Source organism: Lycorma delicatula, chromosome 7, assembly GCF_047948215.1.
Source record: "Lycorma delicatula isolate Av1 chromosome 7, ASM4794821v1, whole genome shotgun sequence".
Classification (NCBI taxonomy): domain Eukaryota; kingdom Metazoa; phylum Arthropoda; class Insecta; order Hemiptera; family Fulgoridae; genus Lycorma; species Lycorma delicatula.
Genome location: NC_134461.1, coordinates 140,415,921 through 140,704,278, shown reverse-complemented (window position 1 = coordinate 140,704,278; position 288,358 = coordinate 140,415,921). Strand labels below are relative to the sequence as shown.

At 29.9% G+C, this 288,358-nt stretch overlaps 3 protein-coding genes, 1 long non-coding RNA gene and 1 pseudogene across 23 annotated transcripts in view; 3 read left to right on the top strand and 2 right to left on the bottom strand.

Moving 5' to 3' along the window:
- Dcr-1 (Endoribonuclease Dcr-1) overlaps positions 1–133,513 on the top strand; it is a 174,067-nt gene extending 40,554 nt beyond the window's left edge. The window contains exons 7-35 of one of the 8 annotated variants that reach the window (XR_012757239.1): positions 2,957–3,192; positions 3,419–3,545; positions 11,845–12,700; positions 14,822–14,952; positions 16,875–17,106; positions 19,149–19,297; positions 27,235–27,376; positions 37,424–37,657; positions 45,749–45,928; positions 47,183–47,396; positions 52,072–52,244; positions 54,154–54,332; positions 57,513–57,766; positions 58,892–59,343; positions 60,070–60,336; positions 63,076–63,279; positions 72,259–72,364; positions 75,116–75,351; positions 77,782–77,952; positions 78,591–78,789; positions 85,061–85,218; positions 92,527–92,758; positions 97,327–97,547; positions 99,766–99,931; positions 102,164–102,239; positions 107,031–107,210; positions 115,209–115,312; positions 128,746–128,831; positions 133,287–133,315. Coding sequence is in view for 4 of the 8 variants with exons in the window: in XM_075371894.1 (XP_075228009.1) it covers positions 2,957–3,192; positions 3,419–3,545; positions 11,845–12,700; positions 14,822–14,952; positions 16,875–17,106; positions 19,149–19,297; positions 27,235–27,376; positions 37,424–37,657; positions 45,749–45,928; positions 47,183–47,396; positions 52,072–52,244; positions 54,154–54,332; positions 57,513–57,766; positions 58,892–59,343; positions 60,070–60,336; positions 63,076–63,279; positions 72,259–72,364; positions 75,116–75,351; positions 77,782–77,952; positions 78,591–78,789; positions 85,061–85,218; positions 92,527–92,758; positions 97,327–97,547; positions 99,766–99,931; positions 102,164–102,239; positions 107,031–107,210; positions 128,746–128,831; positions 133,287–133,390 (5,965 nt within the window). In the remaining 4 variants the exon portion in view is untranslated. Of the gene's footprint in view, positions 1–2,956; positions 3,193–3,418; positions 3,546–11,844; positions 12,701–14,821; positions 14,953–16,874; positions 17,107–19,148; positions 19,298–27,234; positions 27,377–37,423; positions 37,658–45,748; positions 45,929–47,182; positions 47,397–52,071; positions 52,245–54,153; positions 54,333–57,512; positions 57,767–58,891; positions 59,344–60,069; positions 60,337–63,075; positions 63,280–72,258; positions 72,365–75,115; positions 75,352–77,781; positions 77,953–78,590; positions 78,790–85,060; positions 85,219–92,526; positions 92,759–97,326; positions 97,548–99,765; positions 99,932–102,163; positions 102,240–107,030; positions 107,211–115,208; positions 115,323–124,772; positions 124,869–128,745; positions 128,832–133,286 lie in introns of those variants that run through there. The other 7 variants (XR_012757242.1, XR_012757240.1, XM_075371894.1 and 4 more) reach the window with 7 other exon arrangements.
- An 18,016-nt stretch (positions 133,514–151,529) lies between these two features.
- Positions 151,530–194,167, bottom strand: LOC142327443 (uncharacterized). 6 transcript variants are annotated; one of them, XR_012756988.1, is made up of 4 exons: positions 172,316–172,548; positions 161,662–161,746; positions 157,878–158,462; positions 151,530–154,157 (listed from the first exon to the last, which is right to left on the bottom strand). It is a non-coding gene; the product is annotated as an uncharacterized LOC142327443 (long non-coding RNA). The 6 variants fall into 6 exon arrangements; XR_012756987.1 differs by having other exon boundaries at positions 158,087–158,462; XR_012756990.1 differs by lacking the exons at positions 151,530–154,157; positions 172,316–172,548 and adding exons at positions 182,322–182,447; positions 193,891–194,167 and having other exon boundaries at positions 156,257–158,462.
- Positions 194,168–194,415: 248 nt separating this feature from the next.
- Positions 194,416–240,106, top strand: LOC142327440 (polynucleotide 5'-hydroxyl-kinase NOL9-like). Of its 7 annotated transcripts, none has more exons than XM_075370519.1 (9): positions 194,416–194,643; positions 196,616–196,729; positions 208,051–208,239; positions 210,382–211,575; positions 220,395–220,608; positions 226,067–226,209; positions 230,349–230,604; positions 236,092–236,193; positions 239,854–240,106. In XM_075370519.1, the coding sequence occupies exons 4-9, from the start codon at positions 211,362–211,364 to the stop codon at positions 239,882–239,884; spliced, it is 960 nt and encodes a 319-aa protein (XP_075226634.1). In that variant the 5' UTR covers positions 194,416–194,643; positions 196,616–196,729; positions 208,051–208,239; positions 210,382–211,361; the 3' UTR covers positions 239,885–240,106. The 7 variants fall into 7 exon arrangements, with proteins under 7 accessions (XP_075226634.1, XP_075226635.1, XP_075226636.1 ...); XM_075370520.1 differs by lacking the exon at positions 196,616–196,729 and adding an exon at positions 196,404–196,491; XM_075370521.1 differs by lacking the exon at positions 208,051–208,239.
- Positions 240,107–240,654: 548 nt separating this feature from the next.
- LOC142327442 (uncharacterized) lies at positions 240,655–245,190 on the bottom strand. Of its 2 annotated transcripts, none has more exons than XM_075370527.1 (2): positions 244,067–245,190; positions 240,655–241,042 (listed from the first exon to the last, which is right to left on the bottom strand). In XM_075370527.1, the coding sequence occupies exon 1, from the start codon at positions 245,036–245,038 to the stop codon at positions 244,166–244,168; it is 873 nt and encodes a 290-aa protein (XP_075226642.1). In that variant the 5' UTR covers positions 245,039–245,190; the 3' UTR covers positions 240,655–241,042; positions 244,067–244,165. The 2 variants fall into 2 exon arrangements, with proteins under 2 accessions (XP_075226642.1, XP_075226641.1); XM_075370526.1 differs by having other exon boundaries at positions 244,071–245,190.
- Positions 245,191–245,608: 418 nt separating this feature from the next.
- LOC142328394 (general transcription and DNA repair factor IIH helicase/translocase subunit XPB-like) lies at positions 245,609–286,233 on the top strand (annotated as a pseudogene).
- Positions 286,234–288,358: the final 2,125 nt, after the last annotated feature.

Sequence of the window (288,358 nt, the reverse complement as noted above, 5' to 3'; positions counted from 1 at the left end):
AAAGTCCCATCGTCCATTAACCGTATCGATATAAGCCAACTGGTCTCCAACATTAAAGCCCTCAAATTATGCTGCGCGATGAAACTGTCAATTAGGCCACTGCCATCATCAGTGATCCTGCTGTGCCAGAGAAGCGACTTTCTATTAACATCGGCACCAATAAGGATTAGATCATTATCCACAATACAATGGGATCCTATCCCATCTCGCTAGGTGTGACTAATAGTCAATCGCTTTATATTAATTTTGTAAATATACAAACTGAATGCGAAACAGATCTGTCAGTGTCTAATAAATAAAATTATTACTGGTCTGCCTTAGTCATAATTAATAATCTGGCTAAATCTGTGTTGCAATCTTTAGAAAAAAGATTAGACTCAAATTTGTGTTATGTAGTGATTGGAAATCTAATTGCCAGAGTAATAATTTCTAATTAATTTATGTTATGATTATCATGCAGTCTGCAAAAGATTAATGTACCATGTATGCATATTTATTTGTTTCTTCAATTAATACAAGTTTATCCTCCTATCCTGCCATTTTTTTATGACAGTAAATAAATGTGTTACATAATGTGAAATCCCCAAAAACCTTCTTAATAAAAGACAGTATATGAAGGTGTAGAAGATTCCTAGTATTTAACCTTTTTGGGACTAACATTCTGTAAATCCTAGTTCATGCTCAGGCTAGGTTATTTTATTAAAGTTAATCATCTTTATGTAGTTATTTTTTGTATGATTTATCACTTCACAGTCACTAGGAATGATTATTATTTTAATTCATTTAAAATGTAAAACTATTGTTTTTTCTAAACAAATTTTAAAAAACAATTTTTATTTTAAACATAAACAAAATTAAGCCTTACTTCGAACAAAACTAAGGACTTGTCAATTATTATATTTTGTAAAGGATAAAACACATTTGAGAAATTTTTTTCAATTTACGTAATAATTCTTGAATTTTGAAAAGATGGAAGCCTTTGTTGATCTTTATTATTGACAAATTAAGAATATTTATATTCCTGTTTCTAGCCATCTTCCAAAAATATTGGGAAATCATCTTCCAAAAATATTGGGAAATTTAATAGCCTGTCTGTTGATTAGTACTCTTTAACAAAATTTTTCTTATTTCTTGGCATAAGCATGGTCAAACTCAAAAATATATGCAGTTCATCTACGTTGGTTGGTATTCATCATTGTATATTTAAATGAGCATAATCGGTTTGTTCAGAGACTTGGTTATGATATGTATTTGTTTAATTCATTATATGTTCAATAATTTTGGATGTTATGAGAGCTTTAATCAGAAGAAATAGATCCTGGACATGAATGTGATGAATCAGCCATGTTTACTGTACAGAACCTAGTTTTAGAATGCTGGTACCAGCTGTTTGCTGCAACCTATCGATAGTGCAAGTAGTTCATTTTAAAGCCAATAAAGTGCAGCACATGTCTGTAAAAGAATTATATTAGTCATGTTAACACGATGGTAGTATTGAAATGATAAAGTTCTAGAATGAGTTTACACGGCCATCGTCTGTGCAGTTTACTGCAGTCGCGTAAGCGTAACGCTAGTCCCAAGAAGGTTAAGATAACACTAGGAAACTAGGGAAGAAGTTTTACTGTTTAAGTTTTTGTTAGTTTCTTCATGGCTTAGTCAGTAATGTATTGATTGTAAAAATTTATTCTTGTCAGGGGTTTTTGTTTTTTTAAGCTGATTAATTTTTAATCATTAAAATTATATTTTTCCATTACTGTAATCATAAGAAAAAAAAATCCCTTTTGGCATGCCAGAAGGCAGAGGTAGATTTCACTGATGCTGAGTAGGGGATAAAAAAATGTCCACCTTAAAGTTAAGAAAAACTTCAAATTTATTCAATATGTAAGGGTTCATATCAATTAAATAAATAATAAGGGGTTATATCAAAAATTGTTTCAGACAAAAGTTTTAGGTAATGTTTAGAGGACTAACGACTACCTTAAACCATTTTGATACAGTGCCTATTAAGGTAGGTATGATTGTTTTTTTGTCTTCAAAACTCTATTTTTTCCACCCCCTGCGCCAATGGTTTGGTTGTATCAAAAACTTACTTAGATAAGTTACAGGCCCATAAAATAATAGTAAGAACTTTAAATGAATTCGATATTTTACTTAATAAGAAAGTTATAGTGATATTTTGGTTTTTCTGTTTTTGTCATTCCTTGCTGTAAGGATTGGTCGTATCAAAAATAATTTCAGACACAAGTTTTAGGTAATGTTTAGAGGACTAATGATTCCTTTAAACTGATTCAATACTGTGCCTATTAAGGGAGGTATGACTTTTTTTGTCTTCAAAACCCCATTTTTCCATCCCCTGGGCCAATGGTTGGTGATATCAAAAAACTTTACTTACATAAGTTTTAGGCCCTTATTCAAAGAATAGTAGGAACTTAAAACGAATTTGATATTTTACTTAATAAAAAAGTTATAGCAATATTTTGTTTTTTTGAAAATGCCACCCCACTTCCACCCCTATGGTTGTATTTTGGTTGTTGATGGACTTGACAGAGATTTTGGGTTGAGTTATTTTTAGGGAACAATTTGAAAATGATTGGTGCAAAATTATGGCAGTTATTGTGTCCACAAGAAAGTGAAATATATATATATATATAAGCTTTTGAGCTGACTGTAGTTTTGGGGTCTGGGGGGTGTGAAATGCAAAGTTATGTCAAAATTTTCTGGAAGTCAGATAGATCATGGTACCCATTACAACAGGTAGCTTTTCTTATGAAATCTACCTAAAAGACATACTGTCAGATCAAGTTTTTTTTACTTTTGCCCATGTTTTTTGTGGAGGTGGGTGTAGTATGACCAACATTATTATAAATAAGTTTAATTATATTAATTATTATCAGTTAATTAAATAATACATTTTTTATAAAAATGAATTTTATTAATCTGTAATATCTCTTTTAAGGTATTGCTCAAAACCTCGGGAAGTACTTATAGAGTGTGATAACTTTGTACTTACTGAGTTGTGTTGTGAGCTTGAACAACATATAAATGAGACACAAATGTTTCTTGAGGATCATCGTTATGATCCATCAGAAATTTATGATGATGAGTTTTCAGAAGATATTCGTGAAATCCCTGATCCAAAAATTGATCCATTGCAAATTCTTCAAGACTTCAGAGAAGTATTGACAACAATGGGTAAATTTTTACTTTTTATTTTTTTAATTATTTTTTATTAGTTTTTAAATTTTAAAAATTAAAGTATTTTAAATGTATTGATATTCTATATGTTGATTATATTCTATGTGTAATATAATAAAATATAATATTTATTATAATTTAAATTCTTAATGAACTATTTAAACATTGTAGTTATTCAATTATTTATAAAATTTGGGTTAACTGTCTTTTATGTCTGTTTCAGGTCCTTTTTGTGCAGATAAGGCAGCTCATTTACTGTTAATTAAAATAGAAAAACTTAAAGTTAAAACACCGTATGAAAGACATTTCCTTTTACTTTGTGTTGTATCCTCGGTGATGATAAAGATAAGGTATCTAAAAATATTTTTGATTTCTCTTTGATAGATTCACTTTTATTTTGCATATTATTATTATTTATTTATTTATCAATTTTATTTGTTAAAGTATGGTATTCTTTAATTGTTGTAATATTGTTATAATATGCAAATAGAATAACAGCTTCTCTACTCCTTTTACTCTGTATACAATTGATCAGTAGTTTTGAGATTATAAGTCTAGGTGTTGCACTTTACCATGAATGTTGGTAGTAATTGATTTATGCTCCAAATTTAATTAAAATCATCTACATACCTAATAGTGGAGCTGTATTAATTTCCTATATATTGTCGCCAAATGGCTTCGTTGGCACGTGGCACTTTATAACCTTGTGGTAGTCCTGAGAACGGCGGTTGTTTTCGTTGATTGACTTCGACAGCTTGTTGTAATTTCTAACCATGTGATAGCCCTGAAAAGGGCTGCTTTTTGTGTTAGCTCTCAGAAGAGTTGTTGGATCTGGACGCTGGTCTCTGACAAAGTCGACTTGGCTATAGTTGGGGAGTTGCAGCTCGTCGATTGAAATCAAACCAGGCTTCCCCTCAGCGACAGTTGGGTTCCCACTACAGAATGGTAATGGTGGCCTCCAGAGCCCCGCAGGATCAGGTCGGCGTCGGTTGTCTTTCGTCAGCACAGCCAAGGCAGTTCTCCCCGAGTCATCCCACGCTGGGCCGGCTTCTGCTGCTGAGTCCGCCGGCCAGGGGGATTTAAGCCCGGCAAGCTGGAGTGGGAAGGTAGCGTACAAGTCCAGTGGCTCCCTTGGTAGGCCAGGCCTGCTGCTCTGGTGGGGAGATGTTGGCCTTTGCCTGGAGGTCCCACATTGAAGTGGCCATGAAACTTCTGTTTTCTTCCATCTTCTTCTTCTTAGTCTTCTCCAGGTGGTGATCGACAATGAATTAAAAATTCACTCTTGTGCATGCTCTTTTATTGGAGCCTGAGAGTGGTGGGGTCACAGCACTGCTATGGCGGGAGAACTGCATGTTCATTTGCATAGTAGGAGTGATGCTTGTGCAAGCATGTATGTGTACTGTACTCTTGCTGACATCTGAGCTGTTACCATTGCTGTCTGCAGATATTAAGTTAGGCATAAGTGTGGTAACACACTTATGCCTAATATATATATATATATATATATATATATATATATATATACAATAATAATAAATAAAATTTAAACTACCAAAACCCAGTACTGGAATGTACAACACATAATGTGTATATATATAGATAAATATATTTGTGCATCTTATATTACTCTATTGTAATTTATAAATAAGGAAATAAATTTTATTTTTTTATTTATTTAATGTTTCTTACTCTGGAGTTTGTAGCATAACTGTAAAAAAAACAGCCTCATTTGATGCTGTTAGATGATTTACAGCTATCATTCAGGATTGATCAAGAGATTAACTGAAATCAGTATCAAATATGTGCCAAAGATCATTTTTTATATTAATTGACTTAAAAATGTTTGTTGAATTAAATAAAATATGGGATATAGGTATTGTACGATGTATTATAAAATGGTTTTTGAGGTCTTTCAAGCATATAAGAATAATCCTTATAAATCAAAGAAATACAGAATTGAATATCTCAGGTTAAATATCTACTTGTTATACACTCCATTCATTACTGGAAGTTTGAATTCCATGTTGAGTGTAGAGAAGGTGAGCTTTTGCATTAAGAATGTATGATGTACTAAGTTTTTAACCCATCTGAGACCTAGATCTCAGCATTGAGAAACGATAAACAACTAATTGCTGTAAATGTGGATTTGCTAAGGGCAATTCGTTAGTTTAATGAACTCATCCAATAAAATGAGAAACTAAATTTTTATGTAAAGAAATTATTACCATCCCCTAACTGTTGTGCTGTTGACTGGTTCTGATCAGCCATATATCTTTATCTGGCAGCACATAGCTTTATATGTCCTTGACATAAAAAGATATACACAGTCATTATATAACTGTAGAGGATGCATTTAATAAAAGAACTTCAATTCAATTACTATGTAAGAAATTTCCAGTATGTACAAACCAATCTACCCCAAGAAATAACTTACTATATTGATATTGATGTAGCACATTTTTCTTGGTGGAAATTCATTATAAAAAAATGGAGTTGGAAAAAGGATTTTAGAAAAATCCACAGCCCAAAACTCAAAAGATACTAATTATAAATTAAGAAAAACAGGAGAAAAATACCAAAATTAAACAAAATAGACCATAATATTAGAATAAAAGTTTCAAATTTTACAGTCACTTGTATAGAATGGAAACAAGTTTTCCATTCTAGTTTGGAATAAAAAAAACAAATATTTAACTCTTTTTAAAAAAAGGAAAACCAAAATAACTGGTTCAAAGAAATTGGAAAGATCTAAAATTATGAAATATTTTCAAAGAAATAATTTTTGACAGACAGTTGTTCAGAAAACTAATGGATGAATCTAAATGCCTAGAAAAACAAAAGGAAACACATTGGTTGGGCTGAAGAAAGGAGAGAAAAGTTAAGGAAAAAACAAAAAGTTTGGAAAAGAAGTAGGACTATGCACGTGCAATCCTTAGGTGCTGATTGTAAAAGAAAAGTAATTGAATGAAATAATTTGGAAAATATTTAACTTCAAATAAACTGCCTATATTACAGATAATCTTCACTAAAATATGTTGATATATGTATATAAAAATGTATATATGATATATGTATATACATGTTCGAGTGTAAATCAAATATAAATGGGATTTTATTATTTTTTTAAATTTATTTATTAAAAAATAAAAGGCAAATATAATTTATTTTCCTACCCAGTTTCCTGCTTTAAAAATACATTTTTCCCAGCGAGAAGGAAGGGTTTTTATTGCAGCATCTTAGAATGAACCTGGTTGCATCAGGAGCCAATTGCGTACGAATCCCTCCACGCCCTTGTCTTCTTCAAATCTTTGCCCTCCTAGAGTTTCTTTAAGCGGCCCAAACAAATGAAAATTGCAGGGACTGTAGGGAGAATAATCAAGTTGACTCTAGTGCATTTCTTCTAGTTTTGAGATTGTTGGAGCTGCAGTATGAGACCTGGTGTTGTCGTGGAGGAGGATGGCCTTTCTAATTGGTTGGTCTTGTATTTTACAGTGATATGCAGCCCTCGCATCATTCAACAGCTTGCAGTGGTAAGCAGCATTGAGTGCATCACTCGTGCAAAAAATCAATGAGCAAAATGCCTCGCCGGTCAAAAAAAAACAGTTGAAAGAACCTTGCCAGCTGACAGCTAAGTCTTGACTTTCACTGGAGCTGCCTCCCCTTTCCTCCGCCACACCATATTGGCTTGTTTCAACTGAGGAGTGTAGTGGTGGACCCATGTTTCGTCACAGCTGATGATCCGACTCAAAAATGCATCACCTTCTTTCACAAACCTTGTTGTAAGCCTCTGACAGATCTCCAAATGTCTCAGCTTCTGATCTGCGGTCAAAAGGCAAGGGACCCATCTGGTACACACTTTACAGAACTGTAGGTTGTTTGTGATGATCGCTTGACAGCTCCCACAACTTATTCCGACCTGATCTGCAATTTCAAATATTCTCACTTGTTGATCGTCTTCAAGAATGTCTTGAACCATGTGAATGTTTTCGTCTGTAATGCTGGTTCGGCGATCGTGTTCCTGATTTTCCACTTGTTCTCGGCAAACACACAAGTCCTTGACAATGTTTGGTCCGCAAACTGTGAGTCAATCACCAGAAAATTTCCATCGCTTGAACTCCTTCATGAGCAAGAAATTTTATTATTATGCGTTGCGCAGTGGAGGGGGCACCTGTTGCTCCGACATCGTGAGCGTTACTGATGAATTGAATTGGTTGAGAGTGTGGAATGGCCGGCTCTCCTCATTCCTAATGACCCCACCCAAGCACACTAGAAGCATGGGCTCAGTCCTTGCTTCTCAGTTGTTCCCCTTGTTGATGCTCAGGAACAAAAATCCCGTTTGTATTTGATTTACCCTCATATAAATATATGACATCAGCTGAAAGAATAAATAGAATTTTGTCATGAAAGAACGGGAAAAATTCCTCAACAATATCAGTTTCTCAACCATTGCTCAACCAGATAACATTAATTTTTTAACATGAGTAAAAAGGAAAGGTTCTTAAATTTACCTATAGATTTTTTTTTTTTATTCAGGATTTTCTATTAACCAGTTATACTGACTTAGATGATTTTTTTTATTTTATTTTATTTTGTAGAACAACAAGTTTCTGTGTTGGGCTTTAGTTAGTATTTATTTATAGATAATGTAAGTGGAATATAAAGAAAAGAAATCTTACTATAAATATGTGTGGTTTGAAAATATTTTTCAGTTTATTGTCATTAATATTGCTTAGAAGTGGATTTACAGCATAACTATATATAGCCTGATATTATTCTGTTCAAACTATTTTCACTTGAAAATTCAAGAAAAATAATTAGAATAAAAATGTAATAAATATTGAAGTGAGAATCTTAATTCACACTAATGAACAGTCTCTTTACATTATTTCACTGTATTATTTTTCTTATTTTTAATAAGTTGTAGGTTTTTTGACTTAATACTTCATTGAAACAGCAGTGTTTTTATAGAATTATATAAATTTTAATTGTAAGTAGAATTAGTTAATGTAAAGTAAATTTGTAAAAAAAGAAATGAACTGAAATTCATAAAAATTTTATTTCTAGTTAAAAAATAATACTTTCTCAATTCTTTAAATTTTGACATTTTAAAATCTGCACCAAATTAAGAGTTAGTAAGTCATTTGTATTTGATTTTAATTTGGTGCTTACTTCAAAAAGCTGGCACTTAGAACAAATTCTTTGGGTTTTAAACATTTTAAATTTGATTTTATCATTTTGAGTTTGTATTATTTTGGAGTTTTTAAAAAATAATTTTAACAATTTCTTTTTAATAAATTTTTTTCAATTCTGAAGAAAAGGGTATAGAAACAAGGGTATGAAAAGAAGGTATAGAAGTTTATGTAGTATTTTACGTTTATTATAATTTGGTTCTTATCGGCAAAATGTTTAGGAAAGATTTATTGTTATATTTTCCTACAAATCTTATAACTGCCTAGTTAAATTTTTTTTTTGGATTTAGTATTGCCATTCATTTAGTGTGTTACTGTTTTAGTATGTACCATACTAAAATAAGGTATTCTATTTTACTGTATGTTACAGAATTAAAAATTATTTAAAAGATATTAATTAAACACAAGTCATAAATTGAATTTTAATGACTATTTTTTATCGCTGAAAGATTTGATAAGTGTTCAGGTTATTAGCAGTAATTTTATTTATCTTAAGTCTTGTCTATTTTAGTACTTAAAAACCTGTGTAGGCATATTAAGTACTTAAGTACTTCTTATATGATTTATTTTGTTAATAGGTTACAATCCATAGACTATAATTATTTTTATGATAATGTATCTTCATTAAAAAATAGGTTGAAAACATTTAGAGAAAGTTTATACAAAATGTCATTTAATTAAAAATGCTTCAAAGATGGATTAACTTCTTTTTTTGTTACAAATCATGCCTTGTGAAAATAGGTTTAGGATTTTTTTTTAACCCATACTTAGTTTTTATTTCAAATAGATTTTCTTTGTTAAATGTTCTCTAAAATCAAAGTTCCTTTTAGAAAGTATTTTTGTACATAGTAATTTGAAGCCAAGAAATCATGGCATACAGATTTACCAACCTTTTGTTTTTATGTTCATTATATTCTCTAAGAGGAAGGAGAAGAGGAGGAGGGTTTGTGTTGTATTATTTTTCATCATTAAAATTATTATCTTATTCGTTAATAAATTCGTCAATATTATCATTAAAAATAAGCCAAGGATTCAATTGTTTGGTACAATCAAACTTAATACTGTTTTTTTAATTAAAAAAAATTTTTTTAATATTATCTTAATATAAGATCAGCCTATACTTAATGGTTACAGAAATAAATATGAGAAAATATACACACATTAAAATTCATTAAAAAATGAATTTATTTTTCATTTGTTTTGAGAAATTAAAATCCAAAAAAATTGCAATGAATTGCAAACTGTACGGTAATATCTTGCAGATATCATTTTTTCCACCCAAAAGACAAAATTTTTGTAATATAAATAAAACTGTTTTTAACAAAACGATATTGATATCAAAAAATCTAAGACACTATATTTCAATTATTTAAATCTGTTATTAATTTAGAGTTTTCTTAAAAAAAAAATACATGTTAAATATATGTAATATACAATAATAGATAATAAACAATGTTTAAGCATTCCATATAATAAAGAAATAATAAGCAAAATAAAGAAAAATTTGTTACAGTGCTCGTAACTACTCGATTTCATTTATTAAACGACGAATAATCATAAGAATTGTATTATTTCTGTAAATGCCATATGTATTACATATAAATGAAATCAGACCAGTAAGAGTTATGTAACATATTTCTTTTTTTGCTTATTATATGGAACGCTTAAACATTGTTTATTATCTAATACTGTATATATATTGTCTACTACAAATATTTAACATGTATTTTTTTTAAAGATTTTTTTTATTAATTCTAAATTAATAACAAAATTTTATAATAGAAATATGTAGTGTCTTACCTTTTTTGATAAAAATATCGTTTTGTTAAACAGTTTTATTTATATTACAGAAATTTTTGTTTTTTGAGCGGAAAAAATTATGTCTGCGAGATTCTTACTGTTCGTTTTACAATTTCATTGTAATTTTTTTTGGATATCACTGCATTTTGTTAGATTATTCTTTTATTTTTTTTATGAGTTACTGATTGTTATCTTATGGATTTATTATTAAAATTTATTGCCATTTTTTTTGTTGACAGTCACATCTCACTTCATACCGAATTTTTACTTTTTTAATAAAACTAGTATAATGACCTTTACGAATCAAAAATTCGTGATGTGATATTACACTTATTACTTTGTAAGTGTAACCCTCGAATTTTATTGTTAAATTCGATTTTAGTCGAATTTATTTATTTTATTTATTCCTTTTTTTTTAAATAAAACTAGTACAATTTCTTGTAAACTAATACTATTTTTTTTTTTTTTTTCTAAGAAGTGATGCGAATTAAAAAAAATTGTTTAATCTTCAGTACTTTCATTTACACACCATTTACTATTAAATATTAAAGCAAGCTGTAGTATATTTTCTTTTAAATTTTATTATTTCAAGTACATTATCAAGTTTTTGTATGCTACTTAGTATTATCAAGTACTGTTTTCTAGCAACATGATTTGTAAAGGTATATTAAAACAATAAATAAAATGACATATTTGAGACGTACAGGTTCATCAAATGGAAAAAAAAACCATTGTCTAACAAAGTTTAAAATATTTTTTGAAATATTCTTTATTACTAATCTAAGTGAACTGAAATATATTGTTTTCATGCTTATTTATTTTTTCCCCCCATTTTCATTTCTCTTTAGGTTAGGTCATGTTTAGAACTGTAAACATAGTTTGTTGACTTTGTTGCCTCTTACCGGCGAAGTTCTAACGAACTTCATGATTAAAAATAAATATAATTCTAATTATTACAATGTTTTATACAATAACTATTTAAACAATTATTATAATTTTTGTATTTTTCTTTTATTTGTGTCAAACAAATATTTTTCTAATTCTCCAATCATTTCTAATGATTGTTTAAATTTGAAATGGATAAGTAGTTTTAAATTTTTATTTTTTACTTTTCTGTTTACATATAATAGTGCCTGTAAAAATTATTCTTTCTAAATAATATTTATAATTATATTTTTCAATCGATCTATATTTATTAATTTATATTAACTTACTTGAAAATATTTGTTACACAATATGGTTGTTAACGAATGTAGAAGAATTTTGTTCTTTATATTGAAATTTTATAAAGCAGTACCTGGCACTATCAATGTTAGAATAAGAATTCTTATTTAGTCTGCCCTCTTAATTTACTGATATTTAACTTAGTATATATTTTTGTTATTTTGCTACATTCATAATATTTTGTGCCTCCCATGCTTGTGTTACTTTAGAGTTATTTTCATTTGTGTGTAGAAATCTGGTGACGTTTGCTTATTTCTGTTAATTTTTATCATATTACATAATAAAAATTTTATTTATTTGATTTCTTTATTTTTTCCACTTTAATACTCTACATTACACAGTTTGTGCAGTTTCTTCTCTGCTATTTTTATTTTTTTATATTATAAAAGAAGAGAATATTTTAATTTGTAATTATTTGATATTTATTCTGTTTCAGAGCAATCTGTGATAACATATTTGAAAAGTACAGCGAAAAAGAACGTATATATAATTTCTCATCACCAAAAATTTTAAGGTTAATTGAAGTAATTAGACAATTTAAACCAAAACGAAATATTGTAGAAGATAAGGATGTAGCAAAGGAAAATGATGTAACTAATTGTAATGAAAATAATGTAGAAAGTAGCAATGCAGATAATAAACTAAAAAATGATAGTACATTAATAATAAATAATGAAAAATGTAATGAAATGAATAATTATAATTTACGAAGTAACAACTTAAATAGTATTCAGAATAATTTATCGTTAGATATTAATAAACATAATGTAGTTTTAAATAATATGTTGCATAACAGTGATAATAATTTTATTGATGACAATAATTGTTGTATTAAAAATATGAGAAATATTAAAAATGAAAATTGTGATAATTGTAATGTAAAAAATGACTTAGTTAACCGTAGTGTTAGTAATGGAAATGATTGTGTTTTAAGTAACAGTGATGTGGAGTGTAAAAATAATTTAAACTGTTGTGATAATAATAAAATATACAACGATAACCCTATGAAGATTAATGAAAATAACATTGCCATGGAGAATGGTATAGCACCAATGTCAGAAGATGCGCCTCCTGTTTCCACACCTGAAGATTCCGCATTAACATGGGAATTATCTGGTAGAACTGGAGGCAGATGGCGTGGTAAGGGTAGGGGTTGGAGGTACCAAAGAAGAAATCAACAGCCACCACACAATAGATTTAAATTTAATTCTCTAGATGATGCTGATAACCTTTGTGGTATAATATTTGTGGAAAATAGATTTACGGCTAAAATTCTTTCACATCTTTTAAATGTAAGTGTTATTTTTTATTTTTTATTTTTTTAAAATAAATAATCTAATAAAAGTCAAGAACATAAATTTAATGTGAAATTACTTATTTCATGTTCTCTTAAATATTCTCAAAAAAGGAGAAATTCACTTCCAATTAACGGAATTTAAAAATTAAGTAGTTTCTCATAATAACATGTATTTTATAACTAATTTAATATTAAAACTTAACCTCTCTAAAATTAAACATTACTAAAGTACTGTAAAACAATCTGATTTACCTGGTAATCATCTGATTGCAGTTCTTATGCATTTTTCTGAAGGAATTCTTATTTAAAAATGAAAAAAAAAAAGATTTTACATAAAAATTATGTTGAATTTTATTTGCTTTGTGTCCCCCTGAAATATTTTGTTATTGTACATTTACATCTAAATTTAAAACATTTCCTGCAAAATGGAGAGGGAATCCCCATTTGAAATTTCATAAGTTTATAAGTTGTTAAAATTTTATTTACATTAAATTCTGAAATGTTTTGCTAAAATACATTTCTTAGGTAATAAATAATAGAAGTAGTTTTTCAAAATGAAGATATAACCACTCTTTTTTCAAAATGAAAAGAAAATTTTCAAGAAAAATTATTTCAATTTCTATTTTTATATGATGGAATTTTTTGGTTAAATATGTTCTGAATGAGTTTTTTACAAAAATGTTTCACGAAATGGAGAGGAAATATCCTTTGAAAGTAGATGCCAGAACCTACTTTTTTCAGGACTGGTCTGGCCACTGATAAATAATTCAATTAAAGACATAATGGAAATGCTGAGATTTCAATCATTTAAAATTTTATGAGTTGTTAAAATAAGTTCAGTGCAAAAGTTTTTTGTTAAAAAATTGTTGCTCTTCATACAAACAGAAAGATGCTCTCATACAAACAGAAAGATGAACTTAAACGAAGATAGTGGGTAAAAATTAAAATAATGTGTATTGGTTCAGTTTGTATGAAACACGTGAAAATAAAATTCATTCTTAGCAAATTATAGCTAAAATTTAAATTTTATTAAATGTGTTGTAAGTGTTAATTTACATCAATTAAAATTGATGCAAATATTAATAAAACCATCATATTGGGAAATTTTTTTATGTATATAGAGTGTAAACAGATAACATGTTATGAAAAATTATGTCAACATATAAAAATTATGAAAACAAATTTGTGCTAAATTTGATATCTTGATCTTGGTAGTAAATGCTGTAAAATATAACACACCTTTATTTTTATTCTAAAATGAAAATATATAAATAAATCTTTACTTAAGAGATTTATCAAAGTTGCAATAAAAGAATTATTCAGATTGGCTCAGCAATTTCATACATTACAAGCAAACATTGGTACAAATAAACATGAACATTCTGATACACATATAATCACCTAATAAAAATAAACCAATTTTGGGTGTAGAGTAAGTAGGAAAGTTTTTTTTTCACTAGTGATTGTTACTCTAAGTTTATCTTTGATGTTTGATCTAGCATTAAATATATCAGTAGTATTTTTTTTTTTGGATATCTAAATTTGTTTACTTCTTTTCTTCAAGAAGAATTAATGTGGGCTAGTCATAAATTTTTTCTGAAAATTCTGTAGTAGCTATTATTAATAAGTCCATTATTATTATTTTATTCTATTAGTCATTTTTGATGGACTTATTTCACATCTGGGATGTGTTTATTTAGTAATTCTTGGACTGAATGTTGATAAGTTTTTGATTGTTCAAGCATTGTGAATACAGGATCATAATGTTATAATGAAAAATTAGTAATCATTAATGTACAACATTAGTCTTGTTTGGGGACATCTTTAAATCCATTACAATGTACTTAAAAAAAAAAAAAAAAAAATAGTAAACTATGGTTTAAAAATTATATACCCAACCTAATCGTTTTGTTTTCTAAAAATGTTTTTAAAGTAAGTTAGAGAACTATTGAGGGGATCTTGTTTTTAGAGAATATATGCTTTAATTGTGTGATAACCCTTTTTTTTGTAGTAGAGTATTGTATTGTTAGATTTAATTTATTTTTATCCATTTTTTTTAAACAGTGTATTGGGAAATGATAAAATTGAATGTAGTTCATGGTTTTGATTTTTACAGGACTTAAGACGTCATGATGAAGATTTTTCATATGTAGGTGCTCAGTTTACTGTTGGTAAAATTGCTGATCCAGTCACTGAGCCACGGGAATATGAATTAGAGCATCGGAAACAAGAGGAAGTCCTTAAACGGTAGGCTAATTTATTTTTTAAATTCTTTTACTGATAGTGAAATATGTTCTACACCTTACTCCTTTTACTATTGTTTTGGTTTTCTAATTTATAAATCATATGGCAGATTAAATTAACTTTCATATTAATTACTTCACTTTAATTAATCAAGAAATTATCATTATTTCTTTATAATCAGCTAGAGTGTTCTTAACTGTTCTATTTCAGTTAGGTGACTGATTAATAATATTATTACATCCTATTTAAATTAAAGTATATCATCTGAATTAATTTGACTGTTTTTTTGTTTCCTCTCAACTCTCCTCAACCTGAAGGTTAGTGGACCGCACAGTTTTCTATTCAAATCTAATTTCTTAAAGTCCTTGTAATATTTTCCTCCCTTCACTTCATCAGTGAATCTGTGAACTCTAGGTTTTCGTCTCATCTGTCTTTCTTCCATTGACACCCTCCATAAAAATAGTAAACCAGCTGGAATGTTGATGCAAGTGACTGATCGTATTTCTTCTTTCTGTTAATCTTGTAGTAATATTCTTTTTCACACACTCATTTTAATATCTCATAATTTTCCACTCTGTCTATCCAAGAAATCTTGAAAATTCTTCTCCAACCTACATCTTCAACGCCATTTATTTAGCCTTTTTTTTTGTTATTCTTAGGGTTCATGTCTCTGAAGCATATATAGAGATACTTCAGATTAAACTTTTCACCAGGTATCTCCTTGTTATTGTAGCAATACTATTTGATGCCAGTAAACGTTTCTTTCTATACAATGCTTATTTAGACTGCACTATTCTAATTTTAACATTGAGTTTCTTCCGTCCAATGAAATATTATTTCCCATGTATTCAAATGCAGTAATTTGTGTTAGTTTTTTTCCTTCTTTAGTACCACAGCTTTCTGTTTCCCATCTCATATACTTCATAATTTTTGTGTTTATTTTCATACCACATTTATTTGTTAAAATCATGTTCATATTGTGTAAAACATCTTGTAGTTCTGCTTCATTATTACCAATTAAGACAATCAATGGTTTTGTAGTATTCACCACCTATCTTTATCCCATTCCTGTTGGATTCAGTAAATTCTTTCATTGCTAATTTGATATATGGGTCAATCCATTTGAAGAGTCCAAAAAAAACATAAGTTGATTGCTTGACCAATTCAAAAGAAAATTGAAACTTATCCACTTGTTTCCTACATGTTTCAGGACCTTAAAATTAATTTTTTTAAATTTTTTATTTTTGCAGTTTATTTAGGCAGCCATTTTTGTTACGGTGTGCACACCTATTTTTGTGATTGCAAGAGTTTATAGAAAAAAATCATAACTAAAAAACTATTGGTCCTGGAAGGACGAAACAAAAAGCAATTTTATCATATTTTCTCAAAATAAAAGATTGGTTCAGTGGTTTCCTATGTCTCTTCTTTCTATGATAAAATTACCAATAAAGTTATCATGAAAAACGGTGAAATTTCACTTTTGGTAATTTTTTTCAAGAGGCAGGGATGGCATACACACTGAATTATTTTTCTATATGTAGATATATGTTAGTAGTTTTACCATAAATAATATTAATAGTGATATACTTACCCCTAAAGTTTTATTTATTTTTGAAAACTAATTTTTTTTTTTTAAATTCAGATTTTGGCTTCAAATAACTCTGATGGGGCGGTGATAAAAATCTCAAATTTTCACAACTTACAGTGTTTTTGTAGATGTTTATGGCAAATAAAAATGTTTCTTGTGTATTTTACTAATAAGAAATTTACAACCTCTCAAAAATCATGAAAAACCTGTTATAAGCGATACCATTTTGACTCTCTAAATAAGTGCTCCAAGGGGGTTTCTTGTCTTTTAAATTTATCAGGATGTCATGAAATTCCTGTACTACTTTATGTAATATTTTTGTTTTTGTTTGTTATAGTTTTCGCATGAGAGAATGTAATATTCTTGTTGGAACTTCACTTCTAGAAGAAGGTATCGATCTCCCAAAATGTAATTTAGTTGTTCGTTATGATGTTCCTAATAATTACCGTTCTTATGCTCAGTCAAAGGGAAGAGCACGTGCACCTGATTCTCATTACGTTCACTTAATTCAAAAGAAGAATTGTGAAGAATTTATTGCTACCCTCGCAGAATATTTAGAGATAGAAAAGGTAAGATAGATAAATTAACATTAAAAATCTATGTAAATTTTCTTAAAGATGTTCTTGAATTATTATACTTTTGTATATTGAGAGGTGAAACTGATCCAAGTACTTCAGGTTATTACTGGTGTACTGGTGTTAGTTTTGGCATACTAACATACTGAAATATGTATATGAACTAACAATATTTGTTTAAGAATTAAACAAATTATTTCTTAATGCTTGAGGAAAAATTTTTTAGGTACTTTTCTGGTGCTGTAGCATAAAAAAAAGGAAATTAGCTCTCCTGTAAATAAATTATTAGTTGTGGATTCCAACATAGCAGTTTCCTCCTGCTACTCTTTCATACTTCTTTAATATTTTGTCATGTTCATGTTCTTCTGAATTTGGTTCCTATATCTTTTTTTTTTGTCTACCCTTTTAATGGTGGGTAGACAATCAATGTACTGGATCACATCTTGTGGTATATAAACTAAGAACAGCGATCTATGGCAGTGCCATTGATTGTTGTTCCATTGTCTTGTTGAATATAACCTCACCAGATATTTTCTGTTAATTTTTTTTTATTCTTGAATTTTTCAGACATGAAGGATTATGTTTTGGTTATTGCAAAATTCTTTGTTATCTGTGCATTTCTTTCAGATTTTATGGTTTATTGTTTCCTTTACCTGACTCCTTTTTTACTTCCTTGTACAAAGTGAAGGAAGTATTGTGATCGCAAAAAATGTTGGTTTTCAGATTGCGATGAAAATATCCATTTTAACCATCCCTGAATCCATTTTGACTACTTTCAGTGTGACATCTGTACATACGTACATATTTATCTTGCATAACTCAAAAACAATTAGCCATATGATGCTGAAATTTTGGATTTAGGACCTTTTAACATCTAGTTGTACACCTCCCCTTTTGATTATAATTGACTGGACCAAAAGTGTCCAAAAAAAGCCCATAATCCCCCAAAAAATTGGATTTTGAACTTTTTTTTGACTGCAATAATAAGCCCTCATTGAGAGCTTTTCAATGATATATCATAACTGGTACTTATTTTCATTGTTTCCAGAGTTATAGCCAAATAACATTTTAATTAATGAAATATTTGTACCTTACAATAGGAAGGTACATTGGTTTGAATCAGACTTCATATCCTTTTTTTTAATTTAAATACATTGATTTATTAATAATTATTAACCTCCTGATTGTAAAAAAATTTACAATAAACAATAATTCAATAATAATAAAATAATATCAGACGTTATTAATAAAATAAAATTTTATGCAATTTTAATTTAAAAAAATATGAATATGTAATTTAATAGCAGTACAAGGAAGTCATGTGGTGTCCAAATCACATTTTTTAATTTGTATTGTTCATTTGTTATGGGTTCTGGAGACAAACAATTTCTCATAAGTTATGTAAGTTCCTTTAATGTATTTTCTCTTACTGCCTGATGTTCAAAATTATTGTAACAATAAAAGAAATAATGATGCTTGTTTTTATTTGTCTTTTATTCTATTAACAGACTACTAATTCTAAATGTTCACTACATACTTTGAAACTATCTGCATTTATATATATTTAAGAGTACATCATTTAAAAGGTTATTTTTAATGTTGACATTTAATCTACTGTCTTGGTATGCTACTTGAACATAACAATAAATCTTTATTTTTGTTTTTGTTATCCATGTTGACAGCTGTAATCAGCTTGTGCAGAACTTATATGACAAATTTTCATTAATAATCATTGATTATATAAAAAATAACTTTAATCAAATAATGTGACAATAAGATGTAATTTACTATGAACTTTATAAATAATCTAAATTTTAAGGAATCACATCACAATAGCAACTGTACAGTGGTGTTAATCAAAACAAATTACAAAATATATTTTTATAATTTGATGTTTTCTTTAATTAAATATTAAATTACTGAAATATACTATATCTCTTATGAAATCTTAATTGGTAGATTTTAACTATGGTTTACTTTCTTTAAAGTATTTGTATTATAATATTCTTATTACCTGTTCTTACTTTTTTTGAAAGATGCTTCTAAGAAGATGTGCTAATCAGGAACCTACAAATAAGGAAGAACAAGAAGCTGACCTTTATAGTAATTGTATTAAACCGTACAAACCAAAAGAAGATTCAGATGTATCAGTCAGTATGACTACTGCTGTTACACTTGTAAATAGGTATATTACTTTTATGATTATTATTTTTTACATTTTCCTTACTCTAATTGGTATACAAAACTTTAAGTAAGTGTAACTAATACATTTACTTTTTATTTAACCTGGCTGTCATTTTATTTTTTCTATTTCATTAGTAAAGATCATATCACCTCTTCATATCTTTATATCACCTCTATATCTATATACCACCTCTATATCACTTCATATCACCTTTATGTCATATCTTCATATCACATTTAAGAACTGTGCATTATAGCACACACATTATTACAGTAACACTACTGATACTAGTATAGGTAAGTTTTTGGTTTGGCAATTTTTGGTTTGGTTTGGCATTCTTGGTTTGTTTCTTTTCCTGGATTGGCTTTAAAAGTATTAAATGAATTCTTACTGGTTTTTTTCTTACAGAAAATTGGTTTTCAATTACACTGTTGCTACTGTTAGTTTTCTTTCACACAGTTTTTCACCTTCTTTTTTTTCTTTACTGGAGTTCTTTATGTCACAAAGATAGAGAACGTCAGAGACCATCCATGAGCTATACTAGAGATTTTAGATGAAAGTGAGGGTGAGTCTGATAACGAAAGTATTTTTAGTGGTGATAGTAATAATTATGAACCTCAGGAAAATGAAGATAGTGATATAAACAATGGAACTGATGGTGAATAAATCAGTAAGTGACAAAGATACAGACAATGAGCCCTGATGTACTGGATGGAGTAAATATGGTTGCCACCCTGACTTTGTTAAGACTTTACTGCTGCAAATGGATTCAAGCCACTTTTTCCTCCATCAAATGAGGTAAATGACTTTTTTAAGTTATTTTTCACCCCCTGAATTCATAGCATGAATTCATGAAAAATATGAATGAACATGTCAAGGAACAAATAAGAAAAAACACTCTACTGAATGAGAGATCTATTTGGAGGCATTGGGTAGATGTGACAAATAAAGAAATTATGGTATTTTTCAGTGTTATACCAAATGGGTATTAATCCAAAACCCGAAATTCAGGACTATTTTACTGAAAAATGACACAAAAAGCCTGATTTACAAAGATGTATTCAGTAGTGAGAGGTTTTCCAAATTTTTTGGATGTTCCTAGGCTTACCATATTTTTTTGGGTCCAATCCAAGACATATTTTTGAATAAAGATTGTACTGAAACATTAAACTTGATTTATTCAGTTGTATTTTTCACTAGACATGACTTTTTTCAGAAATGGTTTGTTTGTTTTAATTACATTATAAAATTCACAAGAAAGTTCTGAATTAATTTTAACATTTAGCAGATGTTTAATAGTAGATACTGAAAGTCTGTCCCTTTCTGCAGACCAAATGTTCCCTGTAATTGAAAACACTCTCTTAACTGGAGCAGATGTCCCAAGCAAAGACATTGCAAACTCAACCATTTTAGAAATATTGCAACATGAAATATCTTAAAAACACCTTAAAAATTGCTTTCCGCTTTTCTTCAATAGTATCTGTTACTTTTTCAGAACTTGAACCACAACCTACCCTTTGGTTTTGACTTACCTGGTTCAGCAATGTACGTTCATCAAATAGGTCATCAATGTTTATGAAATGTTTTATAATTTCATTAACTTGTGCACTCTCTTCTAGATCAGACCAGGCACTTTCAGTTTGTAAATTTATTCACTGAAACTTACTAACTTTATCAAAACTGGCTCTTCACAACTGTTGGATACTAGCATTATAAAAAATTGTCTAACTTGAGAAGAATTTTTGTTCTTGAACATCATTATTTTCTTTTAAAGTGCATAGCAATTCTTTGGCAGAAGATTATATAAATCTGTGGGTTTTCTTTCCTGAAGTTGACAAATTAATTCAGAATATGTCTGAAATGCTTATGTTGCTGTGGTTCCAACAAACTAAGGAACCTTGTGCTGCTGTGAGGTAATACTTTTTTTGTAATCTGTTTCCACAGATTCACAGAACTCTTTAAGTTTCGTTACTCCTATTGTATATATGTGAAAATATTTATAAGTTTTTGTAACAATATCTTCTATGTCCAGGGGTAGAGAATAACATGCTATTTGTACTGAATTATGTACAATGTTGGTTGAACAACCAATTCCTAAAGTAGGTCTAACTAAATCACTTTGAACTTTTCTGAACACAATTTCATTCCCCTTTTTCTTCTTACCACCAAAATTGCTACTGTTAGTGTTATCAGTAGCATAACAAACCAACTTCTTTTCAAGTTTGTATTTTTTCTCACACTGCTAAAGATATTGAGTCAAAATTTAAGCAGTTTCACATGACACTTTATCGAAATGTAAATCTTTAACTTGAATTCCCTCTTTCAGATTGAAATATCTTACAAAAATCAGAATAAGTTTTACTTCACTTGTGTTTGAGCTATCCATCGTTACTGTTTCATAATTAATGTTTTCCAAAGAATGAACACATATCAAATATAAATGGCAAAATAACATTAACAATAATTGTCTCGGTTTTGATTGTAGTAGATGAAAATTTTGGGTCATATAACTTTTTAACCAGTTTAGATATGCAGTCTGATGTTTTGAAACTGAGTTCATGTCTATCAGTGTGGCATGAAAATGTAGATTTTTTAGCAGCACACTTCAGATCACTGTTATTGTGATTCCCATCTTTGGCTTTAAAAAAATCTCTTATGTTTGCTGAAGCAGTAGCATTAATAGCACTCCTATGTTTAGCTGTTTTCATGTGATGTGAAAATAGGAGGAGAAAAGATTATGGAGGTAGAAGAATTTTGTTATTTGGGAAGTAGAATTACTAAAGATGGACGAAGCAGGAGCGATATAAAATGCCGAATAGCACAAGCTAAACGAGCCTTCAGTAAGAAATATAAGTTGTTTACATCAAAAATTAATTTAAATGTCAGGAAAAGATTTTTGAAAGTGTATGTTTGGAGTGTCGCTTTATATGGAAGTGAAACTTGGACAATCGGAGTATCTGAGAAGAAAAGGTTAGAAGCTTTTGAAATGTGGTGCTATAGGAGAATGTTAAAAATCAGATGGGTGGATAAAGTGACAAATGAGGAGGTATTGCGGCAAATAGATGAAGAAAGAAGCATTTGGAAAAATATAGTTAAAAGAAGAGACAGACTTATAGGCCACATACTAAGGCATCCTGGAATAGTCGCTTTAATTTTGGAAGGACAGGTAGAAGGGAAAAATTGTGTAGGCAGGCCACGTTTGGAATATGTAAAACAAATTGTTAGGGATGTAGGATGTAGAGGGTATACTGAAATGAAACGACTAGCACTAGACAGGGAATCTTGGAGAGCTGCATCAAACCAGTCAAATGACTGAAGACAAAAAAAAAAAAAAGTTCAATATCACCCTATCCTTTATGTGTAACAGAAAATTCTCCAGTACATAGTGTGCAATAAACACTTTCATTATTACTGTCATTACACAATTTAAAAAATTTGTTTTCCTGTTGCAGGAAACATTGCATTAACATTAAACACACATTTTCTTTTGTCCATTGTCAAACGATGAGACAAAAAATGAATAGAGATAAAATGATCAAAAATGTGTAGACAAGTTACTTCACACATGAAAACAAGATAAACACATTACCCCTGTTGTGTTGCCAAATGACTAAGTAAAAAGTTGTGGTGAGACCAGTAGCCACGCCTTCATCAAAATCAATGTCGGTGCTTGCTTCAAGGTCAGCTGAGAGAATGGCCGGCTATAAGGGAATGTTTAAAAATGCAGTGTCAAACATAGTTAGGTTAAAATTAAAATAAAACTCCACCAGACATAAAATTCTCAAACCCCGGACATTTTTGTAACCCTGGACATTACCTTGGACAACACTAAAAAACCAGGACTGTTCAGGCTTATCCCAAATGTATGGTAAGCCTAATATACCATGCCAGACTATCAGTCAGGAGGCATGCCTCACAGGTGAACACTTAACCCACCGGGTTGGTCTAGTGGTGAACGCGTCTTCCCAAATCAGCTGATTTGGAAGCCGAGAGTTCCAGCGTTCAAGTCCTAGTAAAGCCAGTTATTTTTACTAGGATTTGAATACTAGATCATGGATACCGGTGTTCTTTGGTGGTTGGGTTTCAATTAACCACACATCTCAGGAATGGTCGAACTGAGAATGTACAAGACTACACTTCATTTACACTCATACATATCATCCTCATTCATCCTCTGAAGTATTATCTAAACGGTAGTTTGCTAAACAGAAAAAAAAAAAGGTGAACACTTGGGGTGAAACAATGAAAAATATGGTGGACTATCTTGACAGGAAGTTTATAGAATACTATATTCCTGGAGGAACATTTGTATTGATGAGAGTACAGTTGGTTTCAAAGGGAGGATAATATTCAAATGTTTCAATCCTAAGAAACTAACTAAATTGGGCTTGAGAGTCCAATTTAGCGGTAGAACCCTATTATGGCTCACAAACATTGCTTATACCACAAACATCATTCACAACAAGAATAGTGTTGCATTGATTTGATAAATTGGTAAGTGCTCCTACAAATGCTACAGATTACCACCTGTATATTGATAGAGTTTAAACAGGGTGCAATCTTGCTGCAGAGTTGTTGAATATAGGGAACCATGTGACTGGTATCATCCAGCGGAATAGAAAAGGCCTGCCTGACGCATTAAAAAGAAGACATTGAAAATAAAAAAGCATGAAGGTACAGCATATAGAATGCATGACATAATGCTGGCAGTAACATGGAAGGACAACCAAAATGTATTAATACTAAGCACCTGGCACAACAATAGCATTCAGAATATAAGTAAGATGAAAAACAATGTAGAAGAACAGTTCAGGAAGGCTGTAGTCATTTGCGACTACCCAAATGGATGGTAGGGTCACTATGTCAGATCAGTACAATTCATATAGCTTTTTCAGGAAGTCAAAAAAATGTTTGGTTGCTGGAGATGGCAATGGTAAACAGTTTTATTCACTATAATCTTGAGTGCTGTGACAAATCAGAAACCTTAATTTTGTCTGTGTGATAATGAACATTTTTTTATAAAACAAAATTTAAAACATAACGTGTTCATTTAGTATTTGTGACAGAAAAAATACAAGTGCATAGTGTAGAAAGGGTACAAATAATGCGAATGAAAAGGGTTAAGTTGATCCATGTATAATCTGACTATATGTACGCTAGTACATAATTTTTAGTGAACATCAGTCACTGAAGACTGATAGAAAAATGACTGAAGGCATTGATGTAAATTTAACAAAAGATCAGTAAATGGGAAAATTCTTACTGATGTACTCTTCACTGATTTTTCTATCTTTCAGAAAGTTATAAAGCTGATTTTGACATGGTTATATCCAAAATTGTATCTCAGAAAAATAAGGAAGTATTATTTTCATTAAACATGCCTAAAAGATTTAAATAAAATAAATTGGGGTTGAAAACAAGTGCCAAGAATGGTAAAACTGCAAATATAGAAACGTGAAAATTGGTAGATTTATCTATTTTATGGAGTAAGGTAAAATTATGAAGGAATTTTTTTCACTCACCCTAAAAGTGTGGAAGGGTTTGCACATGATCCATATACACATGATGTATTTATGTATATAGTGTGTGTGTGTGTGTGTGTGTGTGCATATATATATAATATACATACATGACATCTGTGAATAAAGTAATGAGACTGGTTCAGAAAAACTTTTTGTTTACAATCCAATTATACATGGACTCACCTTTGAAATAGTTCCCTTGGGAAGCCACACAATGCTTCAAATGGTTTTCCCACTCTTCATAGTAGTGTTGGAACTCAAAAACCGGAATATCCTTCAGATGGTTGGTTACACTTTTTTTTAATGTTTTCTATTGCTCCAAAATGATGTCCTTTGAAGTGTCTTTTTAAAGTCAGGTGAATAAGGAGGTTGAGGAACTACAGGAATGTTTTTATTTGCAAAAAATTCATTAATTGAAAGTACAGTGTGACAAGGTGCATTGTCATGATGCAGTTTTCAGTTGTCTTTGTTGGCTGGTCTCACGTGGGCAACTCTTTTTCCCAGTCTTTCAAGAATTTCTCTGTAAACATATTGATTTACAGTCTGTCCTGCAGGCAAAATCTCGTTATGGACAATGCCATTACCTTCATAGAAACAAATTAGCATGGTTTTGATTTTTTATTTGCTCATTTTTGCTTTTTTGGGACTTTGTGAATTTGAAGTGTGCCACTCCTTGCTCTGGCATTTTGTTTCTGACCATTACTCAAATATTCAAGATTCATCATCAGTAATAACATTTTTTATAAAATCAGGATCAGTTTCAATTCGTCCTAGAAGATTGCATCACACTTCCACCCTGTTTTCTGTTCAACAGTAAGGTTTTTTGGGACAAATTTTGCACAAACATTTTTCATGTCCAATTCATTTGTCAAAATTTGATGGGCTGTGGTATGGTTCAAATTCGATTGTTCTACAATCATTCTGACTGTTAATCATTGGTCATACTGGATCAAGTCTCTGAATCACTCAACATTGTCATCACTTGTTGACATTAATGGTCTACCAGAGAGCATGGATCATCCGCAACTGATTCCCAGCCATCTCAAAATGCTTTAAAACACCTAAAAACACAGGCTTGTGACAGAGCATCATCTCCATATGCCCTTTTCAATTTTTAAAAAGTTTCAGTAGCATTTTCATCAAGTTTAACACAAAACTGGATTGCATAACATTGCTCATAATTAGTATCACTCATTTTTGTAACGCACAACAAAAAATCTTGTTTGTGTCTACATGGCAACAGTAGACTAAAAATATTAATACCTAACATAAATTAGCTGTTCATATAAAACCATATGTTTACTAGTAGCTTTACAATGTTTTCACTTTGGCTGCCAATAAAAACTAGTCTCATTACCTTATTTACGGACCTCATATATATATTTTCTTTTTCTAAAGTCAATACTTATAAGACCCATATTCCTCTGTACCAATATATTGTATTTTTTAATAATAAAAAACCAACAAGAACAACCCAAGTACAGAATTACAAATTAAATGAAAGACACTCACTTAGCTTATTTTTTTCTTTTCTTTATTCCAATAGCACTTTCGCGGGATCCCGCATCATCAGTTGTATATAAATTATATAAAATTACAGATCAAACATAAAAATTTTTTTTTTAGAATAAAAATTAAAAGATTAAAATTTTTAAAATTACAATCATATATACAAAACATGAAGTCAATTAAATAAAATAACTACGTATATTTAAATATGTTGTTAATTAAGAATTAAAAATTAAAATTAAGTTTAAAAATAAAATAGTTAGCATAACATTACAGGATATAAATTTTCTAATTCTTTTATTTTAAAATTTAATTTTAATCTTTAATTCTTAATTGACATTATTTTAAATATGTGTAGTTATTTTATTTAATTGACTTCATGTTTTGTACATATGAAAGTAATTTTAATTTTTATTCTAAAAAAAAATATTGTTATGTTTGATATGTAATTTTATATAATTTGTATACAACTGATGATGTGGGATCCCGTGAAAGTGCTATTGGAATAAAGAAAAGAAAAAATAAGGTAAGTATCATATCATTTACTTTGTAATTCTGTACTTGTATTGTTCAAGTTGGTTTTTGATTATAAAAATTATAGTGTGTGTGGTGTGTATGTGTGATGAGGGGGGTGCACATGCATGTGGGTGTGTGTATATGGATGGGTGGGTTGTATGTGTGTTATATGGATGAAAACTAAATTGATTGTATATTAAATTAAATAATACTTCATATGAATCAATCAACTTGTTACTATGATTATAGAAACATAAGTACATAATTTCAGGGCTTGAGGTTACTGTACCAATGCATGACACAGCAACTTCAACTTTTAGGAGGAATGTAGTTGTAATTTTTAAAATTTTATTCAAAGATTTGTTCTTTGTTGTTTTTTTTTTTTATTAGGTATTGTGCAAAATTACCTAGTGATACCTTTACAAGGCTTACACCAATGTGGTGGGTGGAAAGGATATTTTTTTGTAATCAGGATATGTATTTTTGTACAATTCGTCTTCCAATTAATTCACCTGTTAAGCAAGATATTGTGGTTTGTATATCTTTTTATATTTATGTTTTAGCTTTATTAATTTAATAAAATTATTTTTGTTAAATATTAAATGTCGAAGAAAAAAGCAGTTTTGCCAACCAGTATAGTAAATTAATAAATTATTGAATGCATTATGTTAGCAGAATATACGAAGTGTGGCTATTAAATAACGAGACTAATGCTGCTACTGAAGAACTACGCATGCGCCAAATTTGTACGACCAATAGCTATTTAGTGGAAGCCTTCTCTTTTGATTGTTGCCACTCCACTTTCAGTAGACATATTAGTCTGGCTGTGGCCTTCATTTGGATAATATCTGTTTTTTGTTTTGTTAAAAAAATGATGTGCTTTATTAGAGCAATGAATTGTCATGAAATTTCATATGAAACTTGGAAAAACTGATACTGAAACTTATCTTTTATTAAAAAAGTATATGGCAATGAGTGTTTATCACATGCGCAAGTTTTTGTGTGGTTTAAGCGTTTCCAAGGTGGCCAAGTAGATGTTGAAGATGGTTTGCCCTTCCACGTCAAAAACGGATAAAAATATTGAAAAAAATAGTAATCTGATCTGATCTGACCGTCGGTTAACTATTCGTGCGATTGTTGATTTTTTACGAATTGACAAAGAATGCGTAAGGCAAATTTTACATAACAATTTTAACATGCAAACAGTGTGTGCGAAAATGGTGCCTATAATTCTCACATTCAAACAAAAAGAAGCTCGTGAAAATGTTTGTTCTGACACTTTGAATGCCATTGAAAATGACTCAAACTTCTTGGAAAGAGTGATAATATGTGATGAATCTGGGTTTTTCACTTATCATCCAGAAACGAAGCATCAGTCCGTGCATTGGAAGGCCCCAACTTCAGCGAGAGCTAAAAAAGCTTGAATGAGCAAAGCGATGATGATTGTTTTTTTCAATATTCATGGGATTGTGTACCTTCACTGGGTTCCTGAAGGTCAAACTATTAATCAACATTACTACCTTGAGGTCCTTGCTCAACTTTGTGAAATAATAAGAAAAAAATACCGGAATTGTGGTAGAACAAGGTTCTTCATCGGACAACACACCGGCTCACACTACATTGTCTGTCAAAGACGTTTCTAGCAAAGTATAACATCCCAGTGTTAAACCATCCACCTTATTAGCCTGACCTGACACCATGTGACTTTTATCTGTGCCCCAAGGTTAGATCTGCAGTAAAAGGAACAAGATTTCAGACCATTGAAACTGTGAAGAAAAAGTGGCATGCGTCATGAAAGAGCTCACAGAAGAAGACTTCCAGCGCTCTTTTGAACAATGGAAAATTCACATGGAGTGTTGTAGTGATAGAGGAGAGCGGTATATTGAAGGGGATAATAACTAAATGTATAAATTTAAAATAAAATATTTTACAGCATTAGTCTGGTTATTTAATAACCACACCTCGTAGGTAAATTATTAATCAAATATTTTGAAATTTACTGCACATGTTTGAAGATTTTCCCATTTTCGTCACAAACAATTTCATAGTATGTACTGCTTCACCAGGTTAATTGATTAATTTTTTTAAATATTGAAGATTAATGTAGTTCTAACTTTAGTTATAAACTAAATCTGATTATTATTTATCAGAACTTCTACAGTTAAATGAATCTGAGAATGAAAGTGAAAACTAGGACATTTTATTAATCTTTAAATTATATAATTTTTTTAACCAGTCATAACTTTTGAAATAATAAATAAAATGACCAATAAAATCAAATGAAATAAAGATTAAATAACCAGGTAAGATTTGAAATTCAGTTAATTAAATGAAGTAATATAATTTTTATAGTTAGAAAATAAATAAAATTCCATAACTCTCAATTGCACCAACAGACCATATTTATAGCAGTTTTTTTTTGTCTTCAGCCATTTGACTGGTTTGATGCAGCTCTCCAAGATTCCCTATCTAGTGCTAGGCATTTCATTTCGGTATACCTCTTACATCCCACATCCCTAACAATTTGTTTTACATATTCCAAACGTGGCCTGCCTACACAATTTTTTCCTTCTACCTGTCCTTCCAATATTAAAGCAACTATTCCAGGATGCCTTAGTATGTGGTCTATAAGTCTGTCTCTTCTTTTAACTATATTTTTCCAAATGCTTCTTTCTTCATCTATTTGCCGCAACACCTCTTCATTTGTCACTTTATCCACCCATCTGATTTTTATCATTCTCCTATAGCACCACATTTCAAAAGCTTCTAATCGTTTCTTCTCAGATACTCCGATCGGCCAAGTTTCACTTCCATATAAAGCGACACTCCAAACATATACTTTCAAAAATCTTTTCCTGACATTTAAATTAATTTTTGATGTAAACAAATTATATTTATGACTGGAGGCTCGTTTCGCCTGTGCTATTGGGTATTTTATATCGCCCCTGCTTTGTCCATCTTTAGTAATTCTACTTTCCAAATAACAAAATTCTTCTACCTCCATAATCTTTTCTCCTCCTGTTTTCACATTCAGTGGTCCATCTTTGTTAGTTCTACTACATTTCATTACTTTCATTTTGTTCTTGTTTATTTTCATGCGATAGTTCTTGTGTAGGACTTCATCCATGCCATTCATTGTTTCTTCTAAATCCTTTTTATTCCTAGCTAGAATTACTGTATCATCAGCAAATCATAGCATCTTTATCTTTTCACCTTGTACTGTTACTCCGAATCTAAATTGTTCTTTAACATCATTAACTGCTAGTTCCATGTAAAGATTAAAAGTAACAGGGATAGGGAACATCCTTGTCAGACTCCCTTTCTTATTACGGTTCTTTCTTATGTTCTTCAATTATTACTGTTGCTGTTTGGTTCCTGTAAATGTTAGCAATTGTTCTATCTCTGTATTTGAGCCCTAATTTTTTTAAAATGCTGAACATTTTATCCAGTCTACGTTATCGAATGCCTTTTCTAGGTTTATAAATGCCAGGTATGTTGGTTTGTTTTTCTTTAATCTTCCTTCTACTATTAATCTGAGGCCTAAAATTGCTTCCCTTATCCCTACACTTTTCCTGAAACCAAATTGGTCTTCTCCTAACACTTCTTCCACTCTCCTCGCAATTCTTCTGTATAGAATTCTAGTTAAGATTTTTGATGCATGACTAGTTAAAGTAATTGTTCTGTATTCTTCACATTTATTTGCCCCCGCTTTCTTTGGTATCATGATTATAACACTTTTTTTGAAGTCTGACGGAACTTCCCCTTTTTCATAAATATTACACACCAGTTTGTATAATCTATTAATTGCTTCCTCACCTGCACTGCGCAGTAATTCTACAGGTATTCTGTCTGTTCCAGGAGTAGCAGTAGTATTTTGTCTATATTCCGTCTAATAGCAGTAGTATTGATAAATTATCAGTATTAATTTGTGACTGAAAAAAGAATGACATTATTCTCTACATTTTTGGATAAAATTTTAATCCACTAACATGTATATTCACCTGTGAAGCTGTTTGTATTGTCTTGATACATTTGTGAATAAAAAAAAATCTTCACCAAGGAAAATATATGCATAAACATTTTTGTTGGAACATTATTTCATGATATTCAGACTAGCAAATCTAAACTACATCTGTTAATAATGTTAGTGTAGTAAAAAAAAATTGAAAAACAAAAGTGTAGCAGTGACACTCTCTGCCTCCTCAGAATTGAAATGGTTGGAAATGTAATAAATTTATTTATTTATTCAGCAAAACATCTTATGCCCAATAACAGCTACTGAAAGACGATAATGAATTTTTTTTAGGGTTTGAAAAATGTCCTGCCTGACCTGGACTTAAATCTGGAACCTCCAGATGGAAGGCAGTAATGCTACCACTCCACCACAGAGATTGACAGAGTACTGATCTCCTTGGTAATGAACATATCATTACAAAGCGTAGAATTTTATCATCATTTTAAATCCTTTTCCTTGTCTCTTCAAATTCACTACATTTTTGACAAGTTAATTTTTTTTTCACATATCTTAGTATAGCAGATAAATAAGATAATTTTTTTTATTAATTAGAAAATTAAATTATGTTCGTTAACAAATAGTATTACATTCAGAGTAATGTATTCGTTTAACAATCTTTGATAGAATGGATCTTCTAGGTATGAAGAAGATTAACTGACAAGAAAACATATTTGTTGATCATTGTATACTTTACTGAAGTGTAAAGAATTACAAAACGGTCTTAATTTGGATCTATTATTCACTGGATTATTTTTCTACTCAATCTACTTTGCAGTTAAAAAAATGAACATTTTAAGAAATAATCAATCACTGTGTTAGGTCAGTTTCATGAGGAGTGATATTACTCCATTTGATAAATGGAGTATTATCACTCCTCATAATAGTATACTAATGGAGTAATGTAGTATTTTATGCTAATATTACATTTTAAAAAAAATAATTACTTTTTTTTCTACACTATTATATAAAGAGGAAGAGGGTTTTTATTTGTTGAAATAAACAAAAAAACTACTCGATCAATAGTAACCACATTTGTACCAGTGTTTCTAGGCATAACTGAGAAGGATTTTAAATATATTTAATCTTAAAAAATCACAACAAAAAAAAATATATATATATATTTAAATAAAACAGAAACTTTAATGAATTGAGTTAATGAACTGTGAACTGTGAGTCTCTATCACTGTGAGTTAGGTTTGAAGTGAACGATTTGAGTCAATCGAATGAACATTACTACAAAAAATAATAGAATTAAATTTATGCTAAATGAAATGATATTAAATAAATTTAAAAAAATTCTATTTAATAATAATGGGCTTACTGTTGACTGCATGTGAAGCTACAGTGGTGAGGTATGTGAGTACCTCGTGGGAGGCTAGACTAATCATCACCATCAACTGATAACAAACAGGGTACCCATGGGGCACTATTTTGGGAGGTGCAATGGGGTGCTCTTATAGTATCTCTGCAAACAATCATCAGATCTTTAAAATTCAAATAGGGTATTTGTTAGTAGGTTGAACGCTAACTTTTGTATGCATCAGGTACACTCTTGATCTAACAAATCATGGTTATTCGGAAATGTATGTATATATAAAGTTTGTTTGTTTGTTATCGCATCACGCAAGAACCAACCGACCAATTACTTTAAAATTTGCAGGATACATTCGTGTTATCCCAGGGAAGGTTTTAAGCCATCAACCAAGGCCCTAGCTCCCTTGAAGGTTTAAGATATTAAAAATATTCATTATTTCTTTGTCCCAAGGAGGGTGAAGTTGTAAATTAAAGATATTCATTAAGAAAAAATTAATTAATCCTTTTACTTTATTATTATATTTCTGCCACCATGGCAAAGAAATAAGTTATGAATTTTTCATCGTCAAAGGTGTGTTTACTTTAGTTACCATAGTTACTATTATCTTATCTTTTGTAATTTAGTTTCTTTTTCAGGTTTGTATAAAGCCTGAATACTATAATTACATTTATCAGTTATTATTATCACAACTATGACATAATGTACAGTGCGAGGGTTCAAGGAGTGGAGCCCTCTGGGTAGATGGAAATGCCAACTGAAGTAAGCTCTGCAGGTGTGGTCAGGTCACTGGTCCCCCTGGCAAATTGGAAATGGCAAGCAAAGCAAGTCTGCAGCCCTAGTATAGGTCCCTTGGTTTCGAGGAGCCCCTGAGTTGGCTCCAAGATTCACCCAGGCTGATCTAAGCCCCAAGGATCCAAGTTCTGGCTAGTGTAAAATATTTAAATAAACGAATCATTTCAGTGACTAATGTCACTTTTTTATTCATTTTCTATTTTTTTTTAAATATATAAATTATAAAAAAAAAAATTATATTATTATAGAAAAGTTAATAGATGTTTAATTTTTTAAACTAAATACTCTTAAAATAGGTTTTCAGTAGAAAATGTGGTTAATTAAGAATATTGAACAAAAATAATTGGTTTAAAATTGATTAACATTGATTGATGGTCTATTGAAAAACTGCCATTACGATGACTTTTGGTTATAGGATTTATATGACACCTATACATTAAAAACTCACAGAATTAAAATAAATCCACTCGCTAAGAAAATACAATTTATATGATTAATATGGTTTCATACGTTGAACAATTATATTAAGAAATTAAGTTGTATGATAATATAAATTTATAAATATTGTGTTATGATTAAACTTTTTTTCATGTACACTGCTTGTCCATTTAATTTTCTGCCATCTCCTCCATGTCAACATTTCAAATGTCTTAAGTATTTCTTTTTTAACATAACATTTCATGTTTTTTCAAATCTAACTACATAATGGTGGTTTCTTTATTTTAAATTGGCTTTCTTAGTTATGCTATTCTTATCATTTCATTTTTACTTTTGCAATCTTCTATTAATATGATATTCGTTTAATTTGTTAATTCTCCATTCTTTTGGAATATTCATTGCTTTACTGTCTGCTACCTTCTTTACTGTTATTTTGTTAACATTCATTTTCATACACAGTTTGTCACAGTGGTTTCTAGTTGAAATCATTTCTTGATTATTTTGTGCTTCATTTCTTAAAAACTTATGTGTAAATCTTCTTCCAATTGATTCTTCATTTTATAAGTGATGTTAATTATAATTTACATGTTCAAAATTAATTGGGAATAGTCAGGATTCTTGCTTTACTCCTTTTATAAAATCAAACAGTCAATTTGTGCATCCTTTGTTTTCCTACTGATAATATGCATATTTTATTTTTCTTATTGTATTAATTAAGATTTGAATTTTTTTCATTTCAATTTATTTTCTGGTTTGTATCCATTAATTTGGTTGAATGCTTTATATATTCGTCAGTGAAACCAAGTGTGTAAATTTGAGTAAGTTTTGCAGGAGAGCCTTAAAACTATATATTTTAAAAAGTAAATTTCATTGAATACTATTTTCAGTGAATATTATTGATATAATAAAATAATTAATTCTTAAAAATAGTTATTTTTTTATTTATTATTGGAGTTACACATATTTCCATAGAAAATATTGCATGATTTATGGAGTTTCACACTTCTTAAGAAAATTTTTTAACATTATCGACATTATCTAAGAATAAAAAATGGTATTTTTAATTGGAATATTTGTTCAATACATTTTGTAACACCTATTTGTGAAGGGAATAAATATATGAAAATAACTGATAGAAATAAAATAGCATTTATTAATAAAATAGAAATTAAATCTAATATTACACATTCAACTTTGGCATAATTTTTCTAGTGATGAGGAAGTTCATCGCAAAAGGCATGGTAATCTGACTCTTAAACTTTTTTTTAGAGCTTGTTGGTGATCATATTCTTCTTTTTTTATTTTTATGTGCTCTTGTTATAGCGGTGGCATGTTCTCCATTTCCTGTGTTAGCTGATCAATTATTGATCGTCTTGTGGTAATTTTTGTCCAATTTGTGTCGGTATGTTTTAATTTACATTCTATTTATCCATCAGGTATATATTTTTAATCAATTACAAATCTGTTACTGTTGGGTTCAACCTTGTGACCTAGTCTTACTGAAGAGTAGCATTGTAGACTAGAAAAGTTTTTAAAACAGTATGATAAAGGTACTGTACCTTATAAGGAAAAGATAGTTTCCTTATAAGGAAACTACCTTGCTTCTCGGCAGTGCAGTGCATAATCAGCTGCGACATTAATGTTCTTATTTTGGAGGCATCTTTCTATAGCCGAGTACATTGATTCTACCTCCATTTGGGTGTGGCCCTTTTCTTGATACTTTTGAATGATTGTTATATTGTGAATTCTAGATACATTCAATAATGCACTGGACAAACATGCATTCCGATTTTGCCCACAACAGCCATCGCTCCAGAAAATTATTTTGCTTTGTTTGTCATGCATTTTGAGGCAAATTTTCATTAAGAATGAAGAAACTATAATAGAAAAAATTCATTTCCAGTCACTTTGCTTTCAGTCTCATCCCACATAAAGCAATAACCATCATGTGTTCCGATATTATATATTGTAAAATTATGTACTACAATTTTTGTCTTTTAATACATTGCTGATACTTTGTTGTTTGGTGCTAACAGGACTGACTGCATGTCCATAGTAAAAATCAAATCTGATGTTTCTGCAATTTTGTCAAAATTCTTTAGCATCTCTGGCTTCCTGTTTCATTATATGACGATTTCTGTAGTTCTCATCAATTTTATTTGATTTAAATGAAACAGATATATTGCAAAAAATATTTGAGGCATTTTGGAAAAAATCTTGGGCAGAGAAACAAGAAGGGGGCCTCTCTAGGGCTCTCAGGGGAGGGGCCTCTCTAGGATCTTTTCTAGGATGAAGTATTGAAAGATTCATTTTCTGAAACTCTTCATTAAATGTTCTTGAAACAGGAACTACATTATGGTCTTCACAAAATATATTTTGATAAAAGCACTGTAGCTCTTGTTTGCTAAGCCAAACTAGTTCTAAATACAATCTTTGTGTTGATGCGTGGCAATAATGAGGTTCAACTTTGGCCAATAAATTAAAGAATGTAATAACATTTGATCTTGTAAATTTAGATTTTAGTTTTCTGGGATGGCTTTTTGAACTTTGCTTAGTATTATTGTAATTAGCATTCCTTTCTTCACAGTCTTTGACAGTTGTATTATTTTTTATCTATAGTAATGTACAATTATGCTTTAACCCAAGAGTATTGTTGACCATATTTTTACAAACTTGATACATCTGACAATTATACTCAAGATGATAACCTGTGGAATAATTACGTCTTGAGTTTTGAACTTCACCTCATCGGTGTTAAAATTTATGTAAATTTGCAAGGCCCCTGACATATTCCCGTTTCTCTGCCCAAGATTTTTTCCATAACGCCTCAAATATTTTTTTGTCTTTGTTCTTCAGTGAGCTTATGTCATTCAAGAGCAGTTTTCTTTTGATATAATGAACATTTACATGGACTGTTATATCTAATGCTAGAATCAGCGTTTAAAAAATTTTAATGCCACGGGAGATGATAACAAATTGTCTGAAAAACAAAACAGCGAAGAATGCTAGTAAGAATTTTCTGTAACTCCTTGAAACTTTCTTATGTAACAAGGAAAAGTGTGTATCTCTTCTACACAATTCTTTTACAGCGTTTTTTACAAATATTATACAAATATATGATTTAACTTTGTATTTCTTATATTGTACTTATCTAATATTAACAGCTGAATATAAAGAAAATTGTTAAAGAACAATATTCGAGCATTTACATAAGAATTAGTGGATGCCATACAGCAAAACCAACTTAAACAAGGAGATACCCAGTTTTCCTGGCAATCTGATTCCTCATGGAGTTACATTATTTTCTGGTTGCCATTTAGAAGGTTTATTTGAATTCCTAGGAGATGCACACCTTGCCATGTTGTAGTTACGCATTTTAACCAACAGTTACCACTAAAATTCAAACTTTGTTAAAACCTGGAGTTACACACTTTTCTGGTTTCACCGACAATATGTAAAACAAACAATTTTACCTTTACTTTTTTTTTTTTTATGTAATCTCATCCATTTTTTAATTAATTGTAATTACATAATTCCTTGAATCCACTTTGGTTTTTTTTTGTTGAAAGTATTAGATTCATTTTTACAGTGACCCTTAACTTCGCAATGCTTTTTAGGGGATAGAATCATCTTTTTTTTTTAAGAATATTCTTATGATCCACTGTTGTTGATCACATTACACAATGACATTTATTAAATTTATGGAATTTAATAAGTACACATTAAAATAAAAAAATGTAATAAATGTGATATTTGAAGATGTCAGTTAAAAGTTAGATGTAGTTTATTATTATATTTTAATATTTATTTTAAATTCTCTGATTTCTCAATGAAAAAAAAATCATCCTATTCTTTAAAATCATTTGTCCACTTCTATATTTTATCAAACTGAAAAATTATTTAACTGACTATCTTCATAAAAAAAAAATCTTTTCCTTGGTATGTTTGTATTGTATTTTATATTTATTAAATTTTTACATTTTTCTAATTGTGAAATATTTTGATTGTATCTTTTTTAGGGGCATCCTATGCCTACACATGTATTATCAAGACGTATAGCTGCTTTAGAAACATGCAAGGTATTACATCAGGCTAAGGAATTAGATGATAATTTACAACCTATAGGAAAAGAAAGTTTTCAAACTTTAGATAGTCCTGGAGAAATTCCTGATCCTGAAGAGCCTCCACCTCAGTTATGGGATACTGAACCCAGACCTGGAACTACAAAACGACGGCAGTACTACTATAAAAGGGTCTGTTTGTATTCTGAAAATTATTGTATATTGATTAAAATATAATACTAAAAAACTACATAGTAGGTGAACACAGAAGATGTTTTTGGAACTGTTTTACAGCTTCTTGATTGATTGTCTGCTATGCACATCAACTGTGTTTGAATGGTAAACAACATTTATTAGATGCCTTATTGTGTTCTAAAACAGCTTTATTCTGAAATTTTATTTAGTCCAATTTTAATTTTTTCCGTTACTAAAATTGAACATTTCTGAAACAAAATTTTATATTTTTTCAGTCTGTTGTGATTACTGTTCTTTATGATTTAAGTAAGTAATTTTGGAGAGTAGGTTTAAGAGTGTGGTTAAAAGTTGACCTGATTTTATTCATCTGTTATAAGTTATAGAAAATAACTTGCTAGAAATTGAAAGAATGTGTGAAATTATTGCAGTATCAGTGAGATTAGTTTTGCTAGTTGTTGGGAAATGTCTTTCTGTTTTACTCTGTGTTTTCTTTATTAACCGTCATTGAAACTTATATACATATGTATATATGTTTATATATAACATGCGTGTGCCCACACACAATTGTGCATGCACAATGATTCCAAATTACATGGCAATCTATCAGAAGACAGAAGATGATTCTATAACCAAATTCAGAAAGAAAATTCATATAAACATAGGTCAGAAAACTGTTTGTTAGTGAGTTTCAGCTAATGAAATATTTAGTCCTGCTTTCTGTTCAGTCTTTCAAATTAAACTGTACTAAAATTCTTGGGATACAATCGAGGGGCAAATTTGGCACTTCCTTGATTTTATTTGTTTATTTTAATTTATTTTTTTTTATTTTATTTTGTTTTATCTTAGATAAAACAATTTTATCTTAGATAAAATTGTTTTTGATCTAAGAAATTGAAAAAAAGTGGTCCCAGACCTGTATCTCATTTAATTTTAAGAAAAACAGGTAAAACACGAAAAAGTTTTGTTGGAAAATACACTTTTTTAGGTTTGAAATAAAATAAATTTGTTAATTTACCAATAAACAACTTTACCGTACATTAACAACATGTCCATCAACTCTCCAAATGAAAAAAAAAATTGTGGTATCACCCATTGTGAATGATTGATAGAAAAATAATAACACAAAATCCACTCAAATGACTATTTGAATGCTAGACATTAAATTTAATCATTGATCAGCTGTTATTGCCATCATATGAAAATATAAAAATTTTTAAATGTTTTAAAAGGATAGCTTTCAAATTTATTTTTGTTAGTTTTAGCATTTGTATGTAAATTGTTTTGTTTAAAATTGTATTACTTTTCCAATTCAGTTTTTTTTTATTAAAGTTGAATTTCTCAAATTTATTTTTATTATTAATAATGTTATGTACATCAGTTTTCATAGACTTAAATTCTCTACAAAGTTAACTATACATTTTTATTTGTTTATTGGTAAATTACAAAGTTATTTTATTGCAAACCTAAAAAAAGTGTATTTTTTGACAAAACCTTTTCATGTTTTTCTTAAAACCTAAGTAAGATAAACATCTGGGACCAATTTTATTCAATTTCTTAGATAAAAACCATAAGAAGCATTAAAATGTACTCCAAAATTTTTATTACAAGAATTTTAGTACAGTTTAATTTCACAGAGGTAACAGAAAGCAGGGGTAAATGTTTTGTCAGCTGAAACTTGCTAATGAATTGTTTCCTGACCTATGTTTATATGAACTTTTTTTTCTTATTTTTGGCTATAGATTGTCATGCAATTTGGAATTTTATATATATATATATATATATATATATATATATATATAAATGGATTCGATGGCCTCCTCTATGAATCATGAGACCTTGCCGTTGGTGAGGGGGCTTGAGTGCTCAGGGATACAGAGTAGCTGGACCGAAGGTGCAACCATATCGGAGAGGTATCTGTTTAGAGCCAGACTAAGGAATGATTCCTGAAAGAGGGCAGCAGCTCTTTCAGTAGTTGTTAGGGGCGTGAGTCAGGACGACTTAAACGGCCGTATCAACATCACTCAGTCCTCTGAGTACTGCGCAGCTGAAAGCAATGGAAAACTACAGCTGCTTTTTTTTCCAAGAAAATGTGGCTCTGCATTTTCACATAACAATAATGGAGGCGCCTTCCTTGGTAAAATATTCCGGAGGTAAAATAGTCCCCCGTTCGGATCTCCGGGTGGGGACTACTAAGGAAGGGGTCACCAGAAAATTAAAAAATAACATTCTACGAGTCGGAGCGTGGAATGTTAGAAGCTTAAAAAAGGTTGGTAGGCTAGAAAATTTAAAAAGGGAAATGGATAGGGTGAATGTGGATATAGTAGGAATTAGTGAGGTTCGGTGGGAAGAGGAAGGCGACTTTTGGTCAGGTGATTTTAGAGTAATTAACTCAGCGTCAAATAATGGGCAGGCAGGAGTAGGTTTCGTGATGAACAAGAAGATAGGGAGGAGAGTGGAGTATTTCAAAACGCATAGCGATAGAATCATTGTAATAAGGATAAAATCAAAACCTAAACCGACAACGATTGTTAACGTCTATATGCCTACAAGCGCCCATGATGATGATGAGGTAGAGTGTGTATACGAAGAGATTGATGAAGCAATTAAACACGTAAAAGGAGATGAAAATTTAATAATAGTTGGAGATTGGAATGCAAGCATTGGAAAAGGCAAGGAAGGAAATATAGTGGGTGAATACGGGCTGGGCAAAAGGAATGAAAGAGGGGACCGACTTATAGAATTTTGCACGAAGTATAATTTAGTAATTGCCAACACCCAATTTAAAAATCATAATAGAAGAATATACACTTGGAAAAAGCCAGGCGATACTGGAAGGTATCAGATAGATTATATCATGGTTAAGCAAAGATTTAGAAATCAACTCGTTGACTGCAAAACTTACCCTGGAGCAGACATTGATAGCGACCATAATTTGGTGATAATGAAATGTAGATTGGGGTTTAAAAACCTGAAGAAAAGGTGTCAGATGAATCGGTGGAATTTAGAGAAGCTTGAGGAAGAGGAGGTAAAGAAGATTTTTGAGGAGGACATCGCAAGAGGTCTGAGTAAAAAAGATAAGGTAGAAAATGTAGAAGAAGAATGGGAGAATGTTAAAAAGGAAATTCTTAAATCAGCAGAAGCAAACTTAGGCGGAATAAAGAGAACCGGTAGAAAACCTTGGGTTTCAGACGATATATTGCAGCTGATGGATGAACGAAGAAAATATAAGAATGCTAGTGATGAAGAAAGTAAAAGGAACTATCGGAAATTAAGAAATGCTATAAACAGGAAGTGCAAACTGGTGAAAGCAGAGTGGATTAAAGAAAAGTGTTCAGAAGTGGAAAGAGAAATGAACATTGGTAAAATAGACGGAGCATACAGGAAAGTTAAGGAAAATTTTGGGGTACATAAATTAAAATCTAATAATGTGTTAAACAAAGATGGTACACCAATATATAATACGAAAGGTAAAGTCGATAGATGGGTGGAATATATTGAAGAGTTATACGGAGGAAATGAATTAGAAAATGGTGTTATAGAGGAAGAAGAGGAAGTTGAGGAGGATGAAATGGGAGAAACAATACTGAGATCTGAATTTAAGAGAGCATTAAAAGATTTAAATGGCAGAAAGGCTCCTGGAATAGACGGAATACCTGTAGAATTACTGCGCAGTGCAGGTGAGGAAGCGATTGATAGATTATACAAACTGGTGTGTAATATTTATGAAAATGGGGAATTTCCATCAGACTTCAAAAAAAGTGTTATAGTTATGATACCAAAGAAAGCAGGGGCAGATAAATGTGAAGAATACAGAACAATTAGTTTAACTAGTCATGCATCAAAAATCTTAACTAGAATTTTATACAGAAGAATTGAGAGGAGAGTGGAAGAAGTGTTAGGAGAAGACCAATTTGGTTTCAGGAAAAGTATAGGGACAAGGGAAGCAATTTTAGCATTCAGATTAATAGTAGAAGGAAGATTAAAGAAAAACAAACCTACATAATGGCATTTATAGACTTAGAAAAGGCATTTAATAATGTAGACTGGAATAAAATTTTCAGCATTTAAAAAAAATTAGGGTCCAAGTATAGAAATAGAAGAACAATTGCAACATTTACAGGAACCAAATGGCAACAGTAATAATCAAGGAACATAAAAAAGAAGCTGTAATAAAAAAGGGAGTCCGACAAGGATGTTCCCTATCTCCGTTACTTTTTAATCTTTACATGGAACTAGCAGTTAATGATGTTAAAGAACAATTTAGATTCGGAGTAACAGTACAAGGTGAAAAGATAAAGATGCTACGATTTGCTAATGATATAGTAATTCTACCCGAGAGTAAAAAGGATTTAGAAGAAACAATGAACGGCATAGATGAAGTCCTACGCAAGAACTATCGCATGAAAATAAACAAGAACAAAACAAAAGTAATGAAATGTAGTAGAAATAACAAAGATGGACCGCTGAATGTGAAAATAGGAGGAGAAAAGATTATGGAGGTAGAAGAATTTTGTTATTTGGGAAGTAAAATTACTAAAGATGGACGAAGCAGGAGCGATATAAAATGCCGAATAGCACAAGCTAAACGAGCCTTCAGTAAGAAATATAATTTGTTTACATCAAAAATTAATTTAAATGTCAGGAAAAGATTTTTGAAAGTGTATGTTTGGAGTGTCGCTTTATATGGAAGTGAAACTTGGACGATCGGAGTATCTGAGAAGAAAAGATTAGAAGCTTTTGAAATGTGGTGCTATAGGAGAATGTTAAAAATCAGACGGGTGGATAAAGTGACAAATGAAGAGGTATTGCGGCAAATAGATGAAGAAAGAAGCATTTGGAAAAATATAGTTAAAAGAAGAGACAGACTTATAGGCCACATACTAAAGTATCCTGGAATAGTCGCTTTAATATTGGAAGGACAGGTAGAAGGGAAAAATTGTGTAGGCAGGCCACGTTTGGAGTATGTAAAACAAATTGTTGGGGATGTAGGATGTAGAGGGTATACTGAAATGAAACGACTAGCACTAGATAGGGAATCTTGGAGAGCTGCATCAAACCAGTCAAATGACTGAAGACAAAAAAAAAAAAAAAAAAAAAAGGATTCGATGGCACATTGTAATTTGTAACTTTGTAAAATGTTGGGGAGTTGTGGCTTATCCATTGAAATCAGACTGGGCTTCTCCTCAGCGGCAGTTGGGTTCCCACTACAGTGTAGCAGTGGTGGCCCCCAGAGCCCCACTGTGTCAGGTCAGTGTTGGTCATTTTTCACCGGCGCAGCCAAGGCAGTTCTCCCTGAGCAATCTCATGCTGGACCAGCTCCTGCTGCTGAGTCCACCAGCCAAGGTGATTGAAGCCTGGCAAGCTGGAGTGGAAAGGTAGTGTACGTGTCCAGCAGAACGTGTACGTGTCAGTGTTGAATACAGATAGTCACTGAAATCAAAGACCGATTACTCGCCTCGCCAAATAAATCGATCAGATGTTTGTCTGCTGAAATTAATTTGTCTAAATCAACTGTTCATAAACAATTACAATTACAACCTTATCGCATTCAAACGGTTCATCAACTTCTTGAGCCCGACAAAGAAAAACGGCTACAATATTGTCAATGGTTCTGTCGATTTCTGCGTGAGGGAATTAATGTTATGGATTCGTTATTTTTCACAGATTAAGCACGGTTTCATTTGGATGGCTACGTAAACAGCCAAAACTGTCGAATTTGGAGTGCTGAAATTCCCCACGTTTATCACGAAAAACAATTACGCCCGCAGAAGTTGGGGCGTGTGGTGCGCGATATGCGGAAGAAAATAATCGGTCCTATTTTTTTCGAGTACACCATTAATTTAGAATGATATCAGGATATTTTATTTCAGTTCATTGCACTCTTGGAAGAGGAACCCAGACACTGCTGGCTACAACATGACGGTGCGACATCGCACTACGCAGGTTCAACTTCTGATTTCGTTGAGGAATTCTTTGGTAATCGTGTTATCGGTTGAGGCTTGTGGCCACCAAGATCTCCAGATTTGACTGCGGGGGATTTTTTCTCTGGGGTTACCTCAAAGAAAAAGCCTACAGCAACAAACCACAAACACTTGAACAATTGAAAGTCAATATTGAACAAGCTGTATTAAATATACAGCCACAAACTTTGAAAAAAGTTGCAAGAAATGCTGTAAAAAGAATTGAAGCTTGTATAAATGTAAGGTAATGGATGGTAATAATAAAAATTACATTTACATTTACACATGCCTTTTTATTATTTCAATACCGAACAATATAAGGTTGGGTTGCGTTTTATATGGGACACCCTGTATATACATATATATATATATATATATATATATATGAGAAGTGTTAACCAAAAAAAAATTTTGCCGAACAAAATTCAGGACATCAAAATAAAAAAAAGTTCATATGAAAAAATGCTCTATCTCGCTTCATTTTCCCTCTGTTCCGAACTTTGTGTTATTTCGGTAAAAATGTATATTTTATAGTTTGTTTAGATTGTGATATTTTATTGAAATTTGATTTACATGTACTTAGTAATATCTTCTGCAAATTAACAAGTTTAAAAATGCTATCTTTGAAAATTCTGAAATGGTGCCATTAAAAATTTTTAAACATTAAGAACTCATTAGATATTAGTTTATTGTAAATTATTTTTTATAAAATGTTGTTAACTCTTTTATTGTAATCAAAATTACTCCTCATTTGCCCAATCGATGGATAAACAGCTTAGGTTTGGGTGAAATTAAGTGGATCACAAGAATTATGCAGTGTGTCAGTTTTCACCTCCTTCTCTAATTGAATTAGAAAAAAATAAAAATTTCTATTATTAGTGAACTATTATATTGAAGTTATCATGATGAAATACAACTGTTTTTGGCCTTAGCCAAACGTGGAATAGGCCAGATGTGCCTGATTAGCATCCTTCAATCATTTCAGTAGTGAAGCATAATACTGTGCAGAGATGGTTCTGCCTTCTCCAGGCAGTCTATGAGTACTACACCATAAGAATTAAAAAAAAAAACTTGCCATGACTTTTCCTGCAGGTGAAACCATTTTTACTTTTTTTGGTGCACTTTCACCTGGTCCCACCCAATGTTTGCTCTCCGGCATGTAATGGTGAATCCATATTTCACCTACTGTTATATAATGTCAAAGAAGTTCAGTAGAATTGCATTTAAATTAGTCTAAACAGCTTTTGAGAAATGTTTAGTTTAACGTGTGTTTTGTAGACTGTTAACAAATTTGGCTCCCTTGGATCTGAAAGCTCTTTAAAACACAAAACATCATGTAGAATGTAGTAGACATGGACTAACAAGATGTTTGCTTTGCCAACAAGTTTGCCTACATTTAATATGACGTTGTGGATTGCATTGATCATAGTGGTTTTTGGCATCTTGGGTATTCATCATCTTGAATGGATGTATGACCATGTTTGAATTCAGAAGCCCACTTTTTCACTGTCGAAAACATAGGAGAGGAATCCTTTAAAGTGGAATCTAACTCTTTTTTTTTTTTATGTTTATCAGGGTTATAACAACCAAACTTCAATTTTGCCCATTTTTCACAAAATACCAAAACTCTTATCTTCACAAATAAGTAACTAAAATTTGTTTGTGGTGAAACTTGGCAATGTGTAAACTAAAGGATGAAGGATCATAATTGAGATCCTAGGAAAAATGATTAACCAAAAGCCAAAAGATTATGACAAGCTCTAACGACTTTTTTTTTTTTTTTTTTTTTTTTTTTTTTTGTCTTCAGTCATTTGACTGGTTTGATGCAGCTCTCCAAGATTCCCTATCTAGTGCTAGTCGTTTCATTTCAGTATACCCTCTACATCCTACATCCCCAACAATTTGTTTTACATACTCCAAACGTGGCCTGCCTACACAATTTTTCCCTTCTACCTGTCCTTCCAATATTAAAGCGACTATTCCAGGATGCCTTAGTATGTGGCCTATAAGTCTGCCTCTTCTTTTAACTATATTTTAACTTTAACTCTAACGACATGTCGGAAAATATTTCTATCGTTTTTGTGAAATTTCACTTAATCTTGATACATAAAAATTTTTTGTCTTATAGATTGCAAGCTCTCTAAATGATTGTCGACCTGTTGTGGGAGTTAAAGCACGATTGTATCATTTAGAAATGATTCTCACATGCCCTTTACCTGAAGAACAAAATACAAGAGGTCGTAAATTACATCCTCCTGAAGATTCACCTCAAGGTTTTGGCATTCTTACTTTAAAAGAAATTCCAAAGGTATTTATTTTTATATATTTATTGATTTATTTTTTTTATAAGTTCAAATTTAATCCTTAAAAGTGAAAATCTCTGGCTAATATAAGGTTAATAGTGAAAGATAAATATTTAAATATGAAATTAAGAACAACTAGTAAATAAAAAAAGTACCTTTGAATTAAATTAAAATTTTAGAATTTAAGTTCTATTTATGCTGATTGAAACTAGTTCACTTTTAGGATTTTAAAATTATCCCTTATATTTTCCTCTTGATTGTTTGATATAGTTAAATTATTTTTTTAATTTTATTCATTTTTTTTTTTTTTACTTCAATTACTGAACATATAATTATGTTACATCAAGATTTTTATATATTTTGTTATGTATCTTCAAGATTGCAGTTATTTTTAAGGTGGGTAGAAAGTAGCATTTCACGATTTGTTGGCTGCATACTATGACATTCTTTTACCATTTAAAAATAATTAAAACAAATTTTTTTCATTAAAGTTTTTTATAATCTTCCAAAAAAAATTAATCAAGATTAATGCTGTAAAATTTTAATATTAATCAGTTTAGTAATTCATACTAAATAAAGTTAATCGATCATATTCTTAACTTTATGACATTTAATTAGAAGATATTTCTCTAATCTGTTGCAGAATATCTTAATGTTGGTTTTGCACTGAAGAAAGTTAAAATTGAATATTACTCAAAAGTTTAAGCTTCAGAAGGTTAAACTGTAGGACACACTAGGCTGACTCATGAATAGCTGATGATGTAAACAGATGCACCCCTTTGTGCTTTCTGTGAGTGCCAACTAACAGTGCACTATATCCTTGTGGATTGTATCTGTTATGTGGCATTGCATCGTAAGTTTAATCTAGGGATTAACATACGAACCATTTTAGGGGATAATGAAATGTTGCTATCGTATGTTTTATAGTTTCTTAGGGCTATCTGTTTACATACAAGTATTTGAATTCCTGTAGTGAGTTTCAACAGTTCATGCTAGTTGCTGTAAAGCAGATGATTATTGTAATACTTTGAGATATGTAATTGGATATATCTTTGTTTATTACAAGAAATATATTGTGTCCAAGCAATGATAATGCAGAAGCATTTTTCATTCAAGAAAAAAAAAAAAATCAATTTATATGGTGAGTAATAAATGTTTGGTTTTAAAATATTAATAATCGTTTTCATAATGTTAAATATTAAAACATGTTTACAGTATTGATTATAGTGTGTTTTTTATTTCATTATTTTCTTTTTCAGATCTGTCCATTTCCAATTTTTACTAGATCAGGAGAAGTTAGAGTCAGTTTAGAGCTGAGTACTTCAGATATTATACTGAATGAAGAACAATTAGAAAAAATATCAATATTCTTGAATTTTACATTTACAAGTGTTCTAAGATTACAAAAATATTTAATGATGTTTGATCCCAACACATCTGAAAACTCATATTTAGTCGTTCCAACTAGGAAAAGTAAGTTAAAATTATTTACTGATTTAATTAAAATATAATTATTATGGTCCATTAAAAAAATATCTACCAATTATAGTTTGTAAAAATATCATCTTTGCAAATGTTGAGCAGTCCGTAAATTTTATCAAGAGAATCTCTGAATCGTAAGTATTTTTACAATGTCTGTTTTGTTTGTTTATAAAGAAATCTTATTTATATTGTTAATTTTTTATAGTACTAGTGTTATGTCAACTATTTCTGAGACATTGCCATTAGACCTCCATCAGCCAAAGTAAAATACTGATACAACAAAGTAACAAGGTGTTAAAAAAATTAATTAAGAATAGCTGTATGAGTTTAAATGTGGGTCTTGCAGTATTTCATAACAGCTAATTTTGGGATGGTACTAATGACTCATACAATCAATGTATCAAATTTGGTTGTAAACTACAGAAAATAAAAAAAAAAATTAAGGATAAGCTTGAAACTGATGCGAGTAGAAAATATCTCTTTATTTTTGGTAGAAAATAAAGAGATACTACTACCTTTGTTGTACTACTATTGCAATAATACTATCATTCATTGTGCTTATATTTTTTATACAAAATGAATGCTTATTCCGACATAATTAATAGTGCAATTGTTTGTTTATATTCAAAGTAAAAAAGAAGAATTAGGTAAAGAATTAACACATAAAAACTAATTTTTAGAGAAAATGGATCCTGTTACTCAGTATTTATTATAATAAACAGTTAAATGAAATTAAAAACACTTTATAATAAAACTACATTGAAGTTAAACAAAAAATTATTAAGCTACAATACCCAATTATAAACATGGAAATATTAGGTTTATGACAATAAATAAACTTTTTGGGATGGCTGGACCATGGTAACTAGCATGAGTTGACTCACTCCCTGACCAGGCATCTCTGGAGGTCCAGGATCAGTTGATGTGTTGTTATAAACCTAATATTTCCATATTTATGTTTGTTTATTTGTAGCTTAATAATTTTTTGTTTGTTTAACTTCAATTGTTCTTACTTTTATTTACCATGTGCACATAGGCATTGAGATCCTCCACTGGGTGGGATTATTCCAAAAGGGAGGAAACTGCAAAACAAACTGTGTTTGAGTGCGATAAGTTCTTACAGAACAGAGAAACATGCCTGAGAAAATTCCGCATGCTTTCCTCTGATATCATCATGGGGACTTTGCTTTGGAACAAACAGGTGTGACACGTGGATATCAAAGATATTGGTGACAATTATCTGTACAAAGATGGCAGAAGTGCAAGTCAAATACTCCCTGATATTCACTTGGGGATATTTTTGTGATTTTAAAGCAAGTTCAGCCCCAAGGAAAAGTAAGAGATAATAATATACATTATGTGAAAAGGAAACCAAAAAGGAATTTTTTAAATTTAAAAAGAAAACTAAATGAAGTCTTACATAGAATATATAAACTTAAATGTAACCACTGTAGTTACATAATTACTCATGAAATACACTGATCTTTTTTAATAGAATCTTGTTAAGCCTAATAAAGTGAACATCTTCAAGGTTATTAGAAAGCAATCAAAGAAACTTCTAATATAGTTTGTGTGATATGAATAATTTATTAAAAAAAGTATACATTTATAAACTGAAAATAGTTTTGCTATACTGAACATTTGTAATAATGATAGAAATTAAAACATTTGAACAAATTTTCTTACCTGCAAACTTAAAAATAATGAACCATCTGATAAAATTTGAAAATGCGATCTGCTTAAGTTGGAATTACTGAGAACATAAACTTTATAAACTTACATTTGAATGCAGTCTTGATTTTTTTTTCATTAAGATGAGCAGAACTAGGTTTTCTCAGATAATACACTTTTTTCGTAGTATATTGTAAGTATAAAGAGCTGATTTATAGGTTGCTCTCGAAAATTCTATTCTGTAAAGTAATATACAATAAAAACCCCATTTTGTTTTGATGTTGAAAAGAGAATTTTACTTTAGAGCTATTGTTAGTAATTATATTAGAAATTAAGATTCAGTAAAAGTTAAATCAATCTATTGTACATGTAAACTCTCTACATTACTTCTTCCATATATAGTTGCATTGATATAAAATACTTATTGTATGTGTATTAGGTATATTCATAAAGTATGGGCTGTCGGCATATATTTAAATATTAGCAGGTCTGAACACAGTTTCATCCATGCATGGCCATCTATTGGCTATTTACAAAGCCTCTGCAGTTGTTGTTTTGATTAAGTAGTCATTTTTTTGCTGGTGAATGCAGATTGCAATGTCCGCAACAATTGTTTCTCCCGCCAGTTGCGAAGTGTGTGCTGTGATTCAATTTTTGTATGCCAAAGGATCTTCAGCAGGTGAATTTCATCGGAAGTTGTGCCTAGTGTATGGACCTACAGTAATGAGAAAAGAAAAGGTTAGACAATCATGTCAAGACTTTAAAAATGGCTACACAAATGTTCATGACGAAGAGCGAGTGGAAGGCCCAGTATTCAGACTGATGAAATCGTTCAACAAGCGAACCGAAAACTTTGATATGATCAGTGATTGACGATTAGCGCTCTGGCTGATGAATTTCTGCATGTTGGACGCACCTCTATCTACATGATTATCACAGAAAAGCTCTGATATCACAAATTGTGAGCAAGGTGGGTACCAAAAATGCTCACCAACCAATGCAAAGAGTAAAGCATGTGCAGTAGATGAGCGTTTTTGGACCCCTACTGACAAGATTGAGGTGATTTGTTTTCCCACATTGTTACGGGTGATGAGATGTGGATATCCTATGCCAATGCAGAATCGAAACAACAGTCAATGCAGTGATGCCATTCAAGTTCCCCAAAATCGAGTTTAAGCAATCTCTGTACTCAACTTGAAAAATTTTGGTTACCATTTTTTTGGAACAAAAGGGGCATCATTTTGGTTGATTTTATGGAATGTGGATCAACAATTACAGCTGAGGTGTACTGCGAAACGCTATCCAAAATTGATGATACGGTAAACTGTTGTCCAGTGTAATTCTCCTTCACAACACGCATCCTCACATCGCTGCGATAACCAAGAAGATTCAAGATTTTTGTTGGAAACATTTTGACCACTCTCCATATAGTCCCAACCTAGCACTTAGTGACTACTTCCTCTTCTTCCATTTGAAAAAGTGGCTTGGTAGATAATGGTTTGAAAACGACGAGGAACTCAAGACTGCTGCTGTCAACTGGTGGTTCAATTCCCAGGTGGCGAACTTCTATGCAGAGAGGTTAAAGAAACTGGTGCAGCATTATGAAAAGTGCTTAGAATTGAATGGCGATGATGTGGAAAAGTGAAGTAGATACATAGTAAACTAAAACTGTTAGTAAAAACCTTTTCTCATGAGTTAACTTTTTTTAATGACCAAACAGCCCTTTATGAATATGCCTCATATCATGATATCGGCTTTTGCAGTCCTTCATTGAAGAACTCTGCCAACCCAGCTAGTTATTAAAGCTCTATCCACGAGTTCATCATTGATTTCAAAGTGCTAGGAAGCCAGCCAGATCAACTTGGAGAAGAGGTGGTATCCATTCTTTAACAAGACTAAGCTGCAAGAGAGGGTTTAAAATCTATACCACCTGAGCTGTTGAAATAAGATTTTGGTCAGTCTGTATAGTAGTCCTGTACCTATCATGGACAAACTCAATATCCTTTTTGAGCATCCTGTATCATTTGGTTTAGATTGATCTCTAAAGTTTCTTGTTAAAATGATTTTATTGTGATCCTAGGTTCCTGTCAGGAGAATCCCCTTGTCACACCAGAATGCTGTGTCCATCGTCCTTCACTTTGGTTATAGGGTTCACATAATTTTGGGTCATTAAAAGAGCTTTTTCAGGCTGTTCTTGATTTACATTCATAAACTTTACCCATGTTAGATGTTTTCCTGTTGCTTGCAAAAGACAAATTGTCTCTTGTACTTATAGTTAGCATTAACAACAATGATTGATTTCATGGTTCATCACCGTTACTTTATCAGTATTGAACAGAATGGAGAGCAGTTGGATATGAAATAAGATTATAGTTTTTTAGTGGCTAATCTACACGTACTGTTGTTGTGACAACTAGTTTATTTTCGATAGCTGATCAGAAGTAAATTTAGGAATAACCTTCATATTTAAGGTTTTGTTACCCGTGTTTTAATAGTAATTATATAACTTTACCTTTGTTCATTTGTAAGTTAATTGTTTTTTCTGTTCTTTGAATACACACCCATTTCATTTTTTTTATTTAAAAAATAAGGCAAAATACAGTACCATAATTTCTTTTCACCAGTAACTCATATTAGTTGGAAATTTTGAAAGCATTAATTTTTTTACTGATTGGAAGGAGGTTCCATTGAATAATACTTAAGTCTTGCACAATGATTTTGAAGCCAGTATTTGTACATTTTTACTGTATTAGTTGATTATTAATATCAATTGTGATTTTTTTTAAGTTTTTTGGTATAAATAATCATAATTTTTTTATCACAGGTTTTTTGGTTCATGCCATTTTTTATATGCAAATTTTTATACCTTTTAATTTAATGTTATGCATTTGCTAATGTTCAGTACCATCAGTGAAATTTATGAACTTTAGTTGTAGATTTAAAAGTTTTGTGAGATTTTGTAAATTTGAATGATTTATATGGTTTTTTTTTTAAGATGAATCAGAAAATATAGAAGTTGACTGGGAATTTTTAGATATAATATTTAAACGTAGAGAAGAAGTTCCACATAATATTCCTGATGAGGATAGAAAGGATTTCTTTTTTGAACCGGCTAAGTACATTGATGCAGTTGTTATGCCATGGTACAGGAATCAGGATCAACCTCAGGTATAATATTATTTTTTAAATATATTTATTGCAGTACTTAATCTTGTGCCTTATTATTGAGTTTCCCTTTTTATTTTCTATTAATTTAGTAAAATTGTTTTATTTTTGTTTTCTAAATTATCTACTTTGCAATAAAATAGAAATTAACTAAAAGCTAGTCGTTATGGTTGTATTAGTTATAGATTACAAAGGGAGTAGACATAAATTATTACTTAGATTGATACTTTCACTCTTTCTGACATGAAAAAGAATTCAAGCTGTACTTTTTTTTGTGAATATGTTTTACCCTTTTTTACCCTTACACACCCTTTAAATCTTATCCATTAAATTCAGTATTGCTATATTGAGTATGAGTCCAGGAAACTAATAGCCCAGGAAAAATTTTAAATAGTTATTGTTTACAGATTGTGAAACAAGTATTAAATTATGTTAAAATGATTTTCTTTGAATGACCGTATATAAATAATTGCCATGGGTTTTCACTAGAATACTGTCTCTGCTATCTCTGCTAATTTGAATAAATTATCCCCTTACAGTGTGCTTGTGAACTTATTAAGTTGTGTATATTTTTAAATTTATATAGTAATAACTTTTTTATACTGTTGTATTGTTTATAACAAATACTGATAAACATAATTAATTAAATGTAATTTTTTGTGAATAAATTTTTATTTTCTATGTTAAGTTCCTTCATTCGCAAATTTATATGTGAATGAACTTCATTCACAAATGAAGCTAAGAAGGGTAAGAAGAACTAAACATAGAAACTAAGTGATCTTAGCAAAGATGCTAATGTAAATATTATCGTAACAACAATTTTAAAGTTTCATTTCTTTTAATATTCTTAACATGTAATTTTTAAATCCAGTGTTTTCAACAAGAACTAAATATGGAGGCACTTGTAAAAATGCATTTATATTACAAATTACAGAATAAATCAATGAGGTAAGAATATTTTCCTTATTTTATTGTAAAGTTGGATTCATTGATTTCAATATTATCTAATGACACATTCAATTGAGTTCATGATAATTTGTTTAACTAACTCTTACATATTACATATAAGCTTAAGATATTTAGATATTTAATTTTAAATTTTATGTGGTATTATGCAAGGTGTAGTTCAAAAGTAAGGGTTGATGAATTATAAATAGCAATTGACAACACTGATTGGTTCACATGCATACAATAGCTTTAAGTAGTTTGTTGGGCCTGTAACTGCCACATTGCCATCAGTTCACTGTTTGTCTTCTGTGAGACAGTGTGTTAAAATTAGTAAAGTAATAAAAAAAATCCCGTCAATTGTGCAGTTCAATCAGTGATTAGATTTCTAAATGCAAGAGGTCATACTGTTGCTGAAATTCACTGTCAGTTGAGTGAAACATATGGGCTACTGCATTGAGTGAAGGAAAACTGAAGCAGTGATGTCATTAGTTTGAGGAAGGCCGTTAAATGTTCACAACGAACAAAGAACTGGCAGGCCTAGTGATGGACTGAAGATCTCGTTGAATGTGTGAATGCAAAAGTTAGAGGAAATTGTTGCTTTAAGATTTGCAATCTTTCTCTAGAATTTCCTGAAGTTTCAAAGAGAACATTGTTGAGAATCATGACTGACATTAAGCTATCATAAACTGTGTGTATGATGGGTGCCAAAAATGTAGAAAAATGATCACAAAGATCACACACAAAATGAAATCTGCATTTGCTTTTCTCAACTGCTTTAAACACAAGTGGACAAATTTTTTGTCCACTTTTTTTTTGTTTCAACAATTTTTTTGTTTTGTAAGCTTCAGTAACCAAATCTGTAGAGAATTAGTTTTATGAAGTAAAATCATTGCTACCTGGCAAAACAGTATAAAATATATCATTTTATATATTTAATTATTTGATCTTTATTGTTCTTTTCTAGTACTTCTATGTAGCTGAAATATGCAATCATCTAAATCCAAAGTCAGCATTTCCAGGATCTGATTATAAAACATTTGAAGAATATTATTTGAAAAAATATGGAATACAGATTCAGAATACACAACAGCCATTATTAGATGTTGATCATACTTCTGCTAGGCTTAATTTTCTCACCCCTAGGTCAGTTGAATAATTTTATTTTAAAGATATGAGAATGTGTAATAGTCTGTGTTAGTGCGTGGATATCTGGGCAAGGTCTTGACTTGTGATTAAAGTTGCATATTATTCTACATATTTCATATCATTATTAAAAGTGTTAAAAATCATGCATATATTTTGAATTTTTTTTCTTGCTTGCATCAGTTTTGCCTATAAAAGCAGTGGTTAAAATTTCACGCTTGTAAAGGTATAATTTCTGACATTATAACATTATTTTTATAACAATGGCAAAAAGCTATTTATGACTGCTCTCAGTGACCTATTAAGTTTTTCCTTTCAAGAAATGAAAGATAAGAACTGGGAGTATTAATTTAGCATTTTATAGTTAGCATTTTATAACTAAAAAATCTTTAATAATGGCATTAATTAAAAACTAAAAATTGATCTAAAAAATGAATGAAATTAATTTCTTACAAAACTGGTGCAATACAATGACAATAATTGTCCTTTATTGACTTTGGTTTATTATAAATGGAAAATACAATACTGATGAATCCCCAACCCAAACTAAACTCCATTCACTGCTGTACACATTTCAGTAACAGACAAACTGATCTATGAATGTGATTTTTTTTTACCCAAAAGAACTGTTGTACTGATTAAACTATTACACATTATTCTAAATAATGTCCTATTGATTAGAATATAAAATGATTATTCTTAATATTCTAACAAACTACCATAATTATCTGTCACACTATGATGTACAAAATTAATTTTGCAAATATTTTCAAGTTATTATGGGTTTGTACAGAAAATAAAATGAATTGGTGAAGAATAACTAAATTAAATAGTTCTTTTATATTATTACTTTGCACCCATTACAGTTTAAGTCCACTTGGCATTATGCGATATGTGGACAAAATATTTACATTTTTTAAATACATTTATTAAACATAACCATAACTGAAAGTTACATTTACTCCTTCAGAAATCACGAAAAGTTCTTTGCTAATACTTTCCCTACCACAAATAGATCACCAATGTTACAGTAAGTATAATTGGTGGTCAATGTATACCAGTATACCAGGTAAGTGTATACTGGTAAATTTACACTTACCAGTAAGTGTATACCACCAGTACACTGGTAAATGTACTACCAGTATTAGGAATACTGGTAAGTGTATAATGCTTATTAGTACTATCCTGTTCTTCTGCCCTTGATAACAAATATGTATAATTGAATAATTATTTTAATTAATAATAAAAATGAATGGGTGCAAAGTAATAATATAAAAGAACTATTTAATTTAGTTATTCTTCGCCAATTCATTTTATTTTCTGTACAAACCCATAATAACTTGAAAATATTTGCAAAATTAATTTTGTACATCATAGTGTGACAGATAATTATGGTAGTTTGTTAGAATATTAAGAATAATCATTTTATATTCTAATGAATAGGGCATTATTTAGAATAATGTGTAATAGTTTAATCAGTACAACAGTTCTTTTGGGTAAAAAAAAAATCACATTCATAGATCAGTTTGTCTGTTACTGAAATGTGTATAGCAGTGAATGGAGTTTAGTTTGGGTTGGGGATTCATCAGTATTGTATTTTCCATTTATAATAAACCAAAGTCAATAAAGGACAATTATTGTCATTGAATTGCACCAGTTTTGTAAGAAATTAACTTCATTCATTTTATAGATCAATTTTTAGTTTTTAATTAATGCCATTATTAAAGATTTTTTAGTTATAAAATACTAACTATAAAATGCTAAATTAAACAAGTAATTTGGGTGACTGCATTTTTCATTCACTGATTTTTAGAGACATAGTAATTCGTAGAAATAGAAAATACATATTGCTTGACATCATTAATAGTGATTTTTTTTTATAGAAAACAATCAGTTTTTCTCATTTTGACTATTTTATAATAAGTAAATTTTAAAGGATTGAATTATAGCATGCAGCTACTATATATGGATTAATCAGTTTAGACTTTTCTACTAGTAAATGAACGATTTTATATTAAGAAATGTAGATTATTCACATTGCTTTAAATGAATTCATTGTCTTTACTGATAAAGTTAATATATTCAGCTAGAGTAATACATGAGATATTTAAATAGCATCACTTTTATCAGAGGAATCCATCATTCAGATGAATAGTTCTGACATAATATCAAATCCAATAACTTAACTTTATTATTGAATAAAAATAATTAGGTACATAATTAAATGAAAATTCATTTTCATAGTCTGCAAAAAATGTGTTTTCTGATTTTCTTGGTCTGCAAAAAAATGTGTTTTCTGAAAATATCAGACTTATATAATATAAATTTAAAAGTATCACAAGATAAAATGAATTACCTAATAATGTACATATAAATTAATTAAATGTTTATAAATATTTAAAATATATGTGATCACTAGGTAATCTTAGTTTACAGGATTAGTGTGTGCAGTTTGTACCATTTTATTTCATATTCTTTCTCTTAGAGTGTTCAGAGAATGTAGAACTGGGTAAAATTATATACATATTGATGAAACCAAGAAGTGATCAATTTTTTAATTTCACACTTGTAACATTTTCTTGCTTATAACATAATTTTCCTTCATTCCTATGAAAATTGTTAACAGAGTATTACTGTAATTATAGAACTGATTGCTAACATTGAATGGGACTATTTATGTATTATAGTTTTACTACACATAAATATTTTTTTTTTTTTTTGCCTATAAAATTATTAAATTTAGTACTTTGGCTCTGTGTAGGTTTTTTCTTGAATTCTTTTTTTGGTTTCAGTATGCATTATGCATTTTGTATGTGCGTAATAACAATTCATCATTCTCTCTTTAGTTTTGTGATATTTCATATCATGATTGCTGAGACATAACTTAAATAAATAGGGATTCCGAATGTAGTTTAAAAATAAATCCAAAATTTGTGTTTGAAATGTTATAAAAAATGTGATTAAAAGTTGCATATGTAACCGAGATTCGTATTATGCTTTATTTTAAATAGATTGCATCTCAATGGAACTGTTGTTATGAAATTAATTGAACTAATGTTAAGGCTCAGGTTAAATTGACCATATTATTATTTATTTCATTTTTTTTAGTCATAAATAAGGTTTTTTTTACAAAAAATTTTTACTGCTTCATAAAAAATGATTTTTATTTAATTGTGTCAGGTATGTTAATCGGAAAGGTGTTGCACTGCCAACAAGCAGTGAAGAAACTAAACGAGCGAAGAGAGAGAACTTAGAACAAAAGCAAATTCTTGTTCCTGAATTATGTATGGTTCATCCATTTCCTGCATCTTTATGGCGTAAAGCTGTTTGTCTACCGTGTATGCTTTACCGAATAAATGCTCTTCTCTTAGCTGATGAGATAAGAACAACTGTTGCTAATGAAATTGCACTTGGCTTACAAACATTATCAGCAGGTATGGTATGTTCATTTTTTGTATTTTTCTTTTATATGAGAATTTTTCAGTAAAATTAAAACAATTATTTTTATTATAAATTATATTTCTATCAATATTAATAAAAAAAAAATACAATCTAGTGTAGAAATAAAAAAAAAATAAAACTTGCTGTTTGAAACACACCTTTCAATTATTAGATCACGTATAATTTATTTTACCTACATTATTATTTTAGTAATTTTATATTACGTAATGTAAATTTCCTATATGTGTTATTCTACTTTACTAATTATCAGTATTAATAAATGAACCATTTAATAGTTTGATAAAAACAGAGGTCACAAATTGAGTGGCAGCTTTTGATCCTTAGATCAGTCAAGATTTTTATTCATAACTTTCTAATTATTAATGTAGTAATAGTAATATTTAATAAAAAGTAAAAAAAATAAAAAATGGCTATAATCACTTCTGTATGTGATCATTTACTAAGTGCAATTAAATTTATACCTTGGGCGTAGGACTAAGGCTACAAAAGTACTACTAGCTAGCATAACAGATGGAATTTCTCTCTGTATTTAGGAAAATACCAGTGTAGAGAAATTTTCCTGTTCTTAAAACTATTTGGTAGTTCATCATTGTATACCGAGTTAAAAATTCTTAATGTAATGTTTTCTGTAATCCGGTTGAAAAGAATCAGCAGGTAAAGGTATATCAATAAAAATATATAGTAGAAAGTATATTAGTACTCCTTTCATGTTGGTATTCTCCTCAACAGTGAGGGAATTTTATTGTAAAAAATGTATTTTTTCTAAAGTACATATAAAGTCAAGAATTTAGAAAATAAATTTATCATTTGTTAAGATATAAATGTAATTGCATTAAATTAAAAACCATCTCCAAAAATAAATGAGTTTGGGAGAATTTACATAAAAAATTCATGAACAAATAGCTTAACGAAAGTAATTTAATTAAAAGTAATAACAAAAAAAATTATAAATTTCAACTTCCATGGAGGAATATTGTAGTTTCTTAACACCAATTTCATCAATTAAAATTAATAATGCAATTATATACAGTTAGTAAATTATTTCAAGCATAGTGGTTGTTAGTATTTTATATATATTTATTTTTTTTTTTTTTTAGATTTTCAATGGAAACCTTTGGATTTTGGTTGGAGTTTAGCTGATGTTTTAAAAAAGTCTAAAGAAGAAAATGAAAAAGCTGCAGCATTAAAATCTAAAAATTATGCCAAAATATTTGATTTGTTAAATAAGGAAGAGAGCAATAACGAAAAAGATGTCAATGAATCGTCCGAAAAGAAAGATGTGGATGAAACAGTGATCAGTAAAGAAAATAAAAGTAATGATAAAATGGAAGATTGTTCTAAAAAAAGTGAAGTAAAAGAAGGTAATGAAGAAGTTGTAGATGAGAAAGAAATAAAAGAAAAAAAGAAAGAGGATTTAGATGATGAAGATGATATTGATGAAAAAGATGGTACGTGGATGGAAATTGGGACATGGTCAAATGATATGGCAGATATGGCAGCAAATGGTGAATTTGATCAGGATGTGGAATTTCATCATAGTTTTTCTACGGTAATAAAGAAAATTGGATTTAGTTTTTGTCTGTTTTAATTTCTTGATTTACTTATATCCCCTCATTTACATTATTTCACTTCAGTATTCATATTCTATTTTTCTTTTAAAAAACATATTTTTTCACATATAAAGATCTGCAAGTTCTAGAAATTTCAGTAAATGCTTTCTCAGATCTAATTACTTTTTACTGCTTATGTTTTTCCTGTTAAGTTTTTCATTTTCCGCCCTTTTTTTTACTTCTGGGACACTGTTAGGTATTGCTTCAGAGGATGAGATGAATGACAATTTTTGTAGCGTGTGAAAATGTCATATTTAACCAGGATTCGAACCCGGGACCTCTGGATGAAAAGCCGAGACACTACCACTCGTGCCATGGAGGTCGGCTCATTTTCTACACCTGGTTAATTTCATTTTCACTCTTTCTTTGCTCTAGTTTTCCTTCTTCATTGATTCACTTGTCATTTATCTTTTGATGAAAATTTTGAATTCTTTCACATAGAATAACTGTTGCTTTTTGAAATTTTTTAAATTCTGTATATGGTCAGGCAGTCTACAATGTCACTTACATTTTAGGCTCTTCATACTTTAACAACCTACTGCTAATTAATCATTTACAAATCTGATGATATGATTATTTTTACTTTATTTTTCAGCACTATCAATTGAAAGTATAACCTAGTTAGAAATGCATTACAATGTTTTTTTTTTTTTTTGTATCAACAGGTAAGATATGGTTCTCCAAGTTGGGAGGTTGAAGGTGGAATTGGAGGAATGTTAGATTTTTATGATTCAGATGTTGACTCTGATGATAGTGATGATGAAATAGATTATTCTTCTGAGACATCAGATGTTGGTCGAGGTGGTTTACGTATTGAGTTTAAGAACGATTATTTAGCTGAAGCTGTTGATGATGATGCTGATTTGGTTCATTCTTTGGAAGATGAGGCTGATTGGGAGTGGAAAACTGTTGATGATACTGTCAACTTGGAGGTAGGTTTTTAATTTTTCTACTGCATTGAAGTAGTTTTTTTTAAATAAAAGTTATTGGAAAAATTAAATGTTTTCAGAATACTTTATATAATCAACATATTAGTTTTATATTATTTTTTTTAAATTTGTGTAGTTCAGTTTTTTCTGTGAGTTACGTACCACGAAATCATTATCATTATACATAAAGCCCTTAACACTCTTGAAATTCCAGCCAGTCAGCTAGAGATCCTCTTCTCACATCAATTGTTTTTTGATGTTATTCAAGCACTTATAAATGTGAAATTTTCTTATAACTGAAATTATTTCATCAAAAAACTGTACCTGGTTTTTTTAAGAACTGTTTTTTTCTCTTTCTTTTAAAAGATTCCTGTCTCTGGAGGATGCTGTGTGAGAAATTATTTAATCCAATTTTATACATAATTGTAGGTGAATATCAACCGTAGGTACATGCTTTCAGTTTTCATTTCATTTTGCGTAAAACCATAAACATGTTCAGATTTGTGTGCAGCTGTGGTTGTTCTCTGAGTATTTTCTATTACTTTCTACAATATAATTTTTTCCTTTTACATTGTTGAAGATATAAATGCTTTAGTTTTTAAAATAGTTTTGTAAAAGACCAAAATCTTTTACAATATGCCTTTACTATTCCAGATTTTATAAACAAGAATCTCAATTAAAAAAAAAACTTGCAAAAAGGTAAAAAGCAAGTGGGTTTGTCTAAAATATTATGAAGTTAAAGTATGGTTTTTAAGAAAGTAAATTCCAATGCAGCCATATTCTTATGGTCTAGGATGTTCTTGAAATTTTCAGATCACTTAATTGTAGATTTAGCTATCAAGGTGCTAATGAATGCATCTGCAGATGATTAAAGTCTGATGTTTGATAGTGAGACTTGTGTATATCTCAGAAATGTGAATTTTCTTACTAAAACTTACGACATTTCTAGAGGATTCTGTTTTATTTTATGAAACAAATAAATTGTTATCTAGTGTGTAGATTTTTTATCATTACTCATATTTGTATCTTGCCATTAGTGATTTTGCAAATTTTATACCAAGATGACATGATTCTATAATTTTACAAGATTTTTTTCATTTAGAATTATTGAAAATCATGGGAAGTACTGTATTCTTTTGTTACTACCTTACTCTTCGCTTTAAATCAAGTACATGAATCAATAATGTATACATATACAGCATGTTCATATTCATTGTATGATCATATGATCATTATATAACAGTACATACATATTTGGCATTATCACTTAAATTTGATTGAAATTTCTTCCAACAGTAAACAAATTTGTAGTATTTTTGGCAGCTAGATCTGAAACATGTTACTTTTCCCTACTCATATATAAGAATACACAATTTCTGTTTCATGTCATAATAAAGTAAATGAAAAATATTCATAGAATTTGCTATGTTATTAACTTCATTTTTATTAATTTTTTTCTGTGCTTTTGTTTGTTCAAGAAAGTTGGTAATGGAAGCTGTGTATACTCTTACTTATGTAACAACAAATCAAACCAGATTTTATATATATATATATATATATATATATATATATATATATATATATTTTTTAAAGTCAGTTTTAAGATTCATATTCCTCTGTACTATTATACAAATATAAATAAATAACTTGATCCACCAAGTACAGAATAAAATTAAATTAGGTAAAATGACACTTACCTTATATCATTATATATACACAAGAGTATCTTCACTATTTCTTGCATCTTCAGTTGATCCATTCTTTAAATTGTTCACATAAAATTACATATTACAAATATACAACATTAACAAAATAAAATCTTGGTAATTAAAATAAACCAAAATTTGTTAAACTTTAGATATAAACTTTAAAATCAAATTGGAATTAAAATTAAAATTTTTTTTCGTTTTAAATTTGAAATTTAAGATTTAAAATCAAAGTTGAAAGTTAAAATTAAAGTTAAAGGTTAAAAGTTACAAATTCTATATATAAAAATATGTCATCAAATTCAAATCATCATCAAATATTAATTGTATTCATGTCGTCAAATATTAATTAAAAGTTAAAATGATAAATATGTTAAAAAAGAATGAATGTGTGTGTGTGTGTTTTTGTTGTATTGTTGTCTTCTGAAGAATGTATTATTTATGATTGGTGAGATATGACTGTTTCATTTTCAGTGTGCAAATTTTTTTTTACTGTAATTTCTTTTATGATGTTAAATCCTAACCTTTACATAAGATATGTAGGAAATATCCAACTGACCTCAAAGTTTTTGTAAATAAAGCAGAGCTGCGCTGCCAATCTACTAGGAAAGATTCAAGATGTATTAGGATAGGAATGCTAGTAGCTGATGTTTTAAATTGGAAATTAAACACAGCTCTTTTTTTATGATATTTATTATGAAGGATTCTTTTAAAATTCTGTATTAGCAGTTTCTTCACTTCAGTTTTTATTATGTTTCTTATAAAATATCATTGATAGTCCTGTTAGAGAGTTCTGGAAATATTCTTGGCAAACTGTACAGAAGTGAGTAGTCTAAATTTACATATACAAATTTTTATTCACTTACAAATCTATTTGTATTATATACTTGAAAGTGATGAACTCATTTTATCATGAATATTTCACAGTTCTTTTAAATATTGTTTAATTTTTAATTTTATGCATTAATACAAAATGTTTTTAATTTTTGTTTATGAATTTTATACCTTAATATATCTATATACTTTGTTTTAACAGAAGGAAGTGGAACTGGAAAACAGAAGATTTCAGGAGGCTATTGAAAGAAATAAAATATGCATCAAAGAGAGTAGTATGTTTTTACCTCATGATATATCATATTCGATAAAAAAGAATGAAGAAATAACATCAGATAACAGAGAATCAAGGAGTGAAGAAAAACAGTTGGGATTTGAACATGAAGGATATGCTATGATAGAAAATGTAAGTTTTTTCTTAACCTAAATTGATCTTTGTGTTAAATAAACTATAACCACCAAAACACAGTAAATAGATAAGTTAAACTTCCCATATTAATTCCAAGAATAGATTTTCACAGGATCCCACACCTCAGTTGTTATCATCTTCTATAATTAGATTAAAATATATTTATTTATGATTTGTTATTAATTTGTCGAAATTGTTTTTGACATTTCTTGATCATTGCAATACTGGACAGCAGAATTTGCATATTCGTTCATAATAAATTAAAAAAAAAAAAAAAACAATTTTGGCAAATTAACAAATCATAATTAAACTCATTTAATATAATTATAAAATTTAATAACAACTGAACATGTGGGATCCCATGAAAATTGATTTTTGGAATTAATATGATCATTTTAATCTTCCTATTTACTGTGTTTCATTGGTTTATGTTGCATTTAATATTAAATTTTACTAGCACCGTGGCCAATATGTTAATGAACCATTTGAATTAGAAATATATGTATTTATATACAAACAGAGCGTTCCATGAAGAAACGGAGAAACTTTCAGCACATGTTCTACTGGTAAAAACGAAAAAAGTTCATATAAACATATAAAGTTTTGGAATTGCTTTGTTTTCAAATTTTGGCTGGTGAAAAATTGGGCGAAATTTTTCGGCTCTCCTAATAAAAAGAATACTTACTGTAAATAAAAATTTCAGGACCAAATTAAAGACGAAAGTTGGCAGATTCTTATGTAATTTGAACTGGGAAATAGAATAAAATGGGCTGTAGAACTGTAACTCTAGTTGTTTTTAAGGTATCAATTGTAAAACACAAAAGTCAGTGTCAAAAAACAGGTTTTTTTTTAGGTTTGTAGTATAGTAGCTTTTTAAATGACTAATAAATGCAGAAGATTTAGTAATAAGACTTGTAGAGAATTTTATTGTGAGAAAAAATATAAATACAGTCAATAGAAAGTAAATAAAAACTTTTAAAAATCAGTTGTTTATTGAAGCAAAACAGATAAAAAATTACAGAAAATCATATTATACTTTTCGTAATAAACATTATTCTTATATAGCAGAAAAAAATAAATAAAATACATTTCATGTATTTTACCATAAATGGTAACTGAATAACAAATTTCAGTTACAGTAATTGTTCAAAATTTCCTCCTTCACAATGTACACAGTACTCTGTCTGATGTAAAATATTCCTGTGGCTTTCCATATCATCACAGGATTGTTTAGTATAGATTCAATAGCAACTCTTCTTTAGTATTAACTTTTTGTTGGTATATGGTCTCAAAATGAAGTAATCTAGTGACATTCCTTGTGGTGGCCATGTGATTGGTCCACCACGTCCAATCCAGTTTAAGAAATTAGCATTCAAGTGATTTCTAGCTACTAAATAAAAATGTGGCATTGAACTATCATGCTGGAAAATCATTTTCAATCTAGTTTTTAAAGGTACATTCTCCAGAAAAAGCTGGAAAATTATTTTTCAAGAAATAAACATATGCATCTCCTGTAAGGTTTTCATTGAAAATAAATGTTCCCAGAATTTTATCGTAAATAATGCCACACCAAACATTAATGTGAAATCTACATTGGAGACTAGTTTCTACACTACAGTGTGGATGAATTGTCTTCGCTTCATAAATAACTATTTTTAGAATTGAAGACTGTTTCTCGTAAAAGTTCATTAGTAAATAAAGTTGAATTTACCTTATTAGCTTAACTGTTTTACTTATCAGTTTAACTGTTTGGAGTAATCTGTTAGACACAAATTTTGAAAAGATAGAGATTTTTTTCCATAGGGTGCGCCAGACTTTGTTTTTTTACAAACCAGTGCAATATGAAATTCACCTTGTACTATTGCCTGGGCTATGCTGAATCACATAGATGTTCATCATTAACACGATGATTTATTTGGTGTTCAACAGAAAATGGACATGTTGGAAATGACCTGTTTGTTCGTGAAATGTGGAAATGACCCGTTTGTAAATGCTAATACATTGAAGAAAAAGTTTTCGTATTTGAAATCTGCCTTCCAGGAAATCTCTCTTGCTATTCATGTTGAGCAGCTTCATAATTTCTATACAAAATCCATAAACAAAAATGATATCGACATATTCCTTCCTAGAAAATTGAAATAGCATTTTTACACTACAATATGTTAACACTACATATCCTTTATCTGTATGATAATTTAAAACAAATTCAAATGAAGTACACAATTTTCATTGTTGACCAGCTATTGGTATTGTCAACCTATACAATAAATTTTTTAAAAATATTTTTAAATTAACATATATTTCATTTTAGTTTTTTATTTAGTTATTTTGTTTTACCTGTGCAAATTATTGAATATAAACAGCTAAAATATTTTAAAATTTGTATTTCTTTTAAAATTATTTTCAGTAATTAGTGTTTGTTTTTAAAAAAGAATGTGTATTAAGTGCATAAAGAATAATACGATTTTCTGTATTTTTCATCTGTTTTTCTTAAATAAAGAAACAATTTTTAATTATTTTAATTTACTTTTTATTGGCTGTATTTATATTAATTTTCTCTGAATTAAATTCTCTGAAAATTTTGTTACTAAATCTTCTGCATTTATTTTAGCCATTTAACAAAGTTATTGTACTACAAACCTAAAAAACTTGTTGTTTGACACCAAATTTTGTGTTCTATATCAGATATCTTAAAAACTACAGGAGTTACAGTTCTGGGACATGTTGTATCCTATTTCCCAGCTCAAATTGCATAAGAAACCACACCAACTTTTCTCCTTAATTTGGATCCCAAAAATTACAGTAGGGCCTCTTTATTAGAAGAGCTGAAATCCAGGTGAAATCTTTCGCTAGCTGTAACTCGAAAAAGATCATTTAAAGACCTATGTTTATAAGAACTTTTTTCATTATTTTCACCAGGAAAACATGTCTTGAAAGTTTCTCCATTTCTCATGGGACATCTCTATCCCCTCCCCCTCTCACCATCAACCCTCTCCCCCTCCCTACACTCCAATTACCACCTCTCACCCCCCCTCTCTCTGTGTTTGTGTGTGTGTGTGCGCGCGCGCATTATTTTCTTATATTGAGCATTATACGCAGGCTGTTTTTTTCAACCTCTGATAGTATAGTCTATAAAAAAAAATTAACAACAAAATGATTTTATTACCAAAAGTTGAGTAGTATCTAATTTATTTTTCACATAATCATCAAAACAATTGAGGCATTTGTCGTATCATGATAGCAGCTTTTCGTTATCCTCTGGTGAGGTAAAGTATATCTTGACAGCCTCCTGAAGTTCTTATTTGGTGGCAAAGTGTTGTCCATTCAACCATGCCTTCAGTTCTTGAAAGAGGTGAAAATCATTAGGTGCTAGGTCTGGACTATACGGTGGATGGTTAAAAACTTCGCACTTGAATTGTTTGAGAAGGTCTTGTGTTATATTGGCACAGTGCAGTCGTGCAGTGTCGTGAATCAAAACCACACCAGACGAAAGCATGCCTCTTATTTTGTTCTGGATTGCTCTGTGGAGGCGATGTAAAGATTCACAATAAACTTCCTCTGTTATTGTTGCCCTCTGCTCCATAAAGTCCACCAACAAGACACCTTTATGGTCCCAAAATACTATAGCCGTTGTTTTCCTGTTGCTCAGTGTCTGTTTGAACTGTTTTTGGCTTGTTTGGAGAAGTGTGCATATACTGCTTAGACTATTCCTTGGTTTCTGGATTGTCATACTGAATCCAAGTCTCACCACCAGTAACAATAGACTTTAAAAACTCTTCCTCTTATTAGTGTGATGCGTGAGAAACATTAAGGTAGATGCCATTCGCTGCATCTTGCGATCATCACTCAACATTTTTGGGACCCATCGTGCACACAGTCTTTGGTATCCTAGGTCTTTAGTCACAATTGTGTATAGAGAAGACCTTGAAATTTCTTGGATTTTTGCTGAAAGTTCACTTATTGTAAACCATCGTTTGTCATGGACAAAATCATCAACACACTCAACCAGGTGTACAGTAGCGATGACAGACTTGTGTCCTTGCCCACCATCATGGACGTCCATTCACCCTTCTTTAAATTTCCTACCCATTCCTGTATACTACCAATCGCTCATAAAATGTTCACTATACACTAGGCTCATTCTGTGATGGATTTCAGCAGCACTACATCCTTCTGCTTGCAGAAAACATATACTTCACAACTCACACTTTGCAGGAGCATCGATTGTAGTGGCCATGTTCAGTTGCCCGTAGCTCGGCTCAGACTGATGTAATGTAGCCAGCAATGGCAGAGGTTGAGGTGAGGGTGCGACATAAAACTTGACTCCTGTCTATATCTTGTTTACTTAGAGGTTGAAAAAAAAACAACCCTCGTATATAGTAAGCATGTCTTTATTAATGCACTGAACTGTTGGACTATTTAGATAATATAATTTCTTTTTGCTACAAATTTTAATTTATTGTTAACCATTTAATATCAGATATTTACTTAAGGTCAATGGTTTTTTTGGTTTTTTATTTCAAGTTATAGACAAAAAACTTAATCGACTCAGATTCACTATACAAAATTAATGAAATGGTTTTACTATCAAATAGTTGACATATTTCAAATTATTTTTAGCCACAATTGGCTACAACTACTTGAGTGAGTGCATTCTAAAGGAACAACCAGTAGGGTATTTTGCATGATAAAGAGTGCCTGGTATTTAATGTGTACCTCCTGAGCATCTCCACCCATGATTTGTTCGTTGAAGCATGGTCTATCATGTCCTTGTTGTATGTTTTGATGTAGTGGTTAACATTGTCTGTAAATGGAAAGCATTCATAACTACTGATATATCCCAATTAAGGAAGAAAGACACAAGCGCGTCAAAGAAGTAATTCTTCCCAGAATTTGGGGGACCAAATACATAAATGATACTACATTTACTATTGATATAGTCTCACAATCTGTGTAGAATCAATAGGAGGTACCTCATCCTATTCACAAAGAAAATTAATGTCTAGAGATGTCCTCTATTTCTAATTCTTCCTATCTATGAGAATTATTTTAAATACATTGCTGTAAAATTTTAAAGAAGAAATGTTAAAATATCTGTAACAAAATAGCAGCTTAAAAATGTTTATAATTTAAGCTGGTAATTATATAATCAAAATTGATTTCTTTTCTCTTTGCTGTTTCATACTTGATGAATACTTGTTACAATCAGTGGCAGCTCACATACAGGCACTGAGGAACTGCAGTACCCCGTATTTCCACTTGATATTATCAATAATATGTAATATAATGAATCCTGTTTTCTTTTTTCTTTACGTAGTTTCTATTTTAATTTCAGTTTCAGATGTGGTAGCTATCCAGTTGTATTTACTAATTTGCTCTTAGTTTGGTATTTGTGTTTTTTGTGTAATAAATGATAATTCCTTATAGATCTTTTTCAGTAAGCTAATTGTAAAGCTGATTATAGTGGTCTAAATTTTTTTGAAATATTATGTAATTGGAGGGTTCATAAATAGAATTGCAGTTTTGTCTGCTTTTTAAGAAAGGAACTGGCATATTTCGTATATATGAAGATTTGGTTACAAAAAATTTAATGGAAGTAATAACTTTTTTAATATATAGACAAAAATTTGTTTTTTTTTTACACAGTTTTCATCAAAATTTGAACACTTTTATCATGTCTGCTTTTTTCAGTTCCATCATTATAAATGTTTATATGCTTCTAGTTTTGGCTATCATGGTAACAGTTATTGTTATTTTTATTTATTTTTTTGGATCTAATCATCAATGTCAGAATGATTGCCTTGAATTTTTTTTTTAATTTAATAAGGAAATAAAAATTGTAGAGATGAGGTCAAAGCTGTGTAATAGCCCAAATACTTCTTTGTTTTTGCAAGCCAGGGGCAGGCCTGGCAGCTCTACTGCTTTGGCCTGTAATGTTTTGGCAGAACTGGGAGACTTGTCTTTCTATTTTGCAAACTGCAAGTGTACTAGTGCTGCTACCAATAAGAGATTATTGCCTCGACTTGAATTCTTCCGAGTGGCTTTCACATCTCTGGTCGAGGGTTTCAAAAATCTTGCCTCACGACCTAAAGAAATAACTGTAGCTCAGAAACTGGCCCCACCTGGATGCAACCACATAGGTATGGGCAGACATGGAACCAGCCAGCCCTCTAAGAAACCTGAGGTTGCATTTGTTAATAGGGCGGAGGGCTCAACTGTGTCCAGCTGAAGAAAGACCTTCAGGGTGACCGGAAAGGTCTTAAAATCTGGAACATTAAAGAGACCAGCAAGGGATTAGTTGTGGTAGTGGACGATACGGAGACCATTCAGACGATTAGAGATTCCACGTCGGTTAAGTGATTGAATGTGAAAATAAAAGAATGCGAAGAGAACACGTAGGCCCCATATTATAGTCTATGATATTGACCGTAACCTGACCGACAAAGATGTCTTGTCCCTCATTAGGGAACAGAACACTGATTTGGATGAAGCCGCCTTCTGGTGGGACTGCAGATTGGTCTTTAAAATGGGTTGGTGTGATGCCCAGAAATATCATGGAGTCTTTGAGGTAAGTTCTGGTCTATTTAAAAAATTTACGGTAGCAGGCAGACTTTTTATTGATTTAGGGTCCCGACGAGTAAAATAGTACATGGATGTCCAAAGAAGTTTAAACTGCTGCAGATATGGTCATAAGGCTAAATTTTGTAAGTTTCCTTGGTTTGTGCCCATTGTGGTGAGGAGGACCACAAGCGTGATAATTGTTCGCATAGGTTTGAGGCTCCGGCCTGTGTGCTAACTGTAAGAGGTTGCACAAGAATCATGAGCACCCAGATGTTAGTAGGGAGTGTGGCTGTACTTTAATTTCTTAGATGGTTAGGTTCGGTCAACTAAATGCCCAGGGTGCTTAATGTAGTCCAGGTGAGTTAGGTGAGATTGTAGAGTGATGGGGCCTCGATATTGTCCTTCTGCAGCACCCATATGTAATTAGGAATGATCTGCTTTCAGAGGTGGAAAAGGTTTTGTGTAGGACGTACCTGTATGTCTGCCATTACATTTTTTTTTTTTAAGTTTGTACCTGTGTGTCTCTATATTGAGGATGCCCTCAAGGCATCCTTTAGTTAAGAGTTCCCTTCTTTGGATCATAGAATTCAATTCGATGTTGCGTTTAAGGTTGCCATGTAGTTGTGTTGTCACTTATGCTGACGACGTGCTGCTACTGATTGAAGGGGATTCGTGTAACGAGGTAGAGTTCCGAACTGCTCATGCTTGTGAAACACTCTGACTGTGGAGTCTCCAACACAAGATGATTTTCAGCCCAGAGAAAACCACAATGATGTTGCTTAAGGGCCAATTGGCTGCTACCCGACGAATCTGAGACCAGATGGCTGGTCTCCCCATTTGGTATGTTACAATCAGAAATACCTGGGTGTTTTCCTTGATGAGAATTTTCAGTTCAAGGAATATCTGCAGTATGTAGCAAAAAAGGCCGCTGATGCTTTTTATGGAATCCGAAGGGTCATAGTGGTGTGGCTACCTGTAACGTCACAAGGTGGGTGTCTTCCCCATACGGTGTTGGGGTATTTGATATTAAGACCATTTCACTTGTTAAGTGTCATGAAATTGAGCCAGTTAAGTTTTTTATCAAAAAATTTAATTTAAAATCAAAAAGTAAGAGATCTTTATACGGTCCTGAAAATGCTTGTATATTATTTTTTGTGGGTTCTGAATGTGCTTTATTTTCTATAGTTTTGATGGAGTTCTAAATAATGCTACTCTATTTAATAGTGTTTATTTTTATTAAGTTTTATGATTCTATATTTCAACACCAATAACAATTTGATAAAGAAATTCACCTGTTGTTTATATTAATAAAAAAATGTAAAGGTCGTTCCTATTTGCTACTTATTGTGATCCATCTGGCTCAAATTTGTTGTACTCAAGATGTTTAATGAGATTTATAAAAAATGAGACCCCCCTCTCTCTCTCTCTCTCTCTCTCTCTCTCTCTCTCTCTCTCTCTCTCTCTCTCTCTCTCTCTCTCTCTCTCTCTCTCTCTCTCTCTCTCTCTCTCTCTCTCTCTCTCTCTCTCTCTCTCTCTCTCTCTCTCTCTCTCTCTCTCTCTCTCTCTCTCTCTCTCTCTCTCTCTCTCTGTGTGTGTGTGTGTATGTGTATGTGTGTGTGTGTGTGTGTGTGTGTGTGTGTGTGTGTGTGTGTGTGTGTGTGTGTGAGCGTGTGTGTGTGTGTGAGCGTGCGCGAGCCGCTGTGCATGTTTATGTTTCAGTTAAAATCTGCTGAAGCTTTAATCTGCTTTTAAACATATGCTTTAATAAGTTACGAAAGCTTAAAAAATTCTTTGTTATTAAATTCTATTATGTAAAACTTTGTAGATGATACTTTATGAGCATATAATAAAATGCAATGAATAATAAATTTTATTATATTTTATTGAAAAGAATAATTATTTGAAATTTTATTTATATAAAAATTTTCTTTTTACAATCAACGCAGTGTTTATTTTACTGTATTAATTTACATAATGGTTTTATTTAGTTTTACAGTTTTTTTTTGTTTTAGTACATTTATTTCCAAATTTACCATTGTGTTGTAATTAATAAGCATGCATTGTATCGTTACACAATACTGATATTTGGGTGATAATCAACTATAGGTTTCTGAATCGTAGAATAATCCATTCAACCACAGAGAATAATTTTTTTTAGTTATAATTGCTTTGGTTATTAAGTTACTATTAAATTAATTTAATGATAAATATTAAATTATATTTTATGCGTGTCTCTCTAAACCGATGCAATTATTGAAGGGATCCCATTGATCAGATCAGTATTCTCAGTCTGTGATCGATCTAATTCATTGTTGTTAAAGATTAGTGTTATTACTGTAGTTTTGTGAATTAATATTTTAGTATTTTTCTCTACAGTTATGATTTTATCTGTTTGTTACTTTTAATTTTTTTTAGGTTTCTCGAGAAGTTACTGATAGTGGAATATTTATTGATAAAAGTTCAGACGAGTTATACACACCTTCAGAAAACACCGATTTTTCTTCTGACGATGAAAATTCAGGTCTTTTAAGTCATTTCTAATTTACTTATAAATTTTGTTTTTAGGTAGCTTAATTATGTAATTGTTTCTTTCCAATGTTCTCATCCTTTTCCCTTCCTATGCTTCTGTCCATCCTCTGCCTGTATTCAACAGTAAATTCTGGTGAGGTTTACCATGGTCCAATTTATCTGACTGTGCTTATTTGCATTCTAGTTTCTTTGTCAAATGTGTTTCACTAAATGTTTTTCTATTGGAATGATTGATTATTTTAATTACATAACTTTTTTACTCGATAGTACAACATTTACTGTAATGTAAAAAGTATTTTTATATGTGCTGTAGTATTTTAATGTGCTGTAATTAATGTAGTGCATTAATGTAGTAATATTATTTTTTGAAAAAAAAATCTTAAAAGCTCAACTCATCTATTTTGTATAGAGCATTTTAATATGATTAACTGAAAAATATTTATAAGAAATAATTGCAAAAAAAAAACATTCAACAAATTAAAATCAATTAGTTGACTAGTTGATGCTATTTTCAATTTCTTTCTGTTTCTTCCAAATCCTTTGTTGCAGAACAGAGATGAATAAGTGTATTTGTAATAAACTAAAGTAGTTATGTTTTTGAATCTATCATTAAAACATCAATTCTTTGGTCATATCAGGGCAAACAAAAATAAAAGTTAAAAGTTATCAATGTAATAGATATAGTAATCTCGAACCTAGTAAATCATTTTAGAGAAATACATTTCAGGTTATTCATCATCTTTTACTATTTTTCTGTGTTACTTACACTTTATGTAAAACTTCTCTGTGTTTTATTTCTCTTTCTGTTTTACTTACAACACAGAGAGAAAAAATAAGCAATTAAGTAAATGAGAATTTATTTTTATAAATATATTCTGCTTCGAAGATGCTATTTGCCAGACTATTTATTAACGTAAAAAAAAATTATATCTACAAATTTAAATGTAAACATAAAATAATGAATCATAAAGTAGATCATATTGCAACAATTTTTTTAAGTTTATATTATATTAATGGGAAATTTAGATTGTTATTTTAACTTGTTGATCAGACACTCTCAGTCTTATCCACTCACTTTTAATAGTCTGCCCTTTATCAGATATAGAAGTGATAAGTTATAATTTGCTTTTGACAAAAAATATACTACTCTATTAATGATTTTTGTAAATGGTAATAAAAAGTCATAACCAAAGACGTTCTAACAGTTGAAAGGTGCCTGTAATTAGTGGGTTCTCTTATGTATTCATTGGTCCATGTATTCAATTTCTTTGTATTTTAACGTAACTTATTTATGATTTTATTTACCCAGTTACTTTTTACGATAATAAATATATGAGATAATGATCCTGATTATTCTTAAGTTATAATATCCTACGAGACTAATATTTTAAGAATTCAAATTTTCTAAATTAGATAATTTTGAAGAAAATTTTACATTTTAGAAAGTAATTAAGCCTTATTTTTTCCTTTTTGTTAATGAAATAGATCAACTTGAACCTATATGGGTCAAACGTTTAAGATAACTTTTTCAGCTAACCAAAAAAAAAACGTTTATGCAGAATTAAATTTTTTTTTAATAATAAAGTCAAAATAATTAAAGATTGCCATATGTATATATTACTTAAAAATGTTTTCTGATTTCTAGATCTGCATTTGATAATAGTGAACTTGTTTCTGTCAGTCTGCTTTTAATGTTGTTTTTACTTAGTCAATTTTTTTTGTTATTTTCACTGCTTGAATAAAACCTTCCTGCCACTCCTGGTTTATTAGGTTTTCCTTACCCTTTATTCATTTTTCCTTGGACAAATGTCATCGGAGTCGGTTCAATTGCCTTGTTTTCATCTGCAGCATCACATGGTTTTTTCTGGTAGTCAGCTTTTTATTTGATCCTTTTATGACTGTTGAATCGTCCAAGAACTCTTGCTTTGTATCAAGGGATTGTGAAAAAGCCAAATTGCTGGCTGAGGTGTTTACTGAATAATGCAAGACCTCCCAATCTATATATTTTATATTTTTGCATTTTAACATTAATCGCATATAGTCTTCTTTTCTGATGCATATGATTTTGTTTTATTCTTATTTATTTTCTAATTAAATTTTTCCCACTAAAAAAAAAAAAAAAACAATTTCAACAGATCTTTTTTTCTCTCCTTAGATTTTTACGTCAAGATTTTACCTTCAAGTCCTTTATTCTTTCTTCATTATACAAGTTAAAAAACAAAGGAAATTTATCCTTGTTTCATTTCTTTCAGAACTATAACTAGCCTTTCTTTATCTTCTTTTATTACAGTTCCCCAATTCTTGTACTAGCTGTATAACAAACACATCATTTTCTATAAGGTATCGGTACAATCATTAGGATGAAGAGCCCAAAGCAACATTTAAAAAGCTATGTTAGCTATCTGGATGGTTCCAGTATCATACAAATTAATCAGTTTACATTTAAACCCTGTCTTCCTTAGAATGTTAAACTTTTACTCTGTTCTAAAACTAACAAATGCTTTTTCAAGATATATAGTATATCAGTAGTTTTATATGCAGATAGACCAAGTCATTCAGACCTGCCATTAAGGATATATGTGTGCAATCTTTTTCATAATATAGAATTCTCCCATTCAAAATAGATGAAAATTGACATTGCATGCTAAAATTGTCCTTAGAAATTGCTTTCGCTCTGTTAAACTTAACTTTCATTACCATAATTCTTTTTTTTTAATTCTGAATGTATTTGTATGTGTTGCAGATGACAAAAGTTCAAGGTTTAGTTTTGACAGTCAACCTGAATTGAATGGTCATCCTGGACCTAGTCCTAGTTTGTTGCTGCAAGCTTTAACAATGTCTAACGCCAATGATGGTATTAATTTAGAACGACTTGAAACAATTGGGGATTCTTTCCTTAAGTTTGCTATTACTACTTATTTATACTGTACTTATGATGCTGTACATGAAGGTAAACTTAGCCATCTTCGAAGTAAACAGGTATTATTTTTTATTGTTATGGACCTCAGTCTGTACAATCCTTAGCCTATGACAATACCTTAACATAATTTTTTTCTGTTTTTAAAAGTAGTGGAGTAACTGGTAGAGCATTCTTAATTATATCTGTGTTAAAAAACTATATAGTAACTACTTTAAAAAGATTACTTCAGATAAAAAGATAATTGAAGAATCATTTAATGGTTATCTACCTACTTTTATAAATACCATGTACATAAATTACAAAATAAAATCTAGTCACAAACTAATACACTAATGGCATTCATATATGAGAGCAAGTCAGACAGTAAAGTGAATTTCAAAAAATCAATATATTTGTACTTACATAAATGATACATGCACTATTTTACAACATAATCTCCTCCTACTGCTATGCATTTAGTCCATCTTTTAATGAGCTTTTGAATTCCTTCCTGGAAAAAAGTTTTCTGTCTGATGTGCAGAAAATTTTTCACCACTTGTGTGGCCTCTTCATCAGATTGATAATGATTCCAAAGCAACTATTCTTTTAATGGGCCAAAAAGATGAAAATCACTTGCAGCCAGGTTCTGACTATATGGAGAGTCGTTTTTTTTTTTTAATTGTTATTAAGCTGTTTGAAATATAACAGTGCTTTTTTATAGTACTGTTTGATTTTATCAAAATTACATTGTTATATGCCTGAAAAGAAAATTACGCTACTGATTTATCAATTGAACTTTCATTCTTGAAACAGAATTGATGATTTAAAAAATGTTAGATTATTATACACAGATACTTAAGCAATAGTATGTGATATGTACAGAAAACTAATTACATTATCATAAATTTATTTATTTTGAAAGTCTGATAAAAACAATAATGATTAATATAAATCATGTTTAAAAAATTCTAGTTTAATTGTGCATTAAAGTCTAGTTTAATTGTCATAACTGCAGCATCCGCTATTTCCACTTGATATTATCAATAACATTTAATATAATGAAACATAATGTACATTTTCATAAATATAATGAAATCGTTTTTTTTTTTTAATTCTTTCTTTATACTTGTACAATATATAATCTGTAAGCTTAATTTCAGTAGCCATCCCGCAGTTTATGAAAAGATACAAAAAATCACTGGAACTGTGTGGTTTCACAGTTCCAGTGTTGTGGTGTTTACCCACCGGGTTGGTCTAGTGGTGCCTTCCCAAATCAGCTGATTTGGAAGTAGAGAGTTCCAGCGTTCAAGTCCTAGTAAAGCCAGTTATTTTTACACGGATTTGAATACTAGATCATGGATACCGGTGTTCTTTGGTGGTTGGGTTTCAATTAACCACACATCTCAGGAATGGTCGAACTGAGGATGTACAAGACTACACTTCATTTACACTCATACATATCATCCTCTGAAGAATTATCTAAACGGTAGTTACCGGAGGCTAAACAGGGGAAAAAAAAGTGTTGTGGTGTTTGGCTGTTGTGCATATACGTACATAGGAAGCTGCACGTGAGGTTGCGAGGGAGAGAGAGCACTGTTACGCCCACAGTGTCGACCCTGGCGTGCTGGTGGAAAGTAATTTTTTTTTTATTCCGTGCGTGTATGGAACGTTCCCTTTTCTAGTTTAGTCGGTGGAAGGAATATGAAAGAAGCGGTTTATTTGTTTTTTCAGTAACGATCGAAGATGGGGGAAAGCAAGAGCTTTTTGATTGCTAAATTTATACAAAATTACACTCGAAGGGTGAAAGAGAAGGCAATTAGTAAAAACTAATTATGTATTTGCTTCTGTATATGTAGAAATTTAAATTAAGCACCGTTGGATTACAGTGTTTTTAAGCAAACATTTTATTAAGTTATTATCTAATAATACTAAAAAATATCTGTATTGACATTTTATTATTTATTCAATTAAACTGAATATGGTTTTTAAGCATGCTTAAAAACCATGTACTGTATTCTTGAATGTGATAAAAAGAATAGAATTAGATTATTATCCTGCTTCCAGCTATTCTATTTGATCCATTTTTTTTTTCGTTTTTTTTATTTTACAGAAAGCTTTAACCATGACCTTGAAAAGGCTCAGAAAAAGATTTTCTGGTGCAGCACCCCCACTAATTTTAGCTATGAGCCGCCATTGACTGTGATACTCAAAAACTGCAAAAAACTAGAAACATAGTATAAAATGTATACATTATATTCTATAATACAAAATATATTGTATGTGGATTATTTGTTATTAGTATATTAATGCTTATAAATAACCCAAGACTCATTGTATGATTAACTCTGCTAGTATTTAATTATACTATAAGAATTCTTAGAGAAATGAAACTAATTACTATCAGAAATGTTAACAAATGATTGTGAATAGAGTTGTCTGTTATACTAATAGGTTGTAATAATAATAATGATTGGTCTGTATAATAATAGATTGTATATTATTAATTTTAGGTTAGCAACTTAAATCTATATAGGCTAGGAAAACGAAAAATTTTTGGAGAAAGTATGATTGCAACCAAATTTGAACCACATGATAATTGGTTACCACCTTGTTATTTTGTACCTAAGGAACTTGAAAGAGCACTTATAGAAGCTGGAGTACCTGCTTGCCAATGGAATCAGGTATTATATTTTGTTCAGTTGTTATATTTTGTTGTTGAAACTATTATGATGCTATTCTTTGAAACTTTTATGATGCTATCATAAAAAGGTCAATTTTGCATTTTTAAGAGTTTTTGTATTTTGTAAATTGTTACTTAAAATGTATTAAGATTAAAATATCTGATCCTAGTTTAAAACTAAAAAAATTTCTGTTGGTCTTCAGGTTTTGTATTTAAAATAGTTTCATTATTTGTTTATCGCTTATCGAATCGCTGTTTGTTCCATAAAAACAAAAGACATTTAGAGTAGTATTCATTTTTTATCATTTATTAAGTGGTAAAAAGTGATATGAATTAAATATACAATCATTTTTTTATTTATTTATTGAAATTAAAATTATTTGTCAAATTGTTTGGTATAAAAACCAGTGTTAATGAAAGTTTTGTATTTATTTAATGAAATAGAAATACCTCTTGTAAAATCCCTTTGGGAAAAAGATTTTCTAAATACAGAAAAATATATTTCCCTATTTTTTAAACAAATTATAAAATGATAATTGGCATTGAGAGTAGCAATGTTTTAATATATAATAAATATATATTTTATTATGTAAAATTTGTGGAAAAAATGAACTACTGATTGTATTATTTATTTTTAAGGCTGAATTACCAGCAATGCGTGATTTGACATCAGAAGAAATAAATGCTTTAGTTAAAGAAAGAGGTGAACTTTTGCAGGGCACAGGTACAATTGGTACAATAAATTATGAAAATCTGCCTTGTTTTGTGCCTTATAATTTGATAACGCAGCACAGTATACCTGATAAAAGCATTGCTGATTGTGTTGAAGCATTAATCGGTAAGTATAAATTCCATTCTGTATTATTATTACTGCTACCATTTATTTTATTTGTTCATTTTTTATTTTTATCAAGATGTAAGTTTAACAGCTGTGTTTGTTATTTTGAAGTATGTGTACGGTAGGTAAGTTTTCATTAGAGCATCAACAATATGATCGACTGAAGCGGCTAGATTGGATTTCTGTAATTATTTTTTTTTTCTAAAATATGTTAAAACTGAAAAATTTTGAAGTTATTATAATAACTAAGATTAATCTGGTTAAAGTGAGTCGTATCTCAGTATTAAACTGGCAAGTATAAAAGAAAAATAGTTTCAGTTGAACTATGTTTGATCATCTACAGAAGCAGAATCCAGTTTATAATTTTACATATTCATTAAAAAAGCCTTTATGTTTATTTAAATAGAACAATTATTTTTGAAAATCTAAATGTAAAAACAGTGAAAATTTAAATACTACGAGAGGGTTTTAATAAGCGGGAGAAATTAGATAAATAAACAAAAATTAGAATCCCCAAAAAAGGAGATGTTGATGATCTATCACTGAAAGGCCAATAATATTGTACTCTCTGATGGCTTAAATCCCATAAATCAGTGTGGGCATTAGATTTCATGTATTGTATTCTAACTAAAGTAGTATGAAAAAAAAATTAATTTTGCTAATTTTTAAAATTATAATAACCTAACGTGAAATAATCTACATCTGAAAACTATTTAACCCCTAAACTATTTAACCCTGGGCAGCAATGTTTTATGGCTGTAGACGGAAGACATTTTCAAAAAAAAGGTTCATGCAAAAACTATTTAAAGTAACTTAAAACATGCATTCATACATAAACACAGCATATACATTGTGTTTTTGCGGAATTCTGCCACCAATCTGGTTAAGGAACAATGTTTAATTATTTTGCAAGAAAAAGCTTACATGAAAATGACACAAGTTTCACTAGAATTTGGAAACTATAGGTGATGATTTTGGTTATGTTTTATATTGAGTTTTTTCATGTGAATAATACTAGACACTGAATAATATTAGTAACAGTAGTAACGATGATGGTAATGTAAAAACAGCAATTTTGAAGAAGTAGTGCACCTATAATAATAATATAAATATTTTTATTCATTTCCTTCTGAATTTTTGTCTTGAAAATTTTATTTGATTTAAAATGAAGCAAGTCTAAAATGAAGTTTTGAAAGGAACAGTTTGTACACAAATTACTTAAAAATGAGCAAAAAACACAAAAAAATAATACATGCGTCTTGTTACATACGCACGATCATTGAACTCACCTGAAAACTGAAGTAAATGGTTCCCAGTCATGTTGTATCAGGAATTCCAGTCTCAAAATGATTGAAAGAACATCTCTGCCATCTCTTGAAATTTATATGTAACCACATGAATACAAATAGCCGGTCATATTCAGAGATCCATATATGGGTTTCTGCCCTCTAGTGTAAGTATAGGTAGTCCATATATAGGTTTCCACTCGTGAAGGATTAATGAATGAGTTAAATTAGTGTTTAAATGAATGATAAAAAAAAATCAGTAATTTTCTAAGAAAATATTTTTTGTATAAAAAATTCTTCTCTTAAAACTATGTTTCTAATATATACATATACAAAACAGGAAGAGCAGACTGTGGAAATATAAATAAAGACAAAATTATAAAAAGAAATTACAGAAAAATGGTAAATGGTGTAATTATAATTGGAGGAAACAAATGTTTAAAAATATTGACATAGATTAGTTATTATGATGATGATTATGAAGTATTTGTACAAAGGACACTAGGACAGGATACCCCTAGGCCTTTAAAGTCAGGGAATTTCAATTTATTTATTTAGGGAAAGTTAGGAAAGGTTTTGAAAAATCCACTATAAGTCAGGGAAATCTATTGAAATTTGTAAAATGACAGGGAAAAATTTTATTAGAGCAGAAAATTTACCAAAAGATAACGACTACTTTTCCTCACTGAAGAGGTGTTAGTCATCTGAAAAAAAAAACAAAGAAAATTTCATAGAAACTCTTTTCATAAATTATACATCTGATTCAAGTTTGAAATGTACAATAGTGAAATGTATATATGAGATTGAGCTTTGTGCATGAATTTGGATTCTTCAGTGATTTTTGAACATCAAAACCAATTTTGAAATTTATTTAGTATATATATCACTAGTGTGAATGCAAAAAATTAAGAGTTCCACTCCCAGGTTAAAAAAAAAACCATTGAATCCAATCAAATCTTATCGAAATCTCATTGAATTTTGAACAGTGTTATAGCCAAATCCTATTCAATGATTTTTCAATAACATTTGGCTGGATTCAACAGGTTTCTTGAATGGATAACCGATTAAATCCAACCAAATCCTTTTTCAAATTAGATAAAGGTCTAGCCAGATCTCATGAAATGAAATGAATTAAATTCAATGGATATTTATGCAGGGCTGCAAATTGCAAATACATATCTAACAATTTGCACAATGAATAAGTATTCATGCTGGTATTATATATATATATAACAATTTGCACAATAAATAAGTATTCATGCCAGTAATATGTATATCATGGGGGTGCAAGTACTGGAAGTTTTCAAGTAATAGTCGAGTTGTGTATTTTAGAATCGAGTGTTTAAAAACATTTCTACTGAGAAATATTTTATGACTTGTATTTTCCAACCCCAATTATTTTTTTGAATAAGATTAAAATACTTCTACTGAGAAATGTATTTTCACATTACATTGAAATTTATTTGTATTAAAATATTGGGAAATATCACCAGTTTATGAATTTCCAAGTTGGAAAACATAATAATCATTTATTTCAGAAATCTACCATGTTCCTTATGAATATTAATGCAATGTATATTATTCATATTGTATTATGTAATCATATTGCAATATGAATATTATAACAGGGTTTTGAAATAAACGATTCAATTATGAGTTATTTTGAACATTGTTTGGAAAAATATTGTTACACTTCATCTATATTATGGTATTTTAGTCAGAAAAATTGGATTTTTTTGACCAGGAAGTGGAATGGTAATTTGTAGCATTCACGAAGTAATATATATATATATATAAAAGAGGTTATAAATTGAAAAATTGACTTTTAATGTTCATTCAGTGAAAGCCACGGAAGATCATTTTCAAAATTTTGGGGAAAGCCTTTAGGAAAATTTTGCAATATGATGAAATGGATCATTACAGCAATTATAACTTAGCCTGTATTTAGTCAGATCCCAACGTGCATTGCAGCCTCTCTAGTCATCACTATCTCATAGTCACTAGTCACTTTCATTTGCTTTTTTGCTGTGTTAGGGAAAATATGTTTTCAATGAAATCATTGAAAACTGAATACAGGGCAATATTGTGTTATAGTTTTGTACGTGGGTTAAGTGTTGGTCAGCATTTAGAGGAAATGACTCCTGTGCTTGGGGAGAATTGTCCTCATCATACAAAAATATTGAGGTGGTACCGAGAGTTTGAAAGAGGAAATGTAGACCTTAAGGAAGCTTCAAGATCAGATTGATCATCTTTGCCTATGACTGAGGGAAATATTGTTACAGAATGAAAAATGCTTGACGCATTTCCTTGACATTGCTTGGTAGGACATTGCTGGTAGGTCGCATGCCTGTATGACCTACCAGCAATGTTTAGGGGGTGACCTAGAGGTGTTCTTGGGCATTAATATACCAGCAATTCATGCTATTGTGCAAGATCACCTTCAAGTTAGAAAGCTTTTTGTGTGCATGTTCCTCAATCAGATTGCACGTCGTGTTTCATGCTGCCATTAAATGCTGAAAATGTTTGAAAATGAGGTGGTCAATTTTTTGCTATAATTTTACTCGCGGGTTAGGTGTTGATCAGTGTTTAGAGGAAATGACTCCTGTGCTTGGAGAGGATTGTCCTCATTGTACAACGATATTTAGGTGGTGCCGAGAGTTTGAAGAGGTAATTTTGGCCTCAAAGATACTCCAAGATCAGGTCAACAAACAAAAAATGCCATACGTGACAAAATTTGTACTATTATGATGTTCTGAACAAGTTTCAGAATGAGGTGTGTATGTTTGAAGATGAGGAGACCGCCCCCTTGGCTGTTTGAAAATTCAGATCAGTGAAAAAGAGAATGGTGGCTCTATATTTTAGTGTGAGAGGAGTTTTAGAGTGAAATGTGATAGAAACTCAAAAGATAATTACAAGGAGGTAGTACACCAAGGAATGCCTGCCTAAAGTTGTTGAAGCTGTGCCCAAACTCAAGAATGGACACATGGTTTCTTCACCATGATAACGCTCCAATGCATCACTCCAAAGTTTGCTCTGAATATTTGGCCAGCACTGGAATAAAACTATTTGAGCAGCCTCCCTACAATACTAACCTTACTCCTTGTGATTTTGCGCTCTTCCCCCAGATAAAGAATAGACTGAAAAGGGGGGATTTTATGAGCAATGATAGCCTTCTAAGGGCTTGGGACAATGAGCATGCCTCATTGACCTGTGATGAAACATGACAGATCCATGATTCAAAGAATTCTGGTTTTGAAGGGTGAAGAAGTGTATAATGTGAAATTATTTTTAAAACTTATAAGAAGTAAAATCTTTAAAGCGTATTGCAAATCTTTTCTAGAATCTTTGCATTAAATAAATCATTCTACAAATAATTATCAAAATTAAAGGGAATAAAATGATTGAAGAAAGAGAAGGTTAGGAAGAGACAAGAGTAGACAAAGAGAATAAGGACATGTTAGAGATAAACATGTTTTTAAATAACTATATTACATTTCATAAACATATTACTTTTTCATAGACAATAATGTTTTATTGTAAATATTAAAAATTAATAACATTAAAAAAACGTAATCATTTTTCTCAAAAATGTAGTGAAATCCTGAAATAAAAAAAATTCTATAGTGTTATTAAACATGTATAACAATGAACAAGAACTCAACAATGTAATTGAACTTACTAGTAAAAACTTCAAATTGTAAGCCTATCATGCTGGTCCATGTGATCAATGTAGAGAGAGGTTAAGCCATTGTAGGGATCAGTAGAATTTGACACAAATATTAATGAATTATCTCATTTTCATTTAATTAACAGAGGATCCATGTAAAACAAATAAAAAAAAATAAATACGTAGCTTATATATAAGCAACAGTAAAAAATATATTAAGTTTTTTAAAGCCTTACGTTTTTCTTCTCTGTGAGATTAGCTAGTAAGAAGTAATTCAAAATTAAATTATTGAAAATGTTGGACTACATTGCCATCAGCTTAGCCATGTTAGTTGTCTGTTTTGGAGGAAAAATGATGATCAGATTTATCATTTTTTCTCTCAATGAACTTTATTTTTCACTTATTTTCATGTGTTTGATAATTGGATGCTAAATCTCTTTTACTTTTAGTACATTGTAAACTGGAAGTGGTCTTAAAATGGCAAAAGATTAGAGAGTTATAGTATTTGTACATGAAAACATCGATGTATGTAAAATTTTTTATTCTAAGGATGTGTTTTATTGTGTATATATATATATATACACCATTAAGTAATTAAGTAATGACTTATAATTAAGTAATGGTATAATATACCATTATATATATATATACCATTATTGCCTGGAGTTTTAGAGTTGAATCAATATTATAATAAAAATTTCATGATATATGTTAATACTATTTTTGGAATACATATTAAGTATTTAAGAGGTAATAAAATACATTTTAATTAATTAAAATAGTGAACTTTATTAAAAACAACCTTTGATAATGGGATTTTGCTTAATTTATATAATAATACATGTTATTTTATACTGTGGTAGTTATGTTATTTTATACTGTATTTTAATAGTAGTTATTTTATACTGGTGTAGAGTACTAGGAATAATATTTTTCTTACAGTAGTTTGCGTTATATTATTTTTGTGCATTATTATTTTTATTGTTTTTATTGAAATTATGTAAAATTTAAAATCCAAATATATGTTTAAAAATTAATTTATTTTTTATATTTGTTAAATTACATTTTGGTGAACTTGAATGTTAAAAGTAAATTCATGAATTAAAATGCCCTAAAGAAAGTACTACCAGGTAGATATATAAGGTAGATAAAATTTCATCATTATTCTCTTTTCAATAAGTGTATGTCATTATCTCTTGTCAGAATGCTGTTGTGCTTGTGTTTTTTTTTTTAATAAATATGATGTAACCCTTTAAAATATTTAATGATAAATGTCCCCTAATTTTAATATTCTGCAAAAAATGTTTCCTTCTTTTAGGTGCGTATCTTATAGCATGTGGTCCAAGGGGTGCACTAATATTTATGTCGTGGTTAGGTATTAACGTCCTACCAAAGGAGGAAATTAATGCAAAAGAAACTGAGATAGATATTTCTGATAGACCTGTTGGAACGTTTCTAGTCAATGATGATGTTCAGGTATGTATTTTTATTTTATTATATAATTTTACTTATTGTTAATTACTATTAAAAGGCTTAAAACAATTTTTGATAATCTATTAGAAAAAAGTGTTTTGTTAAAAAGAAATTTGTTGTTATGTATTTAATTATAGTCTCGTTATAATCATTTTACATTTTGAAATACCTCTGTAAAAATTAAAAAATCATTTTACTATATCTATAATTTGTTTATTTTTATGTAACATTGTTTTATTTGTAAGGGAACTATAATACTTTTATAAAATGTTTTAAATTTGATTTTTAAGTGCAAACTTGCTCAAATTTGTGAAATTGATTACAGCAGGCTCAGAGGTTTTGTTATTCCTGTCAATAAGTACTACTGCATCTTAACATAATAGTGGGTTATTTGGTCACTATGTAACCTATTATGCCTCTTTAAATGTTCAGTAAATATTGTTCCTTCAATATAGCAAAAAATCAGTTCTAATTTAATTTTTGTCAGTCTTTTACAAAAAAATTATGGGGATTTTGAACATTTTATTGCATTATAAAACAATTTGTCCTTAATAATTATTTTATCCACTTTGATTATTTTCCTTAATACATTTTTTCTGGACTTTTAAGTGATGATATAAAAAAGTAGTTTTTTTTTATCAAGAGAAAGACTAACCCTTTGGAATAGAATTTTAGATAAGATGTAGTTAAAATTCTTCTTTGACCCACCTGCTGCTGTTTTGGGCAGAAATTTCCCGTGTTCTATAGACCCTGTGTTTTGTATTTCGATTATTATTATTATTATGGTAACAGTTGCAGTCTTTTATAACCAGACCCTTAACACCACAATAAAATTTTAGGTCAGGAGAAAGAAATGAATTTCTGATTTGCAACTTTCTTTATATAAAAAAAATAATGTAATCTTTGTTGTATTTTTGGCTTGCCTTGGCTTCTGTCCCAGAGTTTTTGGGCTCAGGGTTTTTTTACTCTAGATCATGGTAGTTCTAGAACACAATCATAAACCCAACTCTTGTCTTTCACAGTAATCCTTGACTTAAAAATAAGATTATTAATTCAGTGACTGTTAAAAGACATTCATAGATAGTGTTGTTAAAGCCTTTCTATATGAGCCAGCAGATAGAAGGCAACTAACTGTAACAAGTACAGTTAGTTTTTTATTAGCACCTCATAAGTGTAATAAATTTTATACAGATTGGCTATGATGTTCTGATATGATATGGTGTGGTATGGTAGTAGAATGCATTAGTTAAAAACTAGATTATCATCCAACTGTTTGGTATTTAATACACCATATAATAACTTGAAAAGATTACAAAATAAACAGTGTGTAAACAGTACTTTAGTACTGTCACACATGAAGCTAAGTAACTAACAGAATGCAATTTGAAATATTTATTCTTTCATCAGAGATCATCCTCATTTTCAGTTCCCTTTAACCCAGATTTCCTCAGGTTGGGGCTTCTACAAATATTTTTCTCCATCTGCCTCGATCCAAGCTCTCTTCCATTGCCTTCCATTACCCTCACCACTTCCCCTCTCGTGCACTTCCTCCATCACCGCATTTATCCATTTCATTCTAGGTCTACCCCTTGATCTATCTGTTTCCTCTGCATCTATCATCCTGTTTGGTAATCTTTCCTCATCCATCCTTTCAATATGTCCAAATCACCTGAGCTTTGATCTTCCAATTGACTCGACAAGGCTTACCAATTTCAGTTACTCTGTAATCATACTGTTCCTTATACTATCCCTTCTTGTCTTCCCTAGCAAGCTTCTTTTGAATTCATTACTGTTGCTCGACCCTCATGCCTTCTGTACTCTTGTACTTATTTCTTTAACCATTCTCCAATCCTCTGGAAAAACTGTTCCCAGATAAGTAAACTTTTTTATCCTTTCTATTTTTCTATCATTCGTAGTTATGCCCATCACTTTACTCTTCTCAAGACTAACCTGCGTACACATTTCTGAGTTTCTTTCATTCCATTCATTTATTGCACGCTCTATATCCCTTTCAGACTCCCCCCCCCCACCATATAACCAGGTCATCTGCAAATAACAAGTTGCTTGTTCCTTTTCCTATTTCATTTTTAACTTTTTTGTAGATTCCATCCATAGTTAATGTAAGTGAAGATATCACACACACTTCCTTGTCTCAATTCATTCGCTAAACAAATCTGACCTTTGTCAGATTTGTTTATCTGTCCTGACTCAATTCTTGCTCCCTTCATACATAACTTTAACCATCTGCATGTCTGCTTTATGCACATTTCTTTCTTCTAGCAGCTGCCACACAACTTTCCTATTCATGCTATCTTATGCCTTTACTATGTCCAGGAACGCCATTACTAATTTCTTATTGTAATCCCACTTCTTCTTACTCACTTGTATCAGAAGAAATATTGCATCTATCTATTGTATCTACCATATCTGAATTCCATCTGTTCCTCTTCCAACCTCTCTTCAGTCTTCCTTCTGATGCGGTTTTCCAGTACCCTTTCAAACAGCTTTGCCATGTGTGGAAATAGTGTAATACTTCTGTAATTACTACACAATATTTTGCCTACTTTTATATAAGGGTGAATCAAATAAAAACAGTAATTTTCTTTATAAATTTTATTGATTAATAATATATAAAATTTATACCTTCATCATTTCTCTATATGGTCTCCTGCACAATTTATACACTTTTTCCAATGACTTGGAAGATTGAATATTCCTTGTTCATAAAAGGTTTTGAGGATCAGTCATCAATCAGTTGCACACACGCTTCTCAAATCTTCATTATTTCCAAATCGTTTCCCTCCAAGCGATTCTTTCAAAGGTGCAAACAAAAAATAGTCACAGGGGAACAAATTGGACTGTAAGGAGGGTGATCGAAGGTTTCCAGTGCATTTTTTCCAGTTTATCCCTGGTCAAAGTCGCAGTGTGTGGCCTGGTGTTGTCATGGATTTTGTTTTCAGAGTGAGTAACACTTTTGTGTTATCATTGTCCATTCTCATGGAGGATGACATCTCTGATGATCATACTCTGTCTTTTGTTTCGGTAGGCACCCTTTGTTGACTGTAGCAGCTGGCAATAATAAGCCGCATTCACCGTTCATTGATTGTAGAGAAAATCAATGTATGAAACTACCCTGAGTCAAAAAAAATTGTTGCAAGAACTTTTTCAGCTGACAGTCAGATTTTGGCCTTCACTGGGCAGCCCTCACTTTCCTTCGCCACTCCTTACTCGCCATTTTTGACTCCAGAGGGTGATGATGGACCCATCACATTTGATGATGTGCCCCAAAAAATCGTTCCCTTCTTGCCAAAATTGATTAGAAGTCACTCATAGATCTCCAGCCTGACCTGTTTTTGATTTTCGGTCAACAACCTTGGAACCCATCAAGCACTAATTTTCTAAAGCCAATATGATCAGTGATAATGGATTGAACACTCCCATAGCTGATACCCCCTTCTGATGCGATTTTTTCAACAGTGAACCGGCAATCACTTTCAATAAGCTCTCGAACGGCATGGATGTTGTCAGCTGTGACACTTGACCTTGGGCGTCGATCATGACTTTCATTTTCTACACTTTCTCTCCTGCCCTTAAATTGTCTGGCCCATATATACACTCGGTTCTGAGACAGTGTAGCATCCCCTGTATCATCAACTGTATCTTTAAGTGAGTTAAAATTTCTACAGGTTTAACACCTTCAAGTTAGAAACTTTTTGATCATACATTGTGCTACAACAACCGAACCTCTTGCTCACTCATGGCTGTAGTGATGACAGAAAAAAGCAAAGGAACTAACCAAGCTGATTTTCCCTCTCTAACACACTGAACATTAACCCCCCCCCCCCACACTATGCCATCCGGCTCGGAACTACTTGCTGCATAGAATAGCAAAATTACCGTTTAAATTTGATTCACCCTCGTAAATATGGGAATTATTATTCCCTTTTTCCAGTCTTCTGGAATCACCTCCATTTTTCATATACTTCTGAACAGTCTGTACAACCGAGTGTTTCAACAGTAACAGTATACGAGCATTACTGTCTGTTGCAATTTTTATAAGACTGTCTCCCTCAAACACTGTCTGGCGGTTTATAAAATTTTTATAAGACTGACTATTTTTATAAGAGTGTTTCAACAGTAACAGTATACGAGCATTACTGTCTGTTGCAATTTTTATAAGACTGTCTCCCTCAAACACTGTCTGGCGGTTTATAAAATTATTTTAATGGAATTTAAATATAATTTAACAGTACACAGGAATAATATGAATCTTAAAAAGATTAATTTCAGTATATATTATTTTAGTTCAATATATATATATTCAGTAAAATATATATATTGATATATTATCAATATAATATATTATAAATATATATATATATATATTATCAATAATATACATCATATATATCATAATATAAATAATATCATATATAATATAAGTTATCTTTTTAAGATTCTATTAAATTTATATTTATATATTTTTTCTCTTTTGAGGCCATATTGGACCACTTTAGTCAATCAGTTTCCAGTGTTTTTCGAAGAGCGGACTGTCTTAACCTTCTGGTTCTGTCAGTACTTTTTATGCGATCTGATCTTTGTTTCCACATTTTGTCTATAACCTCCACTGTGCCTCTTAGGGTTTTTTCAGTAGAGAATCTGTGTGCTTTGAGAGTGTTAATTGTTTTTGCCTTGTCAAAAGCATCCTCAATCCTCAGTCCAATTTCTTTGACATCCTTCTTAATTTCTCTTACTTATTTTCCTCTAGTTTTCTTTTCCAAATTCCTGAGGACCAATTGTTTCAAAATTTGGCATTCAGGCATTCTTAATATGTGGAAAAATGAGAAATTCTTCTCTCCTTCATCGCAATGATGATCAGATTGATTTCTTTGTATATGATTTCATTAGTGAGAATTAATTAGATCCCATTCTTCTGGTAATTTTTGTTTAAACAGATTCTGATGATCCTGCATTCTGTTTTAATTAATTGGTCGGTTTTAGCTTCATTTTTAATTTGAAAAATAGTTTCACAGGCGTATAATGCCTTTGGGAGAATGACTGTTTTGTAGTGACAAATTTTGAAGTCTACTAAAATGCATTTTTTACTATAGGTCTTGCAGGTTAAACCTTGTGCTTGTACTTTTCTAATTTTGGAAATTCTGTTTTCCCAAGTAGATGTTTTTTTAATTTGCAGTCTATGAGTTCCCCTAAATATTTAAAATGCTGAACTAGTGTAATTTCATTCCCATTAATTTTGGCTTTATTTGTGCAGAGAGGATCAGCGGCCTTAATTTCTGTTTTTTCATAAGAGATTCTTAATCAAACTTTTTTGGCTGTATTTTCAAGGCTAGAAATTTGTGAGCAAACTTCATTCATGTTCAAAGCCAGAAGGGCAAAGTCATCAGAAAATCCTAAGCAGTTTATTTGAATAACTTTCCATACTCTTCCAATTTTGGTTTTTTGAGGATTCTTATCTTGCCACATTTTCATTATATAGTACTAGCAGTGTTAAAAAGTAGAGGGGAGAGTCCGCGTCCCCCTGTCTTAGTCCAGTTTTAATGGTAAAGGGATCCAATCTTTCTCCTCGGAATTTCATCTTGGTTTGGGTGTTTGGTAATTTTTACTACTTTCAGGCATAGCCTGGTAGTATCTGAGGATCTTAAGTAGAGTTGGCCTGTGAATGCAATCATAGCCTTTTTTAAAGTCAATGAAGGTAATAAAAAATTGCTTGAGGACAAGTTTGTAATTTTCCATTATTAATTTTAGACTTAGAATTTGGTCTGTGCAGCTTCTATAGGGTTAAAACCCTCCTTGGTATTTGCCCAGCTGAGGTTCCAGTGTGTTTTTAATTTTGTTTCGATTTATGCTGGAAAGAATTTTGTAGGTACATTCTTCTACAGGGTTATCTCCCTATAGTGAACTGGGTTTGTTTTGTTTGTCCCCATTCTTAAAAATCAGGTGGATTGTTCCCATGATCCATTGTTCTGGTTATTTTTCATTAATCCAAATCTTGACCAGGTGCCTGTACAATTCAATGAGGGAGTTTGGGCTAGCATTTTTCCAAATTTCTGCAAAAACCTTATCTGCCCCACTGGACTTATAATTTTGAAGTTCTTTTGTTGCTTGCATCATCTCTGAAAAAGTAGGTGGGTTAGTTTTATGTGGTTTGGAGAGAATTGGTGTGTCGGTTTCAACTTGAAATAGTTCCAGGGGATCATCACAGTTCAAAAGTTTGTTGAAAGCTTCAGCTAGAATTTTAGCATGCTTAGAGTTAGTATGGGCCAGTTTTCCATTTTCATCCTTTAACCTTAAGGTCGGAGGTTCATACTTTTGTAGGTACCTGCTGAAGCTTATGTTATAATTTAAAATAAATGTAATATTTAGATAAATGATATTTATAATATATTTAAGTTCTATTCATTAAACCACCTAGTACAGAATATTGAGATATATTGTATTATATACTAGGTGTTTATTTAATAGAATTTAAATATATATATATATATTTGATATATGGGTCTGATCTGATCAACCCAAATACAGAATTAATAAAATAAAATAAAATAGGATTACACCTACCTTATTCCATCATCCAAGCAAGAGCGCTTTCACGAGTATCTCGCATTATCAGTTGCTCTATAATTTTTCAAATCTCTCATTACAAATTACACATTAAAATTAAAATTGTACATTGCAAATTGCAGATTAAAATTAAAATTGAGATTTAAAATTGTTAAAAGTCCTTTACCAATTAAATCAAGATAAAGATAATTTTTTTTTTATATATTAAAAATTTTAAATTGTAAATTAAAATTAAAAATTGCATATATAAAAAATTTTTAATTTTAATTTACAATTTAAAATTTTGAATTAAAAAAATTTAGTTTTTTTCTGTTTTGATTTAATTTGAAAAGGATCTTTTAACAATTTTAATTTTAATGTGCAATTTGCAACATACAATTTTAATTTTAATGTGCAATTTGCAACGTACAATTTTAATTTTAATGTGCAATTTGCAACGTACAATTTTAATTTTAATGTGTAATTTGCAATGAAAGATTTTAAAAATTATAGAGCGACTGATGATGCAAGGTACTCACGAAAGTGCTCTTGTTTGGATTATGGAATAAGGTAAGTGTCATCCTATTTTATTTTATTCTATTAATTCTGTACTTGGGTTAGTTGGATTAATATAATATAATTTGTATAGTACAGAGGAATATAATTCGCAAAAGGATCAGTTTTAGAAAAATAATATATATACATACATATATACATTGTGAACATTAAACTTTTTTTTTATTTTTTTAGATTAGGTATGGTTGGTTGAAACCACCTCGATCTCCTCTTTTGCGCCATGTTAGTGATCCAGAAGGTGAATTAGAAAAACTGTTAGATGGATTTGAAATTTTTGAACGTAATTTAAGGTATCGTTTTCATGATCGTAGTTATCTACTTCAAGCTATGACTCATGCTTCTTATTCAACTAATCGACTGACTGATTGTTATCAGCGTCTTGAATTCCTTGGTGATGCTGTGCTTGGTATGTTTTATACGTATATTGTAATGTTGCTATTATAGGAATAAATAATAAATATATATATTTTTAACCAATTTCATTTTGCCCATACATTATCTTCAGTCCTTCAAAATAAAGTGTAGCGACATTATTAACAATGATTTTTTTCAAATTAAAGTACGGAAATATTCATTGAACAAAGAAAATTTATACAAAGTACACAGATAGAACTTTGCATGAGCCTTGGTAAAACTTCAAGCTAAGGTAACATGCCTAAATAATTTATTAAATTGTAATCCATCTCAACAACAAACTTCTCATTGAAGAGATCCATTATAGATTTTACTGTATTTTAGACAGTTTTAGTAACATTTTTTAATTTCTTAACAAGGTGTGATTTACTCAGCAGTCATTCAGAAAGTATGGTATGTTAACTATTATAAAACTTTTCAGGATACTAAAACACTTGTTTTATATCAATTTATATTAACCTATTTATAGAAATTGTAAATACATAATCTGGAAATGAACAAAAAGCTACGTAATAATTCTCTTTAATTTTGGCAGGCTCTCTTCAAATAAACTGCAACTAGTGGTAACAATTGACTCATGAAAATCGACAAACAATTGACTGCAGAAAAGAGAAAGTTTACGATATAAACAGTTTTTTCCTGTGATTATTTCATAACATACGACTCTTAAAAGAAGAGGTCTCTATTATAATGCATGTTATAGTAGACATTTAATCATAGCATTAAGATGCTCAAAGAAGTATAATCTTTAAGGTCCCCATTTTCACTGTACAGCATCTGATTTGAAAAGCCTAGCTGTAAGTCATATTGAGACATAGAAATGGAATTAAAGAATTGCATAGATTTGAGCGTACAAAAAGCTTTTATAGGCTGAGATTTGTAGGGCTGTCTGTTACCTTAATCCATTCAGCTACACCAGATACTTTTTAGATTTATAGGGCTACACGAACTCAAAATCTAAATGTCAATATAATGCCAAGTAAATTTAAAAATATTTTGTTAAGTTAATTTGTCAATCTGAAAGTTAACCAACTGTTACTACATTCAGTTATCCATTAACACTCACAAGTTATACTGCTGTATAGTAATATCTATATATAGTTATATTTTTCTTTAAAAATTAAATTCTTCATCCTATTTTTGACTTATTTTGCTACTAACAATTTTTTTGTAATTTATACTGCTAGACAATTGACAAGTAAAAGAAAAAATCACATTGAAAAATATGCATTGATTGGATAAATTAGTAAAATTCATTGAAACTGCATGATCTGTAAAAGTTTTAGCAAATTATAATGTTTATATTTTCGCTTCTCCTAATATTTAGAACTTCTTATGATTTAGTTATGAATTATGCTCATCTCTTTTAATTTAGGTAAAAATCTATTTTTTCTCCCCACTTAAATAGAAGCCATACATTCTTTCTATCATTTCTTTGTGATAGAATAATAATAAATTATTCATAGGCATTTATTAAAGGCAAAGCCTTTCTTCTTTGTCTTTAATTAATAACAAACTAAAATATAGTTTTATTAGAAAAAGGTAATTTATTTATATTTATGGTGGGAAAAATGTATGTTGTTTATATTTATGGTGGGGAACATATGTTTTTAACTTGGCATCCATATTATAAAAAAAGGTTTTGTATAGGTAGGTGATGGGCTTTAGTGATTAAGCTACAGTAACTACAGAAAATCTTTGCTTATAAATAAATTACTGTCATCCATATGCAGGATCCTTTTCCATTTTGTAATGCTCATTAGTGTAAAAATCAAATTTTATTAAATCTGGTAACTGAAAGTGTATTTGATTTATTTTAGTGTTAAAGCAAATGTTCTGCTAAAACAGAACATGTACTGTATTTAGTATATTGTTCTGTAGTGAGGAGGATAACACAAATGGTATATACAAGGTAGGTCTATTCAGAAAATAACCGAACATTTTTAATTACACACCAATGGAGATGTTTAGTGACATGCAGTTTGCAGCACTATGTTCCGCATAACCTCCTCTGTAACCACATGTTCTTGGATTTTTGATGTCTCATTTAGTTTTCTTATATTGTTATTTGAGTGCAACATGTTTATGTGTTAGTAGTGGTTTTTGGGAGCAACAATATGACATAAATGTTTGCATGAAACTAGAGAAAACCTTTACAGAAGCGTTTCAACTTTTGAAACAAGCTTACGGAAATGATGCTCTGGGTCGAATGCAATGTTACGAATGGTTTTCTTGATTTAAAAGTGGTTGTCAGTCAATCAAAGATGACCTTTGATCAGGAAGGCTTTCAACTTCAACTAACACCTATATTCTGAAAATCAATGATCTGGTGTGTAAATCACCTATTGACTGACAGAGGATTTACAGAAGAAGGTAGCATCTCAATTGGATCATGCCATGACATTTTTACTGAAAAATTGAGTATCCGTCGAGTTGCAGTGAAGTTTGTTCCTCGTTTGATGACTGAACAGCAGAAAAAACATCAAGTTGGCAACTTTTTGAACTAGCCAATGGAGATGAAACATTCATGCAAAGGATCATAAAGGGAGACGAAAGCTGGATTTATGGCTACAATATCAAGACAGAAATTCAATCATCACAAAAAATCAGATGAGTGTCCTCTCTCAGCTTCCCTACTCAACAGACCTGGCTCTTTTTTTTCTGAAATTAAAATCAGTGATGAAAGGATGATGTTTTGAGACTATTGATGATATTAAAGCAAATCTATCACGAACCTTACTGGTCATTTAAAATGAAGCTATCCAGGACTGCTTCACGAAGTAGAAACACTGCTGGAAAACGTGTGTGAATAAGGTAGGGGAATACTCTGAAGAGGACAATAATTTGAAACATTAATTTGTAAAATTAATAATAAAGATTAAAAAAAAAGTTTGATTATTTTCTGAACTGACCTTGTATTCATATCTAATGTGTTTTAATACCATTTATAGGAACAACCATAGATTCAGTTTAATCTATTCGTGCTAGCATGCCTCAGTCTACATTGAGTAGTAATAGTAGGATAACCTACCAAGTTGGTCTAGTGGTGAACTCATCATCGCAAATCAGCTGGTTTCGAAGTTGAGAGTTCTAAGATTCAAATCCTAGTAAAGGGTAGCTCCGTGACAAATTTGCTTTAATATAATCAATAGTCTCAAATCCTTTTATATGGATTTGAATACTAGATCGTGGATACCGGTGTTCTTTGGTGACTGAGTTTCAATTAACCACTCATCTCAAGAATGGTCAACGTGAAACTGTACAAGACTACATTTCATTTACATTCATACATATCATCCTCTGAAGTAATACCTTACAGTGGTTCTGGAGGCTAAACAAAAAAAGAGAGAGAGTAGTAGTTAGAATTGTTTTCATTCTCATGTTCTGATTTACCTACCCTTTCAAGGAAACCTGATGATAAGCCTGTGTGTAGGAATTGTTATTTATATATGTTTACAAAAATAATAAAATGTGTCATGTAATGTTTTTGTATTTACTTATTGTCTTATCATGAAAATAATTAAAATTGTTATGTAACTATAAGCATAGCTACATAAATAATTTAATGGTTAAGTATACAAAATTGTTCAATTTTTTTTAAGTAACTTATTGGTTCAACAGTAAATAATTATACCATAAAAATATTGCGAAATAAAATAGTTTAACCAAAATGTCAACTGCTCATAGATTTCAATTTGAGCACTGTAGGCTATCTATTTATCCAGCCGTGTTATTATGAAAGGCAGACCACACATCATGTATGTGCTATGTTCAATTTTTTTTTACGTAATATGAACTTAAAAAAGTAAAATATTTTTTTGGATAGACTCATACAAATTTAGGCTTGCATTCAGTTTGTTATTATCTGCATCAGGCAGCAAACCTTCTCTGATCAGAAATTTGAATGAAATTTTTTAAATATCTTCATTTTCTGCCCATAAACAACTGTTTTCTGATTACTTTACTGTTTCACTTACTACTTTTCCTTCATTGCTATTTAGGTTTTTCATTAGATTGCAACTGAGACAGTGAATCATATTTTATACGTTTAGAGGATTTATTTTTTAATATTTAATCTCATAACTAGTACAACAAATAGGTGGATAAAAATAAAATGCTTAAATTGATGGAAATTGGCTCTGTGTTTAAAAATAGGGAAATCTTTAAATTTTCAGTAATTTAAATTTTCAGATTCTTTCATGTTATGTATAAAGATTAATGTTTAAGTCCAAATTAAGTCTAATAATTGTGTTTTAAGGTTTTAAAATACAATTGATTTTTGACTATAAAAAAATTTGATTTGCCAGCTTCAAAAATACTTTTGTAGACAGGCAGAGATAATATAATTCTTATTATTTATCTTAATCAGTTATCCTAATGTTATCTTTTAGGTTAAAACTTGCCGTTATTTATTGATCTGTGTGAAATTTGACAGAAAACTATTTCATTAATGAATGATAATGTAAAGTTAATTTGAAATGAAATTAAAAAAATATTGTAATAATATTTTTAAAAAATTATTTTAATTGCCCTTTAATTGTTAATATTTTGTTCTTATAGACTACCTCATCACAAGGCACCTGTATGAAGACAAACGACAGCATTGTCCTGGGGCATTGACTGATTTACGTTCGGCTCTAGTTAATAATACGATATTTGCATCACTTGCTGTACGTCATGGGTTCCATAAATTCTTTAGACATTTATCACCTGGTCTAGCTGAAGTTGTTGAAAGATTCGTTAGAATTCAAGAGGAGAATAATCATGTTATTAGTGAAGAGGTAAATAATTTTATTTTATTTTTTACTTTTGGAATTGTATTTTTAAAAGTGAGATGCTTATGTTTTGATTTAATGACAAGAAAAATTGGTCAAATTTTTGGTTAAGTTATGCAAGGAAACTGATTTTGTGATTTTTTTTCTTCTAAACTTTAGATTGATTTACATCAGAATAAATTCTTTATTGATTTGAGCAGGTAGCTTTCGGCACTGAATATAATTACATTAATACCCCATATTATATGATTTCATTTAATAAATAGTTTACCTTTTATCTTTCTTTCAATTCTAATAATAGTTATTCATTTGTGTTCTAAAATTCAAAGTACTCATTGTTTTCTTGTTTGGTGTTGCTATTTTATTTTTAAATTTCATTTATACAAGGGCAATTATTTCTCCTTATTGTGCTGCTGTTTTAGTTTTTTCTTTCTGTTATGGTTGGCTGCAATGCACCCCAAATAACAAAATTTAATTTTGGCTGGTTACTTTTATAGTCCACTGATTTTTTTTCAATAGGTCTACTTTCAATGAGTATGACTTTAGGCATAGTCAAAGTCAATTAGTTTCAGGCATAAAATGTTTAATATAATTATGTAACTGCATAACACACTATACACATAACAATATGAATTTGACATTGTCACAGTTCAAATATTTGTCATTAAAGTGGAAGAACTGATGTTAAATTTGTTTTCTTAAAAAATAATTGTAACAAGCCATTAATAATTGAAAAGACATATTATAATTGTAAAGGCATTAAAAAACAAAAATTTATGAGTGACATGCGGCCTGTTGAGTCATGTCCTTTGTTAAGTGTTAATGATGAAGTTGAATACACCCATCTAATCCCCTCCCTCCCAATATAGAAAACATTGAAAATATATGAAGTGGTAAGAGGAAATTGTGTTGAGGAAATAGCATCGGAAGTGGGATATCAATGGGAAATTACGCATTATTCTTGACAATAATCTGTTAATTCATTGTGTTTGTCAGTATACTGTACCATAAATGTTTTCTGCATATATGAAACCAAATAACATTTGCATGAACACCCACCATATTCTAAATTGTCATCAGCTATGTTTTATTTGTTCCTTGCTTGTATTTGAAAAAAACAAAGTGAGAGAATGATGATATTAATGCCTTATGATGACGCAAGTTTCTATGAATGTGTCTAGGAATGTTTCCAAAAATTGTATGAATGTTAGCAAAAGTGTAAAGCTGTAAAGTAAATAGGTTTAAGAAAGTATAATGTAAAACTTTTTTAATGTACAATGCAGTTTTTGTGAAGTAGTTATATGCCAGAACATTTTGAAACTATCTCAATGAATCAGTATGAAGCTGCAAAATTTTAATCCGCATGACTGAAATTCAAACATTCTTGCTTAAGATATCTGCATTTTTGTGTTTCAGGATTTAAAATTTTCTCTTATTAATAGCAACACTTGTCTTTCTATCAGCTGGACTGAAATTGTAGATAACTGCTTAATTAATTGAAAAAGTTCATTTTAGCTAAAAAAAAGAAGATAATAAATAAAAATGTGTAGTTGCAAATAGATCTTAGCATATAGTCACACGTTACACCATAATATGTGATATGAATTTATCTGATAACACTAAAACAATTTAATAAACGAACACTACTTTTTTATTAGAAAGTACCAATAAAATCTTGAATTAGGTTATTTCTTGTAATCTAAAAATAATTAATCTTTTGTATGGAATTTATTTAGAATAAAAGGTGTCAAATCATGTCAACAAATTTTGATTAATATTTTAACAGTTTTTTTTATGTTGATAGTTTTAAATTTTTCAATTTTTTACTTTATGTAAAGTAATAATTGAAATTATAAAATTTACAGAAAGAAAATGATTAAATAAGATCATTTTATAAATTTAATTTATAAAATAAATTAAAATACAAAAAAGTTAAATTATTTCACTGTTTCTTTTTAGATTAGTGGTAACAGTGTTACTCAAAAAAATTGTGTAAACAGAACATTTAATTTCTAGAAAACATGAAAAATTCAATTAATTATAATTTACTTTAAAAAAATAATGGTACTGTTAGGTAAAATAAATTGTAAGTTATTTGTTTATTTTTTTATTATAGTATGTAGAGTATACACTATGAATTATCAGAAAAATCCATTTCATTCTTTATTTTTATTTTTTTAACTACAATTGTTTACGGATACATTTATGTTGTATTTTGTTATAGTTTTATCTGATTGGTGAAGATGAATGTGAAGAAGCTGAAGACGTCGAAGTACCAAAAGCACTCGGAGATGTGTTTGAGTCAGTTGCTGGAGCAATTTTTTTGGATAGTAAAATGTCATTAGATGCTGTATGGCTTGTTTATCACCACATGATGAAGAATGAAATAGGTAAAAAAATGTTACTTTGCCTTTTATTTTAATGATTAAAAATATTTTTCTTTATAAGTTACCTAATTTAAATGGAATCCAAGTGTTTTAGGATGGATGTTATTAACCACAGTTAATTTTTAAACTGCAGGGCCTGAACTTCTGTCCATTGCCGTTGATTTTTCTTTCAAAATAATAATTATATATTTAATGTGGCTGGTATTGATAATTACTGAATAAATGAATGGTAGAATCTTCAATGATGATGTGGTTCAATCTTCTTGATGATTGATCTTTGTGAAATGCAAGGAGACTGTTTGATATTGAGGCATGTTGAATCAATCTCCCTATGCAATTCCCTTTCATCCATTCTGTAAGGCTAATTTTCTAGGACCTAAAATGGTCTACCGGGAACTGGTGAGATCTGGTTGCTGAGATTATTTATACACTGTATGATGAGATGTGTATAGGGTTCACTGATAACAGATAACTGCCTATCGGTATGGTAAGTTTTGGTTGCATTGGTTTGCAGATTACCTATACATTAAATTACTTTTAATAATTCGAATTAACAACTTGCCTCTAGTAGACAACCTTTTTTCAGTATGAATTATTAAAATACATATATGTTTTGAAATATGGATTTTATTACTAAAATAATCTCTATAAAGGAGTACTAGGTTGGGCTGATTATTCCATAATTAACAATGAATGTAACTTCCTAACCCATTTGAAGCAGCATACTTAATGCTTACTTTCATAACAGAAGTGGGCATATTCAATTTGCACATACATGTTACTTGTTAAATATTTCTTGTGGTTGTGGTATATCTATACATGTGTAGCAGCTGAGATAACACCAATTACAGCTGCTTTTTCTGAGAGTAAGTTAATTATGTACCCATTAAAAATCATTGTATAACAGGTATTTGAAACCTGTTAAATTCAGTAACTACAATGAAAAATGAGATATTCTCAAAAAATTGTATAGAAATTCTTGAGAGCAACTAGTAACCTATGCCAGGAATCTTGGGACGGTCAAGTAATTTAATGCAGCTTCTTCAGTGAGCTGAATTTTATTAGTACCCAACTCTACAAATATGACTGGTTACATAATGAACTTAATTACTCTCAGAAAAAGCAGCTGTAATTGATGCTATCTCAGCTGCTACACAAATATTGATATACCATAACCACAAGAAATATTTGAACAGGTAATTCATAGATGTGAATTGAATATACCCACTTCTGTCATGAAACTAAGCATTAAGTATGCTGCTTCAAGTAAGTTAGGGAGTTACATTCATTGTTAATTATTAATCAACAATAATAATTTTTACTTCTCCAGCAAAATAGGTATGCTATATAAAGGAAGGTATGTGAATTGGGTCAAATTTTGCATGTCAGGTTTTTTACAGGTCTTGGCAGTTTGATGAACCAAAAATACAATTTTAGAGCTGAAAAATTCCATAAGAATGTTTGTTGGTGTGTATGACCTGTTTTTAACTTTATATCTTCTGACTGAAATTTGGCATGATGATTTCTGTTTATGGGGTATTGATAACATTTAATTTGGTTGTAGTTAGTCCTTTATTACGTTTAATGGGACCTTGTGGTTCCTGAATCTCATAATTTTACTCAAAGGATAGATTAATTTTTCTATATAATTTAATACTCCTTATTATCTAAGATACTTTCTGTTGACTTTGATCTTATTCAAACCCCCTACAAAAGTGGATGCAAAAAACCTTTCTTTTTGATATGAAAAACTCTTAACGTTCACATTCAAAAATCACATTTTTGTAATATTTGAAAATCCCATTACAATAAGTAAGTTACTTTGGTTATGTATTAGGAAAATTTCATTCAGTGGTGAGGGATAATATTATTCTTTTGCTTTTGTTAGTTATTATTTTGCTTGATATATTCCAGATTGGATTAAATGATTTTTATGAAATTTTATTCAATGACCTCTGAGTATGGATCACCATACTCACCCCTACACCCATTGGTCACCAAGGGTGTTCTCAAAAATTTACTAAAAGAATCAAATAATTATTTTTACATAATTCTTTACTTGCATTCTTCAATGTTTTATTTAATTTTCCTCCTAAACACTAGTCTGTCAAGGGCAAAGTCCTCAGCAGCCAAAGCATAACTTGCTTGGTTTCACCAGAAAAGTCATGCAACACTGTTGGCTTTTTAATATTGGTTTTATCTTATAATTTAATTTGATGTGTTTTTTTTTTTTAGAATTATTTAGCACAAATGTACCCAAGTCTCCTATTAGAGAACTGCTAGAACTTGAACCTGAAACTGCCAAATTTGGGTAAGTATTTTTGAATGATCATACAAGTGATATTATCTTTTCAGTATCCAAGATCTAGAAAGTAATAATTAGTTATAAATTCCTGTTACTAATATTTTTAATGCAGATTTGTCATTTAAAAACTCCTATAAAAAAAAAAAAAAACAGTATTTTTAGATAACTTGGTTTTATTAGACGAATCTTAACTTTTGAAATACAAGGCCATTTTGTTTAAGTAAAGTCCTGTAGCTATGTAAATTTTATTGAAATGCACATATGCCCCAGCTCCTGGCATTCCTTGCACAAATGCAGTCACAGCGCCACTGTGTATGATTTATATTATGAAGTTGAAATGTTTCAAATAATTGAGTGGCTCACTGATTGTGATACAATTTGTGATTCGATTTTTGACTGCAAGGAACAGCACTGGATATTTTTTTGTCAGCAGCAGACATTCATCACCAAATATGTAAGGTTTACAGGCCTCATTCAATGATTGACAGCAAAGTGCGTAAATGGGTAAGAATGTTTAAGGGCAATGTCCATGATGAACTGCAATCGGGCCGGCCTATAATCTCAGATGATTTGCTGTGCAAAGTTGATGCAAAAATTTGTGAAGACCGGCAATTTATGATTTCTACTGTATCACTGTGATATTCTCACAAATTTCAAGGTCAGTGCTACACAAAATTATTTCTGAACTCTTGCAGTTCAAAAAACTGTGCTAGCAATGGGTTCCCAGGCTACATTCTGAATAACAAGAAAAGGAGAATGCCTAGTCATTTTTACCAGATATAACACACATTTTTATCAGATATAGTGAAGAAGGGGATGAACTTTTGGACCATATTGTTCGGCTACCTGAAGGAGTTTCTCCGTAATCAGTGGTTTAACACTGATGAAGAAGTGAAAACAAAACAGTTAAGACTGGTTGTCTTCACAGGCAGCTGATTTCTATGACATGGACATAAACAAAAACAAACGTTATTGACAATAACTTTACTAAAAACAGACTTTACTTAAAAAATAGCTCTTCTATCTCTGGAGCTGTTCTTTGTTAAAATGAAGTTTTATAATATTTAAAATAATAAAAAGGGATCAAAATTGAGATAGTTGAGTTTTTTACATTATCAAATTAAACTTCATTTTGAATTTTTAATAACTTATTAAAGATCACTGTTATTCTTTCTTTAGTGTATCATTCTTATTTGCTTGTGGTTTTTTTATGTGTTATATATTTTTATTTAATTGAAAAATAAGAATTTTGTTAAATCAAGAAACCAGATCTTTTCACAGTACATGAAAAACTGTCTTAAAAATCTTTTTTCTTAGTAATAAAATAAAACAGGATAAGAATAACTTAGTCCAAAAAAAAGATTTTTGTATAAAATGTTATACTGCTTTAAGTTAAATAGATGATGAAAATTTTGTGATTGTTTTTTAAACATTACATTTTTACTTTATAATGTAGTCTTTTATGTACTTCATCTTATTAAGTTCATCTTTAGTTTGTTTATATTTTGTAAAAATTTCAAAAGGTAAAAATTTTACTCCTTCTGTGAATCATGAGACCATGCTGATGGTCAGGGGGCTGGAGTGCTCAATGATACAGAAGAGCTGGACCGAAGGTGCAACCATATCGGAGAGGTATCTGTTGAGAGCCAGACTAAGGAATGATTCCTGAAAGAGGGCAGTAGCTCTTAAATAGTTGTGAAGGGCGTAGGTCAGAAGGACTTAAATGGCCATATCATTACTCAGTCTTCTGAGTACTGCGCAGCTGAAAGCAATGGAAAACTACAGCTGTTTTTTTTTCCAAGAAAATATAGCTGTCTGCATTTTCATGTAAAAAAGATGGAGGCACCTTCCTTGGTAAAATATTCCAGAGGTAAACTAGTCCCCCATTCAGATCTCCGGGTGGGGACTACTAAGGATGAGGTCACCAGAAAATTAAAACAAAAACATTCTACTAGCAATAGAATCATTGTAGTAAGGATAAAATCAAAACCTAAGCCTAAATATGGTACATCGATTTATAACATGAAAGAAAAGGTTGATGGAATATATTGAAATGGATACAGAGAAAATGAACTAGAAACTGGTGTTTTAGAGGAAGTCAAAGAAGATGAAAAGGGCGATACAATAATCAGATCTGAATTTAATTGAGCATTAAAAGATTTGAATGGTAGAAAGGCTCCTGGGATAGACGGGATACCTGCAGAATTATTGCGCAGTGTATGTGAAGAAGCAATAGGTAGATTATACAAACTGGTGTCTAATATTTACGAAAAAGGGGAAGTTCCATCAGACTTAAAAAATAGTGTTATTGTCATGATACCAAAGAAAGCAGGAGCAAATAAATGTGAAGCATACAGAACAATTAGCTTAACTACTCGTGCTTCAAAAATCTTAACTAGAATTCTGTATAGAGAAATTGAGAGGAGTGTGGAAGAAGTGTTAAAAGAAGACCAATCTGGTTTCAGGAAAAGTATAGGGACAAGGGAAGCAATTTTAGCATTCAGATTAATAGTAGAAGGAAGATTAAAGAAAAACAAACCAACATAATGGCATTTATAGACTTAGAAAAGGCATTTAATAATGTAGACTGGAATAAAATTTTCAGCATTTAAAAAAAATTAGGGTCCAAGTATAGAAATAGAAGAACAATTGCAACATTTACAGGAACCAAATGGCAACAGTAATAATCAAGGAACATAAAAAAGAAGCTGTAATAAAAAAGGGAGTCTGACTTTGATGTTTCCTATTTCCATTACTTTTTAATCTTTACATAGAACTAGCAGTTAGTGATGTTAAAGAACAGTTTAGATTCAGAGTAACAGTTCAAGGTGAAAAGATAAAGATGCTACGATTTGCTGATGATATAGTAATTCTAGCCGAGAATAAAAAAGATTTAGAAGAAACAATGAATGGCATGGATGAAGTTCTTCGCAAGAACTACCACATGAAAATAAACAAGAACAAAACAAAAGTAATGAAATTTAGTAGAAATAATGTAGATGAATAATTGAATATAAAAATAGGTAGAGCAAAGATTATGGAAATAGAAGAATTATGTTATTTGAGAAGTAGAATCACTAAAGATGGATGAAGCAGGAGCGATATAAAATGCCGAATAGCACAGGGGAAACAAGCTTTCAGTCAGAAATATAATTTGCTTACATCAAAAATTAATTTAAACATCAGGAAAAAATTTTTATAAGTTATCTTTGGATAGCTTTATATGGAAGTATGGAAGTGAAACTCAGACGATCAGAGTACCTAAGAAGAAAAGATTAGAAGCTTTTAAAATGCTACTATAATGCTACTTTTTTTTGTCTTCTGTCATTTGACTGGTTTGATGCAGCTCTCCAAGATTCCCTATCAACAACTAGCATTCCAAATGAATTTGGATTCCAAATGAAACAACTAGCACTAGCTAGTTGTTTCATTTCAGTATACTGTGAACATTTATAAGGGTAAAGAGATACAAACAGTAAGTGGGACCTTGCTTGCAACATCAGTTGTGTTAGAGCTGATGAAAGATTATACTAACTCTGAAACTACTCTTTGTTTACAAACAATTATTACACATCACTGGAACTGGCCACAATAATGTTCCAAAAACAAGCCTCATTTGGTCCGAACAATCTGCATAAACAGAAAGAGACTTCCAGCAGACCTTTTCAAAAAAAATACAAGAAGGTGAAATGGTTGCACTTGAAAATGAAGTTGGAATCATTGTCTCAAAGTGGTTGGACAAGTAGGAGGTGTTCATGATTTCTACAAAGCATACTTTGTTGCTTCAAAAAGCAGACCTAACCAGAATGTATTAAAACCTTTGGTAGTAAGTGAATACAATAAAATGAAAATGGGCATTGATTGACATTGCATATCTGATGACTTCATATAATTCTGCGGTAAAAAAAGTATCAGGAGGTACCACAAAGTTACTGAAGACCTTCTTCTTAGCACTGCAATAATTAATTAATGCTTGACTAATCTATAAAGACATCCAAGGAACTAATAAACATATGTCTAGCACATCTTTTAAGGAAAAACTTGTTTATGATCTTGAAATATTGGAAGAAAACCAGTGGTAGAAGTACCAAAGATAAAATCGCAACATATTGTAATGGAAACTGAAGAATTTTTGGGTGCTGGATAAAACAAAGACATGTAAGGAAAAATTGTAAGATTTGATACAGTAATGCCAAAAAAGAAAGTTACGCAAAAGCTAAAAATTCCAACTTTTTGTGCTCAATGTCCAAATAATCCATTGCTATGCAAAGCGTGTTTCAAAGAAACACGTGAGTAGCATTAGAAAATCGTCATTTTTTATTATTTCAGCATCTGTATTTTAATTATTATTTGTTTTTAACCATAACAATTACTAAAATTTTTATGAGTATTGTATCTTTTAAATGTATTATTTTTTTTTACGTTTTTTCTGTAATAACATTTTTTTCTTAATTATAATTGTTTATTATTGTTCATTTATCATTGTACTAACTTAATTCTTGAAGTATAACTTTTCTTTATTTAAAATAAAAACCGAGCCCACAGATTAAAAAGAATGTGTAAAAGAAAATATGCATGAAAATGTACCTATTAGAAAACAAACAAAAGTTAGTTAAAAAATCAACATGATTTATTTATGCTCTTGATTTAAGTAATCATCTACATCAGTCTGTATTATATATTTTAGATTAGACCCTTTTTGTTTATAATTTAAAAATTAAGATTAAAGCTAATGTGTGGTAGAATTTAAAAAAGTGATGCAGTTATTTTAATATTTTTCTTTATTCAATCTTTCAGTAAACCTGAAAAATTAGCTGATGGAAGACGTGTACGAGTTACAGTAGAAGTATTTGGTAAAGGTGCTTTTAAAGGTATCGGAAGAAATTATCGTATTGCAAAGTGTACTGCAGCAAAATGTGCTCTAAAACAACTGAAAAAACGTGGACTTCTTGCCAAAAAATTTTCTTCCCAGCGTTGGTAGGATTTATTTCTAGTTTTAAAGTAATTGTTAAGAAACAATGTGCAATCTGTCTTTCTTCTGATTATTATTGTTATTATCATTACTATTATTATTTATTACATCTATTTTAGCTTACGATGTAATAATATATTATAATTCAAGGTATTTATTGTAGAATAAGTTATTTTATATGTGTATGCATATGCATTAAACATAAAGTTAAATAATGTAAGTATGCATTTATTTATTAGGAATAATTATTGTAATAGTATCTTTTTAATTATATGAAAAATGTGTTTTTCTTTTGATGGTAAATATTTCTTTTTTTAAACAGCAGTTAGTAATTTATCATTCTTCCATTTCATTTTATGTAGTATTATCAAAATAATAATTTTAGTTTATATTTGAACTAAGTTATGTTCAATTTTAGCACAGATATATTGACTGCTATTATTATTATTACTATTATTATTATCAGTAACATCTGTATTTTGATGTTACTGCTGATCACATATCTGTGCATAGTGAGCATATCGTATGCATGATACATGTGACTATGCACACCACACACTCAAAGCATAAATATGTTTATTTTTTTTATAAATATCAAATTGGTCTCTAAGATTCTTGGTTGTAACAATTTTATCTGTCTTTTATTTTTTGAATTTTTTTGCAACATAAAATAGAATGTTATAAAATAATATGTTATTTTCTATGTATATTTTGTAGACATAAAATAATTAGAAGTTGAAATATTTTCTTTTTTTTTTAAGACATGTTAATGGATACAGGTTGTGTAATAAAGAAAATCAGTGAATGTGTAAAAAGATGTCATTGAATGTAAAATTCAATAAACCATTTCCAATGAAATAATTTTAGGTAATCTGTGTTCAAATCCTACTTGCAGCGTCTTAGTTTAAGGATTTATACCTGTAGTTTTGATAAATATTTAAAGTGTACTTCTGTTTTAGTGATTATTTATATATTTTTATTGTGCAAGTTAATGCTAGAAGGTGGAGTCTAAATGTAGGTTCTACAGTTTTCAGATTCCTCCTGTTTGTTTATATAACATTTAAGAGATTTTATGCTGAGTTTTCATTGATTTATAAAATAAGAAATGTATAAAGATTTCAGGAAATAATTCTTTAAAATTAAGAGCTTATTGAGGTTGTTATACTTAATATTCCAAGAAGCCATCAATTTGACTGTATAACCATACTCTGTAGAATTATATTATAATTCTACAGAGAATTATATTTATAATTATAAATAATTCTACTAATTATATTAGTTTTATTTCTAGAACAAGTTTTAAAATTTAATGTCTATAAACATATTCAAATGCTGAAGATAAATATTACTTTTTTTTCAAATAGTATTAAAACCTTTTGTGCATTATAATTTTCATGAAATGAAAAAAAAATAATTTTATTTAGACATTTAGTTATTATTATTATTATTATTATTATTATTATTATTATTTTGTTAGTATAATTTGGTTATTGGTAAACTGAAATTGTGAAGTTTAATGTAATTTTATGAAAATTATTTATTGCTGAAATTTTTTTTTATTAATTTTTGTGTTTGGGTGGGTAACCCTTTATTCATTCACCTTGGAAAAACAAAAAAAATTTCTTTCTATGTTAATAAATATATTTAAAATGTGTGTATCAATATTAAAATTGTAAGACATCTGGAAAAATATCCTATTAATAGATATAATCATAAACATAACCTAAATGTAATAAACACTAAACATTGTACAGTATATGTAATGTCAGCACTGTCAAATTGATGGCTAGCTGCAGTATTAGGTTGTAAAAATGTTGATCTATCTGTATTAAGTCATTTTTATAACACTTTTATCTGTTTTGTTTTATTATTTTTTCTTTAAATCACCTATTGTAATTTACTTATCAAGTGAAAATATTAAAAATTTATCTAATAAAATTTTACCAGTTATTTTATACCGAGTTGTATTTTTATCTGAAATGAAAAAAGTATTTATTTATTTTTAATTTTTAAATCGCTTGGATTTTTTTCCTTCTAATATAAAATATTAAAGAAAATTTATTGTAGTATTGTTCAGAGTACATTCAGTATAAAAATCAATTAAAAATCTGCAGAAAGCTATTCTTGGAATAATCTTTGAATTATTTTTTTCATTATTATGATTGAGAACAAAGTTCTTTGCATATTGATTCAGCTGCCAGTATATTCTCGTATAATTTTCTAGACAAGAAAGAATGGTGTTCAAATGTGTTTTAACTTTGTTCAAAAATAACTGTGATAAGAAACCCAATCATTGGATAAATAATAATGTTAATTGAAATAATTTGGTATTATTTTTTTTAATAATAATAATTTTATTTGTTTTAACTAGCTGTATTAAAGGGATACTTCTTAAGATGACTCAGGGTCAAAAATATTAGGTTAATATTGGTTGTTAAGGCTTGAATTTTTCATTATTTTCAATTGCTATTACATACCAAGGAATTGCTGCCATGTTTGATAAGATTTATTTGCCTTCTTTCACTGTCATCAGATTCAGTATTTATCTATTTTAAATTGTTGTTGCAAATTGTTGTTAATGTTTTATTATTACAAATTTCTGGCTGATGTTGGAACTAGATATATCTTGCAATTTTTAATGATTATTTTTATGTATGTTGTAATCACTGTTATCAAGAAAATTTAGGATGTAATGATATGTAAAGTAACTGAATGAAAAAAAAAAGCAACTGCTAAATTCAAAGGAATTTAGCAGTTAATACATTTTGAAATAGTTCATAATCATAGTAACAATGGTATAATCATAGTTAAAGTAACATAATGTGTCCTCATTAATTCATATTTTGAGAATTATTTTTTTAATTTCCAAAATGGTTAATTGAATCAGTGAAGTTAGTACACTTAGAAAATTTGTAAATTTTTAAAAATTATTTTTATTTAATACTGATAATCACTGATAGGCGGTTGATTTGTATTCCTTTAACGCACTCTGTATTTTTCCTTATCAGTATTTTTGCAAATAAATGGAGTAAGTTCTTTTCCTCATAATTATTTTGTCCAACTCATCATACCAACCTTTTAGTCCTCTTTTTCTCCTATCTCAATCCTCTTTCGTAAGGCATCATCTGTTGCTTTATATGCTATCTTGCTGCTTATATTATGCCATGCTTGTTCTTTAAGTGTCACTAGTAACAATCTTCTCTAAATAATCATTCAACTTTTTCTGATATAAATGTTTCACATCAGCTTCCTCTAACATATTCACTATTTAGATTAAATCTTTCTCTTTTTGTATTATGTTGCCAGATAGCCAGTACAATCTTGCATAAATTTGATTTTTAGATATTACCAGGTAATTGTCAGTACTCGTCTCAGATCCTCTGTAGACATTTGAATCAATTAATGTTATGTCTCATTTATGATTTACAGAAATATAATCTATTAGTGATCCCTGCCATCTGACTTCCCAAGTATACTGATTAATGTTCCTTTTTGTTTCAAAAAAACAAGTTAACATTTTTCTTAAAGTTGTTTAAGAAAACACAGGTAATTAATATTATTACAGTGTCATTTACTGCAGGTTCTCCATATACACTGATAGATTTTACTCTCCATTAATTTCCAGCCATTCCATTGAAATCCTCTGTACCATAGAGAGGGTAGATAAGCATAAAACTTTTCATTTTCCTCCTTCTGTGTTGCTTCTGGTGCGTATATATTTGTACTGTAATTTCCCTCAGCTGCTTTTAAACTAGTATGTTTATTGACAAGTTTGTATTTTTTTATCATATTGGGAATTCACTTCAGAATAAGAATTTTTTTGTACACCAGAATATATCATTAAATAATTTTCTATTCTTTTGGTACCTTTTAACTTTGTTTCACTAATATTGGCCTCATGTAACTCCTTTTCTACCTCCTCCTTGTTACTTTTATTTCTCATATTACATGTAGCTATTTTCTTATCATTTGTGATTGCTCTTCTAAGTTTCATCTGTAAATTATGCTAGTACACTGGTAAATTGTTTTTTTTTTTTTTGTTTTCAAAGTCTCAGAGTCATAGTCTATTTCATTTCCTTCTTGGAGCTTGCCACTAACTAAATAATTCTTGACTCATTACTGGTGCTGTGTGGAGTAAGACCATTGGTAGGGTTATTACCTTTAAGCCTCTGATTCAGCCCCAGATTTTATTCAGACATCCATCTTATAGGTTCACTAACTCTTTAAAATGTTGAGAATTTCTTGCTCTTCTACCAAGAAGACTACTCACTTTTAGCCATAAGCAGAGGCCCTTTATCTGGTATTACTATCCAGAGCTAGATGGGTCCTCAGGTTCCTATTACTTCTTCTCTGCATTTTCTCATTATCTTGAATGATGAGTCCATCTTTCGGTGGGTTGTGAAATTAATTTGTAAAAAAAATAACCTATAAATCTAAAAAACACTTTTATATATTAAAGTAATTATAAAGAATTGAGCAACAAAAAAGGATTATAGTTAAATTCATACAGTGCAGTTGTAATATTATAAATAATAACGAGCTGCTATTGAGCAACAAGGGTAATTAATTTCATTCTTTTATTTTAATATAGATTGCTAAAATGAAATTGGAATTATTTTTTTAATTACTAAGTAACATATGATTATGTCACTTATGAAATGTGTATTACTTTATCTACAAAGTTTGCCAAGTACTATTTACGAGGGCGGTTTGGAAAGTAATCTCCACTTGATTATAAATAAAAAAACCTGCATGATAAAAATATTTTATTATATACAACTTAATACTACAGCTTGTAACTATTTTTCAAGATAGTCACCATTTAAATTCAAGTATTTCTCTGGTGGTTTTACTAATTTACAGATACCTTCATAAAATCAGCTTCCTGGATACCTAGCCAACCTTTCATAGCATTTTGAAGTTTGTCATCATAAAAGTGCTGCAATGTACGACATTCTTCATGCAAGTGAAGAAATGAAAATTACTCAGCGCCAAGTCTGGGCTGTAAGGAGATGATCAAAAATGCCCCATTGGCATTGATTCAGAAGTTCTTGAGTTCTTCAAGCATTATGAGGATGAGTGTAATGCAAAAAAAAACAACACTGGATGACAGCATACTGCGACGTTTGTTCTGATTGGCTCGCCTAAGTTTCTAGACCGCTGAAGTAATCGTCATATTATATTCCATAAAATTGCTTCGTTGGCATCCTAAAAAACCTTAGCCATAACCTTTCTCACTGAAAAGTCTGGTGAGCTTTCTTTGATTTTCATGGAAAACTCATGTGGGCCCAAGCCATCAACTGTTATTTTGTTTTGGTGTTCATGTAGGCCATCCAAGTTTCATCTCCAGTCACAATTCTCTTCTAAAAATTTTCTCCTTCTGTGTCATAATGTGAAAGAAAGTCTAAAGCAGAGCCCATTTGTTTGGTTCGATAGATCTCTGAGCATTTTTGAAACCCACCAAGCACAGAACTTACAATAGCCTAATTTATCAGTGACAAACTCCTGCAAAACCATACGAGAAATTTGCAGGAATTGTTCAGAAAATTCAGAGAGTGTGAATCTTCAATTTTCATGCACTTTTTCGTCAATTTTACTGACAAGATCATCACTCACAACAGTAGGTCTACCACTCTTCTCTTTTTCATGAATGTTTGTCCTTCCATTTTTAAAAATGTTTGGGCCATACACAACTGACAGTGGATGTCTGCTGCTGAAATATTTTGTGCCCAAAGAAATCTTATGCCAACATGCACCTCGCATTTCACAGGTTTTTCTATTGCGGTGCTTATGTTTCTAGGTTATAACAAGCAAATACACTTAAGTGTGCAGCTCACACTAACACAGCTGGAAGTGTATTGATTCAGAGAGTACACTGATGTATCAATGGCGGCACCAGTAACACTATTAGCTCTGTGCTACAATGGAGGCTGCTTTCCAAATTACCCTCATATTACTTACTAAATATTCATCATGTAAAAAAAGCTTGCCTTTATGAAACAGAATTTTTTTTATAGTTAGTATTAAAAAAAATTTGCTCCTTTTAGTATGTAATTAAGAATTTCAATTTATTTGAAGAAAACCTGTAGAAATTAAAGAAAATTTATCAGAAAATGTACCCGTTTTTACTTTCTTTTTTTGGTAATGCAATTTCAGTTTTTGGTAACCTCTTTTAGAGATTATTTTAAAATTGAATATTTTATACTTCAGAGCAGAACTTTTTGTTAAAAAAAATTCTTTGATGGTTTATTAAATTGCCTGCAATCTTAACTATCAGTTAATATATAATCACTTCACACTAGCATAAACAACACACCTTTATACAGGTGGGCCAAAAGTAACTGCTCACCATTTTTTTTAATAAAACGTTACAAATTAACTCAAAACTAATTTTTTTATCTTTAAATTAATTTCAGTTAAAACATGATTTACTGAATTAGATTTTGAAAATAATATGTTTTAAATGCTGACCTCTGAAGGATTCACAAACCAAGCTTCTTTTAAACACATTTTGTGTAATTAAAACCAAGTTTCTTCCAGTATTGCTGCTGTTTTGGCTCAAGTGTTGTTTTTTAGCTTTTCTAAATTTTGTGGCTTATTTACATAAATTTTTTCTTTCAGAAAGAGAAAAAATCAAGAGCTGTCAAATCCAGTGACTTCAAGAGGACAACAAAAATCTAAATTTCTTGAAATTATTTGATTTCCAAATTTTGACCTAAGGAACTTCATTGTGGCTCTGTCGGTGTAAGCTATGGCTCCATCTTACTGGAAACAGACCTCTTTGAAGTCATTTCCAAGATCCGAAATGAAAAATTTCTCAAGCATTTGCTGATATCTATCACTCACTATTCACTGTCACTGAAACACCATTTTCTTCAAAAGGATGTGGCTGCAATTCTTTGTTGAGAAAGATAATTCCACTGTAACTTTTTTTGGCTGTAAAGGATGTTCATGTACAACTTGGGGATTGTCAGTTCCCCAAAAACGAGCATTTTGTTTGTTAACACGGCTATTAAGATGGAAATAGGTTTCGTCACTCATCCACAAATTAGGCAAAAAGGAATCATCAATGTTTATAGATTGGCAGCAGTATTCCAGATGTAATGCATAATCATTCGAGTATATTTTATGGGCTAATTGGATTTTTTAAGGAAACATTTTAAAATTTTTGTGCATTATTCTGCACAATAATGTTTGATTAATGAATGCCCCACTGAGTGGATATTTCTGTGTTGACATTTTGGCATCTTCCAATAAACTGTTCCTTATAGACTCAATATTTTCATTATTTCTGGAAGATGTCTTCCTGATGTTCTGGCGCCTCTCACCGATCCAGTCTGTTCAGATTTCAAAACCATTGTGCAGATGGTTGCATTCTGGCGCCTCTCACCGATCCAGTCTGTTCAGATTTCAAAACCATTGTGCAGATGGTTGCACCAGAAGGTGATTTTCTAGATTTGTAGAACTTTCAAAATATTAATTGTGTTTTAGAAACACTTCTCTGACTTTCCAAGTAAATATGACTATTTTTATTCTTTCTTGGAGGATTTATTTTTACCAAATGAATCTTTTTTTTATTTAAGTTTAATCCATAAAAAAAATAAATTATAATATTTCAGTAATAAAAAAATTGTAAATTTTTTTTCATAGGAAATAATCTTTGGCCCACCTGGTATTTGTCTCTATACCTCTTTTGCTTTGTAGAGTTATGAAGCAAAGGATACTTCTTTTCTAAATTTCAGTATAGATTTTCAACAGTCTCAATGGAGATTCTTCATTCCTTCACATCCTTTTCTACATCCTGTTATTAATTAAAATTATGAATCTATTTGTTCATTTATAGTATTTTTAAAATACACAGTTTAAAAAAACAATTTTCTATATTTACTTAGCTCTGTTTAACAGTTTCTTCTAAAATGGTTCCCATATTTAAACTCACCATTGAAAAAAATGTTCAGTATATTTAAACTAATTTTTAATATAATTTCTTAACTAAATTACAGAACTTGTTCCTGAGAAAACAGGGTAATATGTTCAAGTAATTACCAGTAATCCTTACAAGTCTTCAGATAAACTGCTACTCACAAAAATAATGCTGAACAAAAAGGTTTGATGTGGTATAAAACTATTTTTTTTTTTCATTCAATGATTTGTAAATATAACTTTTCAAAGACTTTTAGAGCTTTTTTTTTACATAGTACTGTTAAGTTTTCTAGTTTGTATAATTGAATGTGTCAGTTTTGCTTTTAATTTATTTAAAACCAAGTGCTGCAAAATTATGTAACAATTACTATATAATGATATTGCATAAAAAATTATTTCAGTTGTATCATTTTATTTGTGATTATCCAAAGAATAATCATAATCTTATGTGAAATTGCCTTTTTTTTAGTAATATGAAATAATAAGTATTGATTAATATTATAAAATATTAATAATTATTAATTTCTTGTATATATATATATATATATGTTATTATCTTATAATATATATTTATAAATACAGAAATACTCATTAGTATTGCTAAAGAGAGTCATCTAATTCTAAAATCAGGCGTCTCCATTTTAGAAAAATTTTCAGGAGATGTAAAAAGCATTATACCAATTAATCTTACATGATAATGTAATTAATTTATATTCATTAAAATTTTTAATTTGATAATATAAAAGGATTTTTTTGTCTTACATTTTTGTTTGGAGGTGGCCGGTTTTGGAATAAAATTTAGATTTGGCTTGGAATGAACTGATTTAGTTATTATTTAATAATAAAACTAACAAAAGAGTTTGATCTTATCTTAGAAGATTTTCTTTATAATGCATTATAAAGAAAATTTTCTGTATTGATATTATTAATATTACAATGCATTGTGATAATATTTTCAACACAAATGGAAATATCATTGATAAAACACTTTTTCTACAAAAGCAAAAAAGAACAATAGAAAGTAATTTTAGCAAAAAGTTTACATTTGATTAGTTGTTAAAAATCTAAGCACAATCATTTTCTTCTAATTCACATTCATCAGTACCATTAGCAGTGTTACTTTTCATAATTAAAGCAAGCTTTAAAAAAAAGACGACTCCATTTCTTTCTAATCTGATCCATGTTTTCACAGTAATTCATGAATATCTTTCAACTTGAGATTCATAACATTTTTTTTTCTTCAACAACAATCTCAAGACTTACTAGTGGAATATTTAAAAAATGTTTAAAAATCTAGAAATTCAAGATTTTTAAGAAGTTACATTGTTTTTCAAAATGAATGTCCTTGTTTTATTAAAATTAATACCATATTCAATGAAGAATTTAAATTTTCTTATTCCTTTTTGAAAATTGAATTGCTACTTCGGTATTGACATTGTAATCAACTTCTCCTCTTATAATTGGAATTCCTGCTTTGTTTTTGTTAATGATGAACTTTTTGGCTTGGTTGAATTGAAAATATCACATTCCTGGTTTACAGACTATTTTTTCAGCAAAGTGTTTCCAGTCATAAACAAAACCAGCCGTTGAAATGACAGTCCCATGTTCTGAAAATATATTTTTGTTTCTACTCTTTATATCTTTTTCAATCCTTGTGAAAACATGATCAGAAAGGAGATAAAAATCCCCAATCGCAGGAAAAATGAACTGTATTACTTTAATCTGTTCTGGAGCTTTATCAGTAAATCACTTGAAGAGCATTGCCATAAGAATTGAATTCTTATTTTGTCTGCCACAAACATCTACATTAATCGAACTGTTGTAGAAGTAGCAGGAAAAATATACATACAAATATAAACCGTTATAAATAGCTAAAGCAACCTTATTTGAACCTTTTGTGTAATTTACCTTATTCCATTCATAAATTAATGTGTTTTCCTTGGTTTGATGACATTTTGAGCTACCGATTACAACTCTTAAATAATATTGGTGTAATTGGCATTTATAATAGGCACTTATCAGGCAGTTTTGAAACAGCTTGATTTTTCTGCACATTAAAGGAAAACATTACAACTTTATAGTTCTTTTTTCATAACCACTTATAAAATTGTTTAGACTGTTGTACATGGATCTTTGTAGTAGTTTTGAGCCCGTTCCTTTTATCCTCATCATTTTCTAATTTAATATTTTTCTGGAAAAACATATTTAGACCAAACAACTGTTTGGGGGTAACCCAAATCCAATATTGAATCATGTGTTGAAAAGTTTTCTAAAATAGCTTTCATTTACACTTTAGTTTTCATCAGTAATGTGCTGCTGATAGATTTGCCACATTTTTTTAATGTTCAACTCCGAACTTAAATAAACTCTTCCTAGAGTTTTGTTTCTCTAGTAATAAGTTTCAACTTCTTATGAAAGATTTGATTGCTATAATTTGGGTTTGTAAAATCTCAGACGTATTACCTCCACAGTTTTTGACAGACCGATACAACCAGTCTTGTTAAATCTGCTGAGTACACCCTGTACTCTTTGTTTGGTAATACTGAGGCATTGTAAGAAAGTTTGATGGCACAGAGGTATAAGATCTTGAGTCTTACACTAATAGAATATTTTATACTTAGATTTTTGTCTTCTCTAATACCATCAGACTGTCTAGCTCGTTTTGGTTACTGCATATTTTATGGTAAAGAATCCTACTTCAATTTATCTCTTGACTAATAAAAATAAAAATTAAATGAATTGTTTTCAGCTTTTTTCAATGAAGTACATTTGTATGTTTTCATATTATGTTCATAGTTAGGAAGCTCTACAAGCCCTGCAAGCAGAATATTGCTCCAATTTGGAAACTTTTTTCCCAGTTCTTTATATTCCTACCTTTCTTTCTAGCTTTATCACCACTAACCAGAATTAGATAAATATCTTTTTTTTTAATAAAATAACAAAGATGCTTTAAACAATTTCATGTGATTACAAGTTAAAATGCAATAAATTTGTCACAAGTGAAACTGTACGTAAAATTAACTCAAGTAAACTAACTTTTAAAAATTAACTTATAAAAATCTAAACTTATTGAACACTATAAACTATTAAATACTACTTCAAAGCATGAACTTAAATTCAGAAAATCATTAAATAATACATGCCCAAATACACACGACCGTGGTGAGAACGACACCAACTGCTAGTATAGGTTATAAATGTTTGGGTGACCAGTAGTTTAAATTCAAGCTAATGGAGATGGTCGGTTCTGAAATGCCACCATATTTTTATAGATGCAATAACTAGTTTATAAATGCCGGTTTTGGAGCAAATTTTGTTTGTAGTAGATTCATATTTGACTTCTGAGGAAGAACACAAAAAACAAGTTTCTCAAATTTTTGGAGATGGCCCAATTTTGGAATTAGGAGACTCAAATGTTTTATTTTAATTATTTAAGAATGTTAATATCTATTATGAAATTAATTTTTATTTTTTGTTTTGCTTTATCTTTTTTTTTTATTAAAAAATGTCAATTATAAAAATTAAAAAAAAGTAGCATATGTTTTATGAACTTTCTTGCACTTGCAGTTTATTTTAGGTGCACATGTGCGTGCGTGTACATACACACACAGATATATATATATATTTATTTATTTAAAAATTTGTTTAATAAAATGTTATAATAAAAATAACAAGTTATAATAAGTTGAACAAGTAACAACTTATAACAAGTTTTAATAAATTGTAGTTGTTATAAGTTATCGTTTTTTTTTAAAGTTAGGCAGATAATGATAATGTAATGATTTAGTCATGCTTGATTTAAAAGTTATTACTTAGATGTTAGATTATTCTGCACCCATGAAGTGGTATATTATTTTATTTGTTAATCATTTTTTATATCAATAAGTCTTATTTAATGAGTAGAATATTAAATTAATTGTAAAATTTCTTTTCAGTTTGTTGTCATTTGAAAATGTTAATTGTTCATTAATTAACATATTTTTCAAGTGTAAGAGACACTGTTTTAATTTAAAAATTGTGATATGCCTTTTAATCAAAGGCAAACATTATTACTTATTAACAGAACTTTCAAATCAAGATATATAGAAAGAATATATTCATTTTGCGTTAGATGCAGAAGGTTAGGGTTGTGTATTTAGTTTAGAATTTAACAAAAACATTTCTAACTTTGTAAGTGCTGAGATTCGAAGATTAAGGATGGTCAAGCAGGTGTGCTGTCCTGCAGTTTCATATCATTCAAAGGACATTTCACTAACTGCTTTGATGGATTCCAAAAAATGCTGTACTATACGCTCTGATCAGTTATGTCTAAAACTACACCAATGTCTCTTTTTACTTCTGAGTAACCAAACTCTTTGATAATGTTTAAGGGCTTTTCACTGTGAACCATACATTATAATTTTTTCCAGGATCTTGTGCTAAACTAAAGCAATGGTGGTAAAGTGTCAAAATAAAGTTCATTGCTGATATTTTCAAAACTAGTACTTTCATAAAAATCATTGAAAGGTTTTTAAATTTTGAAAAACTACCTTTTATTTGTTTTTTTCATCTCTGTACAATAAAAATTGCTAGATATGGCAGTTTGAAGATAAATATCATTTTAGTAAAGACCATTTCATTGTAAAAAAATTTATTCTGAAAACTTTATAAAAATTTTTTATTTCTCTTAAACTACTTACCTTATACTACTTCTCTATATTATCATCACATGAATTAAGACATTTATCGTAGTAATACACCAGCTTCAAAATACCCTCGTTGTATTTTTCTGCCGCCAGTCCATCTAGCCACTGACTAACAACATTTTTAAATTCATCGTCTCCCACGAATTGCTTACTACTCGAAAATTGTTTCAATTTACCAAAGAAATGGTAATCAGAAGAAGCTAAGTTCAGATTATGTCGTGGGTGATCATAAATTTCCCATCTAAATGTTCTCAGTAAATCACATGTCGGTCCTACAATATGTGGATGTGCATTATCATACAGCAGGACGATGCCATCGGTCAGCCGCCCATGTCGCCTATTTTGAATGGCAAGCCATAACTTACATAGATAGTAGATTTTGCAGTAGGTTTCTGTATTTGTAGTCGTTTATGTGGCATGAAATCAATCAGCAATACGCCAAACTGATCCCAAAAGACTGGCCATTAGTTTGCATCTAGAGACTTGACCTTTGTCAGTCTCATTGGTGATTGAGGATGATGCCATTCACTTGACTGCCATTTTCTCTCCGGTGTATAATATGAAATCCTCGGTGTTTCATCACCAGTAACTATTGAATTAAGGAACGTTACCTTTTTCTGTGTAGCACATCAAAAATTCCAAAGTGGATCCCACTTCAGATTTTTTGTGACATTCCATTAAGACATGCCTAAACCTTTCTGAAGCCTAAATGGTCATGGACAATGTGACCAACAGCTCTTGAAACATCAGGGAAAAGAAGGGCCAGGTCGGAAATTGTTGCGTGATGATGTTTTCTGATTTCATCATAGACGCATTTCAACAAGTCCTTGGTGATTATCGAGGGCCTCCCCAAATGTTCTTCATCGTGCACATTAATTCTGTTATTTCTAAACCTTTCACACCATTTTTGGATGTTTCTTTTATTCATTATATTATCACTATGCACAGTAAGCAACTGCCTATGAATTTCAGCCGGCTTAATATTTGATGGTTTAAAAAACGTATGACTCCACGTATTTCACATTCAGTGGCAACATAGATTTTCCTATTCATTTTATAAAGTAATAACTCACACATAATCAAAGATACTACAATGCAACAACTTATAGACAACAATGCAGAGAAATCTCCCAGCGGTTTTTACTTTAGAGATATCCCTCGTATAAATATTTACTGAAATTACGCAACTTCGACTGTTAAACTTTTGAAATGTTTTTTATGTTTTATGTAAAACACTTATAGAAGCTTTATATTAAAATATTAATTAACAGTTTTGTATATATGAGGGATGTAGAATCAAAACTCATATAATACAAAAAAACAAATTTTCAGAAAATCAAAACATTCTGTGAAATATATTCTTAAAACACTGTACAGGGTGATTTTTTAGTCCTTTCATCCAATTTTAAATGTAATTTAAGAAGGGGAAATTTAGGTGGAATAAAAAAATGTATTTGTTACTTACAAAAGAGATTTAATAAAAAGCTATTACTTACATAATTGTTAAAGAATATGCTCAAAATGCCCACCCCTTGCGGTTATACACGCACAAACTCTTTTCAGCATATTAGCAGAAACCTTTTTAAGAGTTGCATTGGAAATATTCATGATTAAGTCTATAATATTGACTTTAAGTTCATCAATAGTGTGAGGATTGTTTTTGAAGGTCTCGGACTTAATATAGCTCCACAAAATGTAGTCAGGAGATGTGAGGTCTGGGGACCTTGGAGCCCATAAGCCCTTGTTTATTATTCGATCATCAAAGAACTCTTGCAGAAAATCCATGGTTTCTCAAGACGTGTGGCATGTAGCACCGTCTTGCTGAAACCAGCAATACCGTTCTTGAGGTTCCATGAGGGACACAAATTGGCGCACAATATTCCTGTATATTTCACCAATTACTGTCTGTTCGAAGAATATGGGTCCGACTATACGATGATGAGATATCGCACACCACACACCAATTTTTTCGGGATACAAAGATTTTTCTTGTAAAGCTTAAGGATTTTCAACCGCCCAAATTCGACAGTTTTGACTGTTCACCTAACCAACAAAATGGATCCAAGCTTCATCACTAAAGAACACTGTATTTAAAAATTTGATTCCATTATCATTTACGAGACCTAAACCAACGGCAATATTGCAATCGCTTGTTTAAATCTGGAGGCTGAAGCTCTTGGACTAATCATACGCGATACGGATACAATTTCAATTTTTAAGCAGCTTTCTGAACACTCGAATATGACAAACCAACTTGCATGGAAAGTTTTCGTAAACTTTTCTGTGGAGAATTGAGCAATCTTATTTTCACATTCTCTAAAACGTCATCTGTCAAGCGAGTAGGTCGACCACTATGTTTTCTGTCACAAACACTATCTGTCTCTCGAAATCAGTTTGCTAGCGTAGAAATTGACATTTTTTCTGGCAGAGGAACACCACAAAATTTAATTTGAAGTGATTCTTTTACACCCGTGTACGATTTCGTAGCAAAATATTGTTCAAGAATGAAAACTCATTGTTCTATGGTAAAAGACATTCTGTTCGTAACACGACCAGAAACGGCACAAAAGTTTACACAGCTGAAGGAGAATCAACTCACACTGCCTTATCTATACCGGTTGAGTAGCGCTACTAACTTTGTGTCATAAAACAAAATTTCTCTTTCTTAGAAAAAAATTTACCAGACATTAACAATTGGGTAACAGGACTAAAAAAATCACCCTGTATTTGTCATCAAAAAGTTGCTATATCACTTACTTTAAAATATATTTAAGTTTCAAATTTGGATTATGTAAGTTTTGATACTGGAATACTGGATTAAGTAAGTTTGAATCCAACTTTTGATAGCCCTTAGATTAATTATGCCAAACTAAAAAGCCAATATCACTCTTATTTTGAAGTAGACTTTATTCTGACTATACACTCAAATGATAAAAAAGTTTTTAACTAATGAATATGAATTGATGAATATGAATGATTGATAGTGAAAAAAGAGATTGTTTTGTAAAAATTTGTTTTTAATGTTTTAATACAATACAATAAGCCATTTGATATAAATTTACTTAATTCTAAATTTATTACAAAAAAATATATATTCTTGCCTATAGCAATACTGTCCTTCCTATAGGTATCTAAAACAAATTATTGGAGAAACTGTTCTTTACTTCTCTTTAAAAAACTCAAATTGTGAGAGTGGGTTCCTCTTCTCTCATCTCATGCATTGCATCTTTAGGCCCTTCAGTTTCAATAGAATTGTCAACAACATGAATATAAAATTGAAGTTCAATTGAAACTACGCCTAGTTATGCCTGTCATGTATTTTTAGGTAAAAATTAGGGACTCCATTAGTTAGGTGAAATAATTTTGTTCAGTACCTAAACCAAGATTGTTTAGTAAACTACGATTAGGTAAACCATAAAAAATTGTCTGTCTCCATTGTTCTCCAAAGTGCTTTTTCAGTAGTTTGTCAACATTTTTCTTCTTTGTCAGATTTAGCTTGTTTCTCTTTATCATTAACTCTGGATTCAAATTAACAATGTTTTTCCCTGTTTCCAAACTTCTGTAAACCTGGAAATCTCACCTGTAGTTGATTTCTCTATGCGCAATACAGATATTTTGTTTTCTTTTTATAAAAACCCTTTTTACTTTTGAAATTTGGAACTGCCAATTGCTTACTTGTTTCACTAGTTCAGTATGTACCTTTTTGAAGTCTAATACACCCGCATCTTGCCAATCAATTTTTAAAGTAGCGTATTTATTTGTAGTATCATACACTTCATCTGGGTTTACGACTACATCTTTCCTAATTAGCTCCTTTTCTAGTGCCCCAAAAACATGATTAGGACGCAGGAAGCTGTAACCCATGACAGTGTACAGAATTTCCACTTCTTTGATGTATTCATCAGCCTTTGAAGCCAGCCACAAACTAACAATTGACACAATTGTTGAATTTTTATTTTCTCCACAACATCCATCTGAGACAAGTCTGATAACTTGACATATAAGTCAATTTCAAGAAATCATATGCACAAGACGAAATGATATTGGAATCTTTTGGAAACTCATTTTCTGTCCAACAATATGCTGTGACATTTTCTGGAGTCAATTTGGCTTTGCCATTTCCTTTGACAATAGTAAAATTATGCATATAGACTTGGTCTGATGTAATACGTACTTTGGTCGGAAATCTTAGGGAGCGGTAGATTTTTCTGGGAATCATATGACAAAATGAATATTTTATCATCATCATCTTGCACTTTTTCATAAAACACCTTGTATTTTATTTTATGCACCCTCTTTTCTATAATGAGCATATTCTTCGAAGGATCGATCTACCTCTCTCTTGATTTGTTCACTTAAACTTTTACAAGTCGAATACATATCTGTGCGAGATTGCCAAATCCTAAGTTGTATTTCGTGTTGTATATCCCTCTGAAATATGAGAGTTGTACAGGCAGATTATCAGTTTTAGATGAGTATAATCTCCATAATTTTTTTACATTTAGCTCAGAACTAATATTCACATTGGCTACTTCCTCTGCAGTGATGGGATTTCAAGCACTGTAATGTATTGATGAATTTGATTAAGCATTCTCTCTTAGGCTTATACACAGATGATCTTTTAAAACATGCTTGCTTGTCCGATTCAAAACCTTCTGCATAGAATTGAGCTGTTATTTTGTTAATCCTAAATCGTGAAATTTGCAAAATAAATTGAAGTTTCAAGGCAGACTGGTATGCTTTCACTCCTGGAATTTTTAACAAAACAGCATGTTGTTCTAATTTTGGATTCATATGATGTTGGGTTTTCTGGTTTTTTTCTACTTCCTTGGCCTCCTTCATTTACAATTGAGAATTTCAATGTGCTTCAAAATGAAATGGGCTTGGTACTCCCTGTCAGCTTTTTTTTTTTTTTTTGTAATAAAGCTTGTTAAGGTGCATTACATCTTGCATTTTCAGTTGCTGACAGCTGAAGAGACATCTGTGCGGTCACACTTGGGTATTGTGGAGCATTATATGCCGAGTACCTAAAAAACAAAAAAAATCTCGATTTGGGTAATTATTAACCTAATAGTTTTTGTCTTTGCTTATATATAAGAGTGTCAGGCCTATAGCAAGCTTAATTAGGACAATTTGTTTTAGAAGAAACCCGTAAAAAAATTCAAACAATTCTAAATTTCTGCCATTAACTATTATTAGTCTGTATTTGGTCTATTCAGGGTAACATAAACTACGCCTAGTTATGCCTGTCATGTATTTTTAGGTAAAAATTAGGGACTCCATTAGTTAGGTGAAATAATTTTGTTTAGTACCTAAACCAAGATTGTTTAGTAAACTACGATTAGGTAAACCATAAAAAATATCGACTTTACGATTGATTATAATGTTGAAAAAACCTTAAAACATAGTTGAAGGTTAGAACTTACCTAGCAACTTTTCCCTTACCTTTTACTTCCAGTTTTGTGGTTACTGAGATGTTTCCTACTTCTCTGATCATCTTAAACTGGAGAAACATTTAGTTCCATCGCAATTTTGACATAAATTCATATAAGTAGCAGTAATAATAACACACACTGAATAATTCTAATTACATTCATTTGAACAAACAACAAACATAACTTTGAAATCACTGTTGAATTCCAAGCAGCTGACATCAAAACTAACATAATCCATTGGATTATGTGACTTTTGACACTAACCACCACTTTTGAGTCTACTTTTCAGTAGGATTAAGAGCCCCCTCATATATATATAAAATTTCATTTTTCGTTTGTGTAAAAATATAACAAATAATTACTAGAAAAGGGAAAGAGATTAAGATTGCAAATTGACGTATTAATAATAAATTTGCTTTAAGCATAAAGTCTTTCAGTAAAATAAACTTTAGGTTTACTCAATTTTTAAACAGCATTAATAAAAATGTATTTCATAACTATTTTATGTAACTAAAATTAAATATAGTTAAGAGTAATTAATAAATTTTATATTTGTTATTCTTACTTATTTTACTATTTTATATTAACATGATAAATTTTCAAACTGTTAAAATATTATAATCATGTTTATATAAAATAGTAAAATAAGTATAAAATGGTAAGTACATTACATATATACATACAATTATAATACGTTCAATTATACAAACGATTATAATCATAATATATGTATGTAATAATAATATAATTATAGTAATTATATATATATATATATATATATATATATATATATATATATATATATATATATGTATATGTAATAATAATAATAAGTAAGTATATATAAGCGAGTATAATGTTATAAGTATAAAATGAGAAGAAATAACAAATTATAATTAATTTGATCCAACTGTTAGTATTAGAACCATTAGAGTCAGAAATATCTGCTTAAACAAGCTCCGAAACGCTAATCTGTTGAAAGCATTGTACATTTCACATTTAGAAAGATTATATAACTACAAAATTAAAAAAATACATGGAAATAAAGTAAATTGCTCAGCTTTAATTTATTCTCAAAAATGAATATTTTTCAAAATATTAACAATAATGTTCATTAGAAGAATTTTTCCCTAAAACATTGTTATTAAATTACTGAATTTCAAGTCCCACTTTTACAAGCAAAAAATGAATTACCATTACAGGGATCAGTTTTGAAGCATTTTAATTCAAATGATCATTAATTACTTGATTTTTAAAACCAATTTCTTACTGATTAATTGTACATGTATATTGCTCTTATTTCTCACGATTTTAAAATATAGTATATAATAATGAAAATGTAATAAAATCTACTACAAAAATAAATCTTTTTCAGTAAAAGAATGTTTTTTAGAATATTTATCTTAAAATATTTATTAAACTTGCCCTATTGAAAACCTAATAATAAATTCATACAATTTTTTTTTTTATGAATTCTTTGTCAGTAACAGGAAAAAGATGTCTGAAGGTAATATAATTTAATCAGCATATATCTAACAAAAAGTAAAATAGAAACTATATCCTAATCATGAAAATTATTATATTTTTTAAAACAGCTATTTATTTAAAAATAAGCTAGCTTTTGAAGGGCCTACAGGACAAGGGGTGCAAGTGCCAAAAACCACTTTTCAAGAAAATCAATTTTAAAGTTTAATAGAAAAATTTAATTCCAGGTAAAAATAGGGAGAGTGAAGATGATATAATGTTTACACACAAAGGTTTTTAAAATTAATTTACAGATCTTTGTTTGGATATAACTCATATTTTGTCTTTTATCAACCATTTTGTAATAAGAAGCTTGTACCCCATCTCCTGCAAGTGAAGAAGAAACTACAATAAAGCTAATAAGGCTATAAATAAAATCAAGAATTGTATTTATTGTAAATTAAGTTAGAACTCAAACATCACTGATCTCTTGCATGGCTGTGATGTAGTCCAAATCAGTGTTATAAATATTGTCCACCTCAGGCTCATCTTCCGCATCTGTTGGAGTGTCAGTTTCAGTAGTCTTCTGTTGTTCAGTTCTTTGTGAGGTTTGCGGTCTAGTTTGTACTAGTACTTGTACAGTAAAAGCTATTTATTTTAATTTAATTTAAAGTAAAAAATTAATAAAATTGATTAATATAAAGCATGAATTTTTTAATCAGCTTTTAAATTTTCAGAATACGACATTTGCGTACTACGTCCATTATTTTGCCATAAAATAAATTTTCTCTTATGAAATCCTCGATAAACTAAATGTATTTCCTTTAAAACTATTTATTTTAATTTAATTTAACGTAAAAAATTAATAGAAGGTGAAATATTAATAAAAGTCACGACCCTCCCTCGTCCAGCAGGAGACCATTGTCAGCATAAGGTGCAATGCGAAACCCACTGTGCAACCCCAGCCACACTAGTGAATCAAACTCCACCACTCATAATAACTGACCAACAAACTGCCTTGCGGACAACCCTTTTACAGTATTTCTCCAAATCATGGCTGCCCATGTATTTGTTCAACCAATCAAAAATCCAAGGCCCGTCACCATACATGCTTAGGCGGGCAACTCACCAGGTATATTAAATACCTGCAAATTATATTGCGTGATAAACCCTCTAGATTAATTCACCGCCATCATCGGTGAAGCCACTATGCCACAAAATTGACTTAGCGTTCACATCCGCTTAAACAAAGAATCGACAGGCACGTGAGAATCGTAGGATTTTATACCAGACCTCAATTTTATGACGATCAGCCTATATATATTGAAAATATGAACTTGCAACATACATTTACAAGTTCTAATCAACCGCACGGACAACAACATGACGATCGTTTGTGAACTGCCGAACGAAGTTCCATCACAATGCTGCAGATATGCTAACAGAACGAAAATAAAACCTTTTCCAACAAGAAAATCATGGCAGTTCACCGGGTACAGCTTAGGATGCTGCAACAAGACAACATCAAAAACAAACCCAAACGAGGAGTGTGTATATTACTTACTTAAGTGACTAACAGCAGTTCAGCAGATGTTCCATGATTTAGTTTTTCCACTTTTTAGTGTTTACTTAAATATTAGAGTTATTTTTCAGTTGCCTCTATATTTAGTGTCTAACTATGAGGTAACCTGTTTTATTAAGTTCTTGTTTAATCTGTAAGATTAATAATTAGTAGTTGTTAACAGCAGTCATAAAAATTGAGAGTTGTCAAAATAAATCTTTATCACAGTATATACTGGCTTTTAGAAACCAGAAAATATGGAAAGTAAAGATTAGATTAAATTTTCAGCTTTTTAAGTATTCAGATGCTTAATTTTTACATTTTATTGTAAAAGAATTTACTTACTTTAATATATATATATATATATATATATATATAGATATTTTTTTTTGTGATTTATGTTATAATAGAATTTTACTAATGTTGCATCATTTATTTAATAATATTGTTTGTATGTAATTTTTAACTTTAGCATGCTTTTCATTTCCACTGCATTTCTCGCTGGCTTAAGACTCGTCAAGTATGCCCATTGGATAATAGAGAATGGGAATTACAAAAGTAAGTTTATTAATATCTATTATTAATTAGGAAATATGAAAATATTACTAAGTGGTTATTAGAAAAAATGTTTGGAAAAACTTTAACTTAAAATCCAGTGCTAAATAACCATTTCAATTGTTAAAAATGTGACACTGCCCCTAGTAACAATAACATTTGCTTATCTATGCCACATCATGTTCCAAATTCTATCTTGAATTTATTCAATTTATACAGCAACATATTTTCCATAACTAAACTTTTGTGTAACAATTGTCGTTAAGGCTTCAGTACAGTGACCAGCTTGCAGCAGAGCTTTATGTTGCTGTATATCTTATGAATGTTTTGTGCAAACTGATGTAAAGTATGGTGATTCACAGACACAGGCTAGTGTAGTTTCTTGAAATCTCCATTAGATCAGAATAGTACAGATTCAGACAAGGCATTTTGCCACTTAAAATACTTTTGTTATGCACAAATGTCTTCAATGTTCTGTAACTTACTAAAGCCATGCTGTGACACAGCATGGTGAAGAGGTATATTGCACGTCTTGAAGAAACAGGAGTAAGTAAAAATGCAGTCTTATTAATGGATTTTCAGAAACCAAACTTTTTGTGTAATCAAACAGCAATTTTTAAGTCACCTTCTCTAGAAAACAGTGTGCAGTGAGTCTGCAATTGTACTTTTTGTACAGGTTGAAAGGAATATTTTAGTCATGGTTGAGGGACCTGTACTTTTGCAGCACGAGTGGAGCAAGACACGTGTGTGCTTGCCTAATTGTGTACTGTTGTACTAAGTGTGTATGTCTTTCTGCAGGCAATGGAAGTCTTTTAAAAAATACTGTTTGTTTTTTATTAAAAAATAGTCTAGTCAAAGTGCAATAGATATGACACTGGCAAACTTTGTAAAGTGACTGAAGACACATTGTCTTGTGTCTGAAACTTCATTTCCCTCCCCCATGCTATGCACTCTTACTGCATCTGTTCACATACCCAAAGAGAAACAAAATGAACTACTGCGCATAAACCAAGCACTTAAAAAGCACTGTGTATAATATTTAGTGTGTTTGCTTCATTTTTGCTCTACTTCAATTCTGTTATATTTAGTATTACATTTTTCAAAACTGTTTAGTTAATTTGCTCTATAACTGTTCAAATTATATTAAAGGTTCTTATAGACTACAACAATTTGTATTCGTTTGCATATTTATATTTCTCAGATCTTCTTAAGAGAAAGGAAGAATAAAAGGTTTCACAGTGAAAAATTTACTAGTGTATTATTATACACAAAAAGATACATGAATGAATTATCTTATTTTCATAAAATGTTTATGAAGCATCTTGTGCCTCAAGTTGGTGATAATCTTAGATCTGGAGGTTTGCTTAAATGCATAGTTCTTTTGTTAGATAATGCAGTGTTACATCTAAGTGAGCTTCTACTAAAATCCTACATTAGATAAATTTTTAAAAAAGTTTTACCATTTAATACACCAACTTTAGGATGTAATTGTATGACTGGCAAAGTCAAACTGAACACAATGCTAAAATCTTGGAAAGAAATTTTGCTTGATATCACCAAGTGCAATGAGAAATTAGATTTCACAGAGAAAAAAATAATTCCTCATCTCATCTCAGCTCGCTGAACTGGGAGGGCTATTCAGAAATTAACTTCTGGTCCTTGGTATTGAGTGAAGTAATGGGGGTAGTGATTCTATCTTTGTACAGTTGAATAACCCAATTCAGTGAGGTTTTATAGTAGTGTTACTGGAAATATTGCTCTCTTGTTTGTTCTTGTAAAACTATCATTCTAAATGGCTGTTGTTTAGAAAATCTCATTGATTGTGAAGTGTGTGTGGACCTCATCCATTTCCTTCATCCAAAAAACTTGTCAGATGTTAAAATTCATCGTGAATTTTCTGCAGTATATGGGAGAATATCATGAGTGACAGTGAAGTAAGACAGTGGTGCTGTATGTTTTGAAAAGGTTGAAGAAACATTCAAGACAATGAAAGAAGTGATTAACTCTCATTTGTCTTAGATGCACTTGTTGTAAGCACCTGCAATTATTATTGTCAATGTGAAAATTTGAGAAAATCATCAATAACAGAGTTATCTGAATTTTTTCCTTGCATATTGCAAAAGTGCTGTAAAATTGTAACTGATATGTTAGGCTTTACAAATTTTGTGCTTTGCTAGATGCTTAAGCTTCTTTCTGACTAATGCACAAAAAAGAGGATCACCCACTAATCTTCCTTCACCGTTGCTGTAACGAGAAGGATGAAATCCTTGACCTCATTGTAACAGGTGATGTGACATTGGTTAAATTTGTTAACATGGAAACAAAAGCTTAATCAATACAGTGGGGGCACCAGTTCTCTAAAACCCGTAAAGACGCGTCAAACAGTTTTTTCTTAAAAGCTGATGGCATCAGTTTTTTGGAATCGTGAAGGTGTGATATTGGTTGATTTTATGTAAAGAGTTATGACAACGCTGAAACTTATCGTGAGTTGTTACAGAAATTGAGAAGGACTGTACAGCATGCTGAGTTCAGGCATTGTTTTTCTTCACGACAATGCTTGTCCGCATACTGCAGTGCACACTCAACGCCAAATTGACAATTTCAAATGGAGTTGTTTAACCATCCTCTGTACAGCCCCGATTTGGCTCCCAGTGATTATCACCTTTTCCCAAAAATAAAGAAATCAGCAACACAGTATTTTGAAAATGATGAGTTGAAAAACAGTGTTACTACCTGCTTAATTCACAGACAGCAAAGTTTTATGATGAGGATATTTTACAACTTGTTTACAGATATGAAAGTGCCTTAATTCAGATGGCAGTTATGTAGAAAAGTAGTTGTAAGATGTACATAAGAAATCGTTTTTTATTTATCAGTTTGTGTTTTTTTATTAACGAATCAGAAGTTACTTTCTGAATAGCCTCCATAGTTAGTCATTGCCTGTAGATAGAATGTATGTAACAAATACTGGTAAAAAAGCAGCGTAATGAGTACGCAACCACATATTGTACATAATAAGCTATGATGAATTGATTATCCTTTATTGCCCCGAAAATTGTCTTTTGATTTTGATGCTCAGGTTGTAAAAATCTTTTCGCTGTATACTCTTTGAAAAAGAAAATATATATCATGATTTCATTTGACGCTCCTATTCTTTCTAATTACTGCTCATCATATCCATGGTCATTTTTAATATTGATTCTGCTCATCAACATACCTTATTAATAAATTTAATTTTGCAAGCTGTCTGCCTATTTTTTCTTCTCTTCATTGCTCATCTCTAATGTATGGAGAATTATAGGGTTGTAGTATCACTTTTTTATAAATACCTTTTATGAATTGATTCTTTGTAATTGTTGCCAGATTGCTCTGATGGCACATGGTACCTTATAACAACCTTGTAGCTCAGAAAAGGGCTGTTTGGAATTTTGTAATGGTGTTCCTGAAAAGTGCATTTTGTGCATTTGATGTGGTAACCCTGAAAACGGCTGCTGAGTTCAGTTGCTGGTCTCTGGTGATGGTTGGTTGGTTCAGCTGGTGGGGAGTTGCAGCTCATTTACTGGAATCAGACTGAGCTTCTCCTCAGTGACAGTTTGTTCTCCAATACTGTGTGGCTCCCAGTGCTCACAGTGTTGGGTCAGCATCTGTTGTTGTCACCACTACGTATCCTGGCTCTAGTAGGCTTTGTTGTGCTAGGCCGGTGGGAATGTGTTCGTTGGAATGTGGGTGATCCCATGATGGGCCGGCTCCTGCTGATAAACCTGTTAGTCGGGTTGCCAGCAAGAGTGCTTGAAGCCTGGCAGGGTGGGGCAGAAATGTACTGTCTGCTCCTAGTGACTTGGTGGGCTGACCAGGCCTGTTGCTGAGGTGGGGATGTTGGCATCCCATCAGCAGATCTCCTAGCCCCACATTGGGCTGGTCAGGAAACATTTTCCATCTTTTTCTTCTCCCCCTGGTGGGAATTCAAGAGTAAATGCTTTCACCTTCCTGCATTGCTGTTTACATAGCTGCCAGTGCTTGGTGGGCAAGGCCAGATTGGTGGATGCGGGGGTAGCCATGTGTTTTGACATTGACATTGAACTGGCTACTGCTGCACTTGCCAACATGAAGCAAAGTATGCGGCAACATAATAAGACTTATGCCTGCAAGGCCCTCATATATATTTTTCAATTTTTTCCACTTTCTTCAACTACAGCAAAATACTGTTAAAAAGTTTTACATTTTGTGGTTGTTTTGTTAAAAATCATCATTCACTTTTGGATCATTCAATTCTTTGTTGTTATTACCATGCTTTATACCCTTGCATCATCTTTTTACATGTACAGCATCTGCATTGACTGTATAAAAGAAGAAAAACTAGTTTTTCAATAGCATTTTTACTGAAATATGTTTTTTATATAATTATTAATCAGTTATATATATATATATTTTTTTTTTTTTTTTTTTTTTCTTTTACAGGTATGGCATTAATTAAATTCCAGTTTCACCAACCAGTTACTCAGTTGGAATATTTTACTTCGGTTAATTTTAAATATATTCTTAACATCATTTTTAAAGTCTAAATACATGGAAGTTAATTTCAGTTGACTAAATTTGAAATTCATTTTATTTATTTTACAACCTTGTTTGTGTAAATTTAATGAACCAACTTAAATAGACAAATAAACCTTTTTCTAATAAGTTTTATTATTTATGCAGCTTTTTATACCTAAGTTCAAATGTTTTCAAACTTCTAAAGATTGTTTTTATATGGTTAAAATTATTAATGATTTGAATTCTTAACAGGATTATGAAAATAATTTTGATTTTATAAAAAAAATATTTATCAGTTTAGATCATCATCAGTTCAATCGGTTCTGTTCTCATGTGATATCTTATGTGTGAGAAATTATTTTATCCCTTGTACATGCTATAAGTAACACACGGGCACTTGTATTCATTAAGCCCCTAATCAACAACAAATAAAAACAATTTTATTATTCATTGCTTGCTTATTTTATTTGTAAAAAACTTTTCATTAGCCATAATTAGTGGCCAATAATTTAGCGTTGTGTAAATTTGTAATTCTTTAGGTTGTAAAATAATCATTTGATAACCACTGACTGGTAAGATACTAGACTAAAGGAATGATATCCAAAGATACTAATGAACGTAAAATTAGACTTGCTTCATATTTATATTCGGATGAAGTAAAATACAAGCTGTAAACAAAAAATATCCAATCTTGGCTCATAAAAACTAAAATAGTTAACATAGTTCAGTGACTTTGTTCCCTTCAAATTAGACTTCTTTTGATGTAACAATGTTTTTATTATTGGAAGCTTTTTCCAAAGTCATTTTAAGTGAACCCATAAGTCATCTTGCTGCATTTCTTTTGATCTCTTCTCTGTCTTCAGACTTCTTTCCTCTAAGCAGAATTTTAAACATAGGAACGTGCATAGCCATGTCTGGTGATTAAGGAGTCTGCTGAAGTAGTTTGATCTTGTGTTTTGGCAAGAATCTCTGGGTAAGTTGTGATGCAAGGGCTGGAGCATTGTCGTGATGAATTTTCCCAAAGCTGTAGTTTCTTGCATCGAACAGCAATTCTTAGCCTACGAAGAACAGTTATGTAATAGTAATTGTACTCTTCATTGACAGTTTGTTCTAGAGGAGCACACTTGTGATGAGCTGTACCTTGATATAAAAAAAAAAAAATTTCAGCATAACCTTCAAATTGCTTTGTGATTCCTGCCTTTCTTTTGCTACAGAGAACTTGGAGTTTTCCAATGAAATGATGGATTTCATCATGACAAAAGACTGTGACCGGTCTTTGTCACAGGATCATTGTCATAGTCCCGTGTTAAATCTCCGGTTATTTTATTTTATTTGTTTTTCATTAAATCGGAATCACTAGTAGCACATTCAAGCATGTTTTGCACAACTTTCAGGTGGTTTTCCTTTTGATCATGAATGACAAGTTGTGGGACAAATTTTGCTGCTACATGCTGCATACCAGATCTTTCATTAAAATCTGTTTCACCGAGTCCAATATAATTCGTCAAGATCTCTAATGGTTATTCGACGATCATTCATCAGCATTTCTCAACTTGATTGATATTTTTTGGAACTTTTGCTGGTGGAAGAAGTAGCTGTCTGAGCATTCATTATTTTTGACAGACATTTGGGCATCTTGGAAGTGGTAATATTGCTCTTTAATTTGTATAACGCCCATAGTTTGATCACCGAAAGCTGTTTGAATTTTTCTTATTGTCTAACTTCATGTTGCCAAGTTTCTAACAAAATTTAATGCAGATTCACTACTCAGCCCGTTCAATCATTTTGAATGGCAATGAGAACACGACAGTTGCTACTCATGCATTTTACTTTTACTGCTGCAATGGTTTCAAACTGGTTGTTGCAATGGTAGCAAAACAGTGAATGATGTGCAAATCAGTAAGAAAGAGTTTTGGTCACATTCCACAACCATTCCTCTCCACACAATTGGTTACAGCAATAAAAAAAAAATAGTTGTGCATACAGTAAATTAATTTACTTTATCAAAAAATAATGCTGAATAAGATAAAAAGATGAATTATTATGTAATAAAAAATAGTAATAGGAATCTGATTTACCTGAATTTGTATATTTCATGAAAATGCGTAATATATGGAAGAATACAAGTAAGCAGTGGGCTACTAAGTGCTTGAATCAATAAAACTATAATTCAGTATTATCCTTCTATTATACAAATTGAAGGTAAGCAAAAGAAAATAAAGGATGAAAATCATTGTTACATAATAGAAGCACCAAGTAGTTTGAGGAACTGGTAAACCTGTTAACACTGAGTACCTTAAGATAGTTATATAGAGTAAATCATAGAATAAAATTTAAAAGGTAGGAAATAAAAGTTAATAGAAATGAAAAACAAATGACAAAATTACAACAGTTAAACAAGGTAGTTTAAATTATTGAAAAAAATTAATATAAAAACTAGCATGAGTTTTATGATTTTTTTTACAGCTACATGTGCATGTATTCAATCCGATTTTTAAGCTATATATTTTTAAATAAATTTTTATATACTGTGTATGTTAAAAAAAATAAAATCCAGATAAGAGGTTAAGTGCATATTTTAGTTCGAGTAATACTTGTTTTTCAATATGGTGAGGGATTTACATCCCTAACACAATTCCTATAATTGAAATGAACTCTTGTACATCTTCCTCAGTTATTTATATTGAATCTTACTTCATTGTGTAGGAAAAATACAATATATGTACTATGATGGTTATTTTTTTTCAAGGTCCGATCGGTCGCAAAATAAAAACCCGTGCAAAAATCAGATGAACCTTTCCGTATATGTGTTGCACAGCATCTCTAGTATGGCAATCAATCACACTGCGTTACTTCGTTTAGTTCTGAACATGCAGCTAGCATGTAAGCATGTCTACAACAATAGGCAATACTTGGCATCTCCCGCCAAGTATGAAGTGCGTGCGGTAATTCGATTTCTTCAGACTGAGGGGTGTAATGCATCTGAAATTCATCGACGAATAAGTAATGTGTACGGTGAAACTTCAATGAGCGACAGCAAAGTGTGACAATGGTGCAGGAACTTTGCAGATGTTCATGATGCAGGCGGTCAGGGAAGGAAGCGAGTGTCAACCGATGATCTCATTGAGCGAGTGGATGAGGCGATTCGAGAAAATTGATGGTTCACAATTTCTGTATTGAGTGATTTGTTTCCTGAAATTTCAAGGTCAGTTCTTTACACCATTGTGAGTGAGAGACTTCAGTATCGCAAGCTGTGTGCAAGATGGGTTCCCAAGATGCTGGCCGACTATCACAAAACAATGAGAATGGATGCTTCCCTAACGTTTCTCCAGCGCTTCTACAATGAAGGAGAAGATTTTTTTAACAAAATTGTCACAGGGAACGAGACACGGGTCCATTTCGAAACTGAAGAAACAAAAGAACAATCCAAACAGCGGATGCATTCTCATTCTCCCAGTAAACCAAAGAAGTTCAAGCGAACCTTCTCCAACAGAAAGTGTATGCCTACTGTGTTCTGGGACCGGAATGGAGTTCTCTTGGTGGAATTTATGGAATGTGGCACGACCATCACTGCAGCCTCATACTGGTGACTCTTCAACATCTACGAAGGGCAATTCAGAATAAGGGGAGAGGAATGTTGTCATCAGGCATTGTCTTTCTCCATGACAATGCTCGGTCACACACTGCAGCTGTAACAAAGAAGCTCCTGCAGAGTTTTCGTTGGGAAGTGTTTGATCACCCACCATACAGCCCGGACATGGCTCCATCCGATTTTCACCTCTTTGCTCACATGAAACGCTGGCTAGGAGGACAACATTTTGGCACAGACATTGAGCTGCAGAGCAGCGTAGAAACATGGCTGAAAACACAGGCGGCTCCGTTCTATGACGAGGGTATTGGAAAGTTGGTACCACGCTATGACAAATGTCTAAATCAGAGTGGCGACTATGTAGAGAAATACCGTAAATATGTAAGTACTTGTTACAAATAAAAAATTTTTTATTTTCACTGTGGTTTTAATTTTGTGACCGATCGAACCTTGAAAAAAAAATAGCCCTCGTATGTACATAAAGTAGTGCTACCCAGTATTGTCTTACTCAAATAATATAAATTTTTAAGTGCTCACATTTACATATCAGGAAGCTGACAGATTTGTGTTGACAGCTTAAAGTATTGTTAAAGGTATTTTGGGTGTATTTTACAATACGGTTAGACAGAGTATCTTGGTGTGGGATTGAATTTGTAAAATTTTTGAACATTCTTATCAGTTCATTCTACAAATGTTTTTCTTTTAATAAAATAATAAGAAAGTAAACAAGGGTTATATCAATAATTTTCAGTTTCATCACAGGAGAAAGATTGTAATTTTAGTTCAGGGTAAATGCTGGGGATGTGTAATGATATTTTTTGCCAGCTTCTTTCTGAGAATACTGTGCTACAAAAATTGACTTCAGTGTTTACATGTATTAAATAGTTGATATTACTATTTAATGATTAAAAGTATAATTCTGTACTTTATATCTAATTTTTCATTTCACTGTGTTTTTTTCAACATCAGTAACATTTTTTACCAGGGGTTCAACTGTTGCGTTTACATATCCACTGAATTTGTTACATTCTTTTTCTGAATCTATATTTCCTTCAAATAGTACTGCTGATGAGCCTTCAGTTTTAATTTTTTTAAGAAGTAAGTAAAGATCATCCTGCAAAACAATGTAGTTGAATTTACAAATGGTTGAAATTTAATTAGTAAGATTTTAAAAATAAATTGAATTTACAGAATGTTAAGAATTTATTACAGTTTTTATCATAATTATCACAGAAATTCATATAAATAATTTTTGATCTGGCCTATGTTTAATTTTCTCTCTTGTCAGTTTCCTGTAGCTCTGTAGCTATAATATATAAATGTTATTTTATAAATTATATATGGTAATATTTTTCTATTAAGTAACTGCTAGAATAATAGGTACTGTATTTGTTTTAGTGTTTAAATATAAACATTAGATAATCATAATGATGAGTATTTTTCATAGAAAAATATATGTAGTTAGAACTTCATTCATATAAAATGTTGTTACTGAATGTGTAATGGTTTTATTTCTAGTGACCTTTTTCTTGCAGATAAGGAATAGATTCATTTGTTATTATTCATATAACAAAATAATAATACATTTACGTCAGTTCAAGTGCGGTTAATTTATTTATACATGTAATGTATTGTAAAAAAATAAGTAAAAATACCAGGAAAATATCTTCAGGAGTACTAATAATAATTCAGATAAATCAAGACTTTTAGGTTAAAAATATGTAACAAGCTGGCTGTTGACATTGAAAGGTGTGAGGAATAGTTTACGTAATATAGAAATATAGCAATAATAACTGCAATATAGAAACTTCAAGATTAAATCTACTTTTTGAAGTCCTGATGTTTGCCTTTTTGATTGACAAGTATTTCATACAAAGTTGTCAATACGAAGAAGGTAATTCGTATTTTAAAAAAACTTTTATTTCCTTGCTTACTATTATAATACATCTGCAGTGGCATGCTTGTGCATGTTCAGACATGATTAAACTTACAAATCAAAACCTCCTTAAACTTTACTTCTCAGCCACTGCTTCCATACTAAAGAAAAAAGTGTTAAGTAGTATTATAAAAAAATCTCTTCTCTTAAATGAATGGTTTAATCCTTCTGACATTTTTAGAAGACTTCAAATTCAGTTTAGGAATACACAGTTTTTGTAGGTAAGTTCTCACATTTGACAAAAAGGTTGTTGAAGGAAAGATGTATGTTGGAAAGAAATTTTAATTTAATGATTTAAAGAATGTCTGTTGCCTCATATATACAAAAAATTGATAAAATTCATCAATAGTTGTTTACCAATCATCAAGCATAAGTAATATTTTGTAGAATTCTTATAATTTCAAACATTGCTATTTGTTCCTCAATTCCATTAATATTGCTCATTACAGTTGATTTATTAAATTATAGTTTTTATTCATTTACTATCATTGTAGTTTGTTCATTTATTAGGTGGGGTTTTTTATGAACAATAAAAATCTAAAAATGGACAGAACAGATTGTCCCCTAGGCAATAAATATAACTTTGGTTTACAGCTGTTGATATAAAGAATTTCAAGGATAGGACTTAATGACTAGAGAGTGGTGAAACCCTGTAAGCAGTTGAAGAAATATGGGATAATTAAGGAAATTAGTGAAAAGAGGAAACCTATTGTGAGCAGTAGTGTATCATTTTGTTAAATCTAGAAAGAAAGCACTATTTGTGACACAGTTTGAAGACTACTCAAGTTTCTGATATAGAAATGTTTTCACTGCACTCAAACTAATAGAAAATGATAAGCTCTTTCTTTGATTTAAAATGACCAAAGACTTTCACTCTAATGACTAAACCTAGCTTATTGTGTCACATCTATACAGTCGACTTCCATAACAGATATTACTGTCTTGTGATTAATGCTACATTTTACAAGGATTTTATACTCTTTTGCTAACATTGGACTTGGAAATCTGTGAAAATAAAAAATAGATTTTTACGACTTTCTTCGGGGAAATACCCTCAAAGGTTAGAACTCTACAGTCTTGATTGTTTACTGTTTCACTGTGATTTTGATCGTTAGTACATTGTCTTTGAGTTATTGTTTTGATTTAATTTTTGTGAAAGAGAGCAGGTTTAAATCTTATTTTACATTCTTAAAGAAACTAATGTAGTCTGTACGGGTCTGAAGTGCTAATGAGTATCAGTGTTTTCCCAACAAATTAAAAAAACATTCAAAACTTCAGAAAATTATGGCAGTCTCTGAAGATTGATGATATATTCTTAGGTGATCACTATAGATCAGACCATTGAACATAGATGCTTCTGAAATGATAAAGGATAGGATTGTACTCAAGTCACCCCTAAACAATGAGATTTGAGAGGAATTGTTTAGTTTATAATTTATAATAAAAAAGTTCAAGTTCTATAAATTGAAGATCCTCCCTTCTTAAAAAGTGCTTCTTCAGCTATTTCATTGTCTTTTACGTCGTGCTGTCCTGACTCTTACTGTACTCTATGTTACTGTTAGCGGAGATGCTAAGTATAGGTCCTGGCAGAGAGTAATTATGGCCATACTGTGGGCAGAGTGAATATTTATGACCTAATAAAACTTCCATATTAGTTAATGATTGAAATTATGTAGTTATTGTTCCAAGGCTACCCATGTAAGAAAGAGTTGACTAAATGCAAATAAAAGTTTGCTTGCCTCAGCAGCCCATTTCTCTACACCATTTTACATACCATAAAATAGTTCAAATTTTGGTTTGAAGATTAGTGTCCTGCAGGCATACCTTCATAAAGTCCATGGGAAAGCATCCAGTCCTCATTTTATAACTGACCCTCAAATCATTTATGTAAAACACAAGACTGTGTTCAACTATCTTGGGTGTGAAGTCTTCCCATTCGATCTTTCCTCAATCTTTGCATTAAATGTTTGAAGCCATGAGACCTATTATATTTTATCAGATTTCAACTTAAAAAAAGATCCATTCAGCACAATGGTACTGATGGACTCTACTATCGCTATAAATCTACCCTTTCACCATCGTATGTGCCTTAATAATTATGCACGAGAGCAACAGCAGCCTTGATGAGTATGGGGTACTCATCAAAACCCCAAAGCTACACAGAAGTGGCTAATCTGTAGAAGGTTTAGAGCATTTCCTTGACAGGAGACTATTGGACTTTGCTTCACCGTACTTGAACTACCGCTTCACCATAGACACATACAATCCCTGGTAAAGAAGAGGTGTTAATGCCAAGATTTTATTCAACACAGAATTAATGTCTACAAGTAAGATTAATCTCTGATTAATAAATTAATCACAAATTAATAAAAATATCCAGGCTTCTTCTTGGCTTTTTTGATGATGTTATGCATATTGGGCATTTAAGGAAAATTTCTCATTAGAAATACTAAGTAGATAACCAACTTTACCTAAAAGTATTGGTATCATCCACTCAAGATCTACTAGTTTTATCTGATTCTCTTTCTTGTAAAGGGCACTGTCATTGTTTTTTAAGGGTTAATTCCTGAGCCTTTTTAGCACACCAACGATGATAAAAAAGCATTATCCTTCATCTCTTAAACAATATGGAGAAATTTCATCTGGATAAGTACAATAAGGTCATCGGCATATTACTCCATGAAGAACCCTATACTTTTCCTGAAACCAAATTGGTCTTCTAACACTTCCTCCACTCTCCCCTCAATTCTTCTGTATAGAATTCTAGTTAAGATTTTTGATGCATGACTAGTTAAACTAATTGTTCTGTATTCTTCACATTTATCTGCCCCTGCTTTCTTTGGTATCATTACTATAACACTTTTTTTGAAGTCTGATGGAAATTCCCTTTTTTCATAAATATTACAGACCAGTTTGTATAATCTATCAATCGCTTCCTCACCTGCACTGCGCAGTAATTCTACAGGTATTCCGTCTATTCCAGGAGCCTTTCTGCCATTTAAATCTTTTAATACTCTCTTAAATTCAGATCTCAGTATTGTTTCTCCCATTTCATCCTCCTCAACTTCCTCTTCTTCCTCTATAACACCATTTTCTAATTCATTTCCTCCGTATAACTCTTCAATATATTCCACCCAACTATACCATCTACCTTTCGTATTATATATTGGTGTTCCATCTTTGTTTAAACATTATTAGATTTTAATTTATGTACCCCAAAATTTTCCTTAACATTCCTGTATGCTCCGTCTATTTTACCAATGTTCATTTCTCTTTCCACTTCTGAAAACTTTTCTTTAATCCACTCTTATTTCGCCAGTTTGTACTTCCTGTTTATAGCATTTCTTAATTGCCGATAGTTCCTTTTACTTTCTTCATCACTAGCATTCTTATATTTTCTACGTTCATCCATCAGCTGCAATATATCGTCTGAAACCCAAGGTTTTCTACCAGTTCTCTTTATTCTGCCTAAGTTCGCTTCTGCTGATTTAAGAATTTCCTTTTTAACATTCTCCCATTCTTCTTCTACATTTACTACCTTATCTTTTTTACTCAGACCTCTTGCGATGTCCTCCTCAAAAATCTTCTTTACCTCCTCTTCCTCAACCTTCTCTAAATTCCACCGATTCATCTGACACCTTTTCTTTAGGTTTTTAACCCCAATCTACATTTCATTATCACCAAATTATGGTCGCTATCAATGTCTGCTCCAGGGTAAGTTTTGCAGTCATCGAGTTGATTTCTAAATCTTTGCTTAACCATGATATAATCTATCTGATACCTTGCAGTATCTCCTGGCTTTTTCCAAGTGTATATACTTCTATTGTGATATTTAAATTGGGTGTTGGCAATTACTAAATTATACTTCGTGCCAAACTCTATAAGTCGGTCCCCTCTTTCATTCCTTTTGCCCAGCCCGTATTCACCCACTATGTTTCCTTCCTTGCCTTTTCATTGGAATGCTTGCATTCCAATTTCCAACTATTATTAAATTTTCATCTCCTTTTATGAGTTTAATTGCTTCATCAATCTCTTCGTATACACACTCTACCTCATCATTATCATGGGCGCTTGTAGGCATATAGACGTTAACAATGGTTGTCGGTTTAGGTTTTGATTTTATCCTTCTTACATTATTAAACTACATTAGATTACATTATTATTATTACATTATTCAAGTAGGCAACTTTTAGAATATTTAAAACAAATTGTTAGGGGGAAAGATATAAATGGGATAATTAAATGAAAGAACTGGCACTAGAAGGAGAATCTTGTAGAGCTGCATGAAACCAGTCAAATGATTGAAAACATATTATTCAAGTAGGCAACTTTTAGAATATTTAAAACAAATTGTTAGAGGGGAATGATATAAATGGGATAATTAAATGAAAGAACTGGCACTAGAAGGAGAATCTTGTAGAGCTGCATGAAACCAGTCAAATGATTGAAATCATATTATTCAAGTAGGCAAATTTTAGAATATTTAAAACAAATTGTTAGGGTATGAGGAAACAAATTGTTTCATGCATTATCAATTGTTTGAAACAATTGCCACTGGAAGACTAATTTGATGGCTGCATTTGATGCATGCAGCCATCAAATGCAGCATCATTTGATGCTGCAAATTGAGTCAAATCACCGAAGACAAAAAAATTGTAATATTGGATAAAAAATTTTTTTTATATAAATGTATATTATTTACATATGCTTGTTCTTTTTGTCTTAATGTTTTGATGGTCTTTTTTTGAGATGTCTTCACCAGGAAACTTATATTTGCATTTAAAAATTATTATTTTTAAACGTATATAAAAAATAATTACTTTTTTCTATTCATATATTTTCTGTGTTTTAATATTTTTATGGAATTTTCAATTTTTAAATCTACATTATTTTTTTTATTAAATGTTCAGTTATATTTATATTAAATAAATTTTAATTATATTTCCCCTATGTTTATATAGTTACTATTTAGTTTTATATTTTTATAAAATAAATTGTATGTAACTATCTACTGTACATGTGAATGAATACATATGCAGATGGTTTACTTGAGGTGGCCATCTTTGTTATCTCAGAAACTATAAGTTTTTTGAAAAACGTTTATGGAGAACCTTCTCTTGATTTTTCGCTGTATTAAAAATACAGTATTAACATTTTTGAAATCTTCACCTTCTTTCAATATCTTTATCTTTCTAACTTTAGCTTTATCTTTCTAACTTCTTTATTTCAGATTGAAACTATTATGTTTTTATTGTTTATTTTTTGGTAGAGAATAATATTTTAAGACATTTTTGTTGTGGATAATTTTCTTTAAACCCAGCCATTACAGATCTATGAACAGACTATAATGAAATTATAGAAACAATTTTAATGCTAAACTGTAATTATCAACTGGTATTTGTATTGATGAAAAATGTTGTACAACATCCATGTAGAACACACTGCCAACATCATTAAACATACATAAAGGATGTGTAAAGGACCTTTACATCAGATTCTATAATTTACCAAACTATTAATAACATTTTCAGGAGATTGACAGACTACATTTTTGGTGTCCATCTGTATTATTTTAAATGGAAATATAATGAATTAGTATCTGATTTTCACATAATATTTTCAAATTTTGAAAATTAAGTAAAGTGGAAAATAATTAATGAAAAGATTAAAAAATTTTTACCTTGAACAGTAAGATTTTAGTTTAATTTATTAGGAAGAAAGAATTACAACAGAATTGCAGTGTCGATTGTAACAGACTTTCAAAAGTGGCCACCATTGATAAACCAAAGCGATCAAACAGATATTGTTATTATTATTATTTAACAGACTTGCAAAGCGATGAAGTCTGATAGGGGATGGTCACTCTCCAATGCAAAACCAGCATGCTTAAAGGAATGTGACCACTAATACCTCCCTCCTGTGGGGTTAAATCACCTACACTATAACACACACACACACACATATACACTCACACCAAAATGCAATAATACAACGAGAAACAAAATGTAGGAAAAATGCATTTTTCAATCCATGCTTTCCTCAGAACATGGGCTGTACCATTAAGTGCTATGTCCTTTATTCTCAACTTCAGATTTTGTTCCTGGTCCTTGGGATCATTTCAAGGCCGTGATATCTTTGGCACTATCTTTATCTTCATGCTGACCTCAATCTTAAGATCTTGATATTCCAGTTTCTTCTTGCCAATTTTTTGCATAATATTTGCATACTTCAGCACTGAGATGTCTATCAGCACCACATTTTGCTCTCTGATCCTTCAATTAAACATCAGATCTATTCACATTTTATTATTATTCTTTTTTAATTATGATATTAAAAAATAGTTGTGAAAAAAATATGTAGTAAAAAGTAAAAATCAAAAATAAGTAATTAATTGAAATAATAGTTTTCAATGACATTTTTTTAAAATAAATAATATTAGTAACCAGTAAATAAACAAATTCATTTTTGTAAAAGATAAATTTATAATCATTGTTATTTTCATATTTAAAATAGTAATTTAAATACATTTTATTAATTTAATTGATAAGCTTATAACCAGCTGATATATATATTTCTTTTGGTTAAGTATATATAATGTTAAATATATTTTAAAAAACTTATCATGCTAGCATCAAAAACTAGTTATTTTTTTAAATGTAAAAACATTAATTTTTGCTAGGCATTACAAAAAAAGATAACATTTTTGCCAAAAAGATTCATATGTATTTTAGTCAAATAAAATGAATTAATTTTAAGCAGTAAGTTAAAAGAAGATGTTCTTTTTTCATATATTCTTTATCCTTTAAGAATAATGAGTTTTTAAAATACCACCGTCAGTTCTTTTTTTTTTTAAGTAATAAAAAATTCTTAAAAGTATGTGTCATTAATATCAACATAGTAAGAGGCTATGTAAACTTTATCAAAGTTTTCATGTTTCATCTGTTTGAGAAATGTGAAATATAATAAAATGCCCTATATTTAACTATATTTCTTATAAATAGTTTATCCAGCATATTTTGTTCCTTCTCTGCTAATTAAAAGTGAGTATACTCGTACAAAGGTTTCTTCAAACTGTTTCGCTATGTTGTTGCATACGCTTTCTCAATATGTTCTGGTCCAGGCTTTTCTATTTGCTCAGAGTGTTATGGGTTACAGAAGGTGTATCATATAAATATTTTTTTGTATTTTTTCCCTCTGCTTGTTTGTTTAACCCGTTTGTATTTATATGTTTGATTTTGTAACCGTTATTGTTATTGATAATTTTAATGATTTTTTTTTATATTTATTTATAAAATTGAAGGGATTTTAAAAATTAAGAAAATAAACGATAATAAAATTGTTATGTACAATGGTAAACATAGTTAGTGATAAAACTAGCAATAAATTTATTCTGTGCACATAGAAAGATTATGAATGAATCATTAAAACAGCAAAATTAATTATAAAAATAAATGTAAATAGTAGGTTTAAAACTTAAGAGTTATAAGTATTATTAAAAGACTGTTATATAATTTAATGAGTGATCAGTATCTTAAATATACACATATGATTACACTGTACCTACCTACATTCCTATATATAACAATTCATTCAGTTATCTCTTACAATATTACAGGATATATAGTTATTTGACTTTTTTTAATTACCTATATTCTATATAAAATTTCAATTTATATAACTATTTAGTTAGGGCTTTATTAAAAGAAAAACTATTTCCTGTCTACTGTAATATTATTTGTTCTTTTCAGAAGAGATTTAATTTGAAACAATATTTGTTTCAAATATTATTAATATTATTTGAAACTATATATTAATATATTTGAAAATATATTATTAATATTATTAACATATTGTTTTATCTGTGATAGATGACTGATGATGGATATAGACCAGCAACATTATTGTTAAAAAAAATCTGAGGAAAAGAATGGCAACTCTTGTAGTGATGAGTGGATTGACTTACTGTCAGTAAGTCATCGAGTGTAATGTTCCCTTATTCAGCCGGTTATGATTTCATTTAAAATTCCAGTTTATTACCTGTATTTAACTCTGAACGAGTATTATAAACAGAAACAGAAAAAAAATCCTATATTTTATGAAGCTCATAATTTGGAAATATTTATATGAATAATATATTTTTGAGTATGTTCATTAAAAGGCTCGAGAGTGCATAAACTCATTTTTTGACGTAAAATATTTATAAAATCAAGTTACAGATGTTTAGAACATCAGTTAATATGATTTCAATTACTATTGAAATCATATTAACTGATGAACAAACATATATGAACCGTAGTTGATAAATGTTTGAACAAGTGAACGATTAAACACATCATTATTATTTAATGTTTTGTAGAGTTGTATTTTAAATAATTAATTGAATTCTGAATGAGTAATGGTAAACTTTATTTTAAGATACACATCTAAAGATATAATCTATTTATATTTTGGACTAAGAATGAGAGAACAAATTCTCTTATTTGATTTCCGTTTGATAATAATATTGTACTGTCGCTATATTTTTCAGTTTCATTTCATTTATCTCTTAAAAGTAGAAATATAATTCACTAAGAGAAAAAAAAAACATTGAATCAAAATTACACAACTTAAATTTTTTTTTTAAATTTGTTGATAACAGATAGTCAGACTAATTATGCAACAACCAGAAACTAAGGAGTTCTGGGTAATATAAAAGTTGAAATCATAATTATATAAGCATATTAATCATCAAAGTCATTAATTATTAAGAGGGGCCATTGATGGGGCAATTTTTAATTATTAATTAAAAATTCTGCCACGCTAAAAACTAAAATTGCTAAGTAAACTAAAATGAAGTAAGTAACATGCAGCAAGGTCGTCCCTCAGTTGTATCAGAAACCATTGTCAGTTTCTAATAAATTTTTTAATTCATAATTAATAAAAAGAGTACGAGTCGAAGAAACTTCTTTTAGGTACTATTTTACTAGAAATTAATATCTAAAATAGACAATTATAAAATATCACTGTGTTTTATCATCATTGTTTCTTCACTGCAGGCGAGTCTAAATTCACTTTCTAACAGAATTACAGAGATTTAATCCACTCTTTTTATCTAATGTAACCTGCTGCAAAGTTGGTGGCGGCAGCAAAGGTAATTTGAGTAAAGTACCTCGATTGTTATGGACAGTTATGACTGAAATAAGTAACTGTCAAATATCACAGCGGACAATTTCAGTGAAATATTAATTTTACCTTAACCTTTATTTAAGCATACGTACTAGCATGTTAGTAAAAATAACAGTAAAGAACACTGTCGAAAAAAAGGAAGATTTAAGTTATTGAGCGATGTAATAATATTTTTTATCGCAAACAATTTTCTGTTACTGTTAATGGTTTATACATATTGTTTATTTATATTTATTTTTAATTTAAAATAATAATGTTCTTTTATATTTATTAATAGTATTAATATTTTGTATGCCTTAAATTTTACTTATTCATATGCCTTTTCCAAAAGTAATTTCTATTTTTTAAATTTAATTTTTTATTTATTTCATATCTCTGTTTTAATTTACCAAAAAGTAACAAACAGAAAAACAGAATTGCAGTTTTATCACAAAAATAAATTTTATAAATTTTGTATGCTGTGCTCTCTTATTTTAAAATAAGATTTTCTACAGAAGAAATTTAAAAAAAATAAATAAATAGCTTTTCATTAATTTGTACAAAATTCTACTGTGTTATGATTTTTATTATATTTTTAATCAGTATAAAGTATATTTCAAATTTTTAATATTAAATATTAACTGCTCATATAAACAGACTGAAAATTCCAGTCGGCCTGATCCTCTAACAAATTGATGTGATGGTATTGCTTACAGAACTGAATGTGATTTGTATTTCAGAATTCTTAGTATCTGATAGGAAGCTACATAACGATGAAGACAAAAGGAATTTCACTCCTTATTTATCTTAGTAAGCTTATCAAAAGATTATTATTATTCTTGATATTTATTTTCATCAGCAATTTGAACTAGATCATCAAAATTTATTTATTTATCATAAAATTCATACACAATTTAAATGATTCAGGTATATTAAGAAAAATTTTAAAGAGAAATGTACATTTCTGTGAATAAATCTGTTCTTTCTAACGTAAATTTTTTTTTTATTTGTGTTAAAATATGTAAAACTATACAAAATATAGCAGCAGTACAGCTTACGTAAATATCATAAGTCATTTATTAAAAAAAAAAAAACAATGATTTAAATTTAAACTAATATATAATACATATTTTTTTTGTAATGAACTAATAGTATTAAAAAAAGATGAATTGAACAAATTATTTAATTAAAAATTTAATAAATCTATATTCAAAAATATTTTGTTATAATAATTTTTATTAAATCACTTCTAAAAAAAATTGTGTTAAAAAAATGAAAGTATATTTTAAAAATGATTATTATTATTTAAATATCAATGAAAAAAAAAAATAAAACTGTAAATTTTAAGTTTATTACTACCGAATTATTGTATTATATGTGTAGAAATTTCAGAAAGAATGTATAATATATAAATATATATTTATTAATACACTATATATTAGATGTAATTAATTAGTGTAGCATTATTTTTCATTTGACATTTTAAATTATTATATAGCTCTGAATGGATTGAATGTTAAAATGTTCAATTTAAATTATTTATTTATTGTTTAAAATAGTTTTTCATTATTATTTAAGTGTACCATTTCAATGTTTTCTATATTAAAACATATATAATAACTGATTTGAAAATCAGTAAGCGTGTTAGCCAGTTCATTAACTTCAACACTTAAAATATTTAAATCAGCATTAGTTAAAAAAAAGACACAAAAAAAATTTAAAAAAAAAAAAAAAAAACCTATCAGACTCGACTGAATTGAACACATATATGTTTTACAGCGCAGTCCATTGTTTAACAAAAATAAGTGGATCGGTCCAACCTCCATTATGTTTGGAAAACACTTTCGGGTAATCTGTTCAGTAGATATTCAGTTTTCAATATAACCTTCTGAACAGTACAGAGCTAATCGATTTGGTTTTTTGACAGTTTAATTGAAAAATGTAGTTGTCTCTATAAAAATCCTATTCCTGAGCATTTCTTGCCGATAAAATTGGAAAAACAAAATAGATAAGGTGATTTTATAGAACGCAAATCGCTTCCTTAATTTTTTTTACTTAAATATTAATATGAAGATTTCTATTAGTCATCATCCTTGTCTGTAGATTTTCAAAGGCCTGCAGTTTTCAGATTCGGAGTGGCATGTTCACATTAAGAACTATTATTCACCAACGCTTGGTAAATTTCAGATGATACTGGAGTGGTCCTCATGGATATTGTTTAGTTTTACATCCGTTTCAGGGTTATGGATAATAAGATAGGAATGTTTATTTAGATTTACTATCTTAAAGCACGTACTGTTAAGAAGAAATACTCAAAACTTCATCAGTAGCTTTCAAAGTGGTAACAACTGACTTATTAAAAATTATGTTTCTAGATTGTAAGGCAATATCTTAATATTTTAAGATATTAATAATTGTTTAATCAATAATATGTTAATAGTATAAAATAATATTCCTTACATAATATGGTTATTTATGTAAGCATTCTGTTGCGTGCTTTGCTTGTCCTGGCAAATGAATGTTTAAAAATCATTTCACCTCATTAGATGAATATATGTTCAAGTTATGTACATACCATGTAAAAGATTCTTTGTATTATATTGTTTGTGTTTCTGTTCGTGAAAATTGTTGATAAAGTTAAAAAAAAACATAAATACTTTTTTAATGATAAACCTAACTAAATTTATATTTAATTAACATCATTACTTATGTCAGAATACTCTTGTAATTTTCCTTGCTGGTACGTAGTTGTTTTATATTGCAGTTTTAGCAAAAGTTACTATGAAAAGTTTTTTCTTTTTTATTAAGAAGCCATACGTTTAGAATTTGGCTAAATAATGCATTGTATTTGAAAAGTTAATTTAATATATCGGTTTTTTTAAAGTACGGTAATAAAACGCACAATACAATCACATTATAACACACTTAACGTGATAATAAGGGGTTGCGCTCCCTGGCCACTTCACGGCCAGCATTTCAGCCTTTTTCTTATCATGTCGTAATATAGGGAGAACCAATGCTGGCTCATATCGTGACACAGAGTTGAGAAAAAGCTTTGGGTGAGATCTCATTAGATATGACTTCATTATCCTATATTAGGTCTCGAATTATTAATGTTTTTAGCCTTTTTTTTTACTATTTTATAGTATAGGGAGGATAAGTATTTTACGATGCTGTTCTTAACAAGGTTTTATCATGATTTCCCCTGATGCATCCAGGCAAATGCTGGAGCAGTTCCTTTCATTTTATATCGTTTGTTTTATTAAATAATAAAAATATTACATTGCCCAAAAAATAAAATGAAGAAAAATAACAACAAAAAATTGAACTAACAACTGTATGATAAATTGTATTGTGTACTTAAACGGTACATTTTTTTACATTAACATCTACTATATTGTTATTTATTATTATAAAATTTCAAAAAAACTTATGTTTACAGTAGTTTTTTTTAACAAACTAAGAAAAAAAACATTAAGTGGAGTAAATTTTATTGTAAACAACGTACTGTTTATAGTACACAATACAATTTATTATACAGTTGTTAGTTCAATTTTTTTCTGCTAGATGATTGTGCTTAATTCAGAATAAAAGTGTGAGCACTTACAAGTACAAACCAATGCACCACCACACTTGTTATAGAGATAAAAAATTTACAATTTTTAGTTAATGAAAAAATTATGATGCACCATTCCTCAAAGCAGTAACACTGATATCTTTGTTTATGTTAATAAAATTTGAGTGTCTAAATATTATTAAACAATAGTCAGATTTATCATCAAAAAATAACAACACACAACTCAGTAGCACATATAAAAGATTTATTTTATAGCTTTCTTAATTTATAAATTATATCTATTTATCCTGATATGCCAGTTATCATTTTGCATTATGAAACGAATCATTAAAACTTTTACGCATACGTTTTACCAGGTTTGAATAAAACACCCCAAAGCTAATACCAATTTACTACAAATTCTTATTATAGTTACTTTGTAGGTAACACTGACGTGTTGCTACAAGAAGTTAGCACCTGACAGCGCTAACTTGGAGGCAGTTGTACTTATTGACAATTAATCCTTATGTTATAAAATATCAAAGTTCTAAACGATTTTTAAGTATAGTTAGTAGTGATCATAGTTGTCAATATTGCTTAAAATTAACTGAATAAATATGCGTAAAAAACCTACCTTATCTGTGTTCTTGTACTTATTTATGTCAATTATTACATGATAAGTATTACCAAAGCAGTCATATGTTTTAATACAACAAAAAAATAAGTTAAATGAAGAAAAATGGTGCCCATATAACTTAAGAGTAAATCCACTTCTTTTCTAATTAAGTTTGAGGATATTAATGGTAAATAAATAAATAAATATACTAGATAGAACCAAAAAATAGTTTTACTGATGCACATAACTCTGTTAGCCTTAAAGAAGTACCAATGTACTAGCTCTAGCCAATTGTAGTGTTATCTGTATAGGTGGAAATCTATTATCCTTGAACAGGAGGGCACGGTTTAATACAAAAAACGTTTCTGAAAGTCCTCTTCTCATTAATTATATTTTTTCTTTTTAATAAAGAAAATATGTTTAAAACCAAAATTAATTTTTTTTTTTTTTTTTTTGTAACTGTTCATGTTGTAACATGTAGAAATTGGTTGAATAATGTAGAGTTTTATTTTCTTAAATGGCTAATTAATTATATCAATGAAAATTGTTCTCCAAGCAATAATCTTAAGTTTTTTTCAGATGTTGATGTTAATTCATGACTGTTAACTTTATGTATTTTATTTGCATGGCTCTAATTTTTATACTATTAAAAAATATTAAAAATAAACTTGATAAAATTAATTTTTTTTCTTACGTAAACAAATTTTTAATGACATTTTTTTATTGTGGTGTTGAACATTTTCATTGTAAGTGTTATTATATATTAATATTATTTACGACTTAATGCTGTATCAAGAATTTAACCTTTATATTTAAACGGTGTGGTTTCTTGTTCTAATGTAAACAAATTAAGAATTATTTTTTTATTATTGACTGTATTCATGGTGAGTCTGTAAGATAATATTATTTACGGGTTGTTTGCTGTATCAAGAAGCTTGGACCTTGATGATTAAATGTTGTGATTTGTTTTCTTGCATGGACATGTTAGGTATTATAACTCGTGTACTTGTACACTAGATGTGCATTTTTTCACTTACAAGAAGTCTTTGTTACTTTTAGTTATTAGCATTTCTTTATACAATCTTATTTTCTGTCTAGCTCTTTTTTACTTGACTGTCTTAACTCTACCCTTTAATCCCGAGCTTCTTGTTATAATAAACAATTTATTTCAGTGTTGTAATTTAAAAGGTTATTAATAATAAATATTAAAAAAAATTACCATTTTGAATTTTTGTTTTATTTGATACTTTACTCTTACGGATTTTACTTAGTATAGTAACTACATATTTTTATTGTTTATTGGTATATATTAACTTCAGCTAATTCATTAATATAAATTTTTATTAACATATAATTCATAATTCGTTTTAAATTCACAGGGGAGGAATTTGCCTCTAAATATTTTTAATGATTTAATGGTTTTTTTTAATAATAAGAATAGTTTTTTTTTTCAATTTTCAAGATTGTGTATATTGTATTTGGTTTAGATATTTTTCTCAACTGTCTTAACAATATATCTAAAAAAAAGATTTGCTTAATCAATTTTGTTTGTAGTAAAGTAATTAAATTTAATTAACCAGGTCTTTATAAAATAATTAAATATAATGCGTGAATGTAAATCCATCTTTTGCTTTGTTGTCTGTATTTTGTAATTTATTTTTTCCAAAAAAATAAATAAATATAAATATATAAGTATGATATAGCGTTGGTATATGTAACTATATAATTTAATAAGATGTAAATACAGTGTAATAATTTTAATACAGAAAATGTAGTTGCTATGGAGGAAATAATATAATGTATATAAACAAATTTTATGATAAAGTATAGCGTTTCTATTTTTCAACTACACAGTGGCCTAATCCAGGGTCTACCATTACATTTTTTACATTCTGATAATTTTCATCGTTCATTTTCTTCAATGTTGCTGGCAGAAAAGGCATTCAACAAAAAATCTGCAAAATACCAAAACGAATAAAAATCTGGAAAAAATGGGCATAAAAATAAATAAAAAAATATAGTGTAAAAAAATTTAGTAACGGGTAGAAATAAAAATATATTCATTAAAAAAATAAAAAATAAAATGTGGAAATTGTATAAAAAATCCAAAAATAATTTCTGACTTTCATCAAAAAGTTCTATAGTCAAATCATAGTTAAATTCGGCTTTCAAATACTACAAAATTCATCTCTTATCAAAAAATTATTGTAGATACATGAAAATTCTTTTCCAGGTTACTTTTTAGTATACCGGCTGTCTGATATTTTAGTTAGAATAATGATCAACAGTTTTAGCTTTTAAATCATTTGGCCTTAATTCCTGGTAAGGATTTAACATTTCTTTACCTAAACTTTCATTAATCTTATTATTTCTCAGCCTATTTCTTTGCATGCAGGTAAAAAATTATATAATGTTTATGGAAAAGTAAATATTTCATTTTCAAAAATTCATTAATCGTTTTTCAATAATATTGCATTTTTTATCTTCATCTATTTGATTGGTTTACTGCACATCTCCATTACTTTCTATTACATCCCGATCTCAGCTCCAGCACACGTCTTACCTACTTTCTCAGCATTCCATCCTCTGGCTCAAAAAACGTTGTGATTCTTATTTTTTAACGAGCCTGTAAGTACAGTTCCACCTGAAGATCTGACATCACATGTGATAAAAAGTTATAAGTAATGAAAAACTATGTTTCCTAAAAAGAAGCACTGCTGAAGTTATCACCGGTTTCAATCTTGCATCGCTCAAGGTTTACTAAGCTTTATGTTTTTGTTGTTGAAACTGTACCGGTTAGTCGATACCCTCAACAACTAATGAAAGAGCTGCTGTCCGTACTCAGGAAAAGGATAAACCTGGATAATGGAACCGTAATCTAGGACTCTTTTAGAAATGTGACTGTTAGAATATTCTGGCTTTATTGAAACCAAATGTTTTTATCCGACTTTAAGCACATTCATTATTTGCCCTTGGCAGTCCTTATTTAATGGAGTCATTTACTAGCTTCACAAAACTGTTGCAGTTTTATTTGGAATTTAATCAGAGTAATCTTAGCATTAAGTTATTACGGTCACATCATGATCACGTCTTGGTCTGCGACTACGTTTTTGGTAAAGCCTTATAGTTGCATTATCATTAACTAAAAAAGTGGAATTTAATAATTAAATGTGATGTCTAACATTCACAAGGAAATTATTTTTATATCTCTTTTTTCTCACTCTCTCACATTCATAGAAAGCTTGGTATGATATTGAGAACAAGAAGCCCTTGTTGTTCTCTTTGGAACCCTTGGTTTATTGGGAATTGTCTCATATTTCACTTCGGGTTAGTTATGATACCCAACTGAATATGAAATTTTCTGTCTTTAACTTTCAAAATATGATCTTTGTTGATTGTCTGTCAGTAGTTAAACATGACAAATTCTGAATTCAAATAACCGTAATTATAACTACCATCATATATAACTATCCATTTTGAAATAAAATTTTGTACCAAGCCACAAATGATTAGATTGTTTACGATAACCTTATAAAATCTTCAATTTTATAGTTGGATTTTCCTCATTTACAAAATTAATTTTAAAACGCTTATAAACTGTACTTCAAAAAAACAAATAAAATAATTAAAAATATTTCAACCAAATAATAAAAGGAAATAAAATATTTTTACTTGAATTTTATTCTTTAGGTTTGATAGAAATATCTATTTTTATATAAGTAATATAATGTATTATTTTAAGATAAATAAAATTATCCGCACACATCAGTGTAATGATTTCAGCAATTAATAAATTATTGATATACAAGTATATCATTAATTTACTTAAAATTTTGAACTTAGGAGGGCAGTTATAAATACAATATATAATGAAATTAATTAATTAAATGTGTAAATGTTAGAATGTTAATGTAACAATAGATGGATTATTATGTCACATGTAACTGGTAGATCTGTATTTATTATTATTTTTTCTTCATGTATAAATTATTTTTAATGTATTGTAATTTACATTTATTATTCTAGTCAATAAATAGGTTATTAATTTTTAAATATTATACAGGTACACATTATTTATTTTTAAATTCTGTAAGCTATTAATATATGTTCAAATATATTTTCTTTTTCAGATAACTTAGTAAAATATTATTTATACATAATGAAATGTTTTTATCGTCTCAGTATTCATAAGACTAACAAATAAGCTTTTGTTTGTTGATGTAAAACAATCCATAAGTGGCAGCTCATACAAAATGCACTCTATTTATAATGTAAAATGTTTATTTAGTTATTCAAATTATAATAAAGAAAGCTAAAAATTTAGTTTTAAAAATATATTGAGAAGTTGGCAAAACTTTCAATCGCTCATTATTTTGTACCAAATAAGGTCATTGCATCATTAAAAATCTACCCGAGTTCTTTTCTATTGGAAAAGCTATGATGTGGTATGGATTGATGCATACTATACAGACTTAGCTGAATTGATTCTTTGATTAAAAATATCGTTCAATTTCTTTGTATATTTTGGTTTTAATTAATAGTGATGCAAACTAATCAGACACCACCACTCTGCTATGTAGATACATAGCAGAGTGGTGGTGTCTCAGCGTTTGATACCGACGTTCCTAGATTTGAACCAAACTTGGAATTTTTCATTACAAAATTTCAGCGCTAAAGTTCGACTGAAAATTTTGAACTTGTTTGCCGAATTAATAATCTTAAAAAATGTATTAAATGTTTTCAGTAGGGATTTAAGCGTACAGTTGCTGGTCAGCCTTTTCCCTTTCTTCTTTTCTCCTTTCATTAACAATTTACATGACACTGCTGCACTATATATGTTGTGTAGCCGTAGAAATGGATGGGGCATGAGATCTATGACAGTATAATAAGTTTGGTCCAGACCAGAACATTCGTTTATCAAGCATTAAATGATTTTTATTTATTATTTTCTGTCATGAACTCAAATAATATGATTTTTACTTTATAACCACCTATATTTTTAAATATTAATAAAATTTTTATCGCTTATAATTTTATTTTAAATTTAATAACGTCACGACATCATCGTAAAACATGAAATGAAGCGCATTGAAAGATTTCATATGTAATATTATTTATTTTCTTTAACAAACAAAGAAAAAAGAAAATGTAAGTAAGAATATAGGAATCCTGATTTAGACTAGATTTAGAATTAAGTCTAGAAGAATTTCTCTGAAAATTTCAGATATAAAATATGATGATATCATCATGCCGCAAAAGAGAATCAAACTCTACCACCCACAACAGAGGCTCCAACACACTGCCCTGGAGACAACCCTTAGACAGTGTCTTACTAATTTCATGGCTGTTTCCACAAAGCACCACATCTTGATGAAATGAATGTCATCTGAAATAACTTTGCAGAACTTGCAATTCATTTTCAGTACATCCTCGAGGATTTTCAGTAACATCACAAGGTCAATCTCTCATTCACAAGAAGATACAGAACCTTCTCAAAAACTTTACCGTGAACCAACAGCAACATCAAGGGCCTGTAAGAGGCACCAACAGTAGCTTCCTTGTCACCGCATTTAAATAATAATTTAACTAATTCTTTCTTCCTCGAACAAACTGGGAAATACCCAGCAAATAAATATCTGTTGAAAACCCATGTGACAGTTCTGACACAAACTCACCGTTGCATTATCATCAGGCATTAAATCATCAAGTAGTTTTTGTAATATTTCACTTTTGTCTGATATAATTCCATGCCAAGTGGAGAGAGTGGACAGAAGAACATCCTTTTTACATTTGTGTCCCAAAACTCTATATACTACTCCTCATGAGTCTTTATTACCCGGTGCTGCACAAAAAAACGCCATGAATCTCTTTTGGCACTACATACCTTGTAAAAGTAATAATTCCTGCGCTCTCTATAATTAGCAACAAGTATGGCCCACCATCCAGGATCACATTCTCATTGAGATGCCCTTCGTAAACAACAGACAGACTGTTTCAAATTAGTATATTCCTTATTCGACCACAACACTTGCCTCTATCGACTGGAACTACAGGGTATAGAGCACTAAGCAGTGTCAATAAAGGACGCCGATAATTTTTCTGCTAGGTTATCCAATTCCAAATGATTGACACTCCAAAACTTAAGAGTCTAACCGAGAGAATCCACAAATTTCTTCGCCTCTTTCTCCTACAATCCACTCTCACGTCAGACTTACCAATCTTTGAAGAATCAGTAATCACTTTGAAAGTATTTTCATCATCTGCAACACAATCATAAACACACAATACAAATGAAAACTATCAACACAAAACATAAACAAACAAACGTTGCCAATGTGACAACAGCTGTTCAAATTAAACAAATATATGAAATTTCAACAAATTTAAAATTAACAGACCACAAATTATTAAACATAACAAAAACCAATAACAATAAATACAAACTGAATAACAGAAAGTCCCTGTGCCAGTAGAGTAGTTCAAAGAGAATAAACTCACCCACTCCAACAGATAGCCTAGATAACCTATCTAGGCTACCTATGTAACCAAAAATTTGAAATAAAATACCCAAATATAGAAACCAAAAACAAATACCAAATCCTTACAAAAAATCTAGTATAATAATTTCTGAATATTTTCGGAAACATCACAATTAGTAACCAAATAGGCGCAACCCACACAAACCAGACTGTTTCCGCTGGCATTGCGTGTTCAACTCTGTATCGGGTCCGTTTTAAATTGCTTACCTGATAAAATATTTAAATTTTACAACAGGAACAATTAACAACAAATCACACAGAGCTTATTGAAATGTGAACTATATCAACAGATTGTAGTAATACATACATTTAAATTATCACCAAATTTTCAAACAAAAATTTTGCACAATTAATGCACAAAAAAACATTGTTTCTTCCACTTCAAAAATGGAAGAAAATGTAAAAAAACTATCGGATTATTTTATAAGACCGCAGCCTCAATAACCAATGCCAATAAAAACCATGAACATTGACAAAAAATTTCCCATGAGAACATCAATGTAAAAAAATTAATCTGGTATAATTTTATAACAGAAAAAAAATCACAAGGGAATTAGTACTGATATGTTGCAACAACTTGATAGAGATTCTAACTTTTGGGATATTTCATTTGATTTACCCCTTTTGGGGTATTTTGATTGATAAGTATTTTTTAATCAAGAATTAAAAAATACTTGGCAAAGCGAGTCCAAATTTAAAGCCATGCTCAATGTATTTTGATATTAATGGTATATAATTTTTAGAAAAAATGGTTCTAGAAAACACAACAGGGAACAAGCATTATTAAATGGAAGTTTTGACAAAGTTGAGAGAAAGAGTTGGAAAAAACGACAGCTATGGAAAAATAATTTCATTCTTCACTATAATGCTCACAGCACTCTGTGAAGCAGTTTTTTAACAATAGACATATTATAATACTGGAACATCTATTTGCTAGATTTGGCATTACGTGACTTTTTTCTTTTAGACATTTTAAATCAGTCGATACAGTAAAGCAGAAAATGGAAAATGTGTTAAAACAGCCAACAGAAATTGATCTCTTTCATATCTTAGACCAATAGAAAACAAGATCTCTGGATTTCTATGCATTTTTAAATCAAAACTAAATTGAAGGGGTCAAGCATTAAATTGTAATACATACAAATATTTTATTATTTATATGTAGTAATCTATTCGTAAATAAGTTATTTTATAGATACGCCCCTTATGCGAGTTACATGAATTACCATAGTACTGGTAATGGACACATAAGAGAAAGAAGGACGAATGAAGTTAGATACTCAATTGTTTTAAAGTTTTTAAGAAACTACAATTTATTTCCACATGAATTCCATACGTGCTGAACAGCTTCCCAAAAGGAAACAATTACTAATGAGGCTGGTAAAAACTTTTTTACCAGGCATTTAAATCACAAATACCTGCTTGAACTATAATTTCCTAGGATATTTGTTTTTGGAGGGAAAGGTTTTTCCTAATCCAACTCTCTTCCTACCTTCTCTTTCTTACACAAACACACACATGCATGTGTGCAAACACAATCAGTTATTAGTTATAAGGTGTTTAAGGCATAAATTATAATGTGTAAACATCTTACTACTAAGATGTTTAAATGCTACCTCATAATATTTAAATATCATATATATCAACATGTTGCTGCAATTTTTTTTTCTCAAGATACCAAGTAAAAAATCAATATCTGTATAGCCCTAATATTTTCTATAAAGTTTTATTTTTATAATTCCAAAAATACAACTATCATTAGAAGAACAATTTTGGGAGGAATCTAATATGACAATGAACAAACTAGGAAAAATTTAAATAACATTAACTGCAAAATAAAACTTCAAAATATGTTACATACAACACAAAAATAATATAAATAATAATTCAAAAATTTAAAATTCGATAAAAATAAAAATCTAAATTGCACAAAACTCTACAAACCTATCACTGGACACAATTATTAAAATTCAAATAATGTTGCAAATATTTTAATATCAAACAAAAAATAATAATAAAAAAACGATTTATATATATTTTAATAAATAAATTTATATATTTTTAATACATTTTGTTAACATTAAATTCTTCTGCTAAGTTTGTAACATAAAAGTTAAAACACAAGACATAATTAAAGTTTAACTTTAATATACACAAAAATATGGTCCAATAACTATTAATAAAAACCCTTAATTTTTTTTTTAAATTAAACTTAAAAAACTCAAAAATAAAATTTAGTTTTGATTTTTTGAGTGAAAGCTGTCATTTGTACACTAGTATGCCAAATAATCATTTATTAACATTTGAATTATCATTCATTTTATGGGTTACAGAGCAATGACCTAAAATCAAATAAACCTAATGCATACTACAAGATTTTATGCCAGGTTATTTTCAGTTTTCAATAAAGATTTATAAGTTTTATTGAAACTATCTCAATTGATTATAAAAAGGTAAAAAGATATTTACATCAATCAGATTTAAAATATGAAATAGGTGCTGTATTGAAGACATGTCATTGTTGCAACACAGCTTGAATTGCAATTTAACGATTTTTCAAGAAAAATATTGAACTTTATATCAATTTCAAATTGAGTTTAAACAAATGAAATATTAAACGGTTCCAAAACCAATGCTTTATTTTAAAACAAATAACACACTATAACATGAAGTTAAAACAAACAACGCAGTTGTTAATACCAATAAAAATGAACAGAATCTTTGTTTTAATTTATTAAGAATATCTGTTGATCCATTAAGCAGTGTAAATTTAATACCTTATCAAGATATTTATATAAATAAAAATTATAATTATGAAACTAGCAATAATACGAGGGTTATTTTTTTTCAAGGTCTGATCGGTCACGAAATTAAAACCACAGTGAAAATAAAAAATTTTTTATTTGTAACAAGTACATACATAGTTGTGTTTTCAGCAATGTTTCTACGCCGGTCTGCAGCTCGATGTCTAGACAGGTACTGTTCTATTTCTACCCAAGTAAGTTCTAAGAAACAGAACAAAACTGTTTCATTATAATATATTATTAAATATAAAACTATTAGGAATTTAAAATAGTTACTTTACAACCAATCTATATATAACATTAAATATTTCATGTTAAATGTGTTTTTTTATATAACATTTTATCTATAAGTATGGGTAAGTATCCATTAACATCGACTAAATATTTTATTACACAAGTTCTTTAATGTAGTTGTCAACTAAAATAATTCTTTTATTATAATCATTACATAACATATTATATAGATCACATACAGGATGGATATATATGATACTCTATGAACTCGTCATTGCAAATCAGCTGATTTCAAAGTTGAGAGTTCTAAGATTCAAATCCTAGTAAAGGGAATTACTTTACATGGATTTCAATTAACCACACATCTCAGGAATGTTTAACTTGAGACTTACAAGACTACACTTCATTTACACTCATAAATATCCTCTGAAGTAATACCTTACGGTGGTTTGGGAGGCTAAACAGAAAAAAGAAAGAGATATGATATTCCACAGATAAAAAAAAATTGTTCCAACATTTACCTGGATATATTAAGAGAAATCACAGTAAAACTTAATTAATTAGACCAGTATTACAATGTAACAAAATTAAGTGATAGGTGTAAGTTATAATAAGTGATAAAATAATAATTTTAAATAAAGAAGAAATCATTACTTGATTTCATGTCTGAACACAGGTATTGTCCAATATTTCACTAAAGTTTGATCAATATTTGTAATCATCTATAATCGTTCTCTGTTGCAAAATGATTTTGTGTATCTTCTCGTACTTTGATACTGTGTTCATCATTTTACAAACAGAGGTTGGACTGCTTCAGTCTTACCTCTGTTTATTTATAACAGTTCAGACTTGTTTTCCATCTTCACGGGTTACCTTTACTAGTTTGATGATCCATCTGAACATCTATGCGTAAGATTAACATGATTATCCACACAGTTGTCTGGTAAACTGTACTTTATCATGTGTAAAACATGATAAACCATCTAGTTTAACCATACAGTTTTAACCATCTAGTAAATTGTAACATGACATTGATTTCCAACTACCTGCACAACATACTGTTGTCTACTAACATACCTACCTTGAGGTTTTGGGGTGTTCCAAATTGCAGATTTAACATAGCCCTCCAGGTTGCTGTATTATCGTATCTGACTGAGTTTACATGGTGGTACCAACATCATGATTTTTTAATAAGTATTGGCAGACAAAGCAAGGTATTGGTCCCCCACACGTTGATAATAGTTAGATTATTAAATTAAAGAAATAACAAGATCTAAGCTGTAAATACAGACAAAATAAAATAATTCATTTCTTGACAAATAACTGGATTGATTCAATATTAATTTCACTAGAGTTCAAAAACAAAAAAAAAAAAAAACAACTTTAATTTAACCTAATAATAAACAGTTAATTAAAAAAAAGACTTTTTACAGATAAAGAAAAAAATAACTGCAAACAAATTACGATCGTTTCACATGTTGTTCGTTGCATTGTGAAATGACTGAAATATAGTTCTAAACGCTGTATTTTAATAATGAAAATTTCCAACTTGCTTCCCTCTCCACAATAGATGTTTGAGACCAAAATACTCAATTTTTATCATGATGTACAGCATGATGTTTTAATATACTGAAAAGAGTCTGGAACAATAAAACAATGAAAAATATGCACTCTTATTTCCATTTTTTTTCTTTTCATCCTGTCTTTTGGGTTATGCAGAAGCAATTTGGCAGGATTTTATGGCCGGTACCCTTCCTGATGACAACCTTTAGGGCAATTGATGTTTGTAAAGTTGCACTGCATGAAAAATTGCTTATACCCAGATATACTCCCACATTATCAGGTGCTCCTTTCCCACGTCTAACCTCTGAGAATGCCAAATGGCTTCTTCTGCTTATAATTTTCCATTAAATAAGTTACAAAAAAAAAAAAAAAAATTGTTATGATATTGTCACTAGGCTTTGTCACTTAAAATTCGAACTTTTCATCTAGAATTCATTGATTTTATGTTATTATTAACTGGCATCAAGTAGGTAGAACAGAGGCAGGATCATGGCAAAGACTTTATGAGAATGTGCGACAACATTTTTTAATCATAAATTTTTCTTGAGAGTTAATAAAATAAACTGCGGAAGAATGCAGGGTTAACTGAACCTTACAACCCTCAATGTAATAAGGATAAAATCAAAACCTAAACCGACAACGATTGTTAACGTCTATATGCCTACAAGCGCCCACGATGATGATGAGGTAGAGTGTGTATATGAAGAGATTGATGAAGCAATTAAACACATAAAAGGAGATGAAAATTTAATAATAGTTGGAGATTGGAATGCAAGCATTGGAAAAGGCAAGGAAGGAAATATAGTGGGTGAATACGGGCTGGGCAAAAGGAATGAAAGAGGGGACTGACTTATAGAGTTTTGCACGAAGTATAATTTAGTAATTGCCAACACCCAATTTAAAAATCATTTTAGAAGAATATACACTTGGAAAAAGCCAGGCGATACTGCAAGGTATCAGATAGATTATATCATGGTTAAGCAAAGATTTAGAAATCAACTCGTCGACTGCAAAACTTACCCTGGAGCAGACATTGATAGCGACCATAATTTGGTGATAAATTATGGGGTATAATAAATTTGGGGTTTAAAAACCTGAAGACAAGGTGTCAGATGAATCGGTGGAATTTAAAGAAGCTTGAGGAAGAGGAGGTAAAGAAGATTTTTGAGGAGGACATCGCAAGAGGTATGAGTAAAAAAGATAAGGTAGAAAATGTAGAAGAAGAATGGGAGAATGTTAAAAAAAAAAAGAAATTCTTAAATCAGCAGAAGCAAACTTAGACGGAATAAAGAGAACTGGTAGAAAAACTTGGGTTTCAGACGATATATTGCAGCTGATGGATGAACGTAGAAAATATAAGAATGCTAGTGATGAAGAAAGTAAAAGGAACTATCGGCAATTAAGAAATGCTGTAAACAGGAAGTGCAAACTGGCGAAAGAAGAGTGGATTAAAGAAAAGTGTTCAGAAGTGGAAAGAGAAATGAACATTGGTAAAATAGACGGAGCATACAGGAAAGTTAAGGAAAATTTTGGGGTATATAAATTAACATCTAATAATGTGTTAAACAAAGATGGTACACCAATATGTAATACGAAAGGTAAAGTTGATAGATGGGTGGAATATATTGAAGAGTTATACGGAGGAAATGAATTAGAAAATAGTGTTATAGAGGAAGAAGAGGAAGTTGACGAGGATGAAATGGGAGAAACAATACTGAGATCTGAATTTAAGAGAGCATTAAAAGATTTAAATGGCAGAAAGGCTCCTGGAATAGACGGAATACCTGTAGAATTACTGCGCAGTGCAGGTGAGAAAGCGATGATAGATTATACAAACTGGTGTGTAATATTTATGAAAAAGGGGAATTTCCATCAGACTTCAAAAAAAGTGTTATAGTCATGATACCAAAGAAAGCAGAGGCAGATAAATGTGAAGAATACAGAACAATTAGTTTAACTAGTCATGCATTAAAAATCTTAACTAGAATTCTATACAGAAGAATTGAGAGGAGAGTGGAAGAAGTGTTAGGAGAAGACCGATTTGGTTTCAGGAAAAGTATAGGGACAAGGGAAGCAATTTTAGGCCTCAGATTAATAGTAGAAGGAAGATTAAAGAAAAACAAACCGACATACTTGGCGTTTATAGACCTAGAAAAGGCATTCGATAACGTAGACTGGAATAAAATGTTCAGCATTTAAAAAAAATTAGGGTTCAAATACAGAGATAAAAGAACAGTTGCTAACATGTACAGGAACCAAACAGCAACAGTAACAATTAAAGAACATAAGAAAGAAGCCGTAATAAGAAAGGGAGTCTGACAAGCATGTTCCCTATCTCCGTTATTTTTTAATCTTTACATGGAACTAGCAGTTAATGATGCATATCATTAGCACAAGCTAAACGAATATTTCTTCAGTAAGAAATATAATTTGTTTACATCAAAAATTAATTTAAATGTCAGGAAAAGATTTTTGAAAGTGTATGTTTGGAGTGTCGCTTTATATGGAAATGAAACTTGGACGATCGGCTTTATTCGGAAAACTTATTTCATATTCTACTGCTGCAGCTGTAGCATTACCATTACAGACAGCCAAAATGAATACCACATCAGTGTATTTCTCTGTTGTAAATAAGTACAGTTTTTTCAAGTTAAAAACCATAAGAAATCACTAATTATGTCCCTTAATTAACGTCCTAAAAATTTCAATACGATCTCATTTCACCTGGGTAGCTGAAATCCGAGTGAAATTTTGCACAAGCCGTAACTTGCAAACAATCCGTTTTAGGACATATGTTTGTATGAATTTTTTCCATTATTTTCACATGCAGAATAGGTTACAAAATTCCCGGGTGAGCTTAATGATACATCCTATTTATTTATAGTGTTTGCATAGAAAACATTAAAATGTTTTGTAAATATAAAGTTTTTGGTGCTTAAAAGAGTTTTTGAAAGGAATTCAGGAATAGGTAAAGTTTGAATATCATTCTCATTCATCCTCTGAAGTATTATCTAAACGGTAGTTACCGGAGGCTAAACAGGAAAAAGAAAAGAAAAGAAAGGTAAAGTTCGAAGGTTATTTAGAGGTTAGATTCCACTTTATGGAAAAATGTTTCTGACAAGACTTATGTATCATTGTCTCTAGAATCCAAATTCGAGGTGCAAATGTGTCCCATTTAAAAAAATTAACTTCTAATCTAGTTAGCCCTCCTCTGGTCAAAATCATAATTTTTTTTGCATCTTCCAGAAAAATCACTTCCTTCAATTTTAGAAAAGGAGGACGGGGGAGGTCTAGGACACCTGTTTTAAGTATATATATATATATATATATATATATATATATATATATATATTTAAGTAATATATATTACTTCATTTATATGAAGTAATGTTTTTTGTGCATGTTCCTTGTATTTTGAAGATATACACTCAGTCTGTCCATGTAATATTAACTACAGGTACTGTTATTTAATTTTATACTCATGGGTTTATGGGTTGTTTGATCAACAGTGTTTTATTGATTTGTCTTATAATGTAAATCTTTTTGTTTGTGTGTAATTTTGAAAGCTACACACAAAAAATCTTTATGAAGTTTTATCGGTATACAGAAAGGTTGTAAATTACCTCCATATTTTAATTTGCTATAATTTTTATATTTAGTGACAAATGTTTATATGTGATGTTTACAATATAAGAGATCACCTATTTTATTAATACATAACATCAGCACCAGCATTTCTCATGACTGTAAGTTTTGAGAATGTTTACAAAGCATTTCAGCATGAACTCTGCAGTGGAATATTGATCAGAATGCATCAAATTTATATCAACACTCGACTAAGAATTAAAAATGTAATAAAACTTCTACATCCACTTCCTTAAGAAAATTTTGCAGGGTATGACTTCAGGTTCAAGTAAAGCCCACACCATTTATAAAACCTCACAACCTGGATGTAGAGGGTTGGCATCAAGCCAATATGATTGTTCTACAGATCATATTGGCTTTACATGGCAGTTTGTAATATTCTTAGGATCAAATACAGCAATATTTGATGAGTGGTCCAGCTACCTGCTGTAATGTAATATAATTTGTTTGCATCAAAAATTAATCTAAACATCAGGAAAAGATTTTTGAAAGTGTATGTTTGGAGTGTCGCTTTATATGGAAGTGAAACTTGGACGATCGGAGTATCTGAGAAGAAAAGATTAGAAGCTTTTGAAATGCGGTGCTATAGGAGAACGTTAAAAATCAGACGGGTGGATAAAGTGACAAATGAAGAGGTATTGCAGCAAACAGAAGAAGAAAGAAGCATTTGGAAAAATACAGTTAAAAGAAGAGACAGACTTATAGACCACATACTAAGGCATCCTGGAATAGTCGCCTTAATATCGGAAGGACAGGTAGAAGGGAAAAATTGTGTAGGCAGGCCACGTTTGGAATATGTAAAACAAATTGTTAGGGATGTAGGATGTAGGGGGTATACCGAAATGAAACGACTAGCACTAGATAGAGAATCTTGGAGAGCTGCATCAAACCAGTCAAATGACTGAAGACAAAAAAAAAAAACAAACGACATCAACGAAGTTCGAAGTTAATAACATGCAATTAAAATTGTCCTAAAAAGATCACTTGAAAAGACAGAAATTAAGCCCACAAAACCAACACGATTAAAAAAAGTAAACATAAATGGTAATAAATTCAAAATAGTAACCCATTTAAATACCTCGAACAAATAATAACAAACAACCTAAATGAAAAAACCTTGATTCAAATACAAAGAAACAAACTAACTAAAGCTCAAAAATTAACCTGGTATGCTTGCAATAAAAAAATGTCCATTAATAAACACAAAAATAAGACACTACAACACAGTTATAAAACCAGAAGCCACTTATGCAGCAGAAACACTCTACCACCTGAACAAACAATCAAACACAGACTTCAGAAAATCAAAAGAAGAACTGGAAGGACCTGCATCGATAAAAAGTACCAGAAAGACAGGCAGTGGTGGATTGTGCCCAACAAATTCATTTACAAAGAGTTAGAACCCGTCACTGATATCACGCATCAGAGGAGAACTAAGATTTTTTGCACATGTCATGACGATGCAAGATTCAACCTTCTGAAACGGCTAGTACAGTAGAATCTTGACTTGAAAAACACCAAGACAAGATGCACAGGTTTCAGAGAAATAAGAGAGGATCTGAAGGAAATTGGCCTTTATCAGAAGACACCACAGATGATAAAATTAAACAAGAAAATCAATATAAAAACACTCGCTTCACACTCACAAAAAAACACAACACGAACATTTTCTAAACTAGAAAGGGCACAAAGATCAGAATGTATGAAAAAGTACTGGGAGGACTGCAAGGCCCAAACACTCCTATCGTAGAGACTTGGATAATGGACCGACTAAAGTGATCCTATGTAGTTTAAAAGATAATAATAAATATATATAAGTTTAATAACAACAAATTTAGAAAATGTTCAAGAATAAAAAGTGACAGCTGAAAAATTCTGACATTCTTTTTTAATAACAAAAAAAAAAATTAAATTAATATCATGGTATGAAAATAAATGTCAAAGAAACAAATGTAATGAAAATAAATGACAGTAGGCAAACAAATGTATTTTCAAAAAAAAAATTATGTAAAAGATTGAAGGATAAAAAATAAATATCTTGCATATTAAAAAAATTGTGCTGAAAAAATATTTCCAATCAATGTGAGCGTTCTACTGAACAGATAGAGTTTATTTTTTTTTATTCTGCTCAGAATGACTCAAAGATCAAATGGGTTGGCGGTGAGAAGTGTTATAAACAGAATTGGTTTTACACAGTTTTATAAATATATAACATTATTTTTTAATAGCAATGCTGTGGAGTAGCACGGGTCCATTAGATTTTTAGCTGATTTTTAAAAATATATAACTTTATAAAAATAATACTGGAGAACAGTAAGGCGCCACTGGTTTATTGTAAATAAAAGGTGAGTGAGACTTAAATAAACGTTATATCTGCCATGTATTTTACTCTTTTATTTTATCTATTTCAGAAATAACAGAATGATACCCAATTACAGTTTCTTGATGTTAGATGAATTTTATACTGTAAAAATAAACTCCAAGGTTTTGGAACCCAAACCCAAAACCTTCCAGATTACAGGCAGAAACACTACCGCTCTGCCATGGAAGTTGACGGAATGAAACAAAGATTATGAGACATGGGTGTTAAACAAAAGAGAAGAAAAAAAAAAGCTAGAAAAAATGTTTTACATGTAGACATGAAGAAGGTCAGAGATAATTTAATAGACAGACCAGATTAAAAATGAAAAAGTAATGGGGAAATTGAATGAAAGCAAAAGCTTAATATTTTCAGAATATTAAATCTAGAGTACGGATAGGGTGCTCAACATGAGAAGAGGGATACATAAAACAATCTATAGAAAGTGCAAAAAACAGAGGAGTACAATTGAAGGAGTAAAACATTATAGATGATCTATAAAGAAATGGTAGCTACCAAAAAATCAAAAGTTTTAGCTGAAAATAGATGGAATGAGAACGCTGACATGGTAGAAGAGAACTTAGCTCAGCTCAGACAGCTGTATGTGATGAAAATTATAATATATCGCAGATAAAAAAATTGCCTGATATGACGATGTAAAGGTTTTTTTTTTATAATGGCAAAGTCTTAATTATAAGCTGCTTCACCTGTCTCTCTTTTTCTTTTTTTTTTCCTGTTTAGCCTCTGGTAACTACCGTTTAGATAATTCTTCAGAGGATGAATGAGGACGATATGTACGAGTGTAAATGAAGTGTAGTCTTGTACATTCTCAGTTCGACCGTTCCTTAGATGTGTGGTTAATTAAAACCCAACCACCAAAGAACACCGGTATCCACAATCTATTATTCAAATCCGTGTAAAAATAACTGGCTTTACTAGGACTTGAACGCTGTAACTCTCGACTTTCCAAATCGGCTGATTTGGAAAGACGCGTTAACCACTAGACCAACCCAATGGGTTGCTTCACCCGTCTACACAGCGAATACCAAACTTTGAGACATTTTTGGATTTTTTCTACCTAATTAAGCGAGATCTAAACACCAATGTTTTGAATTTTTTATCATCGTTTTATACTGATTTGTAATACAGGTCGACACATGTGCAGTATAAATAATTTTGAAAATTCAATTTTTACAGAAAAGTTTGCACTTTTTATATAAAAAAAAAAATCTGTGATTTCAGTTTCTCTTAAAGAGAAACTGACTGACAATATAAAAAATTTAGGAGAAATTACTGATCAGTACTGTATAATTCTTGCATAAATGATAAGTATAATTTTTTGTCATAGGCAATTATTCAGAGACAATGTAGGTCTTTTATAACTGCTGATTATGACAGTGGTTGGGTAAAAACAGTGTTTATTGTAATGAACAAAGGTTGTCAGTATATTGTACTACAAATGCACAAAATGGCTAAGCTTTATTATATTTGATTAGAAAACAAAATTTTTGATTATTATCTTTGATTTTCAATAGAAAAATGTTAAATAAATAAATCAGATAATAATGTAAGCTATGTATAGTATTAAAATGTAATAAGAACAGTCATATTTATAATCGACAATCTGGAAGCAAGATTAATAACATGAGATTATTCTATGTATCATCAAATCAATTTTTCTTTTTTTTATTAGTATGCAGTTCACATGTAAATTGCATCCACTGAAGAGAATATTTCCTAGCTTCATGAAAAGCATTTTCTCTTGTAGGATTAGGAAACGCTATTGTATTTAACCAATCTCATAATTAGTTGTAATACAAGGCAGCCTACAAGTCACTGAAGGTTGTCTATGACCAAGAATTATATATAATCTTAACTTTTAAATATTTTATACTGCTTATTAATTTCTCTATAACATTTTTTAACTAATTAAAACAAATCTAAACATTTTTCTATAATAAGACCTGTCTGTATTAAATTAAATTACTATCCGTAATTGTTCACTATTTTTTTATGAAAAAAACAATTTACGCATTACAACTTCAATTTAAAATTTACATGTAAACAACAGTTTAACCAATAAATAATCAAAATTATGTTTAATATTTTTCTTTTAAACATTTTTATTGGTCCTTGAGGAATTGTGAAAACATATGACAAACATGAGAAATTGTATGATTCTGGTTGAAATTAATTACAAATAAAGGATCTAATTAAATGTTTTTTTTAAAAACATTTTTCCCCTAAAACAAAGAACAGATTTTCATCAACGATTAACAATGTGGTAATCTTATTTCTAACCTAAATTACAACAAATTTGGACCAAAACTATTAATACAAATTATGTCACATAACATATAACAAATAAGATATAAGATAATTTAAGATTGAATTCGCTTAAAATCGCGCAGTAAAATAAAATATTCTGTTACTGCATACAAATATATTTCAAAGATTTAAGGATGAAAGATTATAATTGCAAATCATATAATTAACAATAATTATAAATTGGGTTATAGAAGGAATATTAATTTAATTTAGTAACAATGGCTTAAAACCAAGAAATAGTACGGACCATTTAAATAATGCTAGGTTAAGACAGTTTACTGACCTAGTTGGATAAAATCTAGTGATGAAATTTGAAGCGACCTAACAAACAATTAAACAATAATTCAAAATAAAACACACACTGATTGACATCTCATTACGTGCTACACTTATTTATTTACGTATTAAATATAAAATTCAAGTTTAGCTCAAATCGGCCTACTCTTCAAGTGACCCTAACCTTTCTTAACCGATAGGGGAAATCTGAAATGCAAGACGAAACAAAACAAACTAACTCTGTAGCATTAGATCACATAATTTCTATTCATACAATTGCGGATAATAAACCGCCGTCGGCTAAAAATAATCGTCAGATAGTCCTTGCAGTTAAGTATTAAAGATGACAAGATGAAATTTCGTACCTCATTTGGGTCCATTGATCTTATCGATGCAGTCGTTTAACGAATGTTTTTAAAAAAATAAATAAATAAGACCGGTAGATAATACTATACTTCATTTTATTAAATTAACACTAAAACTAAAATAAAACCATAATAAATAATAATTACTGATTAACAATAATATAACAACACATGTATGCCTGCCATCTCTCGACCCTTTATTTTGAGCATTTCAGACAACACTAGCGCTAGAGCTTCTTTGACCGAAAACTAAATTACTTCTGTAGAGTGTCAGCATACGATATTGTCATTTAAATGTAGCTCCCAAAATTCGCAACAGTATCTGATAAGCAGATTGTGTTTAATATCCGTGATTAAACAAAAGTACTACTATTCATTATTTTTTATAAACGTCAATTGTAACCGTGCTATTAAACATTTAGCAGTGTGAAATACTGCAGATATTGTAAATTTAAATTAAACCATGGTTGACACAATATAACTTATTCAGGTCAAAATCAAATCTCGGGATAACTACCGAATTATGTTTATTTTTATATTAACTGTACTTCATACGACAATCAAAAGAAAAACATCTCATATGCACCTACTTAAAATATAGTCATTTTTGAACATACATTATTTGTATTTGCTCAAATTCTCGTTTATTGTATCCAAAATTGACAGAAAAAAATCATAATCGCAAAAGAACATAAATAAAACTGAGATAAAAAAGTTGAGAATTTGCTCAACAATAGTTTGTTAAATTGCATTCTGTCAAAGGATGAAATTAAAAGTTTATAAAATAATTTGGAATATTTACGCTAAAACATGAAAATTTATACGTTTTAGTACAATTAGCAAAGTAACATGTTTTTGGTAAACATTTTTGTAACAAATAATTCATTAATCTAATATAAATATTAAGGTTGAAAAGTAACTCATCAGTAAATTATGAATAGATATAACTACTACATTATTACTTGTTAAAAAAAATGTTCAAGTACTCAAGGATCATTTATGATAAATGAAAAGGCGTCATTAGATGGAGGTAACTCAATTGTCAAGCAGATACTATCATTCAAGTATTAAGTAAGTAATTAAAAATAAAACAAAGGATAAATACACAAAATAAAATTCCCTATTCTATTCAACTGTAAAAAGATGGGAAATAAAAACTTCAACAAATCTGCTTAAGATACCAAAAACAAAATTTAGAAATAAACGGTTAACTTTCACAAATGATCTGTATTACTATCAGAGATCTAGAATCAATTCAGAAATAGAAATATTAAATAAGATAATCATCAGAACAGGTCTACAAATTTCTATTAAAATACAATATGTATGACTATTTATAAAACCACACCCTAAACTTATGAAAACAAAAACAGAAAAGTCAATCAATTCAGATACCTAGGTGGAACATTAGAAGAAAATAGACTAGAAATGAAAGCTATAGAAGAAAGAATAATAAAAGTAAATAAAGCCTATCTATTAACTGAAAACATTTACAACAAAAAAACAATTACCTAGAAATGCAAAATTAAGAAAACATAAAACAGTGCTAAAACCAGAAAGTTTATATGCCTTTTAATGCTTATCTCTTCATAATCAATATTAAACATCTGTTTGGTCCATGTAAGGCAACTGTCAAAAAGTAACCCTAGAAATTTAACATCAGTAGAGAAGCAGTTGGCTCTCCACTGAGCAGGACTTGTGGAGTGAAATGGTCTTGTAGATGAGAAAAGATTACACATATTGTTTTGTCTGGTGAGAAAACAAGAAATACTTTACAAGTATTTTAATACCTAAGAAGAAGCTTCTTCTTATTATTTTGACTTAGGTGATGATAACGCAAAAGTGCTTTTCACCCACCCAAAAAAAAAAACATGTTTTATTTAATTCAGTAATATTGTAGGAAGCTGTTAAACAGCTCTGAAAACATCTACAGCATACACAATTTCTATGAAATTCAAAACAGTGTAACTTTTTTTTAAATAAAAGTATACAGTTTAACCACATTCTGTTATATTGAATAAAAAATAATTAAGTTGAAAAAATAAATTAAATTTTTTTTTTTGTCTTCAGTCATTTGACTGGTTTGATGCAGCTCTCCAAGATTCCCTATCTAGTGCTAGTCGTTTCATTTCAGTATACCCTCTACATCCTACATCCCCAACAATTTGTTTTACATACTCCAAACGTGGCCTGCCTACACAATTTTTCCCTTCTACCTGTCCTTCCAATATTAAAGCGACTATTCCAGGATGCCTTAGTATGTGGCCTATAAGTCTGTCTCTTCTTTTAACTATATTTTTCCAAATGCTTCTTTCTTCATCTATTTGCCGCAATACCTCTTCGTTTGTCGCTTTATCCACCCGTCTGATTTTTAACATTCTCCTATAGCACCGCATTTCAAAAGCTTCTAATCTTTTCTTCTCAGATACTCCGATCGTCCAAGTTTCACTTCCATATAAAGCGACATTCCAAACATATACTTGCAAAAATCTTTTCCTGACATTTAAATTAATTTTTGATGTAAACAAATTATATTTCTCACTGAAGGCTCGTTTCGCTTGTGCTATTCGGCATTTTATATCGCTCCTGCTTCATCCATCTTTAGTAATTTTACTTCCCAAATAACAAAATTCTTCTACCTCCATAATCTTTTCTCCTCCTATTTTCACATTCAGCGGTCCATCTTTGTTATTTCTACTACATTTCATTACTTTTGTTTTGTTCTTGTTTATTTTCATGCGATAGTTCTTGCGTAGGACTTCATCTATGCCGTTCATTGTTTCTTCTAAATCCTTTTTACTCTCGGCTAGAATTACTATATCATCAGCAAATCGTAGCATCTTTATCTTTTCACCTTGTACTGTTACTCCGAATCTAAATTGTTCTTTAACATCATTAACTGCTAGTTCCATGTAAAGATTAAAAAGTAACGGAGATAGGGAACATCCTTGTCGGACTCCCTTTCTTATTAGGGCTTCTTTCTTATGTTCTTCAATTGTTATTGTTGCTGTTTGGTTCCTGTACATGTTAGCAATTGTTCTTCTATCTCTGTATTTGAACCCTAATTTTTTTAAAATGCTGAACATTTTATTCCAGTCTACGTTATCGAAAGCCTTTTCTAGGTCTATAAACGCCAAGTATGTTGGTTTGTTTTTCTTTAATCTTCCTTCTACTATTAATCTGAGGCCTAAAATTGCTTCCCTTGTCCCTATACTTTTCCTGAAACCAAATCGGTCTTCTCCTAACACTACTTCCACTCTCCTCTCAATTCTTCTGTATAAAATTCTAGTTAAGATTTTTGATGCATGAATAATTAAACTAATTGTTCTGTATTCTTCACATTTATCTGCCCCTGCTTTCTTTGGTATCATAACTATAACACTTTTTTTGAAGTCTGATGGAAATTCCCCATTTTCATAAATATTACACACCAGTTTGTATAATCTATCAATCGCTTCCTCACCTGCACTGCGCAGTAATTCTACAGGTATTCCGTCTATTCCAGGAGCCTTTCTGCCATTTAAATCTTTTAATGCTCTCTTAAATTCAGATTTCAATATTGTTTCTCCCATTTCATCCTCCTCAACTTCCTCTTCTTCCTCTATAACACCATTTTCTAATTCATTTCCTCCGTATAACTCTTCAATATATTCCACCCATCTATCGACTTTACCTTTCGTATTATATATTGATGTACCATCTTTGTTTAACACATTATTAGATTTTAATTTATGTACCCCAAAATTTTCCTTAACTTTCCTGTATGCTCCGTCTATTTTACCAATGTTCATTTCTTTTTCTACTTCTGAACACTTTTCTTTAATCCACTCTTCTTTCACCAGTTTGCACTTCCTGTTTATAGCATTTCTTAATTTCCGATAGTTCCTTTTACTTTCTTCATCACTAGCATTCTTATATTTTCTACGTTCATCCATCAACTGCAATATATCGTCTGAAACCCAAGGTTTTCTACCGGTTCTCTTTATTCCACCTAAGTTTGCTTCTGCTGATTTAAGAATTTCCTTTTTAACATTCTCCCATTCTTCTTCTACATTTTCTACCTTATCTTTTTTACTCAGACCTCTTGCGATGTCCTCCTCAAAAATCTTCTTTACCTCCTCTTCCTCAAGCTTCTCTAAATTCCACCGATTCATCTGACACCTTTTCTTCAGGTTTTTAAACCCCAATCTACATTTCATTATCACCAAATTATGGTCGCTATCAATGTCTGCTCCAGGGTAAGTTTTGCAGTCAACGAGTTGATTTCTAAATCTTTGCTTAACCATGATATAATCTATCTGATACCTTCCAGTATCGCCTGGCTTTTTCCAAGTGTATATTCTTTTATTATGATTTTTAAATTGGGTGTTGGCAATTACTAAATTATACTTCGTGCAAAATTCTATAAGTCGGTCCCCTCTTTCATTCCTTTTGCCCAGCCCGTATTCACCCACTATATTTCCTTCCTTGCCTTTTCCAATGCTTGCATTCCAATCTCCAACTATTATTAAATTTTCATCTCCTTTTACGTGTTTAATTGCTTCATCAATCTCTTCGTATACACACTCTACCTCATCATCATCATGGGCGCTTGTAGGCATATAGACGTTAACAATCGTTGTCGGTTTAGGTTTTGATTTTATCCTTATTACAATGATTCTATCGCTATGCGTTTTGAAATACTCCACTCTCCTCCCTATCTTCTTGTTCATCACGAAACCTACTCCTGCCTGCCCATTATTTGACGCTGAGTTAATTACTCTAAAATCACCTGACCAAAAGTCTCCTTTCTCTTCCCACCGAACCTCACTAATTCCTACTATATCCACATTTGTCCTACCCATTTCACTTTTTAAATTTTCTAGCCTACCAACCTTTTTCAAGCTTCTAACATTCCACGCTCCGACTCGTAGAATGTTATTTTTTAATTTTCTGGTGACCCCTTCCTTAGTAGTCCCCACCCGGAGATCCGAACGGGGGGACTATTTTATATCCGGAATATTTTACCAAGGAAGGCGCCTCCATTATTGCTATGTGAAAATGCAGAGAGCCACATTTTCTTGGAAAAAAAGCAGCTGTAGTTTTCCATTGCTTTCAGCTGCGCAGTACTCAGAGGACTGAGTGATGTTGATACGGCCGTTTAAGTCGTCCTGACTCACACCCCTAACAACTACTGAAAGAGCTGCTGCCCTCTTTCAGGAATCATTCCTTAGTCTGGCTCTCAACAGATACCTCTCCAATATGGTTGCACCTTCGGTCCAGCTACTCTGTATCCCTGAGCACTCAAGCCCCCTCACCAACGGCAAGGTCTCATGATTCATAGAGGAGGCAAATTAAAATAATAATAAAAATATAGAAATTGAATATTTTTCGTTTCATAACACCTGTTATTGTATTTTTTAATATTAACTTTTACAAATTTCCTAAAATAAAGTAGTAGTACCTCAATTTTATCAATTTATATATTTTTTACATTCATTCTTACTCTTCACAAATTAATTTTAAAAAAATTGACAATTCTTTTTTATTGTATGTAGATAGTTTCTCTTCTGATCATTGCTGTTTTGAGACAAAATAGATTTAGTAACAAGAAGTTATCACTCGTAACACTGAGTAGGCCAAACATATAAGTCTGTTCATTGAAAACAAAAGCACAACCAACATTACCGTCATGTTTCGACCCATCAGTGTATACCACCACGTCTGGGTTCGACTTGGTGAGGAGAAACTGAAACATCTGCTGGAAAACAATAGGTGACGTTGATAGTTTATCATACGTTGTTGTAAGATCAAACGTAAAATTTACATGGTTTATTCTCCACGGGGGATTCGAGCACGGACATGATGGAAAGAACGAGGGAGTGCCAACATTCATATGCTGCAGCAGACGTCGTGTACGGACACCCACAGGCGCAGTACAAAATGGACGGTATTCATACTTTCTCAAACTAGCATTCTTAAGAACTGGGTCAAAAGCTGGGTGATTCGACTGTCCGCTGAGGCGAGCAAAATAATATAGTAAAAGCTGGTCTCGTCTATCCCAAAGTGATGGTTCACCACAGTCTACAAGTAAGCTTGTGACAGGGGCTTGACCTAAACGCGCCTGTGGCAAGCCGAAGGAAAGCATGATGTTCACCGTCCAGCATTTTAAGCACGGATTGACGAGCTGAACAGTAGGCGACACAACCATAATCTAAACGGGAACGAACAAAGGAATAGTAAAAACATATCATACATGACCAATCGGCTCCGCAATTGGTGTTACTAAGGACTCGCATCATATCTAAAAGTTTGGAACATTTTATTTTTAATTCTTTTATATGTCTGACCCAAGTAAGACGGCTATCAAAAAATAAACCTAAAAACTTGACGTAAGGAGATAAGCTCTCCGTTCAGAAAAACTTGCGGAATAGAAGGGTTTCGTAGCCGAGAAAAGACTACACATTTTGTTTTGTTGGATGAAAATGTGAAACCAGTAATCCTGGACCAAATTTCAAGGTGAGATGTAGTGTTCTGTAGTAGTCTCTCTGCTGTGGGTGTAGAACGGCTCGCAATGTAAATAGCAAAATCATCAACAAATAGAGAACATGAGACAGGAGCCTGCTCACAATTGGTAATACTGTTTATGGCTACAGAAAATTAATACACCACCTTGAGGGACTTCAGTCTCCAAGATGACACTACTTGAGAGCGAATCGTCCACACGAACATGAAACGTTGAGTGATTTAAGAATCCACGGATAAAAGCAAGCATATTGCCCTTGATTCCCCATTCTTTGAGGATGTTAAGAATACCACGTCGCCAGGCCGTGTCGTACGCCTTTTTTATATCAAAGAAGATAGCGACGACGAGGTGCTCGGGGTTTAAGAAAGCGTTTTGTATGGCTGTTTCCATTGACCATTTAGTCAATGGAAGATCGTCCTTGTCGGAAACCACACTGTTCTGGAGATAGATAGCCATATCTCTCCAAGTACCATGTAAGCCTGCGGTTTACCATTCTCGCCATTATTTTACACAAAACGCTTGTTAAAGAAATAGGGCGGTAGCTTGACGGGTTGGTTTGTCTTTACCAGGTTTTAGTACTGGTATAATAAATGCTTCTGACCAGCCGGAAGGGTATACTTGTTCAGAGAATAAACCATTGTAAATATTTAAAAAATGTTGTAGTGACGAATTAGGAAGATGTGAAAGCATGGCAAGTGCGTATAACAATTCCTTAAATATGAATGGGGTGTTTAATTCACCAACTGAATAACCAATGTTTAACGATAATACTTCTATCTATCTTGTACCTTTGAAAATCGTTATTATATGATGAAGTGAGAGACACCGAGCAGAAAGATTTTGCTAAAGTATGTAAAAATTTATCAAGATACCTAATATCAGTTTTTGAAAATCTACCTGATGTAATTTTCAAAAACTGATATTATGTTATCTTGATAAGTTGATATTTTTATAAATATTATACTTTTTATTATAATGGTTAGGTTTCTGCCAATAAAAAATATATTTAAAAAATTTTTCAAAAGTTCCTGTTTATTTTGTCATCTGTATTTAAAATTTCAAAAAATTGTCATTACTTAGCGTAACTTTAAAAAAAAATGTTCTACTAAGTTTTAATCAAAAACTAATGTTTGTCTTGCTAGATTTTTTTTATAGAGAAACTATATCTTGTACAAACACAAAATTGTTAATAAACCCAGGGAAATAAAAAGCTTATTTCATGATTATATTTTCTTACACATACTATAAAACTTCCCACATCTTAAAATTATTTGTAAATAACAGACAATAAAGTAATAATAAAAAAATACCAAACAATTTTCTGTGCTATATATTAGAAATTAAGATTAAACTGTTACATTTGATTTGTTGTCACTCAGGAAGTAATTTTTCATATTACACTATAGCAACAAGCCCGTTTCCAAATAAAGAAATAAACACAAATTTTCATTAAATATTTTTACACATAAAACTTACATTCATTCAATCTGAATGTGCTCCTTCATTGTTTGCACACAGCTTTGTCAGTCGCCAAATATGTTAAGACAATCTATTCAATGTTTAAGATATTGAATGATCAAAGTCATATAAACAGTTTAACAGCAGTTTTCAGCTCTTCAACATAGCCACAAATGAGAGGTTTTTTCTTTGATTATATCCCAGATGGAGTTGTTACAGGTTAAGTCACAATAGTCATTTCATTGTTCTTTTTCTAAATTTGCATGGTACCCACCATGAACAGATTTTACGGTAACCAATTATGAAATAATGTATCCAACTCCTTCTTTTGTTATGCGTATCTGGATGATGATGAGTCATTGTGTGATGGAATGGTCATTTTGAATCGATTTTTAATGCTTCTTATCAATCAAAGAAACCGACCGCCCACTGTTTCTGTTTACTCGCTTCTAATGGACAAAATTTTATTACCCGTCTACTCACAGTACTTCGATCAACAGTTTTATCACCATAAACAGCTTTCATACGATGATGAACATCACTAGTATACACTTTTCTATTGTTAAATATTCAATCACTGAACTTTGTTTTAGAGAACTGACATAGCAGGCATGCATATTCGACTCCATAACAATGGCAACTGATAGAAAAAGAGGGGACATGGATGAACAAGTTTTGGAATGTTAGTAGTAGAGGAAAAGTTGGCAGCACCTGTTGCTTTGTGCAAAATTTTATTCTCTGTTATGTTCCAATGTACATTACATTTCAACTGTCATTGTTTATCTAAATTTAATATGTTCAGTATAAATAATAAGTAGACATTAGTGTAGGTTCCAATATTTAGATTGGCATTGTATGGGTTAAAACATGCATTAATAAAATTGAATCAGAAATAAATTGATTTCCAAAAAAAAAAAAACATTTATTGGGATTCTAAATTAAAAGACAATTTATAAATGAAATAAATATTCTAATAATTTGTGTTTTTTATAGACTATTTATATTAGAGCATCTCCTCTTTTTTTTCCTTAATTTTCAATATTATTTGACATAATGATATAAAGATAATATACAAAACAATACCTTTGCTGATTTATAACCTAGCATGCTTCACTATACCTTCTAGCCAGCCAAATTATTTTCTAACAGTACATAAAACTGTATACTACACTTATACATATCAAACAATAAATTAAAAAAAAAACAATTTTTAAATAATGAAATCGCATACTTGGCTAAACGATAAACTTCAAGGTCTTCACCAGATCCAATGCCTTTTAACTATTTTTCAAATTCACCATACCAATTATGTACTACTGACAGAGGACACACTATGAGTACTGTTTTGATATTAATATTTTCATTTGTTAATATTGCTTGTAGCAAACTTAAAACTTGCAATGTTTTTCCAAGATCCATACGCTTTATTTATTAACAGTAAAATAAAAAAAAATTAATTATCCTCCTGTATTGATCTGTATTACTAACCTGATAAATATGACAAGTAAATATAATTAACAACCGATTACCCAGAGCTTATTAAAATGAGAACTCTATCAACAAGTTAAAGAAACACATTTCAGACATCACTGAAATTTAAAAACATTTGCCTTCGCACATTAACCATTTATCATTCACACACAACTTAAATCTATATAAATGAAATAGAAATAAATAGAGTTAGAAACAATTTTTTTATAACAGAACACACTGAAATAGCAAAAAAAAAATATATATATATATATATATATATATATATATATATGTATGTATTTTTGATTAATGATGAATGGTTAATTTTTAAATTTCAGTGATGTCTAAAATGTGTGTAGTTTAACTTGTTGATAGAGTTCTCATTTTAATAAGCTCTGGGTAATCGGTTGTTAATTATATTCACTTGTCATATTTATCAGGTTAGTAATTACAACCTGACCCAATACAGATTAATAACAGTTGTGACACACACACACTCTCACCTCTCTCATGAAATTAACAAGAGACAAAGCATGTTTGTTACAATATCCAATAATTATAAATACTTACATGATCTGGATATTCAATCTCTTCTTCTATCTACACAGAGTGTAAACAATTAATTTCAAGTTCATCGGTTTTCATGTTAAGATTAAACTGTGGTGAAACTTCATCATTTAATGAGATCTCAGATTCCTTTAAAAATAAGATAAAAGAAAAAACCTTACAAAATTTCCAAAATCAGTAAAATGGCTAGCCATTTACATTAACTAAAAACACCTGCAGTAAAAAGGTAAGATCACTCAATGCCAGACTAAGACTAGAGGTTGGGAGGTGCTTCAGCAGGAACAGTCGCTTAGCGACCATGAAGTAATCTATTTTGAACTGGGGGCCTCATGGTCATGAGGGGTTGATGTATAAGTAAGAAGAGTGATTAGTGTGTTGGGCATTGAGTGGGTGTAACATATTGTACAAGAGTGTTTAGGTCACCTCAGTGGCATTTCGCCGCCGTTTTTAACGGAGGTAATTTTGAAGGCTTGCCATATGCCGCTGGAGAAGGCATGACCAATAGATAAACTTGTATATTGGTGGTTGCCTGAGGTAGCGGCAGCTAGAAGGCCTGTTTTGGTGTAATAAGCGTCTACAGCAAGCAAATCATAGAGATGCGATGGAGGAGATTGATTTGGCACTGGAAGAATTAAAGAGGTGTCGGAAAGCTTTTAAGAAAGAAATTATGAGCAGTAAGAGAGAGAAGTGGCAGGGGTTGTGTGATCACCTTGATAGCGACATATGGGGAGACGCCTTCAAGATTGTTAGTAAAACGTTCAGGAGAGCGTTACCTGAATTGTTACCTGACTGCGTGGAGGTACTGTTCCCCAGGAGGCCATGTGAGGTATTGGAGGTGGTTGCTGCGGCAGAGATTCCTCCATTTGTGAGATGGAATTAAGAAGTGCGGTGATGAAAATCAGTACGCGGAAAAGTCCGAAGAGAGATTATTAGCATCAGTGGCTAGGTCCGTTGTCTTGTACACTGTTCCAGCCTGGAGGAGAGCATTAGATAAGAAGATTGTGAGAATGAGATTGCTGGTCTCAAAACTGGTCGTACCAAACAGTTTTGACGGAAGCAACTTTAGTAATAGCGGCCATGCCAACTTTAGATCTGTTAGCGAAGGAAGTAGTGGAGAGATCAGCGGGTGTGCCAAAAGGTCAAGATAAGCAAGATACGTTCATTGGGAAAGGACGCAGATACGGAGCTGGACGAGAAGGCTAATCTCACAGATCAAACCATGGCTGGGCAGAAGGTATGGCAGTTAGCCTATGAGATGATGGAGTTCCTGTCCAGTCATGGCTGCTTCAACAAGCATCTGTGGAACAGAAAGAGGAGGAGGTCGGATGGGTGCCTCTTCTACGGAGAGTGATGCAGTGGAGCAGCACACAGTGTTCCACTGTGTCAGATGGGTGATGGAGAGGAGAGAGATGGAGCATGTTATTGGTGTGATCACCACAGATAGCGTGGTGGAAACGATGTTTTTTAATCGGAAAAATTGGGACACCATTTGCAATATGGTCATCGATATAATGAGAGCTAAAGCTAGGGAGGAGCTGGAAGATGAGGAGGATGATAGGGAAATGGAGATTTGGGGTTTCTAGATTACGGGTTAGGTGGATAGCCCCTTTCTGGAGGCATGGAATGCCGAGGTGTCTTACAGCCGATGAGTGAATGAGGACTCCAGGGGATTTGTTAAGGGGTTAAAATGAAAAAAACCAGAGTGCCGGGTGAAAGGTCATCTAGGGGGCCCTCCTCTTTCAGGCAAGGCATTAGGAAAGACCCAGTCCTGGCCTACCAGGTGGTACCCAGTGCTGGGAATGACATAGCCAGATCCAACATTGTCACTCAGGAGGTTAGAGGCAAAGGCACCCTTGGGATTGAGTCGTGCTTCATCGGTCTAGGTCTGGTCCCAAGAGGAAGGGATGTAAAAAAAGACTAAGACACTACTGCACAATCATTTCATTGGAAGCTCTATATCCAACTGAACATCTGACATTTGACAACAAACTTCTAATTAACAAAAAATGAATACTCAGAAAAAGTCTTTCAGCCCATCAAAGACAGAAAAGAAGACACAATAATGAATGAACTTTACATGAACATGGAGAAAATATTAAATTTAATCAGAAAAAGAAGAATCGCCTTTTATGGTCATCTACAAAGAATGAACCCCCCAACAGGGTATTTATACACTATAAAAATCTAGAAACTAATAACAACTGAAACAGAGAAACTGAAAAAGAGAGAGAAAAAATGAAAATAATACAAGAAGACATCAAAGAACATTTACTATGGGAAAGAATTTCAAAATATTTCAGGTTTCCAGGAGAGAAAAAACCATAGAAGAAATATTTCTTACCTGGACAGAAGAAAAAATGTAAAACACTGGAAAATAAAAAAAGGAGATATGGAAGAAAAAGAAATAACATGTACATAAAATCAATTTGATTAAACAAGCGAGATTAAAACTAAAAATCAAACATAGATTGTGTAACTTATGACATCAAATATTGATATTAGTTATTTAACCCCCTTAACGGTTTTTGACGAAATTACTCTGATGAACTTCGAATCCAAGAAGTAATAAGAAGTGTGAATTGTATCAAGAAGTGGCAGAGCGAGTCGGAAGAACTAATGCCATCTCTTATATTAACATTTAATCTCCCGGTAATACCAGGAGCATCAAAATCTTGCTCGAAGATGGAGATCTGTGCTCGATGTGCTCAGGAAGGCCACAATGACAAAGACTGCCATGCGGATGAAAAATGTGTTAACTATAGTGGTTCACACGCAGCCCGCTCTCGAGACTGCCTAATTTTTAAAGAGGAAAAGGCGATTCTCAGACTTTCTAGCGAGCACAAGCTATCTTTTCTGGCTGCATGCAGAGAATACAGAAAAACACTTAAATTCACAGAACCTTGTTAATTTAGATGTATCTTTTGCCACTGCTGCGTCAAAACAAGCTCCCATGAATTTAGGTATTAAGCAGTGTGGATCTTGCAATAAGCTGAAAAAACTTGTTCAGATGTTATATGATCAGGTTGCTTTCACTTAAGACTTTAACTTGATTGAATTTTTATTTTATTTTTTTACTTTAATCTGTTCTTGTACCATAATTTGCATTATTTATTTTTTCGTAATTTATTGTAACAACACTGAGATCTGAATTTAGGAGAGCATTAAAAGATGTAAATGGCAGAAAGGCTCCTGGAATAGACGGAATACCTGTAGAATTACTGCGCAGTGCAGGTGAGGAAGCGATTGATAGATTATACAAACTGGTGTGTAATATTTATGAAAATGGAGAATTTCCATCAGACTTCAAAAAAAAGTGTTATAGTAATGATACCGAAGAAAGCAGGGGCAGATAAATGTGAAGAATACAGAACAATTAGTTTAACTAGTCGTGCATCAAAAATCTTAACTACAATTCTATACAGAAGAATTGAGAGGAGAGTGGAAGAAGTGTTAGGAGAAGACCAATTTGGTTTCAGGAAAAGTATAGGAGGGACAAGGGACGCAATTTTAGCGCTCAGATTAATAGTAGAAGAAAGAGTAAAGAAAAACAAACCTACATACATGGCGTTTATAGACCTAGAAAAGGCATCGATAACGTAGACTGTAATAAAATGTTCAGCATTTTAAAAAAATTAGGGTTCAAATACAGAGATAGAAGAACAATTGCTAACATGTACAGGAACCAAACAGCAACAGTAATAATTGAAGAACATAAGAAAGAAGCCGTAATAAGAGAGGGAGTCCGACAAGGATGTTCCCTATCTCCGTTACTTTTTAATCTTTACATGGAACTAGCAGTTAATGATGTTAAAGAACAATTTAGATTCGGAGTAACAGTACAAGGTGAAAAGATAAAGACGCCACGATTTGCTGATGATATAGTAATTCTAGCCGAGAGTAAAAAGGATTTAGAAGAAACAATGAACGGCATAGATGAAGTCCTACGCAAGAACTATCGCGTGAAAATAAACAAGAACAAAACAAAAGTAATGAAATGTAGTAGAAATAACAAAGATGGACCGCTGAATGTGAAAATAGGAGGAGAAAATATTATGGAGGTAGAAGCATTTTGTTATTTGCGAAGTAGAATTACTAAAGATGGACGAACCAGGAGCGATATAAAATGCCGAATAGCACAAGCGAAACGAGCCTTCAGTGAGAAATATAATTTGTTTACATCAAAAATTAATTTAAATGTCAGGAAAAGATTTTTGCAAGTATATGTTTGGAATGTCGCTTTATATGGAAGTGAAACTTGAACGATCGGAGTATCTGAGAAGAAAAGATTAGAAGCTTTTGAAATGCGGTGCTATAGGAGAATGTTAAAAATCAGACGGGTGGATAAAGCGACAAACGAAGAGGCATTGCGGCAAATAGATGAAGAAAGAAGCATTTGGAAAAACATAGTTAAAAGAAGAGACAGACTTATAGGCCACATACTAAGGCATCCTGGAATAGTCGCTTTAATATTGGAAGGACAGGTAGAAGTAAAAAATTGTGTAGGCAGGCCACGTTTGGAATACGTAAAACAAATTTTTAGGGATGTAGAGGGTATACTGAAATGAAACGACTAGCACTCGATAGGGAATCTTGGAGAGCTGCATCAAACCAGTCAAATGACTGAAGACAACAAAAAAATTGTAATTCAAATTTTTCATCGCTACGAAATTAGTTGAAATCAGTGTTTGTTAATTAATTCGTATACGATGTTATATTTTTTCCTAATCTATAATTGAATATTTTTTATTAAAATAGGAATGCAAGATGCATTTTTATTGCTAAATCTAACTTTATTTAAAATAAAGTTAATTAACTTTTTTCTTTAAATTATTTTCTATTAACATAATAAGTCACTTAGTTTTGAAAATAGTGCAGTACACACTGGATTCGTTCTTATTGAACTGTGAATTTAAGAGAAAATATAAATGAAAATTGCATTTAAACGTTAAATTTACCCGATTTATAAACAAAAACGGTTTTTAAAATCGTTATATTCATTTTAACTGCTGTAAAATCCATTTTGACCAAAACACAAAAACATTTTATAAATTTAATCGTAATAAAAAAATATCAGTTGTGGTTTTCCTTTACTGTTCATATAAATATTTATAAATAAAAAATATTTAAAGTCGATAAATTAAAAATTTTAGTTAAAAAAAAATTTAGCAACATAATTCAGATTATTTTGTTACTTTATTTTAAATACATAAACTTTGATTTAAACAAACGCTTTTACAAACAAAAACAAAGCAAATATTTAACGATGGCCAGTTTTTTACATCCTCTGTCTTGCCGACACGAACAGTGGCATGTACGACCCTTTCTGTTACGTAGTTTTTTTATATACTTGTCCTTGAATTGGTTACATACAATAGCGTTTGCGTCTTTGTTTTAACTACTGTCAGAGTTTTAACTGATTTTTTTTAGCACAAGCGGCAGTGTAATTATAAAAAACAGTTTTAGACACTATATATATATATATATATATATATAGTGGACCAAAATAGTTATTAAATAGTTAGTTATATATATATATATATATATATATATATATATATATATATATATATATATATATATATCTTACAGTAAAACAGTTATATATATATCTTACAGTTCTATACTTGTTCATCAATAATTTTATGTATATACAAAACTCTTGACCGAACAAATAAAAGTATAAAAAACCGTTTCAATATAAAATAATTTTCATTATTATTATTATTATTTTACGATCATCATCAGCCCCCTACACAATATGTAATGTTAAATTACATAAACTTTAAAATACGTATAATATGAAAGATTAATACAATGTTGACCCTTGTGTTTATAAAAATAATCCGTTTTAAAATAAAGGTGTCGAATCCCAGTCAGTCTTTGTATTTTTAACATGCTAAAAAAAAAATAAAAATAATTGAACGTTGATATGCTGTCGAAACAAGTTTGTTAATAGATGCATTTTGACGCGTTAATTGAATATTTGTTTTAGTAGCGCGGAAGACATAATAACAAGGTCTTTGACCGCTGTCTATCAGGCAATGTGTATTTGTAAGTCTGGCAACACTGGTTGCTAGGAAACCGATCGGTTTCCTAGCAACCTAGTACGTTGTATGACGGTGAAGTGAAGAAGGGGGACCACCCTTCCAAACTTCGACTACATACAACCGTTCAAGGTTACACAGTTACAACTTAAATGCATCCCATATATTTTATAAAATTATAACGAACCAAAAATATAAAATTAACATTGCAAACGTTTTCATCACCGATGCATTTATTTTTTTAAATCCTTTGTGGCCATTATTTCGATTGGAATTATTGAAAAGATCGTTGTAAGACAAGAATTAAATTCAAGACCTGTTAATTTTTTTTTAATGTATGAAACCTGGCTAAACAATTGTCGGTGGTGGATATAGAATAAACTTCACACATTACTTTTTGATAGTATTAATAAAAAATAAATCTCTCTCTCACTGTGTGTGTGTGAGCGCGCACACATTACATCCTTATGTATCACTCGTTAATCGTTTTTATAATAGGCTAAGTTATTATAAGTCCTCTTAAGTTCGGCTGATTCAGAAACTTTTGCAAATTGTTTATTTGGCGGAGATTTTTTTATTAGTTTTTTAAGTGTTAATCAATTTTTTAAAAGCTTTATCATTTTTATGTGTAATATGAGCAGTACTTCAAATAAAATGATCCGTAGGCCATTCTCAACAAATGTAAAAGTGAAGCGAGCGTTCCGTTTAAAATAAAAATAATATTTCTACACGTAGTCGATTAACTTGTAGTAAACTGTAAAAAAGATTGTCATAAAATGAGGAAATATTTATTATTACTTTCAAACAATTTTTCTTTTAACTTTCCCCAAAAAATACTTTTCTACCAGGGAAGACAGTCGAAGTCGAACTGAGAATCTGTTTATTTATTTTTTTGAGATATTTAAACGAATGGTATTGAAAAAAATTATATATAAAAGAGAAAAAACCCACTTACGAAAGTTAGAATCGTTAATCCCCCCAGTAGTTAACAAAAAAAATTAAGTAAAAATAATATATACATATACACACGCGCACCCAACCCTTCAAAACACAGTAGATTTACTTCGGGGCAAAAATAATTCAAACTTCAAAGAATCTCCTATACTTAATCGCAAATAAAATTATTTTAACACGAATAGAAAGCGCGTAGTTTTCTTAGTGTTGAAATTAAACATTTAATTCAAGGAGTTTAATTAACTCGCCGTAATAAATGAAGGATATTAATTTTTTTTTAAAAGTAAATAATTAAAAAATTAATGCGATTAATTCCTCAACAATTCTGATTAAGAAAATTATACTATAACCGAACAAACATACATATAAAAAAACTTTTTACAACAGTACGAATAATTTTTACGATCTTCAGAATTTTATTATGTTAAAAGAGTTTCGTGGAGCGCACAGTCGGGTAGAAAAAGAGATGAGAAGAGAAGTCGCAAATTTTCTCTAAGTTCTCACCTGTTAACTACAGAAATGAAAAATTGTAACATCGATAGTCCATAAAAAAGTTTATAGATCCATCCACAAAGAGGAGGCTTCTAGAAAACTATTATTCTTGATTATGACAAAATATTTCTGGTTAAAACCACAAAATCTATAGTTTTACATACGAATGTAAAATATGTAATTTAAAACGATATCGGTCCAATTATTTTAACAGTCTTCCGCATGAAACAGAAAGTAAAATATGAAATATAATATTTCCGTTATTACAAATTTTAGCAGAAACAAATAAACGTCATTATTATGCAGAATAACAATTAAACGAATGGTATATAAAAAAGCATAAATATAAGAAAAAAATCACATTTGCCAAATCTAAAATCCATAATGCCCCAGTACCTCACAAAAAAAAAGAAGTAAATATACAGTATACATTATATATATATATAAATATATATATACGTAATAATTTAATACACAATCAAAATTTTATAAAACATTACGGATCATACTAAGAAAAAAATAAGAAGTAACAAACTTAATACAAAATAATTCCAAATAGTAATTAAACAATAAACTATACGAAATACTGAGCAGTTCAACCGTACAAATTACTTTAAATAACCGTAGGTGGAAGACAATATAATAGCTGTTGCTATGGCAACACAAAAAAATTCCATGAAATTTAAAAAAACTTTATCTTCAAACAATAATAAAAAATTTATATTTTAACGGTAGCGTCTACGTTAACTAAGATAAGAAAAATGACATATTTAAATAAATTCATTTAATAGTTTTTAAGACGTGTTTTATGTCGAAAAAGGTTTTTCCCGTTCGATCTAAAACGATTTTTGATCGTTTTAGATCCGCTAATATTATACCTCGCATTTAAAAATACATATCTAAAATTGTACAGTGAAATTCGTTTAAAAACAAATCGTGAAAGAATTCCTTTAAGTTTAGAAATGAATTATATTCCAACACCTAAACCACTGAAAGTACTTCATATCGACAGCGTTTTTTTTTTAAAACAAAAGATTTTGTCAATTTAGGTAGTATTTTAGGTATACACAAGTATAACGGATTGAAATATCACAATCGACCGAAGCAGCTGATAAATTATTAAATTAATTAACTCGTTATAAAATGCCTGAAAAAATTATTTCTAATAACGACACCGAGTTCAATAATTAAAAAATTAATGCGGATATATAAAATTAAAATATATTTTACAAACACAACATCCATCGTCAACGTGAAAGATTTCAGTCTACGCTAATCGAACATATTAGAATCTTTAACAACCGACAAGAAGTAAAAAAACGAAAGTCTTAAAAATAAAATAAAATATGCAGTTATTGCGTATAACAGTAGCGTTTATTCTGTTACCAAATTAAAACGGTTGGAAAATTTTACGGACATAACCCGACTTCATTATTAGAAGCTGATATACAGCGGCAGGTAATAAACGATTACATTAGCGATCGTAAAGAAAAGGTGAAAAAATTGCATAAACAAGTAAAGGAAACTAATGAAAAAAATAAAAATTAAAAATTCAAGGAAAAATAAATATAAATAAAGATTTACTGGATATCCCACCTGATGTTTATATCAAGACTCTCCAAATACGAAGTAAAGCGAAAAATAGATAGGACGAAGGAAAAGTAAGTTCAGTGAAAAACAGCAGAAATAGATGAACGACGTATAATAAAAAAATCAAAATACATTTAACGACCTCGAAAGGTTAAACAGATACAACAGAAAAATCTTCCGAATACAGAAACTAATCGGTATTTGAATTCTCTTGCAGGTCCTGTTCCTAAATGAATTCATCCTGGAGCGGCTGAAATTAATTCGTAAATGATCCCGATAGAATTGGATTTAGCCAAATTAGAAGCCTCTACCGAACATTATTATAGATAAAGTTTTAAATCGTTTATAAAATTTGAATAATATTTCTGAATATGTATTAAATTTTGTTAATCGTAACTTTTAATTATAAATTCTATAATGTAAGTAAAAATAGTCGTAAGTCTAGAGATAGAAGTATTATTCGTACAAAAATGTTAATAAATGAAAAGTTAAAAATAGTCTTGGCAAGTAATTAAGTAAATAAAAGAGGAATTGTTAACGGTCTCGGTTCGATTGTTAAATTTTTTACTACCAATTTAGATGCTATGATGGAGAAAAATATAAAAAATTGTTTGTACAAATATTATTAGTTTCATAAAACAGTTATATAATTGAAGATAATTTTATGGAATTACGTAATACGTAAATGATTTTGTCGACTTAGAAAAATTAAGAAATTTCGTGTATCTATATGTAAAAGAATTAATTTGTAAAATAAGTTTTTTTTTCAAAAATATTATTCGTTAAAAGAAATAACTTATATAAACAGAAAAGATAATCGTCTAATTTTACATCCGGTATCCAAAATATAAAATAATCATACACCTTTATCCAATGTTACAAAATTTATTTGAGTTTATTTAAATATTTCTCCAAATTATGAATTCGTGTCTGCTACTTTCAAGATGTTATAATGACTGTGAATATTTATTTTCTAATGATCGCTATGATACAGAATTTATAAATATATAAATGTTTAATTTTTAACTTTATTTCAATTTTTAAAAATTATTTTTACTTGCAATGTACAATTTTTTACTTCTGTTCAAATAAAGCAGTTAAGAACGTGCCTTTTGATAATTGCACCTGCGGAAAAAGGTGTAGTCCAAATACTGAAAACTTTAACCTAGATCAGTAACCAAATAAGTTTTAATACAACCGTTTTAAAATTAACCCACCGTGTTGGTCTAAATGAATATACGATTACGTTACCGCTCGGATCACCGTGCTACAAAAAATTAAACGATACAATTACTATAACACTTAGTTATTTTACTAATCCGGTTCTCAATTACCCGGACTTCCGTGTTTAATTTATCCGTAAAATATGCATAGTTTTATTGTGCAATTCAATTGTTATATGAATTAATTATGAATAAAAGCTAAACAAAAATTCCCTTCGTTGTAAAACGGAACAAATAAATCTATTCTGTTTCTCCACTGTGTGTGTGTTTTTGTTTGATTGTGTGTGTGTGTGAGTGCGTGTGAGCGCGCACGCGCGTATTTGCATTGTAGAAGTGGGTTGTCGGCTAAGTTGGATAAATTTAGAAATAGTGAAATCATATCATTACATCCTTACGTATCACTCGTAAGGATGTAATAAATATTTTTTTACTAAAAAATATTTGGTAAAAAAAAAATTATAAAACCGCGCACACGAATGTAATTTTATATAAATGTGCAATCGTCACGTTTATGTGCTCGGTTGTAATTATATATATAAATTGAATATTAGGTAAAATTAAATAACTGAAAGCCTCATTCATCATTACCCTTTTATGTTGTACAATTGTAAGTTATCACGGCTAATAAAAAATAAAAAAAAATCAGAACAAAACTTTTGGCTAAATTTTTGTCGAAAAAAGTTAATAAGTCTGACCATCTAACATAAAAACCGACCGTTTTGATCTGCAGAACATATCAATGTAGGTTTCAAAGAAAAGTGAGAAAATATTTGTAAAGTATTTCATACTAAACAACGAAGGAAATTTATGTTTCTAAAATAGATAGCTAATTTATTAATCACCAAATGTAGACACAGGCAAAAGGTTTTGTTATTAACAGAAATCTAAACAAAAAAACAGAACTTTATTAGAATATTGATACCCGAAATAATTAACTTTTAAATAGAAATACGTAAATAAAACGTTTAGTATACAAAATATTCACCAAACTCCCTGTTCTAATATATCGGGACTTACTTGAAAGCAAATTATTTTAGTTACATATTTTTATAAAGTAACAGATTACTTTATAAAAATTAAGTACAGATACTTAATTTTAATTAAAATAACAAGAATAAAAATATATTTGACTAATCTAAAAAAATGATTTTTGCCAAAACAAAATGTGCAAAACGTTTAGTTCATTAAATTCCCATAAGTTAACCAATAATCACATTATTTGTGTACCATTTTTCTTATTACAAAATATTATTATTTGAAAGAACTTACCTAGTTTACACGTAGAATTATTTTCTAAACGGTTGTCTAGATTCACGTAAAATACAAATAATCAAAATTTGATACGATTTTTAAAACATTACAGAAAATTTTTAAAACACTTACAGAAGAGAAATAAAACATTATTTACTGTATGACAACGTTATTCGTTAACAACACTTTTAATAGATTAATAAATTACCAGAAATAAAATGTAAGCTAATATTATTATTATTATGTAAGATTTGTTTATTTTTTCTACATCGCTGAATATAATGGAAACAGCTAATAATATAAACAAATATAGTTTTTCATCATCCTAACACACATTTTGACACACGCAGTTTGATGAATTTCGACACGAGCCAAGAGAACGAGAGTCAAACGAGGGGAGAGAGTCTCTGCATTCTCCCCCTCTCTTAATATACGGAGAATCTTAATAGGAAGCTTATATAAGAAATAATTCTAACATTAGGTATTGACAGGTGCCATGTTGCCAATTAAGTTCTGAGTTTTACCTCCCCCTTGACACCTTGCCTGGCAAAATCGGCATCAGGTAATTTACTGCGTTGCGTATTTGACATTCAACATTTACATAGAATAAACCTTCCAAGCTATAAACATTAGTTGTGGAAGGGATGGGGAGAGACAGTGAATTACGTGCGTAACAGAACGAAGCTATGGATCCAGCGGCCATCTTTCCATCCAGCGGATATATATGGTTATACGTTTATTTTAGATAGATTACCCTTGTTGTTGGTCGAGGTAAGAATTTTTTATATATATATTATTTTAATGTAGATTAAAATAAGTGTCAGAGATACTACTAAAAATAGAACAAATCCACCTTAAATCAGACCAGATTGTTCATGTAACCTAACACAATACTTCAATTACTGTTAATTATTAGGACCACTGGACACATCTTCTCCTGCATCATTAACATATTTAAAGAAATCCTAGTCGCTATAGACTGTAGGTGTTCAGACTCAAACATTGATTCTTCTTCATTATGCTTATAATTAAAAGAATTGCTCTTCTTACCTGTTAAAGTATTAAGTTGTTACAATTCAGTCAACAGCTGACATTTTCTTAATGATTTCTTAACATAAAAAGTAAATAAATTTGAATATTCAGCTAGCCTATTTTATCAGCTGATATTTTATTTTAGTAATTCATTATTAATGCACTGTTTAGGCTAAATTTAGAGCTCTTACTGTCAGCATACACACTAGTATCTTTTTCATTGGAAATATTGCAACAATTCATATCAAAAACAATTGCTATACAAAGAGGGTACTTTCATTAACTTAATTTAATTGTGGAATAATTGAAGATTGATGCTGTATAATTTAACGTTTCTTCAGCTCTCTAAAATTGTTTAAACCGGGTAACACAATCATGTTTTTGTATTATAAGGTGGTTGAAACAACTTTTATCAAATTCCATTGGTTTCGAGATATGTCCTATTCATTAACATTAAACGGAAATTAAATTTCCAAATACCTTTTTATGATGAAATATTATTTTTGAGTTCTAATGTATTTACAATAACACAAATATTAATGTAAGGTTTTTTCAATAAAAACCTTACATTAATATGTGTACATTAATATTGTATTAATATGGTGAATTCAATATTCACCATCATTTTCAACCAGTTATGAAGAATGATAGAAACATGAAGGAAAATAATTTTTCATTAATATTGATCTGCTTATTTATTTTCATATAGTTTTATTATTTTATGTATTAATATAATCAGACACTTTATTATTATTTTTTGCTTATTATTATTGTTGTATTTTGTGATACTGCTCTAATCTTTTAACAATTTTCACTGTCTGAGCAGTTTTTTATTATCTGTGGTTTATCACATGTATTACAAATAATACATGTGATGTAAATGTGTGTTCTATAGAACGTGTAATCATGTGTTTATAAAAAAAAATAACTTTTATGAATAAATTAAATTTCTGTTATAAACTCTATATAATTCACAGCACAACAGTTTAGTTTGAGGTTCAGTAAGTTTTAAAACTAAATAAAAAGGTTTATTATTTTGTATTTTTTAATTTTGTGAATCTAACAAACTGATATTTATTTACTTTCTTTAAAAAAAAAAATAAATATAAATTCATAACTTTTTTTTGCATTAGGCTTCTTGGTGTGCCGATACTAAAACTTTGCTTCAGTTTTATTTTTTCTTTAAAATATTACTTTTTATTTAATCTTTCATTTTTTTTATTAATTAAAATTTAGTGAAAAATAATAATTTTTGTTTGTTGTTATCGTATCAAATTTATCATACAATTTTTAATAGCTTAATTCTTCACTTTGTTTGATTGTTTTTATAGTTAGTATTTTTATTTGTTATAATTCTTTTAGAGGATTTCATTAGTTCTTATACAAGTAGGTTTATTAGTGAAGTTGGACATATAATATTTTTATATATAGTTAATTTAATTTTTGATTAGTTTGTTATGAGAATGATATTAATACTTTTATACAATTTCTTTTTACAGTATGATTTTTCACTATGCAGGTGTCTACTTTAGATGTCATCTTTTAAAAAAAGTAATATTTAATAGAACAATCTATTTTTTTAGACTAGTAAGTACATTTATTATTTTTAAATATTGATGAAAATTCAATAAATGTAGGGAGATTTTTAATTTTACTAAAAAAGATGTATAGTTTATTTTGTTACATTCATTTTTTTGTTTTTATATTACAGCAAGTAGATTTATTACAGCTGGAAGAGGAACTACTTGATATCGATAAAGATCGTTTAGCAATTGAAGAGACCAACTTGATTAAATTAGAAAATTTAGAAGTTGAAAATGAAGTGGTAAGGATATTAGATTCTGCATACAGTGAAACACCAATCGTCCAGATGAACCTTTACAAGGCCAAATCTGGATAATTATGTAGAAATTTACTTACTATAAGTTTTACAAACATAACCACATATTTTCATGAATCAGATTCAAATTGCTAGTTTTTTCTTATTCTGGATATAGAATCTAGAAAATATAGATAATTTTTATCAGCTTGTATTTAAAAAAAATTGTAGTGATCTATATCCATGTATATTGCATTCCTCATTTCATCTTTTGTGATGCAACTAATTTTTAATTACTCTAGATGATTTGGGTCATCTTATAAATTTTGCAGTGTAGTATATCAGTAATCTTAACTTATGTGAATGAATTTTTCTAGTAGAAAATGTAAACATCTTTGGGAAACATTATAGGTAAATCTACTTTTTTTAATTGTTGGGTGAAAAATTAACCATAAATAAGATCTGAAATTGTTATCTTATTATGGAAGATATTCCACCCAGCTTATCAGTGTATATCAGTTTTAGTACAAAGTTATTTGTTGATATAATTCAAATAGATTCTAATCATATAAAGCAAACTTCTCAAAATGCATTTGGAAAGTAGAATAACTTTATTCATCCAGTTACTCAAATATTTTAGGATTTAAAAAGATCATTAGTTTTAGAAAGAAAGCAAGTATTTCATTTTTTCTGAGATTTATTACAGTATGGAATTAAGTGTAGCGATTTCTAAAATGAATTATTGATGCACTGTCTTATTATTTACATGAATCAATAAAGTTACAAATAAGAGAAACAAGTTTATTTTATATACTATACTCAAAACTGGTAAAAACAAATATCCTGCACAAGCTATCTGGTGCTACATGAGAAGCCATTTAAAAACATCAGACCTGTCTTTTTTGTTCTCTGCCGAATATTGTTTATCTGTTTGACTAAACAACGCCACACTGAGAAAATTGGTACCATTTTGAATCATTCAATGAGTATTATTGCTAGAGTAAAAGACCTACCTTTACTTTTCTGTTCTTGAGCTACAGAAAACCTTTCAAAAGAAGATCTAACCACTTTCCATGAAAATTAAAAAAAATCTCAGGATGATAATCCTCTCATTCATACAGATATCAGTCATGATCACCAAAGATTTATGATCAAAATTTGTCTTTCAATCGTTGAGTTGTGTTATAGTTGTACAAAATTTGAATCGGTCAAGGGAACTGCAGATATACCCATTATAATTAGAAGAAGAGGAAACTGAAACTGTTATTGCAGGAGAAAAAAATGATTTTTTAGCATCTGCTAAGATCTGAGAAATTGAAGGAACAACAATTACTGTAACCAAGTTTTTAACAAGAAAAAAACAATTACATATAGATATATTTCAATTTTACTTTTTTTAAACGATCTTTAATTTGTTGTACTAAAAAACAAATAATAAAAAATAATACTAAAAACAAAAAATAATAATTGTGCTAACACAAAAACTAAAATTTGACTTGTGTTTTTTGTTATGCAAAATTAAAGAATAGTTATTTAATTATACAGTATGTGTATACTGAACAACATATTAATAGTAATATTTTATTGTTAATGATTTTGTTTCTAACAGTATTGTCAACTGTATTTTCCTGTTAATTTTTCTGAGCATAATAGCAAACCTATGTAGTATAATAGTTGTCACTAAATGACTACAATGTAGTAGAAGCTACAGTAATGAGTTTTTCACAACAGTCATAATTTATTTGACAGTCAACAAACTACATTTTTCAAAATTATGAAACAAGCTAAAGGGGAAAAATAGCTCTCGGTATTGAAACATATGATTTCAAAGTATTTCTGATATTAAAAAATATTGACAATGGATTTTTACAATAAAGTTTTCAATTTTAGATCATCTTTTGGCTGGTTAAGGATAAAAGACAAAAATGTTTTTACTCATCAAAAAATACACTCATAATAGAATTTTTTAATAAATAATTGATAATACATTAGTAAATATTTTCTGGCTTTAAATTGCATAAAATTTTTTTTACCATCTCTTAAATAGCCTACCCTTTCATACTTATATTGTTATCTTTGAGATCACAGATAGGAAGAGCTTGCCGATCTTAAATGAAAATGAGAAGAAATTGTATACTAAATCTTTAAAGAAAAGGTACATTAATTCATCTAAAGTTGCATTGATTCATCTATAAATAAAAACATTAATAATAAAAGTTTTAAAAATAAAAAACTCAGTTTTATTTTTAAAATAAAAAATTAAATATAAACTAAAAAATGTTTAAAAGCTTGCAAAAATGTTATGTAAGATCTAACCTAGATGACCATTTCAGTTTTTAAACATTTATCAATAATAGATAATGAGGAATTAGTATATAAAAAAGTTAATGCCTAATAAAAATAAAAGAAAGATAATGATAAAATAATAATTAAAAACAAATAAACAACACTTATAAATCAAAAGAGAACCTCTACTGGTATTTAAAATAGGTATATTTTATAATGGTGGTGATGTAAAAATTTCCAAGCATGTTACAGCAATTAAGTACAGAATTGAGCAATATGAAAATTGTACTCGTCTTTGTCATTATATATGAAACATGAATCAAAACATATAAGATTAAAATTAAATATATTGTATTAAAATTTCTGCAAATCGCAGACATAAGAATGCCTATATAGTTATAGATACCGGTTGGTTCTTAAATTTTCTGGTGAGATATAAATCTTAAATTCTTAGATATGAATGTTTAATGGAACTATTATAGGGATGCAATGATAGGTTTAGTTAGAAAAGAAATGAAGGATCTTACTGTAAATTAGGTTCATAAGTAAAAATGGAGGTGCTCATTGGAGATGTTACATGTTGAAACAAATGAAAAAAACAAGAAATCTTTAATCGTCTACTCTATCTATAAAGTTAGAAAATTCATTTCCTTTGTAATCCTCCAAGCTAAAATATATTTTACATCGTTTAAGAAATGTTTTATTTTACAAGCACTGGAAGAAATACTTATTGCTAGCATTTTGTAAGTATTGTTTTTTATATATTATTATTTTATCATATTATCTTTTTTAGTGTACATTTAGTTTTAGATTTCAAATAACATTCTTTGTAAATAATTTTTGAGTGTTTTTTAGTTTGAAATTTATTTTAATAATAATTGAAGTAAGGAAGTATATTTAAATAGTTTAATTGTGATATAATCTGATGAAACAATTTGAATTTATTTTGTGGCTGGAAGGAAAAACTAAGGAAGAATGAAACTTTTAATGTGCACAAGTTAATAAGTGTTTTTTTAAACATTCATCGTGCATATTTTACTCCCTTAATTTTTTTTTTTTAATTTAACATTAAGTATTATAATTAACATAAAATACTGAATGTAGTAATTAAAAATAATTTTATTTTGATATTGGAAGAAAAGAAATGTTTTTTGTTTATTGTTTGATAACACACGTTAAAGAAACTGCCATTCATTTTTTCATCAATATTCTCTGTCTATTAAACGAACAGTTGAGATAATACATGACAAATTACAAAAAATTATATTTCCTTCAAATAAAAAATTTAAGTAACAGAATCGTTTGATTTGATCTTCATTCATATTTATTTCAGATAAGTGTATGTAGTTGTAGTTTATGTAATTGTAAGTTCATTATTTTAATTCTTTTATGATTTAGTATATTCATTCACTTAACTGTTTAGAATTTATTTTTATCCAAACTACAAACTGTTTAACCAACCTCCCCCTCAATTTAAATGAAAGAAAGCTCAGGATCCCTTTTAGGAAGTGGATTTGAGATCAGCGTTCTTTTAACCAGGTGAAAGCACATAATTGATCGATGACTGTGCATTCATTAGTTTAAATATATATTGCATCAAAAACTGCTTTTCCACAAGAGATTAATTAGCCTCCCATGAAAAGATTAGACTGGTGGTTTACATAGATGTATATTTCCAGTGGATGCACTTCCATTGATAAAGTTATTCCTTTATTATGTCACTTGTAAGGACATGAGTGTAATTACTCTGTACAGTTTGTTTATGAATATTTAATTTACAAATAAAAAATAGAATTTTGTAGATCTGATTATTTCGTTACAGAGGTTGTCTTAAATAACATAAACTTGTTTTTTGTCATAGTTTAAATAAATTAGAATTATTGTAATGAAATGAAAAATCTCTCGGTTTAAATCAAAGTGCTTTATAAATGAATATTTAAAGAAGTTATTCTTGACATAAAATATTTTAATTATTTACTTTGTAGAGAAATGAGTTGAGACAGGTCATGAACTAAAGGTTGTAGAGGATTTCATTTTACCTAAATGTTAGTCCTATAACTTTAGTAATTGTAAGCAAACTTGCATGATTGCATTCAGTTTGTTTTTTGAGTACAACTATACCTGAATGGTGTAATCATAATCAGAAATGAAACATTCTGTACAAGAGATAGTAGGAAAAGGAAAGAGTAGAATGATTTCCTGTTGCCTTTAAATACTGAACATTATTGAAATTAAGATGATATTCAGTCTGACAATTGATGTCATCTTCACTTTGTATACCAATGGAATTTGGTAGTATACCAACTGGTAACTCTTTCCAATTAAACTACTTTATATGCGTTACATTATGGCAGAAACTATTGTATAAAGCAAAACGTTAACACATTTCCTTCTGTTATAAAGCAATGCTTTTGCTTTGTAAGGGATTGTTGACTAAGGTTCATTAAGGTCATTAGTTCAAAAGGCAATTTTTTATTTAAGAAAACTGCAAGTATTTAAGGCTTGGAAGTTAAATATCAAGCAGATGATTAAAATAATAAAAAACCATAAGTAAAAAGTTATAAATGTAAAAACTAATTTGCAATACAAAATATTAAACAGCATTTTATGTAATAATTAAATATATTACTACTATAAAAGGAATATACTGATAATCTGACTTCTGTAAAAGAAATTCAATATAGCTGATCCATGATGCAGGAATTAAGACCATAAAATGTATTAAAATTGATAAAATACATTATTATTTCTATATAGTTTTAAGTGAGATGGATGTGTGGAGAATTCTGTGATGGATCTACAGTGTGGGAGGATGTAGGCATTGACCTTGCTCCTGAATAGACCGGAGAGCAGAGAGAAATAGGGTGTTTTCATTGCAGGCTTATTAAATTTTGAATCTGTTTCTTGATTAAGTATATCAGGAGGACTTGAGTTAATTGAATTGTAGGACAAAATTGTCATTGTTGTGATCAACAATTACGTTGTTGGTATGAGGGTAGTATTTTTAGTGTTTAAAGACTCAATCAAGTAATGATCTGAGTGCTTAATCTAATTGAAATTAGATGTAGGAAGTTTTTTGTGTGAAACCTTCGGTGTTAGAGGAAGGATCAAGCTTCTGCAAATCAGTTCATTTGATAGCTGATGGTTAATTATTTATGAATAAGAAAATCCATCAGATACAGTTCAATAAAAAATAATAACACTCACCTCTCTGTCTAGCATTTTTAGAGCTATAATTCCATCATCAGCAGACAATTCTTATAAAATACACATAATTATAAATAAAATATGTAGTTAAAAATAAAATTCTTTTTTTAAAAACCCAAACAGTTAAAATTTTTAACGGATTCTTTATCTTAACCATTATGGATTAGGAAGTATGACAATAGTATGTACATACTAACGATTTTAAAATTTTAATTATAAGTTTTTTTAAAAAAACTATATTTTTAAATGTACATTATTTATAATAATTATATGTTTTTTTTTGTAATCTGGTCTGCTATTGACAGGAGTTAAACTCTGAAAGCACTACATACAGTTGTTACCTTTGAGTGTTTTTAACCTTTTATTGAATGTATCTGTTGTCATTAAATATCTATTTGTTAATAATATATATATATACGAGGTGTGTTCAAAAAGTAACAAGAATTTTGAAATTTCAAAATTGTGGGTTGTATTAGTTCAATTCTCGGGATTCTTTTGTTGTTGTATTGGTAAACATGTCTGAAAAGTATCTGTACATTTTTAACCATATTGGATGTTTAGTCTGTTGTCAGCTATCGAAAGTACAACGTATGTTTTGGTATGATTGGCAGTTTTTTATTTGTATAAATGGGTCAGAGAATCTGTATTAAATTGTGCTGTAAGAATGGAATAAAGTGTAGCGATGCTTTAAAAATGTTAAATATTGCTTTTGGTGAGTCTGCTATGAGTAAAGCAAGGGTTTACAAGTGATATAAGTGTTTCTAAGAAGGTCATGAAGACGTTGAAGATGAGCTCCCTGGACGCCCCAGCACATCAACAACCGATGAAAAGTGGAAAAAATAAAAGAAATGATTATGAATGATCACAATCAGAGAAGTCACTGATGATATTGGGATATCAATTGGCTCATGCCATGAAATTTTTTCAGATGTTTTGGGTATGAAATGTGTGGCAGCAAAATTTGTTCCAAAATATTGAATTTCAAACAAAAACAGCAGCAAATGGAAGTTGCTCAGGACTCGCTAAATGAAGTCAATAACGATGCAGAACTACTGAAAGTAGTAGGCAAGTCATAACAGGTGATGAAACATGGGTTTATGGATATGATGTTGAAACTAAGGCTCAATCGTCCCATTGGAGGCATTCTGGATCACCAAGACTGAAAGAAATCTCTGACAAGTATGGTCGAATGTGAAGGTTATGATCATCATGTTCTTCGATTTTAACGGCATAGTGCATCATGAGTTCTTGTCACAAGGTCAAACAGTCAATAAGGAATATTACCTACAAGTTCAATGCTGATTGTGTAAAGCAATTCGAAAAAACAGCCACATTTGTGACAAAACAATTCATGTCTTTTGCACCACAATAATGCGCCTGCTTACACTTCATTAATTATTCATTAATTTTTAGCAAATAGCAACACTGAAATGACACCACAGTCGTCATATTTGCCAGACATGGCCCCGCATGACTTTTTTCTATTCCAAAAAATAAAGAGAACCTTAAAGAGCCGTTGTTTTACATCATAGATGAGATTAAAGGCAAAATAGCTGAAAGAACTAAACACTATTCCAAAGATAGAGTTCCAGATGTGTTTCGGGGATTGGAAAAAGCACAGGCATAAGTGTATATCTAATGGGTACTATTTTGAAGAGGATAACAACATTAATGTAGACAAATAAATAAAATTCTTTCCAAAAAACAAAAGTTCTCATTACTTTTTGAACACACCTTGTGTGTGTATATATATACTAGTAGTCAGCAATTTTATTTTCTTAAATATGTTATTTCAGATAGTTACATTTATAATAATTTTATTTTTAATTTCTGCCTGAGCTCCATGTATTGTATGTAAAATATCCAGGTGGTATTAAATTTTATGCCATATATCTTAGAGCACTTTGGCAGTTATTCCTCAATTGATGTCACACTGATTTGACTTTTTAGTTCATCACAAATCGTAGTTTCATATACAATGTCTTTGACAACTCCTGAAAAGGGAAATCCAAGGAAACTAGGAAATTGGTCCTCCCTGGTGAATCCATTGTCCAGGATTTTTTCCTACAAGTAGTCTCAAACAATTAAATCCAAGTGTGGAGATGTGCTACCTTCTGGAAGAAAGCTTTTGGTTTTGCTGACTGTAGGTTGGTAATGCATAATTCTTAACATGTTGAGAATTGTAGCTCTAGTCATTGTACATACAGTAAAGAAGAATGGTCTAATTACTTCATACAGACATGAATACCACTTTCTAACTTTTGGGCTATCTTATTTTTCTCAAACTCTGGAGAGTTTTCTATACTCCAAATACTCAAAATAGTTTTCTATACTATTTTGGCAATATTATGAGAAGTGTGGGAATGGTGCTTCATCAAAGAAGATTATGTTTTTATGAAAGTGTAGTCTTAGTTGATTTCATTAATGATGCGCTAGGCAAAATAATAACAGTGTACAATCATCAGTGTCTATTGCATCTAACAACAGAATTTAGTGCACATGAAGTTTTAATACCTTATGCAAAGACTTTGTAACTATCAATCATGGTATTCCCAACTCCAAAGTCACACAATGAGTTGATTTACCCAAGCTTCTCTAACTTGAACAAAAATACCTTGATATTTTTGGACTGGCTCCTCTTTCATCACGTTTCCTATGTTTGACAATTCCTGTATCTGTAATTTGAAACTAACTTGTTTGGAATCCTTATCCTGATTGTATTCTAATAGAAAACAAATTTGTTTTCATGAAACCTGTACAATAGCCACTTTGGTAGTCAGATTACATTATTCGGCACCGTGGTGATTATGTTTAGTCAAGGCTATCACAAACTTGTGCAACTGCTCTTATAATCTTAAGCAAAATAGAGGTGGTTGTGTTTGTTTGGTCTTTATTTTATTCATCTGTAAAATGCCCTTGATAATTTGTAACTATTCAGTATCATTATTATTATATGATCTATTTGCGAGTGCTATGTAAATAATCCTGCCAACTGTGAAGCTTAAATTGTAGTTTGGTTCTTTAGAACATGAAATAGTTCTACTACAAAAATTCAAGTGTGTAGAAAGTTTAACCGGACTTATGAGTGAATGAAGAAGTTGTTTGAGTGTTGTATCAATTATTATGAGAAGGGAAAAACAAATACCCGTGACACGTCTGAAAACTTACTTCTATTTTCTGAATGTTAAAACAGAACTTACTCATTAAATTTCTTTAATTGTGGAATTACTTTCAATGCAATATATACATAGAATTGTAAAAAAAGCCTTAAGATATGAACAGTTTTACTGGAAAATCTTCAATTAACTATTATATCCCTGAGCTCACTATAGATGAGTTTTCTTCTGCATTTTAAACAATGGCTTGCATTGCAGAATTTTAAAAATGTTCAAAAAACATAAATCACTGACAGCTGAATTTGTTGAGAGCAGAACAAAGTTGAGGATGAAGGCATATAAATAATTAATTAATGAAGGCATATAATAATAATGTCAAAATGGAAAAATAATGTACAATTTTTTTCTGTAAAACATCCACATACAAATAGGCCAAACTCAATGACAAAGCTTTCAAGGTTGTGTAAACGTTTTTTATGTATGCTTAGATTAATGAATGAAAACTGAACACAAAGCTTTAAAAAAATAAATCATTCCTATAAAATTCACCTGCTAAAAGCATTATCACAGGACAAATTTAGTGCAGTGTATATATTTTGATTTAATGCAGACTATTTATGCGGTACATTTAACATTACTTATTTTTTATAGTATTTATTTTAATAAAAATTATAATTTTCATAAAATACTTCTTTTTTTTTTTGCCAAATGTGTAGTTGTGTTTGTTAGAGACAATTTGAGATCAAGTTTAATTTATTTTTTGTAAATAAATGATTTAATCTTACTTCATTTCCTACAATAACTGAGGTTTCTTTAAGCAATAAATATTAAAACTTAAAAAATAAATATTAATTAAATAATTAATCAGTATGAAAGTGCCAACTCCCACAATCAAACTCAAGATCAGGTGATCAAGAAGACAACATTCCAACCATTACACCTACTTCTGGCATTATTTTGCAGTGTGTGTTTATAGTTAATTGTTAAGTTAAAGTATAAAACTGTATTTACTTTTATTGTTTTCACAACTTAACAAAGAAATGTTAAGTAATAATTTATCATTGTTAAAATGTTAAAAAAGAGATTGTAGTATGTTTTATCAGATTATTACTTTTCTAACTTCATTTAAAATTGAAGTAGATTATATTGGTCTCAAACACTTGACCATTCACAATTCTGTGCAATGGCAAGATAATAAACTAGTTTTGACAGTTGTTAATTAATGTAATCTGTTCTTCAGAACTCAAGATAGACTATTAAACTTTATTTTAATTGATTTTCTTGGTTGAAGTATGAAATGAATGCCTTTTTTAGAGCTATTTGAAAATAAACTGTAAGTTATTGTATGATTTATTTGTTAAAATTATCAACACATTTAAGTTCAAATTATTTAATTCTTAAATAACTCTACGTTAATACAGCCACCCCTTTAAATCTTCTAGAATGATCTGTTTAGAAATAATGTTAAATTTTGAGATTTTAAATGAAAATCACTATATAATTAACCCACATTAGGGCCAGTATCATTATTTAATGCACAGAAGATAACAAAACATGGTGGGTGTTAAGAGATAAATAATATCATTATAAATTTATACAGTTTCTAGATATTGAAAACTTTGTCATTCATTTATTTAACATTTTTGCATATGTTACACTATGTATAATGTACAAAGGCATTGACAGATGTATGATATTATAATCACATTCTTTGTACATCATATTCATAGAAGATTAAAAAGAGAAATATAATTGAATAAATTCAATTTTGAAGTTCACATAAAATACAGGTTTTTCAAAAAAATGCATACTTATAAATATTTAAATGTTCCATACGTCTTCAAAATTGCTTTGTGGAAGACTATTTTTATAAAAAGATTAATAGAAATTACTGCTTGCTTTCTAAGTGGTATTTTTCCTTGAAGTAACTGATTTTTTGTTTAAGGCAATGATGCAGTCTTATTCTTAGTGCTAATGCATTGGTATTGGTGTTACGTATCTTAAAGTCTGGAAATCTATGTAGCATTTGAATAAATTGTACATTTCATCCTTGTTTTAATAGATTTAATATTGTTTTTATATTTAATGTGCTAATAAATTTTTGTATTGGTATATGTTGAGTTCATAACTAGCATGCTGTGTGTAAAATTTGCAACACTAAACTTAACGAAAATAATCTGTGCCATAATCAAAACAAGTAATAAGAGTAGAAGACAAAGTAAAGCAGAAAATATAAAAAGCAGTGAGATTAGCATCTAATCCATTTATATACATCGATGGTTTAGATTTATGAAAACGTCCCATTGCTTATCACTTGAATATAAAGAAGTATTAAATGTAATATATGTTTTGCTGGTGAAAGAAATTTAATTTGAAAATGAAAGTATGAAATAAAAAGGTCTTAAGACGAAAAGTTGAGAGAGAATAATCTTGAAAAGGCAAAGATTTGTAGGCTGCATCAAGGTCCAAGTTTATTTAATTTGGTCATTAAGGATGTGTAAGAAGAAAAAACTAGAGAAAAACAAGGCTTGTATAAAATAAATAAATGTAGGATGTAGTATAATAATGCTGATTACAATTAAACATTTTTTTTCCTTTTATGAAAATTTAAGTCGATTTGATTCAAAACAATAAAAAAAAATAATATATTAAAATAAATAAAATTACATAATTTTAATACGTAACGGTAAATTTATTGAAAAAATTTAAAATTTCCAGATTGGGAATTTTGTTTGGAAGTTGTCTATTTGTGATACGAAGGATTGCATGCTACAAAGGGTAAAGATTAAAGACGTAGAGTTTTGTGGCAAGGATATCTGTATTAGCACGTTGCTATGTTTACGAAAGAGTGCTGTGTTTCTGGTGTTGTAGGTATTTTCAATACTACTGAGGTCTCATTATTCTAAGGTAACAGTTCGTGTGATACAAGTTTGCATTTTTTTATTTTGGTCATTGTTTTAACTATACGTTGTAAACATTGCATTATACCTCTTCTAACCTTAAAAGTTACTATGTTTAAATTTAAGTAATGGAATTTTTGACTTTTACTTTCGCATACACACTGCAAATTTATTTACTCTTTATGTTAATTTTAAACTAAAAGTAATGAGATACTGCATGTGTCCTAGTGTTAAAATTATAGTTTCATGTGTTTTGTACAGAGCAAACGTAGAACCTTTTTTTTTCGCCATTTAACGTAAAGTAGAATGGATTTAGTTTGGTCAGGTATGGAAATCGAGAGTTACAGCGTTCAAGTCCTAGTAAAGCCAGTTATTTTTACATGGATTTGAATACTAGATCGTGGATACCGGTGTCCTTTGGTGGTTGGGTTTCAATTAACCACACATCTCAGGAACGGTCGAACTGAGAATGTACAAGACTACACTTCATTTACACTCATACATATCATCCTCATTCATCCTCTGAAGAATTATCTAAACGGTAGTTACCGGAGGCTAAACAGGAAAAAGAAAAAGAAAGTTTGGTCAGGTAAATTTAGCTATTCATTCATAATTGTTGAAAGGCTACAAATGCAATTCCATGCCAGAAACTAGAATGCAGTTGTACAAAAGTCTAGGCTAGAAGAAAGAATATGTGTATTAATATAGATTTCTTTAGAGTGGTTTTAAAGCTACTAAAGTGCATGCTTTCATCTGAACCCTATTTACTGTAGTATACAAAGTTAATTATTTAATATAATATATCAAATTTTATCATAGGTTGAAACTATAATTTTTTTACTGCTGGTGTTTTTCAGGAAATGATAACCTGATAAAAATTAGTTAAGTTTCTAAATATATAAAATGTGTCTCCAGAAGATGGTTTTGAAGCTGTTGTGCAGATTTTAAGCAGTTGTGTAGTATCATTGTTGTTGATTTTTTCCATTGTGAAATAGGAAACTTGCAATGTGTTATTATTTTTGTTTCTGTTGATTGATTTTAATATGTTGTTTGTCAAATTAGAGAAATTTTGGTATTGTTTGACCATGTTAAGTTTGTTTATAAGATATGCATATTTTGATTAATATTATTGTTTTTATATCCCTTTTCTTTAGGACAAATAGTTAATTCTGTTTTTATGTGTTTTACTTGCTTATTTTCTTTGAATCTGTGGTTGAATTTGAGTTTAGTTTGCTCATATAATGTTTGATAGTCACTGCAGTTTAATTTTTCATGCTAAAGCATTGTGTTTAAATGTGTGTAGTTTTTGATTTTGAAAGTTTCAGAAATTTTCAACAGTTCTGTATGGGTTAGATAATATACAAATATAATTTGGTATGCTTTTAATTTTGTATTAGCGTAGGTATGTAGTATTCATTAATATGTATTAGATTTTAATTTTGTTTAGATTTTTGTTGAATTATTGGTTGATTTTCAATATGATTAAGACAATGCAACAGCATGTGTTTAATATTAATAGGTGTTTTTGGTGATATGTCATAAAGTCTATAAGAGTTTCAGTTGTACTGGAAGGTGTAACACTTAGGTCTTATTATTTCTACTGAGTTATTATTTTTTCATTGGCTTTCTGCAGTAAACTGTCAATTGAGGGAGTTGTGTGAGATGTCTGTGAGGATTGTTTGGTTTGCCATTGACTGTGTTGCCATGAGTATATATGATAGTATATATTGTCTGAATTTTCCCATCTTTACACATTTGTTTTTTAGTGCGTTGAAATAAATTTGTATTGCAAGACACTAGAAATGAGAGATTCTATCAGTAGGCCGGGTTTAGTGTATTATTATGAGTATATATTATTTTTCTGTTTAGCATCTGTTAATTTGTTTCTGTTTAACACCTCAAAATACTTTTTCTGAATATTCTATTCTATGTAATGAATTTAACAATCAACTTTTTCTTTGGTATTAAGTTCTATTTTTAATGGATTTATTTGATAGTACAAATTTTTTGTGTGTGTTCATGGAAGCATATGTATATGGTTGATTTTATATGTATAGTCTGAAAAAATATTACCGATGTTGTGCCACATGAGCTTGAGTATTTTAACAATATATTTCTTAAAATATTAATGTTATTTAATTTGTTGCAGGAAAATAACCTTATGCAGAATGAAAATAAGAAATAATATTAATGATGGGAAAGGTAAAAAATGTTTAAAACATACTAAAACTGTGAAACATTTTATTACAAAATTCAAAAATTAAATTACAGACTAAAAAATTGTTTAGTTTACAACATCAAATTTTAAATGTTTTAAGGAAAGCTGATAAATTTAAATTGAAAGAAAAGAAATCTTTAAAAAAAGAAAATTATTTAATGATGATACACAAGCACTCAAAAAGTTGAAACAATCCAATTTAGAAAATTTTAAGAGTAATGTATTAGAAAGTGATAATTCTAAAAATGTTAATATTATTGTAGAAACAAGTGAACATTTTCATAATAGTTATGATACGGCAAATGTGACTAATTGTCAGAATGAAGTAAACCGTAAGAAGAAGCATAAACATAAAGTATGTGGCAAAACTAAAAATGAATCGCAACAAAAATTTTCTTCAAACAAAAATATGGAAGATGGAATAAATCTTCCATGTTCATCTTCCGATTTATTGCAGCCTTCTGTGTCAAAATTAAGTATTAATAAAAATGAATTAACAGGTTTTTCATATAATTGTGATGAAGCCAGTAATGAAGATAACTGTATTAATGAACACAATGATACTTATAATAAGGAACGTGAACAATTATTTAATAATAAAAATAGTGGTAAAACCATGTTTTACTGTCATTAATGCATCCATTTTCATTATATCTAATCGGTGTGCTTGAAATAGAAGTGTTGGTTGGAAGTATCAATGTACTTGGTTATACTATTGATAGATTATCTGGAAAACAGATATTGTACTCGCCTAGAGGTGTTGGTCATTTGTGCATTACAACAAAAGAAAAAGAGGAATTAGATGATATTTCTTTACAACATATATTAGGATTTGGAATATCTGAAGAAAAAGTTAATAGTATAACTACAAAATTTAATAATAATAATAATAATAATAATTTAATTTTGTTATGCTGATTTTAAATAAGGAAAGAGGTGATATTTCCTCAATAATTTGGCCAAAGTTTGTCGAAAGATATTCAGAACAGATTTTATTACCATCATTATATTCAGGAAATGAAATTGAGAATGTGTTACAGAGTGCATTCCAGGTACACTCACAAAATACTAAATTGTATCGTGAAATGCTAGAATGGAACAATATTCTAACTCATGTGAAAGGAGGTATGTAATTATTAAGTTAATTTTCTGTTTATTTTTATGAAGATTGTAATCTTGAAATTTATCATTACTGGTGACTGTAGTAAATTTTTTTAACTTGAAAACTTCTTTTCAGTTTTTTAAAATTACTGTTTTTTTTATATAATGTAAAACCTTAAAAAAGAGGAAACCATTGAAATGCAAGAAACATTTTCTGCATTAAAAAAATTTGATGGTTATTACTTTTAATGGGGACTCTTTTGTATAGATGGGACTGTAAATATATGTCACCGAAGTTTTATCAATTTATTTGTTGAAAGCACTTATTAAATTATCTGATTTATACTTTCAGCCAAGAATTTTGACTTCAATTACCTGAAAAATGACCCAGCTTTTTCATAAGTATACTTTTCTTTATATTGTATCTTTGACCGGTGAGAATATTTTGCTTTTCCATTCTACTAATGTCATTGGCTTTGCTGCAAAATTGATGTTATATTTTGCTTTACTTTTTAAGTATTCAATTCTTAAAAATTTGAATAATTTTTTTACCATTTTTCCAGCTTTGATTTATTTTCACATTTATATTTACTACATTTTTATTTTAATTGTTACATGTTTGTGTTTTAAAACAGTGATATTTTAAAGTGATATAAAATTTGGTGTGCTGTATGTAATTCTATATTATATTTTACTCGTAATTAGTGTTTTATACTTGATATAAAATTTTACTTTTAAAATTTTACTTGATATAAAAAACATTTAAACCTTTGAAACAACTAATACAGTGTGTGAGCAACTTAAAACCGATCTGAGCCAGCTTGAACTGCAGTTATTTGAGGATCACCTTTAATGCTCTTAATACCACCATTACTGATTGTATATAAATAGCCTTATTCGATTGAGGAAAGGGTTGCTGTTGTGGAAGCTTATGTGTGTTCTGGATCCTTTCAAGAAACATGTCAAATATTCACTGAAAAATTTTCAATTGCTAATAACGAAAGCAAGAAGTAGTACACATGATTTGGTTAAAAAATAGTACAACAATGTCGTTTTCAAAACAAAACAAAATAGGCAGCCTTTTGTTAGTAGTCCAGAAGTCGGAGCCAATATTCAAAGAAGAATTTCTGCCAGTCTGAAAAAAAATTTGTATGATTTATTAAAACAAGTGTGTAAAATACATATCTTACCATAAGTTCTTCATGATTTAAATTTTAAACCATATGTGTAACAGTTCTCCAAACAAATTAAGAGAATGGACAAACTGAAACTTGTTACAACTGGCTTTTCAAAAACATTGTTAATAGACAGATAGACCCGATGCTGTATTTCACATCAGGCAATGCTGGTTTCACGAGGCATGTTAATTTACACAACATTAGGTACTGGGTGACTGAAAATCCTCATAAGATGTTTGAGCATTCACTTAACATTGAGAAAATTGGTGTGTAATGTGCTGTTTCTGGTAATTGTATATTGGAGCCAATATCATTTGACCAGCCTTATCAGTACAGAAGTGCATTGTACAGTTGTGAAGAATTGTATGCTCAGCTAACAGATAGGAAAAAGAGTAGAGCTTCTTCCAGCAAGACAGAGCAATGTGTCACACATCAAAGAGTTCAGTAGCATGTGTTCATTTTTTCATTTACAGAAGAATGAACTATCAGCAGAACTCTCTGCTAGATAAATTTGTTGGTGGAGGTCACCAGCTGGTGACTTCTGTGTTCCCCAAATTTGTCTAGTTGCAATTTTTTTCCTTGGGGCTATTTGAAAGATAGAGTTTATGAATCAAATTGCCACAGTATTGATGAACTGAATGTGAACATTCAACAAGAAATTGTTATCATTGACAGCAACGTATTGTATCAGATGACTTGCAATATCACTTGAGCACAAAAGTGTACATCTGTGCTTATTTTGAACATCTTTTCAAAAATATGGCAAGTATGTTAACTTTTGCCAATGTAAATTTAATTTAAAATTAAATTCAGAATCATGTTTAAGAGTGGAAATAGCCTATTTTGTACAATTCATTTTAGAATTCTGTGTACTAGAAAACATATAATGTATTAAAACATCACGCCTGCAAGGCTGGGAAAGAATTATCTATTATTGATGTTACATATTTTTCCTTCATTTAACTCCTGTAATTGTAAAGTAAAATATTTTCTTTTATTTCCACTTTATAAAAGAAAATATCTAATAAAAAGTAAAATAAGCTTTCCAATTCTGCTTTATTAAGGGCCTTATCCATTATGATGTGATTGCATCTGAAATTTTTAGCATTATATTGAGAGGTTGCATAGAAAGGTTTTACTGTACGTGGTTTTATACCTTTAAACTGTATATGTAGCATTACAAGTCCTTGATTAGGTGCATTAAACTTGTGGAATGTGTACTCCACAGTGAACAGATTGATTTATATAGACCCACGGTTTGGTGTAGTGGTGAATGTGTCACATGGTGGTGTGTGCAAATCAGCTGACTTTGAAGTCGAGAGTTCCAATGTTCAAATCCTAGTAAAGGCTAGTTTTAAACAAATTTGAACACTAGATCATGGATTCCGGTGTTCTTTGGTGGTTGGGTTTCAATTAACCACACATTCACACTCACACGTATCATCCTCATTCATCATCTGAAGTAATACCTGACAGTGATTCCTGGAGGCTAAACAGGAACAAAAGAAAAAAAAAGATTTATTTACATCAACATGCTATACTATTTTACATTAGGTAGTAGAGGATCTATTTCACCTTTATGTTTATGTTAGAAATAGAACTTTCACTTCTTTGAGTGAAGGTACTCTGCTGGTTGGTAAATTTCTAAATTTGTTGGTAAATTTTTGATGTGATTTATGATTCTTTCAATTGTGATTCATTATCATAATGTAAAATAGTAGAAAACTTCTTAGCTCTCTCAGCTTAATACATTTCATTTTAGTAATATGCATGCTAGGTTTTATTATTTATTGCTAAAATAAAGATTGAAATTGTTTATACTAAATTTACTTAATTCATGAAGGGTTTTGTTTTTTTATAAATCATTCTGCATTTTTATTTTTAATTGTGTGGAACATATATAATGCATTTATTTATGAAAATATTTTTATTTATGAAATTTATTGGAAATTTATTTTATTTATGAAATATAAATGGAAATAAACTGATTAACCGAATGAATAATAACTGTAATATAAATTTACATTTTTACTCCGTAACTTATGACTTTATGTAACTTTATGTAACTTTACGTAACTTTATGACTAAAGAGATATGACTGAGATTGATCTGATATTTATATGGAACATCAGTAATTGAAAAATGTTTCTTTACCCTACTGTAATTCACATTATGCTTAAGTTTAGATCTAATATATTGTTGTGTTGTTGAGTGCTGCTCTACGGGCGGTTGCTGAAATAACACGGAGAGCTGGCAGTTCAATTCAGATGCAGAGCTCATACAGTTAACATGATACATAATCAGTAGATTCAACCAGAACAATTACAGATTTTAATTTATACAATTCAGTTATATTTAATTATGTTCGTTGTTAAAAATTCAGTTTAGTTAATAAGCAGTGATTAATAGTGGTTAATATTCAGTGATAAGATATTGTTAAATAAAATTCTATACAATTGAATTTAGTGGGATTCATTTGTTCCCCAACATATATTATGTACTAGTAATTTGATCATATCACGATAATTTATTTTTGATAAATATTTTATAAGTATTTTAAAAATTAATTAAGTATTTTAATAATTTATTTTCAGAATATAGTGTGATGATGTAATGGAGATAAAAGTTTGTTATTATCAAGTAATATGTTTTTTCAATCCTCTAGATTAGCATTTCTCAATCTCTGGGAGTCACGGTGATATGAAAGGGAGATCACAATAGCCTTCTACTTTACATGTAAACAATACCATTCTACCACTGATCAAATGATCAGCTTAGAGGACGTTATATATAACAGCTTCATTAAAAGGAAACATTGTGTCGGAGTCTTCTTTGATCTTCAGAAGGCTTTCGATATGACCTGGCGTCATGGTATAATGCTCCAGATACATGAATGGGGCATTTGTGGCAATCTGCCTATACTGCTCAGCAACTATATGAATGACTGTACCTTCCAAGTATGCGTCAACAATGAATATTCATGTGAAAGAATCTTGGAAAATGGCATACCGCAGGGTTCGCCGTTGAGCAGTACCTTGTTTACCATTGCCATTAATAAATTGATATTAGCCATTTAGCCATTCCAGTAGAAATCAGCAAAAGCGTCTATGTTGATGATCTGGCAATTATGTATGCCAGCAACAAGACTGCTATGGTGAGGTACAAATTGCAACGAGCGATCAATGCTCTAAATGAAGTTGCAAGGAATAACGGATTCCAATTCTCACCAGAAAAAAGTGCTGTGTACACTTTTGTAGGAAGAGAATTCCTCATCAAAGTCCTGCGTTGACAATTGATGATAATCCAATACAATATAAAGAAAATGTAAGATATTTAGGACTAGTATTGGGTAAATTCCTTACATGGGGGATTACATATACAGGACTTGAGTGATAGATGCAAAAGAGCCCTACCAAAACATTATAAAATGTCTATCGAACTTAAATTGGGGATCAGACAAAGAGACATTATTGAGATTGTATAAAGCATTGGTTCAATCTAAACTAGACTATGGATGTATCGTATATTCATCCGCTAGAAAGTCGCATTTAAAAAAGTTAGACGTAGTTCATAATAACGGAATAAGATATGCAACTGGCGCTTTCTGTACAAGTCCGGCGGCTAGTCTGATGTCTGAAGTCGGAATAATGCCACTACATTATAGAAGAGAGATCCTTTTACTAAGATACGCAGAAAATATTTGGGCTTATCCTGCCCATATAAATAATAAACTTTTCAATAACCATCCTATGGCTGCATTATACGAACGTCGTGCTACCTATTCCAGACCAGCCGGAATTAGGTACCACGAATTAAGAAGTAAATACGAAATTGCCATTCCAGATACATTGGCAATTTCTACTAGAGAAATACCGCCATGGCTCTTGGCAGCGGTAAATACAAGTTTGGATCTCTCTCAAGGAGAAATAAAAAAGAAACCAGCAGTGATCATCCAACAGGAATTTTTGGCAACCGTCAGTAGTTACGAAGATCATATTAGAATTTATACTGATGGTTCTAAAACCGAACATGGTGTTGGATGCTCAATACATGTAAATAGAGAAGCCCACTTTTGGAAACTGCCAGATGTGGCCAGTGTCTACACGGCAGAACTCACTGCAATTATGCAAGCTCTTCGCTACACTGAACACTATTGCGAAGAGAGAGTGTTAATATGTTCCGATTCTTTTAAGTGCACTTGTCGCAATTCGGAACAAGAACATTAAGGATGTCCTAATTGCAAACATCCTGTCCATTTTATACGTTCTACGATGCGTATTTGTATGGACTCCGGGGCATGCTGGTATTACAGGTAATGAAATCGCAGACTGTTGCCTTTCTGGCAGCTTCGTCTGCGATTTCATGCATCCTGTATTGGATGCATGATTTGGATGCATCCTGTAAGAGTGGCAGATGTTAAAAACCGTCTAACAAACATAGTAAAAAACAAGTGGAATGCTGAATGGAGGAGTTTAAATACAAAATTAAACTCAGTAAAAACTTCTCCTTATAAATGGAAAAGCGACTTAGTTGACTCGCCGTGAACAAGTAGCAGTGACCAGACTTAGAATCGGTCACACGCGATTAACAAATTTATATATGTTAACCAGCGAAGTGAGACCAATGTGCGGTGTTTGTAATAAAACACTGACAATCAAGCATCTAATAGAAGAGTGTACCATATATGAGGACCTCAGAAAGAGGTTCCGTCTTAGAAATAATATTAGTGCTGATCTGGGATAATGGAAATGAAGAAAATATAGTTGCATTTTTACACGCCAGTGGACTTCTTAAAAGTCTATAAAATGAAAGTTTAAAGTTGTGATAAAAGAATCTCTAAGGGGTAGTTTTTTATATATATAAAGAAAGAATTGGTATTGATAAGTTGAAATTTTAATTTCATGGTCTTTTGAGAACCTTATCTCAAATTTTAATATCGGGGCCCTTTACACCCCATAAGTGTTTGTGATTGTCCTTGTCTTTTGTCTTAATGTTTATTGTGAAGTTTGTGTTTTTAAATAAAATGTAAGGGCCCTTTACACCCTTACATATGACGATCCTGATGGAGATAATAATTTCTTTTAAAGAATGTGACGAGGGCTAATGACCTTAGCAGTCGATGCCTGTAAAAATTCAGAAAAAAAAACAATAATGAAATCATTTTATGGGAAAAAAAATCATTTATTATAAAGTTTCCCCATACATTGATCAATGTTAGAAACACACAAAAGCAAATTGTTTTCAAGTTATAAAAGTCATTCCTATAGTTAGTTTTTAGTGCAACCATAGATGAAAAATCCTTTTTGCAGAGGTAAGATGTGGTGGAAGAGATTAATATTTTCAGTGCTTCTTTGACTAAATTTCCATATTCACTTCGACAAGTAAGCTAAAATGTATCTAAATCTTCACAACATCTGAATTGTAGTTGCAATGTTTTATCAGTAGATATTTTAATGGGCTGGTTATGAATCTCAACTGGTAACTTAGCAGTAAATGAATTCAATACCCATCTCTTTGAGAAGTGATTTTTATCTTTTGGTAAATACTCTGCAGACTGAATTTTTTGCTCGCACAAGTACATATTCATGCTAACCAAACTGTGGTGAATGTGTGTCTTATTCATCCAAACTTTTCTCAGTATAATTGGAAGTGAGTGAAAAAATATCAAAATGTTTTCTTTGAAGGCAAATAATCCAGATATCAAGCTTCTTGATGAAAGCATGAACTTTGTCTGTGATTAATAAAATATTTTGATCAGGCACTTGTAAATTCACATCCAAGTCGTTTTAAATTCAAAAATACATATGTTGGGTTAAGTTTGCTGTTAGTTATGTAACTTAACAGGAGCATATACTTGTTATTCTGTAACAGAATTGAGAATGGCATTCGTTTATCCTGGAAAAATATTAACTCATCTTGCTATTTCAATAACCGGTTAACACTTTCCCCTGTGATAACCATCTGACCTATATGGAAAAAAAGAAATATTTTCTTTTCGCTCATTTCATCGCATAGTTCAGCAAGCAGCCTATTCTGTAACAGTCAGCTATTAATAAAATTAACCATTTTTACAGCTTTACTAAGTTGATTTTGAGATTTTTCAGAATTTTTTTGTGGTAAGAGCATGTCTGTGAAAGAAGCACTGTGGTGTCCATTCCACCCTTGGTATAAGACAGAGCTTTTCATTTTTTCAGAAATTCAGTTCTTTCCTTTTAGCACCTTGGCACCACCACTACATTCTGCAATACATTTTGTCCAATCTATGTTATAGTTTTTAGTACTTTCATAAAAAAAAAAAAAAACATCAAAAAACATTGTCCTGACCAGGTATTATTGATTTGCAAAACAACATATTTTCTTTGATTGATCTGTCCTTATCGCATTCATATCTCACAAAACATAAGAACTGAGAAATGTCTGCTATATCTGTTGATTCATCAAACTGAATACTAAAAAATTCACTTGAACTTACTTGCTGAATTATCTGATCATGAACATTGGCAGCCATGTCAACGACTCTCCTTGATACTGTTTCATTAGAAATGACACATTTTTTCAATTCTTTTGCTTCTTTGATGCCTATTAAAATACTGACCATATCAGTTGCAGCAGGCAGTATGAGGTTTGCTGCGATTTTATGGGGTTTAGACATATTAGCCATAGTTAATGCTATGAGGTAAGATAAGATGCTTCAAGTGTACTTATATCAGTATAGCTTGATTTACAAATAGAAGCTTGCCAATTTCTCAAAGTATGTAATCTTTAAAAAAATGTGAACAGGTTGCTTTTATGATCCAGTTGTTTAGTTTCAAAGTGTCGAATTAATTTTGATAGCTTCATTCTTACATTGGAGAGGACTTGAAAGCCACAGTGTGGCTTTCGATTGAATGTGGTAAAACCGCAATTTAAATAACTTTCATTGTACAATCTTGCCTTTTTACCAGGCAATTCAATGGATGTAGATGGCTTACTTCATTTTTTCAAAAATTATCTATCCATTTTGCATAAGAATTTAATTGAAAAAAAGTTACACTGTTTGACAACACTGAAACTAAAATTATTTTAAATGAAACTACACTTTTAAAAACTTTAAGGCACCAGATACTTGCTTTGCATTCGAAACTAAACGGACATTCTGCAATCCCTTATGCCTTTTCTATACTGCTGTGAGCATGATGTGTTCAAACGTGTATCACATGCATGTTTGAATATAATGTCTTAATAGTGAATATTATGCAAGCAGACTAAATTACAAGGAGCACGTACATATCAAGTTGGAACCTGTAAATTGCTTAGTTTTTGTACTTCATACATGCGTGTTCATACCTGTTGCTATTAGTGCAGCTAAAATAGTTTTAATTAAGTTTTATTGGGTTGTGGTTGGGGGTTGTGAAATATTCATTATATATTCTTTTTATTTTTTGGGGGTCATAAAATTAAAACAAACTTGAAATATTTGATCTAAATATCTCCTAACAATGATATTTTTCTCTGGCTCCTGTACTGTATGCTTTTCAGAAGTTTCCAGTAGACATTGTGGGTTTATTGTTCACTATAATAGAAATGTGCAAGTTAGTAATATCATGATAATATAATTTGTGATGTACATGTATTTTTTGTCATTCATATATTCTTTTGTTATTGTTCAATTCTTTGTTATTCTAGGATCCAGGACTATTTTTTGTGGTGGTAGTGGTGTAGGAAAATCTACATTGCTTCGATATCTTGTTAATCGTAGTTTGTCATCTTGGGATAAAGTTTTGGTGATAAATTTTGATCCAGGACAGTCAGAATTCACAGTTCCTGGATGTGTATCTGCATTTCTTATTAATACACCTCTTTTGGGACCTAATTTTACTCATATTTCAAATCCATTAAGGTTAGTTAAAATAATTTTTCTTTTGCTATTAATAAAACCCATGAAACAAAATAATTTTTTTCAGAACTATTGTTGAAAATTGGTTTTTAAAAATATTTCTGTTAATATTTTCACCATTGTTCCTTTCTCATATGACATCCTTCAAGAATATAAAACTGTACTTTCTGCCACAAATCAATAATTAAATTATGTATAATTTTGTATAGATTTGGGGATTGTTTTTTTAACCTAAAACAAAAGAAAGTTACATGAATTCCAATTCAATAAAGTAAGAATGAGTGAGAATATGTACAAAACATTTAAAAATGAATATGTGCAGACACAGACCTGTGTAGAAGGGGAAAATTTTCAAATGAAGTAAACTCTGTTAACGGTTTCTTACTACTGAAAGTTTTATTATATTAAAAATTAATCTTTAATATTTTTATATAATAATGTTTTTACTCTAGGAAACTTAATTTGCGACAGTTTAAAAATTCAAATATTTTACTGTTTGTATTGGTTATATTTATAAGTAGTTCAAATTATTCACTATTTACTAAACAACTTAGGCAAATGTTGGAGCACATCTGAAAAAGTGAAAGGGTGAGTTTTTTTTTTGTTTTGCATTAGGAATAATTGTTGTGGAAGTAGGGTTAGAAGGTTTTGTACTTCTAAGGACTCTCTTTTTCTGTTTGTCTCTGGAACCACCCTAAGGTATTACTTTTTAGAGGATAAATGAAGATGATGTTTATGAATGTAAATGAAGGGTGAGTTATATATAACATAGCAACTTCATAGTAAAATCTAGAGTGTAGTGATAACTTTAAGTCAAATTGAAGTGAATAATCAACACTACATCTAGATATTTTTCAGATTTCAATGGAAATATCCATTCGGCGTGACATCTGTATGTATGTATCTTGTATAACTAAAACACGATTAGCCGTAGGATATTGAAGTTTTGGATTTAGGACTGTTACAACATCTAGTTGTACACGCCTTTTGAATCCAGTTGACTGAACCAAAAATATCCAAAAAACCCCAAAATTCAAAAAACCTTTTTCTAAACTTCAGTAATATTAGCCCTTATTGAAAGCTTTTCAATGATGTATCATAAGTGGTACATATTTTCATTAGTTCCAGAGTTATAGCCAAATGAAATTTTAATTAATGAAATATTTGCATCTTATAAGGGGAAGACACATCAGTTCAAATCAGACTTCATCTACTTTTTTTAACTTATTTTTTTTTTAATTTAAGTATATTGATTGTAAAACATTTTTACAATAAATTATAATTCAACAATAACAATTAAAATATATATATATGAAAAAATATCAGGAGTTATTAATGGAATAAAATTTCATGTACTTTTCATTTTAAAAAAATGTGTTTATGTAATTTAATAAGTGTATAAGTAAGTCATGTGGTGTCCACATCATATTTGGTGAAACATCTGATTAATAGTTTTTTTTTTCATTTTGTTGATGGTTACATTGTAATAATTTAAGAAAAACATAGTGTTAAAAACATACATTTATTTAAAGAGTAATAAATGGACTTACTCTATCCTAATATTTCAAGTAAGGTTGTAGAATTAATAATTAAATAAATGTTTGATGTTAACTAATATTTTAGCAGTTGTGTAAATGTTCACTTTATTAAAGAGTTGGAGGATCATACCTCACTTTCAAATGAAATAAGTTTAAATGAAGTGAAACAAAAAATGTGTACATAAAATTTGATAGGCGTACAAGGAAGTCATGTGATGTCTACATTAGATTTTTTTAATATGTCATCAAGTGAAGGGTACGATAAGAACACTGTGGACAGTTAGTTATTTTTTCATCAAATTACTCGCAGAACACCCAATGTTGTAAAAAAATGTCAAGAGTGCCAAAAGTTATTAATGAAAAAAAGAAGGAAGATGTATGTAGTATGTATCCCCAAGGTACTGGGATTGAAATCTCTGTAGTTCAAGTGAAGAAAAGAATGTAACTGCGATGTGATATTGATAGGCCAACCAGTAAAGTAGCTAGCTGGTTATTGACTATCAAAAAATAATTTTAATTTTTTATATTATTCTCATTATTTTGTATTGTAGAAATCTGTAATCATGATTTTAAAAACAGATTGTACTGTAATTGAGGCTATACAATATGTATTCCAAACAATAAATTTAGGTTCAACATTCAGCATAAAACATTACAAATTAAATAAAATGTAACATATACTACTGTTTCTGTTCCCAACATAATTTTCTTGTATTTTCTTATCTCTTCGCCAACTTTTTCTTTGGTGAACTCATATTCCTCTCTACCTTCTTCCACGTCCTCGAAATGAAATAAGTCTAAGATGTTTGGCAATATTGTGAAGCACAGTGAAGCTCATTGTTAGTTTTGGTACCTTTTCTAGTGATATTTGCATGCAGTTACCAAGGATTGGGAAACTGTTTGAGCTGACCAAACACTCTTTCTATTATGACTGTTTCTTTAGCTTGTTTGCTGTTAAATCAATATTTAATGTTGCCTTCAGGTGTCTTGAATGGCGTGATCATCCATGGAGATATATTGTTGCCAGAGTTGCCTAGCAAATAAGCAGTGGCGTCACATTGAGAGATAATGTCCTGAATATCACTCGTCTGTATTCTCAAACAGAGCCCTGCCACTCGGTGCTAATGCTTGTAAACTTTTCCTCATCACACGTCACCTGAAAGTTTATGCTGGTGGAATTAATATATTTGTCCCCTATTTGTCCCCAAACATTGATGGTTTTTTTTTATTTTTATGTGGGTGCAATCTAATGCATCAAAAGTTTGTAAATGATAGTACATTTGCCATAGTAACTTTGCATTATTTATTTGTTGTGCTCTACTGGGAAAATAAATTGAGTTATAAGCTTTTTCAAGAATATGACCCATAACATTGTTACTACTTTTACATGTTGTCACTCCAAAATCTTCCGCCATTCCATTCTGAAATCTAGCTCAGCAGTGTAACATAAAAATATTTCCAGGTGATTTACTAGTGATTTACTAGGATATGAACCTTAGAACTCTCGACTTCAAAATCAGCTAATTTGCGATGACAAATTCACCATTAGAACCACCCCAATGGGTTGTACTTAGATAGCAGTGGTACAACATACTGCTATCTATAAAAGTCCTTGATCATCCTCCTCAGGTGTGACTAGTAAAAGCATTTTTGATATAGATTTTGTATAAGAGTGTTTCACACTAACAATACTGAACTACAATTTTTATTACAGAGATGGGTAAAAATAAGCGAGCTAAATATATGTGTGTGTGTGTGTATACGTTATGTAATTGTCAGTTAAATGAAATTAGATTATTGTTTGAATGGTATGAAAATGTAAAATTTTATTAATTTATAAGTATTTACATCATGCCGTGATTAAATACTTGCATTTGAAGGCAGTACGCCTTTGCAAGTTAAAACCAAGTTGAACGCTGTTTATGGGGACTCTGTCCTATTATTTGTCACTGTGAAAAGATGAGCAGCTGAATTTAAACATGGTCGTATCAGCTTGGTTGATGAGCATTTGGGACAGCCAAAAACTGCAACCACTAACGATATCGAAAAAGTTCACCAAATCGTACTGGATGACCGACAAATTAAGGTTAGAGAGATAGCAGAGGCTTTGGGCAAATCAAATGAAGATGTTTGTCATATATTAACTGAAGAATTGGATATGTGTAAGCTATCCGCGTGTTGCATGCCACATTTGCTCATTTTGAACCAACAACGCATTTGAATGAACATTTCCAAGGCCCTGCTGGAACAGTTTAAGCAGAATGAGTCAGATTTTTTGCTTCAATTCATAACCGTAGATGAAACGTGGATCCATCACTACACTCCTGTGATGAAACAACAGTCAAAACAGACTGCAAAGGGTGAATCTGCTTTGAAAAAAGCAAAGACTGTTCCATCGGCCGGGAAGGTGATGCCGAATGTTTTTGAGGATAGTAACGGAATTTTGGTTATCGATTATCTTCAAAAAGTTAAAACACTAATGATACAGTATTACACATCATTACTTGAAAGCTGAAGGCAGAAATTACAAAAAAGTGACCACATTTGTAGAAGAAGAAAGTGCTTTTCCATCAGGACAATGTGCCTGCCCACACTTTGATGGTTGTCACGGTTAAAATTCATGAATTGCACTTTGAATTAGTTGATCAATCACTGTATTCACCAGATCTGGCCCCGAGCGACTTTTATTTGCTTCCTAACCTTAAAGTTTTGCTTGGAGGAAAAAAGATTTTCATCGGACAAGGAGGTTATCGCATATATAAATGTCTGTTTTGCAGATAGACACCAGCTACTATTTGGAGGGGTTAAAGAGGTTAGAGCATCGCTGGAAAAAGTGTATCGACTTAAAAGGAGACTTTGTTGAAAAATAAAACCATATTTGACAGAAAAAATGTCTTCTTATGTTAGGCTCAAAATGTTTCAGACAACTTTGACACAGAACTTGACGTAGAATTTTGAACAGTGTTTTAGGAGGATGTTGAAAATTAGAAGGGTGGTTAATAAAGTATAAAATGAAATGAAGAAGTCTTAAATAAATAGAAGAGAAGAGAAATTTCTGGCGAAATCCTTTAAGACGATGAAATAGCAATGTATTAAGAAGATTTTAAGGTTTAGTTAATTTTTATAATAGAGGGATGAGTAAAGAGTGAAAGCAGTAGAGGAAGACAAAGATTGGACTGAATATGTAATATATTATTTTTATTATGATTTGTATTATTACAGTATTTTTTTGTGTGATATTACATTTTTTATTGTATTTGTGACAATAAGCTGATTTACACTTTGTCAACTTAACGTTTTTATGTGATCAGAGATGTGTTTTGTAGTGTGTGAAAACTGCCCAACGTGACTAGGATTCAAATCTAGAATCTATTATTATTATTATTATTATTATTAATTTATCAAAAAATGTAAATGTTGTGGACATTTATATAATAATAGTATTCTATAAAAATAAACTGAATCATCTCTACATTGGTAGAAAACATAAAATAAAATTATAAAATGAAAAAATTACATAGTTTATATAACTGCTTTACAGTTTAATACATCCAATATACACTTCTAGATTATTTTTTGATGGTTATTTTTTTAATATTAAAAAAATAAAAATGTTTAAAATTGAGACTCACTTTTGTAGTAGCTGTAAATATTCTTTCATAATTTATTTTTGGCAATGATCTAGTCTTATCCTAATTGATGCTGCAAGTGGCATTGAAGATGGCTAGGTAACCAGTGTAACATGTGTTCAGATTAGTATATTAATTTTACAACTTATGCTTATGTAAAATTTGCATGTTGTAGTTAATTTCTTTGTATACACATCCTGTTTCTATTAGGTATGTGAAATGAAGTTGTGTTTTTTTCTTTATTTCATTGTCTAATTTAGAAGTTTTTTTATAATGTTTATATTTTTGTTTCAGATCTTTCTTTTACGGCAGCGTTGATGTTATCCATAATCTGAAGTTTTATTTTATTTGTATTCAAAATGTGATTGATTATTGTAACTCCCAGGAGGAATTGAAAAATATCCCTTGGTTTATTAATACTATTGGATATAATAAAGGTAATATCAATTAACAACAGTATCTATAACCTTAATTTTATTACTGTATACAGTTTATATTATTATTATTATTATTATTTATGATTTGTACAATCACTAGGATACATGAACAAATTACTTTACCTTCAGCTTTGCTTAACTTGCAGTGATTTATGAGAAGGACTGAATCTCAAATAGTCAAGATTTGATTATGAGAAGGACTGAATCTCATATAATCAAGATTTGATATGTACAAACTACTCATTCTGATATTTGGTTTTTGCTCTTGTGAAGTTATGATCAGTTTCCAGCCTAATTGCTTTGTACAGCATGATGTCATTCTAAGATATGTACTTCTAACCGTTTAAGCCACAAGTTGCTATTATTGATAACTTGATTAAGGGATTCATGCCTCAAACCCTTTATAATGTTCACATTTATTCCTATTTCTAAAAAAAATGCTTCTTAAATCAAGAAAAATATAGGAACATTGCTTTATTAGCAATTCTTTCAAACTTTTTCAAGATAGTTGTCTGTACTGGACAACTGAGGTTAATTTTCTGGACACAGATATGAAATTGATGAGTTTGGCTTCAGACCTGTGAAGTTTTTTAAATTGGTCCACTCATTTAATAAATATTGTTATTGATGCTTTGGATTTGAGGACAAAGTGATGCTGCTATTTCCAGAAGTAAATAAATATTTTATTCCAGTTGAATGTAATGCTCTACTCCGTGGATAAAAAGGATCTGGTCTGAATTTGCCTATGTGGGTCATAAGTGATTGTGGTAAAATCTTCATCAGAGCAGGGGCAAATGTACAACTAATTATAAAAAATTATAATAAATGTAATTAAAGTTCATTTCGACTTTAAAAGAACAATTTTTATAATAAAAAAATCATTTGAAAATATAAAATAACAGTATAGAAAGAACTAATGGAAATTATTTAACTACGTATTTGTACTCATTAAACAAAGATGCAGAAAAGTTTTTATATTTAATTTTATTGACTGGGTAAAGATTTCTGTGAAAGAAAATTTCTTTACCTTTGTTGTAAAAATTTGTAAGAAAATCTTTTAGATTGGTCATTAATTCAACGTTTCTCAACCTTTCAGTATTTACAACCTAATTCTTAATCATAATTTTCATTGTGCCCCCCTCTCGTACAATAATAATGTATTTTGAAGCTAAAAATACACTACAACCTTAATTACAAACTTTCAAGAATAAGTAAATTTATTGATATTTGGTAACACCGATCCACCGCATTGACAAAACCAAAATTGATGCCTCTATATTGCTCTCTGTCTTATTTCCACCATATCAAACATTCTTGCAGTTTTGCGAGAAGGAACTTCTCGCAGAAGGAACTTCAAGAATGTTCGAGAGAAACTGTTCCAGTTTGTCTCGAACATTCTTGAACGTCTGCACAAATGTGTATAAATGCTGCATCTTGTTCAATTCCAGCCAGTCTCAGTTGAGTCCTTCTATTGCTATCAAATCTTATCATCAATGTGTATGTTGTAATTTGCATGTTAATTGCTATTCATGATATGAAATATTCACAACAATACATTTATACATTTTTAAGTGGGCAGAAGCGAGCATTAGATGATAGTGAAGCATCAAAACGTACACAGATGAGTATGGTTCTGAAAATAAAATTAAGAAACACTCCCAAGAACACTTAAATTTTGGGTTTACCATTAATGAAGTAAGTGAAGAAGAAGGCTCCTGTGTATAATTTGCTCAAAAATTTTGGCAGCAGACAGCATGAAACTTAAAATAACTTAAACAACATTTGGAAACACTTCATAGTGAGTAAGTTAACAAACCCTGAGAATTCTTTGAATTAAAATTAAATTTGTATGAAAAGCAAACAACATTTAAAAAAAAAAAACTTTGTGAATGAAAGCTTTATTTGCCACAGTTTCATATAAAATAGCCAGATGTAAAAAGCCTCATGCTATTGATGAAGAGCTTATTTTTCCAGCTGCAGTTGAGATTGTAGAAATTATGTTTATAATTTTGCCAAACAATTGCAGTTCATACCTCTATCAAATGATACTGCTGCCTGTTGAATTGGTGATATACCTGAAGATGTACAACATCAGCTTTTTGGAAAGTTGTGTGACAAATTGTTTTCAATTCAGCTTGATAAGGCAAAGCAATAAATATGCTTGTCTCATTGCCCATGTTCAATTTTGTGATGGCATGTCAGCAGTAGAACTACTCTTCTGCAAACCAATAGAACTCAAAGCAACAGCACTCGCTTTATTTGCTAATTTGCTATCTTAAATGATTTTATACACAAGGCAAACATTGAGTGAAAAAATTGCGTCAGAATATGCACCAATGGTACTTATTCAATGTCTGGAAGATTCCAAGGTATACAAGCACTTGTGAAATAAAAATCTCCACAGTGTATCTGGATACATTGCATGATCCACAGAGAAGCTTTGGCTTCCAAAGAAATGAGCCCTGGTCTGAATATTGTGTTAACATTGGTTGTAACCATAGTAAATTATATAAAAATGAAACTCCTAAAATCAAGAATCTTTTCTGCACTTTGTAAAGATATGGGTGTAGTACATTTAGCGATATTATTTTATTGTGAGGCAAGATGATTGTCACATGGAAAATTCTTGCAATGTGTTTATGAATTAAAGAGATGAAATCATCATTTTTCTAGAAGAGGAAAACTGACCAGAAGCCGAGAGATTTCAAGGTGGTTTATTTGTGATGGAATTCAGCTACTTGGGTGACATATTCAAGAAATTAAATACTTTGAATTTAACTCCAAGCAGCAAGTACAATAATGTTGGATACGAGTGATAAAATTAATGCTTTTTGTAAAAAATTTGAATTTAAAGTAAACACCTTAGAAATGTTTACAGATGTGGATGAATGTGTTAAAACTTACAAGGATGAAGAACAGCATGTGAAAGTTGTTTTTGTAACTGTTGAAAATCATGTAGCCATGCTGGCAAAGAATTTTAAAAAGGATTTTCTTGCTGACGATACCTTGATAGCAAGTTACAAGTGGGTTAGGGATCCATTTCTAAATACTCCTGAAAGGTGCTCAACTGCCGAAAAAGAAATCTTCATAGACTTCATGGTAAGTGGAAAAACAAAAGATAATTTAATAATAAATTGCTCTTTGAATATTTAGCAGGGGTGGATGATGAGTTTTCTGCACTGAAAACAAGAGCGTTTCATATACTATTACCATTTTCAAAACCTACCTTTGCAAAACTGGATTTTCTGCTATTGCTGCTTTGAAGACAAAATATAGATCTCAGCTAAATGTAGAAAAAGAACTTAGAATGTTTATTTCTAATATTAAACTATCATTTGAAAAACTTTGTTCTGCTAGGCAGGCCCAAGGGAGTCATTAATAATTATTAAACTTGTTTTTAATTTAGTATTGATAAATTAATTATTAAGTACATTTTGCAGTACTGATACAATCCTATTTATAAGTGCATTATGTCAGTGTAAATGTGTATTTTATTATGTCAGCTGTATTTTGTTTTGCTTTCCTTTCAGTAAATTAATACATTTTTTTAATAATATTTTCTTTTCGATATGCTCACGCCCCCCATTTAGTGTTAACATGTTCCTCCTAGGAGGCACACTCACAGGGTCCTACACTGCATTAATTTGTTAAAAATAGCAATGGAAGTGAAAATGAAATATCAATAATAATGATAATAAATAGAAAAAGTAAAGGATAAATGTAAAAAGTTGATAATGAGATTGGTTGAGCCATGATAAAAGTACTGTAAAATGAGAAAAGCAGCCTTATATATCAGATGATTATATATAGATACTAAATTGTCATTCCATGCACATTATATTGCATTTCATTTTGTTTTATTTTCAAAGATGTTACTGTCTGAGACATTTCAGGTGTTAATGAACTATTAACATCTGGCTGCATAATTATACATTTTTGTCTTGGGCCATTGTGAAACAGTTTATTATTTTACATTTTTATCAGTTTAGTTTAAATTTATATTTTCTTGGTTAAAAAACTTCTAGTTTATGTAAAATTAGACTTATAGTTACTTGGAAGTACATCAATTAGTAATGATATATAAAATTGTATTGCTATGATTTTGTTTTCAAATAAATTTGAATTATTTATTTTTACAGGGATGGGTGTTCTTATTGTGTCAAGTATGATTAAAAAAGTATCACCGACTGTTCTTGTACAGATTGAGTCACAACATAAAGCTCGTAACTTTCCTGCTTTATTAGATCCTGAGTTTGTTGAAGATAACATTTTAAATCTCTGCAGGAGTGAACATGACCCAAAAGTTCTCAATTATGAATTATTACCTATACCATCAGCTGTAGAAAATATAGGGTTTTATAAAAAGAATAAAAAGAAACAGCAAGCACAGACTTGGTACGTTTAAGAAATGAAGGATTTAAAAAATGTAATTATATCGTTTAATTGTTGAAGCCTTGATTAATATATTTTTAAACTCACATTTATAAGTAAGAATGGTTCTCTGACTACAATGTTATAAGAAAACTATTTTTTTACAAAATATTTTTTCAGCAACAATTGTGGAAATCACCAGTACATGCAGACAAATATTAGTGAAATGAGAAATCATTTTTTGAAGTAATTTATAATTTTTTAACTGTATTACGACTACAAACGTGTTTCTACATCTATTTTAATAGCAAGATATGTTGGATGAAATAATTGATGTAAAAATGTCTGATCTTGGCTGAGAATCAAACCCAAGACCAGCTTGCTAATCAGTACACTGGCTACAAAATATGATAAATGAAATAAAGGGGAAATACAATATTAAATATAATATTAGTCGATACAGCTGAGAGATTAAGATTGTCTTTTGCTAGTGATTTTAATTAGCTTAAAAAATGTTAAAAGAAAATTTAAGTAAATTGTTGATATGTTTTATTATATTATATTTATTTCAGTTAGCTTTAATTTCATGCAAGTTTTACTAATTTATTAATATTAAAAATATACTACATCTTAATTGGCTTTGGCACCTATTTAATTTTGTCTAGTTTGAACTTGAGACAGTGTCACTAAGTTATCCTGTGACCAAAGTACTGGACGATTCAAAAAGGATTTCTCAAATTTAAAAGCATATGAAAATTTATTTAGATAACTTACAAATTCAGTTGAGGTCTCATTTTGTAGCAAAACACAAAGTTTTGATTTATATAGTTTATTAGTTTTGAAGTATGCCACCAGTATTGTTAAAAATGGATACATTTACTGGTGTGGAATGTTCTCACTGTGTGTTTTGGTTTCATGATTTGCAGTCAGCAACTGCAGTTCAAAGTAATTTTCATAGAGAGTAGGGTAGCAAGCTTTCTAGTAAGCTTACAATATTTACTCTTGGCATCAAACCTTCATTGAGACAGGTTGTTCTGTTAAACATACAAAATCACCGGGATGCCCGTGCGTTCCTGAAGCTGCTGTGGGACAACTCGAACACTTTGCATGTAATCTGAAGAAATCAACTCAACACTTATCACGTGAGTGGCATTCTACAAACTACTGTTTGGCGCATTTTATGTAAATGATTGCACTTGAAGCCATACAAACTAACCACGGTTCAACACATTACAGATGATGATAAAGTTGGTTGGCTGCAGTTTTGGTTGAAAATGATGGATGGAATTGCAGACAACAACACATTTTTAGACAATGTAATTTTTAGTGATGAGTCAATGTTTCACATCAGTGGCTAGGTGAACATCCATAATTATGGAATATGGGGTAGCAGAAACCCTCATGAAACTTTGCAGTGCATTTGTGATGGGACTAAGATCAGTGTTTTTTGAGGCAACTGTAAGTTGTATCGTTTATCTGGACATGCTTCAAAATTTTCTAATTCCTCAGTTAGATAATGATGACCAAGATGGACGGATGGTAATTCCATCAGCAAGATGGAATTACCACCTCACTACTGTATAGAAGTCTGAAATTTTCTTGGTACTCGATTCCTAGTTTGGTGGATTGGTCCTGAAAGTCCAATTGCATGGCCACCTCGCTCCCCAGATTTGACCTCACTAGAGTTTTTTTGTGGGGTTTCATTAAAGATTAGGTTTATGTACCACCTTTGGTTGCTGATCTTGTTGAACTAAGACTGAATTAATGCTGCAACTGCAGAGGTAACGCCCGACTTGCTGGCTACAGTCTGGAATAAAATTGACTTCAGTTGGGATGTATGTCGCATTACAAATGGAAACCATGTAGAACCAAAGTGAATGTTGAGTGACAAACTTTGTGTTTTTTTAGGAATGAGACTTCAACCAAATCTGTAAGTTATCTCAATAAATTTTTATATGCCTTTAAAATTTGAAGTCGTTTTTGAATCAACCGGTATGTCATTAATTTAGGTATTTATTAAAATAATAATACAAATATTTTTTTATTGTTCCTTTTTGTATTATTAAACTTTAAAAAAATTGACTACGAAATAAAGGACTTTTCTTATAAGACTGACATTTAAAAGTAAATGTGTATGGTAATGCATTTTCAAAATTTAATTAATTTATTTTCTGCATTTCTACACATTATATTAATTGCTTTTGTAAAATAGTTCCACACCATATATAGCACAACAAAAACATAATAAAAAGTATGTATAAATGAGATCCATGCAGTAAATACTATAACTATTTATACGAGGGCTGTCTAGAAAGTAACTTGTGTTGGTGCCTAGCATATAGATGGGGATAGAGCCGCCATCTTGGCGTCAAAATGTTTTTACATCCAGTGTGCATCAAGCTGTCATATTGTGTGGTTTGTGATTTTTCTACTTTGTTCGTTGTGAATTATTGTAATGTGCGCTATAATAGAAAATCCCGCGAGTTCTGAGTTGCAGACGCAGTTCAGTGATTAGGAGGATTTTACTGGCAAAAAACCTCAAACCAATTGAAATACATCAACTTTGCAAGGTGTATGGAGATGGAATAATGAGTGAAGGGGGAGTGAGGCAGTGATGCATTCAGTTAAAAATGGCCGCACCAATGTTTATGATGACGACCGCAGTGGTCGGCCTAACCTTGTGACTGATGAACTGATGATGAAAATCAACAATAAAATTTGTGAAAATTGCCGCATTATGATCGCAGAACTCTCTTCACTTCCTACAAATTTCACAAAGTTTACTGCATGAATTGTATCGGGGAAGCTTGGTTATCACAATTTTTGTGCAAGATGGGTGTCAAAAATCTAAGGTGGCAGATTTCTATTGAGAAGGAATTGAAAAGCTTGTGCATTGTTCTGATAAGTGCCTCAATTTAAATGGCAACTATGTAGAAAAGTAGTTTACGATTGTCCCTTTCAAATGTATATAATAAAATTTCTTTTTTTTTAATTGGTTTTGTATATATATATATATACACCCAAGAGGGCTGTTCAGAAAGTAACTTATGTTTTGAAATAAAAAAAACAACTATATATAATATATATAGCCAAATATATAATATAACCAACCAATATATATATATGTACACATCAGATATATCAAAAATATTAACATTTAGAAACAATGCTTTGCATTATTTAAAATTCATTTACACTTTAATATGCTTCGCGTAATAGTATATCTCATATATACCACATATCTTTTAAAAGTTTAAAACTCATTGACCTCAAATTTTCTGGAAGTTTCATATATAATTTAATTTTGCATGTTATATTTTTAATTTTAATACATTATAAATTTTGATTCAGGAGAAGAGGGAAATCATTTGAGAACTGATTCTAGAGTTTGAAATAAGGAAAAATATTTGTGTGCATGAACTTTTTTTTAAAAAAGAAACGTTTTTCAGTACTAAAGTTTTATGATTTACGTTGGATATCATGAAAACCATGAAAAATACAGTCCTGGAACCTGTTTTATTAAATTTTTCAGGTCAAGAAATTTAAGACCCCATCAAATTTAGTCCTTTTATAACGCCTTAAAAATTCAGTATTTCACTGGGAACTAAAATCTGGGTGAAATTTTTCACTAGCCATAAGTCAGTAACAAAGCATTTTCTGTCGTATGTTTGTATGAACTTTTTATCCTTATTTCAAGCCCTAGAAGCAGTTTCACTCTGCATTGACTTGACTGAAGCTGATCTTACAGTTTAGTGGTTTTGTAGGTATGCATAAGACAAAATTCATATTTCACATATTTTTTTTTATATGAATTACTTCAAAACTTTCAAAGTGAATGTGCTACGTAGATAATTTTAATATTTTAGTGAAGAAAAACAATTTATGATTCTGTGTGAAACTTTTTAGCATTAAGTTAATTTATTTATTTTTAATCCTGTAAGTATATCTTGCAAAGCAATAACATTTAGAAATTTGGAAAGGATATATCTTTGCAGTAAACTGAATGACTATTTGGTATTTTGAAGATAACAAGGCTTTTTTATTCTAATAATAATTTATACAAACCCTAATAGCAAAGGTTGCTTTTATGACTAGATAAATAGTATAGGGTAATAGGTTAAAAACAAATTCAGTGTTTGCTCATGATTAGCGTATTCACAAGCTTTTGACGACTTGTGAATAATAAATCATCTATAGACATAACCGAACACTACAGCTATATTTTTTTAAACATTCAACGAGTCATCATCTGATTGATAATATCATTCATAGACATCTCAGTACAATGCTGACTTCTTAAAACATTCTGAGAGGAACTAAACCAATTAATCCTTTCTGAAAATGTACTAGACCGGCCTATAAGAATTAGAATGCTGTTCTGTGTGACGGAGTGGTAGCATCTCGGCCTTTAATCTGGAGATCCTGGGTTTGAAATCAGATTAGCCATGGAATTTTTCATACGCTACAAATTTCCAGTTGGGCTAATGACCATAGCAGTTGAGCCCATAGTCTTATAAAAAACAAAATTGACTGGTGATCTTTATTTCTATAAAGTATGATGTCTGCAAATTTCAGGAAATATCGTTCTAAGGTGTTACAGTCATAAGATGGTAAGGTGTTTAATTGAAGATTTATTGAACCATCTGATTTGCCTAAGTCCCACGAAAGAAAAAAGTATTATACGGTTAGAGTGTGAATCAATTTAAGAAGTAGCTGGAAAGATAACTAAATTGTTTTCATTTCTGAAAATGTTTTGTAGTTAAAAACTTAGGGCTAGTATGAGGCCTGGTTTTATCTGCTGGACAAACCAGGTGGAGTTTAGGCAGCATAGAATATATTTTGTGTTAAATAAATTCTTTAAATAAAAAATCCTTTTTAAATATATAAAAAAGCATGAAGATATGATTCAAGCACCTGCTCAACACAGTCATTAGTTGATGATGCCTATTTTCTTTGGAAATAGTGCTTATGATGTTGAAAAGATAGCAGTAAGATTAATTTTTATCACTGCAGAACCCTTTTTATTCCACTTAATTTTTTTCTTATCTTTATTATTCAAATCAATTTCAGTTTACTAAATGAGCAAGATTTATATGCAGAACTGCTTATTATTTTATCTGGCCTAACAGCACAATTTATTTTAAAATCCATTATGCAGTAATTTTAGGAACTTAACATTTCTGTTAATCTGAGCAAAGTGCATTTGCCTTAACTATCAAAGACAAATGTTATAATTATTTTTTTAATGAGATATATTTGTAAAATTGTTGACGGTGATTAAATAATTCTGATTTAAAAAAAAAAAAAAACCATTAACTGAAAACATAAAGGTAAATTTATCTTAGATTTAAGTAACCAAAGATTTCTTTGTTACTAACATGATAACAAGTAAAATATATCTAAATTACAGGAGATAGGAGATTCATAGTCTAGGTCAATTGTTTCATGCATTGAATGTTAATTTGCTTAGTTTATCTTATTTTCTATTTGTTTATTATTTTCTTAATATAGGGGTCTCTCTGCACCCAGCTTAAGGAATATAATGATACTTTCATATTTTGGACAAATGTTAAATTCTAAAGTGAAGGATATTTTTTATGTTGAACCTTACAGGTAAGTAAACTTTTTGTCATCTAATGTTTAAATTATTTAAGACATTTTTGAAGACCAATAACTAAATTGTGGAGATCCTGCATGAGATGTAAACTGCATATCCTTACAACATCATGGTTGTAAAATACCTGAATTCTCAGGTAGTACATCATGGTTTATGATGTGTGTGAAATAAGTAAAGATATTAAAAGCTATATTTAATGAACTGGCTTCTGTATAATGACCTAAAATGATTTTAGGTGCAGTTCATTGCATGCTGTTACTATTTTATGGCGGCTAATGACCTTAGCGATTTGACAATAACTTCATAAAGTAAATATCTAGAAGAATAGCAAAAAGTATTATTATTTATTTTTATTTTTTAAAGAATTATCTTAGGTATCTTTTAAGTATCTTAGTTTTATTCATTTAAATATAAATTACCGGACATTATCTTTTATAAATATTAGAAAAGGAAGCAATCAATCTAAAGTATGCAGTGTGTGTATATTTTACCTGCTTAAAGAGTGCTGTCAAGCATGAGCCAACACTCAGGAATGCCTGGAATGTCTATTATTTTTTATATTGAGTTTTGATATAGTAAGAAAAAGAATAGATAATGTAAAGATGAATATTACTTAGATGATGCTTTCTGAAATATGAGAATGTGTATTATTTTTTTGTTTGAAGTTTTCCAATTAATGACTTGAATTTTCGTGTGAAGTACATTGAATATCAGGCTACCTATCACTATGCTGTCATGATCCAATACTAAGCAACAACAAAAAATGAAAATATCTAAATAGCCCATGTGTATAGTGAGATTCACTTAAAAATCTTCCAAGTAAGTTAAAATACCTAAATCCAGTGGGGTATTTCCTCTAAAAAATTAATTCTATTGAATCTGAAGCAGATTTACAACCATGGTATAGTCATATTGTGGTTAGCATGACAATCCAAAACCATAACCGGTATGATAGCAGCCTGAATACAAGGAGTAACACATCTTAGTATAATTTTTGAAAATGTTCGTCGGCTGTTCCATCATTTTATATCCTTTGATTATATTCAGAAATATAATATTTCTCGAGTATATTCCCTTTTCTTTTTATAAAAAAAAAAATGAATATACAAACTTCCAAACCTCTCTAAATTATTTTTGCAATCAGTAATACTGTGTTAGCATTCTAACAAACTGTCAGCTCCATGTGTATGTAGATGAATTAAAGATATTTTCCATTTATTTCTCATCATTGCTTAATATTAGATTATTGTAGTACAATGATATAAAGCCTATCACCATTCTGATATTTGTAGTATTTTCTGATAAAAATTCAATAAAATGTTTCTATTAGAAACTAATAGAAAAAATTACTCTTCCTTTGAAATAAGCTTAGTTCACAGATTGTAGCACCCATCTGAAGTTTTTCTCTATGTTCCTTTTTTATTTTTATCAAGTTGCACATTTGTCGTGTTTAAATTTCTTGTGAGCATTTTATTTGTTTATTTTTAATGTACATTTGAGTACTACTCTGCACCACATGAGCAGAAATTTCAAAATTTCTGTTCCTTCCTTTTCTTACACTATACTCAAGGTATTTTTTTAATTTTTATCAAGATATAGGTTTTTATTTATCTTCTTTTTAATTTAGAGCGAAATTTGTTCAAATGAGCAGCTTTTCTGCAGGCCTATCCAAGATTTCACATAAAATAATTTTGGCTTTAAGAAAATTGAAACAAAACCTAATATCTTTAAAGAATTTTTCATTTCTTTTAAAAATTTTACTTTTTGAATTTAGTGCCAAGTTAAAGGTAAATTGTTGGTATTGTTTTTAGTTTGTCATTGACTTCTAAAAGTTGAGATTTAAATAAGAATTGTGTTGATTTATAATACAGTTTATATATTTAGATCTATATGGAGAAATGTTGTTGAGGGTTAGCCAAAATCAGAACAAACATAAAAATTAGGTATTTGTTTATCGCTGTTTCTCCTTGCACGTTTTAAATGGAAAATATTAAAATGCTAAAAGAAGTGATGACTCCCACTTAAAATTTATAAAAATAAGATTTAAAATTATGTAAATTTTATATACAACATAATTTTTTCCTTTAAATAAAATAAAATTTTTAATGTCTTAATTTTAAAGTAGTTGTTATTTCAGTTTAGACATTTTCTGTACTTGATCTTCTGTATTTGATCTTTTGATTATGATCATTGTGGTTAACTGTAATAAGACTTCATTTATTTATATGTAAAATTAGATTTTTTTCTGTAAACTTAAATCTGGTTATCTCATCTGAAAAGATGAGATAAGAAAAAAATTTTTACCAGTTTTAATATTTTCCAGGAAAATGTTCATTTTCTTTCTACTAACAATTTAAAACATTTTCCAACTTATGTTTGTAGACAAAACTTGATATTTTGTAAATTTGTTCAACAATATCTATTTTGTGAATGATATTTAATTTTCTTTCCAGCGGTATCTTAGTGTAAAATTTAAGAACAATTGGAATTTTTGAATAAAACAAATGAAAATCTGTTTGGATTTTATGTTGACGTGAGAAATTGTTAAGTCAAACTTCAGTTGGTGCTGTTCAGTGGGATCTTATAAAAAAAAACAATTTTTTAAAATGAATTTTTGTATGAACAATATGATTGTTAGCATTCGACTAAAAAATTAATTCCTGGTAATAACATTCATTTAATTTACATACAAAGATTAAATTCACTTGAATTTGAAGAAATTCTTTTTTTCTTTTAACACATTGGTTCTCTGAACACAGGTAATGTTTGTGATAAATTTATTGGCGGTTTACAAAGATTATGTACATATCCCAGGTAATTTAAAGAAGTTAAGGCAGTGTTTTTCAAAATCCAGCTTGTCTTGTAAGCATCATTCTCACCTTCTTTAAACATATCACTCAGAAGGGTTTGGTATATTTTACACTGTGACCTCCAATTTCAATCTTGAAATTAACATTTAATTTTATCATAAACCTTTTGATACTGATAAAGAAGCGCAATTACAATTCTGTGCTTGGTTTAATGAAATTCTGATATGAATGCTGACGTTTTTTAAAGACAATCATGTTCAAAGTGGTATTAATAATAAAATTTTCATTATTAAAATGATGCAAATCTAAGACAACTGCTACATAATACCAAAGTTACTATTGGTGTGATATATCTTCATTTGGGATTTTTAGTCCGTACTTTTTCAAAAAAGGTGACCACACCCCATAACTATTACTTTAAGAGTGAGCCAATAAATGCTTATCATGATAGAGATGCCAAATGAGATTCACAGTGAAATTTGGTTCCACAGCAATACTTCTTGAGAAACATAAATATTCTGATATGCTTCCTGGAAACTTCATTTCTCGTTTCGTGACAAAATGGTTACCTAGGTCTTAAAATTTGTCATGATTTGTCATTAAAAAAAGAAATTTTCTAAAAATATCTTTTTAATGATGACTTGTTAGAATTGTTTAAAATTATAAGATGATTGTAGTTTTCTTGCCATCTTCTTGATGGTAAGATATAGAACTCATTACAAAGTAATTTGTGTAACAGTTCTACTGTAGATCATAAGATTGTATTTCGAGACAATTATTATTATTATATATTCTTTCAATTATCAGTGCTATTGTATTCTTTATTGTCTTCTTTTTTTTTAATAGGTATTGTAAGAGGTGTGAAGAAAGAGACTGAAGAACTGTTTTTATTAACACCTCTTAATGAAGATATGTTAAGTCAAGTCAATAGTATAATTAAAGGATGTGTCTATTTACCAAATACAATTTTTTGTAATCCTCCAGAAAGTGTAACAGGACATGTACCTTATACATCCGTCAGTAATAATGTGCTGAGTGGTGTAGTTAAAAAACTTATAATTAAGCCTTGATATTGAGTAAATAAAATTTTTTTAATACATTTTTTAATGTTTTTTTTTTAATTTTTATAATTATTATTATATAATGCTTATTTTATTAAGTTTTAAGTGTGGCTAAATTGTTATGCAATTTACTGATAGTGAGAGCTGTGTGATTATTAGTTTGTTTGTTATTATAAATGCCTTTATATAGTTACAATATCAAACAACTCTGAAATTGTATAGTAATGTCAATAACTTAGAACTACTTAGAACAGAAAAACCTAAAAAAAAACTAATACCAACAGTTGACTTTTGTGGAATCCCACATCAGTCGGTATATAATTGTATAATTATATCAAATAACAAAAACAAAAAAGAAATAAAATTTAGAAAACAAACCCCAGGATTAATAGCATCTATTAAAAAGAAGTAGAAAATTGTTTTTACAATCTGTGTTTAAGTGTAAAGTAGGGATACGTATTTACTTAAATTAACATAACACATTATTATCTTTTTTGTTTTAGTATTCTTTTAGTTAATTTTCAGTACAATAAAAAATTGGTAGTTAAATACCTGAAAAATACCATGAAATAAATAACATAATAAATTTAAATAAATAGTTGATTTATTAGCAGTTAACATTTTTAAAACACAGTTATTCAGCACAATGTATCAGCTATTTATAAATAATTTACATTAGACAAAAACTTAACAATTACAAAATTATTAAATTGCTAAAATTTAAGTTATGCCACTTACTACATAAATACTACTTTTTAAGCATAAAAACAGGTACGAGTAACATTAAAAGTTTAAATTTATCTGATAATTGATACTGTTGGGTATTTCTGTTGAGCTCTTGCGATTAGACTTGTCAAACTTTCCAGTAGTTAATAATATTAAAAAGCGTTTCTGATAGGATTCTTTCAGTGGTATATTGAGATCCAAAGCTGATTTTACTACAGCAGAACATCTTTTTAAATTGTTTTGTGAATCTGTAAAATAAGTATAAGTATTTTAAAATTAAAAAAAATATGTGTCAGTCTTAACAGGCTGTTGTATTAAAGTATAGAGGCAGTAAAAATCGGGTCACTAATTTTTAAGTCAAATGAGTCTTTTCTAACTCAGAGCTACTTTACAATAGTGTATTCATAACTAGTGTCAACTTAAAACATTTTTTAAATATTATATGTGTTTAAATGTGTAATAAAACAGTAATAATTAATAATGTTATCAAGGAGAAATTTTATTTTATTTTTCACGCACCTGTACACTTTTTACTAGTTTAAAAAAAAAACATTGTTAGGAAGAAGGTTAATTACTAGTTAAAAAGATTGTAGGTGACCTAATGAGATTTAATTCCCTCTTGAAACTGACATAACCATGACCAAATTAACAAGAACCCCGTGCCAAGCTTAATAAGGAAAGTGAAAATCGAAGTGGTTTTCTCACCATCTTCTTTACTGAGCCAGTTTGACTATAAAGTGAACATTATTATTCAGAGAAATAACTCAGAACTGTAGGTTCTTAAATGTGCTCTACATATGTAAAAACAATGTACTCCTGGTGAGAGATAATGCATTACATTATCTTGATAGAAAAAAAATTTAATAAAACTCACAAAATTTACAGTGAGAAACTGCTCTTTATTTTTATTCTATCAACATTTTTCTACAGATAAAAAATAAATGCTTAATGAAATCAAATAATTATTACTACAGCAGAAATATCTAAACTAAAAACAAAATTTCAAGGGTAATCAACAAACATCAATAAAAAAAAATACATGTTATAGACTGTATATCCCACACTATTTTTTTTATCTAGTATTATATATATAAAATATAAATAATTTTTTTTTAAATTCAAATAATTCATCACATACTGACCAATGTGTTATTTAAAAAAATAGATGAGTAAATAAAAGAGTTAAACTTAATTTTTAAAACTAAGAATATATATTTTCTTTTTGAATACTCAAATAATTAAAAATATTGAAACTTTGTTAATCAAATTTAATATTATAACATATATAATGGGACATCAAAATTTACATATATACTTATTATATTATTCAAAATATAAAACATAATTTCAAATAAAATTTCAGAAAATTAAAAGAATATTTTTATTGTAATAGATGTGTATATTATTTAATAAACTGAAGATAAGGGATACTGCGAAAATTGTTATTGGAAATTAATAATAATGCTAAGTTACTTATTTAATTACTGTTTTGGTGGTTTATATGTTGTATTTTGTAATTTGTTTTGTATTCTGTTTTGTAATTTATATATATATATAATATAGAAAAGTAACCTAGGAAATCTGTAGAACATTTTTGAATATAAATTTTCTTATATTAGGCAGAAATTCATGTTGAGATTACCTATGATATCAAATGTGTTATAATATTTCAAACGCATATTAAAATTGTTTAAATTAAAAAAAATATATATTATATACATCTTTAATATGTCAAAGTAATCCTTCCCCAGCTTAATAATAGTTTAAGTGGCTATATAATTAGGATAACTAGTGTGATATATATTTATATTATTATTATGCTTTTACGTGCAACATGGGACCACTTAGTCAATTTTAGTTAATCTTTTCTGAGAAAAGCGTGTTATTTTACTCTTCCGAGCTGCCCAGTATTTCTTCATCCGTTCAGATCATTCTACTTTTAATACTACTACTGTAATTGTGTAATAAGTACAAGGTGAATCACTAGTTATCCCAATTCTATAGCCGCTTAAACTATTATTAAGCTGGAGAAGGATTACTTTGACACAGTAAAGATGTATATATTATATATTTTTTTAAATTAAATACAATTTTAATATGCGTTTGAAATATTATAACACATTCAATGTCATAGATAACCTCAACATGAATTTCTGCCTAATATAAGAAAATTTGTATTCAAAAATGTTCTATATATGTGAGCATATATTCAGCAAATATATGAGTGACTAGAAAGTTCCTGAACAGTGAAAATTTTTTAAAAGACTAACCAGGTCACATACCGATAATAATGACACCAAAGACCATTACAGTAATTGAACCATAGCAGAGTAAAATCTGTGCATAACAGTGAATGAAATCTGGTTATAAGTCATACATAAATATAATAATTATACCGTACTGTTCATGATCAGCAGTTCAATAAAGAGCCTGTAACAAGAATGCCATACCAAATGTGTGTAGATGGTGTATTCCTAGATACAACTTTCTGGAAGTGAGACCTGGATCCACTAACAAAAATTGGAAACCAAGAAAGTAAGTTATTTTATTTGCCTTACGTCCTCATCAAAATTGAAAATAACCAAAACCCTACCTAACAATCAGCAGAAAATTTATCATCATACTGATTTTGTTTTTTGATGAGCTAAAGATAATTTTGGTGTACTGTATACCCAGGAAAACAATTCCTCCAGTTCAATCTACATCTCAGAAATCACTTGAATTCTGCAATCAAGCCCAAATAACATGTACTTCTGAGAAGGTTGTACTGTTGCAATACAGCTTTCCATTACTACTGTTTTTTTCCTAAGAGTGTATCTTTTACATAGAACTCTTCTTAGAGTCTAATCTTTCAGGTCTAATAAGAAGAAAAGCAGATAGTGCTTAAATGGCTAAGCTTCCATTCAAACGATTTTATTTCTATCAATCCACTAATGAAGCACTGATACACTTGCACTGCTTATCAAGGACTAGACTCTTCCTCATATTTTATACATAATTTTACATAGAAAAAACATATTTTAAAATGAAATGTTACAAGAAAGTCAGATTTCATGACAAATGAAGTAGGCTAATCAAATGAAAATATACTTTTCGTTGATTACCAGTTTGGGTAACCTACATTATTATTTAGAAATTAGAATTAAATGAAAGATTACTAAATTTCTTGGTTGAAGTGAGAGATGCCTGAGCAAAATTATCATTACAATTTATTTTAATAAAAGCTGCAGTGGCAGACAATATAAATATACTAGTGAAGTTATTCTGTATACCTACAATAATAGTCAAAAAGACTATGAAGAACAGATGAATATTGATCGATGGCATTAAGTTTCAGCAACACTTCACACAGTCTATGGACAACATCAATTTTATGGCACTGCATGTAAGAAATACACCAAACAGGTACCAATGGCTTTTATTACAATAATAAGTTCCTCATTATCATTCAATATTTTTTTTGCTAATTCCTGATCTGCAAACCATTCACTTTCTTGTAATGATCTCCATAAAATAGCCATGGGATAATAATTATCATATTTATCAGCTAATTGTTTAATAAAATTTGTCATTACAACCAATAAAGCTTCCCCATGCTTCATTATTACATCAGAGATGACATCATATATTATGTAATTTAGTTCATACTTTAAACTAACTGAGCAGTTCTGATATAACTGTTCTAAAATATCAAGAGATTCAGAAAAATTTCCTGAATACCATAACATTTGAGCTGTGTAGTGTTTAAATCCACAGTACTTCTTAAACTCATTTGCATACAAACACTTATGGTATGACTGCATTAATTCCAAACCTTCTTTTTCTCCTAATTTTGCAAATAATTTTGTTAAGTATAACATAAATCCATACGGTAAACAGTATGATCTTTCTTTACATAGTTTAATACAAGTAACAGTATTATTTACATTGTGAACCCTTAAAGAATCTATTATTTTGGAAACAAGTTCTTCTTTTGTACAATGATCAGGCAATTCCAATATTTGACAAGGGTTGGTAAAAATATTGATTAAATTTGTTTTGTTTAATGATACTTTGAAAATAAATTCATTAAATTTATTGCAATTTTCTTGAACTAAATTTTCCGTATAAATATCCAAAACATCGTAGTTTAGAACGTTTCTTGAACTACTTTTACTAGTATGTCTATGAACTAAATTAAAAAGTAATCGTAAATGGTTAAATTTACATAATCTACTACATAAAGTATTATGAGTCAATGCCATAACAATAAGTCAGTCAATAACGGTACAAAATAGTTTCGGGTACCGCATTTAAGTACAGCTTTATTTGACTTTTATACATTTTTAAAATACATGATCTATCAGAATAACTTAAGGTCGCTAGTTTCGTGTTTTAAACTTAAATTAATCTGCTGACTGACCCTCTGCAAGAAAGTATTTTTGAAAAAATAAGCAAATCTAATTACAATAAGAATGAGCAAACACCGCACAACCTGCTAACGTTTTGAAAATTTCAACGTTACTCTGGAAAATTATTTGAGGTTAGTTCCAATTCTGTGATGTGCAATAGATATCGAATTATGAACTGCTTTTTTCATGCCAAATATTGACTAATGTTAATTTACTAGAATGTCTTAGTTTTTCATCTATTTTTAAACTTTATTCATCTTTTCGGATGTGGAGGAATGTAGAATTTTATTTTAAAGTATTAATTTTTTTTTTTAGTAAGTAATTTTTTTCATTTACATAATAATAATTGGAAGTTCGATAGTAATGATTTAGTTCGAAGAGCTATCGATAGTGTTGAAGTTTAAAGTTGTATCGTAGTCGTGATTTGCAGTCTTACAAAACGAAAGCTAATTCTTGTAAACTGCAGATGCGATAGTAATTGTAAAAAGCTATATTGTATATGTATAGGCAGCCAACGTAAATAATATCTTAATATGTTAAAATGTGTTCATAGTTGGGTTACGGTTGCGAAGTAAGATTGTGCAATTTAGCTTTCTTTTGTTTAAATCGCGATGGGAGGCCCAAAGCGTACTAAAAAAGATTTCGGTTAGTATTTGTGTTTTTTGATAACCTAGAACTTTGTTAGATATATAATTTTGAATTTGCAGAAATTGAAGGTGGAGAATTTACTTTGTGAAATTTCAAGCTTTGCACATAATTTTCCTTTCAGTAGAAAATATCTTGTATGTTTAAAAACTTTTCCTATTACGAAAAATTATTTAGTTAGTGTAACAAAATTCTTGAATCAATAATTACTTGTAGAATTCTGTTGATCATATGATTGATGATTTATAATTCTACTTTACTGTTTTTATTTTTTATCTGATTTTATTTTACAGATAAAAGATCCAAGAAAAAGAAGAAAGATGATGAAGATTAATATGCTGATGATCCAGTTGAAGGAAACGATGAAGGTAATTTGTTATCTTTATATATTAATATGGAATTTAAGAAAATGAGAAAACTACAAAATTGAATACAGTTTTCCAAAAAAACTTATTGTATGTGTAAACTTTTTTAACTAAAATATTTTTTTCCTTTAAATGAAAATGTAATTTAAGTACATTATATTTATACTTAATAAATTAATAATAAACATCAAAACTAGTGGCATTAAAATGGAAATTAACAGTTCGTTACAGGAAAATGAACTGAGTCTTCTAACTAAATAATTATGAGTTATTTAACTAAATAATTCTTCACCAAAAGCTCACATCATATTTACAAGAATAATGCTCATCTAGGTGGAAACCTCATTTTGCCCTTACATGAAGGGGTCATTCTTCAAAGAAATAAGACTATTGCCTGTGTGAAATTATTTTGAACTCTTGCAGTTTTTGAAATACATAAAGTGATAATGAAAATTTATACATTATCACTCTGTTTTTCAGAATCATTTTGGCCTGGGAATAATTAATTTTGTTTTCAAAGAAAATTGTTGATATATATTTTCCATTAAAAATAATGAGGTCATCGCTGACATTTTAAGTGAAAATTTTTTTATTTCACTGTAATCGTCTTTATCCAAAACTATACACACATACCTATACTTTATTGTTTTTATGTATCATCAGAATTAAATTTAACCAAGATAAATTTACCTGGTTCAATCTTGTAATATTAATATAATTAATCCCGTCCCGGTGGTAAACATGATGTAGGAAGAACAGGTTGCAATTGTAATTAAATCAGACAGGTGACTCAATTAAATTTTTAATTTTACAAAAAAATGGACCAATTTCTGCTGAATACCAGATAATAGATCACTTTAAGGGTAGCCCTGGTTCCGGCTGAATATTACAGTATATATTAATTATTGCATAAGTGAAACACTTATTAGATTCAGGAAAGAAAACTTATGAAATAAATTTAATTAAAAAAGAAACAAGGATACCAAAATAACAAATTTATCATTTCCATGTTCACTTTTCCATTCCTCTACCTAATACTAACAGGGAATGAGAAATTTTAGATATCAGTTCCCTCTCAAACAAAGAAGACTAAACTGACTGGTATGATTATTCACCGATAATTAGAGCAGGAAACTAACAAGCAGGATGTAATGTTTTGTAATATTTTTGGGAATCAAACATAAGGTATTTTTGTATCTTGAAAATGCATGCTGACATTTGAGAGCACCTGGACAAATTTCCAGGTAAGTTTGATAAACTTTTGAATTTTTTACAATTGTGATCAATGGGAACTAGTTTATTATATTGGTTCTTAAATGATTTTGATTTTATCCTTACTTTATACCCTTCAATTTTCAGAGTATTACTCTGCGATTTGTATTAGTCAAGGTGTGGTACCACAATTTTGTAAGGGATGCATTTACCAAGTGAATAATGTTGCTTGTTAGTGCAGTATGGAATTTTTGTTATTTTAGAAGTGTAAATAATTGTAAACTAAATATTAATGAAAAAATGAATTAAATGATGTTCCTCAACCATTTGTTTGGATTACTTAGAATTTTGTATTAAAGCAGTGTATTTAGTAGCTGGCCGCAAACATGTATATAAAAAAAATTTTATTGTTTTTAAAATTAAAGATTTAATTAATTATTGACTACATATATTATATCATGTTTAAAATAATAAGTTAAATATTTTATTAATGTTTTTTCAACTGATGATGAGGAAATTCCTCGAAAGCGCTTTTATTTATAAAAAAGAAAAACAAGATAAGGTAAGAGCTGTTATTGATTCCGTACTTTGGCGGATTGTGCTGAATTTTGTCAATGCTTTTGGTATTAATCGGTAGAGAGGAAGATATAGAAAAAAAAGAATTTGTTTTACTAAATTAATAAATATATATATGATTAAAATGACGAAATGATTCCGGAACCGATTTAAACTTTCTCCATACTTAAAATCTCAATTAAAAAAAATCGGTTTGCGCCTCCACGTTGGTTCGTCTGGATAACCAGTTAGAAACGTGGAGATTTCTACTGGTGAACTAAATCGGAATCACCTCTCTGGATCACATCCAGAGTTGTAACTCGGGAATTTATTCCCACCCAAGGCTGACTTGCCTTTGAAAGTCAAATATGGAAGGTCTTTTAAGAAAAAATCCACCGTCTGGTAAATACCAGAGAAGGCTGCACTCGGATCTGGTGGGCAGCTGCTTAAAAGATAACAATGAATCGGAGCGTTTGGAAACACCCAAAAACAACACAACTTCAAAATTGAGGATAAGACACAAGCAAATAAACTACATTGCCACTTACAACATTAATTCTCTAACTCAACCCGGCAAACTAAAAACTCTAACAGACATAATGGACAAACAAAATATCCTAATCGCAGGACTTCAAGAAATGAGAAACACCGATCGAGAGCCATTTGAATCTCAGGGTTACAGAATTTACAGAGGAATCCCCGGGAAACGTGTGATGAAGAATTGCCCACAGTTCGGAACAGGATTTGCAATCAATCTTAAAATAATTGACTCAGTCGTAGAATTTAAGTCTTACTCCCCCAGGATTTCAACCTTAACCCTAAAATCAGCCAATAAATTCTACACCATAATAAATGTCCATGCTCCCACCAATGACAAAAACAATCTTAAAAAAGATAGAGAAGAGATGGACAAATTCTGGGAACTTCTTGACCAAACTGCAAACAACATAAATAAGACCCACACGAAGATTTTAATAGGGGACTTTAATGCCCAACTTGGTAAAGAACGAAGATATCGTGATATTATCGGAAAATGGCCTGCCCAAAAGAAAACTAACAAGAACGGCCAAAGACTTGTCGAATTTTGCAGAAACCATAATATGATCTCAAAATTCACCTATTTTATGAGAAAACCAAACAAATTGAAGACTTGGAAACACCCAGATTGGAAAAAAGGAGAATGGCAACTGGATCATGTTTGCATGGACCGGAATTATCACAAGGAGATTTATAATGTAAAAGTCTTGAGAGGAACAGATACTGGATCGGACCATTACTTAATTAAAGTTAAAATAAAATTCACCCCGCATAAAAAGAAAAAATCCCAACCTAAAAACAAAAGAGCTTATGATCCACATAAATTAATAAACAATGCCATCTTTGAAGAAACAACAAAAAAAAACAAATTAACTAATAATTTAAAAGAACTGACATCCCAACTGAAAGAAATAGCTGAAGAACTAGCCCCTATAAACCCAAGAAAAAAACACCAATGGTGGAATGAAGAATGTGACAAAGCAGTCAAAGACCGACACCGGGCTTGGATCAACCACCAAACCCAGAAAACTGAAGAATCTAACCGTGAATTCACCAAACAAAGGAAAATAACTCAGAAAATTATAAGAGGAACCAAACGACAAGCCCAAAAAAACTTGATTCAGCAAATAGAAGAAAGTTCCAAGAAAACTAATTTCCGAGACTATTATAAAATTTTTGGTCAGGCTCTTCAAAGATATGAACCACCCACCCTTATGCTGAGAGGAAAAAAAGGAAATATGGCCCACACCAATAAAGAAAATGCTGAAGTTTTGGCAGAAACCTTCAATAGACTCCTCAACTGTGACGACCCCCCAGAGCTTTTTGAGATTGACACTGAAACTCCAGTTAAAACTTCACCAGTAAATATCAAACCCGCCAACAATTCAAGAAGTTCTCGCAGCCTTAAATGAAATAAAAAACTACAAAGCAAGCGGAGAAGACCAGCTTTTCGCAGAACTCTGGAAACACTCATCAGTTTATTCAGTCAAAACTTCCCTACATCTATGCCTCGTGAAAATATGGAACGAAGAAAAACTTCCAGAACACTGGACCACAGCCCTCATCCATCCATTACATAAAAAAGGGGATAAAACTAATCCGGAAAACTACAGAGGCATATCTCTCCTGGATTGCACATACAAAATCCTGTCGAGAATCATATACAACCGATGCAAAGACCAACTTGAACTGTCACTTGGGGAATACCAAGGGGGATTTAGGCCATGGAGAGGTTGCCCGGAACAAATAATATCCCTAAAACTTATGATGGACTTATATAAAAGACGGAAAAAACAACTAATAATCACCTTCGTCGACTTTAAAAGGGCCTATGATTGTATACACCGACCATCCATGCTGAATATTCTGAGAAACCTGGGCCTTCACCCCAAACTCGTAGACATGATAAAATTAACTTTAACCAATACCCAGTCCAGAGTGAAATTCAGAGGTGAACTCTCTCAACCCTTCTACATAAAAACTGGATTGAGGCAAGGAGACGGCCTCTCACCACTCCTTTTCAACTGCGCCCTCGAATTTGTCATGAGAAAATGGTATGAAATAAATCCCAAAAATATAAAAATGGGTACTAAGAAAAACTCCATCACACTAAATTGCCTAGGATTTGCAGATGACCTCGCTCTTTTAGCAAATAATATTCAAGAAGCCAAAACACAAATCATGAGCCTTCAAAACCTAGCACAAAAGATAGGGCTTCATATCTCTTTCGAAAAAACTGAACTAATGGCCATAGATCCTCTGGTAATAGAGCACATTACGGTAAACAATCAGAAAATTAAAATAGTAAAACGATTTAAATATCTAGGGGAAATAATAACTTATAATTTAAATGAAAAAGTGACATGGCAAAACAGGACAAATAAAATGATTAAATCCCAAAAATTAACTCGGTCAACATATAACAAAAAATGCCTTTCTGCTAAAACAAAACTTAAACATTATAAAACTGTAGTACAGCCAGAAGTCACCTACGGAAGCGAGACCCTTTTCAAAATCACTCAGAAAAACCGAATTGAAAAAATTCTGAAAATAGAGAGGAGAATTGTCAGAACGTGTATCAATAAAAAACACCAAAAAGAAGGCCGATGGTGGATTGTGCCAAATGAGGTGGTGTATCGAGAAATAGAGCCTGTTACTGATACTATGCGGAAAAAAGAATCTCTTTCTTCGGTCATCTCATAAGGACACTGGAAACAAGACCGTCAAGAAATATCATTGAAAAGCTCTGGTTCCAAAAGCTAGAAGTAGGATGGATCAAAGAAATTAGAGAAGATATGAAAGAATTGGGAATTTCCCTGACTGACCTACAGAATAAAACTGGAAAAATTACAAAGCTAAAAGATAAAAGCATTAGATTTAAACAAAAGACAGACAAACGACAAAATACAACGAAGAGGGTGTTTACGGATGAAGAAAAGAAAGCAAGATCTGAACGGATGAAGAAATACTGGGCAGCTCGAAAGAGTAAAATAACACGCTTTTCTCAGAAAAGATCCAACTAAAATTGACTTAAGTGGTCCCATGTTGGCCGTAAAAGCATAATAATAATATAGATATTGCATATAAAAATTATTTTTTAAGTTATTATTACAATGTTAAAAATAATGCAATACTTTGGAATCAAATAAAAAATTCTAAACATTAAAAACATATTTTCTCAGAGATCTTTACAATGATAATAGTAGAATATTTTATTAGCCGGTTAAAAATTTGACAATAAAAATTGTAGTCTAGGATTTTGGATTTTAACGGCAAGATTTTGCCACAATATACATAAACATATGTATCATGAAACTTTGCATTAACCAAGGAGCTTTGTTTTGTATTTGGTAAAAGTGAAATTTTGATATTTACTTGTCTTTTAATGTTAGAATATGACATTAATAAAAAAGTTATTAAATTCTATTAATAAAGTTGATATACCTATAAATCTTCTTCAGCACAATATCTTTCTAGAATATTCCTCCTTCAAGAATAAATGTGCTTGCAATAAAACTTTTGAAATAATAGAATGGATAATATAGAGTTAATTATAATGGTTAATATAGATAGAGTAATTATAATCAATCATATGTGCTGAAATAAAATTGCGAATTGCAATTTGTAACTATCAAAACATAAGTTGTCATAAACAGGAGGTTTGTAATTAGAAAGCTGCCAAGTAGTACGAAAAGTACCATCAATCTCTCATTAGGGTTGCCATGAGTGGGACAGACCTTAATCATTACAAAAAAAAAATTATGCTACTTTTGGAAAATAAACTATTTTATACACAAAACACACAGATCTGGAAATAATTGGGTATTATTTATAAAGAATAATAAATTCAAATTACACATATAAAATATAAATTAACATTGTATATACTGCTGGTATAATTATTAAAATTATATGAATTGTATAAAAGGGATGTATATATAAAAGATATAATTAGTCAGGATTACATAGATTTTTTGTGTTCTTAGACGATATGTGCAGAAATTTAATAAAATTAAAATTGGTATATATATATATATATATATATATATATATATATATATATATTAAAATACATACAAGAACAATAATCCTAAATCTATAAAAACTTGGTACTGTGTATAAAAGGAAATTTATATAACTAAATATAAATACAATATCAATCTCATCATTAGAAATAAAATTTCAATTATTTATTTAATTACAGAAAAAATCATGGCATATCATTCCATTTCTATTAAATAATATTTTCTTATATTATTAAATTGTTTTTTATTACTTACAAACAAAGATTGCTTGGTAAAATTAATTGACAACTAGGTAAAATTTACAGTTTAAAGTTTTATAAAAATTAATTTAAAGAATTGATAGGCTGAATATTTTTGTAATTAAATAATTCAAAATAGAGGATTTATTATATTAATATAATGCAGAAGTTTGATAAGTATGAATAAGAATAAATTAAATAAAGATAAATATGAATTAGAATCACATCATAGTTAATGAATTTATAAAATAAACAAATTTAATTTTTGCAGCTATGTAATTAGATGAATGCAACTGACCTAATGTAGGTTACCATTTAAAAAAAAAACAACACCTTTTATGTATAAAGAGTACGTAATAATTAAGTGCAGATGTAAAAGTGGTCACTGAGGATAATACTTCAGGATAAAGTATTCATCATACTAGCAGCATAAAATTTACAATAAATCATGTTTAAACTCATAGTTTTTTGAGTACGTGTACCTTTTTCTTACATAATTTTAATTTATATTTATTTTTAGTTAACATAAAAAAAGCTAAAAGAAATAATCTGATAAGAGTAATAAGAAATTGATCGAACTTAAAATTATTTAATAATGTTTCAAGAAATATTAACTTTGATTGCTGAATGATTTTCAAGGATAATACAACAAACTATTAAAGCACGATAAGAAAAACTATTTACTCTAAGTAACATCATATTACAAATAACTTAAATCACTCTGATGAAGTAACCCAGTTCTCTGACTGAATTACGTATGAAAAATAATTACTATAAGTTCATAGTAAACTATCACACTTATCAGAACTTAAAATAGTTTCTTATAGCCTTCTGTAAATTGTATTAAGAAACATTTATTAACTATTAAGAAACTATTTTATTAACTAAACTTACAATTAATAATAACAATTATCAACAAACAAAGAACAAGACACTTTGTTTAAAAATATAATAATAATTCATTTGATCTAGGGGATAGAGTTTCAGAAAGAGGGAGCAACATGTAACAAAAGAAAAAAAATACCTGAACTTTGTCCATTTTCTGTTCTGTCCTAACCTTACCTAAATAAGCACCTACGGAAGCGAGACCCTTTTCAAAATCACTCAGAAAAACCGAATTGAAAAAATTCTGAAAATAGAGAGGAGAATTGTCAGAACGTGTATCAATAAAAAACACCAAAAAGAAGGCCAATGGTGGATTGTGCCAAATGAGGTGGTGTATCGAGAAATAGAGCCTGTTACTGATACTATGCGGAAAAAAAGAATCTCTTTCTTCGGTCATCTCATAAGGACACCGCAAACAAGACTGTCAAGAAATATCATTGAAAAGCTCTGGTTCCAAAAGCTAGAAGTAGGATGGATCAAAGAAATTAGAGAAGATATGAAAGAATTGGGAATTTCCCTGACCGACCTACAGAATAAAACTGGAAAAATTACAAAGCTAAAAGATAAAAGCATTAGATTTAAACAAAAGACAGACAAACGACAAAATACAACGAAGAGGGTGTTTACGGATGAAGAAAAGAAAGCAAGATCTGAACGGATGAAGAAATACTGGGCAGCTCGAAAGAGTAAAATAACACGCTTTTCTCAGAAAAGATCCAACTAAAATTGACTTAAGTGGTCCCATGTTGGCCGTAAAAGCATAATAATAATAATAATATGATTAAAAATAATAAAAAGATAATCATTAGAATTGATTTGCTGCCAAAAAATTTTAAAGAATACTCATGTTTATTAACATGTTTTTATTTAATAAAGCTTTCAAAAATTGTAGCCAAGTGGTCCTCAGTACTATTCCACTTAGTAATGGGCTGGAAGCAGCAAGGATTTTCCATTACTTTTGTGTTTGCTCTTGCAGAATTGAAATTGTAATTTTAAGAAAACATGAGGGCTGGATTTCTGATTAAACTATCCTCATACTAGAGCTATAATATGCCATTCCAAGAACTGGTGATTTGTTTCCTACCTGCTCTACTCATTGCCATTTTTAAAAGATAGGCCTGTCTTTCCTGAGCTGCACCTACTTATATAGTAGGTATAGCTTACATCCTAATGTTTTTAGAATTTATATAAACTTTATATGTACTCTATAGCTGTCTCTGATGTTTATTTTATTTTTCTTGAAAAGTAGTTCCTCATTTTTACAGCTTCATGGTTGATATATCTCTAAATGCCCTAGAGTATAAGTAATTTTAAATTACAGAGGTAATTTTCTCAAGATATTAATTTTTTAAGATGATTATTATTTTTTTTTTTATATGTTAAAATTTATTTATACATTTTTCAGATGGAATTCCAGATGCTGCCAAAAAGAATGCCGAAGCTAATGATAGCGGAGCACTTGAGGATGAATTTGGTGCAAAAGATTATCGATCACAGATGGTTCTTAAACCAGATCATGCATCTAGACCTTTATGGGTTGTTAGTATCAATTTTGTTTACATGTTGTATGAATTAAATATATTTATTGTATAATTATTTTTTCTTTATGTAACTTATGGCATGACTTGAAATTCCATTTAAAACAGTTCATGATGCACCTAAATAAAAATTAATTTTCATCCTTTTAGTATTTATGATTAAATCTGTTTGCTATGAAATTATGAATCATTATTTTATAAATGTTACTTATGGTAATAAATTCATGATTTTTTGGGATGTTGGTATTCACCAGCACAAATATGAAAAAAAAAAAAAATTTCTGCATACTCGTTAAATGTGTGCTTAAATACAGTCAATTATTTATTAACACCTTCAGAATTAAACCAGCACTATAAGTTTCATCAATTTCCCAAATTTTTATCTGTCTTCTTGCAAATAAAATCATTAATGGAATTTTTCAATGCATCAGTCAGAATTTTCACTCATTATCTGCTATGATAAAAATCTATAACACTTTTTCAGCCCGATTTTAACTGTTGTCCCACATCACTAAATGTTTTCACCGTTAATATACTTTCTTCCATAGTGTTTAACATCTGTGAGTGAATTTTGGCTGGTTTTACACCTTCAGAAAATAAAAATCTTATCGCAGCACAGTGTTGGTTCTGTTTCAAGCGGAGGTAACATTGAAATAAATAAAAAAGTTATAATAATGGAACTTCTTTTCAAACAGTCAATATTTTCTATGTAAGGGATGTCAACTTTTACATCAGACTGTTTTTTTTAAGTAGTCTTTTTGCTGTTGTCATTTGTCTTTAATTATTGAATCCTTTTATTATTGATTAAATTAAATTTTACATGTTATCTGATCTTAATACAGTTTTTACTTAGACATTTTAATTGTTTTTAAAGTTTCTTTCATTGCTCTTTTAATCTAACATAGAAATTAAAAAAACTTCAAGCTTAAATTTTGGTTAAATTTAGTAACTCATAAAGTAGATTTCATTGGATTATATTGGTTTTAATAATTGCTTATCCTATGCATACATAATTTTGGTCAGTTGTTTGTTTCAGTGAGATGGTATGGATAGGGATTTGAATAAATGAAATAGTTTTTGTTTTGAATGTTTACATATATTATTAGCCTTTAGGTTGATAATGCAATGCATGTGTTTGCTGCATTTTACACAAAACCACTATTTTGAATCGTTTTGTTAATGAATCTTCTTTTTTTTTCATTGATATTCAGGAAGTTAGGACTTATTTTAAATATAAAGAGTAATTATTTAGTGGGTATTGATAAACTTCTGCTAGTATTTTAAAAGTTGTGTGTGCCATTATTCTTTATCTTACCAATTTAATTGAACAGATCTTACAATAGTGGAAAATTTTCCTGCTGCCTTTACATCTGCAGTTATTCCCCTGAATTAAAAAAGATTTTGAAATGTACAAAATTACAGGCCAATTTCATTGTCTGTATTTTCAAAAATATTTATAAAAATTATAAAAAATAGAATGTAAAATTTTTTGATTAGAATAATATATTGACTAACCTTTATCATTATCAACTTCTTGCATTGTCATCTACAAGGAGGGTAACTGTATCTAAATTCAGAGGTAATTAATTAAAAGCTCTTGAAAATTCTACATTAGCACTTGAAAAAGTTAACCACTGCTTGTGTTGTAAACATCTAATTTAAATATGGATAAAACTGTTGCATGTGCTCAGGTAATTGTAATATTACTAATTGTGTGAATAGAATTCCCATTAATGATAATATTTTTGTTGTATATAGTGAAACATTTCTGGGTATTTTATTAGAAGACAAATTTTCTTAGGTTGATCGAATTGATTAATTTGAAACAAAATCAAACTGGTTTCCTTTGAAGTGTTTTTAATAAAATGCTAAGTTTCTCATCGTTACTAAATATTTATTATTCTTAGGAAGTAAAATCATCTCTTGGGGATCCCTTGAAAAGTCAGAGTGTGTTTTCAAGATACAGTGAAATGTCAGATTATTGTTTGGTGCCAATAAGTATGAATTGTTTAGAGATATTTATTAAATTGAAAATGTTTACTTATCTATGCATTTCTATTTATAAGTGTGCAGTTTTTACTAAAAAGACTAGTCACGAGTCACTTTTTCTTAAAAAATAACAATATCCACATATATCAAACAAAGCAACAGGACTATTTTTGTATAACTGAACATAATTCTTCAGCTTACAAGAAAAAGCCTTATTAGAAAGATCTAATGTTGTCATTTTTAATAAATTATTGAAAAATTTAAAAGATCTCACATTATTTAAAATAAAACTGAAAAATTCTCTTTTACAGAAACAATATTAGCTTGTCAATTACTTTTTACACAAAGCCGCGTGCGAATTTGTGTAAAGCTGCTTGTATCTTTTAACCAGCAGCAGATCTCATAGGTATTTTTGGCATCTATTTATCAAGTTGTTATAACTTTGTGTTGCTGCTTTTATTGTTATAAAACAAAACATATTTTTAGGTGCACATATTTGACACGGCTACAAAGAAGAAGCAAAGGAAAATACAAGACTAAAACCTTAAATTTATGGATCGAATCATTTGCATTTATACAAAACTCAAATGGCTTCCGACTTGCCTTATTTGTCAAGAATAATTGGCACATAACAAGAAATCAAATTTGGAGAGACACTTTACAACTGAACACTCATCATTTGGCAGTAAATATCCTGCCGGTGGTGCGAGGAAGAAAGCAGTTGAGGAACTGAATTAAATACAGAACTTGATTTTTCTTGACTCTTCTGAAAAATATAAAGTTCTGGATTTAATTATTGTGTGCAATCTTCCCACAGTGTTAATATTGCAAGCTTTATTGTTAGTCAAGAGATTGCTAAGAGAGGCGAACCATACACAGACGGTGAACACATTAAAAGTTGTTTTATAAATGTATCCAAGAGCTGTTCTGGATTTTAAGAATAAGGCAGATTTTCTTTAAGAAATTAAAGACTTACTGCTGCCTGCTAAAACAGTAAAAGACAGAACAGTCAAAATGTCTTCAGCAAATCAAAGATGTTGAATTGTTTCAGCTTTATCAATAGCTGTTGATGACAAATCTTGTGACATAAATGACAGTGCAAGTTTCAATTTTTGGACGATTTATTTCATGTGTGGGTCCTAAAGAAGAACTTTTAGGATTATTGCTGCTGAAAGGTCAAACATATGGCGACGACGAACATGATATTGCAAATGGTATCATTGAATATGTGCAGAAACATCATATTCCACTCGATAAAATTGTTTCAGTTTCAACTGATGGGGCAAAAAGTATGACCAGAGTGAGAAAAGGTTTTGTTTCTATTTTGAAGGAAAAAATTAATCACAAGATACTTGTTTACCATTGCATCATTCAGTAAGAAGCACTTTGTGCACAGACTTTTCCAGAAGGAATTTGCAATGTTATGAAATTAGTGATCAAGGTTGTCAAACCAATTGTAGTTAAAGCTCTTTATTATCGCTAATTTAAAGAATTTTTAGTTGAAGTGGAGAGTGAATACGCAGATCTTTTGCTGCATAATAAGGTACTTTGGCTTTCAAGAGGAAACATTTTAAAACGTTTCGCTTCCTTATTAGAAATTAAAGCATTTCTCCTTGAAAAGGATGTTGACTATCCTGAACTAATGGATGTTCAGGAGATCCAAAAATTTTACGGTAGATGTTATGTCTCATCTAAATAATCTTAATTGTAAACCACTCTCTCTTTTCCCTGTTTAGCCTCCGGTAACCACCATTCAGATAATACTTCAGAGGATGAATGAGGATGATATGCATGAGTGTAAATGAAGTGTAGTCTTGTACATTCTCAGTTCGACTATTCCTGAGATGTGTGGTTAATTGAAACCCAACCACCAAAGAACACTGGTATCCACGATCCATTATTCAAATCCGTGTTAAAATAACTGGCTTTACTAGGACTTGAACGCTGGAACTCTCGGCTTCCAAATCAGCTGATTTGGGAAGATGCGTTCACCACTAGGCCAACCCGGTGGGTTTAATTGTAAACCACTGGGGAAAGGAAACACAACTTTTTCAATATAGAAAGAAGTTATTTCATTAGAAAAAAATTATCACTTTTGCTTAAGATTTTGAAAGAGAAACATTATTCATTTTCCAAGCCTGCTGAAACGTCGTCAAGAAAATAACTCTCTAACTGACATGTGCAATTTCAAAACAATTTTAAGTATGAGGAAGCTTTTCTATGGAGGTTTCAGGAATTCAGAAATAGCGTAGCGTGCGTAGACATTAGCCTTTGTTAAAAACTTCTTGATCTGACGTAACAGAATTGAATTTTTCTCCATTTAATGTTGACATTGGTGCTTTTGAAATGCAATTACTGGAATTAATAAACAAAGAATTATAGAGCACTAAATTTAATGTCTTAATGCTGATGTTAAAAAATTTGAGAAAAATAAATGTGATCTTAGTTTATAGCAAAAGTGATCTGCTTTGAAAGACCTGGAGAAGGAAGACATGATAATTTTCAACCCCTGGAATAGTATTCCTGATTCATATGATCAGTTAAAAAAAAACTAGCATTTGCTGGTCTTTACTCTTTGGCTCTACATATTCATGCGAACAATCTTTTTCAAGAGTGAATGAACCTTATCAAAAATAAATTGAGAAATCGTTTTATTGATGAGAACCTGGAATCCTGCTTGAAATTAAAAATGACATACAAACCTGGCATATCCAAATGTTCTAAAGAATGCAAGGTCATTGTTCACATTAAATGTGTGTTGTAATAGTTTTATTTTAATGTAAAGAATTTTTTTTTTGTCAATAAATAAGATTATTATTATATCTGGTTTTATTTAATGTTAGTAGCTAGTTTAAACTGACTCCTAAAAACATGCTTCAAAAGAAATTTGGCTCTCAAAAGAAATCTAAATCATTGTACACTGATCTTTGGCTCTTTTGACTAATGAGTTTGCTGACTACTGATTCAGGCATATACTTGGATAGTCCTTTTTTTGTCCACTTAATAGCAAACCTATCCTTTCCTGATGTCATATAAAATATTACATGTATTTATTTAATGTATTTAGTTAATGATCAGATAAAAGATATATTTATTTTAGAGTTAACTGGAAATCATTTATGAATTTAGAGATAGTAACACTATATGGTTTTAATAATGTATTTGTAAATTTCTTTTTCTATTAAATGTGGTTGATTTCAAAATGTTACAGGCTCCAAATGGTCATATATTTTTAGAGTCATTTTCACCAGTTTATAAACACGCTCATGACTTCCTTATTGCTATTTCAGAGCCTGTCTGCCGATCAGAATTTATACATGAGGTATTTGTATACTAATACATATTAATAATAGTTATTTATTGGAATGGTGTTGGAGAGACCTGACAATAATTATAATTATTATAGTTATTAAAATTATCAGATATTATAATTCATATTGTTTATAATTTATCCTGTTTGGGAGAAAAATTGATGTTTTAAATAATCTTTATTTATGAAAACAAAAGCTTCTTTTACCTTTTTCTTTTTATCTATATTAATACTACATTTTAATTATTTATTTGTTTTGTTTTTTTTATAATTTGTTACATTGGTTTTTGTTGATTTTATAATTTTTTTTCATTGGTTTTTTTATTGACATCAATTCTACTGTGTGTGGAGACAGATTCTCCTCCAGAAAGAGGTAATTTATTGTTTTACATTACCTGACCCAGTCTTTATTTTGGTTGAAATACATTTAATGTTTCTGAGAACGTATATGACAGAGTTGCTTTTTTTATAATTATATTATTCATTGTTCAACAGGAACTGGCTGAACAAAAAGTAGTTAAATCTGTAAAATAAAATATGAAAATTAAAAAAAATACCTGTTTACAGATGTAAAACTTTTTTTTTACTTCCCTTGTATGAAATAAAGGAAGTATTGTGATCGTGAAAAATTCCACATTTCAACGGAAATATCCGTTTTGACTATACTTGAATCCATTTTGATTAGTTTCATCGTGATGTCTGTATATACATACATATGTATCTTGCATAACTCGAAAACAATTAGCCGTAGGATCTAGAACTTTTGAATTTAGAACTGTTGTAACATCTACTTGTTCGCCTCCCCTTTTGATTGCAATTGAATGAACCAAGAGTGTCCAGAAAAGCTCAAAATCCAAAAAAAGTGTTGGATTATGGACTTTTTCTTAACTGCAGTAATAAGCCCTCATTGAGAGCTTTTCAATGATGTATCATAAGTGATACTTATTTTAATTGGTTCCAGAGTTATAGCCAAATTAAATTTTAATTAATGAAATTGAATCTTATAAGGGGAAGGCACATCAGTTTGAATCAGAGACCTCATATCCTTTTTTTAACTCTTTATTTTTTAATTTAAATATATTGATTTATTAATAATTATTAACCTCTGATTGTAAAAAAAATTTACGTTAAATAATAATTGAAAAATAACAATAAAAAAAAAAATGAAAAAATATCAGAAGTTATTAATGAAATAAAATTAAGTTATAAGCCTATGATCACTCATACTGGCCTTGAGCCAGACAGTCCAACTACTATTACTTCTCAGCAGGTCACCTGTCACCAAAGTTGTGTGGATGTAACTTTCCTCCTGCTTGCAAGAGAAAGTTGGTGGTTCTGTATTGTTAATCAAGTACAGGTTCCTGGTGTCCACAAACTGTTCGAGACCAGCACCTCTGGAGTTAGTGAGTGGTGATCCCCAGTTGGAAGACTTGGTGTTAGTGTCCAGAGCAATCAGCACTCTGGTGCATGGGAGACCGACCAGAATCCTGCCCAACTTCACCAGCAAGTCATCGATACTCCATCCAAGCTGGAAGTATCCTGACACTAGCATGATATCAAGCGTACTCCTCGTGATTCACACGACGGTGAATTGCTCATCAAACCAATGGGGCATCCAAAAGACACCCAACGAATCTGAGCTGACTATGATTGCAGAGAGTGGCCGTCTCCCATGAGAATGAATAAAATCCACCCCATGGAAGCTGACAACTCTATCTTCGACTGTGTATGGCTCCTGGACCCAGAGGACCTCAAGGTTTTACTCCTTAAGGATCCTCATAGCTTCACTTGTGGCTGCCAGGGAATGATGCAGATTCAACGGCCCCAGGTGCAAGTGTTCAACATGGTGAGGTCTGCCTTCAAAGGCTTCCCCTAATTCAGGCGTTGCTATAAGCTGTATTCTTTACAGCTCTCATATGAGCAATCTTATGTGCCCTGCACTGCATACCCCAGATCCGGTGTCCAGCATCAAAGCCTTTCACTGCAGTACAGGCGGGGCAGTGGCAGGTGTTGTCTTGGCAGGGCGATTGGCTGCTGTGTGCCTCGAAAGAGCACAGTGACTACACATCTTGGACTGCAGTAGAGAGAGGTGTGACCAAAGTCTTTATCTGTAGCTACTTTGAATTAATAAATATTGTTAATAATTATCCATGTTCTTTTAATTCTCCCGGACGTGAGTTTTTTGGCCCTTTAAATAATTATTGTTGTTGTTTTTTATGTAGATAGATAAGCCGTATGTCTATATTTCAGTACAAGGTGTACTTGACGAGCTATTGATAGATTAGCAAAAAGTAAGTCATATTATTTTTTCATTATAAATTTTCCTGGCCCAAAAAACGTGAAAGTGAAATATCAAATTATCAGCCATACTGTGCATTTTTATAACAACTTTTTCATATTTACGAACAAATAGTACAACTTATACATTGCAGTTGATAAAAAAATTAAATTGCATTTTAAGTTAGTAAAAATCTGTTTTGAGAAAGAGTCGGAAAATCAAATGTTTTAGGTACCGCATGTACGTAATGCTGCTATCAAAAATTGGGTCTGGAAATTTATTTTCTTCATGAGCCTATATCTCGAAAACTTAATAAGTGATTTAAAAAATAATATATTCTACTTATTTACCCATACTTCGCTGGAATGCACCTTATACTGAAACACAATGTATAAACATAGTATGCATTTCACACCCCTTCTTCCCCCTTAGACTACGCCTATGACAACAAAAGTCGATCGTGACACACTTTTAAGATAAAAAGTCGGTCTTATATACAGAAAAGTTGGCCACTGTCATACACCAGTATGTGCGGCCTATGCTCAGCCAGGAACTGAGCCTTCAGCCCGTTCTGTAGAATGTCGGCCTCCAGCAGCTGCTTCACCTGCTGCTCAAACGACTTCCAAGATTACGCTGTGTTCCCTTGTTTTCGTGACCCAGGAGACTTGGGTCCAGAACCTTTTTAAGGGTTAGCTTTGTCACTGTCAATGAAGCCCCTGGACAAGTTTAATCGGGACTACCTTGACAGTGGCTCGCTTAATTTTTGTCGTTGGTGCCTGAACTGGCGGCGGTGGACCAACTCATTTAGGTGCAGGTGCTCCAGCAACTGAGGTGAAGGAGACAGGCTTTTTTACTTTCTCCTCCATCCGTTTAATAGACTTCTGCAGTTCACCCATTGCTTCACCCGTCACTAGTTTGAAACCCCGAACTCCCTTCCCAACCCGGTCAACGTTCCCTGATAACTGTGAAACGACTGAATCCAGGGCAAGGTTGGTGAGAATTTTTTCTCTTACGCTGAACAAAAATGAATATGTTTTGTTTAGTGAATTTAGTGATTAATTGCTACTTTTGAAATAATGTCATTTAATGTTTTATTTTTGTCGGTAGTACAAATTGACTGCTTATTCCTTAAATGCTGCAGTCAGTGTCGGTTTGGAGACTCATGATATAATTGAATACTTGAAGAGATTGAGTAAAACAAGCGTACCAGATGGCATTATTGAATTCATTAGGCTTTGTACTCTGTCATATGGAAAGGTACAGTTCTTTCATATTTTTATTTTATCACTTTTTGATTAATAAGTTTTTATTTTCAGACTTATTATTTTCATTAGTATTTACAGATCGATAACAAATTTTCCATAATGTTTAATTTTTAATAGTTAAACATATGAAACAATTGTATTCTGAGATTTCACAATGTTTGTTGTGTTTGTGTAATATTGAAATATTACACTAATAAAGGGGGGGGGGGTCTTGGTACATCTGTGTGGGTGCAAGTATGTAATATGAATTAGATTCTGCAGTATATACTTATAAATTGCCCATTTAATGAATATCTATATATGTATGTACCCATTTACTGAAGAGTCTTCACCAGTTATTACAGTCTTGGAAGTTGGAATCACCATTGGTGCGACATCAAAATAAATTTTTTTCTCTTCAAGTGAAAGCAATTTTGACAAGAGATATATGGTCACTTTGTGTATGCCTGAATCATATGTTATAATTATTATATGAGACCAATGTCATTTGTAATTTCTTGGACAGTCAGCCAATGATTTTCCGCATCAAACTGCATAAATTGTCAGTGATATTTAAGTTTTGGTTTTTGGGCTGCTAGTACACTGGTCATTCTCAAATGAAGTCTGGCCACTATAAAAATGATTTTACCACTTTTTATTTAATTTGTGTAATTCCTGCAGCTTCATTCACCAAACCTAATTAATCTCTTTCAAATTTTTTCTCTTTGGGCACCCACCGATCTTCTGGCAGAATTTGATACGGTAATCTTGTTCAAGCATTTCATCATTATACACAGAATAAAAAAACCAGTTGCAGTAACATGTACACATTGGTTGCTGAACAGACTGACATGTTTCATGAAGTTACGTAAAAAACATTCATGCACAGTAGTTTATTAATGTTGCTATTTACCAAGTTTTATTGCTTACACTCAAATATTTTCAAAACAAAAAAAAATGATGGTGGATACTTTTTGAACGAACCTTGTACTAAGCCATCAAGGTATCAAGGTTTGGTTAATTTTTTAATAGAGAGATGTTTAAAGAGGTTTAGGAAGACAAATATTGAATTATAACGTAGCGTGTACAATGTAGTAATTATATTTATGTTAAAAGATAAAATATGTTATAATATGTCATACTACAAAAAGTAATGAAGAGTTGAATAATACTAAATAAAGAAAAGAGTTAATTATTTAATAATATTAAAAATAAGTTTCAGCTTTATGCAAATATTGGAAAAGTTAAACTATAATATTGCCAGGTGTTCAGTTATTATTATTATTTTCTTAAGAAATTTCATATTAATAAAAAAATTTACTAGATATTTATATTTGTTTGTATTAAATAATATGTTTATTATTATTATTATTATTATTATTATTAAATGAAATGAACTTTATTAGGTTAAAGAAGTAAAAAATAAATGATGTTAAAATATGTATTATTCCAGTAGAAATGATTTTACGTAGCAAGTGATTGATGTTTTGTTTATTAATAATAAGTATTATACTACAATTTGTTGTGTCATTATCAGTATTTACCCAAAAAATTATTTTTACGGTATACTTATAAAATTTCTCCCAAATTTTTGCAGGTTAAACTTGTTTTAAAACATAATAAGTATTTTGTGGAATCGCCATTCCCAGATGTTCTTCAGAAATTACTTAAAGATCCAGTTATTCAAGAATGTCGTTTACGAAGAAATGTTGATAAAGAAGTGGCTCCAATTACTACTAATATAATTGATAAAAAAGGCATCCCACAGGTTTGGTTTATTTTTTATAACTGTTTAAAGTTTGCTAAAATTTTAACATTTTTTATCTCCTTTTTGTCATTTTTATCGTTATTTCAGTAAAAACTGGTTAATTATTGTATTATATAAAATATTATTTTTGGTCAGATTCAGTAATTTTTATAGGGAAAAATATTTCTGTTATTTATTGTTTAATTTACGGTTAAATTATAATGTACATGGTTAGTTGATGCTTTATAATGCTTAATTAGCAGCTGTATTATGTTTTTGTACGATACAAAAAGTTGTTACGGTAGTGAAATAAGTTATCAATTTTTTGTCGCTTTGTTCCTTCTGCATCTCTGATTCATATCCGATGGTTTAAAAAAGTTTTACGTGTTTGTATTTTATTTATTATTAAATTTCTGTCTCTCGCAATTGAGGGACTATGGAAAAAACTGATACTTTGGTTAAGAAAATAGCTTCTGCTAAAGATGAAACGATTTATTTTAAGTCGATGGAAACATTTTTACTTGAGATAAAATATTTATAGAGTTAACAAAAGACATGGTGTTATTTGTGCACAATGCATTCAAAATTTTGGATGTAGGTCTGAGTGGCTAAAAGTCAGTCTTTTCAAAAATTTTATGAAATGTTTTAATCGGCAGGTGACTCAAAAATGATCGTGAATTAGAAAGAACGCATTAATTGATAAGTAAGTGGTAGTAGCAAATGAATATGACAAGGTTATTTTGAAGCTTTTAAGTTTCTTCAACAGATATGTCAGTGTTAGTGATGGTTATATAAATAAATAGACTAAGATATTATTGTACTATACAAATTACTATACAAATATAGGTTATTTACTATACAAATTTTTTATTGTAAAGTTTTCATAAATTGCATTTAATTTTACGATTAATTTTTTGTAATACGAAGATAGTCTGTAAAAATAATTTCTGTTCTTTTAATAAAATATTTTCATAATATAATGACTAATTTTGTTACTGTTATTTTATTTTTCATTACAATTTTAAAATTATTTTAATGTTGCAGATAATCAATTATTTTAATGCTTTTAGTTCAACAGTATGCAGCAACAACAACAGCAGCAGCAGCAACAGACTGATATTCAGTCAGGTGGCGCAACTGGTGAAGAGGAAGAACCAGTTGTTGTGCCGGAAGATATATCTGACTTTTATGATAAAATGGATAAAGCTGATGAAGATGATGAGGAGGAGGGTGTACTGAAGACAGTATCATTTGAACTAAACCAGGTAATGTGAATATTGTACAGTGAAAATTTGGGGAATCAATTTTGAAGTAATGTAATTTGATTAGTGTGCAAAATAAAAAAAATTATTTAATAAATTGCTTATGTATTTGATTGCAAACTCTGTTTTATTGTTAATGTATGTATATAATATACATACATTAGAAAACATTATACATTATACATACATCTGCATTAGATGCAGATTGCTCAGTAAAATGATAAACTTCATTCTTACAACCTGATTGTCCCTAAATTCCTATAATATTTCAGAAAATAATATTTAAAATTGAAGGCAGGAAGTAAGTATAAAAATGTCTGTGGTTGAAGACATGTGAAATAAACTGGTTTCGATTGATACGCGTAAGTTGAATAATGCTGATTGCAGTCTCCATGTGTAGATCACCATAATTTGTTGGCATATTTTTGGTCAATGACCTTACTAGTAAAACAAATGCCAAAATTCTTGTCCTGATTTCTAGAAGCTATCCTCCATAGGAAGCATTTTTCCATTTACTTTTACACAACCACATGAGGTGTATATAGTTATACAATTCTAGTAACCTTCTGTGCATTCATAAATGTCAATTATTCTACCTGAAATCTATTCTGTTGCTTGTAAAGCATACACATCTTTTTTACTCATAATAATTGCCTTTCCATTCCTAGACAACACATCAGTTCTACTTCAAAATATCTTACACCCATTCACAATTTTTTCACCCTGTTTCTGTTTCGTTCCACACAATCCAAAAACATCCAATTTGCTTCTGATAAAACATCAAATTTAATTTGTACACAAAAATAACAATTTTATAATTTATAAAGAATAAACTTGTAATAAATAAAAAATAAACTTACTATTTTTGGGATTTGCGAAACAGTGTACTAGGACTATGTTGCTTATGCTTCTCTCTCCAGTTGTACAAAAAAAATTAAAATAACTCAACAGATCAAAAAAAATATTACTAACAGCGATGAATAATACACATTAATTATAAAAATAAAGAAAAATGACAATAAACACATTTGACTCAATACTCCCATAACTAGTCTATTTGAGTTCATAGAACCACTATTATGTAATAGAAGAAACACATCAGAACTTAACAAAATATCTTATTAATACTTATAATACTAAAGCATTGGCCAATCCAAAATTAATTTTAATTATAATATTAAACATAATTTGTCATTATAACATGTTACATTTTCAAAGCAGTCTTCTGATAAATCCATGAAATGTTTTTATGGAAAGGCCTTTGACATTAAATTCTCATATCTGTATTTTGTACAAATCATAGTTTATGAATTTCGTGATCAGTTTGCTTAACGTACTCACTGCACTAAACTAACCATGTTAAAATCCAACACAAAACTGACGCTTTCTGATGTTCTCACTGGTCTAACCCCACCGTTACTTCTCGGAATTAACAAGTCTGTGTGAGTATGTGTACTCATACAAATGTAACACTCTTTTTATAGAAAAGTTTGTTCATTTTTCAAACATAATGTCATATTTCTTAAAATTATGAATCATGCTGCTACTAATTTAACTTTTATGTTTTTAAAAAATATGGTCCGTCGACGTATTAAGAAATCCAAATAACAAAATAATTTATAATAAAATAAAATACAAATAAATTCACCAATTTAAATAAGCCAATTCAATTTAATTTAAATTTAGGTCAGAATTTACAGTGGTTACAAATTCATTTTTTTCTGATAATTTCCCTACCCATCTGATATTTCATTTAAAGATATTTTATTTTTATATGAATGTCCACTGTATCTTTATATTATTTCACATCCAGTGTCCCAAATTTAAATTTCTGGATCTGTTTTCATTCACATTTTTTTTTTTGCTCAATTCAGATTTGATTTCTGAACTCAAGTAAATTTTCAATCAGCAGCTTACTGAGCTTGATGTGACCTACACCTAGTTGATTGAGCTGTAATTTGCATCTGGTTGCACTGTTTAAATGTGCTGTTATTTCCCTGATATAGTTCAGATGTTTTAAAACCATTAGGATACATCTTTGAAAAGTGGTAAAAACTTTTTTATTATTAAAATAAGTGCTGAAAGGGAAATTACCTGAAATTAGTATAACAATTTTTGTATATTTTTAGAATTTATTGTGTAGTTAACTGTAGGTGTACAGTAATCCATTTTTCTGCTGAGATGGAGCATTGTTTACAATAGAATTTTTCCTACAGAAAAGGGCAGATTATTAATTTATTTTTGTGGTGTCTGTATATCATGTGTTACAGTCTCTACTTATTAGTTATTCTCACCAAATTATATAGATATTTATTACACTGTATATGATATCCATTATCCTATTGGTAAAGAAAATGATATTGTTGGGCTTGAAATTGCTTGTACTTAGGTTGACTTAGGATGCTGGTCTACAATAGTATATTTCACTAAGTGAAGAAGGCAAATAGTTAGTCATTTTACTCTTCACTTTCTATAGTAACCTTGATAATTTTGATATAGAATGATTTTTATTCTTGAGATTAGCTGTGTCATTTTTGATAATGATTGCACTTATGTGGAGGAGCTGTGCAGCTACCTATAGTATGATTATGGGGCCTAACATTCAGTAATCATGATGGAAGCTGTGCATTAATTTGTGGTGTTACACTGTTTACCCAGTCTTATTAATATGATACATTAAACAACTTGTATAAAAAATAATCAAGAATTAGTTTCTTCAAGAGCAGTAATGTTTATTATTTGGTTGTTCATGTGATCAGCAGAGGGAATATACCACTAGTGGGATATACATTTAGTAATGAATATCATCTACAGTTTGACTAAGCAAGCTTATGTGTAACACTATGTTATTCTCATTAAAGAAGGCACTTATTCCTTACATAATTTCTTGTGACTTATAGCATACTTTTGTTATTGAAAATGGTTTTCCTATTTTCAGGAGTGATGTTTTTTTTTTGTTAGGATGCCTATAAACTGTCAGGGTTGACTGCTTTTCTGTGTCGATTAACATGCTTAAATAAACATAAAATAAGTTTTAATTCTATGCAAGCTTAAATTAATTTTGTTTTTGATGTGAGAAAGGCCTTTTCTTAATAATTTAATCAAACCTTTTTCAGTTTTTGTGTCAATTTTAAAAATAAATGGTTCAAATGTTAAAACATTATTAAAATCAGATTTTTTTCAAAATCTTTATAAAGATCTAATATTGTATTATGGATATCCTAATCTTCCTTCCAGGTTCTCATTATTTTTTTAATAGTATCATTGAAGAAACAAATGACAGTTAAATATTAATTTTTTTGAAACCTGAAATAGACATTATAATTATAGATTCTTTAATTTTTCATACTTGAGGAACTGTTTTATAACTACTTTACTACACGATTGTTTTTCATGTATTTGTGGGTATTTAGGTGAAGAAATAATTACAATTCTTTCATCAGGTTAGATAATTTACCAGATTTTATGATTTTTTTCTTTGGTGAGATTTAGCCACTTGATGCTGACTAACAGCCTTTGTCACAATTAGACTTGCAGTGTGGCCACAAAATGGAAATCAGCTATCAAGTCAGTACAGCAGGCAGCCCCTGTAACAGATATTAAGAATTCACTGGCTGTCCATGCCCTGGCATCCTTAGAATGAAGAATCTAGTAAGATCAGATCTGCACCACAAAACTAATAAAATTTGACTGGCAAGAAAGAATGATCCTCTCTGGGACATATCCTTTGTAGCATGAGATGGATTAAAGAGAAAACTGTTACAGGTATATGAATTGTTTTGTAAATTATAAGATGAAGTAGTTCTGTAGTTCATCCTTTAAAATAATTTTTTTTTATTATAGGAAAAAATTGAATTGGTTCAAAAGAGATGTATTGAATTAGAGCATCCGTTACTTGCAGAATATGACTTTAGGAATGACACCGTTAATCCAGACATTAAGTGAGTATGAATATTTTATGATTGATCCTGTAGTTGTATCAGATCTATATTTTATTGCTGTAGTCTTTGAACAGGTGGTTTTGAAACAGTTATTTTTGTTTTTAAGTGGTTTAGTTACAAAATTTGAGAATGGTATTTGCACTACTTAAATATATGTTACTTCTTTAATTTACCTTTTATACCTTGGAATTCTCCATTAAACTCTTAATGTTATAGATATTCAGGTATGTTATGACTAGTTTTTTTGTCAGGAAGAATGTTAAATTGAATAATGTTTAAATTGTTTTTTTAACAATTTAACAGAGATTAGAAAGAATGTCATTATTGGTTAGAATAAGATTAAGGAAGTCATTTTTCCAACTTGAAATAACTAATCACTTGAAGTTAAAACTCTGAATAATTGTGTTAATGATTAGTTCAAAGTAATAAAATATGGCAGTCCTGAAAAATGGTCCTTTCGTACATGAAATGTTTAAGAAAATAGCTATTGAAGTAAGATAAATGTCAATTCTAAACTTGCTTATTAAAGCAGTTCCAAACAAACAAACTTAAACTGTAGAAGTTGCAGTTCATTTTTAATTGTTTACTGGTCTTAACAGAGGTCATTGTCCATAGCAGCCAGTTGGGCTAAAAATTAGAAAAAAAACAAATATTAGCAGTTTTATTGATAATGTACGATTCAGTTATTAAATATTTAATTATATTGCTTTATTTGTTTCACTTATTAGTATCGATTTGAAACCATTGCAATTTTGCGACCATACCAAGAAAAGAGTTCGTAAAATGTTTGGCAATGGTAGAGCGAGGTCTGGAGTCATAGTCCTTCCATGTGGGATGTATATTATTTATGTATTTAACAATTTAATCACTGTTATTAATGAAAAATATAAATTGAGTATAAGTTTTTTTTCTTAATGTATTTGTGTATGTATCCTTTTATTTAATCAATTACATTTGATGTGTTTCCAGTATATCATTTGAATTAGAAGGATTTAAATTTAATGAACACAGTAACATATAAACAGTTTTTTTCATATTACTGTGTGATAAAAATGTATAATTGAAAAGGGAAAAATATTGTAATTGGTTATTGAAATAATAAATACTTGAAGGATTATGAGTTATAACCGAACATAACTTTATATAATTCTTCTATGGATAAAAACTATATTTCAAAGCATATTTTATGGATAAAACGTTTTCATTTGTAATTTCATTTAAGGGTTCTAAAACAAATCCACGTACCCTAAATGATTCTTAGAAAAGTTGTATTAGTACTAAATATGTTGTTATTACATAAAATTCTTAGATTAAGATTGGAAACATCATGCCTAATAATCTTTACATTGAATTTTAATGATGTTAGCATAGTGTAAAATGTTTTTGGTTAAATTAAATTACTAAAGATGTAGTTGAAATGGGAAAGGACATTTGGTTTCAAAGGTTGAGAATTATGACATTCAAGAATTTATTTTGATAATTTGACTTTAAAATTAAGAGTGTATTATAAAAGTGAGAGGATTTTTACTTCTCCTTAGAATGTTTTGACAGTTAACCGGTCAATTAACCAGCTAGGTAAAATGAAACCTAGTCACTAAAATAAGCACAATCCAATAACTCAATCAAATTTTTATTAAAACAAAATTAAAATCAAACGCAAACTCTATAAAAAATTTTTTGGTATGATTCTTCAGTATGATGAGCGCTGTTGTTTTATTAACTTTTTGTAGTTCTGAAAGTAAAGTTATTGACAAATTAATCTGCAAGGATAATTTTTTCTGGGCGAGTTGAATTATATTGTTCTTTCACGTCCTCAATAACTTCTATGGTTAAGTGATGTTGACTTGAGCCCTATTGATTCTACGTACATAACTATAACTTAAAACTTATATTATTGACTTATTAGGAATTAAAAAATTAAGGAAATATCAACTTAACTTAACACACATATTTGGAAGATTTATCTATAAAATAATTTCTACAATAAATACAGGTTCATTCTTGGATAATGACATAGCTGATACAACACCATAAAATAATGGATAATGAAATGTTGAGAATAGAACATGACAAGGTTACTTCAGTTGCTGCTATATGTTAAATTTGGGTACAGTATTGCCATCTGGTAAATATTGTACTGTTAGACTTTACTCATGCATGCGTAAGTTATACGTATTCATTTTAAGGTTTGTTTCCTGTTTTAAATGCTTGACATGCATTTTTGTCAAGTAGAAAGTATTCCAATTTTTTTTTTAGTATTACACTCGGAATCATATATGTTCTGTTCTCTTATTTCTTTTATAAGATTTATTTTTTAATTGGGTTTTTATTGTGATATAAATTCATTATTTTAATGTGACTATTTTTATTACAGGGGCTGGTAAAAGTCTTGTTGGAGTCACTGCTTGTTGTACAGTTAGAAAAAGAGCATTAGTATTATGTAACAGTGGTGTTTCAGTTTAACAGTGGAAGCAGCAATTTAAAATGTGGTCTACTGGTAAAGCACTTTTTTGTTTAATTAAATTGCTGTAAAAAATAAGAAAAAAGTTGTAGATCTAATATAACTGTAAACATAGTAAAATTTTATCAGACTCATATGATCTGTTTTTGAGAAATTCAGTTTTGAGTTTTCTACAGTTATAATTATATAAAATTGAACCTGATATGCATATTTATATATATATATATATATATATATATATATATATATATATAAAACCTTTGATCCAACAATGTCAGCTTTATATATATAAAACTGTTTTAAAGAAGTATAGCTTACAATTTTACAAAATAGTAGTAATTATTATCTTGTAAAACCTTTTGAATTTGACTTGGGATGATTTATTTATAATTTTATTATCAAATAAAATTTGATAAGTTAACATACAAGCCAAATTATGTTAATTTTTTTCTGTTGTACTCAAGTTTTGTGGTTGGACAGTACAACTTGTTTTGTTGGGAACAATGTGTTAAGTTTTTGTAGTTACCTGGTATAAATGAGAGGATTTTCAGTCCTTAGAAGATTGTTTTAAAGTTAAAATAGCCAACCAGATAAAACCAGACCTACTCACAAAAATAAGCACAGTCCAATATCTCAATCAAATTTTCATTAAAACAAGATACTCTATAAAAACTTTTTATAGTGTGGTTCTTTCAGTTTATTTTGATAGCCTCTAATCTTTGAGGATAATTTTTAAGAGTTTTTCTGGGTGAGTTGAATTCATGTGGGTTCTTTCTTGTCCTCTCAATAATTCTATGATTAAAAGTGATGGTTGGCTTGAGCCCTATTCATTTTATATATATATATTTAAAAACCATGGTTTTTTATATATATAAAAAACCGTGTCTTACAAACTTATGTATTAGACATGATAACTAAGTATTTACCAATAACTTCAATAACCCCTATTTATTTACCAATAATTTTCATCGGGCTTACCTTACCAGTCAAAACTCAAGCACATCTCATGTAACCGTATTTATTTATAATAAAATATATCCTGGTTATTTTCTATCAAAGATTCGTCCATTGATGATTGGTCTGTACACTGTAAAAGTGCCAATTTGAATGATTAATTTATCTGACGCAGATATTGAAAAATTGATAAATAATGTTTTTAGTATACATTTTCTCAGTTCTGTTTTCTTGGTCAACACATATTGTTCTATTTTTGTTTTATTTATAATGAGTTGATAAACATTGTAACTGAAAATAGAGAAACAATGATAGCAAATGTTACATCTATGTTTGATGAGTTTCATATATATTACATTCAAGCTGGCAGTTAATAATAATTTTACATTCAGTTGCTTGCATCTTTGTTGATTGTAATATGCATTTCTGAAGTATTATTTGAATACTAAGTATTAAAGTACTTAAAAAAAAAGTATTAAAAAGTAAAAGTAAATGCTTATAATATTTACTAAGTATGTATAAGTTAATGTTAAGTATTTTTATAATAAGTAAAATTTTCTCGTTTTTTGTTTGGAATTATTATAACAATACTGCTGACACTCTTCTGATAATATATCAAAACATCCTTTTTTGAAATTGCATTATTTATTTTTTTTTTTTTGTTAACAGAAAATGAATTTTTATTTGTTTTTAGATTGAAGAAAGCTTTTTTATCCGTACATGAGTATAACACTATTTTTAAGTTTTATTGTATTAAACATTATAATCGTGACTAAATTAAAATATTTTTTATACTCGACAGAGAATCTTCGTAATTATTTTTTTGTTTTGTTTTTTTTCATTAAAATTTTCAAAAATGAACTTTGTTGTAAGGTAAACCAATTTTTATAAAAAATAATATAATACTACTATTGCATTTTTAGTTTTCAAGGGCACCCTGTAAGCTGTAATTTAAAAGATTTCTGATTTTTATTAAAAAGTAAAATATGTCTAGGTTTCCAGGCCGCACATTTTTTCTGAATTTTCAGCTTTAAGTGTTAAAAAAAGTACGTCACTCACTGTTTTATAATAGAATAAATGTCAGAATTTGAAATCTAAATGTATATTTTCTTGAAAAAGATGAAAAAGCAAATTATTATTTATTTTAAGTTATATGATAATATTATTCAGTGAAAATGAAAATGTAAATGTGGTTGCTTATTTTTTTATATTACAACAGATGCGAGACATTGTAAGATGTGTTTAATACATCACTAAATTTTGAAACCGGTGTATTAACTTGTACTATATAAATTAATGTATGAAATATGAATAAATATATAGAAATGAATATTTATATAAAAGCAATATTTTTTAATTTTAATCGCTTATTTCATTTTTATTTGTGTAGCGGATGACAGTATGATTTGCCGATTTACATCAGAAGCCAAAGATAAACCGATGGGTTGTGGTATATTAATAACAACATATTCAATGATAACACATACACAAAAAAGATCATGGGAAGCAGATCAGACAATGAAGTGGCTTCAAGATCAAGAGTGGGGTATAATGGTACTTGATGGTGAGTATTTATTTAGATTTTGTAATTTTATTTTCTCTTATAAAACTTATGTCTGAACTTTGTCAATTTTTGGACAGTTTAGTTAAAGAATATAAAATTATGAATATTTTCAGCATAAATGTTTACATTATTGAAACATAATTGCTTATTATTACAGTTAATTTTCCAAGAACTAGTATTAATTTTATTTTAATAAATTTTTACGTATCAATATGTAGTTATTTTCAATTCAGATAATAACCATTTGTCACTAACAAAAATGATTTGTATGGTCCGCTTGTGGCTGGATTATCTAAGGAATTATATTATTATTATGTTACTAAATAAGAATTATATATATAAAATAAAAATACTTACTGCTGTGAAAATTCTACTTAAATGAAGATTAAATTTTTCTTATCTGAATGCAGAAGTCAGATAAATAAATAGTCTTATGTATAATATATTTTTTAGTTTTCTTTCCTGTTTTTGGTTTTAAATAACATAATTTTTAATTTGATATAAATGTAGGAGGAACTTTGAATATATACATCAGATATAAAACTTGCGACAATTAAAAGTGGCATTTATATGTAGTTATAGTATATGTAGGAACATTTCCTGAGGGTGTACAAATTATAGCATACGCAGATGATCTGGCAATCCTTGTGCAGGCCAGAACGATCGATGAAGTTAAAAACAAGGCAAATGCTGCATTAGAGACAGTTGGTAGATGGCTCATTGATAGGGGATTGCAGCTTTCGATTGAAAAATGTAAATACATTAAATTCACTGGAAAACGTGTATTTCAGGCAGTAGATATACGAATTGGAGACTATAATATTGAGGAAGTAACAGTATTAAAATATCTTGGAGTCATCTTACAGAAAAACTGCAGATTTACTGAGCAGGTACTAAGTGTCTGTCAGAGTGCAGAGAAACTGACTAAATGCCTAAATATAATTTTGTCAAAGCAGAGCGCTCCTCGGGCATCAAAAAGAAGAGTTGTAGCGACAACCGTAGTGTCAACAATGATGTATGCCGTGCCGGCATGGAGTTGTGCTCTCACTACTAGCAGAAATAGAGACAGGTTGAAGAGAGCACACAGGGGGATACTACTGGGAGTAGTATCTGCCTATAGAACTGTTTCTTACGAGGCCCTCTGTGTGCTCTTGGGAATGTTACCGATTGACCTTATCGCCAGATATAGAACTGACAGGTTTTTAGGGAGAGCAGAAAATGAAGTCAGGGAAAACATACATAGAATCTGGCAGGAGAGATGGGCGGAGGCTGGAGTGGCTGGATGGACAAGAACCTTAATTCCAGAATTAACAGGCGGCATGGAGAAAATGACTATTGGATCACCCAGTTCCTGACGTGACATGGGTGTTTCAATGGTTATCTCCATAAGGTGGGAAGAAGGAATGAACCCACGTGCATGTACTGCGAACAAGACGATGATTCTGAGCATACGTTTTTAGTATGTAATAAATGGATAAGACTAAGACACGACGCGGGTATTCATGGAAAAACACCGAAGGAGACCATGGATTTCATGCTCAGCAGTAAGGAGAACTGGAGGAAGGTCGCTGATTATATAAAGACAGTACTAAAACAGAAGAATGAAGATGAAAGAAGTATGGGTTTCTAGTATATTAGGTTGGGTGGACAGCCTCAGCGGTGAGAGCCAGCATGCTTAGTTGTGCTGGTTTCAATGATCTGCTGAGGACTCCTTGGGGTGTGCTGTAGGAACAAGAGAGTATTATAAAAAATCCGGAGGTCACATCACGACTTGTAGGTATGATGTGGTTCCATAGAGGACATAATAGAGAATAAAAAATCTCAAAAGAGCCACCGGTAGGCCTGACCTGCCATGCCGGTATATAGCCAGTAGGCGGGGAGGGCCTATTAGAGTAACGGACACTCCCCTGGGAGTGTCCATTACCATCAAGTCGGTCCGGCCCAGGGGAGTAGAGAAAAAAAAAGTATCCAACCTTATTTTTTATTGTGGTAACCAGTTTAGCGCAGGAGGTGGACCATTGTGGAATTTGACCTTGACTTATTTGCATATGATTGGTTGTTTTACTGCCCATTACAGTCATTCATTGCATAACAACTGTGGAAGTAAAATGTATGATAGTGCTTGTGTTTCCTTTGCAGTTCAAAATGACTGAACGGATTGAGCAGAGAATCTGCATTGAATTTTGTCAGAAACTTGATGATATGCAAGTAGAGACAATAAGGAAGATTCAAACAGCTTTCGGTGATCAGGTATGGGTTTTAAACAAATTAAAGAGTAGTATCAGCATTTCCAAGATGGGCGAACATCTGTTGAAAGTCAAATGTTCTGGCTGATCTTTCATCAGAAAACCGATAAAATCGAGAAAGTTCATTAGATGGTGATGAATGAATGTTGAAATACAATTAGATAGCTTGAAGATGAAGTAGGAATTTCATGTGGCTCAGTGCAATTGATGTTAATGGAAGATCTTAGATGTGACATGTAGCAGCAAAATTTGTCCCTAAACTTCTCGCTTATGAACAAAAGGAAAACTGCAAGTTGCACAAGACAGGATAAATGTATTACAAGCATAGGTCTATGGTAATGACCCTGAAACAAAGTTTCAGGGTCGCAGTCATCTCATTGGAAAGTTTCATGTTCTCTGTGACAAAAGAAAGCCAGGCAATCACGAAGCAATATAAAGGTCATGCTTAGATTTTCTTTTGATTATCAAGGCATGCTTCATCACAAGTATGCTCTTCAAGGACAAAGTGTCAATGAAGAGTACTACATATTTGTTCTTTGTCAGTTAAGAGTTGCTGTTTGATGCAAGAGATCACAGTTTTGGGAAAATGGTGATTGGACAATTCTTCATGAAAATTCTCCAGCCCATGCATCACATTTTATTTAGAGATTCTTGGCAAAACAAGGGATTGAACAACTTCAGGCTCCTTCCTCACCAGACACAGCTCCCCTCAATTTTTGGCTGTTTCCTAAGTTTAGAATTCCACTTAAAGAAAAATATTTGAAAACAGAGAAGAGATCAAAAGAAATGTGACAAATCATCTTATGGAGTTCACTAAAAATTACTTGGAAAAATGTTGACAACAATGTAAACATTACTGGGCTAAGTGTGCTATATCAGAAGGGGCCTAATTTGAAGGGTACAAGTCATCGAACTAAATATATTTAAGTATTTTTGTTTTTATGAGACAAGGTCAGATACCTTTGGTCACTTCTTGTATGACCATTTTTTGGGTCTAATGAAAATTGGTTACATTAGACATCTGGTTGCTATACAGCAGTGCTTACTACCTTCTGGGGAGATCATGATAAAGAATTGAAGTGGGGTTTTTAGGATTTACAAATTAAAATCAAAACACCTTACTAAAGTTGTACATTTAATTTGTATGTAAGAATGTATAAAAAAAACTGATTTATTTTTATTGTATTTATAAATTACAGATTTTTTTATTATTAATACATATTAAAGTACTATTATTATATGTTTAAGAAAATAGACAATTTCAATTAGAAAAATAAAAAATGCTTCAGTATTTCAGTTTATGAGTTAAAAAAAAATAGTTTGATAAATGTGATCTTGACAGTTGAAAATTGTTTTGGGTTTAAAACTATGTATATTCCAAAAACTGTTCACACTTGATTGCATGCTTGTAAAAAAAATGAAGTCAGAATTTTCTGTATCATATTTTGATAAATTTTATTTAGTTCTGAAATACGCTAGAATGAATCAATTTCCCTTTTCTCAAGTGATATCATTCAGAAATAAAATTTTTTATAAATCTGTTCGTTTTATCATGGCCAGTATTAACTTAACATCTCAGTTTTACAGACCATACTATTCAGTGTTTAAAGTGTTCAAAAATATAAAGGAAGGCCAGTCCAAAAAAGAGAGAATTTGACAGTAGTGCAGAGTAACTAGATTGTTCATTTTTCAGGTACTTGAAAAGTCTTGCTCTTAACTGAAAAACTCTTTTCAAGACTTTACCCTTTGAAAGCTGCTTTACTTCTTTTGGGTAACTGGATTTTCGTAGAATCAATCCACATTTTCACAAATTTCATTGAAAATATGAGTTCGCATCATTCCTTTTTTTTTTTTGGTGAAATTAAAATAATCCGTTTCAGATAGCCATGATTTTGATGCAAAACCTACCTACTTTTCATGAAATTTACCTACTTTAATGGTAAATTTTAAAACAGTCTATTTTAGTTAGTAATGATTTTGATGCAAGAAACATCTTGTAATAAAATAGTACAGCCATATAGCAATTTGAACATTATCTCATATAATCTGACAGTAAACTCATCCTTATAATCCTATCATTACCTTGGTGTCTTCAGTATAGTAAAAATTTTTCTCTACTGCGTTGCATAAAACTGTTGAATTGCTTTTTATAGAGGCAATTTTAACTTTTAAAAAATTGCCCAATTTGATTTTTTGTCTGGGTGTTTTTTGTATGTTTCATATTTTCTTGTGATAACACTTCTGGACAGACTACATGTGAGATTTATTGAAAATAATAGTAAAAGAAGTTACTGTTTGAAATATTCATCATTATACAATTTGTTATTTTTTTTTAATCTTGTTACTGAGTAGAAGGTTGTAATATTTAAAAAAATTATTAATCTTTAACAAAATTCATAAAACTAGTTGTTGAATGATATATTTTACTCTTCTATCTGTATTTTTATGCTTTTATGTAGTTCAGTTAATTCCAAAACATTCCAGTATCATCTAGCAGTTAGTAGAAATAGATTTTTGAATGTCAAAAGAAGTCAAAAAAAACGTTTGTATCAGAGAATTATAGTAAATATAATAAGGCAGTTACATAAGCATACTACCTGGTTTGGAATAATGAAGTTGTAAAAAAACAGAGAGACATCATTTTAGATAGGCTAATAGGCTAATTGTCTTGCAATTAGTAATAGGCATGCATGCAATTATTAGTGTGAATGGTACTACTTATTAAGAAGGATGAATTAGCTGAGTATTTTTTTTTTAAATTATCTTTTATGAAAATGTATGTGTAAACTGTACTAGTAGTAAAAGGTACCCCTGACTTGTAGTCTGATGGCTCTAGATTTAACTTATTGTTTAATAATTGTTCAAATGTTGATTGTTTTTTCAACACCAAATGAGTAGTACTATTCCTTTCAAAATCATTGAGCTTAATCTTTGCACCTAACCTTTCCAACATCATAACTACTTTGATTTTTCAAACTTTAATTTTTAAAATTACTTTTACTGTGTTTTCTTAACACACATCAGTATACAGAATTAATTTTTTTTTTTACTAAAGAAACTTAATTCAAATTCTAATTTGAATTTGGCTTTAGTAACTTTTTTATTACTTCCTTGTATGAAGTAAAGGAATGTTGTGATTGCAAAAAAATTTGGTTTTCAGATTTCAACAGAAATATCCATATTGACCATCCCTAAATCCATTTTGACTAGTTTCAACATGACATTTGTACGTATGTATCTCGCATAACTCAAAAATGATTAATCATAGGATGTTGAAATTTTGGATTTAGGATGTTACTTATTTAGTTGTTCACTTCCCCTTTTGATTGCAATCGACTGGACCAGAAGTGTCCAAAAAAGCCCAAAATCCAAAAAACTGAATTTTGGATTTTTTCTTAAGTACAGTAATACGCTTTCATTGAGAACTTTTCAATGATATGTCATAAATGGTACTTATTTTCATTGGTTCTAGAGTTGTAGCCAAATGAAATTTTAAATAATGAAATATTTGGATTTTACAAGGGACGGCACATCGGTTCAATCTGATGTCATCTTCTTTTTTTACTTTCTTTTTAATTTAAATATATTGATTTATTAACCTCTGATTGTAGAAATGTTTTTACAATAAATAATAATTCAACAGTAGCAATAAAAAAAAAAAAAATATTAGAAGTTATTAATGAAATAAAATTTTCTGTATTTTCATTAAAAAAAAAATGTGTATATGCAATTAAACAGGTGTACAAGGAAGTCATGTGGTATTATCGTATTTTTTTATTATTAATAAATAAATCAATTCCTAATGTAGTAGAAAATATGATTTTGAATTACTAATTGTGCGATTACAAATTCTTAATACTAAATATTACAGTAAAATGAATTATAAAAAATTAAGCCAAATTAAAAAAAAATTAAAAGCCAATTAAAAGTAAAATCTGAAATCAGTAATTACAAACCTTTCTGTATTCTCTCATTACATTCTATAATTTTTGAAAATAATATATTTGTGTTGTCTTAATGTATCTTAAATAAGTGTAATGAGTTGAAAAATCCTGTCAAAGGAGTAGAATGGTTTCAAATTTTTGAAGAATGGAAAATCTGTAGACTGTATCGGTCTTGTTTACAGAAAAAATTTTTAATGTGTGTACACTGGAAAAAGAATATTTTCTGTATATTTTGATATTAATAAACTGTTTACTTTTGCATTCTAATGTTAAGAGAGAAATTAAGAGCGATTAAATTGCAGATAATACATGTAAGTTATTTAATTGTTATTTAAGTAACAGGAAACATTGTGTTGAAAATAAGATTAAAAATAAAATCTGGTTACAGATTTTAGCTTTGTTAAAGTGGAATTATACAATCCACTTAGTGCAATTTTCTACTTAATTTGATTTATATAGATAAAGGGGGGATTTATTTAATAAGAAAAGACATGTTTAATTGAATTTTCAGAATAAATTCACATAACACAGATCAACAGTACTCTAAATGAAAATGTTATACATAATTTTTTTAAGAGTTGTCACTAGCAAATTAATATTTATCGTGGAAATGACTTGTAAAATATCATCTGCATATATGCTTTAAGAAAATTAAGAGATTGAACGACAAAAAAAATTAAGTATGTCTGTTTATCATGGTTTTATTGTGTTACGAAGTAAATATTAATTTATCTTAAAAGGTCTATTACTTCCTTATGCTATAATAGGAAAACATTCTTTAAATTGTAAAAGTTATTAGATCTGTGTTCTTCTTGGACTTATATAAGCAAGATTTATATCATTAGGTCTAGCAATAGTTCCAAAGTTTATATATAGCAAGGAGATTAAAAAGTAAGAATTTTGTAGGTAAATTTTATACCCACTTATATCTTAATGTAATTTTCCATCATTATAATTCATTTGTTCCAGTACTCTTTAAGCTTCTTGATGTCAGAAGAAAAGTCATTTAGTAGACATATTGACCTGTTCATATATATTGTCAATATTTTTTTATTCAAATCTTATGTACCCCAAAATGTTCTTTAATGGTTAAATTGATTATAGCCCGACAACAGTAAATCTAAGTTGGAAGGGAGGTCTGAACATTCTACTTGAGCTGTTGTAGTTTCCATAAGTGGTAATCTGAGGATGAAGATTGTTCTGGAGGAGACAGACAGAAAACAGATGATTTTCAGGCTTCTTTTTGTTTTTCAAATTGCAGAATAGTACTGTGCAGTTGTAGTTCCTTTTTTAAGAAAGTCAAGATAAATTATTTCCTGCAATACCTAAAAGAAAATGTTATTATTTTTTCATTTGAAAATTTGTTATTTCCATGGTAGAGGTGAGCTTGCATATTAGGACTGCATACTTACTCATTTTCACTAGCTTGAGATAGTGCACCTATGTTTCATTTGACTTATTCTTTTGAAAACTTAAATCTTTCACCTTTTCATGTTGCTGCAGAGTTGTGTGATTACAACCAATCTTGTTTTCTTTGGATTCAGGCTGCAAATAGGCAGGTGCAAATTCACCTTCAATCACTTTGCTAAATTTGAGGTCTGTTACTATTCACTATCACTATCACTACCACCATGTAAGTTTTTCAGAGATTTCCCTTGCTGATTTTCTCAAATAAGGTTTTCTGTTCAGTCTGTTTTTTATTGTCTTTGATTCTTGGGCGGTGAGCTTGTAATTCATTTTCACTTCTTTCCTGATGATCACAAAATGACTAACATCATTCCTATATTCCGGACTTTCTTCTCAAACTTATGTTTTAGTGTTATATGATGCATATGTAATGATTCCTACATTACAAAATGATTCCTACAAAATTTAGTACATTTCTGTACATTACTATTATTCGTTCAGATATAATGATTAAAACTTATGAAGAGAAGAAAAAGAGTAGTCAACACTATTGATGTCAAGTTCTTATATACAAGTGTTTGTTCTATGACTCGTGTTTACCTTGCATTCATTATAAGAGCAAAGCATGAAAATCCCTGTTTTTATTTGAATCCCTCTTGTACATAAAATTGTTATCTATTTAAATTCATTCACCTTAAGAAAGAATGAAGGTATATTTATAAAATGAAGTTATATTTGATGAAAAATACAAGCAACCAAGATCAATATCCATATTAAAAGTTTAAAATTATTTCCAAACACAATATCACATGCTAAGGTGTAATTAATACAAAACTCTCTAGAATTTTGTATAGTAAAACACTATAGAAATCAAAGATCATTAAATATATTTTTGATTGATAAAAAATTCTATATAATTGATAAATTCCTACATCATAAAATCAGGTTGCTCATATTTAATTCTTAAAATATTATACTTAGTATGTGGTGATGGTAGCATTAGTAAAAGTTATACTTTGATAATAGTATTGCATATTAATTCTAAGTTTTTAAGAATTTGTATTCTTGTCCTTATGATTTCTTTTATTAAAAAAAGAATCTTTTAAAAATTCCCGTCAAAAAATACTAATTATTGACTCATTTAATTAGTTTTATTGACTTAGAAATATTTATTCACTGAACTGATTGTTCTCTTAAACTGTAAATTTTTTTTTCTAGATTCTAGAAGTAGGTTATACTTAGTTAAAAATATTAATTTAAGTTCAGAAGATTCTTGTACTTAATTTACTAACTACTATGATAATTTCCTTAAGGAAAGAGGTAGTTGTCCCTTCCATTTGAGAATGCTGTGTTGGGAAATTTAGATTAAAAAAAAAATTATAAATTGGACAGTTTGACAAAAATATAAAAGCAAGATTAACTAAACTGTGGATGAGATAGGAGAAATGTGAATGAAAGACACAGAGTGAAATGGTAGTGTATAATTCCTACTGATTTAGGTTACTGCATTAGGAAGGAAAATATATAATTGTATTTGAAATTAAAAGTTTTTTATTACATATTAATAAAAATTAAATAATTTGTTAGAGGAGAAGAAATAAAAACTTGCCTGGATACAACTTGATAAGAGCTAGATTCTGGTATTTACAAGCAAGGAGGTTTTGGGCCACAACTTTGATTTTTAGACTATGATAAGAAATAATTTTGGATATGGTAGAGATTCTTAGTTTGATTTTCAGTAGGATTAATTAGTTTGTCTTTATTTAAACATTTTTGCGGTTAATAAATGAGGAAAAAGATACTGGATAAAAAAGTTTATTGTATGAGCAGGACTGCTATTGTTTTTCACCATGTTCTAACAATCTCACCCAGTTTCCTTTTTTATCAGACTTATGTATAAGATAGTACTGTATATTCAGGAACTTTGATATAAAATTAGTTAGAATTTGCCTAACTATAAAAATGTTAAACTAAAAATGCTTAAACAAATATAAGTGCTGAAAATAAATGATACATAATTCTTATTACACTTTATAAATAATAAATTATCAAAAGGTAATGTCAGGGATTTTGAGTTTCTTAACCTTAAAGAATGTATTATTAGTAATCAGGTTTATCATGTATTCTTTACAGAATCCATCTAGATGTTAAGTAGTTTCAATCTGTTTAACTTATTTTAGACATTAACTGATTTTTGTTTTAATATTGAAAGAAAATGCTAATAGCAAAAATATTTTCTTTTTACAGAGGTACATACTATTCCTGCAAAAATGTTTCGACGTGTATTAACCATAGTTCAGTCGCATTGTAAATTGGGTTTAACTGCAACTTTGTTACGAGAAGATGACAAAATTGCAGATCTTAATTTCCTGATCGGTCCAAAATTATATGAAGGTAATTGGTTAGAATTACAAAAGAGAGGTTATATTGCACGTGTTCAGTGTGCTGAAGTTTGGTGTCCAATGACACCAGAATTCTATCGTGAATATCTTGTTTGCAGAACAAGTAAAAAATTGGTGAGTATTTTTCTTTCTTAATTTTAAAATACTTTATGATAATTCTTTCTGTACAGAAACTTCACTTTTATTTGATTATTTATCCATTCTACAACTAAATATTACTTGTAAATAACTAAACAATATACAAAGTATATTTTAAAAAAGTGTTGATTGAATTGTTCCATTGCAGCACTGTGGCTAATGTTTGTACTGATTTTCCACTATTAGAAAGCTAAAGATGCCATACGTGAGAAAGTATTTGTTGGTATGTATATGTGTGTGCTTATGCATGCATTCTGTATTTAAAAGTGTTGGAACAGTGTGCCAACTGTGAAAAACAGCTTTATTTATACCGTGTTTTGAATCCAAAGATTACGATACGTATAGATCTAGATGTTCAGAGAAAATACCGTTCGTGAGGAGGATAGGAGGTGAATTGTAGTTTGATAAAGTGCATGATAACTTGCTGGTGGCTGTTTGTGGTCATTAATGATTTGATGCATGTAGTGGACTTTGCAAGTAATAATAATTGTGATTCTTACAGCTCTTTACTTCTTTTCATAAAAGTTTACATAATTTCTCTGTGAAATTGCCCCAATACATCTAGGTTATTCGAACTGTCAACCAGTGTTAATCACTGAATGCTGAAGGCATCTTTTGAGGGAAAATAAAGTGAGCTGGCAATGTTTTGATCTTTCTCATGTGGCTAGAGGACACAAGATGGTGGTTTCTTGAAGAAGTTGTCTTTGGAGACAGGATGTGATCTGACATTGTAGCACCATTATTTTTTGAAATGAAGGGGTTCATATTAAAAGAGGCACTGTCAGTTACTTTAATTTTTAAGTAATAGTTTATTTGTAAACACTTAACATAATAATTTACAGGTGTTGAAAATGATATCCATCCACTTTTAAACAGTTATCAACATGTTTGACTATGTTGGCTACTCTTGTTAGCAGTACCCTGTCTATTTACTGTTTGTCTTCAATTTTTTGCTGGGTGTGTGGATTGCTGCTGTAAACAATTTCTCTTAAGTAACCCCATAGAAAGAAGTCTGAACTAGTCAGATCAGGAAATCTCGGTGGCCACAATTATTTAGAAATGATTCTTCCACCAAAAAAAAGCTGTGCGTCTCCATAGTAGAGCGAGTTATGTGGCAAATGGCACTGTCCTGTTGCAACAAGCAGTAGTCATGCTCATCCTCTTGCAGTGAGGTTATGAGCTTGGATAATTTCTTGCTAACGGCAGCATCCATAGTTTTGCAAAAAACAAGGGTACTATTATTCCTTGCCTTGAAACTGCACACCATAATGCCTATTTTTTGTGGGTGTAGGTGAGATTCAAAGAAAATGTGTGGGTTTTCAGTACTCCAATTCTGGTAGTTCTGACCCATCAAGCTGAAACCAAACTTTGTCTTTGAAAAACACTTGATCAAAAATGCCAATGCTGCCTCTAATGAAGTTCTTGAAGCATTGACATTTGTGAACCTTTTAGGATAATCAGCATTAGTTAGCCGATAGAAAACCTGCATTCAATACAGATAATACTTCAGCATTCTCCTTATGCAGTGTGGGCTGATCTTAGTAAAATGTTCTTTTTCCAGCTTAGTCTTTGCAAAGATCTATGAATACTTATAGCTGCTGCTTTAATGTCCTGTATGACCTGCATTCTCATAATAGGAAAACAAAATGTTCAGGCTATTTCAGCCTATAACTTCATTTGCACAGTTTTTGGGACAGAAAAGATTTCTAGTTGAATTTGTGCTTCAAGGTACAAATGTAAACGTAGCTTCCTATTGTGAGATTAACACTGTGACACGTGATCCATATTGAAAGGTGTTAGTGCTTTCTTGTAAAGTTGTATTGCTTCTTTAAAATCCTAAGCTTAATACTGCTTTTCAAATTCTATTCTTCAAATCTTATCTGAATGGGATGCCTTCAAATGTTCTTTTTCTTAAAAGAAATGGAACGTAATTCAACCTACATTTAGCTGTTAGAATAATTTTCATGTGTTCCTGCATCTGAAAATGTTTATTTCTGATGAACATTTCAATAATGATACTTATGTCAAAAAAGGAGTATTAACAGCCTGCTTCATTTTACAACTTAGGAATGGAATAAGAATGTGTCCTTAGATGTCCCCAAATCGTGATGGCGAATTGTATTTCTCTCTATCCAATCTCCTTTTTCAGTTGTGGAGGTTGAAGTTGTACCTCCTGACATCAATGGTACTGGTTCAGTTGGTGACGAATTTTGCATTTTGGAATGCAGTCTCTTTAACACTTCTCGGGTATGGAGCATCCTAAAACAAATAAAACTAATAATCAA

Excerpts from the sequence above, each read along its gene's own strand:
- LOC142327440 (XM_075370523.1), top strand. The coding sequence starts at position 211,362 with ATGCTGATTTTAAATAAGGAAAGAGGTGATATTTCCTCAATAATTTGG. Across the intron at positions 211,576-220,394 it reads TCTAACTCATGTGAAAGGAG|GATCCAGGACTATTTTTTGT; the intron begins GTATGTAATTAT and ends TTGTTATTCTAG. Across the intron at positions 230,605-236,091 it reads AAACAGCAAGCACAGACTTG|GGGTCTCTCTGCACCCAGCT; the intron begins GTACGTTTAAGA and ends TTCTTAATATAG.
- LOC142327442 (XM_075370527.1), bottom strand. The coding sequence starts at position 245,038 with ATGGCATTGACTCATAATACTTTATGTAGTAGATTATGTAAATTTAAC.